General features: G+C 38.7%; 10 protein-coding genes across 17 annotated transcripts; 3 read left to right on the top strand and 7 right to left on the bottom strand.

Moving 5' to 3' along the window:
- Positions 1-4,588: 4,588 nt before the first annotated feature.
- apaf1 (apoptotic peptidase activating factor 1) lies at positions 4,589-71,185 on the bottom strand. 2 transcript variants are annotated; one of them, XM_041780621.1, is made up of 27 exons: positions 71,059-71,185; positions 69,698-69,879; positions 69,266-69,455; positions 68,953-69,150; positions 68,631-68,820; positions 66,682-66,794; positions 66,440-66,571; positions 66,111-66,349; positions 65,868-66,035; positions 65,529-65,660; positions 64,602-64,715; positions 63,820-64,004; positions 62,910-63,036; positions 62,557-62,682; positions 62,307-62,447; positions 59,670-59,795; positions 59,381-59,527; positions 56,145-56,273; positions 55,805-55,930; positions 53,855-53,974; positions 53,639-53,764; positions 46,054-46,179; positions 42,980-43,111; positions 42,753-42,878; positions 37,859-37,984; positions 35,281-35,427; positions 4,589-7,771 (listed from the first exon to the last, which is right to left on the bottom strand). In XM_041780621.1, the coding sequence occupies exons 2-27, from the start codon at positions 69,839-69,841 to the stop codon at positions 7,625-7,627; spliced, it is 3,777 nt and encodes a 1,258-aa protein (XP_041636555.1). In that variant the 5' UTR covers positions 69,842-69,879; positions 71,059-71,185; the 3' UTR covers positions 4,589-7,624. The 2 variants fall into 2 exon arrangements, with proteins under 2 accessions (XP_041636555.1, XP_041636556.1); XM_041780622.1 differs by lacking the exons at positions 35,281-35,427; positions 37,859-37,984; positions 42,753-42,878; positions 42,980-43,111; positions 46,054-46,179.
- A 2,936-nt stretch (positions 71,186-74,121) lies between these two features.
- tcp11l2 (t-complex 11, testis-specific-like 2) lies at positions 74,122-87,263 on the bottom strand. Of its 5 annotated transcripts, none has more exons than XM_041780850.1 (11): positions 87,154-87,253; positions 86,370-86,410; positions 83,089-83,290; positions 82,825-82,957; positions 81,551-81,671; positions 81,140-81,363; positions 80,885-81,021; positions 79,325-79,500; positions 79,046-79,227; positions 78,767-78,939; positions 74,122-75,405 (listed from the first exon to the last, which is right to left on the bottom strand). In XM_041780850.1, exons 3-11 carry the CDS (start codon positions 83,249-83,251, stop codon positions 75,143-75,145), a joined length of 1,572 nt encoding a protein of 523 aa, XP_041636784.1. In that variant the 5' UTR covers positions 83,252-83,290; positions 86,370-86,410; positions 87,154-87,253; the 3' UTR covers positions 74,122-75,142. The 5 variants fall into 5 exon arrangements, with proteins under 5 accessions (XP_041636784.1, XP_041636786.1, XP_041636785.1 ...); XM_041780852.1 differs by having other exon boundaries at positions 86,370-86,504; positions 87,154-87,252; XM_041780854.1 differs by lacking the exon at positions 74,122-75,405 and adding an exon at positions 75,718-76,361 and having other exon boundaries at positions 87,154-87,254.
- Positions 87,264-89,252: 1,989 nt separating this feature from the next.
- depdc4 (DEP domain containing 4) lies at positions 89,253-96,796 on the top strand. Its single transcript, XM_041780352.1, has 9 exons — positions 89,253-89,329; positions 90,971-91,394; positions 91,562-91,713; positions 91,804-91,999; positions 92,163-92,413; positions 92,533-92,675; positions 94,097-94,222; positions 94,366-94,444; positions 95,192-96,796. Exons 1-9 carry the CDS (start codon positions 89,254-89,256, stop codon positions 95,389-95,391), a joined length of 1,647 nt encoding a protein of 548 aa, XP_041636286.1. The 5' UTR covers position 89,253; the 3' UTR covers positions 95,392-96,796.
- A 1,787-nt stretch (positions 96,797-98,583) lies between these two features.
- scyl2 (SCY1 like pseudokinase 2) lies at positions 98,584-112,649 on the top strand. Of its 2 annotated transcripts, XM_041780572.1 has the most exons (19): positions 98,584-98,720; positions 101,629-101,825; positions 101,926-102,083; positions 102,453-102,597; positions 104,394-104,543; positions 104,660-104,881; positions 105,118-105,234; positions 105,785-105,910; positions 106,157-106,333; positions 106,573-106,584; positions 106,775-106,897; positions 107,016-107,129; positions 107,270-107,402; positions 107,573-107,691; positions 107,778-107,878; positions 108,058-108,127; positions 108,233-108,310; positions 108,409-108,531; positions 109,852-112,649. In XM_041780572.1, exons 2-19 carry the CDS (start codon positions 101,649-101,651, stop codon positions 110,482-110,484), a joined length of 2,778 nt encoding a protein of 925 aa, XP_041636506.1. In that variant the 5' UTR covers positions 98,584-98,720; positions 101,629-101,648; the 3' UTR covers positions 110,485-112,649. The 2 variants fall into 2 exon arrangements, with proteins under 2 accessions (XP_041636506.1, XP_041636508.1); XM_041780574.1 differs by lacking the exon at positions 106,573-106,584 and having other exon boundaries at positions 109,852-112,648.
- A 36-nt stretch (positions 112,650-112,685) lies between these two features.
- si:ch211-244b2.3 (uncharacterized protein LOC557230 homolog) lies at positions 112,686-121,719 on the bottom strand. The gene is made up of 12 exons (XM_041780575.1): positions 121,542-121,719; positions 121,416-121,464; positions 119,718-119,847; positions 118,735-118,879; positions 118,248-118,368; positions 118,080-118,158; positions 117,884-117,995; positions 117,681-117,786; positions 117,498-117,579; positions 116,933-116,993; positions 115,935-116,049; positions 112,686-115,799 (listed from the first exon to the last, which is right to left on the bottom strand). The coding sequence occupies exons 1-12, from the start codon at positions 121,542-121,544 to the stop codon at positions 115,738-115,740; spliced, it is 1,065 nt and encodes a 354-aa protein (XP_041636509.1). The 5' UTR covers positions 121,545-121,719; the 3' UTR covers positions 112,686-115,737.
- Positions 121,720-124,120: 2,401 nt separating this feature from the next.
- Positions 124,121-130,587, bottom strand: si:ch211-244b2.4 (uncharacterized protein LOC541512 homolog). The gene is made up of 10 exons (XM_041780976.1): positions 130,481-130,587; positions 129,105-129,211; positions 128,824-129,010; positions 128,320-128,464; positions 128,098-128,230; positions 127,562-127,682; positions 127,401-127,482; positions 125,326-125,428; positions 125,124-125,244; positions 124,121-124,877 (listed from the first exon to the last, which is right to left on the bottom strand). Exons 1-10 carry the CDS (start codon positions 130,494-130,496, stop codon positions 124,816-124,818), a joined length of 1,077 nt encoding a protein of 358 aa, XP_041636910.1. The 5' UTR covers positions 130,497-130,587; the 3' UTR covers positions 124,121-124,815.
- A 732-nt stretch (positions 130,588-131,319) lies between these two features.
- si:dkeyp-38g8.5 (uncharacterized protein LOC568385 homolog) lies at positions 131,320-134,231 on the top strand. Of its 2 annotated transcripts, XM_041780959.1 has the most exons (4): positions 131,320-131,472; positions 132,178-132,271; positions 132,711-132,798; positions 132,877-134,231. In XM_041780959.1, exons 1-4 carry the CDS (start codon positions 131,400-131,402, stop codon positions 133,588-133,590), a joined length of 969 nt encoding a protein of 322 aa, XP_041636893.1. In that variant the 5' UTR covers positions 131,320-131,399; the 3' UTR covers positions 133,591-134,231. The 2 variants fall into 2 exon arrangements, with proteins under 2 accessions (XP_041636893.1, XP_041636894.1); XM_041780960.1 differs by lacking the exon at positions 132,178-132,271 and having other exon boundaries at positions 131,347-131,472.
- Positions 134,232-134,600: 369 nt separating this feature from the next.
- epyc (epiphycan) lies at positions 134,601-155,882 on the bottom strand. The gene is made up of 9 exons (XM_041781354.1): positions 155,697-155,882; positions 144,406-144,619; positions 141,156-141,593; positions 140,676-140,864; positions 139,768-139,890; positions 137,869-138,027; positions 137,570-137,772; positions 136,580-136,675; positions 134,601-134,771 (listed from the first exon to the last, which is right to left on the bottom strand). The coding sequence occupies exons 1-9, from the start codon at positions 155,880-155,882 to the stop codon at positions 134,601-134,603; spliced, it is 1,779 nt and encodes a 592-aa protein (XP_041637288.1).
- Positions 155,883-166,417: 10,535 nt separating this feature from the next.
- On the bottom strand, positions 166,418-172,986 carry kera (keratocan). Its single transcript, XM_041781251.1, has 3 exons — positions 172,905-172,986; positions 166,676-167,550; positions 166,418-166,587 (listed from the first exon to the last, which is right to left on the bottom strand). The coding sequence occupies exons 2-3, from the start codon at positions 167,535-167,537 to the stop codon at positions 166,418-166,420; spliced, it is 1,032 nt and encodes a 343-aa protein (XP_041637185.1). The 5' UTR covers positions 167,538-167,550; positions 172,905-172,986.
- An 8,337-nt stretch (positions 172,987-181,323) lies between these two features.
- lum (lumican) lies at positions 181,324-186,216 on the bottom strand. Its single transcript, XM_041781376.1, has 4 exons — positions 185,828-186,216; positions 185,490-185,571; positions 183,594-184,474; positions 181,324-182,854 (listed from the first exon to the last, which is right to left on the bottom strand). The coding sequence occupies exons 3-4, from the start codon at positions 184,465-184,467 to the stop codon at positions 182,700-182,702; spliced, it is 1,029 nt and encodes a 342-aa protein (XP_041637310.1). The 5' UTR covers positions 184,468-184,474; positions 185,490-185,571; positions 185,828-186,216; the 3' UTR covers positions 181,324-182,699.
- Positions 186,217-206,695: the final 20,479 nt, after the last annotated feature.

The following is a 206,695-nucleotide window of genomic DNA, read 5'->3' as shown; positions in this document are numbered from 1 at the left end:
GAGACTGGAGGATCATTAAAATGTCAGCATGAGTGGTACTTGTAGGATATTTTGACTGCTGTGGAGTAGCTATTTGGAGAAGCCTGATCTTATCAACCAGTGTATCACTATAACAGCTATTTATTAAGTCATGTTGAGATTGGGTAAAAAAACAACAGTAAAAAATGGCAAAAAAATTTGATAGCAATAGGATTTAAAGTAGTTTTTTAAATGTGTTTTTTTTTTCTAAAAAGCAAACAGTTGTTTGCTCATAAGGGTATTACTGTGTTGGATTAAGGATGTAGCAATACTCAATTCACACTAAAACCCAGATCGTGATATTAGGTTTATGATGTGATTTTCCTCCTAAAGACAGTCACGGTTGGAGACTCTTAATCTGTTGTTTTCAACCTCTTTTTGCCCAAGGCACACCTGAGATCAAGCCAAAATCTCAAGGCACACCAAATTTAGAAATAGCCCCTTTAAAACATGTTTCCTTAACTCAGTGGTTCCAAAAGTGGGCCATACCCACTTCCTTATGGTCCCGGCTTTTGATCCCCATCCCTAACATTGACATGACTTAACCCATTTACTATTTACCTTTATTTTGGCGTAAAACGCCGAGTGGTTATCCCACAGGTGCTGAAGTATTGCCTGATTTCACGGCAACTTTTTTGTGGGATGTGTTACATTTAGGCTGGCCGTCCACAATTACACCCTGGTCATTTTTTTGTATCCAAAAAATCCCAGATGGCTGCGCTGTCGTACCAATATGGTCCCTGGCAAATTCTTTTCTGGAAATTGACTGTATTCAGGAAACATTACGATTAACTAATCATAAAGTTTAATACCGCAATTAATCATGAAAATGGGTAACCGTGCCATCCCTAGTTCACTGATGTCACCTCAGATTCAACGATGCGGCTGCAGTTCAAGTCCAACACAATGTCTGCATTTTGGTTTGAAGCGGAGAAGGAGTTCCCACTGTTATGTAGAAGAGCCCTGGCCCTAGTGTGGACGCTGCAAACCCCCTCCACCCCAGCCACCTCCATTCAGTTCATCAGCATCTAGTCAGTCCTCACAAGTCTCCTGCTTATTTCATCATTCATACCTCAGTCTCCTCCTCCGAGCCACCTCATTGGTTTCCCAGTCCAGCCTCTCAGAGGTCTGCTACTTATCTGATCCTGCATTCCTTATTAACACCACCAGTGTCTGGACTCCAAAGGGGGGTATGCTATCCCTGCTGTTTGACTCACTACCTCTTAGAGTACAGCAGGAGTCTAGACATTGCACATTTCTCTTTCATTAAAATCTTTAAAATAAACTATTGACTATTAATGCGTACTAAGTCTCTCTGCATGCAAATGAAATAAGAGTGGCAGTCTCACATCTGCACCCAAGACTTGAGAAGATCTATAACACAAAACAAGCCCACAGTGTTTACTGAAATTATTGCAGGACTGGGAGTATAAATCTTAAAAGATATAAACAAAGTTTTATTTTCAGGGAATTGTTCATTTTCAGAGAGTCAGATGTTATAACTCTGTTTAGGGCCATGGTTGTTATTTCTGCAAAATTTAGAGTTCAATTCTAGCAGTAAATTCTAAAAAATGAATATTAAAAAAGGAATTTGTTAGTAAAAAATAGTGACTGACGAGTGTTGTATGGTTGTGGTAAGATTGATGGTTGTACAAATTCCCACGGCCCACCAAGACTTTCCCTAAGGCACACCAGTGTGCCTTGCCTCCGGAATTGAGAGCCACTGCTCTAAACTGCCAGCTGGTGTGAGTGTGAGCGTGAATGTTTGTCTAAAAAACTGACTGGTGACCAGTCCAGGGTGTACCCCGCCTCTCACACAATGACGGCTGGGACTGGCTCCAGCCCTGTAACCCTGCTTAGGATAAGCAAATTGATAATGGATAGATGAATTGTACTGCTGTATAATGTCATACCCTTATTTGGCAAAGCAAATCAGATCATACTGATAAACTGGCAGAATTCTGAGGACAAAACTTACAAACAGAAGCACACTAATGAGGTTTAAAGTGGGAAAAACACATTAAACAAAATTATATGTGCTATCTAAATACAGCCGAACTTCATAAAGCAGTAGATCACATTCTTGCTTTTCTTTTGCTTGTGTTAAGTTATCTAACTGTGAAATTAACCTTATGGTGATTTTGTGTATCATTTTTTAACATAAACCTTCTGTTTTTGGTCCATATAAATCACTTAAGAGACATTTAACAAGCCTTAAAAAACCTGTGTACTCAATGTTTGAAACCTGGTTAAGACGTTAGGACTAAAGCACAGCTAAAGAACGCAAAAACAGCAATAACAGGCAGAAAGTAAAAATTTCTTACCTTGAACTAGGTGCTGGTTCTGGTTTTATCCACCATGATGAAGTTTAAAACCAAGCGGAAGAGCTAATTTGTTGTTCGCTTCAGCAGGAAAAAACGTTAGCTTAGGTCGAAGCAGTTTTGCTGACTTATTCCAACTGTGTCGCTGTTTTTATCCATTAAATTATCCTCTATATCTTAACTTTCGACTTCTTTCTTAAAATAAAGTTTGTTGGTCTTGGTTTGAACGTTTTCTTCATATATTTTTCGAGAAATTTCGTTTGTGGCGCAGGTTGTAGCCCGTCATTTCAACTGAATCCTAAGGGTGGCGTTGTTCATTGCATTGTGCGCGTGCGCAGCACAGCCACTGTGTGGCGGGAAAAGGAACAGCACATTATCAGGCGCTATTAATGCAGACATTTCCTGCTTATCCGCCATAAAATTCAGCTAAATAAAAACATCCATGGATTCAACTTAGAGCTCCTAGCTATTGTGTTCAATTAAATGCTACTTAAATTGGAACTAGGATCTTCTATGATGCCAGATATGTGGGGACTTGAGGACCACTGAAAAACAGAAACATGCCAAAAACTTAAAATCCAATTTACAGTAAAGTTTTGGTTTACATGGTGCATGTTTGAGTCTTCTGTTATTTCATCAACATAAAAGTCTTGTCAGACTTATGTCAAAATCATTTTTAAACATGTAATATACTTAAACAGCTGTTTTTCAGATTTGCAATGTAATAATCTAGCACAATAAGTAAGGAAACGTGTGTTTTGAAGATTATTTCTCTTACAACAATGCTTATTGGCAATAAATCTTATACCTGTTTAGTTCCTTTTTAAATGGTGCCACATCTGACATGACCTTGCATTTGTGGGATGAGCAGCAGAGCTGAGTATGTTGGTCAATAACCGTTCTGTGGGAGCTTTCTTAAGGCCGGCTCAGACTTCATGAATTCAGACAGATTTTGGCTTTATTGCAATGATGCATTTTATTGTCAAAACTTCGGTACTGTTTGAGCACCGGGGACAGAAATTTTCTTACAGCATCGTGTAGTTTGACACCCTGACCTGACATCGTCAGGAATCCTGGTGCTTACCAATGGGAGAGAATTTGCTATCTTTGCATCATCATTTAAAAGCTCTTTCTTTTTCTCCCTCTGAGGAACTATTTTATTTCATTTATGCTATCATATGTGCGTCTCTGACATCCCCAGTTATATGAAACTTAGCTGTTAGTTTGGAGATGGTACTAGGGCCCACTCCGAATTAGGGCTGTTGCGGTATACCGGTATTGACGATAATTGTGGTATTAAAAAATAACATTTCAATATCATGTTAAAAATGTGCATATGATAACGTGTAAATGACCCAGTGCCACTTGAACAGTTTGTTTTCTACATCCGCCCCAGCAACCCTTCCCCCTTCCTCCTCACACACAAACACTGACCCTCCACAATTACACAGCAGCTGAAGTACCTCCTTAGACAGGTATTTTGAGAGTAATTCATCTAACAAAAGAGAGAACACATTATAAATAAAGTTAAAGATAAATTTGATTAATTGTCCCATTATTATTTAAATTTTTATTGATATCGTGATAATATCGTTATGGTGACATTTTTTGCCCACGACAATCGTGAAGTGAAAATCTGATATCGTGACAGCCCTACTCCAAATAATGCCCCAACTTGATTTTGCAGAGGACCAGCTTAAATCTGCTCTATTGCACAGGTCCTATCCAGATCAGTCAAATGTGGCATGCTGATTCTTGGAGCAGGCATCAATGTAGCAGGGCCCATGCTCATAGGTCCTGATAATCAGGTGCATGATTGGCACCTGATTGGCAGCACCTTTGGGTACCAGAAACCCAAAACAAAAGTCAATAATGACAGCAAAATAAGCTGTTTGGCTTTAGAAGAGAAGATCTGGAAATTTTTTCATGGGTTCACCCCATAAGTGCATCTTCCTTAGAACTGTGGCACCATTTAAAAGGGAAATAAAGAGGCTTTTTCAATGGTATAGGATTTTTTGCCAAGAAGCATTGTTACAGCAAAAAGATAATCTACCAAACACACATTTCCTTACTTTTTGAGCCAAGTTTGTATGTGCAGAATACATTCACAACTTCCTTAGTCAAAAGCAGATTAATTCATCACCAGATCAGAAAATCAAATCAGTGAGAGAATAATTAAGCAGGTAAAAAAAATCAAGACAGACACAGAATTAAGAGTATAGTTTAATCTTTTACAAATTACACCCACATTGCATCACAGCGTTTAACAGTATCATAATAACCTGAGCAGACATTACTCTCCTTTTTTTAAGACAGAGACCTCTAAACAAGCAGGAATCTGTTGATTGAATTTCATTACGACTTTAAAGCACCAATAGGAAAGCGTCAAAAGCTTTATAAAAGATTGTAACTCCTGCTTCAAAGTGCCCTGAAGAGGAAAGGCTAGAAATTCACGCAATGCACACATCAAAAAGCGTGTAAAAAGTTGTGAGTTGAAGAGATTAAAAAATACAAAATCACATAGTAAAAGAAAAAAAAAGTTCCTTGCAAGAAAAGCATTTGGAAATTTCTGTTATAAATTATAAATCACATACTGCATTTATTTTATTTTTGTAAAAAAGACATTTACCTTTGATCCGAGTTCAAAAGTAGAAAAAGTTCAGATGTACAAACAGACCCGGGGGCTTTTCTAAAGTTCTCAGTTTCAAATTCAAATGCTTAATCATTAAAACTTAATCCAACCATTAATTTTTAACGGTGATCAAAGTGCAGCAGAAGTTCTGTCTTTGCTGGTGGATTGAGAATCTCATACACAAAACATAAATAGCCTCCAGTGATATTTCTATTCAGACTGAGGCTTTTAATTAAAAGGCTCAAAACCAGACACAGGAAAAGGGATTTTCACGGACATAACAAAGCAATCACAGCACCAAAGCATCAAATGCACTTTTATGAGTTCTAATGGATCAGCAGACGTGCATTATAACTTATATCAATTACAAACAGTGGAGTGTAAATTCCCTCACATCACATGCAATAATGCTCAGCCCCATCACAATATAGATTTACAGTTATTATTCACATTTAGAGTGATGCAAAGATCACATTTCTTTAACCTGTTAGTATGATATTCTTATAAGGTTTGATTGCTTCAAAAGAAGATCTGATATTCACAGACATTTTAAGTAAACAGGTTTACTTTTTAAGTGCCTTCTCCTCTTCTAAACATCAGTTTTTGCTCTATTTTCTCTATCAGAAGAAAGCACAATTGCATTTACTTTTCAGGTGTTGCTTCACAGCGTGGTTCCTTTTGGCAGGGCTTTTCTGTGTGGAGTTTGCTCATTCTCCCCATACATGCATGGGTTCTCTGCAGCTACTTGGCTTCCTTCCACAGACCAAAGACATGCTTGTTAGGTAAATTGATGACTCTAAATTTCCCGTCGCTGTGATTGTGAGCGTGGCTGGTTAACTTGTTTCAAAATGTCAGCCCTGTGATTAGTGTAGATAATAGATGGATGACTGTACCACAAAGCAAGATTAAAGTCCCTGTAAAGTGATGAAAAAAATCCATGTTAGGTTTCTTGTATAACAGGCCACTGTGTTTTGAACCACCTGGCCTATTTTCAGTCATGAAAAAATTTCTTAAAGTTTATAAAATTAATCCTTACAATCATGGATAATGAGGCAGTAAAGCCTGCTCTGGATGGTGTGGGTGTGTTGGTGAAGGAGCCGAAGCCATGCTCACTCACAAGAAAAAAATGATCCTCTTAAATTTAAAAAAATTTTACAACCTGACTGGAGGAATCATCTGTCTGCTATGCTATGACTGTTTTTCAAGCTTTTTTTTTTTTTAGCTAAAAAGCTTCAGTTTCATTTCCTCATTCCTGCTCTTTCCTCCATGAAATGTCTTTGTTGTGAAGTTGATGCTGAAAACATTCCATTTCCTGATGCTGCACTTCAAAATAAAAGTCTTCAATGGCAACTGGGGGCTTTTATTGTGACAGACTTGGCAGAAAGAGATTGTGTCTAGCTTCGTATACTTTACCGAACTTTAGCATCACAGATAGGTAACAGACAGGAGGGACTGAATTGTTGCTACTTTGAGAGAGACAAAGCCACAGTCTGCTCCTTTTAATCATCCAGGACTAAAGAAAAGTAAAATATGAATTAAAATGTACTGTAACTGACTCTTAAGTCATAACCTGGTTGGGTTAAGGTTATGTTTGGGTTAAGGCTTCAAACTGGCTGCAAAGTTTCATATTTTTTAGATCAATTATTACCTAGAAATTCCCATTATGGCTCTTCAGTTAAAGGGACATGCTTTTGGAATTGTAACGTTAGATCTGTAATGTCACAAAACGAAAGCGTGCAATGAAAATAACAGTTTTTATCATCATCCCATTTAGTTGTTGTTACCTGTTTGTTTCAGTTGCTAGATTCCCACATTTAAGTAGATTATCACAGTAAAAGAACAATGTCAGCACACCATCTTCAGAAAATCATGTTTTGCTGTTTGGTCCTATTAACCTGGAAAGTGCGCATAGCACCACTGGTTTTACAACAAAAACAGCCTCAAATGAAAAAAAATAATCTCCATGTGTTGTAAGCATATTAATTAATTGATTTGACTTTGATTTGGCCAAATACTTAAGATATTTCCACATATGCTTCATGAAGGTCAAGGCTTTTTAGATTTTAATACAGCCCCTGATTAAGTTGCTGATATCATACACATCATTGTCTGGATATAAGAGTTGCGCTGTGTTGTTGTCTTGTGATAATCACTATTTCATTTTGTCACAATCTGACAGCTGGTGGTTGTTTGAACTGTCCTCTTATATGCACACTGCTTGAAGCAGAAAGCCTGAGTTAAGAAACAGTTCAAAACCAGCATCATGGTACCTGTTATACATAATTTGGGGCATTGTCAGGCCAGCTCACTTCGAGAAAGCTTGAGTATGCTAAAGTTGATTTGTGGTACACTCTCCCAAGAATCTTTCAGGCACATCTACACACCCAACAGATGATCGTCACTGAAGTATTAAAAGCAGGTGTAAACTGTTAAAGGCAAGTTGTACAAGTTGTCCTACCCCGCTAAAGTGAGAATAAAGGCTCTATTGTAAAGCTAGGAGTGTAGTGACTGGATGAAGCAGCTTTCACCTCAGCCCTCCGTGGGACTCCAACAAAATACATCTGTCCCAGCAAATGGGTTAACTGTGCAGGTTTTGTAAGAAAAAAATGTAGTGTCCGATTTTGTTTGTGCTCATTTTTGGTCTTTTGGAACATCACACCACCCTCTGCAGGATGTAGAGGATGCCGATGTTGTCGATGGTGACGAAAGTGGAGAAGTCTGCCGAGACGTGGATCCTCTTCAAGGCGGTCCCTGATGGATAAAAGGTTTGGAGTGCCTCACCTTTCTCCACATCCCACCACTGGATAACAGAAAAATACACAGAGTTAGCTAGAAACCCTCATATAGATGGATACATCTATGACAATGCATATTGAATACAGTAAAATTAGTTCAAAAGCAATTAATCCAGAGTAGCATGAATCTGAATATGAGGCTGCGACAGGCTTTATGCTATAAAGGAGGAGGCTGGGGTGAAGGAGGTTGAGCTTTGCTGGCAGTAGCACCTGACTTACAGTTTATTCCATCTATTGTTTAGGTGTGCCAGCTTCTTCCTCCTCTTTATTGGCTGTTTAGTACCAGTTTGCAAACACGAGCATTACTGCCACCTAGATTGGCAGGTAAATGCTGTCATACGTGGTTGCCTTTTTATGGCTCAGACATATTCATCATGTGACCACATGCACAGAACTGTGGTGATTCAAGACAAATAAAAAAAATGTTACAGCCCCACTAGAAACTAGGAACTATCTCATACATCCAGCATTGTTTCTGGTGCTAATGTGAGAGTTTTCTGTGGATCTAAAACTAACTTTTAAACTCTTTATCTTCCCATGTCCTCTTTGGGGCTCTGTAATACTCCATAAAAACAAGTCCCTGATGGCTTAGATAATTTCACCCGTTCTTTTGAACCATTTCCTCTCACTGGAAATCACTCATTCCTCGAATCAAGTAAACCAGACATAGACTTGTTTGAGATTTTATCTTATTTTTACAGGAAAAATTACAATTGTTGTGAAGTCTGCTCTAAGCTTCATCTAAATCCTTACTTTAGAACAGAGCGAGAAAGTAGAATGACTCAAGAGTTTCATATTTGCTGCCAAATGGACCGTGGTAAATTTTATAAGGGATATTAACAGACTCTTGCTAATACACACTCTTATACACACACACACCCCCTCAGGCTCCCTCGATCACACAGAAACAGACACATAAACCCCCCACCAGCTTTACTGAGTGATTCCGTTTAATCTCGGTTTAAAGTTGACATTTTCTATTCAAGATCCATCGCGCTGGGATGAATCATCAAAGGAACATCGAGTCAATCATCTGCAGTCTGGTGTGATCATCATGTGTGCCGAGTATCCATGCTAAGTTCCTATTAAAAAGACCACATGAATCTAATCGAAACTTTATAATACAGTATAGTGAGGCTTTAGCGGCTCTGCTTGTGTGTGCGTTAAAAGAAAGCAGGCCAACTCCTGCGTCAATGGACGGACAGACAGACTGCTATAGAAAAGATGGCAGCAACAGATGCCTAGCTAACAGAATAATCCCAATACACACACATATATAAGCAGTCCATTAATCATGCAAACTGTTATACAGCTTTAAGCCCAGCTCATTTGCATATTCTTGGCATGTACACCCGGGTTTACTTCATTTTTTATCCTTGATTTTCATGTGAGCATGCCATAAATAAACTGTGTGCATCTCTGTATGTGTATGTGTGCTGAAAAATTGCCCAGTATATTTTTGTTGCTGCAGGGCGCTGGATAAAGTTCTGCTGATTGGACGCCCTCCACAGCAACCATTATAACACATATACAGAAGGCTGCATGCCTTAAACTGGAGCTGGATAACTGGAAATGGAAATGCTAAATTGTCAGAACACATACACACCAAAACAAGAAAAAGTAGACCAAAAAAAGATTAAAACAGAGAATTGGTAGATTATGAAGGGTGCAAGTCACTAGGAATGAGCACTTAGTGATGGATATGATATTACTTTAGATGGGTATATTCATTAATTTGTTAATCCTAAGTAATTGTTCAGTCAGGGACACTCTCATCATACATTTAACCATTTTATTGCAAAATGGATATATAGTTTTACTAGGCGGAGAAGGCTCTGCTCAAAAGGTGCTTCCTGGGTTTTTCAAGCAGCACGCTTTGACTTTCCAGAGAGCGCATGGCTAGAAACTCCCATATGGATAGATACATTTATGACAATGTGTGTTGAATACAATGAAATTAGTTCAACAGTAATTTACCCCTAGCAGCATATATCTGAATATGAGGGTGCAACAAGTTTTATGCTATAAAGGAGGAGGCTGGGGTGGAGGAGGTTAAGCTTTGCCAGCAGCTGCAGAAGTGTAGTGCATCAGCATTAATGCAAGCAGGGATTAGTGAGAAGTTTGTCATTGCTGTGTTGAGAGAAGGGCTGTGATTGGCTGTGGGAGCTGGAGGCGGTAATTAGGATCACCTGGCTGTCACCTGATCATGGTTGGGCGTATGACTACCGTGTCCTGCATGAACTAACACTAGGCTTCATTAAGTACTTATTTATTCATTTTAACACGTTAATTTGAAAAAGTAATCACCTAAACCTTCAACCTTTATCCTCTGATACATTTGGTGTCCAGAAACATTATTTTCTAAGCAACAGCGTATCATGATTAACAACAGAAATTAACTGAGATAAAAAAATTTAATTATTTCACAGACATTATGATAACCAAGTATCTTTATGATAAAATGGCAGTTTGAACTTGAAATGGAACAAAAGTTGTGATGGAATAAAGAGACCGAGTCACAGCCTTCAGAATAAAAGCATATCATAGACTTTAACCATGTATTTTTTCCAGGCACACATCCGCAACCCACTAAAACAGCTTTTTTACCCCCTTTTTTTACCCCAATCCACCAGTTGAAAGTCAAGGCTTTAAAGAGCTTAGTGAACATCAGCTAAAATGCCCTGGGTGCTTTTACTGTGAAACACTGTTCTGTCTATCAGAATACTTCTCTGCTTGGATTGCCCACTGCTGCACGCTCCTCCCTTTGCTGCTAACTCCGACTGCCCTTACCCTTGTAAGCACATAAATAACACGGTTTGCAGAACTCTGTGGACATTAGCAATGCTAGGCTAGAATAATATTTTCATCCCTTAGAGACATGTTTAGATTGACTTGTGTTCAGTAGGGGAAAGTTTTACTTTGACTTGTAGCATCATGGCATGGTCAGTCTGATAACCTATGTTTCAGAGGAACCATGATAGAGATCTTAATGATGTGTTTATCAGCTTAAATAAACAAACAAACAAACAAAAAAACACCCTGCTGTAAACAGAAATTCTCTGCTGTTTTCTGCTTCAGTGTGTCCCCCTGCATGCATCAAAGACATTATACAGTCCAGTCGTATGTACAGGGATTATTGTAAACAACATGCATGACGGAGATTAATCTTGTTTATCCCTGCTGGGATTCAGTCTATATGTTTATATTCATGAACACACATAAACATGAAATTAATTAGTTAGGATAAATGTGAGGTTCACAGTCAGGTCAGATGTAGCTTTGAGGGCGGCAGCAATTCACAGACTCATGCATTCAGCATGGGACTATAAACATGAAAGATTAGCAGTGGGTTTATCATTACAGACCTTATGTTAATCAGCCTTTACATACATTATCACTGATTTAATGTTTCCCTGTCCTGATTTATAATGAGCAATTTAATTGGTGTGATGCATTATATGTTTTCCTGTCTGACTCCTGGGTGATTTCAAGTGGAAGAGCCAGAGGAGGAGACAACATGGTTTATCTTTGCAGTGAATTAATATTACCAATATGTCAGAAGGCATCTGACTAGTCGGAATCGCAGACTTAAATCTGAGCTGCCTCCTGCTCTGAAGTCAGACCTAACGCTGGGTCAAACTGGGCCTGGTCTTTACTTTATATACAGCTGGTTCTCAGTTCTTTGGCTGATGGTTCTTACTGGTTTAGCTGGATTTTGTGACATAAGTATCAACTAGACAGCAACCAGGAGTCAATGTAAGCTTACACTGTAAATTCCAAATACTTTATCAGACTTAAAGCTACTGTGAGGAGTTTTTAGCTGGTTATAAAACAGACTTATATTAATATTATTTCCTTTTTATAACCCAAAAAAGCAAACAAGGCCATCAGAACATTGACTGACTTTATCTTAGATGTTATTTTTAATGTCTGAAACTGCTAGTGGAGGGGGGTAAGTGTCAGAAAAAACTGTTCACAGAACAAACAGCCCTTTGTTTTACTTCCTTAGCAAAGTTTCTCAGTGATTAATATATTGAACTGTTGGATTAAGGCAGTAGGAAATTTTTGGGCACCACTTTGTCCACAAGGTATACTAAAAATCCTCAAAGAAGCTTTAAACATGCAAATAAATTGTCTTTAAATCTTAGCAATTAAATATATGAGATTGGCATTTGAAATATTTGCTTTGCAGCTACTCATAATTGATGCAATGCAATAGAAATATAAAGTTAAGCTTGCAGACAAATTGCAGCAGACCTTACTAAATGCACTCAATCGCTATTTGACACCTACCCCCTGCAGTGTTTAAAAGCATTAGAAATACCTACAGATATATACTGTAAATCTGACAGCTGGTGGTCTATTTTGTGTTTGTAGGTCAATAAAATGCATCAGTATTAATTTCAGTCTGTTTCATAGTCATATTGGATCTTCTCACAGGAGCTTTAATTGCCAAAAAACTATAAAATTCTGTGATGAAACCCTGTAAACACACAGTTTAAACATACATGAGCATCCATGTCTAAAAGCTTGCAATATTCCAGATGGCCTTTCCAATTTTAAGGTCAATTTTGCAAGCAAAGGTCGACCCTGACAAGTTAAATCGGATTTCATACGGAACCATTAAATAAGATAAATTGAAGAGTTAAGTCCTTAAAGACTGGCAATGGGGATTTTTCATCTCTTACTAAATCAAAAAGCCATGAAAAAAACCCACCTTATTTGAAACACTTCATTTGTATACGGTTTTGAAAGCATCACAGAGAAAAATGGCTGTAAGCAGAAAGATAGACGAGATAAAAGGGAGATGGCTATAGAGGTGGAGGTAAAATGAGGATACCAGAGGGAGGAATGAGACAGTTGGTTAAGTGTAATTGCATCGGAATAAAAAGGAAAGATGGCTGCCGGCTGCCAAAACACTGACAGCTCAAACAAAGAAATAATACTCAGATGCTTGCACACACTCAAACACACACATATGAATATAGAAATAAACAGCCTAACAGACCAACTGAGGCGAGGGGAGAGAACGAGAACAACTAAACCAAATCCCACGACAAACGCAGGCGACAGACGTGTGATGAAACTCTGTGACGAAACAGAGGAGAAGAAGAGGGGAAAAACACTCCGAAACTCCAACTGGTTATAAAAAAAGGATTAGCAGAGAGATGGGATGCATGGCGAGGAGAGCTGTTGTGGAATAAATGTTTTAAAGACAGTTGGCGGAGGAAGATGTGTGGACAGAATGTGTGAAAATGATGTTAGCTTCAGAGTGAGAGTGGATTTACTATGAAAGAGGGAAAGCGAGAAAGTGTTGAATTTTTTACACCACAGTACAAGGATGAGACTAGACTATATAGCATGCATATTTATGCCTTTTTATTGAAGCAGGTCAGAAGTAGGAATACAGTGAGATTTCTTCTCAATTTAAAATAAAACCCCATTTCCGAAAAAGCTGGGACATTGTGTAAAATGTAAAAAAAAAGAAAAAAAACAGAACGCAATCTCATAAAAACAAATTTTATTCACAATAGACATAAACAACATATTAGATATTGTGGAGAATTTTCACTTTTTCATGATGAATAACTAATTTTGAATTTGATAGCAACAGCACAACTCGAAAAAGTAGGGATAGGGCAACATTAGACTGGAAAAGTAAGAGGTACTACTGAAAAATCAGCTGGAGGAGCATTTTGCAACTAATTAAGGTTGATTGGTAAAAGGTCAGGTAGTTCCAACTTTTTCAGAATTGGGGTTGTAAATCACTCATTATGTTTAGCCATGGACTTTGACACCATGGCAACATATACGCATACTCCATATGCAAACAGTTTGTAAACAATGGGCTGTAGACACAAGCACCACTGTCCCAATGTTTTTGAAAAAAGTGTCAGCATCATTTTTCAAATAAGCCAGTTATTTCTCAAAAACGTTTAAACTTCTCAGCATCAACATTGGATGTTTTGTCTCTGTACTGGGTCAGAAAAAAATGATAATAAAGGTGCACATGAGGGAAAATGTAAAAGATAAAAAAGGGCTCAAACACAGAAATTCAGATTAAAGATGCTGAAAACACCAAACACATTCATCATACCAACATCTACAGGTAAGGGAAGTCTCCTTTCATGATGGTTTGCTCTTTCTTATGGGAAACACAGCTGTGTTCGTGTGTGATACTGAACATCCCAGGAGCAGATGATGCTGATATGTACACCACCACCGTGGAAACATTGATTTATGGGCAAGCGAGTGAAGATGCTAAATAACGATAGAGTATCTAGGCAGTGTTGGCTGGTTAGAGAGTAATACCCCTGGGTGTGTTTACTGTTTGTATTTTTTTTTCTTTAAGGTGGTTGCACATATTTCTTCACATCCTTGCTTTCTTGTGCTGAAATTACACACGCTGGCTCAGGACAATATGAGCTGCATATTAATGTAGGAAAGACACACACCAGCAGGACTAGAGGGGGATATGTTTGGAGTATATTTGCATGATAAAGGCACAGTTTTAACTTAGGCATGTGGGTTATGATTTGCAATTTATACCGGGAGTGTTGGTAGAAAATTAATGGAGATTATTCCATAGAAAGGCCAGATTTCGATATTGTCTTCCTATATTAAATTACGACCAATACAGCGAGGAAACATGGCAGGTAAGAGAGAAAAGTTCTTGAAAAAAAAAATGCAATAATGAAATTTTGGAAACAATAAGAGCAAAAGCATAAGCACAGTGAAATAATTGTATATGTAAATGAGAAAGAGAACATAAAACAATCAGCAAGGGATGTCTACATTTATAGCAAGGCCAGCAGAGAAAGAAGTAAAAGACACAAAAGAAAAAACTAAAACAGCATGCTGAAAGGAAAGATTACATAACAGAGGTATCAACCATTAAGACGAAAAAGTGTCGAAAAAAGGGTCTTAAAGCCAGAAATCCATCCACTTTTGAGCCCTGAAAGGTACAGTGTGACACTGGTATGTTTTTTCCCCTGAGTATTCATGAGAAAACAGTTAAATTATCTGCAGTGTTTTTTTAAGGATCCAGTGACCTTTAGTTGTGTATAACATGGAACTCTTGCGTGTCTCTGTCGTCTGACAGGCTGGAGAAAGGTCAAGATTAACTCTAACCTAGTGTGTCCTTCTGCTTCCTTTAGAGTGTCTAAAAATGTTGCGTTCTTATTTCAGGAGACAGTTCATGTTGCATTTTTGTATTGAAGCTGTTGCAGGATTAATCAACTTACACTATATGGACAAAAGTATTCAGCTGCCTGACCACTAAACCTACAGGGACTGTAATGACATTGTATTCAAATACTTTAAAATGGAGTCCCCCCGCCCCGCAACTATAACAGCCTCCACTCTTCCTGGAAGACTTTCTAAAAGATTCTGGAGTGTATCTTTGGGAAATTGTACCCTTTCATTCTGTAGAGCGTTTATGAGGTCAAGCACTGATTTTGGATAAGAAAGTCTGGCTTGCAATCTCTGTTCCAGTTCATCCCAAAGGTGCTTGATGGGGTTGAGGTCAGATCTCACAGTTGGAAGCATATCATTGTCAAAATTTCTTGGTATACTGAAGCATTAAGATTGGCCTTCACTAGAGATAACGGGCCTAGCCCTAACCCTGAAAAACAGCCCCATCACAATTATGATTGTGGAATATCCAACTGGGATAAAATTTCACAAACTGTCTTATTAGAAAGGTGGCATCAATCACAGTACCACGTTTTGAAGTCACTGAGCTCTTGAGAATTTTGTATCACAAATGTTTGCAAATGGAGACTGCATGGCTAGGTGCTTGATTTTATACACCCATGGAAATGGGCTTGATTGAAACATGACTTCAACAATTAATAGGTGTGGCCAAATACTTTTGTCCATATAGTGTATTTTATGATCAGAATGGTCTGAAACTATGACTTAAAGGCAGTGCACATCTTAAGTGTTTAGCTACACTGTTTATCACTGTTATACATTAAGAAACATGCAGGAGTGCATTTACAAAATGACTCACTGACATCCAATGATCCCCACTGAATGTGACAGCACTTATGCTTACTTTTGTCCATATAGTGTATTTAGATATTTTTGAGTCAAAACAGATTGGCTACACAGAGTTTGATTCTTCATTTAAAATTAGATTTAGAAGTATTTATGTAAAATAACTGAACGTGACACAAAAACTTTGTTTTCTGAATGGTACTGCTTATCAAATTTGGCTTCTGTGCCATCTTCAGTTGGTTGGTTGAGCTAGTGGTTGGTGCTAGCTTGGATAACGTCAATTCTGGCCTCACTCTGATCCTGATTTGGCAGTTTCTGTTTTACAAGACAGGATAAATCCAGTTCACCTCTGTCACATAGGCTTTTTTTGCATGCTCAGCCTCTTGTGCCTTCAGTGGCTGTCTGGTGTGGAAAAATGCATTACTTTATTGTTAGGCAAGCATCCATGACTGTGACTTTAGCTCTTTTGTCATCCAGTGGCTGGTGGAGCCTTGTTTTGTGTTTTATAATGATGGAGAGGATGAGATTATAGGCATATAGCTCCCGTTTAGTACTGTAGAAAATAAATTCTGAGAACTTTTGGCGACCAAAAAAAAAATCTCCTGCAACCCACCTGTGGGTCCCAACCAAGACATTGGGAGTGAGTGGTCTACATGACGATAATCATGATCATATGCTACATTAGCAAGCACGCAGACAAGGTGCTGCTGAAAGCAGGAAATCCTTGAGATTTGCCTTGCACTGAGTGTCTGCCTCAGGGGTCATGCAGGTGTATCTGTGACTGCAGTCACATGTAGCTCTTATGTTTACATGCAGGAGACACACAGACTGCATGCACTACTAAAGGTCATTTCAGACAGACTTTTAGTGGAGAAACAAGAAAAACTGACGGTTTTGTTTGCATTAAACAACATAAAAGTGGCAGCATATGCTTCAGATTAGATGACTAGCATTGCGTGTCCTGCCATGTCACTATTGGGCATGCATACATCAGGAACAATATCTCTGATCTCTCTGGCTTTGATCAGGCAACTACTTAACTCAAGGTATAAAAATAATATAGGAGCAGTCATTTTCTAATCAACAGACATTTCAGAGATAAAATTCAACATATTGTACTTTTAATGCCTCCTGCTCGTCGCTGCCAATGCAAACAACAGCAAAAACTCAACATTAAAACCTTCATGAAGACAGGATTTACTGCAAGGCTGTCATCCGACAGCATGAGCTTTAGCCAGGATTAGCTACTAATAAACTGGAGGCTGAGTGTTATCGATGTTGGAAAAAGTTTAAAATTATGATATCGATTGGGCAAATGTGTTCAAAATCCTTTGAGAGAACTACAGATATTGATTTGGAGGAAAGAGTTGTAACTCAATCGCTGCTATAAAAAGCAATGAGAGAGAGTGTTTGTCCATCTGCTTTGGCTGAAACTTGATGCCAGAAACAAAAAGAGCCACAGGACCTTTATCTATAAAACCACACTATTCTGCTTGGTCTGATAAGCCTATCAGTGTCACACTCTTATAAACACATGGGTCAAAATCACTTCAGGGGAAGCTGGGGGAGTCAGTAACCCTGATTCATTTTAACCAACAGAAGAGGAGTGTCGAATCTGCTCCAACAGAACCTCCCCACTAGCCCTCTAAGCTAAATAGGTCTCTTTATTCAAGCTAACAATGAGGGAGTCAGCGCTGCTTACATAACAGCAATACCTGCCCGTGTGTTATTCTGAAGGCTGCAGCGATGCTTAGGTGTGAGTTACATCTTTCAGCTGCAGTGGAAGGAAGTAATTTATCTTCTTCTAACATAAATAGCTCTGATGCCGAGTCCAGGAGGAATAGGAAGGGTTTCTACACTAAAATCAGAAAAGTGGTTCACAAAAGATGAAGCAAGAAAGGAGGGGGGTTAAAGAAAGAGGAAGATGATTTTCAAGGCCAAATCTGGAGAAAAGTGTAAGATTTGTGTGACCAGGCCAAGAGTCTTGCAGAGCGGGAAACAGCGTGACATCGAGGCTGAATTATTCATCCAAGGTTCCATCCACTGAAATATTAACGCTCCAACAATCCTCTACACATCTCTGCTTCACACTCTTTCTTCTTCCTTGAATTCTTTCACCTTTCTCCTTTTTATGTGACGAGGGAAAAGGAAGGAAGCAGAAATGAGAATTGATTGTCGGGGGCAGGGAAGTAAAGACAAACACAGAGGTATTACACATTTGGTTTAGGGAGGTTTTTATTTTCTTCAATACACAGAAAAAAGAAGCAACTGATCCGTTAAGAGACATTCGAAAGATACGAAAACACAGAGACATCAAGAGCTGAGGGGAAAAACAGGAAAAGCGAAGCAGGAAAACTGAAGCAGAAAACTATACAAAGAAAGACTGATGATGTAGGTGGGAAATAAAGAAAGAAAAAGTACAGATTATAAGTTCTTTCACTTTGACAGTTTATTCTGAATCTTAAACCAACTCAACTGTATGAAATTTGATTATACTAACACATTTCTGAAACCTTGGTTCAGATCAAAAGGAGAAGAAGTGAACCCTAGAGAGAGTATGAATCAATTTTCAGTGATTTTGCTTCTGAAAGACATCAGAAAGCAAAATGTATGACATAACTGGTGGCATTCTCGCAGTGACAGCAAGAAAAATGACAGAAAACCTTCTAAATGATGAGCAGTTTTACATTATTCCCATCATAGTGGAACATGAGATTTTTCATTTGTTAGGCTGCATCAAAGCAAAACCACAAGGGCTGCATGTCCACCAAGTTGTGTCATTCAGTTCAGAACAGTACACAACTATTTGCATTTACACTGTTAAAAGTTAGGAAATGTACCTAAAGTACATCTATTCTAGAAAAAGTGTATATTATAATCTGAAGCTGTAACAAGGAGCAGGTTAGTGTTGCCTATCATCCAATTTTTCAAATTGGATGATAAAAATATAATTGGTTGCAAGTCCATATTGACAGTGTGATTGAAGGAAGCAATTCTTACTAGTGTAAGATGTAAAGACATATACACTATATGGACAAAAGTATTCAGCAACCTGACCATAACACCAACAGGGCCTGTAATGACACGATATTCAAATACATGTACTTGGATGAGGAGTCGGTCACACTTTTGCTTCTATAACTGCCTCCAATCTTATAGGACGGCTTTCCACTAGATTTTGGAGTGTTTCTCTGGGAATCTGTGACCACTCATTCTGTAGAGCATTTTTGAGGTCAGGCTCCGACCATCACTCCCTGATTCTGTGGCTGAAACACTCATTCATGCTTTCATAACCTCCTGCCTGGACTACTGTAATGGAGTCCTGTCTGGAGTTCCCAGCAAAACCCTGGACAGGCTTCAGTATGTCCAAAACTCTGCAGCTAGAGTTCTCACCCGCACTAGACCCTGGCAACACATCACTCTGACCCTCATCCACCTCCACTGGCTCCCTATCAAGTCCCGTATCAACTACAAAGTCCTTCTCCTCACATACAAATCTCTCCATGCTCTGGCTCCCCAGTACCTTTCTGATCTCCTCCATTCATACACACCATCCCGCAACCTTCGATCTTCAGACACCGGCCTACTTTCCATGCCCAAAACCAAACTCCGAACCTATGGAGACAGAGCCTTCAGTGCTGCTGCTCCCACCCTCTGGAACACTCTTCCTGCAGACATTCGTAGCGCTCCATCTCTAGACATTTTCAAAAAACGTCTCAAGCACCACCTGTTCACCACAGCCTACAGTCTTCACTAAACCACCCCTTACACTCATCCTACCCCTCACATAGTTTGTCCATGCCTATGTGTTCCTGTAAAGCGTCCTTGGGTTTCTTGAAAGGCGCTATATAAATTCAAGATATTATTATTATTATTATTATTATGAGAAGGCCTGGCTTGCAATCTCAGTTCCAGTTCATCCCAAAGGTGCTCAGTGGGGTTAAGGTCAGGCCTCTGTGTGACCTAGTCAAGGTCTTCCACACTGACCTCATCAAACCACGTCTTTATAGTCCTTGCTTTGTGTACTGGGGCACATCCATGTTGGAATAGGAAAGGGCCTTCCCCAAACTGCTGCCACAAAGCTGCAAGCATAGCATTGTCTGAAAGTGTCTTGGTATGCTGAAGCATCAAGGTTGCCCTTCACTGGAAATAAGGGGCCCAAACTCTGAAAAACAGCCCAGTACCATTATCCCTCGGCCACCAAACTTTACAGATGGCACAATGCAGTTAAGCAGGTAACGTTCTCTTGGCATCCCTGGCAACCCAGACCCACCCATCAACAGTTATTGACTCCCCTCTGTGATTTTCTGTGTTTTTCCGCTTTGTGGCTGTTGTTCCTAAACGCTTCCACTTTCTAATATCACTTACAGATGACTGTGGAATTTCCAGCCGGGATGATATTTCAAGAAACATCTTGTTGTAAAGGTGGCATCCATCATAGTTCCAAGGTCGAAGTCATTGAACTGTTCAGTATGGCCCATTTTGTATCACAAATGTTGGAACATTGAGACTGCATGGCTTGGTGCTTGACTGTAAGCACCTGTGGCAGCAGGTCTGATTGAAACACCTGGATTCAATAATGAACAGATGTGGCCAAATACTTCTGTCCATATAGTGTATTTCATGATCTTGACTGTGGCTGCACTGCCACAAGAGAATGACTTAAAGGCAGGACACAGCTTCAGAGTGCTTGTTCTGTTAAATGTAGTTTAGCACTGTTAATAAATACACAAGAGTGCATGTAAAATGACTCACTGATGTCCAGTGATCCCCACTGAATGTGACTGCATTTACACTGTTCAGGAGTTCCTGTTTAGTTCCTTTTTCTGTTTAAGTAGCCCACTTAAGGTAAACCATTTCATGCTTTTATTTTGACATTTGTACTACCTTAAGCTCAGGGCACTTCACTTCCTGCTTGTATTTTTAAAAGAATAAAAATAAAAAGACTTTGCAACAGATTGAAAAGAGCATGAAATAGCTAAAGAGAGTTATAAAAAGTGAAAAGCTTAAAATCCCATAGGGTTAATTTCTTTCGACTCTTCCACTGAGCTATATGTGAGTTTTCAAAGTAAAACGAGGCTGTCAAAGGCACAGTGGGGTCCTTGTTTTCCATCACTTTGAGAGCAGGAAGATGCTTTGGTGAGTAGTATCAAGCTGCAGCCCCACTACAGTAGCCTAACTATGGCAGGCCTACAAGGACAAAATAGCATGAGATTAACACAATTTAAAAGATGCATTAGTACCCAAAGCCCTAGAAGGAAGTAGAAAATCTACCAACTTAAACATGCACAGATTTCTCAATTGATTCTTTTTGACAAATTACTTGTATCAAAATGGGAGGATTTTGTAGGTAAGAAGCAGAGGAGAAAAAAGCAGCTGTATAGTAATAAAAAAGAACAAAAAAAGGACATAAAGTTTATTTCAAAGAGAGCAAAAGGTGGTAAAAAGATAAGAAAAGGGAAGACAGAGTTAGAAAATTGCTGTGTGTATTTATGTGTTTTTGTGTATTTTCAAAATGTGCACACCGCCGCCAATTCCCTCCACCTCAAACTCTATCACCGCTGTGCCATCTCCACTCTGCCCCATTTTATCTCGTCGTGATTCTCACACACAAAAGGCTCTCCTTCTCCAGCCAGAGAGACAATTAACCCCGGCTTAATGAGCAACACTGGGGAAACAACTGCCTCCAAGAGACCGATAAATATTTCACCAGACTGTGTTTATACCCCGAGCCTGACAACAAGAGCGCAGAAAACCAGGCCACGGTCGTTCCATGCACAACTCTTTATAAAGTTCTTCTCCGCTCTCATTTTGTCTCATGTGGGAGCAAACGACTGTGAGAGAAAACCAGAAAAGGAGATCCACAGCGTATATCTCCTCTGGATGTATTCTGATTACAGAAAAAGTATGTGTGAATGTTAAAGTATGATTTTTTGCGGTCTTTGGGAAAAAAATGACATCCATGACAAAAAATAGAGCAATGCATTAAAAAAAAAAAAAGATAAATGCACTTCCAGGAGCTGTTTTGCATCTTTGTGGGTATTTTTAGAGTCAGCAGCACTGTGGGGTGCTTACTTCAGAAACAGCATGATGAAAAGAAAGCGTTGAATGAAATCACAACTGGGAACTCTGCTTGAGTCCCGACAGGTTGGCCTGTTACACCGTCTCATTTGCATACATGTCCTGCAGTCATCAGAATGTGCTATTTCTGTCTCTGGGCCAATTTTAAAGGAGGTAGGGGTGCAAAATGAAAGTAAAAGCCAAGGGGGGCGAGTAGCCTTTCAAATTGCACACAGCAGAGAAATATCAAAGAAGGTGGTCTTCCTTTTTCATGCCTTTTGCTACAAAAAGACATAAAAATATCACCTTGAAGCCTGCTTTAAAACAGAATGGACACTTTAAAAGAAAATAGAGATATTTTAGACTATCTTTGGAGGAAGAAGTTTAAAAACGGTATAGTTTATCCACAGGGGTGCCTCAGGGGTCAATGCTTGGTCCTCTTCTCAAAATACATCATCCACTCCTGGGGTTTCTTTTTACATTTTTTTTAGGATTTATTTTGGGCTTTTGGTGCCTTTATTTGATAGAAGAGGGCAGTGGATGGAGTCGGAAACAGGGACGAGAGAGTGGGGAGAGACATGCAGGAAAGGGCCACAGGCTGGATTTGAAACTAATGCTTTGACGCTACCTTCATCTCAGCTATATATCAACTATATTTATTGTATGCTAGAAGGGATGCAACAATACAGTTAGCATACAGCTCTTTATGCACCTCTGCATGTTCATTTTCTTTTCAGACAGGAGGTGTGCTGTGTTGTATTTAGTCTCAGATGTGCGCCTCTTTGGGCTAAAGGTTAAAGTATAATGTATTTAAAGGAAAATAAGCTGTACTCTACAGGACATTTTTCTGCAGAAGTACCACTCACATGTCAGAACTCTCCTGCTGGCTTGTCCTGTCCTGTCCCACACTCTAACATTTATACCCAACGGTATAAAAAATCCAGTATATATGCTCCTCAAAGTCAACTGCGCTGTTAAACTGTGACACAGCAGTGAAAGGTGAACTGTGCTGAGTCCACTTCAGTCAGAAAATGTGCCAGTTATACAACATAGCCAGCTTTAAAAGCCTGCCGTCATTTTTCTCTTTAACCCCTGTGGTCTAGACATGAAGTCCAGACTTATACAAGTGTTTTGACGGCTGAAGAAATGAAAAGGCTGACTTTGTGTGTCATGACTAAAACTGGCATTTCACTGTCAGGGAAAGTTATTGTGCTCATAAATCAATCGTTAATAATTTTGTTTCTACTGATATAGTGTTCTCTTTGCTGCTTAAATAACACTCTTGTGTAAACAGGCTGTTTAATGGAAAGGAATTAATGTATTTTTGTAATAAAAAATGACATCTCAAATGCTTTTTTGCCCTGGCTGGATGAAGAGAGTCTGTATAGCTGCTGGACTAAGAAGCATACAAGTTTGGATAAATCTGTGCTGTGATGAGTTTTGTGTCTCTGTTTTAATGGTAAGAGAGGAGGCATTATACTCTGTATCACGGGTGTCAACCTCAAGGTCAGGGGTCAAATCCAGCCCCTGGTACAGTTATAACCGGCCCACCAGATCAGATCATATTTTTATTCTAACTTGCCCACTGGATTGAGGTCTGCAGATTTCCTCTAGTTTAAAAATATAAACTTAACCATGACAATTTAAAAAACCTTGTTAGGTTATAAAAATGAGAAAAAGTAAAAAGTAAATATAATTAGAAAAAAACTCAGAAATGTGGGAAAAATACATTTCTGTTTTCGTTTCATATTCCTAATTTTGCATCTCACTGTTATGACTCAAAGTTATGGTTTTGACTTTTTATTACCTCCGCCAAGGAGGTTATGTGATCGGCAGGGTTTTTTAGTTAGTTTGTTAGTTTGTTAGCAACATAACTTAAGAAGTTATGAACAGATTTTGATGGTTTTGATTTTCAGGAAATGTCAGGAATGGCATAAGGAAGAACTGATTAGATTTTGGGAGTGATCCTGATCACCATCTTGATCCAGGAATTTTTTTAAAGGATTCTTTACTATTGGGAGATAGTGCTAATGGCAGAGGTCTGCGCTCTCCGAGTGCTTTTCTAGTTTTATATGTTGTCTTTTTTGATTCACAATTTTGACTTTTATCTTTTTTTTTTTTTTTTTACCTTTTAGATCCTCAATTTTAAATTCTTAAGTAATATTCTGACCTTTTGAACTCACTATTTTTAATTTTTTCTCATGTTTTGATCTTTTAAGCTCCCTCCTTTGAGTTTTATCTCATAATTTTACCTTTTAGGGGAGCAGGTGGCCTAGTGGTTGGAGGCGCTCCCTATGTACGTGGGTGGCCCGGGGTTCGAATCCAGCCTGGGGCCCTTTGCCGCATGTCTCTCCCCCACTCTTGACCCTGTTTCCGACTCTGTCCACTGTCCTTCTCTATCTAATGGGGGTACAAAAATGCCAAAAAATAAATCTTAAAAAAAAAAAATTATAATAATAATAATTGTACCTTTTCGGTCATCAATTTAAAATTTGGAGAAAATATTTTGACCCTTAAAACCCCCATTTTTTTTCTCATGCTTTGAAGATTTAAACCAGTGATTTTGAATTGTATCTCATATTTTGCAATTAAAACTTCAAAAGTCACTGATTTCAAATTTTTATCTCATATATTTGCCTTTTAAAAACTTTTTTTTTTAACTTTAAATGCCATGTTTTGACCTTTTGGACTAATAAGGTTGAATTTTTTTCTCAGACTTTGAGCCTTTAAACTTATAATTTTGACTTTTTTCAATCTTAAATTCATTTATCATCAGTGCTAAGGCATTTTCCCCCATAATTCATTGCTGGAGATAATGAGGTTGATAGCTATGGTTAAATGTGGACCCTGTTTGGCCCTCAGGTTGGACCCAAATTCAGAATTCAGCCCCTGATGTGATTAAGTTTGACATCTCTGATCTAGTCCATATAATGTAAAACAGTCAAGGAGATATTTTTGATTTAAATGCGTAAAGAAGGTAGGGTCCTACATTTCCTTGAAACAATCCTCGTTACAAAAAGATGCCAAAATAATAATAATAATAAAAAACAGATTTTTACCTCTCTATAACCTCTGATTTGTGTTTCTATAAGCAGCCTTTTCCTTCAGCTTCTGCTGACACACTTAGAAATTCAGCTAATTATAACAAATGCAACCCCGACGTCTTTTAATGTTCTTTGTTTTGACACATCGGTGATGCTTTCTTACTAAAATAACACATTTCCATCTCTGTTGTTTTATTCTTACCAAGAAAGTTTGCAACAAGTCAAATCTGTGACATTTGAAACACAAAAGTCCTCAGCTGGGTGAGAGAGCTCTGGACTGACGGATGCTTGGCCTTGGGAGAAATGACTGAGGTCTCTGCCAACGAGGCCAGAATGGAGACACATTTACTTATGGCTTAGTCAATCTCATTATACGAGAATCTTGACTTGCTTGATACCCCATCAATCCCTTAGAGAGGTGATTGCATTTTCTTTACACTCTGTCCCTCGCTTCTTGCTGCTACGCAACTTGTTTTTAATCTTCGACAGATTCTCTGTCCATCAAGCGTCTCTGGAGGGGAGGTCGGAGCAACCTTCACTCCTTCATTTCATCACGTTCCCCTGCCCTCGCTTCGATTTAAGTCTCGCTTGGAGTGATGACAGGCTGTAACAGTTCATTAGCTGCAGAGGCCTCGTCAGGATGCGCTTAACAAGGATAGCTCAGGCTGGGAGAGCGAGAAGGAGGCAGATCAAAACCTGATGGGTGGACGCAATCTCCAACCTACCGTTGAAAGAAAGCTTCATTTTAAGAGCAACATCTAGGAGGGGGCAAAAAATCCTCAAGGGGAGGATAGATGAGATAAAGGTCACTGAAGTGGACAAAGAAAATGACAGCAGGAAAAAAAAAGAAAGAACACAATAAATGAAGGTGTGAAACAGGGAGATAGCAACAGAGGGGGACACAAAAAAGAGCGGGTCTGTAGTCCGGGGGGAAAAAGCACAGGAGATAGAAAAGTCGAGAATAAAAGCGAGGGGGAGTCTAAAGAGGTGAGATAAGGTGAAATTGTGTTCCTCTCTTTCTCCTCCATCAGAGGCCGAGCTGATAAGTGATGTCTGACAACGCCGGTGGCAGGGGACGACTGTCATCTAAAACACTCCCATCCATCTGGGGGTGCACTGTTTGATAGGGTGTGTGAGTGAATGCTAGAGTGTGAAAATGTCAGCGTGGGAGTATATGAGAGAGAAAAACAAAATAAGGAAGAAAACGGTGTACTGCCAGAGTCCTGTTCCACATGGCATGATCCTCACTGGGGTAAATCTTAACTTTTCTACATAACTATCTACTGCTCTGGTATTTATAATGCATCTATATATTTTTTAAATCAAACAAAGCTAGGTAGGCATTGTGTGGGACAATGAGCCTTCCCTGAAACTGCAAAATCCCTTTCCCAAAAGCTTCTGTAGCTTCATTTGCTGCGTAAGCTACATAGATAAAGTAGCCAAAGCTAAAGCTCACTGAGCTCATGGATATACTCATGAAGCTACAAAGCTAACATTGCATAGCTACGTTTACTAAAGCTCATGTTGCTAAAGCTAACTTAGTTTCACTGGCTTACATAGTTAAGTCAACTATGTAGCTAGAGTAGCAGTGTTAGCTTCAGCCAACAAAGCTAAAGTGAGCCACCGTTTTACTTCTTAAACAGGTCTATATATAATTTAGACCTCTGACCTTGTACTCTGTTTGCAATGTTGTTATATCATGAATGTAACTGGCAGACTTTGTTTTTAAATAAAATTGAACCAGGGCTGCACACAATTTTAGACTGTAATTTTCTAAACTTCTTATTTGTACTGGTTTATAGAATTTGTTTTTTTTTCTTTGTGGTTATGTACTTATTGTCTCCTTATACTGTAAGTGAAGAAAGTTATACTGTGATTTTAGAAATTCTCACAGGCTCCAAGTTAAATTTATACTTTGAAATTGCCGTGTTAATTTTGAATGTTCAAGTATTTACTATTTCAATTATTAACACACTGCAGTGCACTTTTCATACTTAAGATTGCCACCTTGTATTAAGCACCTGTGACAAAGTCAGTTATCATCTGGCCCTTTGATGCACCCACCCTTTACTGTAAACCATCCCTTGCCACTGACTGGACGCGACTGACTCAGTAAACAACATCACCCATGGTGCAGAAATGTCTAACATCAAAATGATCAAAACTCCAGTTTTTGCTGTTAAATGTATATTTTATTCAAAGGTCCAACCAGGGACAAGAGTTAGAAATTTGCAAATGCTTTAAACTCTCTGTGCAGCACATTACCTTCATGCTCTGTTAAACTGCAGCGTCCCTATCAAATAAAATGAATTTAGTTTAATTCTATTCAATACATCTGGACAGATTGTTGTCAATCACACAGGACACCTTGACAGTTCTTAATGTCTCTGTTTTTTTTCTGACCACAGGTCCTTTAGCTTCCTGGCAAAATAATTTTCAAAACTTGAGTGCTTAGTCCCATCATGATGCCTGAGTTTACACAGTGTCACGCTGTCATTAGCAAGCACCTCTTTGTGGAGCACCACAGGACCAATTAAAAAAAAAAAAAATCCAAACTTTAATATAATTCAGGTTATACTTCCTTTTTATGCTCATTCCAGAATCTGTCACATTTCTCTTTGTGAGGTTACTAAAACAACACAATTTGCTCCATGTATGGCAGAAGTTAGTCAAAGAAATCTCCTTTTTTTTTCTGAAAATAGCAGCGCATATGTAATTCTGTGGAAACGGAGAATATGGACTTTGCAGCTGAAAGTACTGTGCAGACATCATGAAGTCAGGATTGCGCACAACACATTGAAACAGCACCATAAGAACGAGAATATCACTGAAACAAAGCACACCTTAGAGCAAACACAGCTCCCTTTGGTAATTATACATCCTTTTGCTGGTTATTCTGAGGAGGCCAAAGCGATAAAAATGATTGAACAGCTTTTTCAATGAGTGAGGAGGCAGCTTGAGAGTGAGTTTGCTTTATTCCTACCTTTGCTGCACATAAATAGTTCTGCTCAGAACTGAGGCTGATGAATTTTTGCGTTCGGAAGATTCAGATCATGCTTAGTTTCCATGCAATTCTAAAATATAGCACTTCTTGGACTTTTCAAACTAAAGAAAGTGCTTTAAAGACAAATCACCTTAGGGCTGCATATCTGAAGTGAAATGACTCCCATAAATGGCTGCTTTTGGCTGGAACAAGTAATGACCCTCTTTTTCAAATCAGTGGCAATATGATGGATCCATCAGTGAGTAAATCAAAGCAAGATGTGCAGATTAACAGAACAGAGCAGATCTCTTATCCCTGCTGATGCGGTGACACCTCAGTGTGGATTTTTTGACAGCTGGATCAGTGAAATAGACAATGCTCCAGAGCGCACAGAGACATTGATCAGGGCTAGATAAGGACAAGGCTTTCATGTCTCTGTGCACTCCGTAAATACTCTTCTGAATATGAGTTAGTGTTGACAACATAAAAATAGGTTCAATTACAAAGACGTGTCAGAATTTAGAGGAAGAACTTTGTTTTTGTCTGCTGCATGACGCCTTGGTGTGAATTATTCAGGGCCGCTGGGCGTGCGCGTGCCTTTTCACACCTGCCGCCTCCCTCTTGGATCATGGCGCTGTGACAGATTGTGTCACAGGCGGGTTAGAGTGTGCGATTTTGTGGCTTTGTTGTGCTGCGTGTGTGTCAAGGCCAGGTGTGAGACAGGTACAGCACTTTCTGGCAGGACCCAGAGCAGAGGGAGGGAGGACTGATGGGAGTCAGTGTAGGATGTAACAGGCGCTCTCAGAGGGGACTGGACTGCACCACTTCATCACAAGCTGACACTCAGAAACACACATTTGTGCACCTAGGCTTGTAAGCTTGAATTTTACAACCTGATACAGCCTATATTTGGTGTTTTTATCATGTAGGGTGAAAGAAGCAAATGAAATGTTTAATTAAACACTTGACGCAGGTAGCTACACACAACAGGGGATTGCACAAGCGCACAATAACCCGCTGCTTTTAATTACACTCACACCATTCACCCAAGCATACAGAGGAGAGGGGGAGGGATAAAAGTGAGAAAAAGGGGAGCTTGAGAGATGATTAAAGCAAGAGTGCTGACAGAAACAAGAAAACAAAATACAGCCATAAACAAGAAAACAAGACCCCTCATGCTACAGGCTTCACGTTGCATCATATCAACCCATCAAGTGAAAGAGGACCATGGGAAACGTCACCCGCTGTCACTTCTTCTGCTCTCATCCTACCAATAATAACATCATCGTGTTCAGCAGCAGCAGCGCGCTGAGGCGTTCTGCTGAAAGGCTTCTGATGTTCAGAGCCGCGATCAGAGCGGGTCTGATGGCTGAAAAACCCTCCACTGACTCACTTCACGGCGAGAAAAACATTCCTTTTCTGCTCTTTTGTTATTCTTTTTTTTTTATTTCCTAAAAGTTCTCCTCCAAGAACGCTGTCACAACAATGCACTGTTAGTAAGGATGTTTGAGATCACAGTACTACCCCTTCTTTACTGAGTGTATATATCAGGATGGATTTGTACTTGTACACAAAGCAAACTTAGTAGGCATAAAGGTGAATTAGTCACGGCACCTTCTAGGGTTGACAAATGTGATACACCAGATAGACTGGTAAGGGATATATTTCACATCTATCTACAACCCCATACACCGTGTCTGGGAAGGGAAGAACCTTTCAAAGATAAAACTTCAGTGCAGTTCTTTGATTTTCTTTTAAGAAAGAAATTGTTAATCTCTTCACTGGTCGCCATTGTTTACAGTTGCAGTTGCTTCAACTAAACCCCGCCCATACCTGCTGCCTAATCCTTCTCAAATGATGCAGATTAGTTTGTCATTTCTCTGATCAGAAGCTTTGTAAGATGGGTCTGCCTGATGCCAGATATGGTGTCTGATCATTTCATCAGCTTTAAAAGCATCGTGATTGGGTAAAAGGAGAATTTTAGAGAGGCAAAAAACAAAAACAAAAACAAAAAGCTTCTAAAAATGTCAAACAATTTCAGAAAAATGTTCATAAAAATTATGAAAACTTTGAAAATCCTACCATCTGTAGTTCATAATATCATCAAAGATTCAGAGAATCTGGAGAAATCTCTACAAGGAAGGGACAAGGACGAAGGTCAGTGTTGGATGATCGTGATCTTTGGGCCCTCAGGTGACACCACATTGGACCAAAGCTCATTTAAAATGTACTGAGACCAAATGGAAAACTGTTCTGTGGTCATGAACCAAAATTTTAAATTCTTTTTTGGAACTCAAGACTCCATGTCCTGCGGACTAAAGAGCAGAAGGACCATTCAGCTTGTTATCAGCACACAGTTCAAAAGCCTGGATCTCTGATGGTATGGGGTTGTATTAATGCATATGGTGTGGGCAGCTTACACATCTGGAAAGGCATAATCAATGCTGAAAAGTAGAGAGAGGTTTTAGAGCAACATATGTTCCCATCCAGACTGCATCTCTTTCAGGGAAGTTCTTGCATTTTTTAGCTAGACGATGCTAAACCACATACTGCACATGGCTTCAAAATAGAAGAGTCTGGGTGCTGAACTGGTCTGCCTGCAGTCCAGACCTTTCAATAACAGAAAACACGTGTAGCATCATAAAATGAAAAATTTGTCCAAGAAACCCATGACTGTTGAGTTGCTAGAATCGTACATCAGACAAGAATGGGACAACATTCCTCTCCCAAAACTCCAGCAACTAGTCTTCACTTCCCAGGCATTTACAGACTGTTGTTAAAAGAAGAGGGGATGCTACACAATGGTAAACATGACCCTGTCCCTACTATTTTGAGATGTGTTGCTTCTATCAAATTTAAAATGATTTAATATTTTACATGAAATGTCTCAGTTTCATTGCGTTATGTTTTTATCAACATTTTAAACAGCGTCTCAACATTTTAAGAACTGGGGTTGTTCTTCTTTATCTCCCGTTAAACTACAGTAATACAGTCAAGTTTTGTTTTGAGGTGCCAACTTTTTAAGATGGAAGCTTTAACACACAGAAACACCACTGTTATGTGGTATTTAAGCTCATCTTCAATATCAATGTTCTCATCTTTGATCCAAATGCACATTTAACACAATCCCACTGATCCCTCATAATGAAACCTTTCGGTTACGACAGCTGAGGATGAATACAAACCAAATACCCTTCTGATGACACCCAGACGATTGCCAAGCCTTTTCCTAAGACTGACAGAAAAATAATTAAAGCATTCCTTGATTCTTTATATTCATAGATGTCTGTCAATATTTAGTTTGACCACACTTGTATATTTATAGTACAACATTACCTTTAAAAGATGACAGCTATGAGAGAAAGTTTTAAACATCTTCATACTTACTCACATGTTTACATATTTTGCATATAATAACTAAAACCTAGATTAACATCATGCTTCCTGCTCTCTGTGAGGGCTTTATCATGTCATGAGAGGTACACACTTTGTCATTGTAATTACAGCGATGGCCTCTCAGAGCTGTCCAGTCGACATACACAACGATTAATCAATCAAAGCTCCTATCTCAGAGGGGTTCATCCTTTAAGACAGGCTTAATGATCCATCACTGCTCCTCATATCTACACACCGATCTGTCAAGCCAACACGTGTGGAGAGAAAAATTAGAGGGAGCAAGCAGAGTAATGGAGTGATCTGTTGGCCGTTACCGGAATAATTATGAGTGTCATAATGATGTAACAGCAAATAAGGCTAGCAGGAGAGTGCTACAGTGAAGCAGAACTGTTTACAAAGATAAATAAGAAGCACGTGCATATATGGGTGTATTCTTGTAAGAGTTTAGAGCACTGCAGATCCACTAAACTCAGTTCTTTTAAATCAAGGCTGAAAACAGCCATTCACCACATTTATTCTAACAGCTATTTTAATTATAACACTCTTCTGTAATTTTAACTCTCAAGTGACAGTCCCATCATGTTTTAGCTCCTTATTTCTAAGATGTTTATATATTTATTTTATCTTCTTTGGGGGTTTTAACCAGCTTGTGTTAACATCTTTTCAAGAGTCCTCTCATAATGTGTCTCTTCTCCCCTTTGTCCTGATGTTTTGCTGCCTTGTGTGAAGCACTCCTAATTGTCTTGGTGCTGAAATGTGCTGTATAATTAAACTGGCCTTGCCTTGTCTCTCTGTTTAGTCACAATTTAATGGGAAAAACACATTTTGAAGGCTGTTGAAAAATGCAAATAAATGCCATGATAAACACAGAGTGATGGGGAAAATAGCAAAATTACTCTGAATAATTATAAAACTGTGGGGGGGGGTTCTCAAACTTTGTTGGGTGTGGCTTCTTACTTTTTGCGAACCTTTGAGCAGCCAAATAAGAACCCCCTGTGCTTTGTCTTGTACTTTTTTATGTGTGATGAGTGATAGATTTACGTAATATCTCACAATCATATCTTAGTTTTTATTGGCCCAAAGCTGAATTATGTGGGAGTGATTGGTTTAGTATGGTTGTTTTATGGCGCTGTGGTCCTTACATGTATTTATTTGATTTTTAATTACATGGCATTACTTTAATAACTCATTTTGAATTATTTTGCAGACCCCCAAGCTGTGGCTCGCGGACTCCTAGTTTGAAAACCACTGCCCTACATGAATATTATACCCATAACTTAACTGCTGAGTCTTGGACCTACATGTAGAGAAAACATCTTATCTCTTTTTTAGGATTTGCAGTTTAAGCAGTCTATTTTCTTTTGGTTCTGACTAGAATGCATGACCACTTTTCAAAAGGTACTTTGGTTCAGTTCTTCTGCTATCTTCTTTTTTGCAGTCCACAAATGTACCAAACATGTCTTCAGTATTCACCATTTACAACACAATGGCCTCCTTCAAAAGTTTAAGTAACATTTTAAACATTAACATAGCTGATAGTATCATATCCACAGTAAAACACTGTTTAAAGTAAAGTCAAACCCTTCTGAATGGAAATACACTTTCAAACTAAAAACTTTCAATATAAATTTCTATTAATTTTTTGCTTAGGGTAAGGGTTAAGATACCAAAAGTTAAGTCAATCTGACCTGCAAAATCTGATTACAAAATGTTTTATAAAGCCTAGTAAACAGTTTGCTTACAGGACAAAAGCCTGTCCTCTACAAAAACACTCTAACACAACCAACAACGCTATGGCTAATGCTAATGTAGCTAAATCAGCGATGTATAAAACATAGCAAAATGTAAAGCTAACAGAGCTAACAAAGTCACATTACCTACATGAACATAGCACTGAAGCTAAATATAAGCTAGCAAAGCTATGTTAGCTACGTAAGCTATTTTAACCATTAGCTATGTTAGCTACAAAGATAACACCAGAAGGGTGTGGTTTTCATCCTCAGCTCCAGCAGTCACAAGTCAATGTGTCCCTGGGAACAGATATTTTTCCCCATTTTCTCCCACTGTTTTGTCGGTGACGTGCAAATGGGTATGGATGCATATAAATGGATTAGCTAATGATAATGGCCAATTCTCCATAGAAACCTCTGAATGAATATGGAGTGAAAAGGTGTGAATGAGTAGGTGTGGCATTTAAAAGCTCTTTTTCTGCTTTGAGTGGGCAGGTGACTAGAAAAGTGCTATATAAGCTTAAGTCCATTTACAATTTATGACTGGAGTTTAGAAATTAAACTTAAGCCTTTAAAACACACTTTAAGGTTGAGGGAATGAGACTGAATATAGAAGAAGACTGAAAGGTAAATCTGTTGGTCCGGCCAAAAACTCCACAAAATTATTTGTACACACGGCTGATAATTATTGCTGATATGGACCAATATTTACAGCTCATAAACCCTCCCAGTCTGAAATGTTTGCAGTATTTAATCCCCTGTACAATCACAAGTTAATTTTTCGTATTTCTGCTACTGTTTGGATGAGAGAAACAAAGGTCAGAGTGTGAGTAAGTATCATTGAAAACTGCTTGTCCTGGGAAAAAAAGAGCCCACAGACTTAGAATGAGCCAAATATTCCTTAAAACTTTGGGACATTACTGATGTCACAACACAAATTCACTCGGTTAAGTCATGTTTCTTCACCATATCGTCCAGCCGTCTCAGGTGAAAATCTATAAAGTGTCTCCTGTTATCGACATCCTCAGATGGTTATATGTCATACATTGATTCAACTGCACCCTTGTGCTCTTTTACTGTCAGTAAGGCAGTAAATTCAGACCTTTAGGTCACTATTCACACATATGATGTCATGCTACTTTGTCTGGTGTTCATTTTCGCACCTCATTTGTCTTTTTAACAGCCTCCTGAGGGCGTTCATTCTCATCATAAAACAGCATGTACTGTGAGGACAATGTAGAGAAAATAATAACTGTAAGCTAAGGGTTATCTGACTTTTTTGTAATTCTTTATCATATCTGAACAAATCATGCAGCTGTCATTTCATTTGAGCTCATTTGCAGGTTTAACAAACTCGTCAGAGCTGCTGTAAACAACATGATAATGCGTTTTTGTCCACCTGTCTATAAAAAGCCTGAACAGCAGCAGCAGCAACCACTGCACCCCACAGTAACATCTCTGTCGGCCCACACAAGAAGGTATACACAAAGGCACGTGTGCGCGCAGTCACGCACACACCACAAACACAGACAGAGTATCAGGAGTAATCTGAGATATAAAGCCTCATCGATCAGAACTGCTCTCCCTGGAGGATTACATCATTGCCCACCAAATAGCCAATCAGAGTACGGTGCAGTGTGCCCGCTCTGTGACCCCATCTCTTGTAAAAATAAAGGCAATAAGAAAGAGACACGCACTATTCCAGTCACGTCACAGGGAGGTACTGATATCACTCTCTCAGGTATGGAGTGTTTTTATGTAAACCTGCACCACTGCAGTGCTCCTCTTTTAATGTAACAATAGAGCATGTAGGGGGCACTTTTGTAGTGTTTTCACATACACATGAATAGCTTAAAAAAGAGAGAAAAGGGGCATTCAGGGTGAAGAAATTAAGATGCATATCTTTGTGTAAGTTCATTAATGTTAACAATGTGGACACTTGAATCTACATGTGGGCAGAAACTGCATTAAAGTGCAAGCAACCAGCTGGATTTATCTGCATTATTGAATGCAAATGATGGATTATAAAACCCTTTTTTTACTGAGAGGTCATTTTGAAAACTCTTTGGGATTTGATGCATCAACTTACCTAATAATCATTATTTAAAAGTGCTACTTTTATTGTTTTATCATCAAATCTTGTAGTTGTCTGGGGTTAAAGATCTGAACCCTGAACCTGTTGTCTTCTCTCTGGCTCTTTTCCAAACTCCCTCCCTTACATTCGGCTCTATCCACAGCCTGAGTCAATAAAACCAACACTCTCACTGACAAGACAGAGAGAAGTTGATATGTTGGCCTACCTTGACGTATCCTCCCGTAGAAACCAGTAGAGAGTTGTCAGAGGAGAAGTGCAGATCAGTCACCCAGCCTCCATGCAGTGAGTCCATGGCGTCTTTACCTTCCCGAGAGCAAATCTTCAATAAAGAGAGGTCCTTGACGCTCCACAGCTGTAACATAACATTTACTTAGATTGTAAACGATCATACAGTAAAATGTCAAACAAAGAAGAGGAAGACATCAGATTTAACAAGTGAAAAACTAATTACCACACTAACAGAATGAAAAAAACATGTATATTTCAAAGTATGCTGACTGAGTTCACTTTTCTACAGCTTTAAGATCCATACTGTTGCCTCTGACTGTTGTCATACAGATAATATTGTTGTAAATAATAGGTTTTCATCATGTGATAAAGGGTTAAATCTTTCTTTAAGGGTACTCTCTGGCATCTGACACAACCCTATTTACACTTGCACAAAAGTCCTGAAAATCTCCTGAATTTACCTGGGTGACACACATGTGTAACTGCAAGCAGCAGAGTTTTAAGATAAGATAAGAAGACAAGATAAGATAAGATATTCCTTTATAAGTCCCACAAGGGGAAATTCCAAATTTGCAGAAGCAATAGTGGTGTAAACAAAGCACGCAAGGGAGTAAAATAGCATTCAATTAGTACAATGAATAGATACAAAAATAGGTAAAATAAAAATTGAGGTTACAAACTTAAAATATATACATATTTCTATACATTGGCTTCATGGGTAACACAGATATGTAGCTAACTAAGCTTACTTAGCCTAAGAAAACATAGCATAAGCTAACATTACTAACATAGCTTCCTTAGCTTTAGCTATGTTAGCTACATAACTATTTTACGTTTAAGAAATATGGGTTGATGAGATTTGCAAAACTGTGAAAGGTGTATAGACTTAAGCTGCATTAGCTTATTTAGCTAACATAGTAAGTTAGCCTAAGCCTTCGCTACAGTAGCTGCATTAGAGAGTTTTCATGGAGGAGTAGCTTTCTTCCTGTAAGCAGACTGTTTACTGGGATTAATTAAACTTCTTATAATCATGCTTTGCAGGTCACATTTTTGACTTTTAACTTTTGGTATCCTCACCCTTACTTTAAACTGATTTTATTTTGAAAGTTTTAGCACGTATTTCCGTCCTGACAGAGGTGGCATCTCACAGTAGTGGTCCACAAGAGGAGGCGTCTGAGAGCTGCACTCTGCAGCCAGACTGTCTTGTATATTCTGGATTCAGTTTCCCCATTTAAATTTTCCCCAATGCTGTAAGAAATATCACTCTGTCATCTTCCTCCATCATGCTCTAGACTTTTCTTTCATCAGTAAATATCCATCCATGTTAATCTCATTCATGGTGTTAACGTCACAATGATGCGTCATGAAATGCTGAGTCAAAATGGCATTGAACAGTGCATATTTTTAAACATAAAATATGGATATTTGGCACCGGTGATTAGATTTTTGTTTCACAGGAGCCAAGAGGATAAAATGTAGATTTATCATTGTTTTGTTCACCACTACTAACTATATTTCTTTTCTTTCCAAGGTCAAAAGGAAAAATCCGCGTCACAAAACAAGAGACAGAGTTTGCACCTTGTGGATCTCAGTGAGAGATTACCCATGATGCACCCCATACATAATAAAAAGGTGCTTTATGATTCAGTCATCACCAGTGAAGCATATCATGTCGATTGCAGCTGTTATGCAACTGTTCACATGCCATGTCCGTTTGACAATGACACATCACACATACAGCTATATTTAACACATGGCATGCTTTTGTGCAGAATGACTCACATTTGTTTCCATAGAAACAAGGGCTTGAATTTTCAGTGTGCTTTATGTAATTGGATCTGATGGATTTGCCCATTTCTAGATAATGGAGCAGAGCAGCTCATAGGCCACCGGAGGGTATTAACCCCTTGTTGACCGAGGGGTTGTGCAGCGTTGGGTGACTGCCTCCTCTCCACCTCAACTTCATTTACATTTTATGTGCCTGTGTATGTTTTTGTGTACTAGTGGTGCAAATTTCTAAAGCCTTGGGGATCCAATTTGGCAGCCTGAGTCCTCTCCTTCACCTCCCACTGTCAGACATCTCCTCCCCTTCCTGCTCTCTTCATCACAACTTCTCACACAGCCTGCACCACCTCCTACTCTCGCTCCCCAAATCTGAGAGGGAGCCCTGCCCACTTCCTTTCATCTCTCCCCTCCTGTGTGCACAGCAGCAATCATGATGTATTAGTAAGCACTTTATCTAAATGAGTGATGAGGTGTAATTAGGGTGTGATCTCAGGGATAAATGTTGACTGCTGGTGTAATTGTGTTTTTATGTTCTACAGTAAAATAGACAATGTAAGAATCCTATGTCTCACACTGGTAAGGCTATTTTGTGGGTGCCCCTCCTCATCTGTTAACCAGCTCAGTCTCTTCATGAATCTAAAAATATGGTATACACTTGGTTCCGTGTCGAAGGTGATCTCAGACAAAGCAAAACAACCTTAAAATCTAAATTTACTGGTTTTTGAACCCCTCCACGTCTTTCTCATGTATTTTGGTTTTCACGTGCATACCCGAATCTCTCCGTTGTCGTCTCCCGTTGCAAGGAGTCGGCTGTCCCAGGAGAATCTGCAGCTCCGCACACAGTCATGGTGGCCGCTCAGTGTGCCGACACACTGCCAGGACTCGCAGTGCCACAACTGGAAGAAGAAAGCAATGACTCAATTACAAATCTGAACTTTATTTTGCAGAACAAAACTTACTGAATTTGTGAATTATTATGGCAAAAATCTGTAGTTGCATGCTTTTAGCACCCTTGATTTAGGGTACCAAGTGCAGCAGCCTGGCTCTAGACTCACTGCCCTATGCTGATTGGTCAAAAGAATTGTCACTTCTTGTATAGCAGTAGTGATAATGGAAAAATCCAAATTGTGCCATGTTTGGTACTGTGCTAAATAGATTTTCTCCCTCATTTTGTCCGAAAGGAAAAAGTGATATCCTTTTTAGAAAATAAACCTTATGGGGTACTGGTTGGATTGAAATGAAACTCAATTCAAAGCAACAAGTTAAGAGCAAGTATCGATGTGTCATTGGCAAACATGGTAGTTATAAGAGCCAGCTCTTTTATGAGAATGTCAGGAGGTGGCTGGGTTTCCTTTTCTCCATTTTGTTGCTACTTATTAGACTTGAAAAAACCCCAAATCCATCAATTTTCTTCCACTAATCCAGAGCCAGATCATGGTTGCAGGAGGCCAAGTAAGTCCACCCAGACATCCTTCTACCCAGCAATATTTTCCAGTTCTTCCTGGGGGATTCTGAGGCGTTTCCAGGCCAGATGAGTTGCATAATCCCTCCAGCAAGTTCTGGGTCTACCCCAGGGTCTCCCTTCAGTCAGCTGCCCTCAGAAGACCTCCACAGGGAGGCAACCAGGAGGCATCCTGATCAGATGCCTGAACCACCTCAACTGGCTCCTTTTGAGGCGAAGGAGCAGCGGCTCTATTTCAAGATCCTTCTGGAGCTCCTCACCCAATCTCTGTGGCCGAGCCCAGACACCCTACTGAGGACTCTCATTTCGACAGCTTGAACTCGTGTTTTTATTTTTCGGTCGTTACCCAGAGTTCACGACAACAGGTGAGGGTTGGAACGAAGCTCGACCGGTAAATTGAGAGTATTTCCTTCTGGCTCAGCTCCTTCTTCACCACGACAGTATGGTACGTCTGCAGTACTGCAGATGCTACACCAATCAGCCTATCGATCTCACCATCCATGCTACCCTTGTGAACAAGACCCTGAGATACTTGAACTACTTCCCTTGGACAAAAGACTCGCTCTCTACCAGGAGGGAGCAATCCCCCGTTTCCAGGAGAGAACAAAAATGCGGAAAAGAGCACGAACTTTGGAATTACAAAGACTGAAGAGAAGGGGAGCAATCTGCTCTGGACTTCACATGCTATGCTGACGGAGTATGTGGAATTTGAGGGTCAGCATAATATAGCAGATAGGCAACATTTTCTCAAAAAGAAGATATATGTTTAATATTGTAGCACTAAGTGACGAAGAAAAGAAAACTATCAGTCTTCGGCAACGCAGCACAATCAGATGTCTCTGTGCCCCCTCTGGAGGTCGTGCCCCACAGCTTGAGAACTGCTGTTGTACGGGGTGTGATTCAGCCTCAATTAAAAACAATTATCACAAACAATAACAGTTTTTATCTGTGAATAATATTTACCTATCATTAAAAAGTGTTGCTTTAATCTCCATTAAACCTTTGAATAATCGTTCCAAATGCAGACCTAATACTGCAACAGTGCTGCGTCTAAATAATGAAATTGTTAATGAGCTCTCTCCGAATCCCTGCGTCTTTCTTCCCCTCTCCGTCTGTTTGGATTTTCCCCACTTCATCCATTGTTCTCTTTTATATTCCTCCCTGCTCTCTCTTCCCTCCCTCTGCGTTCCTTCCTCTCCCCGGTCACATCCTGCGCCACACTGAAAATAACACAACTCATAATTAGACACTTCATTTGGCAGACAACTAACTATGTCTGCACACATGGTCCTTTTCATGTGAAGGTCAGGAGAGAAAGCTAGAGGAAGACAAAGAGGAGAGATAGAAAGGCAGAGATGGAGGAAGAAGAATGAACAGAACAGAGAACCTGGCATTTTTTTTCTAGTTCCTTATGGTTTGACCTCTGGATGGATGGAGACTGTGGACTTTGTGTTTGTTTTGAGCTACCAAAGCTTCTGCTCGGTCTGCAGAGCAAGGACTATGTGACTGGCTGAAAACCAGCCCCATAACACACCCACACCTCAATTATCATCCCTGCCAAATCCATAAAACACACATTCTCCCCCACTACCATTCGCTGATAGAAGCCAGGTTGGCTGCCGACCCACTGACTGTTTCTCTACTGTAAGTATCCATCAAATCGGATTTCCCGTGTGAAACTTTGTGGCAGCGGCTCTGGATAAGCTGCTTTGACAAATGTCTGATGGAGCAGTGTGCATTGTTTCAAATACTGGACATTCAGGAACATTAGTGATTTAATTTTGAATAGATAAGAATAAATTGAATACTTAATGCAGCTGTTTTCATGAAATACATGAATAACTTTCACAGGAGGGGGAGTGATTTGAACATTATAAAAGTTCAGGGCAAGACTCCCGCTAATAAATCCCCAAAATTTCAGGAAGAGTGCTTTAAGGCCTTGAGAAAGTTCCCCAAAGTAGTGTGTGTTTAAAAATGTCTTTAAATATTCTTGAGAATTAATTGTAAATATATATATCATTAATGAAAATTCCAAGAAATTCCTGGAAAAATTCTGAACAATGTCTGGAATTCTTTCTGAATTTTCTGGTCTGCAAATTTATTTTTTTTTTTTCCATATATCTTTGTCTTTGTTTTCACCCTTTCCCTGAAAATGGCTTCAAATACTCCAATTCCTGTTTTTTTTTTTCTGAGAAAATTTACAAGAAATTTTAAAGAATTCCCAACAAAATGTCCAGAAAATCTTAGGAAGAAAAAAGGCAATTTTTCAAATTTTTGATGATAATTCTTTAAAGCTTCCTGAAAAATGTGCAAATATCTCTGATGTAAATTTCCAGGATCCAGGATCCAGGATCCGATAAAAGTTTCCAAAGAATTTCAAGAAGCATTTTTGAAGAAAATTCCCCAAAATACCCCATGTGGGAAAGTAAATTTCTCTAAAAACTTTCAGAATATTCTTGGAGTTTATGTAAAAATAAATTATTGATGATTGATTCCGTTAAGAGTATTTTGGGGTAACACGAAAATTTCCCAAAATATTTCTTGAGTTTACGTGGTATTCTTTGAAAAATTCTCCAAATATTCTTGAGAATTATATGTAAAAATATATTTATTCATGAAAATTCCAAGAAAATTCTAGAAAAATTCTGAACAATGACTGGATGGTTTTTTAAGAGATTTTATCAAATAATGATTTTTCTATTCTGTTTAGTCTTTTTTCTCAATATTTTTGTTTTTGTTTCCCCTTTCCTAAAATGTTTTGTAAAAAATTCTGGGTTAAAATTTCAGACAATTGCTGTTTTTTCTGTTAAAACTTTCTGCAAATTTTAAAGAATTCATAATAAAAAAGGTCCTGAAAAATTTGCAGACAGTTCTTTAAAGGTTCCTAAAAATATTCCTGCTATAAAAAAACACAAAAGCCCAGGATGAGTTCTTAGGACTCCTTCTGTTCTGAACAGTTCTGAACAAAATGTGAATTTTTTTTTAGGGATTTTCACACGAAAAGTTTTTTTCTCTTCTCCACTTTTTCTTCTTTTTTCTGTATCTCTGTGTTCCCCCTTTTCCTGAAAACATATTTAAAAAACACTGGTGAAAATTTCACAAAATTGATTCAAATTTCTTGGAGAAGTACAAATTTCAGGAATTCCCAATGGGAGTTCCTAAAAATTTACAGCAAAATTCCCCTAAATTCCAAGGCAGATTTACAAACATTTCTTAGAAATTCCTGATGTAAATGCCCAGAAAGCTCTCTGGGGAAAAAAACAGATAATGTCTGGGAAAATTCTCAATTAAAACATTTCATTTCTAGGAAAAAGTAAAAAAAAAAAAAACTTTTTATATATAGAAAGATTACTTCTAGACACATCAAGTATTAAATTTTGTTTTTTGTTTCTCTTCCATATTCTATACATGTCTGTTTAAATATTTTCAGGAATAGCCTTTTTAATATCATATTATCAGCATTTTTATTTATTCAGATAAAATATTTGATCCAAGACTCCCTGATGAGAACTCTGATTGTAAGATTTCAGGAAGTAAAGACATAAAAACCCTCTATGGAGTAAAGTGGTGTTAATATCTCCTTTCTATAAAAATATAGAAATAAGAGAGGGGTTTGAACAATTACTTCATGAAGTCCAAAACAGGAAAAAAGTAGTGTGCTCTAAGGGTTTTAACTGCATAAAACTAGGTGTGATAGATTTGCCTTTTTTCACAGACACTGTGAAGGACCTAAACTGCCAACTCTGTACTGTTTCTGCACCGTTTCAGAGTGAACCGTGCAAAGAAAAGCAATCATTTGAAAGCTGGGTGCTGAAAAGGTCATAAACATGTCTCCAGCCTGCTGAGTGAGGTAAAGTCAGTCCAAAGTCAAGCACAGCAGTGTTGGTAAAAGTCGACCTGGCAAAAACTAAAACCAGACAGGGAGGAGGGTCGACTACAGGCCAGTTGGTCAGACTATACATTGTGGATTGTGGGAGGACAGAATGACCCACGGCTAACTCACCAGGCCTGGAGCCATCTGCTGCACGCTAATCTCTAAGGTCCCTCCCCTCTCTGACTAGCACCATCAAGCACGTCCATGTGCATATGCTGTAAATAATCATTTGAGACGGAGGTCAAGGGAAGATGTTTATGTGTAATAGGTCATGTTGTTACGGGAAGCACGAACAGATATGTCTCATGTGTGCGTGTGAGTGTTGAACCTTAGCGGTGTTGTCAGCAGAGGTGGTGGCGAAGAAGCATCCGTCTGGCGAGACATGACAAGACAGGATGGCTCCTCGATGAGCCTCGATGTCACGCAGCTTCTCGCCGCTCTCTATGTCCCATAACTTATACCAAACAAAAGAAGAAGATATTATTTTCCATTTGACTTCATGCTGCAGGTTACTGAATTCTGAGTGCATGTGAATTTCAATGGTGAGAGTGTTACCTTGATAGTGCCATCGTAGGACCAGGACAGCAGTCTGGTCTCAGCAGGTGAGTCTGAAAGCAGGGAGAAGCATCTGACCTGTTCCTTGTGACCCTGAAGCACTTTACACTCTCCAGTCTGCCACCTCCACACCTAAAGAGGGCGACACGTACAAACATTTAATGTGATTTGATATCCGATTATTTCTTAAGTTTCTCATCTTTTCAACTACTTCTGCAAACACCAACAGAGTAAGGTAGCCTTCATTAGTTGCCTGTTATAATGTACGGATGCATTTAGGGTAGCCCATCTCAGACCAGAAATTCACCACAAGAAGGTGTTCGATGGGGCTGAGGTCAGGGCTCTGTGCAGGCCAGTCAAATTTTTCCACACTGAACTCAAAAACCATGTATTTATAGTCTTTGCTTTGTGCACTGGGATACTGTCATGTTGGAATAGAAAAGGGCCTTCCTAAAACTGTTGCCACACAGTTGGAAGCGTAGCATTGTCCAAAAATGTCTTGGTACTCTGATGCATTAAGACGGTCCTTCAGTGGAGATAAGGGGCCTCGCCCAAACCCTGAAAAACAGCTCTATACCATTTACCCTCCCCCAAAATATTAAGTTTACTTTAAGTACCGAGTAGCAACTGAGGACTTGTGCCAGGAAATATGACCTTTTCTTGCCTGTCACAGGCATGTGCCCTAACTCAGTGGATATCTTCAATCATGGTGCAAATATGTCTCACATCAAAAAACAACCACAACTAAACACTCTGCCCAAAGGCATGATGGGATGATGGGAAAACCATGGAATCATTCTTTCACTATGTGCTGAAGTTGCCAACAAGAAAAAGTACAAGAGTATTGTACTCAAGTAAAAGTACAGTTACTCTGGTTAAAACTTAATTAAGTAGAAGTAAAACTACTGATTTTAAAATGTACTCAAAAAAGTACAAATACCCCCTAAAAAATACTCAATTACAGTAGCCTGATTAATGTAATTAGTTACTTTCCACACCTCACCAGTAACCAGAGTATATACCAGTGGTTCTCAACTGGTGGGTCAGGACCCAAAAGTGGGTCGTGGAGCCCTTTTCAGTGGGTCGCAGATGAGTGCCTGGGAAAAAAAATGTGCCAAATTGTATATGAAACTCGATAAAACACGCATGCATTGTTTTTTTTCATTGTTTTTGTTACACCTTTTGTACTGTCTTAGGCCCAAGCACTACTATTTTAAATTACATACATCTGACCAAAACAATCCTACAAATTTGGGTCGCAATTCTCCTGGAGAAGTTGATGGTGGGTCCTGTGACTCAACCAGTTCAGAATCACTGGTCTAAAATCTCAGAACTCCAAATCTCACACAGTCAAACATGACTTCAGTGTACACAAGCTAAATGTGGCTAGCTGTAAGCTACTTGCTACATCCATTGTGGTAGCGAGTTCAGTCCAGCTGTTCTCCTTGTCAATTTGACTGTGGTGTGTTTTACAGTACATGTTAATGACACTCATGTTGTTGCCATAAACGAACAAGTTACTCTTCCATTTCTGATGTCCATCTTACTTTTACTTATTAGTTTACTATCATTCCCATGGCTGTGTTTGTTGTGCTTCCTCCTTCACTCAGCTTGCTTCCTAATTGGCTAAAGTGTGTTACATGTAACAATCACTGTCCTCAGTGTCCCCCCCTCACTACAGTATTTCTGATATTAAAAACTAAACATGAATTTCTACTATTTAAAGTTGAAGCCGCTCTGATCGTCTTCAGCTGGGGAAATCTGTTAAATAATTCTAAGAACCATGCAATAATCGGGCCTTTGCTGACTTTGGTCTGAAGGGGGAAATAAGGCGATTATCTTGTAGTGTGTTCGCTTGGGTTGGCATTTTCAAGTTTGTAAGGAAATTTATTGATAATGACTTTATTCCCAGATCAGCAAAATGTCTAATAATAATCCCTGACAACGTTGTCACACGTTCCCAAAACAATTTGGCAGGGAGCATTAGAGACTAGCATAGAGAGTTGTGCAACGTTATTGTTGTTTGTTCCACAGTTTTTTCCATTGAATTTGTCGTGTGCTTTGTATAAGCAAATGCATCTTGAGTTTAAACTCTGGGCATTGACATTTGTTTGCAGATTGCTTGTTTTATGAATTTTCTTTTGAAGGTAAATGAGTTCTGCAGGAGTTCAGCTGAGCTCAAGGACTCATGCAGGGCAGACAAAATCGTTCTATCAATCATTTCTTGAAAGCAACTTTGAACTTTTCTCTCCCTCTGAATAAAATCTGTCATTTGTCCAGAGGTTACAATCCATCACCTGCTAAAATAAGTGCTATCAAATCTTTCTACATTCACTCTGTGGCTGCCTTAACATCCAAATAAAACTCCCATTTCCTAGAGAGCACACTTCAAACAGCATGATTCTGAATAGCTTCTGAGTAAGCGGAAGACGGTCTGAGAATAGCGATGGCACAAGCAGCAGCCGCATGAATACGGAACAAGGTGCTGCGTTGTCTGAGAGAAGTGGAAGTGTTGCAGTGGACAGGTCCGTCGGCAAGAAGAGGAGATGAAGGAGAGGGTGGAGGAGGAGGAGATGAGAGGGAAAAGGGAAATGAGCAACGGAGCATGAACGGAGGGGGGTTGACAGAGCGTAACGATAGGAAATACACAGACGTACTTGCACACCAACACAAATAAGCGGAATAGGAGAGTGAGAGGGAGATTAAGAACTATCTCCGGAGGAAAACGAAGGAGAGTAGACAACAGAGGGAGGTGAAGAATGGAGAGGGGAAAGGGTCGACGGAGAAGCTGGTAGAGTGTAACAGGTAGAGAAAGGTGCAGGAACTCGATTCAGCGGGGCAGGCAGTTTTACTTGAGCTGAGAAATGGGGATGGGAGAGAGAAATAATCGATAGAAGGGAACAAAAAGGGTCAAGGGAGGAGGTGAAAGAGCAAGCCATGAATTAGGCTGGAGGAGATGGTTAGGATACGGGAGATGGTGATAAATGGGAGCAAAACAAAGAGGAAGACAAAGCAGGAATGGAGAAATTAAATGAGAAAAGGGTGCAACTAGAGGTAGAAGAAGAGTAGTTTACCCTTATAGTGGTGTCCTCTGAGGATGTGATAAGTGTTTGGCCATTCTGGATGAACCTGCAGCACAGCACCGTCTTAGTGTGGCCCTGCAGGGTGGCCAGGAGCTTCCCTGAGGGTACCTCCAACACCTGGGAGGAAAAGACAGAGGTTAGCACAACAAGCCAATAAACAACAAGCCAAGGAGGCAAACAGTCATTCTTTTTGAGGCTGTAGTAAGGTAAAGTGATGCTTGGAGTTTTAATGCTTCAAATCTTGGAAGATCAACACAAACATGTTTGTGTTTAGTAAACATATTGGTGATATTATCCATGTTTACATGGACAAAAGTCGGAATCTGCAGGTCAAGCAAGGAAAAGATCAGAAATTGATGCACTTCTGCTTTTCTGTTATTTCTTGGCTTTTGTTTTTTCTTAGATAGGACAGTGGGGAGTATTTGGAATAGAGTAGGGATTGACATGCAGGAAGGGGGCCACAGACATGACCTGAACCTAAGCTGCCCACATGAGGACCATTAGTCCATCAGCACCACAAGGCATGGCACAAGAAGAAAAATCAGAGGTTATTCAAAGTCAGTGGGTGTCCATACCAAAAGCCTGCCTAATAGTAATCAAGACACACTAAATGGACAAATGTATTAAGCCACCAAAACATTACACCAACATTGTATTCAAATACATGTATCCTAATATGGAGTTGGTCCCTGTGTTGCAATTTTCTTGGAAAGTTTTCCACAAGATTTTGGAGTGTTTCTGTGGAAATTTGAGTCCATTCCTTCTGTAGAGCCCAAGAGCAGTAGATGGGGTTGAGATCAGGGCTCTGTCAAGTTCTTCCACGCAAACTTATCAAACCATGTCTTTGTAGACCTGGCTTTGTACAATGAGGAACAGTCATGTCGGAATACAAAAGGGCTTTCCCCAAACTATTGCCATAAAGTTGGAAGCATCGAATTCACCATATTAGATTAGCCTTCACTTGAGATAAAGGGTCGAGCCTGAACAGTGAAAAACAACCCTGTACTACCATCCCTCCTTCACCAAACTTCACAGTTTGCTCAATATAGTCAGGCTGGTAACATTCTCCCAGCATCCACCAAACCCATACTCACCCATCTGACTGCCAAACAGTGAAGCATGATTTGTCACTCTACAGAACATGTTTCTTGGTCATGGAAATCCATTCCATTAAGATCCCACAACACAGTTTTTGCACTTAGCAGTTGTTGACCCCCCTCTAGGTGCTTGACTTTATACACCTATGGCAACAAGTCTGATTGAAACATTTGAATTCAATAATTAATGGGTGTGCCCAAATACTTTGTCCATATTGAGTATCTTAAGAAAAGACAACAGTTTAAGACAGTTGTAAAATATGGAAGTCATTCTCATCCCAAAGACTATCTGTACCAGTTAAACCAGTATTCACTGGGATATTTTAGTCTTGACCAGGATTTGCACTTTGCACCAATATGATAAAAAGATAGACAGATATTTCAATCCTTAGAGTCATACCCCTTCAGACTATGGTATGGATATACTTAAATGTCAAATAAAGATGGCACTTGGCCAAGAAAAAAATATTCAGCACAGTGGAAGATCTGCTGCTGTACCAAGAAGTCACACAAAGTTCACACCCAACATCTAGAATATCTATGCAATCCTCGAATGATAGCTCTGTTTGCCGAGATATACTCGAGGAGGGAAAGTGTCCCAGAAAGTTTAATAGGGAATCCTGACAAGAAGTCACATTTTTGAGGGAGTAATTGAGAAGGAGAGGTGAAGTGCTGCTGCTGGCTAGATGGTGATAAGCACTTCAAAAAGAAAGTATAGTTGGGCCTCTGAGCGCAACTGTTCAGTCCAGTCAAGGCCGCCGAGGGCTGCCGGGGGTCTGACAGTGCTGGCGACGTTGCTGCGGGAGTCGGAAAACAAAACAGCTTTGATGCTCAAAGACTCAAACAAGAAACGTCAGTGTGCATGTCGCTAGGGATAGCTGCTTCTGCATAAAAATGTATATTGTAAACCATTCAACTGGGGCTATTTCATAGACTTTTTAAAGCTGCAGAGGTATAAAATATCCTCCTAAAAGGCCAACATAATGGTTGCCGATTCTAAATCCATAAGTTGTCGTTGTTTGTTTCATAGCTTCTTATATAAAGCCCTGAAAAGAGGCGATTTTGCCTTGTCCAATACTTTTCTAAAAGTTAAAATTACAGTAGCACTAATAACTTGTTTTCAACTGTAGCTTATAAAAGATGCTGACAAGCTGAAATTTTAAAACTTAGATACACACAGTCATTCAGTGTTAAATGGTGGCATTCTCCTTTAGTGCTGTCACATATACAGTCAAGTGCATAACTTTTGGGCAAGTTTTAAGGGGCTAAGGATTCATCACAGGGCCAGATGTGCTCACAACCCAGGGCTGAAGGGCAGAGTCAAGCTTGACACGTGTGTGTTGTTTGGCAGCCAAGGTCAAGCTCAACAGCATTTCTCTAGTCTGGGCCTTTTCACCCCTGGTAATACGCCCAGAGATTCCTGGCGGTTTTCAAGTCCTTGGGACATCCACAGCATGACCTGGGGCTTGTGGCAATCCTACTATGCAGCTGGCTGATACCCTTGGCCATGCTTCCTCACTTCATTTGCCCTACAGGTGTGGACTTTTAAAAATTTTTTCCACAGTCTATTTTCCCATGCTCATGGTAATATGCAAGGACATCCAGAGCACAACCAGGGTTGTGTCGATCCTCCTTAACCCCTGATGGTGCCCTCAGTTGTCTTACTTGCCACAACTACATCCCCCCAATTTTGGCCCAAACATGTCAAGAAGTTCTGTACAATACTGTACATAAAACTAGTTCAAGCAACCTTATAAAAGTCTTATCAGGTAAGACACAAGCACAACTTACAGTTACGTCTTCAAAATGCTCTTGTAATGTTTATCAAAGACTCTTATTCATGAAATAACTGCCAAATGAACACATTAAATGCAATAATAAAAAGTGCTAAAGTTTTGCCTTTCTCCTGCTGAATCCACAACTTTGCAAAGTCATTAACAGCTAATTACTGACAGCAACAATATCAAAAGCTACCAATCATTAACTCACCTTGATTTTAGCACAGAGAACAAAGAACAGTAATCTCTTGTGAAAAAGCTTTGTTGTTTGGTTAAATATGGCACAGTGTTATCCTCAGTCCAGCACTGCACCTGCAGTTTTTAAAGGATAAAAGAAAAGGCCCATGACAAGGCCCACGTTTAGGGATTTCAGGAGCCACTAAAATATTTACATCTCAGCGGAGAAGGTTGAAATGTCTGTGCAGAACAAGCCTCGGGGCACGCCGACCATGTTTGTCAAGCTCTGATGTACCAAGAGATACTGAAAGTTTCAAAGCCTGAGAGAGAGCACGCTTTTCAGAGCTTAGCACATCCGGCTCAAGGATTTCTGAGAGAGTGCATTCAGGGAAATGCCTCAGGGTGTTTGGTAAACAAAATAAGCAAATATAAAAGCAGGATAATGTAAGGAGGAGTGATGGGAACCATTTGTTTAAAACACCTTCAGCTCAGCAGTAAACAGGTAGGTGAAGCATTGCAGGCTGTTTACAGTTCCAGTATTAGAATGCACACCTACTGTACTTGTCGTTCATATTTTTATTTTGGGTTGGTTCTTGAAGGATCTGAGACACACACAAACAGACACTCTGTCCCTAGCATACCTGTACGCTCCCTGTGTAAAGCCCTACAGCCAGCATTAAACCCTTGAAAGGGGTCAACAGTTGCTGGATTCTGCAGCCGATTCTCCTCAGCACCTGACTAGCTGTAAGCCCTGCAGCCTGCCATAGAAAACACACACAAACACAATCATGCATACACTCACAGTTGCTGTTTTCACTCACAGATAAGCATACTTTCTCTTCAGTCCTGCAAAAAACGTATATGAGATCACAATTCTTCAGATCATCTGTGCATAGCCAGTTTGTTTAACTGGCACTGACGTTGATAAATACTACTGCTACCACTAATAAGTGATTACAGACATTTTTCCACTGGTTAAATGACTGAAAATTACTCCACATTAGGGTAAAATGCCATGAATGCCTTCACTGCAATGGTCAGTTGCATCAGTAATGACAAAAGTTAAAACAGGGCCTCCCTCTGGTGTTTATGTCAGGGACTACAGTAGCAAATGCACTGACATCCACAGTAACATCTGCAGAAAGCAACTTATCAAATGACTAGATATAAAAACAATGATGAATTTTATAAAATAAAGTTTGACCTCTCAGGATAAAAGGAGGTTTTAATTAACTGGTTATACAGAAAGCAAAGTTTAACACTGGAGTTCAAGAGAAAAAACTCCTAAAGGGCTAAGAAAGTGTGTCATATTGCAGTGTATGATACATAAAAGTGTCATATCAGACGGCGTAGTATTAGATATGGCTTATGTAATTCTAGCATATAATATATGGATTGTTTTGTAAAGTTTAGCAAAGTATTGTATAGCACATCATATTTAAATGTATCATGTGAAAGAGTAAAGTGTATCCCATGCTACTGCAAGATGTTGTTTCTTACTGTACAGTAAAATATAAATTATAGTCAGTAATGTAGCAGAGGATAATACAGTCATGTATAGTATAGTATAATATAGGATAGTATAGTATAGTATAGCATGGTTAGTCACTGACCACTATTTAAACCCTTTTTAGTGTCAATAAAGTTGTTCTTCCAAGTTTTGAGTATTTAAGGAAAAAAGTTAAATGTTAAATTGTAAGAAAACATTCTGGCAACATTCTTCTTTGTTAAGACTTAAAGGTCTGCATGACTATTATCCTATTCCAAATAGCATCCCAGACATGCAGTTTTCAAAGTCCAAGCACTATATTTTACAAGATTTCTGATTCACCAGAAAACATGACAGCAGTACGGACTGTCCTTACTTTTCTTCTTTTAGCATTGCCAAGTCTGTCCTGAATCTTCAGTACTACTTGTTGACACAATTAGAAGCAACAGTGAGCTCAAATCAGGACAACTTCAGAGGAAGCTCATGAAAGAAGAAGCTCCTTCATTTTTGAAAAACCTATTCACTTTTGCACTTATATATTATCCAAACCCTTTTCTCAATCTCCACTTACACCATGCTTCTTCAAGTGTTCTTGTCCAGTTACCCTCTCTTTTTATATCGTAGGCACAAAGAGAAGAGCTGAAATTAAATCATTAACCTTTATAGTCAATACAACTGAAGGAGCTTTTAATCAATTAGTTACTCTTTGCTGTGGGGTGCTAGCTCAGTTCACGCCCCGTATCATCACACATGCATGCAGTCCCCTCGTTACTGAGCTGAGCCAGGGAACTATAAAGGCAGTCCTTCACTGTCTAACATGTAAGTATAAACACAAAATCTTTAGAGTTATCTTCCACAATGCAGACTAGGACTGAATTCTCAGCGGATAAACAATAATTTATCACTGAGACAAAGAGCAGTGGAAGAAGCAAATCAGAAGGGATGGATAAACAAACAGAGGATGAGAGCTAAACAAAAGAGAAATTAAAAAACATGATGTGACAGAGATGGTTATGTATGAAATAGCAGAGCAGGAGTGAGAATACAAATCACAGGTGAGAGGAGAAGCAGAGCAGAGAGGAGAGAAGACAGACAGAGATGAAAAAGGAGTTCAGAGTTGACCTGATGTGCTGCTGACAGGACGGATAAAAAAGGGTGACACTGCTCATGTCACACCTAATGACTCAACGGGGGGTCTGGAAAAAAAACACCTGCTACAGGAGACACAGTCACTGACACAAAAAGACAACCTCACATGCTAATACACAGGAGAAAAGACTCCAATATATTTTTTTTCTTTTTTTTACTCAAAATACTGCAGTTCTTTCACTTAAGGCTTGAAATTTTGAAGTAGAAGTGACTTTTAAAACTTTTTAAATCTGAAATAAAGAGCTAAGTGGAACTTTATGTGTAGTGTTTGTCTTCTATGCAGAGTTTTACTCATTGCACTGCGCTGTTTACTGTGACTGTACTGCATAGATGAGTCAGTGCTGCTGTGATATTTACACCATGTCTATCCCTTTATCGGTACTTTACCTACTTCTTTTATTAAACTATTTCTTTTGAACCACATTTAACCTATGTTACTAAGTCTTAATTGTTAACTACCACCTCCTAGGTAACATCACAGTCCTACAGAAACAAAATACAACCCCAATTCCATAAAAGCTGAGACACTGAAAAATGTAAATACAAACAGAATGCAATGATTGTCTAATCTCATAAACCCATATTTTATTCACAATAGAACATAACAATCATATCAGATGTTTAAATTGAGACATTTTACTATTTCATGAAAAATATCAGCTCATTTTAAATTTTATTGCAGCAACACATCTAAAAAAAAGTAAGGACAGGGCCATGTTTATTATGGTGTAGCACCCCCTCTTCTTTTAACAACAGTCTGTAAGTCTTGGGCTGTTTTTGCTGGATTTGTTTTATGATGCGGCAAATGTTTTTGATTACTAAAAGGTCTGGACTGCAGGCAAGCCAGTTCAACCCCCGGTGAAGCCAGGCTGTTCTGATTGATGCGGTGTGGGTTTAGCATTGTCTTGCTGAAATACGCAAGGCCTTCCCTGTAAGAGATGTCTCAATGGGAGCAGATGTTCCCCTACAACTTCTTTATACTTTTTTAGCATTTAAAGTGCCTTTCCAGAAGCTGCCCAAGCCATAGGCAACCCCATACCATCAGACATACTGGCTTTTGAATTGTGCCCTGATAACAAGCTCTCCTCTTTAGTCCACTTAACATGGCTGTAGTTTACAAAGAATATCAAATTCTGATTCATGTGACCACAGAACAATTTTCCATTTTGCTTCAGTCTATCTTAAATAAGCTTTTTCCCAGAGACGACAGTGGTGTTTCTGGATTGTGTTCACATATGGCTTCTTCTTTGCATGATAAAGCTTTAAGTTGCATTTTTGGATGGCACTGCTTACTGTGTCGACAGAGCCCATGCAGTGATTTCCAGTACAGAATCATGCCTGTTATTTAATGCAGAGGCCCAAAGATCAGGCGCATACAATACTGACCTACAGCCTTGGAGAGATTTGCAGATGGTGGGGTATTCAAAGTCTTTCCAATTTCATATTAAGGAAATCTTTCCAAAATTGTTCCACATTTTAAGGCACATTTGTTCTGCAGAATGGTGAACCTCTGCCTATCTTTTCTTCTGAGAGGCTATGCCTCTCCATAACGTTCCTTACTTTTCCAGCCTTTAGTGTTCCTGTCCCTACTTTTTTGATAAGTGCTGTTGCCATTAAATTCAAAATGAGCTATTATTTTGAATTTTTCAACATCTGATATGTTGTCTATGTTCTATTGTGAATAAAGTATGGGTTTATGAACTTCGTAAATCACTGCATTCTGATTTTTTTTGGAATTGGAGATGTAAATCTTAATTGTGAACGACTACCTCCACGGTAGCATCACAGTATTCCTGCTCTGAGTAAAAAGACAATAGAGGCACTGTGACATTGCACCTAAACTTGCAAAGGCGTAAAGGGGGGGAACAAAGTGATTGTATTTCTACCTGTACAGTTCCATCTTCCTGTCCCAGAGCCACAGCAGAGGGCTGTCTGCACAATCCTGTACTTCGAATCCTGGACGACATCTCCTCTGACTGGAACAGCACTGATCCAGTCCTGCCCTCACGCACCTAAAACACACATGTTGTTTGACAACCTGATATATTCACATAGTAGTGTAGATACACTCTTCTGTCATCATTCATTTCTCTCCTGCTCACCTGCAGTCTGTTGCAGTTGTCTGCAGCAGACACGAGGATGTCTTCATCGTTGAAGAGGACGTCAGAGTCTCTTTTCAGGCAGACAGCTGAGGAGGTGTGCACTTTCTTTGTCTCCCACAGCTGCAAAAAACACAAGCCAGAAAACAGACAATTGCAAAACATGATGTAAACTTCCAGTAAAAACATTTTTTTCCACTTTTCTTGTTTTTGTCTTCTGAAATAACTTCTTTGTAACCTGAGGAGACAGGAAACCTCAGCAATGCAAAATTAGTTTACAAAGTTTCTTATTAATCATTTACCTGACTTTAAATTGTTGTGCTGCAGACACAAGCTGGGAACAACCTGTCTGTGGTGATGAATAAGTTATCAGTATCTGTCTGCTACATCTTTCCTTGGCACTTCAAACTGAATTTAAAGATGAAGCCTAACTAAACAAATCACACTGGTGATGTAACAAAAGCAGCGCAAGATACTTCACTTTCCTCTGGAAAAAAAACAGCTCATGTTTGGGTCTTTTCATGCCTCTTTGACAGTGAAGCCAGGGCCTGAGGTATTATGTCTTTGGGGTTGGCTCTCCATATCTGTTCAGGCCATTCTTGTAAGGATTATATCTCAAGAATATTTTGAGAGATTTTCTTTAAACTTTACAAAAATGTCCACTCTGATACAAGGAGGAAATGATTAGATTTAAGGGATCATAGGTCGAAAGTCAAGGTCATGTGGCAACACTACACCTTGCTATGCAGTAGATCTAGATTAATCTGGAATGGGTCTGTATAAGGCTTTAAACAACTTTGATAACTGAGGGGGCCACATTCAGTTTGTCCTCACTGCCAGAGAGCCAACTTGCTACAAATTGGGGGATACTCTCACTTAAACAAATTGAGCATTAGTTCAGGCAGACCAGAGAGTCACATAATCAAGATCAGCTGATGGCCAGCTGATTCACTCTAAACACGCCATTGGCTAATCGCACTTATACTGTCATACTGAAGCTGCTCTAGCCTGGCTACCCTTTGCTGCTCCCTCTGCAAGCTGCTTTTTGCAACCTTCCTCCACCCCAGCTCCTCTTTTATGCTGCTTCTGGCTTATTCGATGTCATTCTGCTATCATTGCTCTGCTCTGGGTTTGTTGCTGCCTCTCTCTGCCTCAGGCTTTCCTGAGGCTTGGTCAACCCTGGTTGATTTAAATGTACTATATAAAGTTCAATTAAATTAAATTAAATGAATTGGAGCCGTACAAATACAGACTGATTGATGTAGCCCATAAAGTGATCTTAATCCTTAAACATGTCCCCTTGTACAAAACAACACTGTGTCAATCTGGATTAAACAACACAGTTTCAACTCCATTCGAAACACTTCAAATAATGTGGTTAGAATAGAAATCTAAAGCAGTTTATGCATTGTTCTTTTGCAGATATTAACAGCTATTTAATGGATTAAGATGAGAATTCTCTGAATAAAAACCATGTCTGCAGGCAATAATGTCTATTCAAAGCGCTAATTTGCAAAGGGGTCATACATTCTCTCTTGTTTTCAGGCTGTTAATATTACATACTGCCTCGCTGAGCCGTGAGTCAGGATGAATCAGTTTACAACGTGTACTTTTCATAACCTCAATTAAAAGGAGTGGTCAAAGGAAACTGCAATGAAAAACTGCATCTTTTAGTAGGAGTGTTTTCTTTTGTTGTATTGTGGCCCAGAGTACAATGCTTTCAGACGTACAAACTAAAGTTTAATAGAATTTTTCACCAAAAGCTAATGTGTCGTTCCTCAGTTTACCTCATTAGAGGCTGAAACATAACAGCTGATGTGTAATTAGTCATCCTGTGATGCTAAGTGTTAGCATGGTTTTATATTTAATACCACAGGGGATAATTAAATCTACACTGACAATGTCAGTGCAAGCTAAAACACTAATGAATCACCCGCGGTGAGTCAATCTCACCCTGACAGTCTTGTCGTCAGAGCAGGAGAGCAGCTGAGAGCCATCAGGAGAGAAGTGCACACGCTGGACCCAACTCAGGTGACCGCTGCAGTCCGCCATCTTCTTATTGGACTCCAAGTCCCACAGCTGGAAGGCACACATGCAAAACTTTGCACTAGTACATAATAACACATTATATTGGATAACTTCAGACGTGATTTAATGATACCAATGAATGTGTCAGAAAATATAATACTGGCCACAGTTTCAACACACTGAATGGAGAATCACTGTTCACTTTTTATTAAAGGGGGATCTTTTCAGGCTTATTTGAGATACAGCTATCTGGCATGCATTTTACCTCCACAGCATAGTTTGAAAAGGCGATGGCCAGCAGGCTACTGGTGGGACAGGCGTGACAGTACTGCACCGTGCTCAGACGATTGGTTCTGATTTCAAACAGCATATCTGACGTCTCCACATCAAACACCTGAGAGATAAGGACAGAAAGAAAGCAAACTTTAGAAAGCCTGTGTACAACACAGCCACCTTTTTATCTCAAGGTATACGAAGATGAAATAAATGTAGAGATAAATAGTGGCTTTTCCCTTTAATTATTGTTTGTTACATGAACTGCCAACAGTGCATGATCTTAAGAAAAATAATAAACTTGGACATTTGCAAAACAATGAATGCTGCAAGAACACAAATCTTACAAAGTTCAGTTTTAAATTTGCTAGATGCGTTTACAATATCAAGCAAGCCAGGCTTGTTTTCACTGGTAACATCTTGAAATAAGATACTTATCTTGATTTGTCGTGGGCAAGGAGCTTATATTGGAATGAGAGATTTGACACTAGAAACTGAGCTATGTGTCCAATAAATGATCTGGTTCAGTTCAGTTCTGTATTTATTTGCATTCCCACTGTCAAAGTGCCGGAATAACTGATCTTTACCATTCTTTCTCTGCCCCCGCTCTGTTGGGGCACCAAGCTTAACTATCCAACCACAAAGACCGGAGTTAGACTCACAGCAGTCCTCTGATTGGTCGAAACAAATCATCACTTTGGGGCACAGATGGTCGCACAGGACTAGTTATACCTAGGGACCTGGTCATTTGTAATAATCTTACGGGACGTCTGTGTTGTAGTCCCGTAAGAATTGAGCATGCCTGTAATTTGTGGTGTAAAAATTCCAGGGCAAATAACCTACCATATTTCAGCACATACATACTGTAGGTCCACAGGTAATTCTGATCCCGTACAAATAGGCATATCTGTAATTTAGGGTGGTGATCATGTTTTATTTACAGCCCATGCAGCTTTTTCTGCTTGAAAAAAATATTAGGGACTTCGCAGGACATTGCTAGCAAAGTTTTGACATATATAGGTTATAAATAGTGCTTCTTTTTCAGTTGATTGCAGCATATGTTTAAAAATGTCTTTTTTTCACTTATTCATTTAAACTCTACTGTCCAGAAATACATGTGCACATCACTGCTCTTCTGTTCTTTCTTTTACAAGTGCCTGATCTTATATCAGCATTAGTAAGCCATACATTTCATGCATAACACAATTTATAATTTGAAATGTGTTGCCCAAGATTCAGTGGTTAGGCTGCAGCAGCTGATCTCCATGTGTAGGGTTGTTGTGGATGCATAATGATCCAAAATAAATAACACACAGATTATTATTCAAAGCATCAATTGTAAAAAGAAAAAAAGAAATTTTCAAAGTAATAGGAAAGGTTCATATTTAACATTAGTATGTATAGGACACATGAAAACAGTGTCACCTGCAAGCGGGATGTGCAGGACATTGCATTTTTCTGTATGAATTTTAGAGCTAAAAATGAATTGTGCATTTTCATTGCTGCAGCCATACAAAACCCTTCAAATATGCCTGTAAATTTGAGGACATTACAGAATTTGCTCATCTTGTGCGAATGCACCAAACACTGACGCCAGGGGGTAATTCCAAAATCAGCAGAGGTCCCTGGGCAATGCTTATCACGTATGAACAGGGCATAAGACACACCCAGTGTACACCAGTGGCCCAGGTTCAAGTCCAGCCTGTGGCTACTTTCCTGCATGTCTCTCCTCCACGCTTCCAACTATATCCACTTACAACCTCTATAAATAAAGGCATGAGAAGCCAAAAAAATAAATCTGACAAAAAAAAAAATCATTACTTCCTGTTTGCATCATATTAACAGTTACACTGGAAATACTACAACTTACAAGCTGTGGTGAAGTTTTTTATTGCAAAACATCCAGTTTTAGGAGTCAGTTCTTTTATTTGAAAAACTGGAGACAACTGTTTCCTTAACTTCATTTCTGTTGTTTTTAAAAAAAACATTAAAAGCCAAAATGAAGAGCCATTCAGGAGTCAAAAGACTGTCTCTTGTTACTGAACAGAGCTAAATGGTCTTGATTTCTAAAAAGAACAAACTCTACTGATCTCAACTGGATGGATCTGTAATGCACCCTCATGCAGCTGGAACGTTTGAAAGGCAGTTGTGGAAACAATAAAAAGGGCTATAAGTTGTGGGACACCAGCATGCAAAAGTAATAATATAGCTGTAATAAAGTTAACTTAATATAAACTTAACACCAGGAAACATGGCACTTTGTTATTTTCTTCAATATCAGACATGTGTCATAGAGGGCCACTGAGGAAGTTTAGTCTACTTAGAGTGTATCAAAGAGGGCAATTTGTCCAATTTTGTCTATTCAGAGGGTACAAAAGCAGGCAATTCTGCAATTTTGTCAATTTAGAGGGCATCAAAGAGGGTAAAGCATCCAATTTTGTCCCTTTAGAGGATACCAAAGAGGGCAATTTGTCAATTTCTGGAGGGCAGCAAAAGGCTTTAAAAAAGGAGAAGGGCATTATTGTCGCATTTTTATTATTTTTTGTTATTTAGTACTGCATTGGGGAATATTCTAAATACATGCATTTATTTAAAACTTAAATGACCTTAAACTTAAACTATTTATAAAGTCTGGGCAAAAAGACATTTTTAAGCACAAAATATAACTCACTGGTGCCCTCTGGTGGCCATACTATGCAACATTTGGGATAATTTTACTAATATCTTTATGATCAGTTAAACCAGTGCTCCTCACTGAGAATGTTGCATCGTTTAACTTTAATTTGGTGCATTGGTTTGTACTTTTAAATAAAATTGTTCGGCAAACAGTCAACTTTTAAACATTAAAGTCTTCTTTTCTGACTCTTTAAAGCCAAACAAACAGCTCAGACAGCTCTGCAGTGTTTGGGTTGTTTCCCAGAATACGAATGAATAAAGACATTGAGGGCACAGACAGACTGATTACAGGACAAGACTGACTGATTTCTAAAAGCTCAGGAGAGGAGAGGAGGGGGCTGCACACATTTACAACCAGGACACACACTCTGGAGACTCTCTGAAAGACAAACTGACAAACAGCCTCGCTCTGGTGCCCTCTTCAGTTAAAAGAGACAAAACAACAAGGACAGGGAGGACAAAGTGAACCCTGTGGTGCTGGATTTTTATCTTTACAGGCCAGACATGCACTACAAGACAATCTGCACTCCAGAAACCTCAGTAGACACTCACCAGAGCAGCATTCCTGGCTGCACAAATGATCCGTTTGCCATCCGCGGTCCAGGTGCTGCACTTGACGAGGACCTCTTCATCGCTCTCTGCTAGCATGTCTTTCACGTTTATCGTCTTCCACTCGTTGGCAGACGACACCTGGAACAGCTGCAAAACAAACAAAAACACAGAGGAATAAGACCCTGCTGATATATTTCAAACCAAAACCTACTCCACATGTTTGTCACTGATTATAACAGAAAAATAGGATGTTTTTTAACAGGCATCCATTAAGTCGAACGGCGATCACCTTCACGGTTCCATCATTAGAAGACGTGGACACAAAGGTGTCATCAGGGGAGAAACAGCAGTGGTTGACCGGCTCGAAGTGACCAAACATGGTGTTCTGGGAGGACGGCTTGTTGAGGTTCCACAACTGCAGAGATAGAGAGATTAATACAGTCTGAAAGGGTATTTTCTCTCCACATGAGTACTTTATACTTTATAGCAGTGCTGCTCAACCTTGGCCCCAATACAGAAACCACTGAGACAAATCTTTCTTTCTGCCTGGAGAACCATTTGCATTTGAGAGCAGTGAAAATAGTTATAGCTTAGTAAGAAATGAAAGTCTGATGTTTGAGCATTAAGGGATGAGGATCATTGATTTTTAATGATAGCAATGCCCTTAGTGATACTACTTAACAACCCAAGTTCTCATCATCACCACTACTGATACTTTTAAATGATCAGGCAGAAGGATGAGACAAGAGTAAAAGAAGCTTGTTTTTAAGTTAAATTTCACATCATAATAAGTTTGTGAAGTTTCAGGCAGGGCCAACAGACATGAAGAAGCAAGTTTGTGTCTTTGTTCATCCTTAAACTTTAAAGTGTGCTTAAGGACTGAAGTTTTAGGACTGAACTGCATTTATAATTTGTAAAACTGAGCATATCGGATATTGGCGAAAATCAAACGTCATCCCTATTGTAAAGTTAGCTTTTATCTTGACGATTTCCGTGCGGATTTCATTACTGGATTACACTTTTAAAGAAAAGTTGCAACAAAATAGATCTACTGCAGCTGCTTTGAGAGAATGAGGAGAATATCTGTCCAACACAAGGAGCAGCCAATATGACGCAGCTGAATGCTACTCACAGCAGCGGCACAAGCCAGAGTTAACAGTTTTCCTTTTTTTCCATAAAAGACTTAAAGGTACTGCATTTTGGTTTAACATCCTGAGACAGAGCTGGGGAACTTGACCATAAAACCAAAACCATCCAGTAAGAATTTTCCCCAAAATACATGCAAATACCTGACAATTTTAAAGCTAATTCCCCCATTTTTTATTGGACATTTCCCTTAAATCTATTTTTCATCAAATTTCCCAAAAGGGTATAAAAAAATTCCCCAAAATGCTATGAAAAAGACAGAAAATTTCCTGAAATGTCCAAACAAATTTTCTGAAATATCTATTACATTCTTTAAAATTTCAAAGCCCCCCCCCCCCAAAAAAACGCCCCTGATCATATTAGAAAACATATAAATTTATTAAATTTCCATGAAATACCATAAAATTCAAAAATCTAATTCCTGAAACATTTCAATCAAACATCCTTAAATTTCCCCCAAATTCCTGAAAATTTCAAAGGACATCTCCCAAAATATCCCCAATAAAATTCCCAAACATTAACAAAATATTTCCAAAATTTACATAAAAATTTCTTTGAAAAATCAAAGAAAATTACACCAAATATCCAAACAAACCCCTGGTATTTTTAAGAAAAAGGGTACCACTAAAATTTCTTATCATTTTTTTAAATAAATAATTTGCCATATTTCCTTAAAAATATCCCCCAAATTTAAAAGTAAATTTCATTAAAATGTTAAAATCATATTTCTCAAAATTACAACTACATTTTTTTCAAATTTCCATTAAAATGACAGAAAATTCCCCAAAACATCCAAACAGATTTCCTGAAATTTCGCTAAATTCCTTAAAATTTCAATAGACACCCACCCACCAACATTCACACAAAAATTTTCAAACAATCACGAATAAAATTCCCTGGTTTCTATGAAATACCTCCACATTTCCTAAATGTACAAACAATATTCCTGAAAATCAATAAAAATTCTTAAAAGTTTCTAAGATAACCCAGAAATGTCCAATATTTTTTAAACTACATGTAAATTTATCCCATTTCTGTGAAAATACCCAACAATTTCACAAAGGAATTTCACCTAAAAAATTCAAATCAAATTCCCAAAAATTACAAACCCTGTCCCAAATTTCCATGAAAATTCCTCCAAACATCCAAAATAATTGCCTGAAATCTCCATGAAAATTCATGAAAACTCTGTAGCTAATTCTCCCAATATTTCAAGCAAATAATTTGAACTTCAATGGATATTTCTAATAGCAGAAATTTTTACTAAGCTGTAGGAAAAACAAAGTGTTATGTCCTCATATGTGCCCGCAGGGTCTTAGGAGGTTCATTTAATGTTGAATGCTGATGTTGTTGAAGGCTTTATTCCTGCTTAAAATAACTTTTTGTTTCTGAGCTCCAGATTTTTGGTTTTGAAAGATATGGATAAACAAACAGAGTCTGAGACCTGGCATGAATGGACATGAATAGGGACTGTTTTGTTGATACAGCTGATGGTGGAGGTATAATTGATTGATGTGACCTTAAATGAATCCTTTCTACTGATAATGTTTCCTTTTTAAGTATTTCGGGGTATGTTTTTTTCTTAAAGTAGGACTTTTAAGACCTGTAACTACAGAAGAGCCTCATGCTGCTCGGGACCAGCAGGGGGGAAGAATCACAGCTTTAAAGGAAAGTTGGGCAAAAACAATAAAATAGAGGAGGGAGTAAGACTAATAAGAGTGATGATAATAGGAAAAAAAGGTTTAAAAAGATAAAGAGAACGCCTTTTGAACCAACAGACCTTAGTGTTCATGAACTTGTCATTGGAGCAGGTGGCCAGCAGGAGGCGCCGTGTTGTGTTGGTGAACTGACAGTGGTTGACCTGCTCTTCATGCTCCTCTTCAAAGACTCTCAGCAGCATCTCTCGCTCCACGTTCCACACCTGAGAGATGAAGTTTCCACAGGTAAATGATCGAAAAGATGCACAGTTTTAATAAGCAGGAAGAGTTGTCTGTTTATTGTTTAAACTGTTTAGGGTTTTGTCTGTTTACCTTAACTTTTCTGTCACTAGAGCAGGTTGCCAGGAGACGGTCATCAGGGGAGAAGGCACAGCAGAGTACCTCATCATCATGAGCCTGGATCTCTGTGAGCTTCTCACCTGACATGCTCTTAAACACCTGAGTGTATAAAGTACACAAGAATATGTTAAATCAGTAAAAGTTCTGTGTTTTTTTTAAGTGGACGCTATGCCTAAAGGGAGATAAGACAAAACATTACAAACACATGGGAAAAACAGAAACAACAGAGGCACTCAAACCACCAGTGCTCATGGAAGGGATTACTTAAAAATACTAACTCAGAGGACAGTATAAATAGACTAAAGAAAGAACGTTGGCCGTGATACCTTGAGCGTCTTGCTGGCTCCACAGGAGGCAATCTTTGTTCCGTCATGAGAGAAGCAGGCGGAGTAGATGGAGCCCTGGTGGGGCTGGATCACCAGACGGGACAGACTCTCGACACTGCCTTTATTTCTGGACAGAAAAAAATAGAATTAAATAGGATATATATCCCATGATCGCTGTTTTCTTGCTCTGTTTTTGATAAATATAACAAAAATTACATTCACAAATGTATAGAATGAAAAATAGCCAATAAATGAGTGAAGATTTTTCAGCCAAAGAAAAAGATTCACAAAAAATGTCAATGCATCACTTGATTATCAGACCTATTAACCTCCTGAGACCCAAGCTTTTGTTTTGAATGCATCTTTAGATTTGATTAGTTTAAAATCTGAGCCATGTATTTTAACAGGATGTAGTGAAGACAACAGGCTTGTATTATTGTACATGCACCAACATTTTTTACTTGTTAAGGAAGTGGAAAATTTCCCCTCATATTGTGAGAGATTTCCAAGACATAAAAATCTCTAATAATTTCTAAAACACTGGCAAACGTTTCTATGAGAATTCTCAAAATAAAAAAAGAGAGTTTTATATTTTAGATCAAATTTGTAAAAATTGGCCAATAAATTCCCATTAAAGTAACAAAAATCCAGAGCAAATCCTCCAAAACTTCACATTAAACACTACCAATTATGCAAACATATCCCAAAAAATTCCTGAAATTTTAAAGCTGACATTTCAATGAAATTGTAGAAATTCTTGACAATTATTCCAAAAATTCTAATGGCAGACTTTATATCTATCTTGAAGGAAAGTCAAAATGTCCTCATACGTGCACACAAGGTCTCAAGAGGTAAACACAGAATTTGCACATTGGTCAGTAACAATAAAGGTAAAGGTTTGCTTGCTTACAGCCAGTCAAAGTAGAGTCTCCCCCTGCTGGCCTGGCCCTGCGCCTGCAGCAGAGCCTGTTTGTAAACCTCAGAGTTCTGTGGTTGAGAAAGGGCGAGCTGCAACACATCTGGAAAAGGGCGCTGTTCAAGGTGGTGTCCATTCAGAGACAGAAACTCCTGGAACTGACTGCGGACTTCACTGTTCTGGGGTGGAAATGGAAAAATCAGCACGCAGTAAAGGCAACAGGATTTTACACCTTTTCGTCACAAATGAATTTGCATGAAAATAAATTAGCACTTAAATATGTTGGAAGAAATAAAAAAACAATTACTTTAAGATTACAACCCTAAAACACTGTTGCATATGCTCTACCCAACACATTGTGTCCTTGTGAAACAGATGAGGTAAACCATTCGGTAATTATCAAACATTTCCTCTAGCAGTGACAGAAAATAAAAGAGCAGGGAGGACAGCAAACAAGTGTAGGACAATAAATGTAATCTTATTAATGACCCAGACACGTTTGAGTTCATAAAAGAGGGCCGTAATTTACTTTTATTCATAAAGGATCATAAAGAAGGCAAGGACAAAAATGACAGCTGGACTTTTTACTGTCTACCCCAAGTAGAAATTCATATCTGGGCATTTTTTACAATTTACTAGAGATTAATTAATTTTAATTATATTAATAAAGAAGATGTATTAGTATGTGGCAGACTCATCTGCTATAACTGGTGATAAAACAAAGTTAAAAGTCTTGTTTTTTTAAAGAGATAAAAACGTGTCTGTCGCCTGCTGACCTCTTTGTCCAGTATGGGTCCGTACTCCACATAGTCGTTGATGAGGTGAGCTGGACCCAGAATCAGGGACTTGAGGCTGACCCAGTCCAGAGAAAACATGAGCGAGTAGAGCTCCTAAACAGAGTCAAAGACAAACAATGAAAGAGATGCTGACAATAGAACTTAATCATAAACTCTCTGCTAAATCTAGATTTATATTAAAGATATCACTGCGCAAAATTCAGGCAAATTAATATACATGCAAAGACAAAATACATGATTTTTTTCTTAACAAAATAAATCATCTTTTATTGATAGTTTAGTGTCAGAAAACTTTTAAGATTTACTGTAAACGTGAGGAACGGAGCGTGTATAAGTTCTTGAAATCACAAAGCAGTGGAGAACTTCCCTTTGGGGGGGAAGCAGTGATTTCCGCATAAAGAAACACCAAACATTGGCCATGTCTTGAGCAGTTTAATTCTTAAGCTACTTTTGTGTACTGAAAGTAAGAAAATATTTGGACAAAAGCAAAAAGTTTACAAAAACCTCACAGAGAAACAGTTGATTAAATAACGATATAGGATGAAGGAAAGGAAACTGGTACTAGCTACAGTCGTTTACATTAAAGAGCAGTTTTGTTGAACAGGTTCGTTTGTGAAAATGACATTATTGTCACTTGGTCATTTGCCCCACAAGGTTTATCTTATTGATAGTATATCACTGTTTCAATTAAGGCACGTTTGTGGCAAAATGAGGAATATTTTACATGTTAAAGGGGCCGAGCTAGCCTCTTAGCTCAGACTTTTAAGACTTTTATCTCTCTTCATCTGGATGGACGACGCTAGACGCTAAGAGGTCTGCAGGACTGAGCAAATTGTGATATTGATTGCCTCCACATCTGGTAAATTGGTTGTACTGTGGAAAAAAAAAATCAAAACAGCCTATTACCTGAGAGAGGTTGGCTTTGGCCATGTGGAACGTGAGGAATCTGATCCAGTAGAGACACTCCTCATCTCCTGATGTGGGAGGACCATCTTTGTAGTGCTGCTGGTACTGATGCACCACCTTAGAGTGAAGGCTCTGAAACACAAGATATCATGCAATTTATAATAAAAAGTTTGTGTTCTTCTTTCTCTCATTGATTAACAGATTTTCTAAAGTTCTATAATAGAATAACTAAAATGTATCAGACCTCTATTTCCTATCCTCTGCAAGCACTTATCAGCTGATGTAAAACCCTTCAAACTAAACAAAACTGGACCTCTGAAGGCCTCTTGCTAAACTGACCTCAAGATTAGCGCGATTCTGCTCCTCCAGGAAGTCCAGCTGGAGGTCATGGAGGTAGTACAGGAAGGGTTTATGATTGTTGTCCACAAAGAGCAGAGACTTGTTCACAAACTCCTCGAGAATATCCTCCACTTCCTCAGTCTCCAAATCCCACAGAATAGACAGAACCTGGAAGAAAATATGAGTTCAAGACAAACCAAAAGAAGAAGTCATGCAACTGTCGCAGTACTTATGTGGTCAAACCTTTGCAGGGATTTTGATGTCCTTCTCTAGCACGGTCAGGTCCTTGTAGAGCTCTCTGTGCTCCTCGGGTAGGACTTCGATGCTCGCCGACATGGCTTGGTCGAGGGCGTCATAGTCATATGACGAGGACTTCCTTATCCTCTTGAACTGTTTCTTCTGGAGCTGATTGAGGTAGTAGCGCCAACGGTCGGGTTTCTCTTTGAGGAGAGCGCCAATCAGGGACACGACAAGAGGGGAACCTGCAGATAATCCAAGAGGAAACTTTAACATACCTGGGATCAGTACATTTTTAAGATTTTTAAGTATGTATATTAGTTTACTTCACAAACCTTTGCATTCTTTGACTATGCTGCGAGCCTCTTCAGGAAGTCCCTTGAGTTTAGTGTTAGTGTAAAGAGCCAGAACCTCCAGTCCTTTGTTTTCATCCAGACCACGGTCCACTTCTACCTCATATCTTGCCCCTACAAAATAAAAGCACATAAACAACACAAACATTTTTGTTAGTATTTCAACCATTTCTGCTGAGTGATAACAGTAGTTTTATTCCCTCATTGTGAAAAAGGGTACATACCACTGACGGAGTCAGTAAGGCTTCTGTTCCTGGTGGTCAGAAGGATCCGGCATTGGATGTCGAATGCTTTTAGCACGGTACTGTCCCAGATGTCATCGAGAATCAGCAGAGATCTGAATCCAAAGCAGAGACAGGAAAGTGATCAGACACAAAAAAACAATTATACAGTATCTACTCCTGTGTCGTTGGTGGCAAGAGGTACAGCAGATAGACGTACATATGAGTTTTAAACTCATCAGTGAATTTGCACTAAATATTCATAGTTAATTAAGAATAAAACAATGCAAAGCATTCCTTCATGATCTCAAATTTAATGGCAAACCCATTCTTTTTTCTGTACAGATAACAGTTAACACTTTATTCAGACAAACCCCTTGACATCTATAATCTTGTTTCATGAGTGTCCCAACATGAATACAAAGACATTTATGCCACACTGCTTTAAATCTTCATATGATTTGATTCAACAAGTGGATGTATACATTTGTCTTTTGCATCAGAGTCAAGCAATGCATGTGTTTTTTTACAATTTCATTATTTTCTTGTCTCCCCCTCAATAAAACCAAATCTTAAACTGGTTAAAGCACTTTATTCATCAGCCAAGACTACTTAACACGTCTGAATATCATGATTTGTTGTTGTTGTTTATCTTATTCACCTTTAAATTTCCTCCATCTATTTATTCACTTGTTTAAATCTTTGGAAAAGACACTGAGGGTGAATCCTCATTTATGAAAGTGCTTGAGGGCAAAAACCTTTAAAATAAAGGAAGAAATAAAAGAAGTCAACTAAGACTGAAACTGAAATGATGATTCTTGTGGCTAAATGGGTTGTGCAGTAGCATCTTCACTGACTACTGTATGTTTTATCCGGATCTTGTACAATGAGAGTGATGTGCAATATCCTGTATATTGTTCTTGCTTGGCCCTGGTATGTGCTTCTCTGTTTGCATGTAGATTGTTGTTTCCTTTAAAGAAATATATTTATTTCCAACTCTGAAAGTCAGACAACAACACAGCATATAGAGGAAAGTTCAGTTTTTCTTCTGCTATTTGAAGTACTAAGAATGAAGTTTGACACAGAAGAGGTAAATTGTGCAAATAAGATCAGCTAAAATAAAATAAAATAAAAAATAGACAGGGGGGGGGGGGGTGACAGTGTTGTTTGTGAGATTAGATATTAGCACAAGGTTCTTGGATGCTCACCTCCACAAAATCTGTCTGAAAGGGTTTGACACATTTAATCCAGTTTGACAAAAATATAAAAAAAGAAGGGATTCAGGAAGTAGCCAGCATCTAGTATTAGCTTTTTTTGCAGGCAGAGGTCAATATACCAAACATGTATCAATCACTGCTTTCTTGTCTGAAAATCTATATTTACTAAAAATAATATGGTAAACCGCAGAGTTAGGTCTATTGAAATAATCGCATCATATTTTTTCTTATCCTATGTTACTGTATCTCAAGGTATAGACAAGACACAAAAGGATCATAGCTCAATACTAATAAGCAATGACAAAAACAAAAACTATTAAACTACTGAAGCAAAAACAACTAAATTAAAATAATCTGCTATGAAATTTGGAACTGTTTCAGCATCAGCTTAAAAAGTTGCTTGAACACATTCCTAGTTTTTGATGCATCATAAGAGCTGTGACCTTTGAGAACCCGTTGTGCAAGCCAAGACATGAGATAACTTTCCATGTTAAAGTTAGGTTCTTTAAATATGCTTTTTAAATAAATAAACAATTAAATAAATTAATGAAAATATCAAAAAACACAGATAGCATTGTCAAGAATCTACGTTTCTTTACTTTTCTTCTTAGAGCTGTTAGCATTGCATTCCTCTATGCTTAAACCAACACGTCAATCTGCCCTACATTACAGTTTCACATCTTAAATAAACAGAAAAATTTGAACAAAACAGCACAGGACACATCATGTACTAACCTGGGATATTTGCGCAGCATGAGGAAGCGTAGGCGCTCCTTGGCCTCATCGAGGGAGTTTGGGGGACGGTGGAGGGATGGTGAATCAAGGCTCTGCTCCAGACGGAAACACAAGGATTGAATCTTCACCAGCAAGTCCGGTTTGTCAAGCTGACCAATGGACAGCCAGTGGATCCCTCCAGGGAAACAGTCTGTGGAAGAAAGCAGGGGATGGAATAGACTATTTTTAATAGTTACACCAGGGTAACTACAATTTTCATGCTTTTCTTTTGGTCTTTTGACAGTTAGTGACATGATGTCGGCCCATCAATAAATCTGTTCACCTTCAGTGAGGCCATGGTGTCTGACAGCCTCTGCAGCCAGGACAGATTTCCCAGAACCTGCCATGCCAAAGACAGTGACCCAGCCGGCCTCCTTCTGCAGCCTGTAGAGTTTCTCCCTGACCCGGTTCACCAGCTCTGGTCTGCTGACAAATACGACAGGCCGCTGAGGTACTCCACCTTCACTTAGAACGGTCTGGACTGTTAGACAAACAGAGAAAGAAATCAATAGGTAGGACAGGAGAGGAGGCTGTACACCCCCATCATGCCTAACCAAAACAGATAAATTATATTGACTGCAATGAATAGATCTCACCATAAGATGTAAAACCATCACATGAGCCGCTCTGTTTTTCAGGTGATGTCTGCGGCAGGTCATTGTGAAGCAGACTTGCCAAATCATCATACGCCTCCTTGAGCAGAGCGTTGTAGAAGGAGATGTAGGCACGATTATCCTTATTCAGGACCAACTCCAGCAGAGCAGCAGCCTGATCTTTCCTGTTGGGCTGCAGGGAAAGACAGACATTACAGATGAGATTTGGACTTAATCACTACCTGCTATTTTGAAGATTCTCATATGAGCTGGTAAAAAAATCTATATTTTTGGAATAAAGAAGACAGATTTTTTTTGTTAAGCTTCTAAGGGGATTTTGCAAAGACTAAATCAGCAAAAACAGCAACTAAAAATTAAACAACACTGGTAGAAATGATGCCCTTGATCATTATGCCAATTCTAACAGGGCTTCACCTTGATCCTGATCTTTTCCTCCTCGTCCACTGTCAGCACATCATCACTGATCATGTGGTCCATCAGGTAGGAGGGCTTGATGTCCTGCTCCAGCCTGTGGCGAAAGCGAAGCAAACTGCTCCGAGCCCTTTCCTCCAGTGCCATCTCTGCACAGCACACGAACCATGCAGATGTCTTATTCCCTTCATATGATTAACAAAAAACAGAAACACAGTTATCTAAGTCACACACTAAACGACTTCTAAAATATTACTGTATGGTGCAGAATTAACATTTCTCTTATTTGGGCTCTATAGTTTTAGATAAGGGATGTAAACCCCACTCAAAAAAAAAAGAAAAAGAAAGCATAACTTTACTGAAAATGAACCGGTAATGATATGTGCCTTCTACGTGCCAAAAGATCCATTATAACAAAAAAGAGGAAGGATCAATTTTGTTTCTCGTGCCCTTGCATGAAGCCTCCCTCAAAAAACAACCCCCCCCCAAAAAAACACATTAAAAAACAACAATGTACTTTCTATAAAATAAATAAATGTATCAAAAAATGTAGAAAAATTGTATCTTGATACCAATATCGTACATCGTACCAAGTGATGAATGTACACTATATGGACAAAAATATTCACCTGCCTGACAGTTACACCAACAGGGATTGCAGTGATACTGTATTTAAACACATGTACGCTTATATTAATACTTTTTGTCCATAATTGTAAGCTACTCAGAATGAAACTTGTGCTCAGAAAGTATAAAAGGGCTATTTCACAACACCCAAAGGCATGTGAAATCATGTCAGCCATGTAGAGGCACCAGTACTCATTTCAATCTGTTTCATTTAAGACTGGTTCAGTTTTAGGACTTTAAAACATTGTCACCACGATTGTTTTAGTATTGTATCGAGTCAGAAAAATAAAATTACAAAAAAATAAATGAACACAAAATGAGGAACAGAAAGTTAATAGAGGTGAAAAACACATGAGCTTAACAGCTGTTCAGAGTAAACAACACTGAGCTGGTGTGTCAACTTACTGTAACTACGTTTTCATAAGTCACCGTTTTAATGTACTGACCTCGTTAATTTCACATCCATTGATTCATCATATCATCATATATATCATCATATTATGAACAGCTCGTATCAATAACATTTGGGCTTTAACAGTTCTATAACACTGAATGTAAAAGTAACTCAACTACTTCAAGTAAAAGCTAAATTTAACTCCATATCGAAACCGGACATCTTATCGCTTGGTTGCATTTGTCTGACACACTTTACTCTTTTCTGCACTTGTCTAGACAAGTTCACTCCCTCTGACCTGCTGGAAATGAAACAAAGAAAACAACAACCCGCTCATACTTACGAATGCTTTCTTTTCCTTTACGAAGAGGGAATTTGCTGGAGTGTGTACGGTTGAAAGGTGAGCTCGTGTTTTATAAAGTCCAGTGAGTGAAAGGCAGATGTATTTCTGTGTTAACGCAACACCATACGCCCAAATTTGAACGAGAGCTTCCTGATTCCTAACAACAACAAGCACCCCGGTGTGAAGTAACCAATGGCGTTGCGAGATTTTGAACCACGTGACCGGTGAAGTCATGCTTATAACAAATGTGTAACTGGGCAAACTGATGCTCTGTTCACTGGACGATCATTGCTCGGAGATAATAATTTTCACTCATTTAACGATCATTTTGACGGTTGAAAATGGACGGAAACAACTCCAGTAAAGCATTTCATAATCACGGGAGTCAAATTTATGAAGAACAGTAGCACATATTTCATTCTTTGATATTTTAGATAGGTAAGCGATTTTATTGTTACTCTTGTCATTAGTAATTCAATTTAAAGATGACCAAAAATACAATGAATGACTTAAAATTTTCTACATGAATTGCGACAAATTACACCCCCTGATATGGCATTACTTTGTCCAAAAAATAGTTTCAATTTATGTTTACAAGCCTTGAGTTCAAGATTTCCGGACTCTATTTGAATGTTTCATTACAACCTCATGACACCAAGGGATGAGAGGATGTTGTTTGTTTGTTCCTCACTCCAGTGACACACTGTTAATGCAATTATCAGAAGGCATAATCTGATTAACTGTATATTACTGTCGACAAATTAGCATGTTGTTGAAACTGCACATTAAAAGTTCCAAGAAGAAAGCATAAAATTAAAGTCTATTAATACATAAGTAATCACTATGAATAAAATGTTTTTTACTGAACACAGCATATTCCAAATTTCTTAAATTCTACATGTGTGATGGTTTTTGGTGAATGCAAACAATATTTTTTTATATGACTCAATAAACCTGAAAAGTCAACATGAACACAGTTTGTTTTTAGGGCAGTCAACATTAATGCGCATAAGCCCTATAATAGGGGCATTATTTTTACATCATCATTGATAGCATGCTTTATTTCCTGTTTCAGCACACTTTGGTTAAGGCACTGCAGCCACAGTGATGTAAAATAAATACATCAAAAGTCATCCTTGCCTTGTCAAACATTTACCTTTTTACAATTCCCTTATTTTCCTTTCTTAATCCATAACAAGGTTCTTTTCCATGGTAATGTTAATGTGATAATCTTCAATCTACCTATGTAAGATGATTATTTCTTTCAAAATAAAAGCCAATCTATAACAACACAGGAATTCAATTCCCTTTAGTTTAAGATGGTACTAAAACAACAAAGTGAACATAGACTATTTCAAATGCAAATAGGGAAATTTCAAAAGTCATCAAAAAGCAGATTAACTGTAATTAACTACAGGAGTTCTGAGATTAATTGCAATTATTTTTGTAGTTAATTGACAGCTCTAGTTTTTTATTCAGTTTTGAAATCTATTCATAGTAATTGATATAAGTATGGTTAACTTGTATAATATTAAATTAAAGTAAATTATATTTTAAATCACATGTATGATTTAAAATGTAGCAGACCTCTTTTATAAATTGAGCATGCATTTCAGCAGCTGACCAATCAAGTTACTTTTGCCTATTGTCTGGGCCTTAGCTTTACTGCTTAGAGTGTCCTGTACCTAGTAAACTGTAAACCCAGCATCATATCTATAATGATTTTATTGTATTTATTGAACATAAGCAGCATTGTGCAGCACTTTTAAAGCTATTTGAATCAAAAAGTTGCACTCATTGTAACCAAAGGTGTGTCTCAGGGGTCAGTTTTAGGGCCACTGCTGTTCATTCTGTACATAAATTACATTGATCAAAATGTTATCAGTACAAATGTTCATTTTTATGCAGATGACACTGTCATGTACTGCTCTGAATCCACCCCGGACCAAGCTCTCATGAGTTTCAACTTGCTTTTAACACTGTAAAGCATTGATCCACCAGTGTACGTTCAACTCTGTAGGAGTCAACTGATCTAAGCTCCGCTCACTGCAGTTTCAAATCTGGGGCATGTGTGGAGGAGTTCCCATCATGCCTTTGGGCAGAGTGTTCAGTTGTATTTGGATGTTGCCTGTTGTACAGTGATCCCTGCTGTCGTTCTTTTTAACATGTTTTTGGTGGATTGTTGCTGTTTTAATGTGAGATACATTCACACCATGAGTGAAGTTATCCACTGGTTTAGAGTTAAGAGTCTGCTTTGTTCTTACCATAGAACACCCATAAAGTTGACAACAGTTCTGTCAAATTGTAAAATATTTAATACTTACCAAAGCGTAGTTTAACAATATGCAGTTTGGAATAATCCAAACACTGTTAAAGTTAACTCTATATGAGTTTATTTAACACTGATAATTTTGCTGTGTGTTCTGATTTATTATAGAGGTGTGACTTTGCCTGAACAAACTGGTTGGAGATCTATTCTCATGCTGTTATTGACAGTAAGGAAAAAAATTATTTTACTACACAAAACCTCAACAACTATGCAATACTTAATATTTAAAGTAAACTTTAAATTAAATATGTTTAATTTTACATGAGTAAATTTATAGACCAGTAGTTTTACATGTAAATTTTAACCAAAGTGACTGTACCTTGTATACTTTTTTCACCTCTGATTTTCAGTTAGTGTGTCTAAATAATTCTATGATGGATGGGCCCTGTTAATAATCTTACTATATCACAACATTCATATCATATTATATTACTCTACTACACCATGTCAAAATGTTACACTGTTAACGTTTAACACTAATCATACCATGTCACTACAGATCATCACTTTTCACTCACTGTTGTATAATCATCCTATTATTCATCTCATCTATTCTTCAATTTTTATGTTTCACTCAATATTTTTGTCATTGTGTTGCAGCAATGCTGTGAGTTCCCCTCCAGGGAATCAGGTTGATTTTTACCTTAAATTCCTTATTTTCCACACCTCTATTATGGTAAAATTCTAAAAGTGTGTTTGTATCATGAATATACACATTCTTGAATACAATGTTGCATGTTTGATTATCTTTTTAATCTTTTTATATTAATTGTGGTAAAGAAAAGAAGAACAATAACTTCCCACATTTTCAAGTAAACTTCTGTATAAGTACATAACTGCTTTTTCCTCCACACTGATCAGTCCATTGGAAATGTGTCAAAACGACTCTTAAGTTCAGCACCCTTCCTTTCCTAACAGCCAACACAGCCATACTGTAACAACTACAGTACCTCAAAGTGTTACAAAGACAACGAGTAATCCACTGGCAGCAAGTAAGTAAAGTTTAAAACATACACATATAACAAAAAAATCAAACAAATCAAGTAAAAACAAAGAATTAACACCAACACAAAGCTACTCATGCGACAACTGTTACTTCTTTTTTAGCAAAGAAAAACACCCTTTTTGACATTTTTTTCTAGAGTAACAACAGTGGATTAAAACAAGAACATTAGTTCTCTGGCCGAAAGGTAAAGGAAAAACAAAAGGACTAACTGCACAGGAAAAAGCTATTATATTGTTGCATAAATATGGTCAAAGTTGGAATAGTATAGCTACCTTAGGTAAACAGCATGAAAGAATCTGTTACACTACTCTGCTACTTTTCTAAATATACCATATAATCTTCCTCTTCTTTGCTTTATAAATCTTTCCATCTCTTTTAGATGTTGGCAGGGTTTGCCCTTCATCTTTCCACAATAATGGGAGTTTTCCTGCAGGATCATTTAAATGCAGGTTACTATTAGGTCCAGACTTGAACTGATGACACTGATTTTCTGTTTTGTAGCTGTACATGTTAAAAAGCATCTATAACAAAGAATGAAGGTCACATTAAATGTTGACCTCATGGTGCAGTGCCTCACTGCTAAATGTAGTCATAAATACTACATTAATACAAGTTAAAGGTAACTCCAACTGTTTGAGCGTACTAGCTTAGCAAAAGCAGCATCACTGCCCAGCTGTCGAAGTACCTCCTTAGCTTTAGCTAAAACTACAAGCAGAGACTACTCAGGCGGCTTTAGCCACAGTTCGTATTTATTCAGAGATGACTGAATCTTGAGGGGGGTCCTGAGGAGGGTTCTCTGCTGCTGGGCCGTCGCTGAACAACAACTTCCTGATGATATCTGCGTAGAACGGTCCATAGACCATTTTGTTGTAGTCGACCAAGGAGTTGAACTTCGCCCCGATCAACGCCAGTTCAGGTTTGATGGCCGTCAGGCCGGCTGGTACTTGTTCAAGTTTGGCTTCAGGCTTTGGGGTGAAAATGAGAGCCTTGAAGTACTGCTGCACACGATCCTCTGCATGGAGACAGAGAAAACAAGTCAGACATAGCAGAGACACCTGGATTATGGCCAGCTGATTGGATTTAATCTTGAAAAGAGGCTGTTCAAAAGGAGAAAGGCCAATCTGAATTGTGGTTTCTTGAGTGGATTGCATAGCTGAGTTGTGTCTTTTTTTCTGGGTAACCTTTTGCTGCAAAAACTCAAATCTTGGCAAGTGTATTTTTCCAATTTTAGTGAAAATTTCATATTAAATTTAAGAAGAAATTAATCCACTGCAGGCTGCTTATCTTCCATGCAGCTGCTCAATCTTTTAGCTGAAGCAGCAGGGGTGTGTTGATCCTGGATGACTGGTGGCTGATCTTAGAGTCTGTAATGCCAATTTACAATAAACTCTTCTGTTTCTTTTAAACCCAACCTCAGCCAGCTTTGTAAAAACCCTTTAAGTATTTCTCTATTTTTATATTTCTTCCAATCTAGAAGAAGAAGGATATTCATATTTATTTCACTGAGCATTAAATTTGTTTAAGATACATTCAAAAATGCTGCTTCCTAACACTTGTGCTGCTGTTTGGCATGATTGCTATTTCTTCATCTTCAGCTCGTGTACTTTCTTCATGCAAGGATGCAACAGAACAAAAACAGTTTTATATGCACTGAATAAAACAGGTCAGTGGGCAAAAAGCTAGGTGTGGTTATCTGATCTGTCACTATCAGAAAATGACCTGTATAAAGCATATGGGATTCTGCTGTTTATATGCTGTTTACATGACAGCTTAAACTATCAGGAAACTGAAAAGACCAAACAGTGGTGGTTACTGGTGTGGACTTAAACTCACACAGTGTTGAGCACCCTGACATGACAGAAATGTTAATAATATTTAAAGTTTGCGAGAGAATGTTAAGTATTGTCCACTGATCCTTTACTGAAAGTCCTTTGAGTTTCTCTTGTATTTGCTGCTTTGACGCTCCATCTATGAAAGACAAGAATTGCATTTACAGTATTGTCAAGATCTGCTCCAAAGTAATCAGTCTAGCAGAGAAAATATTTATTCATTGTGAGAGAGGCAGGTGGTCCTAAAAGCTAATGGCATAATCTCCCAATATGACAATATCCTGTCTTCTGATTATTACTGCCCTCAGGGCGCCACTTTATAGCACCCTCTAGCAAAACAAATCATTACTCTAAATCTTCTGTTCCCTCCACCATCAGGCTGTTAATCCTTGATAGTAGTCATCTGGAATGAAAAACTTTGTTTAATTTTGTATTTATTGCTCTGTGTCTGGGTCTGCATGGCGGTGCAGAGGTTAGTGCTGTTGCCTCACAGGAAGGTCCCTGGTTCGATTCCCAGTCAGGGCCTATCTGTGTTGAGTTTGCATGTTCTCCTTGTGCATGTGTGGGTTCTCTCCGGGTACTCTGGCTTCCTCCCACCACCAAAAAACATGCTCAATAGGTTAACTGGGGACTCTGAATTGGCCGTAGGAGTGAATGTTAGCGTGCCTGGTTGTCTGTCTCTATATGTCAGCCCTGTGATTGACTGGTGACCAGTCCAGGGTGTACCCCCGCCTCCCGGCCAATGACAATGACAGCTCCAGCCCCCGCAACCTCAAATGGGATAAGCGGTATAGAAAATGGACAGTGGTTATACTGTTGCTGTTTCCTAAAGCCCAGGAAGGATCCTTGAACGGCCGATTTTGAAGGATACTACATCATCGATTGCCATCGGAGGACTTTTCTAACGTTGAGGATCCTTAAAATGTTTCCAAGTACTGAGTCCTACAGAGTACTGTTTTCCTCCTTTACGAATAAATAAATAGTGCAGTATCAGGGGGAAGTCGGGTCCTCGAGCGCTCAAAACACTTTTAAATGTCCTGTTTCCACTATAAATATGTTATCATAGTTATTTTATGGCATCAAAAGTAAAGCTGGACGGGTAAAAGTAGCACCATAGATTATAACTTTATTATATAATTATGATTATATTGTATGATGAATGTAATTATGTGCTCATATTTTATATGTATGATATGTTGATGTGATAGCTTATTAGATGGCGCTGGGTAAAAGTTGTACAAGCTGTTGTTAGTGCCCCACCCAATTTGATTTCTGCTGCTACCACATATATGGTCATGACCATTCCTATGATGTTATCATGCACGCTTGCTAGCCAGTTCCAAATGTGAGTTCAAGAAATATCAGGGAGGACTCTGGCCTCGCCTCCAAGAAACCTGACTCGGGAGGATTCATCCTACAGAGGAAGGATCCTGGACTTTGAGAAACTGCTTGTATTCTTATGTTGGCGGTGTTTGTTCAGTCATACTTTCTATAAATGTAGACTTACAATGTGATCTTCAATAAATCTTAGTATGGCTTATCTATTGATTTTTATTTATTGTTGTTCCTAAAATGTGTATTTTAATCTTTTGCTTGACCCTGGTGTGTATCATTACTTAAGAGGCCACATGAGGGCGTCAGTGACAAAGTTAACATCTCTGTCAATATACTGACTATTCATCATTGGCTCTGGCATCCTTCTGTATGCTGTTCGTTTGTAAATCTATTTATGGTTAGAGTAGAGTGGAAAAAATAAAGTTGTACCAGAAAATATTATATTAAGATTAGTAATATCTATTTTTTTAGAAATTAGGTAAATATACTTGTGAAGATTTGAGTTTTGCAGTGTTTATTAAGCGCTTTACACTGGAATGCTTTAGATAAAATACAGGAGCATACTCAGGTTTGATTTAAAAAAAATATGTAATTAAACTTTTAAATTAGTCCAATAATATACCACATTTATCTTGTAGTACGAACTGTCTTTACATATCTCTCACTTGATTTGCATCTTTTAGCATCAGCAAAACCAGTCAGTACTGAAATTTTCATTAAGGCTGAGAAGATTAAATAGTAAGACAGTTTATATATCTTGGGAGTAATGTTGTAAATATCTCAAGCAATGCTCAATCCAACTCTTAACTTTAAGGCGTGTAAAGAAATGATTAAAAAAAGCCATCAAGTACAACTTAGTATATAGACATGTTAGAGGCTTATTCTTCAATGGATGCAGCCAAAAACTTCCTGACTATATCTCATGACACATACTGTATCACATGCTGGGGACAAGCTTGGGAAACTGTCATCAAACCACTACACTCTCTATGTTTTTAAACTGTAGAAAAAAAAATCTATGCCTTATAATCAATGTAGAGTTGTGAAGAAATAAGATTTCAAAATCCTGATCATTCTGATATAAAGTGGATATATAAAACATCTTGGTGCTGGTGCACTCTGTTGTAAATGTAACTCTATTCCCCACTACAGGTGATCTTTCTTCATGTTAAATCAAGAGGAAACACTTTCACTGGCTAATTTACTCACCAACAAGAGTGCGGATAGGGTTCTCCTTCTGTGTGATACTGCAGATCTGTCCTTTAAGCGCTTCTTGCAGTGCTGGGGTCAGTGCAGGGTAGCCCCTCTCTGTTAAAGACTTGTTGAGCTCACAGCAGATCTGAGCACTGACGCCCTCTAGTGCCTCTTCAAGCTTAAAGCTCCTACAGATGAGAAGAGAGGAGAGTCATGTGTTGAGCTCCTATTTCATGTGAATTTGAAGGCAAGTACAGTTTTTGGGTTTAAAATGAAATGTAAATATGAACTGACGGGCTGTGCATTCCTTCCAGCAGTACACTCGTCATCCTCTTCAGACGCTCAGAGAGAGACGACAGACCCTGGATGGGTCCTCCGATGGTGCTGTAGACAATGAGCAGCACCTCGTTCACTGCCTGAACTTGTTGCAGCTGCCACTGAATCTCTCGCAGACGTGTCTCATCGGTCATCAATGTCTAAAGAAAAGCATTTTGACGAACATCTCACAAAGAGTAACTTTCTAACAATATCAAGTATCTCCCACTATTGTGTTCATAAACTCAACACACTCACCTCAGGTAGAGACTTCTGACTGTATTCCCATGTAAGGAGGCTGAGGAAGGCGGTATTAATGACCTGAAAGGGCCCAGGCACCACTCGCTGTCCTTTGGTTTGTTCTGTGGTGGCAGCGGTCGACTGCAGCTCCTCCAGTGCTGATTTAATCCACGATGTGGTGTGCTCCAGAGCACCTGAGGAAATACATTTACTTAATTTAGAACAGAATGGCCTAGAAAAGTATTCAACTGATGAAATGTGACTTACATTTTTTATATCATCATCAGGGTGACTGCTAAATTATGCAGGCAACACGGTGTCAATCAAATGAACAGAACAGAGCAATTTGGATTGGCGTGCTTTGACACCAACCAAAGTTCTCTGAGTGCAACTGCTGTTACGCCTATGGTCCTAGAAAAGGATTATTTATAACATGCTAGCTCAGAGATCTGTAAGATTCCAGATTTATAAAACAAACTTTAAGATTGGCAGAGAAAGAGACGACATTTGGGTGTAGGATGGATTAATTTGTTTATTTGTAAGCAACCCTGACACATAACTTCAGTTGGATTACTTTCTTGAAACGCTAAAGATGCTAATCATCAGACTAAAACAGTACAGCCAAACAATATATCTCAATCTGTTAAAATAAGTTCTGCAGGAGCACACAAACTGCAGTCAGATTGTTGCTCTCCCTATAGCCAAGAGGCAGATCATAATACCTACTTGTTTGGTGATAGTGTTACCAGTCAGAAACTGTCCAACAGCAACATAGCCAGCTCAGAGTTGGACTTGAAGCTTACTGTTTCGCACGTCCTAGCCAACTTTCAAAAGCCTGTCCAATATTTACTCTAGTCCAGTTTCTTGCCACCCTCTCCTCTCTTATTCTCTTCTTAGCTTCAGTTGTCCTCTTCATCTCTTTGCCTCAGCTATTGTATCAAATAATAAAACGACAAATAAACTGGCTTTAACTTCTTCGTGCTAGTGCCTGGAAGCTAATGTGCCTTCTTTTGAGAGTACCACAGCCCGCTGCAGGTGTTACATAATGCTAAAAGCTTCGTGGTAATGGGATAGATGTCATTCTCCTTACTTGAAGTTATTGTACCATTAATATGACCATGAAAGCACTATTTTAAAGTGGACAAGACAGATACTGTTGCTTTAATACCTAACATTGCACACCAATGAAGGATTTACTGGGGATTTATTCAGAGCCTCTACCATGTGGTGGGCAGGCCTGTCTTTTTAACTTTAAAGCCTTATTAAATAAATTTTATGTCAACAACTCATTGACTTCCATTTGTTTAGCCAGGCTATTAAACAAAACATAATGGTGTTCTATTATTGACATGTTAGAATTTCTTTAGAAAGTGGCCATGGTATGAACAGAATTAAAGCCTTGGAAGTGTTCATAATCAGGACTTACTGGACTCACTGGAAGCTACACATGCATCACACATACAAGCAAACACCCAACAATGCTAGCTTGTCTGGCTTCATTCCTTTCTTATCTGGAAGATAACATGTTTTGTAAGAACCTATATATTACAAACTAGAGAGAGCTGTTTTTTCACTTACTAGGAGTTTTGTCCAGGATTCCCTGGAAAGTTGCCCTTTCATACTCAACACCATGCCTGTGCAGCACAGTCCTCAGATTATTGATCGTGAGGTTGACCATGTCCGCTCTCATCAGGTCCAGCACACGGAAGATCTCCCTGGAAATAAGAGCCAATATAAATAAGTTACCACCTACAAAACAGAGATCTAACAAAGACCATGTGCTCTCTGAGAGAGATGCTCAATAAACGCCTTAAAGCTTAAATGTGCACCCACCTGAAAAGGTTTACCATGCTGTCCGTGCTTTCACGGAGCTTCTTGATTTCCTCGTCCCTAATCGGGGCACAAAACTTGCCCATTGTGTTGATAATAAAAGAGGCGAGCCCTTGGATGTCTACAGCATCGTTGTCAGCCTGCTGACGAATCAGGTCCATGTCCAGCACCTCCATGATCTGGGTCCTCATTCGGCTGCTCCCAGGGATTAGGAATGACAGCAAGATCTGCCCAAGGGGGAAATTAATTCACCATTTCAGTAAACCATGTGTCAATTCTTATTTTTTTTGTATCTTACGCTGTTAGATATGTTTATATAAACATCACAACGAAGGCAAAGGATAAAGAGAGGAGTTAATAAACATTAGTCAAGAGTAATAAAGTCTACATATTGCTATTGCTGTGTTTACTGACCTCTCTGATCTCCTCCAATAATCTGATGGCTTGTCCATACTCAGGCGGGTCGTCATTTAGCTCTGACTCCAGGATGTCCCAGAAGGCCTTGTGGACATTATCTCGCACTAACTTCCACAAACTGGAAAAAGAATAAAAGATTCAGATAAGTGAAGTCATTTCTTCTGACATTTTAAAGTGCATTAACAGGATTTGGTTTTGTATGCTTTATTTTGGTAGGGATCATTTACAAGGTACTCAATTACATGCATCTGTTTCAGAAAAAAATATTTTGTTGACCATAGAAAATAACTTATCAATGATATTATTCACATTAAATTAGCCAGGTGTATGTTTTTCATAGCATCTCATTTGGCAAGACAACAAAATATAAGTACTTATATAAGTAGTTGTGAATGCATACATCACACAATCTCCCATAATCAAAACATCCAAACTAGATACATCAGAAATGTATTATCATAAGTTAGAAATACTGCATTTTTATAATATGTCACTGAATTTTGACCTATACATTTTAGCTATTTTAAAGACCATAAATTAATAGTTAATTTTTTAACGATCTCTTAAAAAATCAAAACATCTTAACTACAAATTGGGGGCATTTTGAAGCTTGAAACTGTGAGTGGATTTTACCACCACTGCACCACTGGGAGGGTTACGGCCAGTTTAGCTTAAATTCTACATTTTGTTTTTTTATTAGGCAGAATCTATTTCGAGAAAGGCCAGTAGGTGAACTGGAGTCTGCTGGGACCGTTAAACCAACACATAAAATTTAGCTACTAAAAAATCTAAATTAGGTAAGTAAGAAAACCAGGATAAATCAAAAATGGAGTTATGGCTTTGGAATTTTCTGGTGAAGTGTTGAAGTATAATGACAATGAGTGGATTCTATTACCACAGAGCCCCTGTGGGGGTCTCCAGGGCAGAGCAGGATCATGCCAGATACAGGCAGAGCAGACTGTGAGCCTAAATTCTCTGGAAAATCGATTGTTAGATTGTTAAGCATGACCAGCAGGTTCGTCTGTGCCTGTTAGGCACAGAAGGTAAGACTTCAGTGATCTATATCCCTGTCGGGCGCTCAGAGCATGAACCCAGTTTGAGGATGTTTAAACCGTTTTTTTTTTTCATTTTCTTTTCTTTTTGCGTAATGTTATTTTCTATTTTGTTTGATCTCACATTTTCAATGCACAAAATGTGAAAATTCTGCACTGCAATAAGTACATTTTGCGCCTCTTCTGACTAAACGGAGATACATGTTCTCAACTCCCTACCTGTCCTGAGGTAGGCTGTTTAGCTCCAGGCGGAAGTTCGGGTTCACAGTGATCTCATGGGCAATGCTGAGATTCGACAGGCTTTTGGCAGACTCCATGACTTCGTCCAGGGTTAAGGTTTTGGGAGGGCTTGCTGTGGGAGCAAAAGATTAAAAAAATCACGTAAAGAAATAAGAGTTTGGGGCAGCCTCTTCAGTGCTGATCACTGTAAAATTTACTGTAAGATAAAGGAAAACAGTTGTGGACAGGCAAGTGTAAACTCACAGGAGGGAGAGCAATGTTTGCTGGAGCAGTCGCTGGTAAAGCTTTCCCGGGAACAGTCCAGGTCACTGGCTGACGTCATGCTGTCACAGCGCTCTGACGAAGACTCCACGTCACTGCCCTGCTCCTCGCCGCTGGAGGACGGTCCCTCGTCTTTCAGAGGCATCTTGGGTCACAGCTGCAGATGTGGAGTCTTGGGTCACAGCTGCAGATGTGGAGGTGGAAATGAGACTGAAATGGTTCAACTTTACTGGTGACCTAGAAAACCAGTTCATTTGTAACTCTTTGTTTTATTCAGGCTGCTTAACAAAGTCATGGGTTAAGAGATATTTGTGGCCTTTAACAGACACTAGGAAATAAAGTTTATCATTCCTTTATTGTTTGTCAGCTGTTATCAAAAAACTGTAGCCCTAAAAAATCCCTTACAGGAACTGGAGTCAAATCTATTGATGTTTGACATTTATATTGCACTTAAGGGTAAACTTAACGTTTCTGATACTGCAGACCTGACTTGTGCTCTAAGAACGACTCAAACCCAAATATGAAACATGTGCTGACTTGTTCCACTTGCTTGACATTTTAAAAACAACAGGCATTGTTGTTAATTTAGAGCTACTTGCATGAGCTCTAATCTGCAGCAGCAATTTTGCCAATGAAAATAGTCCCAAACAGAAGTTCTGTTTTCTCCTGTTTTAGAAACATCTACTGAAACGATGCTTGAGCTGTTTACATAAAAACCTCTACATTAAAGAACTAAAAACAGACAGCTGATCCATGTTATTTTTTTGAAGCAACAGGAGAAAAGTCTGAAAGTATTGGCATGTAGGCTTAAGCTTGATTTTTTTAAAATAACTCTCAAAAACAAAACTCTGAGCAGACATATCAGAGTTCACTCAGAAGAAAACAAATTACATAAGATTCACCTTATAGCACCTGGAAGAGGAAGCATGTCTAGAAATATTTGCTGTTTCCAAGGAGGCAGCAGCTAACAAAGTGTAAAAAAAAACAACAACAACCCAATACTCAATAAAACAGCTCACAAGGCTAGAATCCATGGCAACCAAGGAATTGTTTAGTGGTACAGTTCTGTGTATCGACATCATAACCTTATTAAACTCTCTGACAGTGCATGGAGTCATTAAGTGGTAAAATATTTCATCATTAAATGTGGGGTTATTGCTACAGGCGTCGAAAAACTCAGGAGAAAAACAGAATTCATTTCTTGTACAAACAAAAGCCTTTTTCTCTTGAGGACAAAGGGGACACTGTATCCAGGCTCATCAATTGTTTCTCCAGGGCAACAACGGACAACAGAGGTGCTTCTCAACGGACAGCTGATCTTGTTACACCTGTGTTGTTTGCCTTACAAACAAATATAAATAGATTAGCCTAAACAAAGAAGACACATGTTTGGAGGAAAAATAAGCTTGTGTACAAGTTTTCATTGGAATAAACACAGAAGCAAACCACACAGACTACTAGTAGGCACATGGGGCCTCTTGCTCCAAGAAGCTTTATTGTATTATCATTATAGAATTGCATTGAATATTAGGTATACAGTTATTTCATGGACTAAGAAATGTGTTCTGAATAGGAATGCACAATATTGGATTTTTTTGCCCAATCTGACATGCCGATATTTACAAAATAATTCAAATGTAGTTGAGACCTAAAACTTCACTCCTTAAAACACTTTAAAGTGTAATGAATTACGATGAATCAAAGAAAAGACTTAAGCTGATATAGGGCTGCTGGTCCTGCCTAAAACACCACAAATTCATTTGTTGGTACAGCCAATATTTACAGCTGATTTAGGCAGATTTACATTTTCTATCCTGCTTATCAGATAGGCAAGAGGCAGGGTACACCCTGGGCCAGTCGCCAGTCAACAGCATGGCAGACAACCAGGCACGCTCACAATCACAACTATGGCCAATTTAGAGTCACCAGTTAACTTAACAAACATGTCTTTGGTGGTGGGAAGAAGCTGAACCCAGAGAGAACCCATGAAAGCAGCAACTGGTGTCACGGTTTAACTGGTCTTGGAGTAACTAGTGACACCCAACATTCTACTATGCCACTCATGTCCAGATTTCAAGAATTTATCAGTGTCTTCTGAGACATTAATACTAGCTGGAAGGAGTTTTCTGGGCCACAACATACCTTTACAGAGATGAATATCATGCAAGAAAATTTACTTGACTTTGTTGATTCCTGATTTAAAAAAGGAGTAAATGGTTGTGGCTGATTAATTGTACTTTGTGACCCCACAAACACTTTCTGAGTAATGTTAAGATATTTAAAACCAAAGCATTTGCACTGAAATTTCCTGTTTATCAAACAACAAAAAAAGGACAAATAAAAGGTAAATATATGAGTCTCATGCATGATTGTATGAGGGGTTTTGGTGGGCTCCAGATGATTTTCAGGTTTCAAATTAGGCTGGAGCATACTGAAGTTTGGAAAGGCTGGTCTAGATGAAGTAAGCTGAACTAATGATGCTCTTGATAAAGGTGATATGTAGGTACTGCTGGGTATTTGGGTATCTATATTTCAGATTTTGTTATGTCCTGTAGTTCTGTGGGGAAAAGCCTTGTACTGGTCTCTGTCATGGGCCTCCAAATTTTTCAAACCGCCCCTGTATCAGACATGAAGCGCTGCTGCTGGCCTGGCAGGGTGACCCTTGGGTGTTCCTGTCCCTGGTCTCAGTTATCTGCAGCCAAAAATGAATGCACACTCCCTCGCTGCTCCTTTGGTTTAAAGATAGCTCAAGGGGTGAGGATGGGTGTGGGGGGAAGTGTGCGACTTCCGTGCACCCCTGCTGTGCCCACAGCTCATTCATTACATCATCTGCTAGACTTGACAGCTAGGTCACGGGCTACCCAGTAGGCCAATTTTCAGAGATTATCCAGAGGGATGGGGGCAGTGGTACAGTCCAGAAAACTGATTACGGATTAGGACTACTCTGTCATCTGCTGCTTCATCATGAAAAATCCTCTTTAAGTTGGTTGGATGTTAGATAAAATAAAATGTAGTATGCTGTAATACAGGCTCAGATACAAATAGAGAAAGATCAAAGAAACGCTGCAATGTAAAAAAGTTGATATATTTAAAAATATATATATTTACAGTGTTTAGCATACTGGAATACATACACTGATAATGCATGAAAATCCACATAATGTGCCCAGGTGTTTTGGATGAATGTCATAGAGCATAAACGTGAGAAAAACAAAGGAAATGACGTGTCTTTGTGTGCAAGTGCTCTGATATGGGGTACATACCGTTATAGAGACAAAGACAGCCTTCTGGGGTCCAGATTTCACTGCAGTATAATGTAAACAAAGCAGTGGATCTGAGAGGCAGGGCTAACTTCACAGGGACTGTCTTTATTGGCTACAGCTCTCCGTCTCTCACCCCTACATGGAAAATGTTTGGTTACAGTGCCATGCACATGGATAAAAAAATATCCACACACGCGTAAGAAGTGGGTACACGTGATCTGAGCAGCAGACCAAAACAAGAACATTGTGCACATTTAAAATAGTGCATTATACTTATATGGTGCAAGAGCCCAAACAAAAGTGCAGTTATGCTACATTTATTATGCTGTTATTGCGAAGGACGTTTGTAGTAGTATGGCTGTCACTTCTGTTTACGGTGTGGCAGCTTTCACACGTCTGTCTTTGTTACTTGAACAAACACTGCCATAAAAAAGAAGTGAGCAGAGACCAGAAATAATTGAGAAATTAGCTAATTTGACCCTTACAGCTTTTGGTATTTGTTTTATATAACTGTCAAATCTTTATCAACATTTACAGCATGGCAGCGCTTCAATGCCAGTCTTTATTTTACAAAGACCGAAATAATAGTTGTAAACACGGGATTAACAGGGACATTGTCATTTTTAACAGGCTGTTTTTCTAGAACCGTCGACGACTGGACAAAAGTTTCCGCTCCACAACAAAGCCTTAATCAAATACACGATGAGAGTTGCCGCGACATAGCCTAGCCGAGTGATTTAATAACCCAAGAAGACAACATTATCTGAACAGAAGAGGCTCTTACCTCATTCACGTCTCCGTAAAGGGAGACTGACAGCAAAAATAGCTCAGCTGGGAAGATAGGATTCGCCGTCGTACGGGTACAGCTCGTCTCTTCGTTTAAAGGTCTTTCGTTACCCCAGCTAGCTCTGAGAAAAACGGGCGAAACCATTTCATCCATAGGGGTGTTTAAACATCAAGCCAAGCTGTTTGAGGTGACAGACGCAACATTTTGACAGAAGTACTATTTAAAAGGGGCGACCTTAAAACTTACCTGAGGTATTTTGTTCTGGAAAGTTGTTGTAATTCGCTTGCCCACACAGACAAACCGTTGTTAAAATGGTACACCCCGCTCTGCTTCACGTGGGACGGTTTTGTTTACGGATGTGACCTCAGCTTGTCCACAGCTTATTCATGCAATATATTTAGGGTATTATCCTACCAAATTTAGTTCCCAAAGTCACATTACACGAACTAAGCTAAGAGTTACACACGCTTTCTTTTATTTAAGTGTAATTTTAACATCACATTGAGGGTTTATAGTTGAAAAGAGTGTCCATTGAGTCACTCAAAGTTGGATTACAAATGTGTCTTTCATTAAAAAGTCACTGTAACTTTTTTTTGAATGAAAGATAACAATCAACATCTTTATAGTTAAATAAAACTACCTAAACAAATAATGTTTGGATTTTAAAGACATAGCCACAATTCTCTTCATATAAACTCTTATACTTTTAAATTAGTTCATCATTTTGGGTCTTGGTCAAAGTTGAGTTACAGTAAAATCAACCTTTAAGGACCTAGCTGCAATGGAGGCTTTAAACAGCCACATTTTCGTAAACAAAATAAGAAAAGTGATGTTTTTTTATATGAGCAAGTCAAAGATTTTTAATCCACCAGCCACAGTGGCAGGTAGGCAAATAGCTCGATTCCCAGCCTTGAAGTGCTTACAAAACCAACCAAATAAATCAATAAATAGAAAAAAAATGAAGACAAATTATCTCTAGGTTTAGTCTTTGATAACAGCATACTGACCGACTTGAAGACTCAAGCCTGGGGAGTGTAAAATGGCCTAATTAAATTGAAGATGACGTTAGATAATTTTACTCTTAGGTCTTGAGTTGTATTTAAACATCAAATTTGCCCCCCCCCCAAAAAAAGAGAGAAAAGAGTAGCTTATTGAAATTTTTAAAAAAATATATTGTATGATGTGTTTTTATCTGGTTCCAGACTCCAGGCTCCAGAGAAATATCGTAGATACTCTTGGACTCTTGTATATTACTGGAAAAAAACTAGAAAAACACTTAAACTTATTATTAGTATTAAAAACAACTAAACTAAAACAAGATGTTTTTCAAAATAAAAACTAAACAAAACTAACAAACCAGCAGGAGAAATGACTACATTCACACAGCATGCTTTAATGCTGAATTCTGATTCAGATCTGATATTTTTGTTTGGCTGTCCAAACTGCAGTTGAATTCCAAATGATCAGATATGCGTCTGACTACTCTTGGATGAAAGTGGCCTGAATCTGATATGCAAAGATCAGACGCAACATGACTTGTGTTGTTCACACTCTCAGAAAAACAATCGACTCACGTCACATATAAGGGGCAAAAAAGATTTTGGTCACTTTTAACTGCAGTGTGAACGTACCCAAAAAGTGGAGACAAAATGAAACTAAAAACTAATAAAAAATTCCCAAAACTATTATAACCTTGGTAAGAATAAAGATGCAATTACTTGTTAGCAACTGTGTTTATAGAGCTTCAAATTTAATGCAAACACTACTACTGGCATTCTTTTTTATGACCAATGTTACAATAAAGTCATCAAAATGGCCAAAAGTTTTTTCAGATTTTTTTATTTCATTCACAACGGCTGACACTACAATTTCTCGTAGGTACCAAACATACCAAACCAAATATAGATAGGTAGATACATAAATAACATTAAGATACAAATAAACCAGGGGCAATGTGGCGTGCTGTCAACAGCTGTCATTTAGAAAATGGACTGTGTATCTTATTACTTCAACCTGCCTTTAGAGGGCAGTAGCGTGCTCATAATCGTTTACGTTAAGAAGAGGAAGAGCGTGTTTACGTCATGCTTAGTGCTCGTGATGGCGGTTGATTTGACTCCTCGGTTTAGAAGGTTGAACAGCCAAACTAGAAGTTTTCGTGAAAATATTCAGCCTGGTAAGTTCTGGGGATTTATCTCAAAATACGATTTAAGCCAGCGACTTTCCCTTTTTATAGATATGATCACAAGTAGAGCATGACGACTTGATAAACGCTTGTGTATAGCACTGACTGTAAGGGTTTTGTTGTTCTAGCTGTAGGGACAGTAAAATTTAGGTCAAATATTTCCCTCCGAGCTATCAACAAAATGAGTGAAAGTCACTACATCAGGGGGAAAGCAGCGTTTTTACACCATAAAAAACATTTTAATACAAAAGTGAATGATTTAAATTATTTTTTTTACCATAAAAGTTGATGAAACAGTGTCTTACTACATACGCATTGCCACGGAAAACCGTAGTACTGTATATTGACTCACTTTCTCAAGATTATTCAGATTGAGCTACTTTTAACCTGAGTATTCAACAGTTTGAAATAAAATAAGGGCAACGGCTTCATGGTAAATGTTGCAGTGGGAACAGAACAAAATGTATCCTTCAAAAGTAGTAGAGAGAGTAGGGTTGTCATCATGGAAGAATATCTAAAATACAGTTCAATTTAGTGAGCTTTATTAGCATGGAAAACAGTGTTAGAATATACAAAGCAGTGAACAGATACATTTATAAATGTTGTATTTTGTACAATAACAGAAAATAAGATTTCAGTTTCTAATTGATACATATCTAAAATACCAAAACTAGGTTAAATTTGATGAATTACTGATTGAAAATAAGTATTTTCACTAAAAGTACAGATTAGCAGGTAAAATTTTGTTTAAAAAATATTGAAATTCCATTGTTTAATTTTTGTAATTTTTAAATAGGGGTAGGCAGTCCTTTTCGTGGTGGCGGTTTGGTGTTTGAAGCTTTCTTTTGCTCATGACGGCTCATGAAATGTGTTAAAGCATTTTCACACTGTTGCACTGCACCTAGCAGATAGGGAGGCTTCTGCTTGTTGTTCATACTCAATTATTTTTGTTTGCTGGGGAAAAGCCGAAAGAACTTGTCTCTGGTGTCCGTGTATAAGGGACAGGTGGTTTGAAAGTTCAGCTCAGTTTCCAGCTCCTGTTGGCTGCAGTGGGTGCACAGTCTGTCTTCTGTAGGTACCAACTATATGTTTGTGGCAACCTCTCTCGAGTGCTTAAGTATTCTGCAACTACGTATTATGATACAATTTACAATACAAAATGGCAAATATCAATAATTTTAAATAGCCTAGCAAAAAGAGGTCCATGCCAGTCAATGTTAGATAATTGTTTTTTTCTTTGAGTCATCAAAAATGCAGCCAATTTCCTGCACAATATCTAAATAGCTCAAGCATTACCAAGATACTGGTGCAGTTTATTTGATGCTCTCTCTCTCTCTTTCACTTGTAATAGCTTTTGGATGTGACTTAAGACCTGTACTTCTTAAAAAAAATCTGCTCCACTTTCCCATGCCACAATTCTCTAAAATAGCAGGTTGTATTGTTTTAACCCACACTGTATCAAAAAGTCCGGAACAGATATTTTAAGTAGCATAAAATGTGATTAATCTTCTAAAGTAAATATACACATGCAATGCAGGCACTTGTTTACCTTTGTTTTCAAAGTGGGACCTCCAGTGTCCAAGATACGGTCTTCTCTTCAACCCTTGTTTTCCAAACCTGTGTCTCCTATAGATTTTTCTAGACCCTTTGGTGCTACTCAGCTGTGGCACAACATCATCCAGGCCTTGCAAACCCAGGTGGAGGTGCGCCGCTATAGAAGGCACCTACGAGTTCATGCTGAATGTTTCACCGGCTCAGATGCTGTGGATGCTGTCCTCAGTTACCTGATGCAGAATGTGGTGTTTTGCACAAGTGAAGTGTCTCGCCTCAAAGCTGCCAGGCTCTGCCAGGCCCTGATGGAGGCCAAGGTTTTCGAACCAGTGGGTACGAAGCTGTTTCGCAGAGACAAGGAAGCAGCCTTTGAGGACAGCAGCTGCAGCCTTTACCGTTTTCTGGAGTACAAAGTGCAACCTGCTTTTGCAGTCAAGGAGTGCAATAGTGACACAGAAAATGTGGCACCAGAGGAACATGGGCTGAAGAGGAAAAAGAGCACCAGGTTGGTTTCTAGTATTATTTCATGCATTATGTTGGGTGTTACAAGACAGTGTTACAGTTGAGTTATAATGGTGTGAATTTGAGTTTTTAGGTTGTAAAACACTCTGATACATGAATTTAACAACATAGCAAAGAGGATTTTAACAATGCTTTCTGCTGTTTTTGCAGGCTAAAAGAACTGAGGACAATCTCCAACCCACTTGCTGTTGGACCATCAGACCGTAGAGTAGAGAGGCTGCTGAGGACCATCAACCTGCCACCCTCCTTGTCTCAATCACTAAATGCAACCTCATCAACTTCTACATTCCTATCCAAAGCTGGTAAGACTAATTATTCTCAATATTTGTGAGTGTGCTTCCACTATAGATAATTCTCTCTCTCACATCTTTATTCAAATCCTCCCTCTGCAGTGGTGGATGAAGTTTGGAAGCAGCAAACACTGCTACAGCTGCTGCAGGTGGTAGATCTGCCCATGTTGGACTGCATCCTGACCTCTCCTGCAAGGATTCAGCTCCAGGCTCGCAGAGCTCCTCTTGCCACCCAGGACCTGGTTTTCTCTAACACATGCCTGGAGAGAGAGCTGCCTGACACACTTAATCTGCCCCAGTTAGTGCTCTAAACTTTCATGCAGAGCAGACTGAAAGAGTTCTATTAACCCATCTTATTCCTTCACTTAAAAGTGAGGAAAAGGTGAAAATAAAAAGTAGATTTAATAGCAGTATTTTTCTGTGATAAACCCATTCTGTTCTGTGTCATTCTTTATTTACAGGTTGGATGGGTGGCTGTCAGCAGCAGCAGATTGCTTGGAGCTCTTTCCTGACCAGCTGATTGTGGTAGCAGGAGAGCAGCTCAGCCATCAAGGTGGTGGTGCCATCTCAGAGGATGACCAAGCAGAGCAGATGGACAGCCAAAAGAGACTTCTCTTTGACACCATTGCTAAGTACTACAATGGACAGGAAAAGGCTCCACTTCTCTCAGGAAATCATTTGGACATACACGCTGCAATCCTGAACTTGCTTGGTGAGTCTTAATAAGCCTCACTGTGATTTTATATCTTCTGTCTGCTTCATCATCTTCATTATCCCTGCATGGAAACTTATATGAAAAACTTACCAGCTTCCTGTCTCATTTCTTTTCAGAAAAAGGAAAAGGGCAGGATGCCATCAAAGCATCTCAGTTGTGTTTCCGACTGCTGGACCCAAGCGTGAGAGATGAACTCAGGAGACTGCTCACCTTTATGGCCACAGCTACCCACCTAGATGCTTGCCGACTTCAGAAACAAGTACATATTAATCAAATTATGTCCTTACAATATGTAAAAGATAAAGAAAATTACTTTTGGTGTGTTCACAATAAATGGCATCCTCTGTGGTTGAAAAAATGAAGCCAATGTGGAAGTGTTAAAAACAGCAGGCCCCTGCAGAATTAAAATCACTTGACACCATGTCAACACCCATATTAATTCCAGTTTTTGAAGCAGAAATAACATGTTTACTGCCTGGTTGAAAATGTAATAGATCGTGTCCTTATGGGCGCCGATTGTACTTGGGTCAATTTTATTCATAACTTGTTTGTTTTGGTTTCAAGAGGGCATGAGTAATGTATAATTAGGGGCATGGCTCATATTACTGCAAGCCAGCATGGTGTAGCTGTTTGTCAGGAAGCTTAAGACCTGCCTCACTTCCACCTCTTTGTCTTTTTCCTGGTTAATCTGAAGTTTGTTTGGACAGCATTTTCAATATGGCAACTGCTGGGGATTTGCTTCAAAAGCCCCTTGAATAACCAAACTGCTGACATCACTCAGGCTTCTTACAGTGTTTTCACCAGAATACGTGTTAGTGCGGGCAGATTTCAACAGATGAAAAATCAGACAGGTACATTGTACCTTATGCAGCTTTTAAAGAATTGAGTGAAGGCTTTTTGTAATTGTACATCTAAGGATGGATGATATGTCCATATGCTTGAGTTAGCAAAAACAAGGCGTAGATTTAGATTTATTGATCACTGTTAAATGAACACAGATTGGTCGCCCCCTAATGTCGTCCAACTTAACTTTGCAAAGCAGACGGATAGGCCAGATTCCATGTCTGTCATCAGGCAACTCCATCTAGCAAAGCTCCAGTCCGAAATGATTGTGCCAGGTCTGAAAACGGATCCGACCAATCAGTGTCCTTTAAAGAGAATGAGACGGCAGCAGCAGAACATTTGTCCAATCACCTTCTGAGATTTTTTTTGTGAAATCCTGCCTGTCCCAAATGCTTTCTGTGAAAGGTTTGATGGATATGAAATACATCCAGTCTGCCTGACATGTCCGGTCACGTCCAACTGTCCACAGCTGGTTTTGCCAAAACTTAAACTGGCTTTTAAATTTTATTTTTCCACCCATCTGTGATCGATATGAGGAAAATTTGGGCTTGACCCCTTCTCCCCTGTACTTGTCTATTTCTACCAAGAAGCACACAAACATAAACTGACTGAGATACACCGCTTTAACTGTTTTAAAAGCATGAGAAAAGTTCTGACATCACTCAGAATCAAGCTGTTTTTGATGTAGTATCCTCCTACAAAACAAATGTACTTGCAAACTTAGAAATACTTTCTGGTCATTCTTGATTAATTCCAAAGCCTGTAACTGATCATATTTTAAACTATTGTCAGCACTAGTCTGAAGTAAAGTTGGCCTTCTTCTCCTCTCCAATTTAGATGGATAACAGGGCCTTGGTATGCCGCACTTTCCAGAGAGCAGTCGTCCAGAATCCTGACCTGACTCGATCCCAAAGTGAAACTTTAATGCTGTTTCTTATGGACAATCACACTCAGATCTTCAAGGTACAATCTAAATGTCCAATTCAGGTAGCACTTATGTGCTTTAAAGTTCTGCATGAATTTTTTGTATGGAGAGAGCATTTTGCATTTTAGAAAAGTCACAGATGCTTTAAGATTATGTTTTTTTCCACCTGTGATAAATTCAGACTCCCACATCTCTGATTGAAGCTGTGAGAGGAACACTGAGGACGATGCAGCAGGGAAAAGATCCTGATTCAATTGCAAGTAAGTCGAAATCAGCTTTAATCAAATGTGTACACTTTGGCTGGTATAATCCTAATTATGCCATCTCATAAATGAACACCTCTGAGGTTCTGCAGATGCACAACACTTCAAACCTTGTATGGACAGTATAAAACGGCTCACTGAAGCAGGATGAAGCCACATTAAGTTACCAGTCTGTTGCTGTGCATTCTTGTAAAACAAATAGTCTGTCACAGATTTGTTGCCTATTTTTAATCACTTAGCAATATCGGAACTGTTTTGTTGTCCTCTGATGTATGATACATGCCTCTAGGAACTGATGTTAATGAATTTCTCCATAATTCCAGTGAAGCCAGTAATTATAATTGAGCAACGTCCAGGCAAGACTTCGCTCCTTCTTTTTAAATGCTAATGCTGCCATTTCTTGGTCCATTGTAGCTGCTCTTCTACTGAGACTCAGTTTAGTTTAACAGTAGAATAGAAATGCCACAGCATCTTCATTCTGGCTCATTTTAGAGGCATGAGACTGAAAAGGAAACTGATTTTCTCATAATTAATGGGAAGGAAGTTTGCAGGAAAAATGACATCATGATGCAGATTTGAAGAAGGCAAACATGCAAGCTTTGTCAGACCTCTTTAGAGGATAAGTAATCGAGTTTTTTTAAAATGTCACATTTTGGCAGTATTTCCCAGAGCCACACAACTAAATATATTACCATTATGTACTCACTCTCCTGAAAACACCCTCTCCCTCACTGTGTGTTGCAGCATTCACGTTCTGCCAGCAGGTGACGCCACATGAATACGAGGACCAGAGAGAGGCAACCACCCTGGAGAGCCTCAAACAGCTTCTACGAGACATTTCCTCCAACACGAGCATACCGGTGAAGGAGAGGAGGAGGCTGCTCAAAGAGTTTGAAAAACATCATCCTGTGGTCTTCCTCCAGCATTTCTCCAGCATCTTATGAGGCACACAAATGAAGGATTATCTGGATTTATAGGTGCACTTGTTGAAGCCAGTACAGAGCGGTACAGCGGTGATGATAATGATAATTTAATGAGACATCATAGTTTTAATCAAACCTGATGCTTTTAGAATTTGGTATACTTTAAAACAGCTGTATGGCTACAGCCTTTATCCCAGCAAATGTTTAAGGAGCAGGGCTGACAATTTAGGATGACTTTTAATGCAAATTTTCCATTATAATCAAAACCACGGTGCAGATGCAGCCCATAAGTATAGCTGTAGCATCCACAGGCTTGTAGAAGATGGATTTTGATTGTGTATTTTTAAGATTTTGGCTTCTCTTCTCCTAGACAGTACAATTTAATGAATCATTTGACGATTAGTGTTTTTTTTTTGTTCAAACCACAGGTGTAGTTATAAATGTAAGTGGTTTTGCACCTTGAATAAGTAATGAAACATCAGCTTATTTATGATCTAAAGTGCCTAAACACAAGGGTCACTGAACTGCAGAAGCTTCAGATGCTGGCATTGGTTTGTTTTAATGTAAAGTAAGGTACATTTTTAACACTAATTTCAATAACGATAAGGATATTTTTTAAATGGAGCATAGATTGTACTGCTGTTATGAAAGAATTGAGTATAAATTAAAAAAGGGACTCTTATAAAAGCCATTAAGCAAGCTATTAGTCAATCAAGTGAACAGCTTTATGACTAATTCTGCTTTTTACATGTATGTATTGTGATAATGCCAAAATGTGAGGCTCAGTAGTTATAAAAGCATCATGTTTATGTTTAAAGTCATGTTTGAAGTGGAGCGTGGGTTTGCAGAAACACTGCTGTGCACTTGATCAAGCATTTAAATTCCTACAAATGAAGAATAACTATTATAGAAGCTTTTTATTTTCTGTTTTAATGTTGTATATGTTTTTGGTTAAGGGAAATCCTGGTAAACAACACTAATGTAGCAGGACTTTTAACACTTTATAACCCATTTTGTTAGCAATGGAGACGACTTCTCAGCTAAGATTTTTAAGTAGTACTAATATGAAGTGAAGCAGAGAAGGTTCAGGTTTAGCTCAGGTAAATGTAGCTTTAATATTTTATTTTGGTGGTTGAAGTTTGCTTCTAGTGCCTACTTAATGGTATGTTTTCTTCTGTTTTTGGTTTAACTTGAAAGGTCAATATAGAGACATAATTTTAATGAAGACTATTAATTGTATTTGTTTTTAATGATGCCTCAATCATTTTTTTTAGTTCAACAGAATTAATTATTTACAGTCAAATCTCTTGAGGTAAGCATCTTTTGTTCTTTACATACACTGGACCAATGTAAGGATGCACTTTAGGATGCTGACACATCCTTTATTTCTCTACTGGAATAACATCTAATTAAAAAGTTATCTCAATCTAAACATCACTGTAATTTATTGTGCTTTCTCTAACACACCTACTCTTTGGAAAGGTTTTTTTTTTACAGAAATTAAATCACTATGTATAGTAATTCTTGGTACTCGTGGTCTTGTTTGATATTGTAGGCCACAAAGCCATTCATAATTATTCTAGTGTGGTTGTAATCAGATAAAAACTCCTCACAAGCGCCTTAATTCCATAATCAAATCAAAATACATTGAGGAGCCAGTTCTTCTGTTACCCTAGCATAGATGTTTGTAGTAAAGAGTGTTTACACCAGGGGGTGAAGAATAAAGTCTGGTGCTGGCCACGGACTTGCCATGGCACTTGGCATTGTCTAGAGCAGTGGTTCTCAATGTGAGGGTCGGGACCCCGTTTGGGGTAGCGAGACACAGAGAGGGGGTTGCCAGATGTGACATTTTGGAGCTGAAAAATGTGTCTATTATTGATGGGTCATGTTGAAAGTAATTATTTGTGCCACTTTTAGACCACTTTCCCCTACCCAATTTTGTCACCACTTTCCATCATTTTGTGCAATTTGCACCAATTTTGGCCACTTCAGACCATTTTTTGTGTAATTTTAACAAGTTTTCCTCACTTTTTCCCATTTCTTCCACTTTTGAGCCATTTTGGTCACTTTAAAACCCTTTCCACGTATTTTATGCCCCTTTTTGCTACTTCTAAACCAATTCTTATCATTTTCCACCTATTGTTGCCTCTGTTGATGTTTTATTGTCACTATTAACCCCTTTTCACCAATTTTTAAAAAACTAATTTTAACCACATTTCACTACTTGTTATGCCCATTTTTGCCACTTTAACACATTTCCTCACTTTCTGCCTGTTTTGCTGCCTCAGTTAACCCTTTTTTGCCAATTTAAACCAATTTTTACCACTTTTTAATCCAATTCACCCCCCATCGTACAATTTTTACCCCCTTAACCCCATTTCTGCCACCTTTGAAATCCAAATTTACCATATTTCTGTCCATTTCTGCCACTTTTAAGCCAATATCACCACTGATAACCCCTTTTTCCACAGTATATGCCCGTTTTTGCCACATTAACCCATTTCTGCTACTTGTAAAATCCCATTTTACCAACTTTTGACCAACTCTTGCCATTTTAACCCATTTTTATTCTGTTTTTAAAAAAGAGGTTTTTAAGATGGCTATATATTCGACAGCACAAATGAACTGAAGAATATATCTGTTGCTTTGAAAAGAGTGGTTATTTTTCAGGTAAAAAATATCTAGATATTACAGTTTAACTTTAAATGGGGCATGATTTTGCTGACTATTCTTAAATGTGCATGGCTGTGTTCAAGCACCTTCAGCTCTGTGGGGTCCTCGGTCTCTGGCCTCTATGTTCTGGGGGCCACGGACTGAAATGGTTGAGAACCCCCGGTCTAGAGCAGTCGCCCCTGAAAGTCACAGACACTGGCCACTGTTAAAAACAGTTTCAAAACATTGGCAACATATTAGTGCATTTTAGTGTGAAGGATTTTGCTTGCAATTTTTGGTAACTAACTTCTATTTGTTACCAGATGTATCTTTAGTAGATTTATAATATCAAATTTAAAATTCAGTGTTTATTACATTTCTATTTTAATTATAAGGGTGTGTATAACAGAAACATAAGACATCCCTAGTATTGTGTAGTAATCTAGACATTATTTTCATTTATTTGAAAAATTGTGATTTAACATTTGGTTAAAGAAATTATGACGTCGATGCACCTGACTCCACGAACAAACCCGGAAGTAGGCTTGTTCGCTCACCAGCGTCCTAAGCCAGCCAGCTCATTTCGTATGCTACTGGAAGACATGGGGGCTGTGTTTCACAGCCATTACTGACAGCGGTTACAGCTGAGAGTCTATCTATTTAAAGGAAATTATTCTGAGAGCCTCTTACATATCAAGGTAAGTAGCTGGAGGGTTTCTGAATGACAGTTTAATATTCTAACGGTCAGTGAATATTGTGACAGTTACGTCGCTGTCTACTTGCGCATTGTTGGCTAGTTAGCTTGGTTAGGTAGCCACCGTGATCTGTTTGTATAACAAGCCTTTTGATTGTCACCATGATGTCAGTCTTCTGGGGCTAAAATATAGTTAAAGGGTTAAAATAAGGCACAGGAAAGTGGCTGTTAACTGGTAACGATAGTGTCACGTCGTTGTGTTAGTTTTAGAGTGAACGTACAGGCTAAACTGAGCTAACATCCAGCTTTTTCCTCAGTATTAAATGACACAGATGCTAAGCTACGTGTTATACGTATGAACGCTTTTCCCCTACGTTAAAACTCCTTGACTTTACAATAACAGCCTTCAAACCATTCCGATGAAAGCAAACTGGTGTCAGTAACATGACTAGTGTAATGACGGCTAAATAACGTTAGCAGCAGGCTAACAACAGTGCTAGGATGGCTTTGTGCAGGTGGTTTCAGGTGAGTGTAGGGTTATCATGAAACCACAATTATAAACTCTCACATGATAGAAGTAAAAATCTGACTGCCTATTTTCATCCTGATTCTCAAGCAGCAAAAATAGAAGTGCCAGGTAATCATTATTGATAACTTTACTGTTTTCAAAATAGGAAAAATGACAAACTTTACACTGTCTGAATTGCACAAATGCGCTGGACCGCCAACGTTATTGCGCAATTTAGACAGTGTGCATGGGTTGCTTGCAAGTATTTGGCAAATTTGTTCCTCTTTTAAACACCACTCTTATGAAATAGATGTAGTTTTGTTCAAAGGTTCGTTAATTCTGCTTTATTAATCTTTGAAATAACAGAGATTGCACTAGTTGTATTGAGAGGCATCAAATGATCATGAATTTTTTGACTACCAGATGATAGTTTTTACCTCAGAATCTATGACCTTTTGATGGCTTTTAGCTGATATTGAAACATCTTAATATGTGTTGAGTATCTTGTCTGAAATAATAAGGACATTTCATAAAGATATAATCAGTCCTACATAAAAAATAACATTGACACTTTAAACAGCTGTGCATTTGACTGGGGAAATAATAATAATAATAATAATAATAATAATAATAATAATAATAACATAACATCTGTGATCTGTGGCATGCACTTTTGGCCTCCTATCTATTGATAAAATAAGTAACAACAAAGGATGGGACAAAATCCTTATACAGTTTGATATCACAGTCCAGACTTGTGTACAGGGTTGGGTATTGTTTTTTTTTTTTTCTGATACCAGTACTAAATCAGTACTTTCTAAAAAGGTGCAGAGGCCTAAACAGTGCCTGGATCGATACATTTAAGTAAAGGAAACTGGTGTAACTTCTTCACATAGCATATTTTGTGCCTTTTTTAGAGTGGCAGGGATCACATTGGGGTGGTGACTGAGGTCCCCAAATGATGCACCAAAATTTGTCTTTTAATTCAGTACAGTGGGTATCAAATGTGTCAGTACTGGTACTGCGTTGGTACTGGATTTCAATACTCATTGACTTAGCTAATTGACTAAGTGTATATGCATATTGATTGGCAGTATCATGAAAACCATCCAGTTTCCACATTGATGTTGCAGTGTTATACCTCCAAGTATAATTAGAATACCTAAAACGAAGCTACGGTCTTTTAGGCTTGGCTAAAGTAAACCATGCTGTTACAGAAATGTTGGCAGTGATGAGGCAATGAAGATGACGCACCCTGAGATAAACATTGACAAACCTAACAGCATCAGATTTAGACACTCATGTTTTCATATAAATGTTTGCCCTTAACTTTGCTATTCACTTCAGTAGGTTGCATAGTCTGAGCATGCATACGCAAGCTTTAGATGTGTATTTTGTTCAAACAAATACAGTCAAAGCTTTTCTCCAGCAGAAGAAGGAGGACATGAATTCATACATTTTATTTTCCTCTGTTGTCGTTATGAGTACATTTAGATTATTTTGTGATCTAAATTCACCCATCTTATATCTTAAGATAACAGAACAAACTAATTTCAGTTGTTTTTTTGTGGAATCCCTGGAATTTAGCTTACTTTTATGGGAAAAAAACAGAATTGCTAAATTGACATTACAAGATAAATATGTCCAGATCTAAAACAAACTACAGGAAGCTACTCACTGTTGTGGAAAAAATGACTGAAATAAAGCATATGACTGCATGTCTGCCTAGGGCTCCTGTTGGCCTGGGCATCATCATAGAGCTGTGTTTTTTTTGTTGAAGAAGGAGTGTGTTTTGATGTTTAATAATGATGATTTACATTTTTCCTCTGCTGGAATCTGTATGAAATTCACTTTGAAAACTGCACCATATGGACCTCAATATGTAGCTAGGCATTTGCGTATTCAGCAAATAGACATCAAAGAATTTGAAGGCGTCTTAAAGCAGATCCAAACTCCTGAAGAAGCTGCTCATGTAGAAGTAATTTCCCTCCGTCACCGTCAGCCATGCTTCTTTGTCTGACTTCCTGTTGCCTAACATGCTTTTAAGTCACTTTGAAGTGTTTTACAAAGGAAGACTGTTGAGTTTTCTCCAGACATTTTTCATTTCTGTGGACAGCTTTAGCTTTTTATGGTGTTTATTCTCTCAGGCCAGCAGCTCTGGCAGGACGCTGGTTGGCACTTTGATGTGCAAATCTTTTTTTTTTTTTTTTTTTTTTTTTTGCAGGTGCATGGGAGTGCACGTCTACTGGATTCCTTTTGATTTGCTATAAGGGGTCAGGCTGCAGCTGCCTCTTTTAGAAACTGTTGTAATTTTAACATCATACTCACTGGTCTGTCTTTCTAAAAGGTAGTTGTCTTACAGTGCTAGCTAATTGTGGGTGGTCTCATTCATTTTTCACTCCAGCTGCCACATCAGGCCTAAACATGGAGTCAATGCTCAACAAGCTAAAAAGCACCGTTACAAAGGTGACGGCAGATGTCACCAGTGCTGTCATGGGCAACCCGGTGACGCGGGAGTTTGAGGTTGGACGACATATAGCCAGCGGGGGTCCTGGATTGTGCTGGAGGATCTACAATGGCACCAAAAAGTCAACAAAGCAGGTTTGTGATGACATCCTCCTCCAGACTAGAGCAGCTCTCATTCATAAAGGTTTAAATGAATGATCAGCTGATAAAGACGACGTGTCTTTGACCCCTTCAGGAAGTGGCAGTGTTTGTGTTTGATAAGAAGACAGTTGATAAGTATCCAAAATTTGAAAAGGACCAAATCATCGATTCACTGAAAAGAGGGGTCCAACAGCTTACCAGACTGCGTCATCCACGTCTTCTGACTGTGCAGCATCCTCTCGAAGAGTCACGGTGAGCATCAGACACACATGCATACCAAGGACTAATAGAATGAGTCACAGTTCAAAGAGGGGCCTGATTTTCAAGGGGAAAATTGCATTACAAATCTATTTGTCAACCTCTGTGTGTACAGAAGCTTGTCAGGATCAAAAGAGGCTGTAGACTGGTCCCTGAATAATAAATACCCTCTGAGAATAAAATGAGATTGATGCCGTCCCGCTCCGTCTACCTAAACTTTCACCCGGAGAGGCTTTTGATACAGATACACCTCTCTTTGTCCTTTTCTTTTGCTGTTGATTTCCTCTGTCTGTTCAAGAATATTTCCACTTTCAAATCAAGTTGTTTAAAATCACACTGACGTTATTTCTGTTTGTGCCTTAGAGACTGCTTGGCGTTCTGCACAGAACCTGTGTTTGCCAGTCTGTCCAACGTGCTGGGTCAGTGGGAAAACTTGCCCAGCCCCTTGCCCAGTGACATCAAGGAGTACAAACTGTATGATGTGGAGACCAAGTATGGCCTGCTTCAGGTGAGAGTGTAGAAAGACAAGCTAGGTTTACAACTAAGGGTAAGAATTCATCATTGATTAGTTAACAATATTCCCTCATCTACAAAATAACAGATAAACTCTTAAAGGAAAAGTTTTTTAAAGGGCTGTTAATAGTGTTGTTCCAGTTGTAATACCAATATCTGGCCATTTTGACAGTCTTAACCTATTTTTGATCCCTTTTACCATTTTTTGCCCAGTTTTGCCACTCGTAACCCCTCTTCACTACTTCATCTGTCCATTGTGAAGTTGTATGAAAATCAGGATTTTATTTCCTGATAACATTTGCAGAGGGAGGAGGATGGGAAGGTGGAGTTAGGTTTACCACAGGAAATCTCAGGTTTGAAAAATAACTACGTACCTGTAACAAGGCTGAAGATGCATAATAGGAAAAAACTTCCTCAGAGGAAGATAGAAAGAAAGGTTGTCAAAGTTTTCAGTACCTTGACTATTTTTGATACCACATGTTTGAATATAAAATCTTAAAATTTTAAAGTTGACCTCTGGAGGTTACAATATTAAACAGTGCTGTGGGTCCCTTTGTTTTTTGAGTAAAGCCAGTTTTTTCTAATCTCAGACAGGTCTGACCTCAAAGTTAGCTGGGCCCCTGACAAACCCAGTGAAAGAACCCTCCCCAGTTGTGCTCTGTCTATCAATGCAGGATCTGTAGCATTGGTGCTAGCCTCCTGCCTAACAGTTACCTAGTTTTTTTTAACTGAAAGGTGTGTCAAGCTGTTATTAGATTCTGATGTTCAGTTTATTTTTTCGTTCTACTTTTTGACCCTTTGTCATCATTGTGTCTGCCCATTTTTGCTACATTTAACCCATTTTTACCTCTTTAAACCTTCCATGATATTTTTCAACCTCTTTAAACTTCTTTAGTCACACATATTCACCATTTTTGTTTATTTGTCACATTTCAACACGTTATACCCATTTTTTGGCACCATCATCCCATTTTTGCTTCTTTGAACACATTTTTCATTACTTTTTACTCAATTTTACAAATATGTTACCACTGTTCACCACTTTTTCTGCCAATTTTTGCCACGTTTAACCCATTTTGTTAAATTTTGCCCAGTTTTGACACCCTTAACCCATTTTTTTTACTGCGTTTGACCATTTTGCTGACAAATTTACCACACAATTTCACCCTTCATTGCAATTATATATTATATTTTCCTTAAAGTTGTTTCAGTTCCTTTTTTCACTGGAGGCATGCACACAATTTGTTCTAGGAAATATGATAGAACACAACTGTTACATTTTTTCTTGATGAAAAATCTCCCACAGGGCCAATTTAATAAACCACAGCTCCTGAGCTAACTAAAGTTAAAAATAGAACCTCCATTTTATGACATCATCAATAATATAGTCATTATGACCTCACTTATCTAAGTAATCTTACAGGTTTTACCACTATAAGTACCAATACTCACTTATATAATATGCTATTTCTTTACAAACCCAGTGAAACCAGCTGTGCCACCTTTCAGTGTGATGCTTGTGCTCCAGTAAGCTGCAGTGTCAATCAACTCTGTCAACAACATCCATCTCTTCTGCTGTTTTTTAACTTCGTCCATAGCGTGCTTTAAAGGAACTTATTTATGGCTGAGAGGACTCAAACAGCATGCAAAGTTTATCATAGCCAGTGTTTTTGTGTTCTATATTTTTGTGTATCTTTCACCTTTTGGACCATATCTAAACATCTCATTTTAGCATATTATTCTGGAAAAGTCCTTTAAAAAAAATGATTAGCATGTTTTGTGTCTCTTCAGATCTCGGAGGGTTTGTCCTTTCTCCACAGTGGGGTCAAAATGGTACATGGAAACTTGTGCCCAGAAAATATCATCCTGAATAAGAGTGGAGCCTGGAAGATCATGGGCTTCGACTTCAGCATCTCCTCCAGCAACCCCTCAGACGCTGAGGTGTGTTTGGAGACATTTTTCCCTCAGTGCAGTCTCCCAGGCTGAGCTAACTACATTGAAGCTGCTCTGCAGATAATGTCTGGTCTTTAAAATCTCCTGTTTCTTACTCTCTTCAGCCTAAATACACATGTAAGGAGTGGGAGCCCAACCTCCCTCCCCTCTGCCTCCCCAACCCTGAATACCTGGCCCCTGAGTATATCCTGTCTGTCAGCTGTGACTCTGCCTCCGATATGTACTCTCTGGGCGTGGTTATACATGCAGTCTTCAATGAGGGAAAGCCTGTTTTCCAAGTCAACAAGCATGACATTTTTAAGAGCTTCAGCAGGCAGCTGGACCAGGTGAGAGGAAGTGGAATGAAAGCCTCTTAAGAATCATAAATCTGTCGTATAAAAAGGAAACCTGCACTTTGTAAACACTTTAAAATGTCACTGGACCCTGATGTTTTCATCTGGTCTTCCAGAGAAAAAAGATATTCTAGAAGAACAAAGAAGTGATGTGCTGTTCTGTGGACTCACCATAGGCACTGATTTTAGTCTCTCCCTTGTTTTCTTCCTCTCTTTTTATAAAATTTCAGCTGAGCACAATGAGTCCATCACTGTTGAACAAGATCCCAGAAGAAGTGCGGGAACACGTGAAAATGCTGCTTAGTGTCACACCCAACGTCCGACCAGATGCAGACCAGATGACCAAGGTTTGCTTTGTTCAAAAATTCACGAAGATAGAATGAAGAGGTTTTAAGCTCTTTTAGGACAACACTAATTCCCAGAGATGAATGAGGGGTTCCAGTATGAAGTTTGATACCTCTTCCACTTATGAACTTCTGATTTTATCATGACCAGCCAAAATGTTTTTGAAGTTTTTGATCATATCATTTTATTAAGTAATTAGGGCTCAAAAAGTAAGCTGCAACGATAATGTTGTTCTAAGTGCCAGTAATATTGTCGATTTTCTGTGAGAGAGAAGCGCCTGTATTTGCACAAGCAGAACAAGTGACTAGCAGAGGTGGGGAACATTGATTTTCAAGTATGAGTTTTTTTTTTCCCCACTGGGGGCCCTTAAAAGCAGACTGCTTTAATGTTATTTGCTTGTCCTAATCACCAATTAAGCCTGGATACAGCATTTTTTGGAGGAGGCTTTCAAACAATTCATGGGTTTCAGAGTTTTTTTTAGGTATCTTTAGGTCTAAATGGGTCAAAAGCTGACATTTTTCTTCTTTTTCTCTCTTTGTGTCTCTAAATTAGATTCCATTTTTTGACGACGTGGGTGCTACCACACTGCAGTACTTTGACTCGCTTTTCCAAAGGGACAACCTTCAAAAGTCCCAGTTCTACAAAGGCCTCCCTAAAGTCCTGCCCAAACTGCCCAAGGTAATTTCATGTTCACCTTGTGTTGAAACGTGTTTATTAGGCTCAAAATTTGTTTAAAGCAAGCTAAAAAAACAAAAGTATGCCATATTTATGAATTTTGTGTTCTTTTGTGTTGTTTTTTTTCATATAATTCTTTTGATTTTATATCAAACTGTATGAGACCTATTGCCTACATAAGTTCCCCCTGATGCTCTTAATGTCTGTTTGTTTTTTTTTTTGTTTGTTTGTTTTTTTTCTTTTCCTCAGAGAGTTGTGGTGTACCGAATTTTGCCAGCGTTGACCTCTGAGTTCATCAACCCGGACATGGTTCCCTTTGTGCTGCCCAACGTGCTCCTCATCGCTGAGGAGTGCACCAAAGAGGAGTATATTCGCCTCATCCTACCCGACCTTACTCCTGTTTTCAAGCAGCAGGAGCCAATTCAGGTAGAAAAACAGCACTTAACTTAAACAGCATCCTAGTGCACCTCTTTGATTTAGAGCTGGTTCTTATGGTGTTCGATCTCACAATAAAACGGCTGTTTTGAAGAGATGCATGATTTCTTCCTTTTGTCCTTGACCTTGAAATGAGATTAACTGATTAAAGAGCATGCTCTGTATGGGTTTGGTACTTCACTTCATGGAGATTTGTCTCTCTCTGTATTTTTCTCCTCATGCTTCTTCAGGCTAGTAACATGGTGAGTGGTTTCTGCTGTGAATTTGTTTGGCTCACATCAGCTACTTTGTGTATCGTGTGTACTAAAAGCTAAACTAAAGCCACCGCAAGCAGCTTTCACTTGAATTGACTAACTCCACTCACTCATCTGCAGAAAATACTTTCTTGCTTTTTGTCTTTTTTTTTTCTAACTGGGTCCATTTGCTGTACAGATCCTGCTGATCTTCCTGCAAAAGATGGACCTTCTGCTGACAAAAACCCCACCTGAGGACATAAAGAACAGTGTCCTGCCCATGGTTTACAGAGCTCTGGAAGCCCCCTCTGTACAGATTCAGGTACATATTTTCCTCCCTCTTTATCCTTTCATTACTGCCTAGAGAGCGCAGTAAAAAAAAAAGCTCTTGGCGTCATGAAAATGTCAGATTTCATAACATCTTATCTGCGGCTGAGCAGGAGCTGTGCCTGAACATCATCCCAACGTTTGCCAACCTGATTGACTATCCTTCCATGAAGAACTCTCTCATCCCTCGAATCAAATCTGCCTGCCTACAGACCTCATCGCTCGCCGTAAGTCTTCATCTGTTGTTTCTTCTCTTAGCCTGCCATGCCTTCATAACCTTTAAAATCTTTCTTTTTTTTTTCTTTACGCATGTCCTTGCTTTGCACTCCTTCACTAGTAAATACTTTATTTACCTGTTTTGGTCTAGGTACGAGTGAACTCTCTGGTGTGTTTGGGGAAGATTTTGGAGTATTTAGACAAATGGTTTGTCATTGATGAAATTCTGCCCTTCCTACAACAAATCCCCTCCAGAGAACCAGCGGTACTCATGGGTATTCTAGGTAAAGCTCTGCTTGAAACACTCCTCTCCTTTTCCTTTAATTGAAACAGTTGAGTGATCTTTGTTCATTTTAAGTTATGTTGTGTGACTTGAAGTGCAGATGTCTGGAGCAAGATTGTTTGGAAGGTACCTTTTAGTATTGGTCGCTTGACTCTCAGACTCCTGTTTCAGGCATCTACAAGTGCACCTTCAGCCACAAGAAGCTGGGCATTCCCAAAGAAAACCTCGCCACAAAAAGCCTGCCCCACCTTGTCTCTCTTAGTATAGACAACAACCTTAACTTAAACCAGGTACTACACTCTGCTTACTTGCACCTTATAAGTTTTTTTTCAACTTGAGTTCAATCTAATTTTATCTGATTTATACAATGTCTCAGTTTAACTCCTTCATGGCGGTGATTCGGGACATGCTGAGTCGCATGGAGGCGGAACACAAAACCAAACTGGAGCAGCTGCACGTCATGCAGGAGCAGCAGAGGTATCTGCCACTATTCTCACATTATACTGCAGCCACCTTCTCATTCTCTCTGATTTAAAATGAAATTGTTCTCCATATTAATGGAAATTCAAGGGAAATTGGATCGGTCTATTACCAGCTGATACTAGCCACATGAATATGATAATGGAAAGTCTTTGCTGTCGTTTTTTTTCCAACAGAAGTATTAACATCTCAAACCCAGGGCAACAATCAGAAGAGACAAAGAACCCTCCGAATACTGGAAACCAGGTAAGCCAACAAAAACTCCGGTTAACATTGGTGATATGGGTTTTTTTCCTCAGATGTTGCCTCTCTGTCCTGCTGTGATCTCATTCAGTCTTCTCTTGCTTTCAGATTGATGACATCTTTGGCAGCTCAGGGGTTAATGGGAAAGAGAATGGAGCCACAGCACCAGCCTCACAGCCTAATAGAGTATGGAAATAATGTCATACCTCATTTATATAATGCTTCACCTTTATCCATTTAGCATGCCGCCAATTTGCTAGACCATTTCCCCCGTATTCTCCTAGATGTCTCTGACGCTCGAGGAGAAGCAGCGACTGGCAAAGGAACAGGAGCAGGCGGCAAAACTACGGAACCAGCAGCCTTTAGCACCACAGACGATCAAACCAGCCAACACAAACAACTCACAGGTAACACCTCAAAACATCACTCGGGACAACCGCAAGACAAGACACACACAAGATAGCCTCTGCACTATTTTGACTTATTATTCCTGAAAAAATTGGAATCAGGCCTAGAAATGGAATTGATTTAAATAATATATGTGGGTTAAATGGAGAGAGCTTAAGGACAAACATACAGTGGTGTTCTTTAAGGATTTTATTTCCTTTCTGAGTGAGTTAGATTGCCAAAAATATCAATAATTGAATACTTTATCAATAGAAAGTGCTTTAAAAAGGAACAATCTTTGTTATTTAATGATGGATAGTATCGAAAAGCACCAAAACTTGAAAAGTTGGAGAGAGGTCTGGCTGCAGAATATCCATTTTTTACGGCCACTTTCACAGACCGTTCATCTGAGACACAATATATCCCAGAAAGGAAGTGCCGGTACAATGTATTTCCAGTTTTAGATCTTTTCTTTAAGTTCAGCTTTATTCAAATAACCACACTGTAAACATTACAGGCTAAGCAACAGAGTAGTTACACAAACGGGAGCTCATTTTGGCTTTGTTAGCTTTGGCAAAAGCTAACATGGCTACACTAGCTAAGTAATTAATGTTACATAAGCCAACGTAACAAAGTTAGTTTTAGTTTAGTTTTTTTTTTTTTGCACGTCAGGCTTTTGACTTTTAACTTTTGGTATCTTAACCTTTACCCTAACCCTAAATGAAAATGCATTTTTGTTGCCCTGGTGCCAAAGCAGGTATTAATATTAGTTTTTTCCTCATATCATGTTGAAGTCTAAACTCTGGTATTGTGACAAGTGTTGAGGCATCTTATGTTTATTTCATGGGCTGATACAGTCTGCTGTTAACCTCTAGCTATGATTTTATCACTTGCGGAAAAGTAGGGCATCCTTCTTTATAACTTTGTTTAGAAGTCAGACCCAGGTCAGGACCTTGCAAGGCAGGTCACAAATTAAATTAAGCGCCATCAAACTGTTTAACCAGGACACTGTATACTGCTTGGAATAACCTCAGTCAGAAGCAGCACAGTGTTTCATTCTCACTTCTCAGCCAGTACAGGTGACAGAGACTCATGATAGACTCGTGATAGAGAGATTCAGCAACATGTTACATGCATAGCAATTCCCCAGAATGGAGAAAATGAAGTGATAAAATTGCGACATCTTTTTACTGGCTTATAAAAATGAGTTTTGCCTTAGATTAAGGTTTACTGTAGCTTCACTTTTACACACTATATCTGAGCAGAGTTTTTATTTTGAGTGGATGTGGATACTGCTTAACTTTTAACTTGCTGATCACGTCTTATATTTCATTTGGCAGACTAAGGACCTTACAAGCAGCCTTCTCAACAACATGACGTCTCTAAACAGCCTGTCATTGACCAACACAGCACGACCAGCTCCAGTTCAGGGCACCACCATCGCTGCCTTCCCCTCCCCTAGCCCCATGATGGGCACCATGGGTGGCCCAGTCTCCAACGGCTTCAACCCCACTATGGGCTTCCAAACAGGAGGCATGGGGATGGCCATGCGACCCGCGGGCCCCAACCTCTATGGCGGCATGGCGACCACCACCAGCACCCCAAACTTCGGCGCCCTCACGCAGAATCAAGGACCTATCGGGCAGTCAAACAAAACCCCTGACATGTCAGCCCTGGACAATCTTTTTACACCCAGTCAGCCCAAAGTCACCCTCAACCAGATGGGTCCAAAGCCTATGCCTGGCACCAACACCCCTTGGCTCAGTCAGTTTGGTTCAGTGCAGAACGCTCAGACTCAGATGCAAGGGGCTTCAGTAGGCATGGGTGGGATGCCCAGCGGGTTTGGGATGCAAGCAAACCCTTTTTTTAGCCCACAGAACTTTTCCCAACCTGCTGCTGCCCCGAGCATGAACCAAAGTGGAATTAAACAGAGTGCATCCGCCAACAATGATCTGAAAGACTTGTTCGGCTAAATGTGAATCAAAAAATGACACCAGGTCAAATATATTCTTTTAATAGACTTGGACAAGAGAGCCTTGAATTCTCACACAAGACGCTGATTGAATGTGAAGATTTAAATCCTTACAAGGGTGTTTCCGTCTGTATTTTTGATCCGACCTGGTTTGAAATCACTCGCTCACGTTCAGCAGGAAACAAACCTGCCTCCTGTATCCATTTCTACTTGACCAGATGGACGAAACTCTTCAGGGTGGGAGCTTCTTCTTCTTCTTCTTCTATGCTGTGTTCTTTACATGCTGGGGATTTCCTACTCTTTTGTACTTGACAAATGCTGGGGGTTGAGATTAATCCCAGAACAGATTCTTACTAGAAAGGTTATTTGTTCGTATCATGAGTGACTGAGTGGTTGGATCACCCTAAAATTTGCAGAAAAACACAAAGAAAGCAGCTTCGCCTTAAGGCTTTGTACCTTTTAGTGCTTCTCCTGAATTATTTTGGGATTAGCAGCATGTCTAAAGTGATAAAGCTTTAAAAAATGAAGCTAAAAATATGAGCCAAGTGGGAGGTAGCTTGAAGTGTAGCACTGAAAAGCCTGCAGCGACTGATCTGCATCCAGGAGGCTTAACCTGAAAGCGGATGTATGAAATTGTCAGGCTTATGGTTGCCCTTTTGAGGAGGCAAAGTCTGGCCTTCATTCCCCCTGCTTTGGTCTCATTCCTCTTTTTTATCTGCTTTTAAAGCCTTCTGTTCTTGTTACTTAAATTAACATCAAAGCAGGCTTATTGAAAAGGGAATTGTAGTTTTCTCTGGTCCAAGTTTGTAGGCAACCATTTCACCTCCTTTGAGAAGAGATATTTTCAGTAAAAGGCAGTATGAATGACTTTTGTGGAGTAGATTTACAGCAGCAGTGCCCCTTTAGCAAGATGCTAAATTAGTAAACAAGGACCATTTGCACTGCGTAGGCTAATGTGCCTTACATGGGTACATGTTAAAACTAGACAGACATCTGTTACTCAAGTATTAATGGTTTCTATTTTAATCAGCTGTCTGGCTTTGTTGCATGTTACTGAAATTGACCACAAAGTTTAATTTTAGCATCTTTTCTAAATCAAGTAATGATTCCTTATGATTCCAATGACCAGTGACAATTTATCCACACATTCTGCTGCAGAAGCAAAGATGAGGGTTAACTAAAATCCTCCTGTGCACCATTTCTGTTGATGAATTTGTACAATGAAGATTTTCCACTATATATTTTGATTCCAGCACTGTCAGAGGACCAGTGCTGGGACGTATTATTATGAAGTGTAAATATATAGTTATTTAAAAATGGATTAATCATTCAGTGAGGGCCATGAGATTTTGATGTCCTTGTGATAATGGTTAAGAGGCCTTAGATGAGTCGTGTGCAATAATCCTTACTGGGTGCACAGCGGTTGTGTCCTTACTTTCATGTCCGCAGACCTACAGTTGTAACCGAGGTCCGTCAGATTTTCTAAACAGCTTAACATTCATGTGTACGCATTGGAGAGCTTACATTTATGAGGATAACTTTAGGGGGTTTAGAAGGTGGTCACACTGTTTCTGCTGACTAAGATTGTTGTTAACATGCTCACGTGTAATGTCGTTTTGGGCTAATCTTCCTGTTCGTGCCCTTCAAGGTGATCTACGTCCAGCTGGGGTTGTCAAAATTTCTTAAACCTTTAAGTTGTGTATTTAGAGCTCTACAACTGGAACTAACAAATCGATTTCACAAGACATGCATAAAAAATGTGTATCCTTGACCTATGTTTAGTTGCTGTGGTATCAAAACAAGTATAGAGATGGTTTGATTTTAAAATCAAACTTTAAAACTGGTATCTGACGAACCCTACTTCTAGCAAAATTACATTTTTATTGCCACTGATTTTGACTTGTTTCCAATTCAGATTTTATCTCACATTTCAGACCTTCACTGTGTAAGGTTTGATTTAATCCCAAACTGGATCTGATCTGTAGGTCGTGTATCACATATCAAGGCAGAACCCCAAAGCAGAAAACTAAAGCTTATTCTTCTACCAGATCATTTGTATACCACTGCTGTCCTGTATGTGTAGTGTGGCCCTCGTTTTATGTGTGAAGGTGCTGGTCTCTGAGGTGGATCAATTAAAATCTGTACATATAAAAGAAAAGTACACAATCTAATACCTGTGGAGGGTTTTCTTTATTTGTGTGATTGCTCAGAAATAAGACGTCAGACTGTTAAATGTTTCTACGTTTGCATTAATAACAGACAGCCTTGATGACAAATCAATGGGGGTGCAACGATAAACATGACTCAAAAAACATGAGCTGTATGGACAAAAGTATTTGGCCACACCTGCTACTTATTGAATTTAGGGGTTTCAATAAGACCTGTTACTAAAGGTATATAAAATCAAGAACCTTTGGGATGAACTGGAACAGAGGTTCCAAGCCAGGCCTTCTCGTCCAACATCAGTGCCTGACCTTATCAATGCTCTACAGAATGAATGGGCACAAACTCACACAAAAATACTCCAAAATCTTTAGGGAAATCTTTCCAAGAAGAGTGGAGGCTGTTATAGCTGCAAATGAGGAGCCAACTCCATATTAAAGTACATTTATTTGAATTTGGTCAGGCAGCCAAATACTGGAATGCGATAAAGCCAGTTTATGAATAACACAAACTTTTATATCAATTTTTGAGTAAAAATATCCCATTCCAATATTTTATGTATAAACACAATTAATGCATGTTTAATCACAGGTTTAGATTTTGTTTCTACAAAAACTGCATATTTTTGTTCATGAAAAGTGACATGTTTCACTACTGCTGGTTCAGGCAGTGACATCAAAAAGAAGCAGACAATGCCCCCTGCTGGTTAAAAAGAGCATTTCAATGCTTTTACACTCAATGATCACTTGTTCAACAGCATTTTAATATAAGTATCTAATCCTCCAGTCATATTGAAGCAACTAGGGATAAACAATATTTGATTTTTGACGAAATTTGAAATTTACAAATAAATTTAGCAAATACTCATACATAAATGTAGTTCAGACCTAAAACTTAAGTTTTTAAAACATGCAATTTGAAGTTTCAAGATGAACAAATTTCAGTCCTTAGACCATTTGGAGCTGATGTGATGTCAGCGACGTTTGATTATGTCATTGTTTGAAGATATATCTGACAAACTCCAACATGACTGGCTAAAATACATGTGAGAAACAGACTTCTGTAAATGTTTAAATACTGTGCAGTTGTTTTTATTAAACCTTTAGGTTTTCAGGGGCTTGTTTGCAAAGAATGCTGTTTTAGAGGCAATTTTTTAGGTGGTATTACGTCTAAAGCCAAAGGAATGATGATGAATAAAAAAAATTCAGCTGATATAGGCCTATCGATCCTGTCTTAAAACTCAACCAACTTATTTGTTTCTATGGCCAATATACACAGCTGAAATGGCAGCAAACAATACATTTAAGCATGTAGACATAGTTATGGTGGTATGTTAAGAGTCAAACTGAGCATCAGAAAGGGGAATAAAGGTAATGTAGGTAACTATGAACATGCCATGGTTGTCGCCAGTCTGGCATGCTCTATGGTATCGTCATAGACACATGTAACAAGCCATATTTGCCCAGAGGACTGATGCTCACTATATCCTATTCTTACCATACCAAGAGATGGTTGAGCATGAAAATCCCAGCAGAAGTCATTTAAATAACCTTTCTTCCCCATTCTGATGCTCGGTTTGGACTTCGGCACATTATTGTGACTATGTATATCTACATGCCTAAATACATTGGTTGCAGCTATGGGATTGGCTGATTCAATATTTGTGCTAATGAGCAGTTGAACAGGTTGCCTAATAAAGTGATCATTGAGTATTTGTCAAAAAGACGTCCTTATTTTTATTGAAATAACATTTTACTGTAAGACAATGTTACATCCTTTTATGACAGGATGGATCTGACATTGAAGGATAAATCAAAGTAAAATTCTCTTTGGTTTAAAGTTAAAAGAGTTACAGTCATGTGCATAAGTTTAAGGCATGTAGGGTGCTAAGGATTCATCATGGGGTCCGATGTGCCACAGCCTGGGGCTGGAGTCAAAACATGTCGACACAGGTCACATGGCAGCCGAGGTCGAGCTCGACGGCATCTCATTTGTGCAGGCTTTTTTCACACATGGTGATTGAGCAGAGACCACTGGTGGTTTTCAGGCCCTTGTAACATCCACAGCAAGACCAAGGGCTAGTGACAACCCTTCTACCCACCCAGACAGTACCCTAGTCCATGCTTATTTGCCACATCCACCCCTTACTCCACCCTAAAGGTAAGGAACTTTGCTATTTTTCAAGATTATTTTCCCATGCCCCTGGTAATGTGCAAGGACATCCAGAGCATGACTGGGATTGTGTCAATCGTCCTTCCTACCTCAGGAAGCTTACTGGCCACATCTACTGGCCTCAATATCCGGCCCAAACATGCCTAAAGGTTCTGCACAGTACTGTTTATTTTCTAAATATAAAACATTAATATGTAGTATTTAAACAAAACAAACAAAAAGTCAGAATAATATGAACCCTGAGTAAACATACCTTATCCATACCTATGGTTAAATATACGCCCTTAAACTTTTACATTTCGCCTTAGTTTAAGACAATATCTACTGATTTTGCATTGCAGACATTTAACAGTAGCAGTCATGGCAGTTACAAACAAAAATCATATCTAATAAAAGTAAACAAAAGCTATATTCTATTTTATTAATTCATCTTAAAAATATCAAATATAAATAAAAAGTTGGGTCCGGTCAGGCAGCTTGTAAACATATGACTGAATCCTTTTAACCTGAGACAAGCAGTGAGGTCCTTGTGATGTTAGCTGTGTTTCCACCAAGCAGTTTGGTTCAGTTCTGTTGGATATGGTACGCAATTATTTGATTTTTTTTTGGTCAGGAGTCTAGAAAAATACTAAAATAGCTGATGTATACCGTCCTATTTTTGTGGCACTCTTTCATTGGGTATCATGGGCCCCTATCCCACCCTAAGAGTGGAGCTAGATTTGCATCAGGTGGTGACTGGTCTGAAAAATATTTGCTTCCCATCATGGTGGAATCCAATGATCTACACGGAGGCTGGCAGTGGAAAAAGAGTTACGATCTGGGTTTACTGTAACTGTATCAAACTGTACTAACCCAACCAGACTGCTTGGTGGAAACTCACTATTTGTTGATGTTCAAGCCCTGAATCCGACATCTTCAGTCACTGGTTGAGCCTTCGTACTGTTCTGGTGGTGTATGTTGACAGGTTTTTTTGAGTCATGGCTGCAAAAGACAGATTTAAAGTTAATCTGGACCCCTTATGGACAAAACAGCTTATTACTGTAAAATTCCACCCCACTTAAGTAGAAAAGAGTTCTACAGGCATTTCATTCGACTGTTTTTATGGGACCAGCTCACCTGAGAAGTCCAGTTCATAGTGAAACTGACTGGTATGAAACTTCATGATCCCAGTTGGGTCCTGCTGGTACTGGAGCTCGATGTCCTGACTGGAGACGCTGCTCTGGCGAGGTCCCTACATTAAGCAGAGATGTTAAGCAACATCACATTGTTTTGTTGGAGCAGAAAATCCTCTTTTATTGTGACTCTGTTTGGCTTTGACAGACTTTTATGACTGCGTGGGTGAAAACTGAGTCTGGAGGCGTTGTTATGTCAGGTTGGTAGGAAGGTCAAAGGTCATTATGCCCCTTGTTTTCCCTTGCTTATAAGATCTCTATGACCACTGTAGTGGTCTGCAAAAGGGGGTGTCTGACATCTGCAATCTGCAGCCAGACTGTTCAAGGTTAAATAGAACACTCTGCTCCAAGGGTCAAACATTCAATATTTCAATATTTTTTCCCTTGGTTAATATGTTGAACTCAATCAACCAATTAAAGCATATAATTTGCTGTAATTTCATTCAAAGCCAACACCCTCAGAATTTTCAGACAGGGCAGATTTCTTCCCAATTTTTTCAACAAACTTTTCCTTTTAAACTTCATTTAGGGTCGCAACAACACCTCACAGTGAAAAAAATCAGAACATGTATTTTTGTAAGTTATTTTAGGGTTTTTATAAGGAAAATCTGTTTGTAAATATATACCCTCAAAATTAAAATGTTTTACTTAAAATTACAAAGAAAAAAAGAGAAACAAAGTTATCAATAATTAATAAAGGAAATAAATAAATAAATACAATTATTTATAAATTAACTTCAATCTAATTTCTGAAGACAATGAGAAAACAAAGCAGCAGTATTGTGCATGTTAGTAATGTCAGTGTGTACATGTTGGCATGCTACATTAGTAACAGATGAGCACTGTGCTTGGGTGAAGCCTGAATTCTAGGCTTCATGACATGGTTTACTGCTTCACAATTTGGATATTTTTCGTCTTATAGTGCAGAAAAGTATGACTTACAATAATGTAGTCTCTCCATATTCCACCAATATCGAGAAACTGCCATCGTGGTGTGCCTGAACTGAACGTAAGAAAAATATGAAGTGAAAAATTATCCTTTAGAGAAGAAACAACATCTGCAGTCCAAACAGAGCCAATATTGCTGCAGGAAATATGTTTTATAAAGGTTCTTAAATAGATGTTAAAAGCTCCTATGAGGAGTTTTTAGTTAGTTATGAAATAGACTAAAATTAACATTGAATTTTCTTTATGAGCTTCCAAACCAAACAAGACAATCAGGAAGAAAGCTCATTATTTCTATGGTGTTATCTTTTAGGTGTCAGAGGAAGTGACGGGTAGAAAAAAACTTTGAGAAACCCTACTTTCTCAAGTACAGGACAAAATACAGAATCAAATTCAAAACAAACCAAAAGTTCCTCACAGGAGCTTTAAGAGCCAATCATGGTCAGTCAAATAGTTTTATTTTGAAGTGTAAAGGTTAAGGGTCCTTTAACTGAATTTTCTCTAGTATAGGAGGTTCAATTTACAGTTGATAAAGGTTTGCTTGTTGTTGTTTTTTTCTTACTTGGTGTTCTGTTGACTCTCATCCACAGCGGTCCTCCTCACTGCTCTTTTAGTCCTGATTTTGTTATTGACTTGACACATACCTGTGATAAACAGTGTGGACAGACACAATTACAACATCTCTTCCTCAACAACACTAAGCTAATTGATAGTATTCAGTTGCAACAGATAGACTGTGCATTACCTGCGAAATCAAGAGTGTATGTGAATCTGTTGATCTTGAATTGAAGCTGGCCTTGTGGATTGAGCTGGTACTGCGTCTCGATTGCATTGCTGTCAAAGGTACAGATCTGCACAAAAAAAATCTTAGTCAGCTATAAAGAGGAATGCAAGAATTACATTTTACAGAGTCATTTTTAAGGTGTCTGATATAACAGCCCTACGTACGTATGCTTGGTATTCCATCCACACTCCTTCGTCTCCCATGAACTCCCACTTGTAGCCTCCATTGGTGAGCTTTGATGGGGCAGGCACCGTCCTAGCCGAGGTGGAGCGAATGCTGCAGAAAAAAACAAACTTCCAGGAATGTGGGAAAGGATAATATCCCGTTATTAATAGGAGCTACACAGATTAAAAGTCATACCTTCCTTTCTTAGATGTGAATTTTGGACGCCTGCGGACCTTCCTGCGCATCCCTGTAGAGCTGTTCGTTTGTGTCATGGCTGCAAAAAAATAGTCAATATGTTGACATATAAACTCCACCAAGATATTTATTGGTATAAATGTGCTCAATGACAGAAGTGTCTGATACTTGGGAAGTCGAGGTTGTAGCTGGTCGATCCCACGGTGAAGTTGAAGGATCCCTGACGGTTGAGAGTGAACTGCTGCTCCACGTCTCTGCTGCTGATGGTGGAGGCCAACCTGTTGGAGCTCTAAGAGGAGAAAGAACTCTGAATATGGATGTAAAGTTATCCTGTAATATGATTAAAATACTGTATATATATAGAAAAAGGCTTTAAATGTGCATCTTATAAGCTGAATTTCACAGTATGTTAGGTTTAGCTGTAATAGCATAACTTTTCAAGCATGCAAATGATGAAAAAGCTAAAGAATTACTGCAATCTATATTTATAAATAGACAAGAAAGGGGACATTTTGGATTTTTATTGGCAAAATAAAAAAAAAAAAAAGGTTAAACATATTGGCTTCAATATCATGGCTTGATAGACATAGTCATTGTTTATTATATAGATCCTTCCCATCATTGATAACAGATCTGTTCTTTGGATTTCCCTCACCTGGGATCCATATTCACGCCACAGCTGGTCATCTCTGAAGTACCAGCCTACGTCCTCTGTCTGTCCTGGAGGTAAGAAGCTCAGTCTCTGCACCTTCACCGCTGAATTCAGCGTCTGTAGCGTATCGAAGTCTATGAACACCTTCCTGTGGAGACACATACAACTCGCATTGCTGATCATATTTCAATTTCAATGTGAAATTGGTCTTTAATCACATCAAAACTATTTAATTCAATATTTGTTTTCTTTCCTACAATGATCCATATAGGATCAGAAAGGAAAACTTAAATCCTGTGCTACTTTAGCTCTTTGGTTTTGTTTTCACTCTCCTGCTTACAACACAATCTGACTCTCTTGACGTCACACAGTGGATCGACACTGAGGCCTGGGTGGCGCTGAGAAAGGGAGTGTATGGCAGCTCTTCCTCTTTCCTGCTGCTACAGTGTTGCTCCATGCTGTCTTTCATGTAAACAGAACTAGTGCTAATATTTCCCTTCATTTTTTAACACGCAGTTTTACTTTTGCCACATTGAGAACATTTTGTTTGTAATAACAAATGCATATCTGTTCCCAATGTCAGTCAGCTGCCACATGCACTACTAATAATCAGTACTGATTCTGGCCCTGAAAAACCAATATCTGTCAACCCTTACTTTTGATACCATCTGTATTAGCACAGTACATTTCTTTATTTCAATGACTGATAGTATCAATTAATAATGAGGTTATAAAAACACTTTTTCATAGGAGAGGTACTCTAGCTCTTGTACATGCTCTAAACTGCACAAGTATATGGCAGTTTAGACAGTGACCTGGAGTCTGTCTGCATTTTTGTTAATTAAAAACAAGAAATTACCCAATACTGGAGGCCTAGGACTCCAACACGTATCCATATTGTTGAATTATTACTAGTGTGGTTAAAAGTTTACATTCTGGCATCGTGACAACTATAATGAAGAGCAGTAAGAACTGCCATGACTTACCCATTGCTGGTGTTGATGGTGATTGCTTTAGCTCCAGGGTGGCAGTAGTGAGTCTCGATAACGTGATTGTTGTCAATCCGCAGCCACTGACCTCCTACAAACAGCTGCCACTCATAATGTTTCTCCTCAGCTGTAAAATAGAAGGATTTCTGAGCTTGCTATTCTTTTTTTTTTTCAAATCAAATATAAATCATAATATTCAGGCCATTTGTTACTTTTTTCAGGATAATAATAATGGTGAAAGGGTTACTTTAACTGGATAACTGTCATGGTATTACTCACAATGTAAAAAAAAAAAAATCACTCTATTATACTTTTCCAGATTAATTAAAAATGCAGTTGGACCTAAATATCAAAACCAAGTTAAAAACTTGCACAATTCTAATACACATCTATTGTTAAAAACAAAGCAAATCAAAGTTTTTCAATCATAATGTCCACTTTATTCTAATGATATTGTTTCACTCACATTAAAATCTATATGTAAAAATACATGACCTGATAATATTGTCATAAATTTGATCTATATATATTGTGCTTTCAATTTGTAGAGGTATATGTATAAAACATAAATGAACATATAATTATATATTTGATAAAGGTGCAGAAACCAACCATGAACTTATATTCTTAATAGTATAATATGTCTACTAGGAATTCTCTTCATAGTAAGGGGGAATACATATACGTGATAGCATGAAATTATATATGACTGGTAAAGATGTGTTACAGATTTGGATTATGTTTTAAAAAATACCTAAAGTAATCTGGTTTATATCAATAAGGAAGCTGGATAATTAGCATAAGCACAGAGAAGGGATGGGTCTTGCCCTCTTTTTCGGATGGTGGACTAAAGCACTACATTTCACACTAATGTTGCACTTTTTGTTTTGTTTGTATGACAATTTTGCTCCCTTTTCACATTTTTGAAATAAATTTCAAATTTAAATGGTCAGAATTCAGAAATATAAATAAAATAAAAAGCAGAATTAACACTATTACTTTGGTAAAGGACTTGGGCACTTCATTTACCTCTTTTAGACATGACTTGCCTGTGGTGAAGGTGTTTTTATTAAAGTATTTACAGCTCCTGTAGCGAATTTTTGATTTATTGTGATTTTTGCTCCCCCTGTGAGCAAAGGTGTTTATCATTTTGCTATCTTTTTCTGTCCAAAATCCAAAATCAGTTTAAAACACGGTCAAATATATTTTTTATTGAAAATGCCCAATAAAGAGGCTGTTTTGATGCTACAACTACCCATTGGCAGTGTTTACTGGCATACAAAAATAGCTATTTTAAACATTTAACGTTATTACTGATGATTTTATTTTCTTTAGGTCATATCCAGTGTTAGTATTTAATTTTTTGTCTCTCACAGGAGCTTTAAAAGCATTTAACCTCACCAAAAGAAGCAAACAGGAACTGTGGATCAGATATTCAAAGTGAAAGTCTGCCTCTGTGGCTTACAAAAAAGCCTAACTCCCCCTAAAAGTAAAAATTGCTATAGAGGTATGATAAAGGTATCATATAATAAATAATATTTTAAAAGATAGATAAATAACTACTCCGTACAAAACGCAGTAAGCCAAAAGACGACATTACCTAAGTTACGTACAAGGAAGTGAGTGAGTTAATCCATAGACTACAGAAGGAAAAATTTAGTTTCTACAGCAGGAATTCTTTATTGTCACACCGACCTTTAGGAGCCTTTAGCCCCTCCACAGCAGTCACCAGCTCATCATAATCCTGTAAACACACAAAACAGTGTCAGTCTGCGACATTTACATTCTTGTTATATTCCCTACTGTAGGTCATTTACTCACCATGTCGAAGGGAAACACGCCGGATTAAACAGACGCTAATCAAACGTAAAAAACGACGTAACCTATCAGTTAAATATGAACGTCTTAGCTGGCTTCAACTTTCTCAGAGACCCGGGTACATGTTGGTTTACCGGTTGTTTACTCAGTGATGACCTTTCTCGGTTTACTGGCGTCTCATAGTCAGCATGTCTTTCACTTTCGTTTCTCTGGTGGAGTGTTAAAGGGCCGTAGCTCCTCTCAAGTTTTACACATTTACTTATATTCTTACTGGCTGTCAAAAACTCTTTTAAAGACCCCCCACCACCACCACAAACCAAGCTAACCACGCACTGTTACTACACATAACTCTATCACACTCATAGCCAGATAAATAAAAATTAAATGCTTTAAAGCAAGGGTTCCCAAGTGGTGGGTGGGGACCCAAATAAGGGCCGTGGAGCTTCCTCTGTTTGCTGTGTCGATTTCTTTAGGCAAAAAATCTGTAAAGTAGTCTATGGAAGCCCTAAGTAGACACTTGTACAACCATACATTTTATGTTACACTGAAGGTGTTCTTAATTTTTAGGAATTTAACCCTCTCAGTGCCAGTTTCAGTGCAAACCCCTGATGTTTGTACTGTATGCAGATTGGATTCCCTTGTGGGAATTACCACAGAATATATTAATAATAAGCAACAGCTTTAATTTTTATACATACATTTACATTTCAAGATTTTGAGAAATTTTTACACTTAGTCAAAGTAAGTCAGCCACATAAAAACAACCTCTTTCATAAATCAACACACAAAATATTGACAAATTCATTATTTAAACACAATATTTTAACATTAGAATGATTGATCAGGATATTTTATCTATGAATATAATGAATCGAATGCATCTCATAATAAATCACACAAGTCTTATGATAGTAAGACATTTATAATGAATCTAATGATCTAAAATAAAATCAAATAAAATAGAAGTAAGTGAGGGTAGTAAAATAGCTTAATAGATAAAGCAACATCTTTAAAATCATAAGGTAATACAGAAACAGAATACTGATGACTGTTAACATTTTGAAAAACTCCCTTTTTTGACTCTCCACTTCAGTGGAAACGACATTGCCAATTACTGATTGATTTGGCTACAGTTAGCTTAATAAAAAAATAACCTCTTCCATAAATTCACACTAAGCACTGACAAATTCATTCAGTTATTTAGTCACAATATTTTAACATTAAAAGATTGATTAGGAGGTTATATTAAACGTAAGAAATAAAAAATACAGTAATCTAAACAAAACAAAGTACACAGAAATAAATGAGGGTAATAAAATAAATTAACAGATTGATTCTTATCTGATGTCTTTGGTCTCGTTGAAAGAATGTCTGGTTTTCTTTTGTGCATTACTTTGACTGAATCCATGAATGATTTTCAAGGGAAAAAAATCCCTTTTTGACAAATTAATTCCATTTATTATCCTAAAAAATGTTGACTTTAAAAATATTAATATTTGATGAGAGTTATACTGATTAATAAAATTTATAAAATAAATCTCATAACATTTCAAATATTTATAATATTAATACAGCAATAATGAAGCTCCCCATCTGATCTTAAATTATAAAAAATAAAAAAATCGAATTCAGAAATACACGTTAAAAATACTGATTGATGATTGATTAGGGTTATACTAATAAATATAATTAATAAGATTCAAATAATTCTAATAGCCTTGTTGCTGAAATGTACTTGCCTATATCAAGGCAGCTATGAGCGTTAATAAAGAGATGTCCACAGTACAACACAGTGTTTATTTGGATTTTGTTATTTTGTATGAGTTTGCAGTGAAACTTTGTTTTAAAGTTTAAGACTTAAAGCTCTTAAGCATAGTTACATCCTGCACCATGGCTGGCCATTTACACAATTTAACATACCTGAAAGAGATATTATTGTCATTGCTAGAGACTGGAGCCCCTCCCCTTAATTTGATCCTCTTTATACCACCCCAGCATTACACAGGCATAGCCAAAATACTCAAGATCAGTGCTGAGAGGGTGAAGGATCATCCAGAATAAGGTACTGATATGCATGATCATTCCAAATAAGGGTAAATCAGGAAAAAACCCCGCCGTCATTTCCTGATCACACATTGAGTGCAGCATTGCTGGAGTTATCAGAGAGCCTGTGATCCAAGATTTACTCTTCCTCAATCTTGGATTTCAGGACCTCATGAGGACCTCAAGGCTGGGGACGAGATCAGCAGGGAGCTGACTTCAGAGGGTGTGAGGCCGATCCCCCTGAGGAGGCGCTGAACACGATCTGTAAGATTACAGATCAGAGCGAGGAGAGCCCAGTCATCTGAACCCCTGCGAACAACCCCCCTCAACTCCCCTCACTAGCAGGAGAATAATCATAAGAAAGAAGTGTGATATTTTCTCAGGATCATCTACAGTCAAATATATTTTTTCCAAATATGACACACATCAACGTACAGAGAAGTACAATTTATTTCAATTCGGTTTTATACCCTCTGCTAAACTTGTCTCTTACCTACTTAATTTAGAAATACTGAAATAAAAAACAGGAGACATTTAAAAAAGATGCACATAATATTTTCCACTTTTTAATATTTCATTGTATTCACAGCTTCAGCCTGGTGCAGACCATTCTAGTATGATATGCAAGATGCAACAATAAGAAGCAGAATAAACCTTAAGGCCTGAGAATCTAACAATAATGTAAATAAATAACTGCAGATCTGCATGAAGTCATCTATACTAAGGTTTTTGCAGCACCATGTTCCTGAGTGCTATAAAAATGGAAGAGTGTAAAAGCAGCTTTTCACTTGTCAAAAGCGATCCTGCATCAGCTTTGGTTCTTATTTTGTGCATTTTTAAGGAGTGTTTTGGTATTTCAAAGCATGGATGCAACATCAGATATGTTGTGTTACAGTTTCAGGGATGTTTGCTCCATTTGTATCCTCTTTTTCATGTCACACAACCAAAACAATTATCAATCCACTGGTAAGGCATTGAGCAGGAAGGACAATCTTTTTAAGGCAGTATGTCTGTAAAATTCAAAGCCCTTTGGCAAAATAGACTTTGGCAGCTAAATACAAAAATCAAGCCTTTAGTTTAATTTAATCAGGTGCTAAATTAATTTCTAATGTAAACATTATTACATTTCCTGTAAAAAGGGTAACAAGGAGTCAACATTAAAACATCAACCTAAAGTTTTGTGTTGATCTTTCCCATCAGATGTAGATTTCTCCTCGAGGTCCATCTTTAAAGCTCATAGCAGCACTCGTCTGATCCTGCGTGAACGCCTAGTCCTCTGGTTGGTTTGGGTCATTGCTGAAGGGAAATAAATAAGTAAATAAATAGTTTGGTTTCAAGGTGCAACATGCAGAATTGTCACTGAAATATCTGTATTTATTCAAAAATGACTATAACTATGTTCTATAGACATTCGGCTGAGTGCTTATATTGCCTCAGATATTTCTATCAGTTTTCAAAGGCAGAGAAATTATTATTTTTGTAGCAAAACAGGAGGAATAGTGTTACTTTTGTATTTCATCACTGAACGAAAAACAACTCAACCTCCTAAGTCCAGCTTGTAAGAGTGTCCGTGGACTGTAAAGACCAGGCTGTCGCTGGGGTTCTGCTGGTACTTCCTCTCAATGTCCTCGCTGGATATTGTGCTTTCAGTTGAAGTGCCTCTCTGATGAAACAAGCCAGTCCAAATCATTAGTGTTTCACCTTTACACCACAACAGATGAAATGTAAATATTGCTCTGGTTACCCTTTTTTTAAAAGTGTGCCATGCTCCGCTGTCTCCCTCGAACTGCCACTCTGGTTTGGTGCCAACAGAAAAATTCTGGAGAGCTGATGTTGCTTCAGAAACTCTAAAAACAACCCAGAATTCCCACTGTGTTAGCAAAAATCTCAGTCTTTGTTTAAACGTGCGATGTGCAATGCTGTTAAAACAATCTTTAACCTCACAGGAAATAATAAATACAGGCCATTAGCTAATGAACACTCGTTTCAAAGTCTGATTTCTCCCTAAAGAAAGTTCCACCCAATGCAAACAGACTGTATGAACATGTAAACCTTTACCCTCTGTGATAAGAGCTCTAGTCATAGAGGGTTGTTGATCTGGGAAATACCTAGCTGGAATAAGGAAACACTTAAGTTGAAATTAATACCAGAAAACAACTTTTATAAGACTGAGCTCAGGTTAGTATCAGGGGAGACAGGAAGTCAACGTCTTTGGGGAGCTGGATGAGTGATTTTCAAATCTTATGAATCCCAGATTTAATTCACAATAGAACATAAACAACATATCAGATGTTGAAACTGAGACATTTTACCATTTTATTCAAAATTATTAACTCATCTGAAAATTATGGCAGCAACACATCACCAAAAAGTAGGGACAGGTCCATGGTTTCTATTGTATAGCATGCCCTCTTCTTTTAAAATCTGTCTATAAACATTTGGGGAGTGAGGAGACCAGTTGCTGGAGTTTTGGGAGAGGAATGTTGTCCCATTCTTCTCTGAAGTAGGATTTAAGATGTTCAACAGTCCTGGGTCTTCATAGCATGGTTTTGTTTCCATTTCATTATAGGCCAAATGTTTTCTACTGGTGAAAGGTCTGGACTGCAGGCAGCTTGTTCTGCACCTGGACTCTTCTACTGTGAAGCCATGCTGTTGTGACTGATGCGGTATGTTGTTGCATGGTTTAGCACCTTCTTGCTGAAATATGCAAGGCCTTCCCTGAAAGAGACATCATCTGGATGGGAGCATTTGTTGCTCAAAAATCTCTATACACTTTTCAGCTTTAATAGTGCTTTTTAGATGTGTAGCTGCCCATGCCATAGGTGCTAATGCAACCCCATACCATCAGAGATGCAGGCTTTTAAACTGCAGGCTGGATTGTCCAGCGTCTATGGTTTCCAAAAAGAGTTTCAGATTTGAATTCATCTGACCACAGAACAGTTTTCCTTTTTGCCTATGAGCTTTGGTCCATGTGTCTTCTCCATTTAGCGTTAACTTACATTTGTGGATGGCACAGTAAACTGTGTTGACAGAAGGCGATTTCTGAAATTGTTTCTGAGCCCATGCAGGGATTTCCAGAACAGAATCATGCCTGTTTTTAATGCAGTAACACCTAAGGGCCTGAAGGTTACGGGCAGCCAATACTAACCTTTGGCTTTGCCTCTTGTTCACAGAGATTTCCCCAGATTCTCTTAATCTTTTGATGATATTCTTTACTGTAGATGGTGGGATATTCAAAGTCTTTAAATTTTGTTCTTTGAGTTGTTCCTCAGTTTTTAGCTGCAGTTTATCACAGCTTGACGAACCTCTACCCATCTTTACTTCTGAGAGACTCCCCTGCTATAAAATGCTCTTTTCTGACCCAGCCATGCTACTGACCTGTTGCAAATTAACCTAATTAGTTGATAAATAATCCTCCAGCTGTATTTTATTAGTACCACTTACTTTTCCAGCCTTTTGTTGCACTGTTCCTACTTTTTGAGATGTGTTGCGGCCATCAAATTCAAAATGAGAACATTTTTCATGAAATGTCTCAGTTTGATCATCTGTTTTCTTATATTGTGAATAAAACATTGGTTTATGATATTTGCAAATCATTGCATTCTGTTTGTATTTACATTTTACACAGCGTCTCAACTTTTTTGGAATTGGGGTTGTAGTTTGGAGGGCTTTAGTGGTACTTGTTATGTAACTCATAGATAAGCTACGCTAACCAGCCAGCAGTTGTCGATTTATAGTTAAGTCTCAGACTGATATGAACTGTCATTTAACACTGAAATTTCCCAGTTTCTGTACTCAGTAATCAATATCCAAACTCACCCTGCTGCTGCAGTTTGCTGATGTCGGTACAGCGGTCGACGAGTAACTTTCCTCTTTCCCTTCTGACCCACTTGCTGCATTTCTATAAAAAAAGAAACAAAGATTGACAATAATGCACATGTGGAATCTGTAACTCTGATGTTTTTGTGTGCATACTTCACCTCTAAATCTAATCTCAAAGGTCTCAGCACCAATGTTGAATGTATACGAGCTGGTTGGGTTGCTTTGGTACTTCTTCTCAATGTCAGCGCTCTTAATGGGACCAAGCTTGCCCTTTGAATCCTGTCACACACAAAAAGATGACATTTTTATGAGCAAACTGATCAAGCACAGAAAGAATGTCACATTAGTTTCTCTACCACTTCACATTGCTAGCTCAATACTGAAGAGTGTGGCGAGAAATCACTTTATTTTCCCACAAGGCGAAGTAAAATAGACTCAAGTTCAAAATGATTAAAATGATGTGTGGTTCAAATGTTTTGGCTCATGCAACCATGACTCCAAAAACGCATAAGCAGTGTGGATAATGGATGGATGATTCAAATGTTTAATACTCATTTTAAATCCCCATAACTTCACTGCATCTATTTGGATAATTTCCTGCATTTTTTCATATCGCAGAAAGAAAAAATATCACAAGAACAGCTTTTCCCTAAATCATTCTGCCCTAGCTTCTACAAAATGTAAGTAAATTTACCTTGTCTCCATACTTCATCCACTTTCGACGCAGGGTGCAGTACCAGATCCACTCAGTGTTCCCATCATCCAAACGTCTCACTCTCAGTCTCTTTCCATACACTTTCAGTCTTTTAAAGTCTATACTCACCGCCCTGTAGAGAAATAAGAGAAGGTGAGAGGTAACTCATCAGGCATAAGTAAGTGCTGAGAAAATATTTAAGCTCCATTTTAAACCTTTTACCCAAAGGGTGTGTTGTAGATTTTAATGCTTTTAGTGTGTGGGAGCGAGTACTGGGCCTCAATGATGTGGTCATTATCAATAGCCATCCAGTTATTTCCATCTTTCAGCTGCCACTGGAAGTGTCGGCCATCCGTGAGCTTTGGCTCTGGTTAGAAGAGAAAAATTAGAATTAATCAAGAAAGATTTAGGAGTGAACAACACAGAGCTCGATCAAAGTGCCAAAAGTTTTACTTTACACATACAAACAGTCAGCTGCTTGTTACCTTGACAACAAGGTCAGCAAGAAGAAGGTCCATATAAACTAGATGAAAGGGGGCACATTGCTATTTACCATAGGGGTGACCAAGCTCCTGTCAGTAAATCAATTCTCCTGCTGTGCGCGTATACTAAGACAAGGACCATAGTCAAGTTAAATACTCTGATAGAGCCAAACTGCAGCTTGACCTTACTATGCATGTAAGCATTCTGACTGTAAGGATTAGGGCAAACCTTTCTATTCCTCACCTTGAGATGCTGATCTGTTTCTTGCTCCAGATGACGCCCGTCCACCTCCGGGATGGCTGAGTTCGCAGCTGGACCCATTGCGACAGTTTCCTTTCAGGGCATATTTGCAGACATGCAGGTAACGGCACCTGTTTCCATCCCGGCAGCCGCCACTGTTGTAATACTTGCAGGGCTGCCTTGCAGTAAGCTTGAAAAAAACTTTCTAGATCAGCCTCAAATCTAACAACAATAATTTAATCAGGATTTGAAAAAGTGCTGATATGAACAGCAACATAACAAACCTGAGTTTCCAGTTCGTCATCTGTATTACCGTCACTGTCTGACTCATCGCTGGAGGCAGAGCCGCTGTCAGAGAAGTCTTCTTCTTGGCTTTCATCCTCTAAATCATCTAACAATGGTACAAAAATAAACACACAATGGTGGCATAAAAATAAAATTAACATATAATGTAGGAAATATTTACATTTACAGAGAAGGAATGGATAACTAAAAAAAATGTCACAACAGTCAAAATACTTGATTAACTGTGGAGGAATTCTAAACTTTAAAATAATTTTTATTAAACAAACTGACAATATTTTTATGGAAATAGGAGCATTTTTTCATATTCTGTAGCTTTTATCTTCCAAATGTGTGGTAATTGTTAGAAGTACTTCAAGTTAATCATTGTATATAGAGGGATTTTTTTTTCTTTCCAATATACTGTAAAACTTCTAATAAATGCCCATTCCTAATTAAGGCCTAGTGTCTTTTATGATCCTGTGTTGTGGCAGGCTTTGACAAATTAAGGCAATTCCTCATTAATAAAATAAATAAATGAATAAATAAGGAGAAAAAGCACAAGACACAAAGATAAAAATGAATTATAGTTTTTGCAGCAGGATGGCACCGATAACATTGATGATTTGTGTATGTTTTTAATCTATACTCTTATATTTTACATTGTAAAAGATCTTTTTTTTTTTTTTTTTTTACAGGAACACCTGCCCCATATATAGGTAGGTAGATTTCATGAACTGATGCAAATAAAAGCCCTGGATTTATTTAATTATTTTTTAGAGTTTAAAGGTATTAAATAAATATTCAATTTAGCCATTATAAAAAGACAGGTATTTCTTGTGTCATATCCCTATAATTTATCTGGAGCCCTCTGCTGGTTAATTAAAAGCTATGCAATAAGTGACTATGTGCTGCACCTCTTAAATAACGAGAGGCATCTACGGTAGGTTACAATTACAGTCATGTATGCTATATCAATAAGAAATCATGCTATCAGTGATAGTTACAAAACAAGAAAGGTCTCAGATTAAAGTAGACAAAGAGCAACTTTAATTTTCACAGAAATGAAACCGAAACCTAAAATTACCAAATGAATTCAAAACACCGTCTGCACCACTTTTAAAACAGCACAATAAGTAGAATTTCATTGTTTTCCTCTGTTAACTCTAAGAGTGCTTATTTCGCTGTGGTAGCTACTGTTTGATATGAGGACCTACTCAGACACATGTCGTTTAAGTGAATACAGAAAAAGTGGTTTATGTACTACAAAACAGCGACATACAGCTCCTTCAAAAAAGCAACAAAACACAACGACAGATAAAGGCTGTAGGTAACATAGAAATATGTGAAGTATAAGTCAAGTATAAGGAGTACTTACACTGAGCTGTCGCCATTGTGATGTTTACTATACTGGTACTTTCGTTTCATTTTTCCCTCAAACCAGCCACACCTACAAAAATCACAAAAGTGTCCTGCAGTACCAACCACGTCTTTTTTTTTTTTTTTTTTTTTTTTTTTTACCGCGAAATGCTGTTACAAGGAAGCGATTTATCTTTTTTCATAGACATGAAGGACGACAAAAGTGACTTAATCATTAACAACCTTGGAATTTTTTTCAACCATACATATAAATGGAGGAAAGTTAAACCCCTTTAAGTGTCTTCAGAAGGAATCTTGTGGACTTACAGTGCTTTAAAAATGAGAGGGAATCCTGCAATTTCTCGTCTCAGTGTTTATGGTGACTTTGACCTCCTCTAGCAAACTCCCTGGACAACAATGTACTTGAAAACATTATCTTTTATTGTACTTTACTTTGTTCTCTTCCTTTCAGTTTTCATCAGTGTATTTAATTTTCTTTTGTCTTTTATTTGATTTCTATGTTTAATTTGATATTTTTCATTAATGCGTTTCTCACTACTTAGCCATGTCGTTTAAGTTTTTATTGTATTCCAATGCCAACATCAACATTTTTTAAAATAATAATAATAATAATAATAATAATTGCCATTTAATCTCAAATACCTGAGTTTTAATTATATTTCTCCTCTTGCCATCGTCATATTAAGTTCACTTTTTCGTAAACCTCCACAACACTGGGTGGCGGTAAAGAGCTGCGGATGACAACACGTCTACCCACACGAAGGTTTCGGTCATTGCGGTAGAGCGTTTTGTCAAAGGCCGGCGAAGAAGAACAGAAGTGCCCGTGTGAAGGCGGAAATGAGCTAACGATCTTGTCCTACGAAGGGCACTTGACGGAAAGACTTATACGTAGAACGGAGAATAAGACTGACAATAAAATGGAATTCCTAGATCATGCTTACACGAGCACCACTTATGATCACGTCAACCCGTCGGAATTCACCTTTAAAAGTAAGTTAAGTCGACAACAACGTCAAAATTTAGAGCAAGCTAGCTAACGTACGTATAGTTAAATTAGCCTGGCTATGGCGCCCTAGCAAGTGGTTTCCACTGTGATAGTACTAGACAAGCACGCTTTCATTCAGCCTCAGAAAGTAAACAAAGTCGACTTGAATGCTTTCGCTGACCTCGACTGGCAAGACACATTATATTTGTTGTGGTACAGTTTCGATGATGCGCACACGTGAATCCCAAAGCATCAAACTAGTAAACGCTTTAGATGTATGTGGCTGGTGTAACGGTGCAACAAGCAACCGTGTTAAGTGGTGTCTTCAGCTGTATGCGTCTTTGGTTGTAGACACAACAGGTGTTTATGACTTTAAGAGACCTCAAATGCAAGTTTGGTTAGGTTTTCACTGTATGCTAGCTATTACTATGACGGTTAGTATTAGATAGTGTAACATAAACTAAAGGGTGGGACTTTTGATTTTTATGACACAGGCGCATTCTCCTGAAAGTCACTCGGTAACACGGAACCTTGTTAAACGATAACACCTGACACATTAATTCCTTACTTTAAATGAAATTAGTTCAGATATCCTCTCTAATAAACCAGATATCAAAACCCTTTAAATAATATATGATACAAAATAATAAATGATACTGAATAAGTACTTTGGGTTTGACTTATTCATTATTCTCTTTTGTCTTTCACAGTGAATTCAAAGGAAACTGAAGAGTTTGTGAAACTGAGAGTTTCAAATAAATACCTCTTCTCTGGAAAAAGGAACAGTTCCATGTGGGCTTGGAGGTATTTTTCCAGCTTTAGGATCTATTACTTTAGAAAACCGTAAATAGTAAGTCTAGGCATAATGATAAGCATTCTGCAAAGGAAAAAATGTTTGGGCTTCACAAATTTACCAATTGACCAATTTTAAAAGAACTGTTTGAGGACCCAGTCAGTCCAAAATCCGGCTAAAATTATGTAGCCTGATCCAGCTTTAAGAAACAAATTTTAAGCATTACCTAAACTGTCAGATTTTGCCTTGATCAGTCATTTAATTTCAGTTGTTTTGATGCAAAACAAAGCTCAAATAAATACAAACTGGCTCATATTTACCTTTGAGAGACTGAAAGAAACCAGTGTATGGTCAGGCATTTTTGCTAAAAGATCAGCAGTAACAGATTTTTTTTCAGTAAAGAGAACAGTCAATCACAAACTCGTGCCTTTACAATGCCTATATTTTCAGGGCCATCCTTAAGCACATGAACCTGCATCATAAAATGACCCACAGTCAAGCATCCAAAAAATGGGAGAACTTGAAAAAGAAATACAAGGTATAGTTTTCCTTTAAATCTTTCGTTGACCTTAACCAAAGTCTTCTTTGTTGATATATTGCCTGCTCTTATTTTCAGGTCCTAAAGAACCCTCCTGATGGGGTCAAAGTGTTCCCTGATAGTTGGCCTTATTTCAAACTGATGGATGATGCCATGCTGGGTCGACTGGAAGGCAGTGCCCCCATCCTCAAGTCCTTCCCTTTTGACAAAAACAATGTTTTATCAAAACCCCAGAAGAGGAAGCTTCCAGTGCCTCCAAACTTCTCTACAGCGAGTTTTGCATGCGAGTCGGAGATTGAGGTTTCCCTGAATGGAGATGATGATGGCGGGGAGGACGCTGTGCACGAGGGGAGCCAGGAAATAGATCGCCTGATTCAAGAGGTGGACAATGAGAGGGACATGATGGACAACGAGAGGCTGGTGATGGAAAGGGAGAAACAGGTGATGGAGAGGGAGCGGATGGTGCTGCAGAGAGAGAGGGCCGTGCTGGATCGGGAGATCGCTGCTCTCGACCGTGACCGAGCCTCGCTGGACAGAGAGAGAGCGACGTTAGAGAGGGAGAAAGTGGTGCTGGAGAGAGAGAAGGCGTTGGTGGAGAGGGACAGGGACGCTGTGAGCCGGGACAAGCTGGCTCTGGAGCGAGAGAAAGCCAGATTTGAGAGACTTTTTGCACACAAAGGGAGGACTGAGGAGGAGAGTACAGAGGACAGCAGCGCAGTAAAAGACTCGGAAGACATGGGCAGGAAGGAGAGGTTCCTCAACTTGTTTGAGAAACTCATAGAAAACTTTTGATTCATGTTTTCAGGGAAAATTAAAGTGTTCTTGCACAAAACCTTCCTGCATCAACTGAATAAAAACACGCTACAGACTTCACCTTCAAGTTGTCAATGAAAACGTTGAGCCACTCCTTGTTGGAGAGGTCTTCAAAACAACTTTATTCACTTGTGGTTATTCCATACAGAGCACACAATGGCAAGCTACTGTCATTAATCTTTACCCATGAACAAAATCAACAACCCCCCTCCCAAATAAAACATTAGTCTTCATTTGATCTACACATTAGTCTTTGGTTTTGCCTCATACGCACCTTTAAAACATCACTTTTTGAAATCTTACCTACCAAATATTGCAGTTCATGTAAAAAAATCTAGAATATATATTTTTATCTTACAGTACAGACTTTACAACAAGTGAATGTGTTTAAATGCGTCTTTTATTGCATTAGATACTCAAATTTGCCTCTCATTAAGCTCCAGCTTCAATAGGTTTGCTAGTATACAGTTCCAAAAATGTTAGATTTGTCATTAATATTAATATTATTTTTACAAAACAAACATATTTAAAAAATATTACTGGTTATTTTTTGCCAGTTGCGAACAGACACTGAACAGAAACATACATGTGAGGGTTTTTAATAAACAGATGAAATCTCCCATTGCCGCTTATTGGTTCCTCTTTATCAAGTTGTGGCTTTCTAGAAAGTTCTTGTGTGTATTTGAAGTGTGGGTACTTAGTTTCAGGTTGTTCCTGTCTCACACCTGACTTACAAATCTTGTGTAGTAAAGCGGTGTGAACCACCAGAAAACAACCAATAATTTGTGTTAGTTGACCTTAATGCAACAGAGGTTTCCACACAGTTTTACTGATCTCACGTATGCTACATCAGCAGCATATGTGGCAGCTTTGAAAACCACTGTTATGAATGGATGATCTGAGAAGTGATTGAATGCTCTGCGTGTGTGGTTTTGTGTGTAAATATGTACAAAAAATGTGTGCAAGAGTGAAGTTATGTGTCTGTGTGGTTAGATGAGATCCCCGATGGGTATGCGAGGCAGGCAGACGTAAGCCTGCGGGGTCCTGCTGAGGTTGATGGGGTTGCCGTCCAGACGGATGTCCTCCAGTGCGTTTCTGATGTAGTTGAAGTCTTGCAGGTTGCAGAATGTGTCCTCGTGCATCATCTGAATATTATTACGCTGCAACAGAAGAGGGAACGTAATGAGAGATCACCTTTATGGCTCACAATATCCTAATAGATCAATCAGATACTTAGCATAGAGTTAGCATAGAGTTTATGAGGGAAATGAAAGCCCCATTGATTCAATATTTTGAAAAATACCCCAGTTATCATGTTCCTTAAGAGCAAGTCTGCCCATAAAAGGGGATAAAGGGGAGAGCTTTCTGGGGCCCAGCCAAATTTGGGTCCAGCAAAATCATAGTTTATTGAAAAGTTAAGTTGCAATAACCATGTTTTATTGTTAAACTAAAAAACTACTCTTATCAAAGAAACAAAAATAAATTTAGGCATTTCTTTATGCTGTGGTACATTTAAAAATAACAGAATTAACAGAATTAACTTTTTATAAGTAATGTTAATGTGGATGGATACAGAACTAAATGATTAGTAAAGTTATGTCTGACTTCAGCAAAGCCATGATGTGCATAAACGTCAGGATGTGAGAAAAAGCTAAAGAAAAGTGGCAAAAATGTGTTAAAAGGTGCAAACGATGCTAAAAATGGGGAGAAATTTATTTAAAGTTGCAAAAAGGGTGATAGAGTGGTACAAATGGGTTAAAAGTTACAAAAATAGGTAAGAAATGTTCAACAGAAATGGCAAAAATGGGTAAAAAGCCACAAAAATGGGTTAAAAGTATAACAAAGAAGTGGCAAAAAGAGCAAAAGATTTGCACAAATGGGTTAAAAATTGCAATAATGGGCAAAATGCTACAAAAATGAATAATAAATGTTAAAAAGAAGCAAAAAAAATGGGTAAAAAGTGCAAAAAAGTGGCAAAATGGTTAAAAGTGGAAGAAAGGCTGAGAAGTGACACAAATGGGTTAAAAGTGCCAAAAATGGGCAATAGGCTGCAAAAATGCATGGAAAGTGTTGAAATGGGTCAAAAAGAAGCATAAATAAATGATTTTATCAGAACCCAATGATAGTGACACGCTCTTCAGCTCCAAAATGAGGGAACTGTTAGATGCTAGCACCAATGCTATTGATCAAACACACATGCGTGGATATCATCAATAAATCAGGGCCCGTTCTCTGGATCTTCAGGGGCCCAGCCAATTCTGTGAACAGACCTGCTTGGGAGTAGTATTTTTCAGTTAAGCTTTATAAAGCAGGGGTGGAAAGAGTACAACAATTGAGCAAAAGAACACTTAATGTAATAAAAATGTACTAATCATTAATCTTCTTAAGTTAGGACCTCCTTTTTGCCATTTAGCTTTTCTTTTCTAACTCCGTAAAAGATGCTGTGTAAAATGTAGTAATATAAAATGCTTTCTTCAATACATACTTTAGTAAAAGTCAAATTACTTATTTTCAAAACTACTCCAAAGAAGTTGAAGTAGACAGCAAGCAACAGGAAATGTAATTTGTTAATTTCTGGAATCTGCTTCTTCCAAATGATACATTGTACCCCATGTCCCACCTCCTGAGACTGACCACCCTCATCTAGTCTCCCGCTATGAGGTGCATACTTAGAGGAAGATTTCAGAGGCAGACTTTTCCCTAAACTTTACCCGAAATGTTCAGAGAATCATTTGTAGTAACAGCTTTTCCCAAATGTGAATCATATCATCATTCTGGCATCTGTCAAAAATAATCTTCTAAACCTTTCTTTCACAATGTACAGCCCCAGTTTTAATCCCACGATGTAAAGGTCCTCAAGTCAATAATTTCTCATTATCCCTCATTTCATACCCCACCTTACTGTCGATTAAATACAACTGAAAATAATGAAGTAACAGTGACTGTGTCAGAGTTGATGAAGGTCTACCTGTAGGTGTAGAGATCGCAGGCTGTCTGGTAGAGGCACAGGGATGTAGTCGATGTTGTTGTCTGTTAGGTACAGGTACAGCAGGCTGGTCATATCCTGAATTAAACAAGAGAGGGCAAATGAATCAGGTCTTTGGATGTCACTTTTACAAGATCATCAATTTTAAAGAAGACGGATAAGATAAATATTACAATGCCTTTTTTGCATTGACCACCAAAAACATTACGGATCAGTTAATCATACAAACAACATGATAAAGTTCCATGAATTCACAAAAGTTGGGACACTGGGACAACTGGTAACAGCTCTGGTAGTCAGTCCCATTTTGACCCATCTAAGGTCCAAACAGAATGTTTTTTTTTCATCAGATAAATTTGAATGGTGAAATTCTTTTTGTAAATTTGGTTGCAGCCTCTCTTTAAGGTGGGTGCTGTGGAACTGTTTATTCTCAGGATACACCAATACCTCCTCACTGACAAATTGGTGTCATAATTTCTGCAAAATTTCAGCTAGTAATGTTTTGAATGGGAAACGGGGCAGTCAGAATCTGAGATAAAAAAGGAGACAGAGTCTTGCCCTTACCTGCACATCTGTAAACACACCCTCAATGCTGATTTAGGAGCAACAAACGCTTGCTTACTTCAGGAAGATGGTGCAAAAAAACAGACTCTGCACTTATAAAAACAAAGTCCCTGCTTGCCACCTTTTTAAAATATTTGGTACATCATAAAGTTGAAAATATGCCATAGAAGACCCTGACATGCAAACAGCTCAAATCCTGCTGCAAGCAAGAATGGTAGGGCAGTCTACTCCCAAAATTACAGAAGCTTGTCTCCTTGGTTCCAAAATGTGAAACCATGTCCCAACTTTTTTGAATTTGGGATTGTCAACTTGACAGGTCAAATACAACTGGATATACTGGCAATAAACTAAAACCCACACACTGCCAGTAAGTGACATGGCTGTTGTAAGTCTAGTAGTTGTACGTACTTTGAAGGCCTCTTTGTGGATTCCCTTGGTGCCAATGTTGTTATGGCTGGCATCTATCAGGGTCATGGTCTCTGGGAGGGAAGGCAGCTGTGAGATATGATTTTCTCGAATCACCAGCTCCTCCAGCTCAGGCAGACCCAGGAATGCTCCGTCATCAACGGACTTTATCTCATTGGCGGTCAAGTCGATTCTCTTCAGCTTGTCTGGAAAAAGGGAAAGAATCTGCTTTGAAACACTGAAGCCCGTGTAAAATACCCCCAGTAAAATACTCATGCTTTTCTTTCAAACAGGAAACATACTCATGGAGGCAAAGTCAGACTTGTTGATCTTGGTGATTCTGTTGTAGCGAGCATAGAAGTGAGTGGTGTCTTTGGGAAGAGGTGGTACACTATCCAGCTTCAAGTCATCACAGTAGACCGAACCGCCAAGGCACGTGCACAGCAAGCAAGTGGGCATACCTGGAGTCATAGATAAGAAGAAGAGGAACAGAAGGAGGGAAAGAAATACGGCAGTGAAAGTTGCTTATTAGTGGAATCAACCTCTATCTTTCAAATACCCACATAATTCATGGAAAAGCCAATCAAATCAGGACACAAGAGTTCAGATTTCCAAAGGACACTAACATTTAAAATCTGAGAAACATGAATTTACTAACAAATTTGCTCTTTAAATGTGTCTGTTAATCCTCAAGCTCAGATTTGAGGCAGGTTAATCAGTGACTGTACACAGTTGAGGTCAAGCGACACCGTAAAGTGTCAAAAATGAAGACAATGCAGGCATGTCAGTCCACCTGCAGACTGTTTATCTCTGATGGCCACTCTCACAGACTGTCATTTAAGATACCTTATATCACAGAATAGAAATAGACCCTTAAACTTCTGAAATAAAACAGGATTAAACTTTCGTTTAGGGCCAGAGTAAGGGTTAGGATTCATAAAGTTAAAAACCTGACCTGCAAAACCTGATTACAAAACTTTAAATAAAGCTGAGTGAACAGTCTGCTAGCAGGAAAAAAGCTCGTCCTCCATGAAAACATTCTAACAGAGCAAGTGTAGCTTACACAGCTCTGTTAGCTGCATAAGATATGTAGATAACGGAGCTATATAGCTAACAGACTGATTTAAAATCAGCTACCTAAGCATTGTATCTATGTTATCTGCATAGCTAAGTAAGCTTTAGCTATGTTTTATAAAGAACACATTGCTAAAGCTAGCAGCCATAGATGATGGAGCTACGTAGCTAACAGAGCGAAAGCTAAGCTCACAAAGCAGCTACATAAGCTTTGTATCTACGTTATCTGTATAGCTAAATTCAATTAAGCTATGTTTGGTAAAGCACACATTGCTAAAGCTAACTTAGCTATAGATAACGGAGCTATGCAGCTAAAGCTGAGCTCTCAAAGCAGCTACATAAGTTGCATAGATATGTTATCTACATAGCAACATTTGCTTAAACTACACTTGCTAAAGCTCATGTCATTACAGCTATCTTACCTACATTGGCTTATATTGTAACATAAATTATGTAGCTAGCATAGCTATGTAAGCTTTAGCTAAAGCTAGCAATGCTACCCTATACAAAATTTAATCCTGGATAAGACTTCTGACCGTTTTCACTTTTTTATGTAGGAAATGTTGCTTGATCTGTAATGTTTTAATATGCTTATTTCATGAATGTAACTTTCAGACTTTGTTGATGAATAAAGTTGAATTTGGGGAAAAAAATCAATCTGAAAATACATTGTTTCAGCAAACTATGACAATTCCTGTCTGAGATGACCGGTTTGTGAGAGTGGCCATCAGATGTACAGCCCAACCCCTCTCAATGCAGTACAAAAAACTGCAGTTCATCAAATGTCCACTTGAGGCTGGCACCATAAACCCTGGAAGTCCCATCACCACCCATGTTAAAATTAAAATTCGACAGCAGAATTAAACGTGTTTACATCCTGCAAAAAAATGGTTTCGCTCTAAATAGCTTATGTCTTTACTGGCTCCCACAGTGCTGGGGGGTTCGTTATTCTTAAAGTTTATCCATTTTGATATCTGAATCGGAAGTTCTTCTAAATGCGTTGCACCAAGAGGTGTTTTGGTCTACGCAATTTTTAAGTGCCCCTAAACAAGTAAAATGAACCTTAGGGTCCAAACAAATTTGCAGATGTCAGGCTAGCTTTAACTCCCGTGTTGTTCAATACTGACCTGTCCTGTCAATCTCTGGCTCTTCAGGCTCACCAGTGTCTGGCATTCCAGAGCTCACTGACCCTTCCTCACCACCAGCACCCTCCTGAGGGGTTTCTGGTGTGGTCGGAAGCAGCCCCTCCTCTTGTTAGAGACAAGATTAGGTGTTAGAGAAACAGGTTAGATCAACATGGACATGGAACAGAACATCTGGCAATCAGTAGGCCACTGGTTGCCTCTGTAGTGAGTTGCAAAAAGCACATTAGCATTGTTAACCAAATGATTGTGGTACTTAATGGATGAGGGAAGTTAAATGAAAATGTAAGCATGATGGGATCTGCGGAAGCGTTACAGACAATATGCTTGTTAAAGAAGAGCACCATACTCATTTTAAAGCTCAAATGGAATTGGTCTAAGAGTTTCAGTTGCTTCCATTGTTGGCATTGTTGCCGGATGACCACAGCAGACTTGGTTTGAACATTTATGTAAATAGTTATTGCCATGAATAAATCATACTATTGCTAAAGTAATGGTATTCTTCATATTCCAAATATGAGGTGCCAATACCAGGGCTAGCTTGTGCAATAATCTTGACATTTAAAAAGATTCCATCAAAGCACAACCACCTCCGGTCTTGTATGTTAAAAAGTTCTCTGTGGTTGCAAAGATGGCAACACTTCGCTTAAATATAATTGGTTTATCCAATGTGCAAGTCGAAAACAACTGTCTCTGAAGAGTTTCTTTGAAGCTACTCCAACTAAATAAGTATTGATGTTGAAGGCCAACCAAGGGTCGGCCATCGACATTCATTGGGTTCCTGGCCCTGCTCAAGTACTGTCACAATGTTCAAATTCTTCCAGTTTTAGTAAACTTTTTGGCCATTATTATACCTACGATATATCTCACATAATCTTAGATCAGATACTGACCTTTATCAATGTCAGGGATCAGGGTTACATCAGGGACCTCTGCGTCTCCAGAGCCAGAGACACCAGAAGCCCCAGAGACATCTCCAGAGAAATCCCCAGAGGCCCCTGAGGTTCCTGATGCCCCCGAGAACTCCCCGGAAGCACCGGATGCCTCGCTGGGGATGCCGGGAATGAGGGGCAGCTCCTCCTCTTGTTAGAGCCAAGGGTTGGGGTTAGGAGGCATGAGATTAGAAAGCATTTGGGGAGCAAGATGGACAATCAATCAACCCATTAATCAAACAATTGCACATTTTGGATGAGACTTTAAGTTAGTTTTATGATTAACAGTAGCACAAAGAACAAATAAGTACAATGACAAGCAAAGAAATCAACATTTAACACAGTTAAATGGAATTTAAGACAATGGATTAACACAAATCACACAGAGTAGACAGGTTATTTCGCCTTACAAAGAGGTATCTGTTCTTTGAAAGTACTAACCTCCAGATATAAATGTTATCCCTGAGTCCCCGGACTCACCAGACCCAGATACCCCAGAGCTTCCAGAGGCCCCTGAGATCGAGAGGTCTCCAGAAAACCCAGAACCAGACAGGTCTCCAGACCCTCCAGAGCCCAGGGGGAGTTCAATAGGAACCCCTCCAGAGCCAAGGTCTCCAGAGGCGCCTGAGAGATCTCCAGATATCAACACATCCCCACCTACCAAGAATTCCCCGGATCCCCCTGAGCTGAGGAGTTCCTCTGAGGCTCCTGACATTAGTACAATATCACCAGAGCCCCCAGAGGCACCAGAGACCAGAGGGTCCCCAGAGCCTCCAGACCCAGAAACCCCAGAAGCTCCTGAAGTTCCAGACCCTACGGAGCCCCCAAAATCACCGGAGACATGCAGGATGTCAATGGGCGTCAGACGCAGCTCCACCTCTTGTTAGAGACAAGATTAGGTATTAATAAACAGACAGATGGAACAGAAATGGATCATGATGATGATGATTAGGTTAGGAAATCAGTGACAAATGGACACAGAGTGGCTGAAGAGGACACATTTAACCATTAGAAGCTAGTTAAATGGAAGACGTGCACATGAAACAGATGATTGTTGGTGATGACAAAAATGAGGAATAGATTGGCGTGCCTTTCACTTAGATGGTTTGGTTCTGCTTTTTTTAACACCACAGGCCTAAGGGCAAGCAAGGCCATCTCCTAAACCAACTGGATTTTAGATTTCAAGCAACCCAACCCGGGACATAGCTAGACTTTTTTGACTGGGGTCTCCCCATTAGGGCACTGGCTTACGAGGTATTGGTCTGTTGTTATTTACTGGGTGTAAATTGCTGTGAAAAAGTCCCCTTCCTGATGTCTTAATTTTAAGCATATTTGTCACACTTAAATATTTCAGATCATCAAGCAAATTTTAATATTAGACAAAAATAATTAACTGTAATTAGTCACATATTTTTGTACAGCCTAATTCAATTTCACTAGCCACACCCTGGCCCGATTACTTCCAGACCTGTTCAATCCTTAAACAGAACCCGTCTGATGGAGTGAAATAGGCTGAAAGATCTCAAAAAGCAACACATCATGCCACCCTCTAAAAAAGAAAGTCATTAACATCTATCAGTCTGGAGATGGTTATAAAGCCATTTCTACAGCTGTGGGACTCACGTGAACCAAAGTGAGTGCCATTATCCACAAATGGAGAAAACTTGGAAGTGTGGTGAACCTTATCAGAAGTTGGAGGCCTACCAAAATTATTCCAAGAGCACATTGCAGACTCAGAAAAGAACCCAGAACAACATCTAAAGACCCGCAGGCCTCACTTGACTCAGTTAAGGCCAGTGTTCATGATTCAACAGTAAGAAAGAGACAAAGGCTCATCTCACATTCACCAAAAGCATCTTGATGATTCCCAGGACTTTTGGGAAAATATTCTGTTGACTGATGAGACAAAAGTTGAACTTTTTGGAGGGTATACATGTTTTTTACATCTGGCGTAAAACTAACACAACATTTCATCAGAAGAATAACATGGTGGTGGTAATGTGACCGTCTGGTGCTACTTTGCTGCTTCAGGACCTGGATGGCATGCCGTAATTAAAGGGTTACTTCAACATTTTGGCAAATTCGCCCATTGCCATAATCCCTATAGTCTTACTAATAGGTTCGTTACCTTTAGTTGTCCGTGCAAGCTATTTTTAGATCGGCGCTGCTGAGTTAGGAGCTGCTCTGCCAACACAATGGATTCTTATGGTATCCCGGCTTTCCCTCATCAAACTCATCAAATACACAACCCAACAACTCCAAAACACTCTCGTGGACAAGTTGTGACCTGTCTATTCACCACGCTATGAAATAATCATGGGACATTATGAGACGGAGATGTTTTAAAGTTAAATGCAAAGCTGGAACTACACTCCAGACATGGCTGCTGCACTGTGTCACTCCGCCCAGTGGTTTACTCAAGACATAGTTCTGAGTATTTGCTTCATGTGTCGTAATGTTACATAATTATACGTTATTATTTCATAGCGTGGTGAATGTGCAGGTCACAACTTGTCCACGAGAGCATTTTGGAGTTGTTGGATTGTGTATTTGATGAGTTTGATGAGGGAAAGCCGGGATACCATAAGAATCCATTGCGTTGGCAGAGCAGCTCCTAACTCAGCAGTGCCGATCTAAAAATGGCTTGTGCGGACAACTAAAGGTAACGAACCTATTAGTAAGACTATAGGGATTATAGCAATGGGCGAATTTGCCAAAATTCTGAAGTATCCCTTTAATGGAATCATGAATTCTGCTCTCAACCAGAAAATCCTGAAGGAGAATATCAGCCATCAGTTTATGGCCTTAAGCCTAAATGGTCTTGGGTTATACAGCAGAACACTCCAGCAAGTCCACCTCTGAATGGCTTAAACAAAACAAAACAAAACAAAACAAAACAAAACAAAACAAAACAAAACAAAACAAAACAAAACAAAACAAAACAAAGAAAAAAACAAAACTGAAGGTTTTGCAGTGGCCTAGTCAAAGTCCACACTAAAATCTGATTGAGATGCTGTGGCATGACCTAAAACATTCATGCTCAAAAACCCCCCCCTCAATGTGGCCGAATTAAAACAATCCTGCAAAGAAGAGTGGGCCAAAATTCCTCCACAGAGATGCAAAAGACTCCTTGCCAGTTACCGCAAACGCTTGCTTGCATGTTGCTGCCAAAAGTTTGAACAATCAGTTATTAGATTTAGGGGGCAATTACTTTTTCACATAGGGCCAGGTAGGTTTGGATAACTTTGTTCCCTTAATTAATTAAAATACCATTTAAAAACTGCACTTTGAAGTTACTTAGGTTATCTTTGGCAAACATTAAAATTTGCTTTATGATCTGAAACATTTAAGAGAGGCAAACATGCAAAAAACCCAAGAAATCAAGAAAGGGGCAAATACCTTTTTAAGGCACTGTATTACCACTAATCATATCTACAGTAACTCATAAAGTATCAAAAAGATGTTATATTCTTTTGTAAAATTATTAAAGGAAGTACAACACAGTGGCAACATTTAAATCTAAGCTCAAGTCTCAAGAAGACTCAAGTCCAAAGTCACAATAATGAGCAGAGCAAAAGAACATGTGCCACATTGAAATGCAAATAACGTTACCAGCAGCCCGTTTAAATAAATACCTATTTCTGACCATCTTTACGGGTGTAAAGATCTAAAGCAAAGTGCTTATTCAGACCTTTTTGTGTGTCTGGGCCCATAAGAACCCCAGACCCCCCTGATCCCTGAGGGACCAGCTGGGGTGTCAATGGCACTTCCTCTTCCTGGTCCACCTCCACCTCCACCTCCTCAGCCTCTTCCTCCTCCTCCTCTTCTTCTTGTTCTTGTTCTTCCATTGAGGCCTCAGGTACAGGGTAGTTATAGTCGGGTGGGGCCAGTGTTCCAATCTCTATCTGGGGAAAGACAGCAGCAGTGAGTCATAAATGAACCAGAGTTTGAAATCACACTGAGCTAGAGAAGTAAAGATAAGTCTAAAGAACAGTTTTTAATTATCTGGGCATAAAGTAAAACTTAGGGTCAAATTTAAGAGTAGTAGTTATCAAAGATTTTCATGTGTTAACACTGTAAGATGTCACAACATGAAGGAAAAAGAACAAGATAATTTTTCTTTTAAAGTTAAAAGGGGATAAATGTTAACCACGGAGACACATTTTGCTCTATGGACTTTTTCAATCCCATTGTTGATATTGTAAATGCTAAGCAAATACAAGGGTAACTTCCATGCTTCCATTTTATTTATCTATATGCTTCAGTATGAAGAATACAATTTGTGATCATCATTGGCCAAATACATATTGGATTTTGAGTTTGTTTACATCCAACAGATTCCACACCAATCTAAATTTGCTAGAATAGTTGGTAAGACTTCAACCACAAATTAATATTTTGATTTGAAGAGAACAAAAGTGGATGAGGAAAGCAGAGAACAATTTGACGGGTAGACCGCTCAAATCTAACATTCATCTCTTGGGATTTACCGATTGTGAAAGTTAGGGCTGATAGTGATACAAATGTTTGAAAGAACAGTCATGTTGATTCCTGACAAAGTGAAGTAGGCTGAAAGATCCTAAAAGCCACACATCATGCTGCAATCTAACGAAATTTTAGGACAGATGAGAAACAAAGTCATTGACATCTATTAGTCTGGAAAGGGTTACAAAGCCATTTCTAAGGCTTTGGGACTCCAGCGACTACAGTGAGAGCCATTATCCACAAATGGAGAAAACTTGGAACAGTGAACCATCTGAGGAGATGCCTGCCTACCATAATTACTCCAGGAACGCAATGACATTGCATCTTAAGGTAATCACTTGACTCAGTTAATGGTTCAACAATAGAAAAGAGACTGGGCAGACGTGGTATCCATGGGAGAGTTCCAGGGCCAAAACCACTGCTGACCACAAAAAAAAACAACAACACAAAGGCTTGCCTCACATTTGCCACCCCCCCCAAACAACAACAACAACAACAACAACAACAGCAACAAAAACTACACATCTTGGGTCAATTACTTTTTATATCAGGCCAAGTATTTTACATTTGCTTTAGATATCTTTGTCTAATATTCAAATTTGTTGGATGAACTGTAACATTTAATTGTGACAGATGTGCAAAAAAAGGCAGCTGTTCCAAATTTTCTACATTTGTGGAAAATGGCTCTCAATGGAGTCCAAAAACCTTATAAATAGCTTTTTAACAATCCAGACCGATTGATGTCAATGGCAGATTGTGTATTCTTTATTTACAGGTTATCTTTGTCCAATATTTAAATTTGTCTGATGATCTGAAATATTAAATGTGACAAATATGCCCCCCCCCCCAAAAAAAGGAAAAAGGAAGGTGGAAAATATGTTTCACAGTCCTGTATGTCCATGCTACATTACCTGCAGATGCTAATGTTTGTCAACAGAGCTGATATACTGATGTTAAACCAGTGCATCAGTGCATCCCTATTCATCCCTGTTACTTTGGGTGTCAGATTTACCACTATGATGAATTCAGTCTACTGAAAGGCACAGAAATGATCCAATGACATGACAGGTATAAGAAATGATGCACTCTTATCTGAGAAGAATCAGTTCAGTTCACAGTAAAGAACCAAAGCTAGAACTCCTGCCAGCATTTTCACCACAAGATGGCAGCATCATATTCAGATTCAGTAGGCAGAGTTTACACAGCAGTGACCATACTTGGAGGCAAACTTCATGAAAGGCCACAGGGGGCATTTTTGTTTGCTGAATGTGAACTTTATGAATGTTATACTAAGATGTTTAATGCTCAAATCTTCCCTACCCTTACATCTAACCCTAAACTTAACCCTAATAGAAACACTTTCCTTTTTCATAACAGCCAGACTATAGTTTATACATGACTTTGATTACTAGATATATATTTAACATTACAGTGGATCCCATACTACAGTCCTCTGTTAATTTCTACCTGGAGAAAGCGGTGTCTTGATAAATAATAGAAGTTCCTGTTGCCTCACTGCTCCTCAGCAGGTGAGTCAACACAAATTTTGGCTTAAAATTTTAACAAGGGCTCTTTTAAACCACAATCATTTTTGATAAGGTGATTTGTTTAGTATACTCACAATTCCCAACAGCCTGTGCCTTCTTGTAGCATTGTGCTCTTACCGAAACCAAACCCTAACCCGTGCACAAGATTGATCTTGTTCAGAAGTGGAAATAGCCCTCTTTTCAAACAAACAAATTGGAAATGGTGCCATATGCTTTGGCTGATTGAAGTCAGTTCAGTGTGCACTTTGACAAACTTTGGTGCAAGAAACACTTAGACCATTTTAATATGCCTCATTCCAAAATATCAAGCTTTCTTATAAACAAGGCCTAGCGCCACTTTCATCAAACAGTCGAACATTTTGTATTTAACGGTGGGAAGCAGATCCAGAGTCGACCAAACCAGCTGGGATGTACACTATTTTTTGGTTCCACCTGCAGTTCCACTTTTCTCCAGACGAGGGCAATGAACCCCCACACACCGTGACAGGTAATACCTGACTCTCTCATGGCCAACAAGGCAGGCAGACTCAACCCTCCAGACAGGGAATGGTCCTTATGGAACCAAGACACACATGGTAGCTGCAAGGATCCATATTCAAGTCTTTCTAGCTTCTTTCAACCAGATAATTCAGAGATCAGTAAACCAAGATGTTTGAAATACAGATATGTATCAGAATTATTTATCAGGCCAAACCAAATGCAGTCTTGAAAGGAAAGCAAACAAAAGATAGAACGATATAAAAGTCAAAGAACAGGTAACCAGTGCTGAATGTCACATTTCAAAGCTTGGCAGAGACACAGTTTGAGATAAAACAAGGTAAGCCATTCAAAAGTCATGCACAGAGTTAGCTTGCAACCCTTCATTTCCCCCTTACCCCAAAGCAAACATATGCACCCGAGGGAGAGAGGAGGCGAACGGCTGGCAACCAAAAATACTGAAAAAAAAAAAGGTCTGGAAACAGCATGGGAATATGGAATGCACGGGGCAGAAGCTGAATCTGAGCATCAGGATGAATGTTGTGCTGTGACTGTAGTATATAGAATATAAATAAGTTGAAGTTGAGGCTTGTGAATTTTCACCTACATTGGGTAAAAAGGTTTTAAAACAGACATACACTGGGTCAATTGCTACACCCTTAAAACAACAAAATAACAATAACTAGCTGGAGGAAACCAAAAGTTACCAAAAAGAAGAGTAGCATTAGGATATCACCCCCTCTCATGATTAATCTACTTAGATCAGGATGGACTCTATCAAGAAACTTACATAACCCTGAGTCACATTTGGATGCATCCAAGTGAAGAGCAAAGCCGAGCAGAATGAGCTCTACTGAATAGGTACACATTTTGAATGCATACTACTTTCCTTGTTTGCTCAGAGTTGGATAAAGTTTTGATAGTGGCTGTTCACTCTGCAGTGCAAAGCTACAGGCTAACCATCTGTTTACTAAGACCTGTAGAGCTTGAAATCTCCATCAGCATTTAGAATCAATTTCAGTTTCTGCAGACAAGACTGAAGAACATTAAAGCAGACTGTAAAAACAAACTGATCATGAACAGCAATTAATGGTGTCATCTGCATAAAACGGCATTTGACACATTATCACATGGATTGTTGATACGAATAGAAAATAAAATAGGTCCTAAGACTGAACCTTGGGGCACACCTTTAAAGACCTTAAGAAAAGAAGAGCTGGGCCCATCCATCTTAACACATGGCGTTCTATCAGACAGACAAGCCAATGTCAATTTTATCAGCAAAACTTAGTGGTCCCTCCAAAAAGTGTTGAGTTCACTGTGTTCACAAGAAGATACAATATTAATGTCCCTCTCTTATTCATGACTTTGTTAGCTGAATTTCTCTGGAAGCTCTGAGTCCACGAGTTGTGACCTTAACATGCATCTTGTCCCTAGTTCCTCCATTTGAATAAAAAAAAAAATACTGTAGCATTTTCATATAGAAAATCAGGAGGTGTGCAAGCAATCTTTTGGCATCAAAACAGTGACTTCTTGATGGCCATGCCTTCACAGCTTTACTACTTTACACGTTCCATTTGCAGCAGTGAATGTCATTTAATACAGACCCTGTAGAAAGTAGCCAGTTGAATGTACTTAACGGAGAAAGGTGTCACCAGGCTAGCATGTCCTAAGCTAAGCTAAGCTAAGTGGCTGCTGGGTTTAGGTTTATATTTAAAGCACAGACATGAGTGGTACCAATCTTGTTTTCAAACTCCTGGGAAGACCAATGCAAAAAATGTATCAGAAATTCTCCTTAAGTTAACTTTTAATTGAAACAGACAAGATTATGATGCTAATTGATGAATGAATATGCAGGCTAGCTTGACCTTTATTTTTATTTACTTGTTATTTCAGGTGTAAAAGGGTGTGTGTTTTTTGTGCTGGGAGCACCCACAACCACAGGTTCAGAACATTTCTTACAAGCTTTATTGCTGCTAGATTACTGACATCCACTTTTCATATGACTAATCTGCAAAGCAGATGGACTGGCCAGATTCCATGTCTGTCATCAGGCAAATCCATCTTGCAAAGCTTCGACCTGAAACAATTATTCCAAGTTTGAAACCAATCTGACCAATCGGCATCATTTGAGGAGAAGGAGGTGGTAGCTACAGATGGGCTTACGTTCTACTGGAAGCAGATAATACCAATGGCTACGTCCAGTGTAGCATTTAGCTTGAATGTAGCTATTATAAAGTTGCAGTTTTATCAGAACTGGTCCACATTTTTGTTTTTAAATAAAGAAAGACCAGCAATGAAAGCTCTTCATGACAGAAGAGATGTTTTCTGCTGACCTGCTTCTGCATGAGTTTGCGATAGTTACAGCTGGAGTTCAGTTGTACTGTTAGTTGGTATAAATGTCTGCTGCCGGTGTAGCAATTAGCTTGTATGTAGCTATAGCATAGCAGCAGTTTTATCAGAAATACACCACATTTCTTGATTAAAACAAGATCAAAGAGCCACACTGAAAGCTTCTCTTGGCAAAGAAGATGATTCAGCAATTCTCCCTACCAGCCTCAGCATGAGTTTTATCCACCAACAAGCTCCACTGTTGTTAAACTACAGCAGTGCCAGCCTGTTGAGCTCAGCTTACTTTAGCTGCCTACTATGTCATTTGTCACTCTGACTGGGCAGTAATGAATGTGACAGAAAGTTTGTCCAATCACCAAAATCCAGTGAATGAGTCTACACTCACTGGCCACTTTATTAGGTACACCCGTTCAATTGCTTGTTAACACAAATAGCTAATTAGCCAATTACATGGCAGCAATGGCAATGCACTGAGGCATACAGACATGGTCAAGATGACCTGCTGAGGTTCAAACAGAGCATCAGAATGGGGAAGAACAGGGATTTAGGTGACTTTGAATGTGGTATGGCTGTTGGTGCCGGGATTTTCACGCACAACCATCTCTAGGGTTTACAGAGAATGGTCTGAAAAAGAGACCGGCAGTTGTGTGGATGAAAATGCCTTGTATATATCAGGGGCCAGAGGAGAATGGGCAGACTGGTTTGAGATGGTAGAAAGGCAATAGGAACTCAAATAACCACTTGTTACAACCAAGGTATGCAGAATACCATCTCTGAACGAACAACACGTCAAACTTGAAGCAGATGGGCTACAGCTGCAGAACTGGGTGTCCTCCTGTCAGCTAAAAACAGGAAACTAAGGCTACAATTCACACGGGCTCACCAAAGTTGGACAATAAAAGTTTGTAAAAACTGGTCTAATGAGTCTCGATTTCGGCTGAGACATTTGGATGGTAGGGTCAAAATTTGGTGTAAACAACACTAAAGCATGGGTCCATCCTGCCGTTGTTTAAATGCCACAGCCTACCTGAGTACATGTAGGTTCAGGGCTATGCCAAATCTCAGATGTATGCTATAGCATACATTTGACACAGAAGTATAAACTAGGCTTAAATATTTTTGTCAGGCCAAGAAGATACCAGAAAAATTCATTGATTCAGGCATTTGCAAACTTTTGTAAGCAGCAGACTCAGGTCACTCTATCTGGATAACAGAAAATGAGCCTTTACTTTGCTGAGAAAGAGACAAGCCCTGAAGACAAAAAGAGGACAAAAACCAGCAGAAGGATGTGGAAAGTAAAGAGTCAGCATTCCAGAGGCCTGGAGCTCATCACAGCCTAATTTCTCCCCTGACATCTGATGCGTGTATGAAGAAAATCCATCTAATCCTAAGCAACCGGCTTATCCCACACCTTAAAGAGAGCTGTCAACAGAAAAAAATGTTTTCCTCGACATGAAATACAGTTATGAGTTTATTTTCTGTGCTTTATTAGAGTGAGAAAGATTTGAATTGAGCTTTTTTGTGCTGGTTCCATTCATCCTGCTCCCACAAACTCTTATGCAATGTGCTGCGTCACATCCAGGCCTGTTAACAGAGCGAAATTATCAAAGACATTCCCCTGCAAGACATTACCGTCTTCCCACACTGAGCACTGCCATGTGTGACACTCTGCAGAAAAGCTTTCACAACAGAATCAGATCATTAAAACTCGAGCAAAAGGCTTTACCTTTTTACCACGGTGGATGACTAAATAAAGTCACTTTTGTCTATTACATGTTGTCAGATCTGCTAAATAAGTTGGTTTCATCTTAGATAACAGCAGCGTGTGATCAGTCCACATCAGGTTTAACTTCAGACCCTGGCTCACTGGAGGCCTGTTAAAAATCTGATGTGGACTATGCGCCTCGTGCCATAATGACATAGCTTTGGCCTAATTTCCTCTTAACAAAGCGGTATAAACAGGAACATGAAATGTGGCTAAAGCTTGCTATCCCAGCATGCCCTGCAGGCTTGCCACATCACACTCAAATTTGAGCAGATCGAAAGGAAACTTCTGGAACCCATCATGCAGCTTGAAACTCGTCTGTATTCATCTTTTAAAAGCCGTTGTTCTTTGGAGAATTTGAGTCTGGAAAGAAATAAGTCCCACATATGCTTGAGTTTGACTCTTTTAAAGCAAGGGTACCTTTTGTAATAACAACAGATTATAAAAATAGCCAGTTAAGACTACATGATTTGTTTTCTTGTCTTTCGTGATGGCACCATGGAGCAAAAATCTTGTCCAGTCTTGGCCAACAAACAAACAACACCATAAAACCAATTATTGATGCTATTGTCAGGAATGTTAGCTATTGTCAAGGTATTAAATTGGTTTACAGAATGCAGCTAATGCTAGCAGTTGTAGCACCATTGGCTTCCCATGCACTTTACAGGTTAAAGTTCACACTTATATGAAGAATGTCGACACAGTGCTTAGGTTGTTTGTGAGTTTAACCCTGACACATCCCATACACAAATTTTCTACATCAAATTAGAGCACAACAGTGCCATTTCTATGAGGTGCTATCAATGCTATCAATTCATTGATGTTTACATTCAGGTTAAAGAACATAGCAGTAGCCATTAACCAGAGCTACAGGGGAAATAAAGTATTTGGCCACACCTATTGATTATTGAATTCAGGTGTTTCAATCAGACCTGCTGCCACAGGAGCATAAAATTAAGAACCTAGCCATGCAGTCTTCTTTTGCGAACATTTTTAATACAAAATGGGTCATTCTGAAGAGCTCAGTGACTTCAAGCGTGGTACTGTGATGGATGCCACATTTGCACTAAGACGATTCATGTACTGTATATTCTACTGCCATCTGTATGTGAAATCATTTCAAAGTGAAAGCATTTAGGAGCAACAGCAACCCAGCTATGAGGCAGAACACCATGTAATATCACAGAGCAGGGCCAACGAATGCAAAGGCGCATGGAGTGTAAAAATCACCAACACTGCTGATTCCATAGTTGAAGAGTTTTTGAACGTCCACTGGAATTAATTTAGGCACAAAGAACTGTGTGGCAGGAGCTTCATGGTATGGCTTTCAATGGCCGAGCAGCTGCATGCAAGCGTCACATCATTAAGTCCATGCCAAGCACAGTGGACAGCCATCAGTGAAGAGTGGAGGCTGTTATAGCTGCAAAAGGTGGCCAACTCCACATTAAAGTACATGTATTTGAATACAATGTCATTACAGTTAGGGATGCACAGATCCACTTTTTTTAGTTCCGTTCTGATTCTGATAAATATGTGCCGGTACTGATACTGATTCCGATATAGATATAATATATATATTTTTTAACAATTGTCATTGTTGTTGGTATAATGTGTGAGGTTACATGAGGCTGTAGTAAACCACCCAGCTCCTCTTATTAAAAATCAAAAAAAGAAAAAAAAATACAAAATGAATTGAATTTAAATGTATTCCAAACAAATTTATTTAACTACTACTAAAAAATAAATATCAACATTATCCAAAAAAACAACAAAAACTGAGTATAAGTTATAAACAACAATGCTTACCCTAAATAGCATAACTCAAGTAGGTTAAACTACTACTTTAACGGTCAGTTAACTAATTATTCATCATTTTTTATGAACATGGTCTTGAAATCCCTGTCTATAATGTTCTTTTAAACTGTAATGAACCTCCCGCCACTAGAGACCGCTGTAGCTTCAGTCAATGGCCGCAGCCTTCCTCTCTGACCCTTCACCGGATATAAACAATGTGAAGGTCGGTGGTGGCTAAGCTATTAGCATCTCGTAGGAAGACCATGGTACGACAGTTGACCAAAGTAGTAAACGGAAATAAAGCGGTATGTGGGCTGTTGAGGGTTAAGCTCACATATGACTACTTACCCGAAGTAAAACAAGGCCAAATATCAAAGCACGATATTATTATTATTTTTTTTTTTTAAGATTTATTTTGGGGCATTTTTTGGCCTTTATTTGATAGATGAGGATAGTGGATAGAGTCTGAAACAGGGACGAGAGGTGGGGAGGGACATGCGATAAAGGACCTCAGGCTGGATTCAAACCAGGCCATCCATGTACATGGGGCGTTCCTTTAACCACTAGGCCACCTGCGCCCCCAGAGCACAATATTAATCTGCAAAGAGGAATGAAGGCGGGCGGCGCTAGCTTTCAATGCTAGACACGCTGTAGAGTGTATTATCAGGCTAACGTCACACCCACTCTTCTTTGTGTTCTCTCATCTTTAAGTTTATGCTGCTAAGAACATCCCCAACTAATACTAGCTCAGTTACACACAGACTGTCTCGTGTTAGACTGTGGTGCATTCATGGTCTACCGCAAACTGTAGGATGGATTTGGATCAGTCACTTGGATCTATTAATTACGTCCATATCCAATATTGGATCGGATTGGTCTCATCCCTAATTACAGTCCCTGTTGGTGAAATGTTCAGACGTCCAAATACTTCGTCCAAATAGTGTATACTAATACAAGATAGGAAGAGGACATTATGGATTGGCTATCCTTCAAATAGAACTTGAGGAACTAATGTGTAAACACGTTGAAAAAGTTTAACCCAGCTAGATAGCTATACTAGCTTTACTGTTCAGTTCGGAGCTTTTGAGATAATATTCAGGCTTAAGCGCCATCAGCCATCTCCTGGCTTCGTCTTTGGTGTGGGGAATTTTATAATGTCGCTCTAGTAAATGATGATAGGGAGCAGATGCTCTCCTATTCAGCATCTAGATACACATCATTGACATCAGATCAGAGTGTCAAACTAGACAGAAGAGGAAAGAGAAATTCTGGCATGGCAGTACTGTTGTATCGTTGTCATAGGGCATCTTGGATGCATTGTTGGTTATGCCACACTACTGGAGCATTGGTTGTGTCGGGCCCGACATTTACATGTTGGGCTGGGATGACAAAATTGTGCTGAAATCTGACTGAGTTGTCTAATCCAGTTTTGAAAAGAATAATCCCATTGCTGCGACACTAAAATAGGATTTTTACCTTCAGTCAGAATGTTCACTTGTAGTTAGTTGCATGGAGTTATAGAATTATTATCTTGGGAAAATGTGGTTGTAGATCAATTGACTCTTGCATGTCGACACCTGAATCAGACCCAAAGTGGATTAGGCAGCCCTCACATGCTCCACAGTCTCTGCACCTGACTTTAACCCGGATGTCGAACAGTATAAATGCTAAGCACAGCCAGGGTCGCATTGTTGTCTGCCTTCAATCACCATAAGATTGAGGTATGGCGTTTGCCTAATTTGTACCAAAAAGTATCAGTTGTCCATGTTTTCACCAATCAACATGCTGCCAGTTAGCTACCTACAACCTTGTTGGCAAAGTCATTAGAAAGTAAAGCTGATTGGAGGCCTATCACCATCTACTGTAGCAAAGGCTACCATGCTCCTGTCAGTAAATGGGTTCTCATGCTGTGCATGTACCCTTGGGTAAGGAAAGTTGTCCAGTTAAATATCTGAATCGAGCCGTAACTGTAGCCTGACTTTAGTGTGCATGTAAAGCACTGAGAGTAGGGCTATGGGGATACTAGTTATTCCCTCGTTAACATTTCCAATGAAATCATGCCTTTTATTGTGAATAAATATTGCTCGATTACATGTTTGAAAACAGCTCCAGATGCTAAAGTATTCAGCCTGGTTGGAGTCTACGGTGTGGAACAAAGATGGTCGCTGGCCAGGGTATAAAAGTTGAAATATTTTGGCTCTCAGTAGTACATAAAGTTTGAAACTGTTTGTATACTCTCCAAATGGTTTGAGTCTGTATCAGTGGGAAGCCTGTCTGCACCATGAACTTGGTGACCTTGGTTCAAAACCAGCAAATTTGTTTTCCCACCATGGGATCAAACAGCGTTTTCTGACTTGCTGATGGAAGCACAAATAGCAAAGGGCAATGAATGTATCCATTTACTGGAACTGGTGACAAGATACAAACTTTGAATCCCTTAGTGTTGATCTCTTAATCAGGGAGGGAGGAGAGAAATGAGAAAATAAATGCAATACACATGGAGATGAAATGGTGGTACAAGTATTGGCCTTAAATTGCCTCGTATTTGAAACAGTTTCTTACCTGAGGATCGTCAATTGTCAGCCCCTCTTCATAGTCATAGATATCCTGGTTCTCCAAATTTAAGTTATCTAGATCCACATCATAGTTGGCACTGTCGTATGAGTCCAAGTCCGCTTGTCGGGAAAATCTGGGTTTGGCCACCACCGCTTTGAGGACGAAGAGTCCCAAGACGAGCCGCACGAGCATCCTCATAGTCCACTGTGACTGGAAGAAAGAGGTGAAAAGTCAACACGGGAATGGAATCCATCATGTCAGACACAGTACAGGACGTTTAAGCTAGGCACCTTAAGTGTTTAGGCCTTTCCAGGACAGTCACTGTAGCATATCACATACTGATCGATATCTTCCTTGCTCCCTGCACAGCAACAGCTCATCTGACTAGCTTAGATGTTTAGCACTAAACAGTTCATCCGAATCATCAAAGTCAGAACCAGAGAAAGCATAGCTGGTCACTGAAAGGTAAGTCACAAATCACTTTGCTGCTCATTTCATAGATGGCATTTAGCATACACTGCAGATCCCCTGCCATCAGAGTCAATCAGAGGCTAAATGAAGTCTCTGTAGCCTTAGCTAATGCTGTATTGTTTTGCAGCACACTTACCTGACAGCTGTCACTGAGAACAAATCCTTTTCAACGTGCACTACACTCTAGCAGCCAAACTAGACAACTAAAACTGATAAAGACAACTACAGCCGTTTATATCTGACCTGTACATGACAGCAGCTTAAGCTAAAAGTTGACTAGCTTCCTTGTAATTCCTCTTATAACTACAGAGGTTGAGATTAACAAAATAAATAAATAAAAACACACCCAATTCAAATCCAATGTCATAACATACACATACAACATTAGCTGTGATCCTCTATTTGTTGTTAAACAGAGACTAAATGATGTCCCTGTAGCCTAGCTAATGCTATACTGTTTTGGAGTAAACTCATCTGACACTGTCACTAAAAACAAGTCCTTTTCAACATGACTTACACTCTCACAGCCCAAACTAGACAACTATAACCGACATAGACAACTACAGATGTTTAAATCTGACAAGTACTGGCAGCAGCTTAAGCTAACATGGAAGCTAACAGTTGGCTAGCTTCCTTGTGATTCCTCCAATGACTGTAGCGGTAACTATGAAAATATAACGGCACCCAATTCAAACCCAATGTCTACAGAAACATTAGCATTTAATAGCAATACTTCATGAATTTTTAGCAAATTTTAAACTTTTAAATGCTAATTTGGTGCCTTATCCTATTAGCATGCTAGCTCTCAGTACATGTGACCCAAAAGGAGACAGTTCAAATCTAATCTGATCCAAATTAATTTATAATGGACATTTAAACATAAAAACTTGACCAGATAGCTTTAGTAGTAGTTTGACTATGTTCTGTTTCTATTAAAAACAACATTTATAAGAATATGCACATTAAAACTGACCTTGATAAATAAATACAACCTCAATTCCAAAAAAGTTGGGGCACTGTGTAAAATGTAAATAAAAACAGAATGCAATGATTTGCGACACTTAAAAAAAAAACACATTTTATTCACCGTAAGACATAAACAACATATCAGATGATGAAACTGAGACCTTTTTTCCATTTCAGGAAAAATATTGTCTTATTCTGGATTTATGAAAACAACAAATCTGCATGGCGTCTGTGGTTTCCAAAAAGAATTTCAGATTCTGATTCATCTGACCACAGATGAGTTTTCTTTTTTGCCTCAGTCCATTTCAAATGAGCGTTGGCCCAGAAAAGATGGTGACATTTCTGGATTTTGTTCACTTATGGCTTCTTCTTTGCATGATACAGCTTTAACTTGCATTTGTGGATGCCATGATGTACTGTGCCTATGAAGTGATTTCCAGTACAGAATCATGCCTGTTTTTAATGCTGTGCTTCCTGAAGGCTGGAATATCTGATATTGACCTTCAGCCTTGTACCTTTAATCACAGAGATTTCTCCAGATTCTCTGAATCTTTTGGTGATATTAAAACTGTAAATGGAAGGATATTCAGAGCCTTTGCAGAGGATAGGGCTGTTGAGGTATATCAAGTTAATCCTGATTAATCAAGGTCCACAATAAGTGCGGTCATTTTTTAAAATCATGACTATTTCCTTTTTTGTACCTTTCAGCAAACTTTGGTTATGGCATTTAAGCGTCTTCCAGCAGCCACAGTGATGTAAGGTACCTAGCACTGCTTCTTAATATCTCATTTTACTTTGAAAAATGTACAGACAGCTGAGTGGACGCTTTATGGTCATCTGAACCATTTTACTTTTCTTTCTTTTCATTTTCAATCCATCACAAAATCTTTTTTTCCGTGGTTGAGTTCATGTTAAATTCTTCGATCTACCAATAAAAGTAGGTCCGCATATTGATAGGAAGTCAATTATTCCCAGTTTAAGAACTCAAAAATGACACAAAACCAGTTTAAAATGCATAATAGTGAAAATTTAAAATGCGATAAAAGGCTATTAATCGTGATTAACTACAGAAATTCTGAGATTAATCGTAATTGTTGACCTTCTGCTAGCCTTGACTTCTGAGAGACTATCTTTCTAAAATGCTGCTTTTATACCCAGTCATGTTTCTGACCTGATGCCACTTAACCTAATTAGTAGCAAAATACTCCTTTAGCTGTTTTCATCAGTACTTTTCCAGCCTTCCTGTCCCGACTTTTTTGAGAGTTGTTAGTGCCATCAAATTCAAAATTAGCTATTGTTTTAATGAAATGAAAAAATGTCTCCGTTTTAACATGTGATATGTTGTTTATCTCCTATTGTAAGTAAAACATGGGTTTATGAGATTTGCAAACTGTTGCAGTCTTTATTTATTTATATTTTACAGTGTCCCAGCTTTTTTGGAAATGGGCTTATATGTTTCAAATAACCATGGATATGATTGTTTTAAAGTTCTCAGATTTTTTAATTTTAGCTTCATCCATAGATGCTTGTTTTTTATGCTGTTTTCTTAGTTCTGTTCATTGTACATATGACAGCACTTCAGAGAGAGGTGTCCCTATGATATAAGCTCTATGGCCAGTCTTATGTACAAAAAAATAACAAGCAGGCTTGACTCTGGGTTCCATCAGCAAGGTCAGTAAATTCATTACTGAGGTGCAGACAGCTCAAGGGATCTAGATATGAGGGCCTCCTCTCGCCTCGGTAAAGCCAGAGGGTCACTGCTTTAGAGAGCAGCCATCTTGGCTCAAATCAGCTCTGGCCTGTGAAGTGTCCAAGGTCACAAGTCAGAGTTTATCTGATAAGGAACCATGGGAACGTTTCTATCAGTATAAGAGCTTAGCAACTCGAAGAAGTCTATTTCAGCCTGTAGGATTTCTGTGTAAGGTTAAAATTAAAAGTGGTTTGCCTTATCCTATAAAACTCCTCTAAAGCTGTTTTTCTGGCCCGTGCTTTGATTATTTTTTAACTAAAAGGCTTTGGCTGCAAATTTCTTGGCAACAAGTCTGAAATGAATGGTCCTTGAATCTAAAATGAGCCTGTGTCATTTTCACTGAGTGCAGATCTAGTAAGCGCTGCCCCTGACCCAGATAACTGCTGTTCATAATCTTTTCCATTTCCTCAGAGGAACTGATGAAGCGCAGCAAGGTTGATAAAGTACATGCATGCAATCCCTGCTTGGATGTGCTAATAAGATTAGCATATGCTAACGACTGCTTAATTAGCACGCAAAGGCGGCAGTAGGGCGAGGAATCAATCATCCGTCTGAGGGGAATTAGCAGGTGTGCCACATCTCAGCAGGTCTGATGAAAAAAGGAAGTGGAGTTTAAAGAGAGTCCTCCCGGCCAGGGCAGAGAAATGGAGAGCGAGGGAAGGGAAAGAAGAGACAAGATGTTGGCCCTCAGGGTTAGATGGAGTGAGTGAACCCGAGCACAGGAGAGAGAAAAAGAGAGAGACAGGTTTCTGAGCTAACTCGACCCCTCGCCCTTTTACAGAGAGCCTTTATGAGGCCCGGTTTGCTGCCTGTCTCAGCACTCAAACTCCAAATTCCTCCGAGGTTTGTGGACAGGATGGCAGTGAGTTACGAGTGCAAGGCAAAGCTTCATTCAGCACACACATAGACAGGTTCACGCACACGCCTGGAGAGACACATCCTCGCACAGATGCACGCTCTGTCTTAACACACCTATCTTTCAGAAGGGGGTGGGGGGAGAAAGTTGAGAAACCTCTGCTGCTATTTTTGGGATGAGGACAGATATAAAACATAAAAACACAAGTCATGAATCAAATCTTTGTTGATATCACAGGGATAGATTAGTTATGCAAATCAATACCACATTTTTACTTGAAAATGTGCAGCAGTTAGGGTTAGGCAAGAAAAGGCAAGGTGATTGGTTTGTTACAATGTTACAATGTCATTTAGCAGACGCTTTTCTCCAAAGCGACGTACATTTGAGAGGTTTGCGGGGAAACACTTTCTGTCACACAGCCGTGAAATCCTGCACTGAAAAGACGGACTATACTGAAGACAGAGGTGTGCTTTTATGCAGGCTGTCACTGCATGCAGTGTGTAGCCTCCTGTGTTATGCTTGGCTCTGCATTGGGAGCTCCTGATAAACAGTGATTCTCCTTTTTTTACTTAAATGCCCCTTTGCAAACATCTCCAAAATTTTTAAAGGAGCTGTAAACTCCCACTGAAGCAGGTGACACAATTTTAAGCATCCAAAAAGTTGGGAAAAGTTGCACATGATTCTGTGCATGAATTACCAAATCAGAGCATTGTCACATTTTCTGAAATTGTGAGACATTTTTGCACAACTTGATTGCATTTTGCATGAAATTGTAAAAAAGTGCCCTCAAGTACTTATAAATAAAGTTGCAAATTATCCTAAAAACACCTATTGAATAATCACAGCTTCTGCAGCTTGAGCCAACGTATCTCAAGTGCAACCTTCGTCAATCGACGATAAAGACGTCCACATGTGAAGCGCCTAAACCAAACCCAAGAATGAGAATAAAGCAGCTGCCCCACTCACTAATTAGCCCAAGTGGCCCCCAAGCATGGTCATGATTCACCCCCCTTTGTCTGCCTTATCCCCCTTTACACCAGACAGCATGAAAGATAGCACCAAGAACGCTTACCTCTGTCTCCTGCTTTCCCGAATGGTCCCTTCAGCCGTGATGGAGATGCTGAGGGCTCCGGGATTTGGCCAATGGTGAGAGGTCGCGCAGGGTGCCTTGAAGAGGGAGGGTGTGTTAAGTGTGCTAAAGGTGTGTATGTGTGGATGTGACAAGTGTGGAGGTGTGGGTATGTGTAGGTCTGGCAGACCTGAGTGCCCCTGCCGCTTATGTGCGAAGCTCGGCACTGAGGCTGATTGGACCCGAGCAGATTGCTTTTGGTCACTCGGACTGCACCCACCCCGCACCCACATGCACGACCATCTCAAACATCAGACGCAGAGAGAAAGAGAGAGCAAAAGGCCCCCCAATGGCAAAATACCCTTTTTATCCCTTACAAGAGTGTCCTTTATTTTTCTAAGCGTGTGGCTCAATCAGACTGAAATATTTGTCTGCCTTTTCCTGAAGTGAAACTCTGGCATGTGTTGCTTTCATGTATGGGGGGGATTCACGGGGCCCACGTACACAATGGGAGCTCTGTGAGGAGCCCCTGTTAGCATGGTGCTGAGAGGAAGTCCCTGCTTGGAGGAAGGCCTCTGCCTTTACTTTTGGTTTAAGCTGCTTTTTCTTTGCACCGTCACTTGCTCTGCTTTACTTGCAAATCTTAGAGGCAATCCAGGAACAGTTAGAATCAGCTGATCTTGGGTCAGAAGACAAAAAGCAAGCCAGCACCAAAGTGGGTTCCCTCTCCATCAGATGCTACATGAACTCCCACTATCTTTCGAGTCTTTTAAGTTAATGAAATATAGGACACATGCACAGGATGTAACTCACAAGCCATATGCGGTTGCATGATTTATCCACAACCACCCACCTCTCTCACTCTCACCCCCATGGTAACTCTAGACCTTTTGATGAGTGAGGGGAAAAGGACGTTTTTGGGAAATGCCAGACATCCTTCTGCACCTGCTATATAAACTGGGATTTATATTCTGGGATTTCCTCCTGCCAAACATTCTCAAAAGGCAAAGAAATGAATGAAAATTCACCTAAAATAGCTTGACTTTGAATTGTTGTCCACAGTATATGAGAGTGTGCATTGTGAGTTACAAAGAAGTCTTGCAGAGTTGATCCACTCTGCTGAAGCATAATTGGCAGTGAGATTGAAATCTAATCTTACACAGCTGCTGTAAATGAGCGTGTAGGGTCAGCCTCCCCATTTCTTATATAAAAGATGAGAAAATCATTCTTTAGATAAGTTGCAACAGATTGTTTTAATTTTGGTGGAAATAAAAGAAGCAACAGAATGTAAAAGTTACATGAAAAACACACCATATCCATAATGCACTATTTTTTTTACAGCTCAAGCACTGCAGGATCCTTTTACATTTACTTATAGTGCATTCTACACTTGATTGGACTCCACCTGTGGTAAATTAAATTGATTTGGAAAGGCACCTACCACTATAGAAGGCGTCACAGCTGTCTCCCATTGAAAATGTATGGCATATATGACTTGTAAACTATGACTATAAATACCCTGCACTCTTTAGCAACTGAAGATGTACATCAAGCAACAGTGGGTGAGAATTCCACTTTCAATACTTCAGCAATTAGTGTCTTCTGACCCAAGATGCTTACTGAGTGTTGTTAGAAGAAAAAATGGGTGTAACACAGCGGTAATTATGCGCCTGTCCCAACTTTTTTGGAACATGTTGCAGGTATTAAATTAAGAGTGTGTGAATATTTAAAAAAATTAGATTTTATTAGTATGGACATTAATGATCTTGTCTTTGTGCTGGTTCGATTTGAATGTAAGAAGGATCTGCAAGTCACTGAATTCTGCTTTCAGGGATGTTTTAGACACCGTTCCAATTTTTTTGGAATTGAGGTTTTTACAAGACATGTGAAAAGAAAGGAGGAAAAACTTCAAACTGAGCATTTTTTGTGTGTTTTTGTGCCTGTCACAATCTGTTTAATGTAACCTGGATTAAAACAAAGCTTCACATGCACTACTGTAGTTTTGTTTGTAGTTCTATTAGCTTAAGGTAGTGCTGATGAAGCTAAAGTTAGCCACTGTTTGCATAACTACTTCTTAAACAGGTCTATCTATCCAAACATAACATAATCTAATGTATCAGAGCATATCTTAAAATCTGCGTAGTTTACAGAGCTTTGTCTGCATTTTCTTTAGCTAAATAAGTAGTGTAGCTATGTTTAAAGACATAATAAACATAATGCCAACGTTACCTATGTAGCTTACTTAACTGGCAGCTTTGTGAACTTTACATTAATCTAGGTTAGCTATGTAACTAAGGTAGCTTTATTAGCTTTAGATTTAGGTATCTTTACTATGTAGCTACATTATCTATGTAGCTAACATAGCTTCATAGAGTGTTTTCATGCATAGCAAATGTAGCATCATCTAATTTAACCTTGTTTGCTTCAGATTTAACGATGTTACTTATGAAGACCTGTTACCTAAATAGCTAACTTAGCTTTTTCAGCTTTAGATTTTGCTACAGAGCAAAGTTAACTATGTAGCCTATGTAGCTTGAGTTGCTTTTTTAGCTGTAGCCTTACCTATGTTAGCTGTGTAAAGGTGTTCTTAAGGAGAGCAAATTTTTTTTTCCCCTGTTGGCAGACTGTTTAGTAAACCCATTTAACAAGTTACACAAACAGCAGCTCGTTTTAACTTTGCTAGCTTTAGCTAAAGCTAATGTAGCTAGACCTGCTATGTAATTAGCATTGCTGCATAAGCCAATGTAGCTAGATAGCTAATGCAGCTATAAATTTGTCAACATGAGCTTCAGTGAACATAGCTAAGACTTACGTAGCTACATTAGCTACATAGGTAATATGGCTACATAGCTTACTTAGATAGATTAGCTTTAGCAAATTTAACATAAGCTAACCCAACTAATATAGCTACCGTAGCATTAGCTATGCAGCCATTTTATGTGACTAAAATATAGGTTTATGAGATCTGCAAAACTATAAAGGGGTACATTCTTCATTTTCATTACCTACATAGCTTATGTAGCAAATGTAGCTTAGTTAGCCCGATGAGATGCACACAAGTCATTTTTTGCAAGTCCAAGTCAAGTCTCAATTCTTTGGTCACGAGTCCAAGTCAAGTCTCAAGTCTTTGGTCACGAGTCCAAGTCAAGTCTCAAGTCTTTGGTCACAAGTCCAAGTCAAGTCTCAAGTCTTTGATCATGAGTCCAAGTCAAGTCTCAAGTCTCCGATGGTTGTAATGAGCATTCTATGATCTGCCTCTGACGTCTGGTCTGCTTAGACCAATGCATTGTTCTAAGGAATTTAAATCCTGTACCATGTTCTCACCATCAGTAGGGTGGGGTATTGTCTGTGGTGAGCTTGCTGTGGTGTGTGCATGTGTACACTTACATATGAACAGGGCTTTACATTAACTTTTTTCACACCAGCCACTGTGACTAATGGCTACTAGCCACTCAGTGTTTCCACTAGCCACAGTTCTGTTGTTGGGAATTTACTTGCTATATATCATATGTACCTCTGCTATAAGATTAAACACATGCTCTCTCTTTTTCCCTCATCAACATGATCAATATCAGCTCTCCTCTTAATAAAGCTCCTCTCTGTGTACATATGAAACACTACAGACACATGAGTCAGACTTCACTGATAGAGACAGACACTGTGACACTGGAGATTAAATGTTCTTGTTATTTGTGAGATATATTTCTTTCATGGTAGTAATTTTATACTAACACAGAAACACTAACTTTTAATGATGTTTTTATTCTGAAAGAAAATAAAGACACAATGATCATTTCCAATTTTCACTCAGACAGATCTTCAACAGAGTATGCTGAGTATTTTTCCCTCCATTCTCCTTAAAAAACTTCAACTGTCATCATTTATGGTGTAAATTTTTTCATATGGGTAAAATCAAGCTAAATTTCACTTTTTTCCGCTGAAATCTCCTGGACTCCTTAGTTACAAATTCATCCGTTACAGGCTCTCATCCATCTGTCTCTGTTTCTGGCTGCCTCTATGAACCGTATTTAAAGTTTTAATGTTCTTATTGTCTTTTATGTCCGTTCATAGTTAATGAGAGACAGTGCAGATATTCTAACATTAATTTGTTCCCCATAAACATATAATATTATGGGAATATCAACCAAATAATATTTTAAAATTACGCACACCCATGGCTAACGCGGGTGACACAGAGACACGCACAGCTGGAGTGCACACACAAACAGCGCTGACGCTGATCCTCCATGGTCAGAGAGGAGCTTCAATGCGGAAGAAAAAAGTTCAGTAATTCTGAAGATTTTGCCCTCAACAGACTGAAGCCTGAAGTCTGCACTACCAACATGTTAGCATGCATTTCAGAGTAGGTGTGTACGTGAGCATCGCGTTTGTGTGTCATTGTTATGCAGCATCAAAGAAGATGAGGAAGAGAGGAGGGCAGCAGTTGGTGCTGCGTAAAAGACGCAGTGGAAGGGGAGAAAAAGGGAAAAGAGTGACAGGGGGACAAGAGATCATGATGGAAAAATTAAAAGCCGAAGATTGTGCATGAGTCCCAAATCACAAGCCTGAGTTGAGTCTCCAGTCTTTTGCACACAAGTTCAAGTCAAGTCGTAAGTCACTTATGTGTGGGACTTAAGTGCAACTTGAGTCCAAGTTGCGGACTCAAGTCCCCATCTCTGGCTCCAGCTTTAGCTAAAAGGGGAGGGGGCATCTGAGATCTGTGATCTGCGGTCAGACTGTCTTAGAAGCGAGAAAACAATGTATCTTGAATATAATATGGCATTCAAAATATTAGTAATAGAGAAAATCACAGGCTAATACAAGTACCACTATAATGAGAACAAAAAAAGACTCTTAAGCACATGTCAATTTTTCAGAAGTTGTATTAAAATTTAATACTGTAAAAATGAAATCTCTTGTCATTTCATTCAGAAAAGTAGTGACCAGAATTAAAAAGTGTGTTGGCAATGTTAAAAAATGCATTAAACACAAAATATTAAGTGATATTGGCCATGAGGTTTCACAGGAATCACAAGTTTTTCCCTTAACTTTCTTGAATATTAAATAAAAATAAATTACCTACAGTAAATGTGTATGATTGTTGAAGATAGTCATCTAAAAAACAGGTAGATAGGACTCTCAACCTAGAACACAAAACTACTAAGCTGGATTCAAGTCTGCTAATATAAGGAAAGCTTTTCTGAAACAGTAGAAACAAATAATTATTATCTTGCTTTTACATTCATAAGTTTGCCCTGCGGCTCAAAGTCATATAATACCAATTATTGCTCAAAAAAGATTTTTTAATTGTCAACTGTACATGAGATGCTTCATAATCATAAGGCACTACTAGTAGACAACAGTTTGACGCCTAAGTAAATCCTTTAACAATGAGTTCCTTTGAAATTCTAAAAAACTTTCCTTCAGATTTCATTCAAATTCCACTGAAAACAATGCTCTAAAATTGACTTCCCCTTAGGTCACAGCGATAAAACAAGTTGATGCAAACAAGTTTCAAATACCGACCAAACATGCAGATATAGTTTTTCACCAATTTTGTAGCATTAACCCTCAACTGGTACAAATTATGAGGCAGAAATACGCTGGTGAAGTTCTTAGATGACAATGGACCTCAGTAGGCGGAAGCACAGAATGACATCTCTTGGAATTGGAGGCTTGATTGCATTGCCGTCGAGTCTGAGGTAGCGCAGTCGAGGAGCACTTTCATTGACTGCGTCATCCAAAGTCGCCATGTCTACTGGGCAGACGGTGGAGCCACTAACATCTGTAACACAAGAGTGATGGATGGCTTTAGACTTACAGTAATACCTTTCAATGTAAAGTGAGAGTAGATCTTTGGGAAAATGACTTACTACTGATCCTGTTGTGATCGAGGTGAAGGTGCTCAAGGCCTGAGGGAATGAGGGGAACCTCAGTCAGCTGGTTGTGTGACAGTTGCAAGTCCAAAATGCTGGAGACATTGAACACATTCTTTGGAACCCCACTGCTGCCAAGCTTGTTGTGGTTGAGCCTCAGAAACGCCACTTTTGGCAAACCTTTGAAGTAGCCGGCTGGGATCTTTTCAATGTTGTTACCATCAAGAAAGAGCTGGGTGGTGGTTGGTGGTAGGCCAAGGGGCATGCGGCTCAACTGATTCTTTGCTAGGTTAATCTGAACCAGGCTGTTCAGACCCTTCAGGCTCACCTCAGTTACATCATCATCCAACAACTTGTTCCCCTGGAGGTCTAAGAGGTTCAGCTTGTCCAGACCATTGAAGACACCAGCAGGGATCTTGGAGATTCGATTGCGAGAAAGACGTAGATGCTCAAGACTGGCTGGGAGGGGGGATGGCACAGAAGACAAGAGGTTGTCGTCCATGTAGAGGTGTGCCAGGTGAGACATCCCACCCAGGATACCAGCTTCCACTCCCTCAGAAGTGATTTTGTTGCGGTTAATGTTCAGCCAGCGCAGCTGTGTGGCATTACCCAGTGAATCTGCTGACAGCGCTTCAATAAGATTGTTCTGCAGGTAGAGATACCAAGTGTAAGGGGGGATTTTGGGGACGCTCTTCAAGCCTTTGTTATCACAGTAGACGGCTCGAGGAAAGTTTGGGGGGCAGCGACACTCTCTTGGGCAAGCTTGGAGCTGGGTCATATATTCCTCATAAGGCATGTCCTGGCCCAGAACTGGACCACCCAGGCAAAAGATGCATAGAAGGCTCAGAAGAAGTGCCATCTTGCCGCCCAACCTACAATGGAAAGGGAGACAAATATAATAAGATCAACTGCGTAATGCATGACATGGTATTAGAAGCCAAAGACAAGAGTAGGGCAAGGGTAAGGACATCCTGATGCTCTAGACACCCAAAGTAAAGAGGATCAGAGAAGATGGTATAATTTACAAAGGATTGGGGACTTTCAGGAATTAGGACCACACTTTAAAGGATGACCTATATAACTGTTTACATTTATAAACTCTTAAATTCAGTAGAATTGCTAGGGTCCAAAATATATTTACTCTTAGAATCTCCTACCTTAAGTGCTTTTGTCAGTATTATTGAATTCCATTGATAGTTGCTTACAAAACCTTAGTTCTGGGTCAATTCTTGCCTGCCAATAACAGGTACTGCTCCAACAACAGGATGCAGAGCTGGGTCACCTTTAATAGCTTTTGGGTAGACAATGAGCTTAGACTTGAAGACTTTGCATGTCAGTTGTAAAAAACACTTACTGCCAATCAGGCTTTCATTGCAACACATTAGAACATCCTTATGGCATCTCTGCAACTTTGCACAGAGATGGTGCCAAAACCTTTCAGTAGGCAAATAAACCTATGCAAGCATTCACATGTGTCAATCCAGCTTTGCACATATTAACTTGAAGAGATTGGAGGCTTCCTCCTGCTGGAGCAGATGGTTGGGTACTGTCTAATGACAAGGACAAATTGGAAAGCTTGAGATGCAGCAGGTTGGACACAATCCATGTCCATATGGCTCATTGCTCTTGGGCAAGTGTAAGTTATGTTCTGTTAAACAGGTTGCACACACATTGTCTCTGTTGCCAGCATTGTAAGAATGCACAAGTGCAGTCCATTAACCATTTACAGTTAGCAGACTGTAAGTAAAACAAAACTTGAGGCAAAAATAACAAAGGCAAGTCTGGGTTCTATGCTATCCACCCATGCTTTTCTTGATGCCTTTCAGCTGCCATCTGGTGTCTGTTTAAATTCTTGATGCTCTCCACGTTTGTCTGGAAGTCATTTTGAGTCGGCCAAGCTTTTCCATACACTGGATGCTTCAAAGTAAAGCTGACACACCTGTTTTGAAAGATGTGCTTCTACTTTCTTATTGTACTGAGGTCAAAGCTTCCTGACCTAGCTTTGAGGTTCAGTGTGTGGTGCAAATGTTGCATTGGAAAATCTTTTCTCCAAGAGAAGCAATTTGGTGTGCACACAATAAAAACTGCACAAACATGAAAATAGACACTAGACTTGCAAGACAATCATCTACTTTACTATCAACCCTGGCATCTAGACTTCATGTTTTCCAGCTTACCTTAAACTCTGCATGCTCTTGTTGGGTATGTCCTTCCTCAGCTAGTTATCAAGTGTTGTCCTGAACGATAATGCTGTACCTCACACTTCTCCGTATTTGTAGTACTAGACTTTTCATTCACTGCATGCCAGTTGAAGATGACACCAAAGCCTCTCTTGGCCAATCAGATCCTCTGGGGATCTCCCAAAGGTCATTGCCCCAGGGTGTTTGGTGTGCTAAGCCATTCTAGCACTGCAGACATGGCCCACTTAGAAAGAGACTAATGCAAGACTACCTGTTCCATGTGTACTGACTTTCAAATGGACAACCCGTGCTTCTTTGATCCACATGCTTGATCACCTGCCACAAATCCCCAGGGTTCCTTTTCTGAACTTTGCACTCGTTTTGTGCTCATGCTGTCCAGGCTGCAATGACTGCAGTACTATCAAGTCCAACCCAAGTCCAAATTCATGATCACCCAAACTTTGCTCTGATAAGTACTGGATCCAATTTGGTGGGTCATCCCAGCATGTGGGTGGGTGGGTGGAGGGTCCTCAAAATGCTACGAAGGCAGTTAAGAGCTTTAAGGAAGTCCTCAAGACAGTACGATTGGGAATAGGGTGTCTCAAAAAGAAAGCCAACTATACTTAGGGAAATTGACAGTTTCATACATTCAGATTTAAGGTGAATTATGGGAGATGTTGATCAGAACCTCTCTTGTTTTTATGGTTCTTCTGCTAAATCTTCCAGCACAAAGATGACGCACTGTAAGAAACACTGGCTGCAGACTAAAGAGGTATTATAGTGTTATGGGAGGGAGGTCAGGCTTAATCTGAGTGGGGATTTTGTGGCACGCTGGCCTTGCAAATTGTTTTTGTAGAAGCTTGCAAGTGTCACGCTTGTTGACCTTTCAACATGCCAACATGGGATTGGGCTAATTTCCAGTGATGACGGCAAAGGTTTGAATGCAGTGGGATAATCTCAGCTGAGTTGGATGAGGATAGGGGCAGCTCTTATCCGTGATCAGCCGAGTAATCCCATTAGAGCTCCTCCTGTGTTTGCTGAGACGCCTGAAACAGTGATCATTCCTCGACACATGCCTGTAATCTTGTACGATCCATTACTCATCTGAACATTAGTTCCAAGTACATATAGGAACTGTACGTCAAGGACAAATTACTGAAAAGATTCTAGCATCATTAGTTGTACTGTCCTAACAAGCTTGGCAGGTTAGCCCATTAGCCTAAAGTCCTTTAGATACCATGTTGTGTACCTTGTATTTTACTTGTATATCCCATATAATGGATGTATGAAACAGTCTATCTTGCATGTCAGATATGATCCTTAAATGAAAATCAGAAGAAACAAGTAGAGTCAAGACAAGTTGAGTTGGCACCATTTAAAGGAAAAGCACCAAATATGACCAAGGATTCACCAAATCAATGTGGACAAATGGTTTCCAAACCACCTCTGTTTGTAACCTGAGTGATCAGATCTCATTGTGCATTTCATTTAAATTTGTAAAATAAATTATTGTTAAACTCGTATTAAGTCTCTCCTGATTGAACTGCCACCATACTAAAGCTACATCTGTGTTAATCGCCACCAGCGGCATCCATTACAGTCCAACTAAACCCTGCTTGTAACTCGCAAACTCATACCAAAGTAGGGTGGAAAAGAGTGAAAGCATCTTTCCTGTCATGAAAAGCTTTCAGTGCTGTTCTCTGCTTTTTATTTAACAAACGTGGTCCAGCTACCACCTCGACTTCCTCAGATGACGTTGACTACTCTGATTTGTTTTCAGGCCTGGCACGAATGTAGATTTGAGCTTTGCAAGATGGATTTGCCTGATGACAGATATGGAGACTGACAAATACATCGGCTCTGCGAGGTTACATGCCTACCACTCTTTTTGGTATCACCTCTGCCAATAAGACACGAAGGCACTGTTGATTCGTTATTCGTTAGATGACATCATCTCTAGAAGCATAATATTCCAATCAAGCCTCTCTTGTCATCAACTTTGTTTGGCAGTATGACTTCCAAAACTCTCCTGTTCTTTTAAATGGCATTTCATCGTGCTTCTTACAACTGTCTGCTTGCAAAGACCCAGAACTGGGTAAACCATCTCCTTCATGTTCTAAATTGTTGTTGCACTGGTCTTCGGAGCTGTTAAGCAACAACCCCACAGACATGGACGAGGAACTAGTGAAGTGATGGAAAACTTAGAGCCTGATACCAAAACCAAGTACAGTTAAGGCAAGTTAAATCAGTACCACACACAGATATACACCATTTGCAGACTGCTTATAAAGTGACGTTATCTGTGATATCACTGTTGAGGACTGGGTACTGCCCACCAACAGATAAGAAAAGATACATTTGGTCTTTTCAAACCAACATGACGGAACATTATCAATTCATACAAACAGCCTGCAAGTGAGATCAAAAACAGTGTTAATTTTGCCAGCTAAAACTATGACCAAAAATGTTAATCAACTACCTTGTTTCCAAGAGAAAGAGGAGATCAAGACTTGCTGAAAATGGATTTGAGGTGACTAAAACTCAGACCAAAAGTATGTTACTTTTTTGTCAAGATGACTAAAATATGACTTTGATGTGATTTCATTTTTGTCGGACATTTAAAATCCATATTTCTCCACTGTGGGTCAATCCGTCTAATCACCAAAGCTCTTCTGCCTCTCAGCTGTAGAAAACAGGGATACCAGGTTTTGCATGGTGCAAAGAACCAACTTACATAATTTGGCACCAGACTTAGGCAACATAAAAAATGTGTGGGCTAAAAGTAATGACTAAAACTAGACTAAAACTATGAAGGGTAGAGATGACTAAAATGTGACAAATCAACTTTTTATATGTACAACTAAGACTAAAATTAACAATAGCTATCAAAATTAACACTGATCCAAACTAAGTGATCACTGGAGACAAGTCATTGATGCAAATGTGGTTTACTTGTGATCAAATTACTGAAACCACATTATGATACCAGATGTAAACTGGGTTACAGTTATGGGTATGTGGCTTGCATGCTCTGGCAGTTTGCAGACAGTCCTGACTTTGCAGTTTCTTGGGTGTGCAACTCCGTGTGTCAAGCAGTAAGATACTTCTGTGTCCAATCAACCACAATAAAATCATTATGGGATAAAATCAGGAATATTAAAACAATCTATCTGATCAGGACTTAGTGCAAAAGTTTGTAGAATGGTTGATCCATGTGACTCTCTTACCGGCACCTTGGAATTAGAAAACAAACGCTTATTTATGGTGACAGGAATGTCAATAAAATGCAGTAAGACGAATAATGATGTGTGAAAAACGGAACCATACACAGTCCAGTAGTCTTCCAGTCTAATTACAAACACAAAAGTCATTTATAAGAAATTGTTCCAAGATTTCATTAACTGGTAAAAATGGTGAGTCAGGGCTTTTGCAGATCTCTGCAAAATGGGCCATATATCAGTGACAAACATTGTCTATTCTATTCCTGACAGACTGAGGAAAGAAACACATGCAGGGAAATTTGATAATGCTAATTTCCTGCCAGAGGCTTTGAGTAGGAGCCAGTTATGTTAATTACACAAGGGGTTGTATTTGCACTGCATGGATTTAAGCGGGACGTGTTCCAGTTGATGGCTTTACTGAAATCCTCCTCATGACTTTGAGTCATTGGAGGGAGTTTGCATGGCTTATCCCATTCAGAGCTGAGAAAGTAGCTGTTTATTTGGGAAAATATAGGCTAAAATTCATGCCATATGCAGATGACACTGTTTTTTGCAAAATACTGATTAATTGCTACATTAAGCGTCTTTAATAACCACAAGAAAACCACTTGCATGTAACAACTAAAGAACTTCTAAAGCCCTCTTTTATTTGCAAACTCCGCCTCCAGTTTTACCTGAATTTTCTAAAAATAAAAGGTGGCACTACATCAGAGGTAAAGATAAATACAGTGAGATGTCAAACATCTGAAAAATGCACTGCACCTTTTCATTTTCTCCTCCACTCTATCAGATTTAGTGCCAAAAGAAAGTCAAAATCATCTTTACCTTCTTGTCCAGATGTTCCAAGTGGTCTGCTAGAAGCCAGATGAGGTTTGGCTCCTCTGCCTCTTCACTGATTCTATGTGATGCTGCACAGTCCTCAGTGTCAGTGGCTCTGATGTGGTCAGCTCTGCAAAGTGTCCCAGTCAGAGTTGTATTGTTGTTGGTTTGATTCCTGTACCTTGGACATGCACCAGCAGCCCCAAGAGGATGGAGCATGTGCTGTAGGGAGGGAGGAGGGTTGTTTGTCAGGGTTGGGATGTCCTTTGAGAGTTTGTGTTGCCTACTTCTCCACCAACCAATTAGTTTTTTTTCGATCTCATTCCGTCTCCTCTTTTTTAGTCATCACTGTTAAGTGTTAAACTGCTGTCACTCCTCCCAACATAACCATTTGGTTTGGAGGATTTGCTCTCACCCATTGCTTTGGGGGATGGGTTCATGACTGGTTTATGGTTTAAAAGCCTTTGGGTGTGTTTACTGGGCTGTCAGGTGAGGTAAGAGAGCAGCTTAAGGGGGTTGCACTCAGACATTCACGCCTAACTTTTTACAGGGAAATTCCCTTTTTACAACCCAGATATTCTTTTTGTAGCTTTTCCCATCTGTGATCATATATCACTCACTGGTGTCATTGCAGTGACAGTAGCAGCTCTACAAAACAACAATGCCCAGATTCCAGATTGCTATTAACTTCAGTCATTTATTCACAAGTATGTTAAAAAGTGAATCTGTCTACATTGCTGAGATATTATCAAAAGGAAATAGCAATTTCAGTAAACACAAAGCAATCCATTTACTGACTAAAACAAGCCTTGGCATGTATGTCAAGTTTTATGATTGTTCGAAAACCCTTTAATTTCCAATTATCTGAATCTTGCACCTTAGCTTTGTCCCATTTCAGGGGCTGCATTCTTCAGAGGGAGGACAGCTTACATCACAGCATCCCTTTGAAGGCTGAAGACTCCTAATGAATCAATGTATCCTTCATGACCCATCATATTGCTCCCAAATTGAAAGAGATGATCAACTCTTTACTGGTGTAAATGCAAGTAATTTGTTTCTAACTACCAAGCTACCAATACTGCATATGATGAACTTTATTAACCCTTTGATTGCAAATTTAATAGTCACAACCTGTTGTTGAATATCCATCCTTCCATCCATTTTCTATACCGCTTATCCCGTTGGGGGTCGAGGGGTGTTGTTGAACATGCAACACTCATATATGTGCTGAAATACAAGCACATGTATAATCACGACTGTTTGGACAAAGGATGCTACCCCTGAAAAGAGACACAGCTGTTTAACTTTGTTGTTGGTGGTATTTTTTAAAAGCAACTAATAGGAATTAAGACTTTCTTCTAAAATGTTTATGCACATTTTGAAGGTATGTTACATATAGTCTCTTTTCACTGCCAGAATCAGTATATAGGCCTTTCTCATTGGTCTGATTTTTATGTCCATATACAGTGCTGTAAAAAAGCATTAGCCCCCTTCCTGATGTCTTATATTTTTGTATATTTGTCACTCCTAAATGCTTCAGATCACCACACAAATTTTGATATTAGACAAAGATAATCCAAGTAAATACAAAATGCAGTTTTTAAATGATAATGTCATTTATTGAGGGAAAAAGGCATCCAAACCTACCTGACCCTATGTGAAAAAGAGGTTGCTTTCTAAACCTAATAACTGATTGTGCCACCCTTGGTGAAGCAAGCATTTGTGATAATAGGCAATGAGTCTTTCAAATTGCTATGGGGGAATTTGGCCCACTCTTCTTTGCAGAATTACATGTTTATTTTCAGTGTTGGGTAGCGTTACTTTTGAAACTGACTCATTAGATTACTGCCTTGCATACTGAGAAAAGTAACTTGTTACGTGACTGCATTACCTACTTCTAAAACTAACGCGTTAGAGTACTTTTGGGTTACTAAATATTAAAACCCTTTAGCTGATCGTTCCACTTGTTGGTTGTAAAAACGACAGATAATGACCGTACGTCTGCATTTAAATGTGCAGACTCTAATGCCAATGTACAGCGTAATTTACGGCCCATAATCTGTATCTCTGCAGCCTGAGAACTCCGCTTACAGGCAGGAAAACCTTAACAGCTCTTTAATCTGCTCACAATCTGACAACAAGCTGAGCAGAGGCAGACAGAATCACTCGAACGCTGTGCGTAATAACAGCGCATAATTGGAACGGCTGCACAGCTGATTCAACGAAAGCAAACAGAGCTTTTAAACTTACATTTCATCACGATGCTGTTCTTGTACCTTTTAGCCAAAAATCCATCATAATGGGGATAATTCCAGTGTCATGGTGTCCTCTCTGTCATCTCGCTGGCTCTACAAGCTAACAATGAGTAAGTAATGGCACAGAATGTTTACCTTCCGCTGGCATGGCTCCACGTGGCTACAGGAGGAAAGAAGGACAAACAGAGCAGATGCTTCAAGGCGCTTCCTTTTTTTATTTCCACTCTTTTTGAAGCCACAGAAGAGAGAGGAAATTTGGGATTTTTCTTTCAGTAACGGATCACTGTTCTGTACATGAAAATGCAACTAATAACAGGATTACTTGAATTGTAAAACTAATGCGTTACGTTACTAGTTACGATAAAAAAGTAATCTGAGTACTCTAACGGATTACTTTGTAACGCATTACCCCCAACAGTGTTTATTTTCATATCACAGCATCTCATTGGATTTAAGTCTGAACTTTGAATAGGCCACTCTACAACCTTCATTATATTTATTATTATTATTTTTTTTACAGCATTCAGAGTTTGACTTGCTGGTGCTTTTCAGTTCCTTGTCCTGGTGTATAACCAGAGTGCGCTTGTGCTTAAGGTCACAAAGTGATGGCCAGACATTCGCTCTTAAAGTAATTTTAGCAGGCTGGCCTCTCTTGCGAAGATCCACTACTGTTCAAAGTTTTCTCTATTTGTGGATAATGGCTCTCACATGTTGAAGTCCCAAAGCCTCAGAAATGGCATGGTACCCTTTCCAGGCTGATAGATGTCAATGATTTAGTTTCTCATCTGTTCTTGGATTTTTTGGATTACATCTTGATGTGTTGCGTTTGGGATCTTTTAGCCTACTTCACTTTCTCAGACAGGTTCTATTGAAGTGATTTCTTGATTTAACAGGTGTGGCAGTGATCAGGCCTGGGTGTGATAGGACAGTGTAGGTTTGGATGGCTTACTTTCATCAATTGTCTTTGAACAAATAACCAAATAGTTATTATTCATATTGCTGTATTTATTAATGAGCTCTTGTACCAGATAGTCTTTCATTATAATGAGTTGTTTTATTGTTAAAAAAGTGAGATATTTTGTTATTGCACTTCCTTTTACTTTCCTTCTATTATTCCCTCCCATCTTCTTGCCTATTATTTCAGCTGTGCGTGTCTGTGCAAGGGCCACAGATGGGACATCTGGAGCCCATGTCTTTATTTTTGGGGATTTGGGTAAGGAAACGAGAGCTGGAAGGAGAGGGTGAAACGAAAAAGAGAAAGGAATTATCCAACACCAAATTTGCAAGAACTGCAAAGCTGGATTCAAGTATTCTGTCAGAGTTAAGTTTTAAGACAAGAAAAAAATCATACTGATGCTGTACAGATTAAAAAAATGAATAACTGTAATGATAAATAGATAAAAGAGGTGGACACGGTCTGCACTGAAGGATGGTCTTTGGCTGCCACAGCTGATTATACTTTCGCTAAATGCCCTGAACAGGAGGATATAAGGCTTAAGGCTTTATAAAGGACTTTATTGTCTAGACACGGGGAGCAGGAGCTCCAGTCAGGGTTGTAATAAGGGCGACACAGAAGGAAGTGGAGGAAATTGTTTTAGATTGGGATACGGTACAAATGAGTGTCTAAAAACATGTGAAAGGTGAGAAAAGCTGTTAAAACAAACATGCTGAGAAGACTTCTAATATTTTTCTTACCTGAATGATATTAAACAGCAAAGCAAAGTGTTATTTAAATAACCTCCCAGTATGTAATGATAGACAGACTTTTCCTACTTTTGCTTAGGGGTCATATAAACCAAAGCCAGAGCTCCTGTGCAGATTTTGAGTAGGTTATGGAATAGACTGAAATTAATACCATTGCCTCTTTATGACTTACAAAAACAAATGAGACCATCAGCGACATGGTTTATTATTTCTCTAAAATAGTTTTTAATTCCTATAACTGCTGTCACTGTTCATCACATAGATCAATTAAAGGCTCATTTATACTTCCTTTTTTCTACAAAAATAGATCATTAGGTTTAAACTGGTATAACTGCCACACTCCATAAACTTCAGCATGTCCTTAATGTTTGGATGGACATTCAAAAAAGCACCACAGCTCTCGAACACCCCTTCTTGAAGACATCTGCTCTGAGATGCTGCCTCTGTCAAAACAGAATCGCTTAAACTTTCAAAATAAAATCACTGAATCTTCTACTTAGAGTTAGAATGAAGGCAAAGGTTTAGATACCAAAAGTTACAAGTCGAAATCTGACCTCCAAAACTTACTTACAAAATGTTTAAATCCTATTGTTTACAGGAAAAAACTTTGTCCTCCATGAACACTCCAATGTAGCTACTGTAGCTTTGGCTGAAGCTAACAAAGCTATGTTAGCTACATCAATCATGTAAGAAAGGTAGGTTAAAACTATACACCTTTTAAATTTTGAAAGTCTCATTTACCCATATTTTATTAATGTAAAATAGCTACGTAGCTAACATAGCTTAAACTAAAAAAGCTATTTTAATTACATTAGCTATGTAGGTAATGTAGCTGAAAACTGTACACCTTTTACAGTTTTGCAATTCTGATTAACCCATATTTAATTCATGTTAAACAGCTACAAAGCTAACATAGCTAAAGCCAACAAAGCTGTTAGCTACATTAGCTTATACTAGATTTGCTAGTATATTTATTTGCTAGTATATATATTTGCATCCTAGGCGAACCTGAGGAAGCTACAGGTGAAACGCGTTGTTCGCTCTCAATAAAGTCTATCTCAGTGTGCGGCGGATCATTTCTTTTTGTTTACTTCAGACCTGCTACCGACCAGCACCTGACTTCCTGGGCTGTGCACGGGGATCTTCGTTCTAAATTAGCCATGTTAGCTTCATTGCTACTTTACCTATGTAGCTACCCTAGCTATGTTAGCACAAATCACGTTAGCAAAAGCTCACATTGCTAAATCTAAAGTTAACATTACCACATTGGCTCACATAGTAACACTGATTAAAAAGCTACGTTAGCTTCATTAGCTTTAATTAAAGCCAACAAAGCTTAGACAAGCCAGTATATAACTGCTTCTTAAATGGGTCTACCCATAATTCAATCCTAAATTAGACCTCTGACTTTTTCTTTCTGTTTTATTCATAAAATGTTTGTTAGTCTGTAATGTTTGCTATGAAGTTATTTCATGACCCTAAACAAAACCCAGACTTTGTTTATGAATAAAGTACAATTCATAATTAATTTTTTTTTTTTTCTACAAAAATCCCTTTTTAATAACAAAGTAGTCTATGTAGCTTTCATTGCATGCTTCAGGTCATTGTCAAAAGAATCTTCTCCCAAGCTGTAGTCCTGTTGCAGACTGAACAAGATTGTCCTCCATTATTTACCTGTTTCTTTCCACATTTATTTTACTCTCTACCTTTACAAGTTAAAATATGTTTGGTGTAATGTAACCCTAAAATTACACATACTCTGTTGGCACAGTAATCCAAATACAAAGTGCATTCTGGAGTAAATTGCTCCTTTTCTAGACAATCTTTGCTTTTTCCCCCGTCTGCCTCCAGCCTGTCTTCAGCCCATCTCACATGCTAGAAGTGCCACTTTACTCTGCTGCCAAAATTCGTCAACTTCAAAATACACCACAATTAGAACTGTAAACCTCATCACCACACTGACATTATTTCTCAACAGGCGGTACAAGCCACAGGTCAAAAGTGGGCCAGAGGGTCACAGGAGTAGTATGATGCTATAGATGAGATATAAATGAATATAAACTATAATTTACTATTGTACTCACCCATGGTAGTGGAATTAAAGAATTCACGGAGTAATAATTTCAAAGTGGACAGCAAATCAACCTTAGAGAAGCAAACTATCTGCTGTTTACTCTCACATTGTACTCAACTGTTAACACATGATCTTGCAGTTCCTGTGTGAACTTGTTCCTCCTGGGATCTTGTGATTTTGTGTCGCCACCTGCTGTGCTACTCCTCAGAAACAGATCCAGTTGGTGGTGGATCCACAGGGGATTAGCCAGTAGGACGGATTGGAATCCACTCTGTGCATGTCTTGGCTTCAAACATGTCAGCAATATATTAGAGCCTGTCATTAGGGTATTTTGGCCTCACTTTTGTACAGTTTAGGTTGATGGTGACACATTGTTCATATTAATATACAGTTACTATTTGCTTCTAATGGCAATTCAGATTGAAAGATCTCTTTACGTCACTTGAGGCCTCATAGTGAATGTTTTTTCTCAGTTTATTGTTAAATAAGAAGTACTCTTTTGAAAATGGTGTGAAATGGCAAGGTATGTTCTGTTTTTTGTCTCACCACTCACTGGCACAACATGAAACACACATTTCTTAGACTCTGTCAATAATAAGATGATAAATAACCTCACACCCTCATGGTGGGGCCAAAAACTTGGTGTTTGACCCCAGGTGTTTGACCTGATGTTACCAAGCACAGGCACCTGACTTACAATCCACTCTGTCTGTATCTTAGTGATAATGATTCGTCTCCTGCTATTTTGCTGTGTAACTCTACCCGCAGCTTTTTGGATTATATCTAGGGCATTCATTGAAATGAATGGGACAGCACTGGCAAAAATGATCAAGATTACCCATCTTTGAAGGCCTATATCTCTTGGATTGTTCCGGCTACAAACTTTATTTTGCTTTGGAATAAAAAAATTATTTAACTTTACACTTACATTGATATTTTCTAGTTCTGTCTGCCTACATGCTCACTCACATCCAGCAATCCAGAAAGAGCGAGCATCTGACGAATTTCCTCAGAAAGCTTCTTACTGCTCTGTAAATGTTTAAAAGTGAACTTATGACATCCAGGACAGCTAAGGAGAAAAATGGCTTTGTTTCTCACAGCTGAAGAAAAACTTTAGGGAAATTTCAACATTTTATCACCCTTGACCACAAGAGCTGGCAACAAGCGCACAGAGGATCCAATGACAAGCCAAATATGCGATTTAAATTGTTCATAATGGAAACCGTACACTATAGTAGGGTCCAATCTTGTGACTCACTTGGGAAACTACTGAAAAAAATTAAAGTTCTTTAGAATCAGCATGGGACACCTGCGGTTACTGTCTGAAACAGTTGGAGGAGTATCTGTACTCACAAAATGCTTAAGAAAGCATCAGTATTGAGAAAAACCCTGCGACCCTTGTTTCCCTACAGGACCAGATTTTCCTACTTTGCTCTGCATGGAAATGTAGGAGAACCCAAACTTTACCAAGTGTTGTTCTGTTTTGTCAATAAATAAAAGAGAGACATAATGTCAAATTCAGGGGAATTTTAGATGCGGATCACGGCCACAATGTACGGCTCCTCAATAACAGTTTAGTCATGGATGTAAACAGTATATCTGAAATACACTAACAGGCCTAGGAGGATAAATAAATGGATCTTCCATTCATCTTCTCTTTTGTCTCAGTGGAAAAAGTAAGATTCTATACTTGTGGTGTAGTGGTGTGTGATTATTCCCATTTAAAGGAGAAGAACTAACGTGGTGAGATCTACCATTGGAGGTAGTGACAGAGCATGTGCATGCCCATTTCAGACCTGGTGTGTGTTTGCTGCATGATGGCTCAGCTCAGTCACAACAGCCATGTCAAAGCCCTGTCTATTTCTTTTTTTATTTTACAAGTTTTACCTCAATAAATATCCTTACAAGAGTCTTGAATCATCATATAACTGAGCCAAGAAACATTCAGAATTAAAGCTTTCTGTACAAAGTATGTGAGTATCTCAACATAAAGGCCAAACCGGGCTTTTATTTTGAAAAGCACAAACCAAAAGGGTAACGTTACAGTGCATCCACCCTGTGACATAGTCTACCGATGTGTACATGCATATCTGCTTACACAGGTAAATATTGCTCACTATTTATTATTTTCCTTTCTATTTTGGCCAAGAGATGCTTATAGTAAAATTAGGCGAGGCCTCTATTCTTAATATTAGGTGCGGTGGATGTGTGGATTAGGTGCATGAGATGCAGCAGGTCAACGGTTGACTCCAGTGTTTGAAAAACCACCACTAAAGTGTCCTCTTTTATGCAACCATGGTAGATGAACATAATAACATGCCCTCTTTGGATCATTTTGAAAAGCTGTCCATAAAGATGTCTGGTAAAATATGGACCACAAGACAATACAGAATGTAATCCTGGCTTTTCCATTTATTTTAATACATCCCAGATATGACCTTCAAAGAGCTTAAAAAGCACTATCATACAAACATGTTGGAAATAATGTTTATTCAACTGTGTTTGTTTTCCTCACAGAGCAGTTACTGAGTCAAAGGCCACATAAAATCACCAATAAATGAAAAATGATCAAAACAAAATGTGATATTCTCTTAACATAATTGACTTTTCTGCCAAGTAGATTTTTTTTTCTGTAAAAATCATGTGTCAAACATGGTGAACAACAACGTAACAATGAGAGCACCTTAACTGCAAAAGCTGTAGTTTATTATTTAAGAATGGTACCATTGATTGCATGCAAGAAAGTTATGTAGGTGTTGTATACAAATCAGAAAAGCAGAATTAGGTAGAGACAATTTGACTCAAGAAAATATAATCATATCTACTCCAGGTTTCTCAGTGAAGTAATTTCAATGGTAATACCAATGCTTTTAGCCATGTGTCATTTATTTCAAGGATTCCAAAGATTTTCTGTCTTTTAGCTGGGAAAAAACACACTTTTATGGTTAGGGCTAGGCTCAGAGGTTAGGGTTAGGCTAAGAAAGCCAGTCAGTGGGATGTAATGCTTGCATCAGTCTAAATGCAATGAAGAAAATTAAGAACATGAATAACATTGGTATTTTCCTTTGACACTTTTCATTTAGTCAAGTTGTCAAAATAAGACCTCTCTGTAACTGCTTTTTTTTTTTTTTTTTTTTTTACACTTGTTAAAATTTCTCACGCAAGATATTACACACTAAAATCTGAATATGCAGTCATTCTTTGCTGGTCCCTTGCACAGCAATGGATTCATAACTGTACCCACATAATTTGCAAAACATTGGAACATATAAGACAGACAACGACATAACACCACAATTGAATAAAGACATTGAAGCCTTTGTTTACTCCATTGTGTCTGTATTCAATGTACATTAATGCAAGTTTGGAATGTTTAAGTGTGTGTTTTTAGCAAATGTATATGCATACATTTTCATTCAACATTTTTATTTTGTTATTTTTTAAATGATTTTTCCATTATGTTCCTATAAACAATGGGAACTTTCATTCATACTTATTTGCCACTTGTTGAATTAAAAATTCCAATAATATTTGCCTAATTGTTATCCAATAAATTTACATTGAAGTTACACAGCGCTGCCTTTAAGACATGTTTGTAATTGATAAATGTGCCATCATAGTACCCCAGTTTTATGTATGTGCAAAGGAATGTTACCACTATAAAGGTGGGGTACTATGAAATTGAAATCCAGAAGGCAGTGTGCTGAGCTGTGCCACAGTAATAGACAAAGGGGGCCGTGGAAAAGGTTGCAGAAGTAAGGGAGTTCCTTATTCAAACATGATATCTGAAGCTGTGCGCAGGCAGTTGGGGTATTCAGGAGGCATTGCGCTGTGTGTGATGTTGTTGCCGTCCAGACGCAGATGCTTCAGGTGGGAATAGTTGAGGGGTCCAACGAACTTGCAGAAACTTTCCAGACTGAACTCTGAAAAATAATCAGAAACGGAGACAAAGTTACTGAAGTTCACAGCCAAAAAGTTGATGTGGTAAAGATAAAACCTGTATCCTGTGGACTGTCTGACCACCAGGAGTGCTATGGAGAAACATTTGTTATGAGTGCACTTTGTATTAAGCTTGGATTTGCAAATGGAGGAAACCAAAACCACACTGTGGTTTCAGTCCATCTTGCTGAACAATAGTTGGGAACAGATAGGCATGGAGAAATAAACAGTGGACCATCAAAGGCAGTACTATGAAGAATGCATGCTAGCTAGCATAAAAAAGGCTATAAAGCAGGCTTTGCAAGTTTTTTGTAAGACTGTAAATGCTTGTAAACTTTTGTTAAACAATAAAGATCCACCCGTTGTGTTTTGGCTTTGCATGTCATACCAAATGGGACAACCCACTCTGGGGTCTATGTTTCTGTAGAGGCCCTTGCATGGGTATGCCCAGGCTAGATGTTGAAGGACCCTTGTCTGGCTCCATCTAAAGCTCAGATTTTTAAAATGTAACCCACTTTGGATGTTCCTGGTAATAATGTCTCCTGACAGAATGATAGGCCTTTCTCAAACCCATGGTTTGGCCTAATTTACCAGAGCCCATATCCAGTTAAAGCCTACTTAACTGGGTAAAACTAATATCAATCCCATCTGGATACTCTGGTTTGGACATAACAGCAAGTTTTAGAAAATCTGTTAATGAAAAGCTTGACAGGTATCACTCACTGTTGATCTCGTTGGCCTGGAGGTAGAGTTGCTCCAACTGCTCGTTGATCTCAGGGATGGACTGCAGTTTGTTGAACGACAGGTCCAACTCCACCAGTGACGTCACGTTGAATACTCCAGCAGGGATTCCGGAGTCAACCAGCTTGTTATTGGAGATCCTCAGGTACTTCAAAGCTGGCAGCTTGTTCAGGTATCCCGCCCCGACGGAATCAATATCGTTGAAGTCAGCGTACAGGATTTCCAGGGAATTTGGAACGCCAGCTGGAAGCTTCTTCAGCTTGTTGTGGCTCACGTCCAAGGAAAGCAGCTTCTTTGGCCCTTTGAATGCCCCTGATACGGCATCAGATGTTAGCTGATTGTGCTGAACATTGACTGAGGTCAAATTCTCCTTGTCAGTCAAGAGTCCGCCGGGGAACTTGGTTATCTTGTTGTGCATCATCTTCAGCTCATCGAGAGACTTTGAGGGGGGGACGACTGGTTCTGTCAGGTTGTTATAGCTGAAGAAGAGCTTCTCTAGGGCTGTGAGTTTGTCAATCGTACCCTTTTCTATCTTCCCATTGGTAATCTGGTTATGGTCGAGAATCAGCCAGCGAAGCGTATCAGTAACATTGTCAAATACACCTGCTTTGATCTCTGTTATTTGGTTGTTGTGAAGGTACAAGTACTTGATCCCAGTTGGGACGAAGGGAACGAACTTGAGCTTGCGGTTGTCACAATACATGGCACTGGGGAACTGTACTGGGCAGTCACACTCTTGATTACAGTTGGGCCCGGAGGGTCCTAGCATGGAAGATGACGGGTAGTCATAGTCATAATACTGGCACAGTGCCACACTGACCAATATGGCCAGTAGGGGTATACGGAGAGGAAACATGGTGATCCTACAAACAGAGAAGAAAGGGAAAGAGGGAATAATTAGGATGGTTTTAGCACCTCATAACCTTATAATTCTACTTTCTGAGTCCGGCTGGCTGTAATATTGGAATTTGTTTTGGTCAAATGCTTGCCATCACTTGAATATAGCTCTGATCTATAATGCACTAAGGAGTTTAAAAGCAAATTAAAGAGCAAAGAGTTCTGAACTACTTTACTTTTATCAATCCCCCTCCAATGCTACATACATCAAGTCACCACACCCATTCTCCAGAGTGTTACAAAACATTATATAATCGGTCAAGAGTTCATGACTGGACACCAGTGAGTCCCAGATTCCTTGATTCAGTGACTGCCAGTGAGCCACATCATTACAGCTGCAGCTTGGACCCAAACTGCATTACTTTAAGCACCATTTCATCTAAAAGCATTGCAAACCTTTGCAAAAAGCACCATTGTGTGTCATAATGCAACACATATGTTTTAAAAAATATGCACACAATAAACAAATCACCAACTTTGATGCATATATGCACATAAAACTGTTGCCAAAAAAACAGAACAAGTGACTTTTGCTTAATGTGTTCCCACGTTAACACAAATAACAGTGATCTGAAGGCAAATATATAATTTGTAGGATCATGACTGTGCAAAATCAACCCCTCAGACAATGCAAAACCAGAATGATTGATTCCAGAGCCATAAAAAATGCAGACAGAAACTAGATCCAAGTGCAATAGATTGCTTCCAAATCCTAAAGTCAAAGGAATCTTTTCAACGGTTTTAAAAAGGCACTCAAGATCCTCGCATCCATGTAATATCTGAGCTTAAATACTTATTGGTTTTCCTTAAACAAGATGCAAATCATCAAACTTCTAACATATTTTTGCTCCATGCATTCATCTCTGCTGCACCACTAAAAAGCCTCACAGTATCAGCTGATAATCCCATCCGGACGACAGAAAATAAAAGGGAATAATCAAACAGGAAATCACAAAAACATGCCTCCATATGCAAGCTTACCTGCAGCTCTCTCTCTCTTTGTGTGCGTGGGGTGGAGGGCCAGAAGGTACGAAGAGTGTGGTGTTCAAAAACTGGGAAGTCTCTGGAGGACAACACAGAAGGAAAGAAGGAGAGAGGGGGAGGAGAGAGAGAGAGAATGGTGGATGGAGAGACAAAGGGAAAAAGGAGGGAGGAGGCTTCTTTAGCAGACTGAAGTCTGATAAATTTAAGGTGTTATTACTATAATGTCTGGGGGGATTAGCTTCCAAAAACTAACTAAGAACAGGTGCAAAACTTACAGGACTGTCACACCATAAAAAAGCCAGAAACAAGTTTGGAATTCATTAAATATGACCTACCTAAATATCAGCTTTACAGAAGAACTACTTTGAAGAACTACCTCTTGTGCATTCTGATATTTGTCTGCTAAACAACCACAGCAAAGTGTGTGCAAGCAACAGCTCAAGTCCAAGTTAAGTAGGGCTTTTGGTGGAAAAATTTTGAAGAGCTATGCGTGGAAAAAAGTGAAAATGATCTCTGGCAGCCATTTAACCCAGACGCCGGTTATGAAAAAGAAGAAATTCAGCTGTACCTCTGCTGTTGTGAATAAGGCTTTGGAAAATCTGACAAAAAGGTTACGAGAAAGCCAGAAAAGACTTGCATAACAGTTGACGCAAATATTTCTACTCCCCTGTTTTTGACCAGAGGAATGGTGCTGTTAACAGTAAGGTAAAAGCAGATGCAATTGATCCCATATGTCTATTCTAACTCTTGCTCTTTTACCCCTCTACAAATCCTGCACTAAGTCCCTGTGTGTATACTTGCCTGGCCCAAAAGAAACAAATGAACAAAAGTGGGCCAAGGTGGTGTCCCATTTATTTGATAGGTGCTGTTAAAAAAGGGGGTGGGAGAGGTAAACAGCCAAATGTTTCTCCCATTTGTTGGTGGACGTCCATCACACTATCACAGCATGCAACCGACGCAATAGATGCCTGGATTCAATTGGTCGCAGTGTGGTCTGTTACACCAATCACATACCTGTCTGAAAGACCATTTTAGGATACAGGAAGAAAAACATTCCAACTTGGATATCGGAATGTTTTCGACCTAAAACGAAGATAGAACAAATAGAAATAGTTGTTTTTAGCTGTTTCATTTTATTTAATGGCTGTTTCAATCTTGGACTTTCCTTGGATTTTTTTCTTAGGAAAACAATATTTTATAAATCTTGAAAGTATGGCCGTTACACCTGCAGGGGTTTTAATGACATTGTATTCAAATACATGTGCGTTAATATGGAGTTGACCCCCTCTTACAGCTATTAACAGCCTCCACTCTTCTTTGAGGATGTTGGATGAGAAGATCTGGCTCGGAATCCGGTTCATCCTAAAGGTGCTCCATGGGGTTGAGATCAGGGCTCTATGAGGGCCAGTCAAGTTCTTCCACAATAAAAACTCATCAAACCATGTCTTTATACATCATGCTTTGTGCACAGGGGCACAGTCATGTTGGAATAGAAAAGAGCCTTTCCCAAACTGTTGCCACAAAGTTGGAAGCATAGCATTGTCCAAAATGTCTTGGTATACTGAAGCATTTAGACTGGCTTTACTGGAGATAATGGGCCTAAGCAAAACCCTGAAAAACAGCCCCATACTTTTATCCCTCCTCCACCAAACTTCACAGTTGGCACAATGCAGTCAAGCAGGTAATATTCTCCCGGCATCCGCCAAACCCAGACCCACCCATCTGACTGCCAAACAGAGAAGCGTGATTTGTCACTCCCAAGAACACATTTCCACTACTCTACAGTCAAATATCAGTGTGCTTTACACTACTCCATCTGACACTTGGCATTAGACTTGGTGATGTACATCACTGTCAGTGGAAGTTCAGAACTCTTCACCTATGGACACAGCAGACTGTTGGTGACTTTACGATCCATTGGCTTTAGCGGTTGCTCTGTGATTTTACGTTGTCTTCCGATTTGAGTTGCTGTTGTTCCTAAACACTTCCACTTTCTAATAAAACCACTTACAGTTGACTGTGGAATATCCAGCAGGAATGAAATTTTACAAACCATCTTATTACAGTTCCATGCTTGAAGTCACGGCATGTCTCGGTGCTTGATTTTATACATCTGTGGTGTCACATCTGATTGAAACACCTGGATTCAAAACTTAATAGGTGTGCCCAAATACTTTTATCTGTATAGAATTTAGAAATGTCTGAACTTTGGCTTCGGCAATATTCAATCACTAGACCTACTGACATAAGCTTAGTTTTAAAAACATTATCTGTTCAATGGAACATCTGAAATGATTATAACAAAACATGACAGTTAAAAGGAACTGTTCCTTCAATGTTGATAGTATGCTACCATGTGAGGTGGTTGGAACAATAACTGAATACCACCATACCAAATGAAGCTGTTTGCCATTTAAGGACCAAATGAATCTGAGAAACCTCCACAGTGAGAAAGCATTCTAGTTAGTCATCTAATTGAATTTAATGCATCCCAGATTTTCTTCTGTGAGAAGGCAAACAGGCTCAGTAAAGACCTGTATTTACATTTGTTGTGTTTTCTCTTTTCTGGGCCACCCGTCTCTATCTTTAGAACTTTTTATTCTGAAAAACAGAAAAGTCCATTTTTCTTTCTTCTTGTCTCTCCTGACAGGCTGTGATAGACGACTGCAGAGTCAGAGAGGATCACCCAAGGGCCATTTGAGAAAGTCATTACTGTTGAAGGGTCACTAGTTTAGGGCCGTTAAAGGCCACAAGGCCAGAGTGCACAAAGAAACTGAGAATAGATGGGTTTTAGTCAGTTACAGCTACATTTTTTTAACTTGCAATGAGCTCTTTAAATAATCTGACTTATCAAGCACCAAAAAGTAGATGCCACTTTAAGATCGTCCCTGCAAAATGATGAAAATGCACTAATAAACCATTTATTCATGCCTATCCGTCATGATTATAGGACTGACTACTAATTCCATTGCAAAGAGACTGCCAAATCTGCAGTTGTCAGCTCTTTCAGTTTAAATTTAGCAACTAAAATAACACTGAGTAATAAAACCAAACATGTGAAAGCCAGCCTCGTTGATTGAGCTGTCTAGGCCAATTCGCCACCCCTCTATTATAGCCTGGACCCAGTTTTGCTTTATGTTTGAGTAGCAAGAACACGATCAGTGGATTTTAGGTGTTTCTCTCCATTTAATTGCTGTTTGATGCACAAAAGTCTTTGATAAACTGAGGGCTGAAAAGGAACATTGGTGTCTTAACTGAAGGAACTACAGCTTTTACTTAGTGGTTATGTGTCAGGCAGTGGTTATACTTTTATCACACAATAAAGTACAGTGAGATTATTTATTTTGCCCTTTGACTTCAAAAACATATACGTTTATCGTTGAGTCAGATTGAGCGTTTGTGTAAATATGGAAAAAACAACCTCAGGTGCATTCTTGAGACTCTGCACTCACAAGTTAGGGATGACTATGAGGCTAATGATTGTGATGTTTGGTCTTAAAGTTTTATCCATTAGTGAAAGTGGACATTGTTATGACATGGGAGGAAAATCCCCTTAAAAAAGCATTCTTGAGATATTGTGTCACAAGCAAGTGAATATGGAGACCAAACAAATTTGACTTTCAGAATCTTATCAGTTCATCATTTGAGTCAGAGTGAGATTTGTTTAAAAAAAAATTATGCAAAGTTTGAAGGAAATCCCTCAAAGTGTTCTGAACATTTTGTGTTCATTAGCAAGGAAAAGACAAGAGGACCAATGATCTTCGCAAAACAGTCTGGCTGCAAACTGCGGTTCCCAGATGCAGACCACTACTGGGCTAAGGGTAAGGTTAAGGTAAGTGTTAGGATACTAAAAGTAATAGTCAAAAGCCTAACCTGCGACACCTAAATACAAAACTTTTAATAAAGCTGAGTATCCAGTCTGCTTTAAAGCTTGTTCTCCATGAAAACACTGTAATGCGGCTAACATTGCTAAGGCTAAAGCTAACAGAGCTATGTTAACTACATAAGCTATGCTGGTAATGCAGCTGAAAACTTTACACCTTTCACAGTTTTGCAGATCTCATAAAACCATATTTTGTTCACATAAAATAGTTACATAGCTAAAGTAGCTAAAGCTAAAGCTTATGTTAACTACATTAGCTTATGCTACATTTGCTAATGCTAACATTGTCACTTTAGTTACTTTCCTTAAACCCACATTGTTAAAGCTAATATAGCTACATTGGCATACATAGTCACACTAATTATCTTGTTAGCACAGCTATGTTAAATTTAGCTAAAACTAATGAAGCAAAAACCGCTGCTTGCGTAACAGTGGCTCGTAAGCCAATTAACAATTAACAATCTACTCACAGGAAAAAAACTGACATCCATGAAAACACTCAAAGCTTAAGCTAACAAAGCTACATTTGCTTTAGCTAACATAACTACATAAGTTACATTAGCTTTACCTATTTTAGCTGTAGTAGCTATAAAGATGCTAAAATGATTACGGTAGCTTTGTAAGCCTTAGCTACATACCTAAAGCCAAAGCTATATTAGCTATGCTAATGTTAACTAGCATAGCAACATTACCTTTAGCTAGCTAACCCAGCTAAAGCAAGCCACAGTTTGCGTAAAAACTTTTAGAACATGAAACACATTGTACCTGCAAATTACATCAAATCCTTCCTGTAGAGGTGGTGTCTCACAGTAGTGGTCTGCAAGAGAGCTGTAATCTGCAGCCAGAACCCTCTTGGTCCTTGATCTACAACATCCATTAGCTCATCCTTCAGTCAGTGTGGACATTTCAAAAGAAATAAATGATCATGAGACTCTAGGACCTTGTTGTCTGACCTACAGTGTCAAAACTCTGATGAATTAATTTTGGAGTCAAAGTGGGCAGAGTGGGTTTGTCTTGTACTGACAAGACTGGCCTGAACAGACAACCTGAAAATATAATGTATTTTTAAATATTGCACAATATAAACCTTCATAACAGTATCCTATGGAAGCCCTGGTAGGACATATTGTATTATATAACACACTGAAGGTACTGACTACCTTGTATGCCACTGTAACTTTGTTAAGCACCCTCCGCTTACACGGCCCTCCTGACAACAGGAGTAAACACTGCCAATGTAAACCAGCTTTAACAGATCATTAGCAGCGCTGATGTAAACACTGCACTGTATAACCACCTTGTAAAGTTCTAGTGGTAGATACAGTCCAACAAAAGCATCCATGTGTTTGTCTTACAGGCATTGAATATATGTTAATACAGCTGCCAAATGCCCCATATTCTTCACAAATTGGTTTCTCAGAGTAATTAAATGTATAGATTCGAGTTGTATTTATTGTATTGTTAAAAAGCTGTTTACTGCTGTTCGATGCAGAGCTGAGGGGAGCAGTGAGGCAGAGCCAAAACAGTGAATTTGTGGATCATAAAACCTAAACAATGAACTTATTGAAGCTAAATTGCTCTATGAGGCACACAGGCTCTGCAGTGTTCCCTTTGGACTCATGACTTTGAGCAACACCTTTAATCAGTAGTGTGATACTATTGATTATAGCCAATTTAAGAAGCAAAACTAAGGATTTGAAAAACTGAAAAACAGGGAAGAAACAACTTGCATACTAACTATAACAGCTTTCCAGCGGTCCAGACATGGCTCTCATTTGTGCCCTTCATCAGAAAACTTCTCATAATATTTATTTCATTGAGGTGGACATGTCTTCACCTCTGTTACTGGAAGTATTTTTGTGTAGACCCATATTTCCAGACTGTTTGTAGAGTGGAGGCTGGAAAAAAGACATTTTGTCATTATGCTTAGTCACTGTGCTGCTTGTTTAAGTGTTGATGTCTGCCATATGCTCTCATATCCTTTCCATCAGGCCAGATGGCAGACTGGCTTTGAACACTGTTTTCCTAATACTTTCTTTGTACTCAGCTGTTACTTAACTGGTTTAAAGTCATGCCAAGTGATGAATTATATTGAAACGGATGGTAAACACAATGTCTATGGATAACATCAGATGTTTTCACTCACATCGAGCACATATATCAGTGACACAAAGCAAAGTATATGGAAAAAATCAAACAATACCATCATACTTCTCATATTTTCTTTAAGAAAAACAAAGTTTATGCAACAAATTACCTTCAGGGAAAACACTTGGTTGATGTTGCAAATAGTTTAGGTTATTTTTTTGTACACAGAAAAATTCTGGTTAGCTTTGGAAAAAAGGTTGGGTTAAAATTAATAAGCTATCTGTCTCATTTAAGTCAACGTGTATGTAATATATATATATGACATAACTTCAGTGACTTTCTGATTTAACTAGAGTGACAGTCAGGGGCCTAATCTGTGTTGGCTGTGGTTTTCATTGGCATGTGTTTTTCTGTTAACATGGGTTGTTTGTTTCTATTTATTTGTATTACTGTGAAAGCAGCTTTATGTCAAATACAAACAAGGACCATTCCATGTAATGTAACATACTTCAACTTTACATACTACAATGCAATGTATGTAAATAACCCAAGTTTATCATACCACACTGTGCCTTTCTTTATTGCTGCAATCTGTTATTGTCATATCATGTTGTACTGTATCATATCATGTAATGCAATGCAACAAAACATACTGCAATGCAACGCTACCTAACGTAAAGCAACATCACATAATAAGACATAACACAATGGAACACAAAGTAATTCAATGTAACACAGTGTAACGGAACACCAAAAACATAATGTTATGCAACATAATGTTTTCAATATAATGTTATTCAATGTAACATAATACAACAAAAAGTTAAGCAATGTTATATTATGCAGTGTAACATGATGCAAAATAACAATGCAATGAAACATTGCCACGCAACGCTGCAGGACATAAAGCAACATAATTAAAGCAACAAAATGTAATGAAACATAAAATATTGGAACACAAAGTAATGACGTAATGTAACGATGTAATGCAATGCAACACAAAACAACATAATGTTATGCAAGGTAATGTTATACAACCCAACATTATGCAACGTAATGTTATGCAACGAAACATTTTGCAACGCTACCTAACATAAAACAACATTACGTAATAAGTCATAACTTAATGGAACACAAAGCAATGCAATGTAACACAATGTAAAGCAACACAAAAAACATGGTGTTATGCAACATAATGTAACAACATAATGTTATTCAATGTAATGTTATACAACCTAACGTTATGTAAGGTAATCTTGTGCAATGTAACGTGGTGCAGCAAAATATACATAGCAATGCAACGCCACAGAACATAAAGCAACAATGTAAAACAACAAAATGTAATGTAATGAATGTACCGCAACACAAAACAATGAAATGTTATGAAAGGGAACGTTACACAATGTAATGTTGTGCAATGTAACACTATGCAACATAACATTTTGCAACTTAACGTAATGCGATGCAACGCTACACAACCTAAAACAACATAATGTAATGCAACACAACATGATGAAACACAATGGAATGTAATGTAACAAAGTGTAACGCTCATAATGCTGTGCAATGTAATGCTACATGATGTCACTTCACATAACGTAATTTAACATAATGCAACAGACTGTACCATACTACCATTAGTATTGTACCAGGAGGTACAATAGCGAGGAGGCTAGCACAAATGCCACTAATCCATCGCATATGCGTTGATATTAATGAATCACATCTGTGGAGGGCCTAAGCCTTCATATTGTATTGCAGTAGTTTTTAACCTTGTTTTGCTCAAGGCAGTCTTGAGATCAAGCTAAAATCTCAATCTCTATCCATATCTATACAAAATAGGCTTTTTACAACATGTTCCAGTAATTTAGTTCGTTGTATGGTTTCACAATTTCCATTGGAAAATGTTTTGGTATGAGCCTTCTTGTGCAAGAAGGATTGTTGTGTAAAACTTTGATGTTTTTAAATTCTTAGGTAGAATGAAGAAGAGCCAACATTCTAGTGTGCTCCTCTCTGGTCTATTAAAGAAAACAATACCATTTATGAAAAGCAGTCTGACCTGAACGCTGACCAAGCAGTTGCACAAGATCAGCATTTCCTTCCCCCCACAATTCAAACCTACAGTTCAAAAGAAGAGTGAGTGTTTTTCAGTGGAACCCACACAGTTCCCATGCGCACTTCATTTATGCATCCAAGCAGCGGTGTAGTGCATGGTATGTAGGTATACCAACTTATTTTTTAGTCTCCACAGAGTATACCCACTTCTATGTGAAGAGTATACCCACTTCTATGTGAAGAGTATACCCACTTCTGTTCAGACCACTATGTATCTAAGGTATGTGTCTTGGTGGGCTGGAAATGTTTAGCTGTTACCACAATGTTTTTAAGGACCAGACAGAAGCTGTTCCAGATTAATGTTATTGTAGAGGCTGGAAAACAAAAGTCCCAATCTTCTAATTTATCAGCATTCTGCCTCCAAGTAGAAGTGTTATCATTGGCTTTTGCCTTACATTCTTCTTAAATTCTATTACAGTAGATATGTTATTAGTACCTTCAAGTCCTCAAAACTTAATAACACACCTCCATACTGGGGCCAAGAAAAATAGTTTCCAACATGTGAGTGACAGATAAGTAACCATGCATTGGTTTTAAGTGAGTTTAAATAATATATTTGGTGAAACATTCATTTCTGGTAAACCTCACCTCAGGATCCAACCACTTTAAAGCTTACAAAAGACTTTGCTTGTGTTTCTCAACACAACAGAAAAAGTGTCTGCAAAAGGTAAAGCCAGCTACTTTACAGTACTCACTCATTACAATGTCTTCAGGAAGGCATTAATTTGAAGGAAACGGTGGTGATGGGATGATAATTGTAAGTTAAGGACAGAAAACTATAAAACAAAGTGAAAGCTAACAGACTATTATGTAAGATGGGATGTATGCTAACCTAAGCTGTTATTTTTTAGCTCTCAGTGCTTAATGACTCATCAAGCATTTATGTGGTTGAGTTGAATTATGGCCCAATTTCCAAGACGTTGAATAAGCACACTTTTCAGACGATCATCAATCAAGTAACTGGAAAATGGAGATTAGTTTGATTTACGCTATTAATACTGCTTTCCAAGCTGCCCAGCCAGTGTACGAAACATAGACCTGATCTTGGTGACGTCACCTGTTGGTTTCTGAATGGATGTTTTGAGGCCAAATGAGAGTGCCAAGTGGGAAATTGTGACCTTACTTCACTTTCTGTCAACCTAGCAATAAGCAGATGTAGAGTAAAGACAAGGCCTTCAGCAGAGGTAGGAAGTACAAATACCATATTACTGCACTTTAGTAGATTTTTCAGGTACTTTGCTTTTGTATTTACTTCTCTGACTTTTTACTTCCTATATTTGAACACAAATATCTATTCTTTCTAGTCCTGACTCCTCACTGTCTTGGATCATGATGGGGATGGCCTCAGAAGCTCACAATGAAGAGAGAGAGAGTGAGACAGAGAGCCTGTGATGTGACCCTCTGTGTCACTGCAGACAGGAACTGCTTTGAACAATGGCACAAATACAGCTAACACAAAAGTGCAATGACTTTTTTGTAAATATGTCAATATGTTGAAAACCTGTTGTCATGATTATTTTTGACTTTTTGGTCCCCAGGAAATGGGACAAAATGCAGACTGTAATCAGAAAACCCCTTTAGTGTTATTGCATTTCTGCATTTCTTTCTAAATACCAGCATTAATTTGTTATTAATAAAATATGGCAGTAAAGTTGCATTGCTCTTGCTTTCAATAAACCTGTTCTAGTAATAGTTATAAAAGTAAGGATTTTAGGATTTTTAAAAGTAGCAGTAATGGGTTCATTGTCACAAAGGGGTTTAAAGTGAAAAAATAGGCATGACAAATAGTGAAATGTGGTGAAATCTAGCTAAAATTGGTGTAAAGAGAGGTGAAAAGGGTTAATCGTAGCAAAAATGGGTCAACAGAGGCAACAATGCACGGGAAGTGACAAAATTGGGTTAAAAGTGGCAGAAATGGGCAGAATAAGCGGTGAAAAGGGTTTAAAAGTGGCAAAATTGTGTTAGAAGTGTCAGAAATCAGATTTAAAAAGGGTTAAATTGGATTAGAAAATGGCAAAAATTGATTAAACAGGCAAAAAGGTGTTGAAATGGGATTTTAAAATAGCAAAAAACAGTTAAAAGTAGCAAAAATTGGTAAAAACTTGCATAAATGTGTGTATACTATGGTAGAATCTAGCAAAATTGGGTGTAAAGAGTGGAGTAAAGGGATCAACTGTGGTAAAAATAGGTAAAAAGAGGCAACAATGGTTGGCAGGGGGCAAGGTTAGGCAGATAAAGTGGTGGAAAGCATTCAAAAAGTGGAAAAAATTGCTTAAAAACAGCTGAAAATTGATAAAAAGGGAGTGAAATGGGATAAGAAAGTGGAAAAATTGATTAAATCGGCAAAATGGGCAGAAAGGTGTTGAAATGGAATTTTAAAGTTGCAAAAATCAGTTAAAAGTTGCAAAAATGTGTTTCAAGTGGCAAATATGGGCATAAAAGAATAGTGATATGTGGAAGAATGTAGCAAAAGTGGGCATAAAGAGTGGTGAAAAGAGGGGAATAGTGGGTGGAAAGTTGCAAAAATGGGCAGATAAAGTGCTGGGAAGGGTTTAAAAGTGGCAAAAATGGCGTAAATGTGGCAGAAATTTGATTAAAAAGAGGCAAAGATGGTTGTATGTCTGCTCCGTATATGTCAAGTAATAACTGTTTTGTAATTTAATTGACTGACCAGTTTATTAATCTATTTGGTTTATCGATCAGCACTCGATACAAAGCCATCATTTACAAGCTGTGAGGTGAAAAATATAACCCACATGTTTGAGGTAAAGTGCGAAACATCTTCCATGGATACTTTCCTTCATGTCAACAGCACTCATCACATAAACACATACACACACGGACAAAATTGTTGGTACCCCTCTGTTTATGAAAGAAAAACCCACGATGGTCACAGAAATAACTTGAATGTGTAATAAATACAAATTCAAACAAAATTAACCAATGAAAATCAGACATTGCTTTTGAACTGTGGTTCAACAGAATTATTTTAAAAAACAAACTCATGAAACAGGCCTGGACAAAAATGATGGTACCCTTAACGTAATATTTTGTTGCACAACCTTTTGAGGCAATCACTGCAATCAAACGATTTCTGTATCTTTCAGTGAGACTTCTGCACCTCTCAGCAGCTATTTTGGCCCACTCCTCATGAGCAAACTGCTCCAGTTGTCTCAGGTTTGAAGGGTGCCTTCTCCAGATGGCATGTTTCAGCTCCTTCCACAGATGTTCAATAGGATTTAGATCAGGGCTCATAGAAGGCCACTTCAGAATAGTCCAATGTTTTGCTCTTAGCCATTCTTGGGTGTTTTTAGCTGTGTGTTTTGGGTCTTTATCCTGTTGCAAGACCCATGACCTGCGACTGAGACCAAGCTTTCTGACACTGGGCAGCACATTTCTCTCTAGAATACATTGATAGTCTTGAGATTTCATTGTACCCTGCACAGATTCAAGACACCCTGTGCCAGATGCAGCAAAGCAGCCCCAGAACATAACAGAGCCTCCTCCATGTTTCACAGTAGGGACGGTATTCTTTTTTTGGTATGCTTCAATTTTTGCATCTGTGAACATAGAGCTGATGTGCCTTGCCAAAAAGTTCCAGTTTTGTCTAGTCTGTCCATGGGACATTCTCCCAGAAGCTTTGTGGCTTGTCAACATGCAGTTTGGCAAATTCCAGTCTCGCTTTTTTTATGATTTGTTTTTAACAATGGTGTCCTCCTTGGTTGTCTCCCATGAAGTCCACTTTGGTTCCAACAACGACGGATGGGGCGATCTGACACTGATGTACCTTGACCTTGGAGTTCACCTTTAATGTCTTTGGAGGTTGTTCTGGGCTCTTTTGTTACCATTCGTATTACCCGTCTCTTCGATTTGTCATCGATTTTCCTCCTGCGGCCATGTCCAGGGAGGTTTGCTACAGTCCCGTGGATCTTAAATTTCTGAATAATACGTGCAACTGTAGTCACAGGAACATCAAGCTGCTTGGAGATGGTCTTATAGCCTTTACCTTTAACATGCTTGTCTATAATTTTCTTTCTAATCTCCTGAGACAATTCTCTCCTTCACTTCCTCTGGTCCATGTTTAGTGTGGTACACACCATGTCACCAAACAGCACAGTGACTACTTGTCACCCTTTAAATAGGCCGACTGACTGATTACAAGTTTGTAGACACCTGTGATGCTAACTAGAGGACACACCTTGGTTGAAAATGTCCCTATGGTCACATTATTTTCAATCTCTTCTAGGGGTACCATCATTTTTGTCCAGGCCTGTTTCATGAGTTTGTTTTTTAAAATAATTATGTTGAACCACAGTTCAAAAGCAATGTCTGATTTTCATTGGTTAATTTTCATTGAATTTATATTTATTATCACTTTTGTCAGATTAAAGTTATTTCTGTGACCACTGTGGATTTTTCTTTCATTAACAGAGGGGTACCAACAATTTTGTCCACACGTGTAAATATGACTAAAAACCTGCACAACTAAGGTGAACATGCACATGTTCTGTTCAGACAAGAGGTACACAGATGGAGATCCAAGCAAGCATATTAGCAAACGGGGCTATTCTTGGCCCTCCTGGCACATGCACACAAAGAGGCTTCTAATAAAATCTCAGACAGTGCCCAGACACCACCTTCTGTTCCTACCATGTGGCTGTGTGTTATAAGCACTGCGCTTAACACAGAGGGCCTCGTCTCATCCCCTGGCAGACCTCCTGATACTCTCACCTTGTCTCTCCTGTGCACACATGTGCTGCAGGAGTGGAGGAACAAAAACAAGAGAAAGGCAAAACAAACCCTTGTTGCTTGACTCTCAAGCCCTCGTAAGGAGTATTTAGTTTGCTATAAACCAGTATTAAACCAGTAATGATGCCTCTTAAAGACCTACGGAAGCAAGCACTATCATCAGTAAGAAGACTGACCAGGAGATTGTAGTATGTTCCCTGGCCCTCATTTATCAAACATGCGTAAGTCAGAATTTTGGGTGTACGGTTATTTCCATGCACAGACCGGCATTTATCAAACTGGACATCGGCGTGTTAAAAGCTCAAATCCTGTCCAGGTCTGAGCTTGTGTATGCATGTTTTCAACTTGCTGTGCAGCCTAAATCTGGCAGTGTTTGATTAGAAGTAGCTCTAAAAATTAATTCAGCAATACATCGAATCTCTGACAATCCATGTGAGCTTTCAGCTGGTTTCCTCATTACCTTCACGAACAAATTTTTCTTTATCAATTTACTTTAAAAATAAAGTAGGCCTTTAGTCGTCATCAGAATTCTGTTGTCCTCTGTATTATCACTTGGAAAATATTACAATTATTCAGATAAAAGTTGAAACCCTAGAAAAAGCAAATTTAACATGAAGCCTGAATACAAAATAGTTTTAGACCATGGTGAATGAGTTAAGGGTTTAACAGGAAGAGGAGTGTTTTGCTCCAGATAATTTGGTCTCTCAGTTTTAAATGTTGCATACTCACAAAACAGGGTCTTAAGTTGGTGTGCACCACTTCCCACACAAAATATGTGATATATAAAACACAGACCTGATGTGCGCACCTGTAAGCAAACTCTGATTTGTGCGTACCAACAATTAAAGGCAGAAGTAAACTGGTGACACACATGGTGAGATGATGAAGGTTGTATATTAATTCATATGAAATAATCAATTTCAGTAAATGCAAAACTTTATTCTACCGTCCACATCATCATTAGTGGACAGTTTCATTTTTACGTATGCCTAGTGAGCCATATTTTACTCACTAAAATGAAAATGTGTTAATATTTATGTTTAAAAACCTGCCATACGTTCCATTATCAAAGTCTCACCTTCATTCATCCTGAGCGAAGGTGGCCTAACCGTAACTTCATCATTCAAACACTGCAGACCATAGCACCAGTACTTCAATTACTGTAAGCAATGATTTCCTTTTTTTTTTATCACAGAGTTTAATTTTTTAGTTTGAACAAATTTCACTTTGCTGCAGGAAAAAACATTTCACACAGTTCAGAAAAGGTATTTTCTCTGACTTTCTTCTGGTTGCCGTCATGGTTCACCACCCAAAATTTTGACCCCAGCTCATTTTTATGCATTTTCATTCAAAAAGAGTTTTGCATTGACCGTTTAAGACTGAATGTAGGTGTGTAAAGGGCAAAACAGGAGGCAGAGCTACGTGCACATATTTCCAGGTGGATCGGGATTTAAAAAAGAGAATATTCGGTGAAGATGTGCGTGATTTCAGTTTTATACTCTGTAATTATTTTTTGCACTCGCCACTTCCCAGCATAGGCGCACATGATCCATTGTTTTATAAATGAGGCCCCTGGAGTGTTCTTGAAAGAGCTGACAGTCGAAGAACACAAAACATGAATTTAGATTGTTTCATAATCAGTTGGCAAATCTGGAGAGGCTGGCCTCCATCTGTTAAAGTGCTGTTGCTTCTAAGAGCCAGAATGGCCTTTTTAGATAACATCTTAAGAGCTGTCTTCAGTTTTTAAACCTGAGTGTAAAGAAAAATAAAAAAATGCGATATTGTATACAAGTTATATATCCAGTTGGACGTCAGATGATGTTGTCCACAAAATGGCTGTTAACTGCAGTGGTGATTCCTTCCACATGTGATGTGTCTGATTCCCTTTAACAACACTTTTCAGGCTGGAAAAGAACAAATATTTCAGTTCTCTGACCTTGAGACTGAATTCATGATAAAGGGGGCAGGTTTGATTGCCTTCATGCTGTAAACTCTCGGTGAGGCCGGCTGAAACATGAATTTTTAGGGCCGTGTTATTCAAATGACGAATGTTTCCTGCTGCCACATTTATCCACGACTAGTCATTCTTATGTTGTGATTTGCCAGATATGCATGCTTCATACATCACACATGGACCTCGCTGTAAACGGATTTCTAAACCTATATCTGTGGTGGCTTCTACTTAAGTTTCAAAAACGAGGACCACTCTGTAGACACACCAGCTTCCATCAGCAGTAAACTAGTGATACCCAGACAATTTTTCTAATAACTGATTTGTAGTTAAATTAGAAAAACAATTATTAAAACCTTTAACTTTTGTTTAATTCAGTTTTAAACTGATAAATGCTATTTTCAAAGCAAGTGAATACCACTTTCTCTACCTTGGAGATCTTATTAAATGAATGGCAAAAATGCTGCTTCTGTGAAATGCTGCTTCTCCATGTAGTTATGCACTTCTGGACCTCTGCTAAAGTAGAAGATTTGAGGCAATATGTTGATCACAATGGTGGTAATGTGTTTAGATTGCTGCTGGATCTTGATAACATTGTGTGGCGTAATACTTAAACACAACAGTTGTGTAAATAACCTTGGAATGTTAATATTCACTGATAGCGCTGTTGTAGACCAACAGACTTTCATAAGCTTTCAGCATTAGTGATCATATTAACTTACATTGATGTTTAGCAGAATCAACATGTTTATTCTCATCAGTATTAATTCTTTGTTTACAGATTAACAGGTAACTTTAGGAAAACTTTGCCCACTTTTGCTTATACATCAAACATTTTAGCTTTCAACCAAGCAGAAATTTAAGAGATAAACAGGCGCTCCACTGGGATTTTATGGACCAGGAAATGGTGGCATTTCTGATTCAGGCACAAAGAAAAGGGAATATTACCTGGAAGTTTCACAGGCATCACAAAAATACCAACAGCCATTCCCAGAGGCATCAGAATGTGATAACAATGCTAACCGAAGTGTCCTGTTGCTCATTTTACACTGAACAGGAGTTCAGTTTAATTATATCTCATGCACTTTAATTATAATAAGGTTAAGAGTTATGCATAATTAAGAGTGTGGCTAATCTCCTGAGAGGCTAAAGGCCCACCTTACTCTTTTAGCATGAATTAGTTTTTTACTTCCTGAAATAATCATCTTCATTGCATCTTCTTTTAAGTTTAAGCCTGAGACATAGTAAAACTGACAAGGTTATGCTGCTGGCAAAAGTGCAAACTGGCAGTAACTTTACTGTCACATGCCACATGTGCATGTGAAAATATACATAGCAGTGAATGCATGTGCAAATAAACTTATGGAAATGTAGTTGCACACAACTATATTCCCCAAACTTCTTCTGATTTAAAACATTACAGGGGACTTTGCAGACACACATTACATCTCAATGCACATGCACTAACGCACATAAATCCTGGCGACAAGCCTAAGGCAATAAGTCAAAGTGCTTATGTTCTTTAGGATAGACGTATGCTCAGGAGATCAAGTTGCACCGTGTCCATGCATGTGTGTGTCAAAGGGAAGAGGCAGGCAGAGAGAAGACAGTGCTGTTCTAATAACCACCACGTGGGGGCAACAGATTGAAGTGCATTCATGTAGCTGTGTTAAAGTGACTCAGAGGTGCTGGGATGATTGCCAGATTTCAAACACTGATGCTTTTCAGTGTGTCCTGTCTGAAAAAATAAACCCAACAGCCAAATCATATCAGAGGTGGATGATTTTGAGCCAGTCAAAACTCTGTTTTTTTTTTTTTCTTTTCAATAATGCTTTTTTTTGGGATGAATATTTGTGGTATTTGTAATTTGACTTCATACAGGGATCATTTCAAGTAAAGAAAGCTGTTTTCTATGGAGTCCCAAAGGTAGAAAAACATTTAAACCATGATACTGTCTTACTAATTTCCCATGATGTTAATACTCATGCTATTCTCCTTGTTCGAGTCTACATTGTCTTGATGTAAAATTCCTGGATAAGTTACTATTGAGGGCCGCTCTACATATTGGCCTTTATCATCAGTGCATGAATGTTCAGTGATTAGATGTGAATAGGTTAGCGTGGCTGGCTGGTAAAAAAAACAAAAAAAAAAAAAAACCTTTTAGTAGGAAGACAACCACAAAAGCACTTTACAAGCTTAAACTTGCTTACTATTAACTTTTTTTGGCACTCAACACATTTCAGTTTATTAATTCATCATTAATTAACTATAAACTGTTCTCACTATTGCTCAGGCAAAAATAAAGGCATGACAAATATGCTAATATGTCATCTTGAACATGAAAAAGTGAAGTTCCTTAGTGTGATAACATCAGTAGTGTGAAAGCTAATATTAATCAGAAGTGTATGGTGGCTAATGTATATAGCTAAAGGGCAAGGTAGCAAACATAAGCTAGAGGTGTATGGTTGCTAATGTTAGTTAAAAGAGCAAGGTAGCTTATATAAGCTAGCCATGTATCTTGGCCAATCTTTGATAGAAGAGCAAGGTGTAAAAGTTTGCTACAACTGTGGCTAATAACTAAAAGAGCACTGTAGCTAATTAAAGTTAGATGTGCATTGTGGCTAACATTAGCTTAAAGAGCAAGGTATCTAATATAGCTAAAAGACAAAGGTGGTAAATATTAGCAAGAAGTATGGCTAATAGCCAAAAGAGTGAGGTAGCCAATATAAACTCGATGGGTATGATGGCTAATATCAGCTAAAAGCAATAGTTTGATCATAGCTATATAGTTGCTGTGCTTGTTAGTCTGAAAAGTCATATTTTATGTCTACTTGTATTTCTTTATGTGGCAGACTTGCCTATATTAATATGGCAGCGATGAACGATGAAAACAATGAAGAAGACGTTCAGTTCAAGTGGCAGCTGTGGAGGCGCTCGTCTGAATTCTGGTATGAGGTGGAGGTCCTCGGCTGATTCAAGGCCGCTCTCGCTAAAAGAGCAAGCTAGCCAATTTAAGATGGACATGTATTGTGGCTAAAGTTAGCTAAAAGTGCAAGACAGCAAATATAAGCTGCACGTGTGGTAGCTAATGTTTGCTAAAAGAGTAAGGTTGTAAAAGTTCACAACAAATGTGGCTAATAAATAAAAGAGCAAGGTAAGTAATTAAAGTTAGATATGTATCATGGCTAATGTTAGCTTAAATGTGTATATTGGCTAACGTTAGTTTAAAGACAAAGGTGGTAAATGCTAGCGAGAAGTGTGGCTGATAGCAAAAAGAGCGAGATAGCTAATATAAGCTATATTTGCATTGTGGCTAATGTTAGCCAAAAGAAAAAAGTAGCTAATATAAGCTAGACGTGTATGTTGACTAATCTCTGCTAAAAGAGCAAGGTGGTAAATGTTAGCTAAAAGTGTGTCTTCTGGCTGAAAGCTACATAAACTTGTAAACGATTTGCCAAAGATAGAAAGACTCATTACCATTCTGTTGATTTTTATCAATTCCTGGACTCCATACAGAGATATACAATATAATGAAAATTTGTAAAAGAATGCATACACATGGCAAACCATAGTTTTGACAACCTGCTTCCTAATACAGAGTCACAACCGCAACATGTCTCAAGGGAGTTTTTTTTTCTCCTTTAACCCAAACATTCCCATTAGGATCTTCATAATGACTTAAGAATCATAAATCAGCAGCAGCTCAGAGGACAGAAATGGTTCTTGTGCAAATATTTCTTTTAAACTGTCCGCAAAACCCACCAGTAAAGTCAGAGGCTGCAGGGGTAGTTAGAGGAAAATTCATCTTCCATAGAATATTATTTTCTCTAACTTTCTTAAGCCCCCCCCCGCACCCACCCATTGGACCTGGATGTGTTGACATGTTGGCTAAGCTACTCCCATTGTCTATCAGCCAAAAAAGTCTATTATCAAACCTTGTGGACTGTGCAAAGTCTGCAGTTCCTCTCTGTATCAGTTTAATTACTCCAGGGAGCTCAAGTTTCCTCCCACAAACCATCGTCACGGTGAGCTGGAGACTGTCGATTGAATGAGGTGTCTGTCTGTTTATATATAAGTAGATGCATATATATCCTGTAAATGTATACAGAGCATCCAGTGATGGAGTGTACACTGACTCTTGGCCAATGCTTTCTGGGAATAGCTCCAGCCTCCTGAACTTTGTACAGGATAAAGAAAACACAAAACAGAAAGGAGTATGTGATTTTGAAAAGCACTGTTTGTCACTCATTGGTAAATAAATCATTATCCAAACTTATATATTTTTTCCACTTTTAACCTTTTATTGACTTATTTTATTCTATTTATTTTCATACTTAATATTACTTTATATCCTCAATTTTTAATTGCTTTCTGGATGGCATGTATTTATTGTTTTATTTATTGAAATGTTTATTTCATCACTGTTCTTATATGTATTGCTTTCTTGCTTTTATTGCTTGTTTTCTTGTTTTTAATAAACCACTCCTGTTTTTCAGTGCTTTATCTCTTTTTAGTTGTTTTTCCTTTCATTGCCTTTACTGATTTCCTCTTTTTTATTGCTGCTTTTATCATATTTACACTGCTTTTTTCCTTTTATTTCTAGATCTCTTGTCTACCACATTCATGTTTTCAATGCTTTGTTTTTTGTTGGTTATGTTTACTTTCATTACTTTTATTTATTAAACTGTTTTTATATCATTGCTGCTTTTATCACAATAATACCACTTTCTACCTCTTATTGCTTGTCTTCTTGTTTAAATGTATCACTTTTTTCAATGCTTTAATCATTTTTAGTGTTATTTTCCTTGTAATTGCTTTTATTTCACTGTTTGTATATTATTGCTGTCTTATTTGTGCAGCTTTCTTCCCTTTATTGCTTGTTTTCTTGTTTTATTATCAAACTCTTATTTTATCAATGCTATCTCTTTTTAAGTGGTATTTTCTTTATTGCTTTTATTTATTGTGGTTATTGTGTTCTGTTTTTATATAATTGTTGCTTTTATCACATTTATACTTCTTTCTTATTTTATATTACTTGCCTTCTTGTTTTTAATCTACTGCTTTATGTATTTTAATGCTTTATCTCTTTTTAGTGTTATTTCCGTTCACTGCTTTTATTATTTTTATCTGTATTCTGCTTTATACTATTTCTGCCTTTATCACATGTAGATTGCTTTCTTCAATGTATTGCTTGTCTTCTTGTTTTTATTTTACCACCTTATTTTTAATGCTTTATCTCTTTTAAGTTTTATTTCCATTCATCGCTGTTATAAATTTTATTTATTTATTTATTTTAATTATTGCTGCCTTATTACTTTTAAACAGATTTCTTCATGTGTTGCTTGTCTTCTTATTTTTAATCTACTGCTGTAGATTTTTAATGCTTGATCTAAGTCTTATTTCAATGTGTTGCTTTAATTGGTTTTAACTATTGTTTTACTTACTTTTGGGGTGTGTTTTTTTTTTACTGTTTTTATTTATTTTTACTATTTAGGCATTTTAGTGCTTCTACATTTTTTTTTTTTAAGATTTATTTTTGGCCTTTTTGCCTTTATTGGATAGGACAGTGGATAGAGTCAGAAACAGGGAAGAGAGCGGGGAGAGACATGCAGGAAATAGTGCCACGGGCCGGATTCGAACCCCAGTCGCCTGCATATATTGTATGAGTGATAATGTTTCTGAGGGGTGGAGGAAGGGAGTGGTTATGCTGTTTTCTTAAGTTTTTATCTGCGTTATAACACCCCCCCGTTTTTAAAGGTGCTATATAAATAAAGTTATTATAATAAAAAATATTTTTTTCCAATGCAGCTAGTTTCCAAAATACATTTTCTCTTGACTGCTTTTTATTAAAATAATAATGCTGCTTTAGTAGAGCCACCAAAGGAGCTGAGATTTATCTCTTCATTAAGAATTGATTACGTTTTCTATATGAAGTCGTACTCAGTGTATATGGACCTAATAAATGGGGCCCATCATTTTACCAATTTCTTTATTTTTGTTCATATTTCACTTTGGAGAATAAATGTGCACACATCTATTTTTTGACAGTAGTTGTTGACGTTAGATTTTAACCTCTTTAGTCTGACTTACTGTAATCAGATGTCAACACATCTGCACTTTGTTAAAAGAAAATAAATAAAGCTTGAAGTTGAAGGGGACATAAGTGGTGACTTATGTAATGCTAAATGCCTAAAAGTGTGTTTTTATTTCAGAAAGTATCCGTAAGCAGGACGGGAAGCAAAGAGAAAATCTGTCTCAATGCAATAAGTTCACTATATATATGCTGATGATTTTTGAGTATTTGTACAAACATGTTCACATAATCAGACACTAATATGGAGAAATTTTCCATTGAGATCTTCAATTTTCTCATTAAAAAAAATATTATTTTGATCATGAATAACTGCCTTTAGCACT

The sequence above is a fragment of the Cheilinus undulatus genome, linkage group 23, assembly GCF_018320785.1.
Source record: "Cheilinus undulatus linkage group 23, ASM1832078v1, whole genome shotgun sequence".
NCBI lineage: Eukaryota > Metazoa > Chordata > Actinopteri > Labriformes > Labridae > Cheilinus > Cheilinus undulatus.
This window is presented reverse-complemented; position numbering and strand designations above follow the sequence as displayed.

Bases quoted from the DNA above. Each gene is read 5' to 3' on its own strand.
- kera (XM_041781251.1), bottom strand. From the start codon at position 167,537: ATGGCACTTCTTCTGAGCCTTCTATGCATCTTTTGCCTGGGTGGTCCA. The intron at 166,588-166,675 runs GTAAGTCATTTT...CTTGTGTTACAG, and splicing joins CGATCACAACAGGATCAGTA to ATGTTAGTGGCTCCACCGTC.
- si:dkeyp-38g8.5 (XM_041780959.1), top strand. From the start codon at position 131,400: ATGGAATTCCTAGATCATGCTTACACGAGCACCACTTATGATCACGTC. The intron at 131,473-132,177 runs GTAAGTTAAGTC...TGTCTTTCACAG, and splicing joins GTCGGAATTCACCTTTAAAA to TGAATTCAAAGGAAACTGAA. The intron at 132,799-132,876 runs GTATAGTTTTCC...TCTTATTTTCAG, and splicing joins ACTTGAAAAAGAAATACAAG to GTCCTAAAGAACCCTCCTGA.
- epyc (XM_041781354.1), bottom strand. From the start codon at position 155,882: ATGCTCGTGCGGCTCGTCTTGGGACTCTTCGTCCTCAAAGCGGTGGTG. The intron at 139,891-140,675 runs GTCAGTATCTGA...GTCTCTAACAAG, and splicing joins GATCCCTGACATTGATAAAG to AGGAGGGGCTGCTTCCGACC. The intron at 137,773-137,868 runs GTATGTTTCCTG...CCCTTTTTCCAG, and splicing joins GTCTGACTTTGCCTCCATGA to ACAAGCTGAAGAGAATCGAC.
- depdc4 (XM_041780352.1), top strand. From the start codon at position 89,254: ATGGCGGTTGATTTGACTCCTCGGTTTAGAAGGTTGAACAGCCAAACT. The intron at 94,223-94,365 runs GTACAATCTAAA...TGATAAATTCAG, and splicing joins ATCACACTCAGATCTTCAAG to ACTCCCACATCTCTGATTGA. The intron at 94,445-95,191 runs GTAAGTCGAAAT...TGTGTGTTGCAG, and splicing joins AGATCCTGATTCAATTGCAA to CATTCACGTTCTGCCAGCAG.
- tcp11l2 (XM_041780851.1), bottom strand. From the start codon at position 83,251: ATGCCTCTGAAAGACGAGGGACCGTCCTCCAGCGGCGAGGAGCAGGGC. The intron at 79,228-79,324 runs GTGAGTGTGTTG...GCTTTTCTTTAG, and splicing joins GTCAGAAGTCTCTACCTGAG to ACATTGATGACCGATGAGAC. The intron at 75,406-78,766 runs GTGAGTAAATTA...GTCTCCATGCAG, and splicing joins CCCTATCCGCACTCTTGTTG to AGGATCGTGTGCAGCAGTAC.
- lum (XM_041781376.1), bottom strand. From the start codon at position 184,467: ATGTTTCCTCTCCGTATACCCCTACTGGCCATATTGGTCAGTGTGGCA. The intron at 182,855-183,593 runs GTGAGTGATACC...ATTATTTTTCAG, and splicing joins CCAGGCCAACGAGATCAACA to AGTTCAGTCTGGAAAGTTTC.
- si:ch211-244b2.3 (XM_041780575.1), bottom strand. The intron at 118,369-118,734 runs GTGAGGGAAATC...TTCTCCTCTTAG, and splicing joins GGCGTGAATATGGATCCCAG to AGCTCCAACAGGTTGGCCTC. The intron at 115,800-115,934 runs GTGAGCTGGTCC...TGTCTTTTGCAG, and splicing joins CTATGAACTGGACTTCTCAG to CCATGACTCAAAAAAACCTG.
- si:ch211-244b2.4 (XM_041780976.1), bottom strand. The intron at 129,011-129,104 runs GTTTGTTATGTT...GTTTTTTTCAAG, and splicing joins ATGACGAACTGGAAACTCAG to CTTACTGCAAGGCAGCCCTG. The intron at 125,245-125,325 runs GTAACCAGAGCA...TTGTTTCATCAG, and splicing joins GGCACACTTTTAAAAAAAGG to AGAGGCACTTCAACTGAAAG.
- apaf1 (XM_041780621.1), bottom strand. From the start codon at position 69,841: ATGGCACTGGAGGAAAGGGCTCGGAGCAGTTTGCTTCGCTTTCGCCAC. The intron at 59,796-62,306 runs GTCTGTTGGTTC...CTATCTCTGCAG, and splicing joins ACAAGTTCATGAACACTAAG to TTGTGGAACCTCAACAAGCC. The intron at 55,931-56,144 runs GTAAAATGCATG...TGTGCCTTCCAG, and splicing joins TTTCAAACTATGCTGTGGAG to CTGTGGGACTTGGAGTCCAA.
- scyl2 (XM_041780572.1), top strand. From the start codon at position 101,649: ATGGAGTCAATGCTCAACAAGCTAAAAAGCACCGTTACAAAGGTGACG. The intron at 105,235-105,784 runs GTTTGCTTTGTT...TCTCTAAATTAG, and splicing joins ATGCAGACCAGATGACCAAG to ATTCCATTTTTTGACGACGT. The intron at 108,532-109,851 runs GTAACACCTCAA...TTCATTTGGCAG, and splicing joins CCAACACAAACAACTCACAG to ACTAAGGACCTTACAAGCAG.